Raw genomic sequence first — 287,892 nt, 5'->3', positions numbered from 1 at the left:
CACGTCAGCTGCAGGCTCGTTTGTGGCTGACAAGTCCGATGCGGGACAGGCAGACACGGTTGCAGCGGCTGCAGGGGAAAATTGGTTGGTTGGGGTTGGGTGTTGGGTTTTTCCTCCTTTGCCTTTTGTCAGTGAGGTGGGCTCTGCGGTCTTCTTCAAAGGAGGTTGCTGCCCGCCAAACTGTGAGGCGCCAAGATGCACGGTTTGAGGTGATATCAGCCCACTGGCGGTGGTCAATGTGGCAGGCACCAAGAGATTTCTTTAGGCAGTGTACCTCTTCTTTGGTGCACCTCTGTCACGGTGGCCAGTGGAGAGCTCGCCATATAACACGATCTTGGGAAGGCGATGGTCCTCCATTCTGGAGACGTGACCCACCCAGCGCAGTTGGATCTTCAGCAGCGTGGACTCGATGTGTGTATATATACACCCTATATACCATATATTTCAGCGTATAGTTGAGTAGTTGAGTCTTGGAACCCTCAAAAAGCACTCAGAAATCAGGGTCGACTTATACACCAGATACAAAAATGAGACCTTAAATTCAACTCTTAAAAAGTGTCTCAAAGTAGATTCAGCATATAAGATGACCCAACCACCTCCCCACCACCGGTGTTGCCACTCCTCGACACCTCCCCACTGCTGCCATAACCTACTCAGACATTTTAAAATTATAGTGCCTGAGATCCCAGCTCCTGCCCGGGAACCAGTGTCCCAAAGGCTGACATGTAGCCGTGGTTCATGCACTGAGCACACTTGGGCAGTAAGACGACTTCTTTGAGGCGGACGGCACCGCACCTGATGTTGAGAATGGAGTCGTTGGCACTGACTCCGGCTGCAGCTGACACTGAAGACTTGGGCCCAGCACCTTCCTGGCCAGAAGTAAAGGTTTTTATTTAGTCTTTCTTTAAAAACGTTCTTGTTTAATTTACAGGTTTGTTACTTGGCGATTGAGGTGTTGCGACAAAGTTTGAGTTGTTGCTGTGAGGCCAGTCTCTGGTGTGTTCCTCGCAGAAAATTTGGGGGTTGACTTATACCCTCAAAACATGATAAGACCATGAAAATGAGGCTGAAAATGGGGACCCGACTTATCTGAAGGTCGACTTATACACCAAAATATACGGTACCGTGAGCTCTGATTGCCAAGAGGGGATGTACAGCTGCAGAGGCACCAGCGCAAATCCACAGACACTCGGTGACTCTGAAGGAGCTCTTTTACATCTCTTTCGTTCTTACTATAAGGCAGGGGCGGACAGCCTTTTTATTTTTAATTTATACATACAGCACAGTAACAGGCTACTTCGGCCCACAAGACTGTGCTGCCCAATTAACCTACATCTCCTCATGCAGGCAGAAGGTAGTTTTGTGTAATATTACATATTCTATTGGAATCTTTGACAATAAAGGAATCTTGAATTTCAGAATAATTTGCTCATTTCATTTGAGTCCCAAGTTACAGGATACTGTTCACCAATCTGAAAGAGTTAGATAGAGCTCATAAAGATAGCAGAGTGAAGGGATATGGAAAGAAGGGAGGAATGGGGTACCAGAGTCATATTGAAGAGCAATAATAATGGTAATATTAAAACAAGACAGTGATCCTTTGAATGTAGCCTCATATCGGTCAATTTCTTTATTGAATGTGGCTATAAAATAATAGCAAAATTATTGACAAATAGACTTGCTAAATATTTGCCTCAATTAGTATATATGGGGAGGAGTCACATGATGAAGTAGTGGCCGGTCGGGAAAACAAGCCCTCTCCAGGAATATAGGAAGAAAAGTTAGGAAAAAGCAAAGCATAACAAAAATAAAATATAAAAAATAGAAGATAAAGATACAGAGGAGAGAAAGGAGATGGCTCCCAAGAAGGAGAAAGTAAAAGCCACTGGAAAAAAAGTAGAAAAGTCACCGGAGAAGATAGAAGAAGGCCTTATCTGCACGAAGGAACAGGACGCTGCGGTGGCAAGAAGCACCCGACCTTCAAGGTTAGTGCCTGCCCTATGGAGTTGCGACCCACCAGCCGGTGCACTACAAAAATGGCTCTCGGAGCCAAACAAAAGTGCGCAACTGTGCAATCAAAGGAGAAAGAGGACACCGGCGGGAGGGGGGCTCAGCAGAGGAATGGGCTGTCACAGAGCGAACAGCTGAGGCACGCTGTCCTGGGTAAACTTGTACCTCTCACTTTGTTTGTTTTAGATTGGTCACAGTGTTTGAGCTACCGAAATAAAATAGACACACACGGCGAGAGCACTTCAGTTTATACAAATCTTTATTACAAATTCTAAAGCTGATATCAAACTACAATATGCAAGCCCTTCCCAATTATACTTATCAACGCCTGGACTGGTCCCAACTGCCGAAGCGGGGCAACGACCGCACACTTGTAGTAGGTTGTCGGGGCGCCGGTAGGAGCTTCTCCACCTACCCCGACCGGGACATTGGCTGGACTCTAGAAGTTCTTCTTGCTGAGAGATGTTGCCATCTCTCAGAGTCTCCAACTTCAGCAGCGGGACCATGGCTTATATTACCCAAAAACTGCTTGCCCAAGCACCTATTCCCAGCACAGAAAATAAAAATAAGCGAGCAAGCTGGCATGCCTAGGCTTCTATCGAATAACACAACTTTCAGCTTATCACTTTGAATACAATGGTTTATTTTGTGTCAAGGTTAGGTCTCTGTCTGAAAGACGGTGACCAAAACAAGCAGGAAGATTAAATGTTCTTGGTACACAGATGTCTTTTTGTTAGATAACTGCATCTCTGGGCCCCATGGTGGAACTTAGCTTATGTCTGCTGAGTCTCAAGCAGGTTACTGATTCTCAGCCTTGGTTTAAATCCTCCAATACAGACGCCCGACACAAGGGTGCTCAGCTGAAGGACGAGGAAGCCAGCAGAAGAGGGAGTGATGAAAAAGATGAGGGAGATAGATGGAAGGATGACCGACAAGCAGATCAACGTCAGGAAGCACAACAGATGAGCAGCCCAGGAGGGGAGAACCAGCAACAAGAGGCCCAGCAAGAAGAGGCCCGACAAAGAGATATAAGCAGCTCATCAGGAAAAACAGAAGAGACACAGACACAAAGAAGAGAAGAAGACACAAACATAGATACAGATACAGATGAGGAGGAAGAAGAAGACCAAAATATTCACAGAGAAATAGAAGGTAAAACTGATGGACAAAGAGAAATAAAAGGTAAATGCAGGAAGAAATGGAAATAGAAAGGGCACATAGAGCATTAGCTCCAAAACCACAGGCACATCAAAAACCAAGATCCATCTTAGAAAAATTTTTGAGATACACGACAAGAGAAAATATACTGGAACAGGCAAGGAATAAAGTTAGAGAAGATAATAAACCATTGGAATACAAGGGCCAAAAAATATTTTTTTTACCCAGACATAAGTTTTGAACTCTTAAAGAGGAGGAAGGAGTTTAATACAGCAAAATCGATTTTATGGAAATCAAGCGGGTTTTATTAAGAATAGGTATGCTTCTGACAATATTCTTAGAGTGATTTCGTTGATCAATGCATCTCATCATCAACCCAATCTACCAATGGTAGTTGCATTTGATGCGGAAAAGTATTTGATAGGGTGGAGTGGAATTTTTTATTTAAAGCATTGGAGAAGTTTAAGTTTGGACCTTTATTGGTTGGGTTAAGGCATTATATAATAATTCAGTTGCTAGGGTGGCGACAAATGGTCAAACCTCTTCATTATTTAAATTAACATGTTGCAGTAGTACTTGATGCAGAAAAAGCTTTTGACAGGGTTGAGTGGAGTTTTTTAAAAAAAAGCTTGCGAAATTTGGGTTAGATCAAAAATTTATAAAATTGATAAAAGCACTGTATGTAGATCCAAAGACAAAAGTAGTGATGAATGGGGTTATGTCTGATTTTATTTATTGGACAAGATCAACTAGACAAGATGCCCATTGTCCCCTGCCCTCTTTGCACTAGTAATAGAACTTTTAGCGGAATGAATTTGGTCTGATCCAAATATTAAAGGCATTAAAACTGGTTTAGATGAACACAAATTAAGTCTATTTGCAGATGATGTGATTGTATATTTAACTGATCCAGAAGAATCATTTGGCTTAATTTGTAGATCCAAAGACAAAAGTAGTGATGAATGGGGTTATGTCTGATTTTATTTATTGGACAAGATCAACTAGACAAGATGCCCATTGTCCCCTGCCCTCTTTGCACTAGTAATAGAACTTTTAGCGGAACGAATTTGGTCTGATCCAAATATTAAAGGCATTAAAACTGGTTTAGATGAACACAAATTAAGTCTATTTGCAGATGATGTGATTGTATATTTAACTGATCCAGAAGAATCATTTGGCTTAATTTGTGGGAGGGGATAAGATATCTATCAAATTTTAATTTCCTTTTGGAATATGTACAATGGAATATGTGTGTTGATAAATAAAGGTTGCTAAAAAAAAGAAAAAGGGCACAAGCCCGAAACGTGGGTTCTGTATTTTTACCGTTGCTGTATAAAGGGCACTGTTTGTTCTGCTGAGTTTCTCCAGCCTTGTGTTTTTACTCCATCCAATTAGCCCACCAACCCTGTACATTCTGGAGGGAGGGAGGGAGGAAACCAGAGCACTGAAAGGAAACCCACACAGTCACAAGGACAACATGAAAACTCCCTATAGATAGTGGTGGATTCGACTGTGGGTTGCTTGCGCTGCAATAGCAGTATGTTAATCAGAATCAGAATTTTATTATCATGAACAAGTCATGAAATTTGATGTGTTAGAAACATTCCTATTATAACCATCTTACAACATTACTATAAAAAAAATTAAATAATTGTGCGTGAAAAGTAAGGCAGTGTCTTTTGGTTCATTGATTATTCAGGAATCAGATGGCAGCGGGGAAGAAGCTGTCCTTGTGCCGCTGAGTGCTCATTTTCAGTCTCCAGCACCTTTCCCCCCCCCGATGGTAGCAGAGTGGAGAGGGCATGGCCTGGGTGGTGGGGGTCTTGGAGGATGGAGGCTGCTTTTTTTTTAGAACACTGCCTCTGTCGATGTCCTCGATGGAGTGAAGTCTGGTGCCTGTGATGTCGCAGGTCGAGTAAACAACACTCTAGAATTTATTCTTCACCCAAATGATGAATAATGAGCTGCTAGAGGAACTCAACAGGTAAGGTGGCATTGAAAATCACTTTCAAATTGAAATTGTTTTATTTCATTGTTGAATGGCCATGTAATTATCCTGATCACAGTCAGGTAATAAAGTTATTACTGTTGAACAATTGTGACCCTTTGTGAACATTGCATTTGACACCTCTGCCTGTTGGTCCCACAGGTTTTATGGCAAAATAGGGCTAAAATTTAATGAGGACATCTTGACTTCAAAGTAAGGTGTGGGATGAATAGCTGAAACTCCTCCAACTGTGAATTCACTGTATCTAAGTTTCAATGTATGGTGCGTTCAATGAGCTGTGGGTAAAAAGTCAGGTGCCATTTCTCCACGATCAGCAGAAAGAGAGCTCTCACATGGTAGCAAATCATTAAAAAGGAGGAAAAGCTCAGAGAGAATTTCCCCTTACTCGCCCCTCTCCCCTAATTTTCCAGCAGCTAGGGGCTGTAGAGAAACAGGTCATCCTGTTAATCAATTGTGGTTACATCTTTGGGAGCAGGACAGGTCTTCATTTCGACAAGTGAGCAAGTAAAGTTTACCCTTAAGTCATGCACGGCTACAATGATGTGTGCTTTTCACCAAAGTCTGCTGAGTTCTGAGACCTCGTCATCTGCTACTTCCACTCCATGCAACATGCCGCAGGAACTGGACCACACAGCTGGAACTAATCAGGCTGTCACAACCACTGTTCCATCGATCCTATCTACACTTCCTGCTGCTTCCAGAAAGCAGCCAACATTTTACAGGATTAATCCCAACCAAGTCATATTCACCCATTCCAGCAGAAGATCTACGAGTTTGAAAATACATACCACCAGATACAGGACTGTTACTTTCCTGCTGTTATCTGACTCTTGAATGGAGCTCTCATAAGTAAAAGATGATTCCCTTCAATCTCCACTCGTGGATTTTATACAGTTTTTTAATGACACTTTTCCCTATCATACCAGAATCTTTACTGTTATTTATGGGCCTTTATATCTAGAGTGGGAAATGGCTTTTTCCCTCAAGCCATCAGGCTCCTGAACTCCCAGTACAGATGTACATATTTCCCCGTGGACTTTCAGTGTATACGTCTCAATACCTTAATATTTTAATGTGTTAACTGCTTTACTAACTTACATCTATGTAACTATGCTCCCTGGTCCTGGAGAAACGTTATGTCGTCTTTACTGTGTGAGCACGGTATGAACGACAAATAAAGTTGACTTGACTTGATTTAGTGTCAACACCCCACTATGTAATCTGGCACTGTAAAGGCATTGAGCCAACCGCTATGCCAACCGTGTTTAAACATTTTCCAAAAGTTAACCAGGAAATTACAGGCCGCTGAGCCTGACATCAGTAGTGGGTAAATAATTGTTTTTTTTTTAAATTTTATTTATTAATCATGATTAAACCTACAATAATAGATACAGAAAGAAAGTGGAGATTATATAACATAAATTTCAATTATTTGCCATGGTTCAGAACAACACCACTAATATGTGGAAAGAAGATTAATAATTCAGCCCCATATATTCCAAATACGGGATCCAAGTTTTAACAAAGAAGGAATAATTATTGCGTAAATTATATGTTATCTTTTCCAACAGAATACAAGGAGGAATTTCCAAATGCCATCGCTGAATATTCAAATTAGTCTAATTTTTCCAAGTAAGTGCCAAACATTTTCTAGCCACAGCTAAAGCCAATCTCAAAAAAGCAATTTGAAATTTATTCAATTTTAACTCCAAACTCAATCTCTTAATATAATCTAACAAAAATTCTAAAGGATCTAGTGCAAGCTTCAATTTAAAAATAACTTCTAGAAATTCCTTAAATCTATTCCAAAAGGGTTTCACCAACTCACGTAACCAAGTAGAATGTAAGAAGGAGCCAACTTCCTTATGACATCTAAAACATAAATCCAAAGAAATAAACTTATATTTCCTTAATTTCTCTGGAGTTAAATATAATTGATGAAAAAAATTATAATGAACCAATCGATACCTTACATTTACAATTTTAGTCATACTATCCTCACATAGATATATCCAATCATCCTGAGAAATATATAATCGCTAAATCTTTCTCCCATTTTAATCTAGATTTATAAACATCCGACTTAAGAATTTTATTCTGTAATAAAGCATATATCTCAGATATTAATCCTTTCTTACCACCTTCAGTAAGTAAAATTTCAAACTTAGACCGTCTAGGTAATTGTAAGGTATGTCCAAAATTATCCAACAATAAGGCTTTGACTTGATAATAAGAAAAAAGAGTATTCAAAGATATGTCATATTTTTCCTTCATTCTTTGAAAAGAAATAAAATAACCTGCTTCATAACAATCTTGCACCAATTCAATACCCTTTTGATCTCAGAGTGTTAAAAGTTGATTAAGTGTAAAAGAAAAACACATTTTGATTCAAAGTTTTACCTGAAATTTTACCTTGAGAAGCTATAACTTCGTTTTTTTATATCATAAATCCATTAAATATTTCAACATAGGTAAATTATAATTACTCAATAATTGAGGATTCCATCTATAAATAAACTGATCCATCTTCCTCTCACCAATCTAACTCAATATCAACCCATTTCAAAGGTTTATCTACTTCAAACATCCTATTAATAAATTTCAATTGTACTGCTTCATAATAATTTTGAAAGTTAGGGAGTTCCAAACCTCCTAATTCATATTTCCAAGTTAATTTCTGATATCATTTTATCTTTCCATAAAATGTCCTCACCAAAGTGTTTAAATCTATAAAATAATTTTGAGGAATCTTACAAGGGATAGACTGAAAAAGATATTGAATTGGAAGAAACATGTACATTTTAATACAATTAACTCATCCTATTAGTGTAGTAGGTAAATCTTTCCACTGATTCAAATCATATTTGATTTTAGTCAGTAAGGGCAAATAATTCAATTCATATAAATGACTATAATTACTATCCATCTTAATACCTAAATACTTAATCTGATATGACCATTTAAATTTCACAATATGCCTACACAAAGAATAATCTCTTTCAGATAAAGGCATAATCTCACTCTTTTCCCAATTAATTTTATAACCCGATATTTCACCATACTGCTCCAATCTATCATGTAAATTCCTCAAAGTATTCAGAGGTTAAATATATCAAAACATGATCTGCAAACAAATTTATTTTAAATTAATCAGCTCTCACCTTAATACCTTCATTACTACTATCTTGTCTAATCATCTGAGCCAAAGGTTCAATAACCAATGCAAATAGAGCTGATGACAAAAGGTAGCCTTGCCTAGTCAATCTAGATAACATAAAAGATGAAGAAAACTCTCCATTTATCATGATTCTAGCAGTAGGACCTCTTTATAAGGCCTTAATCCAACCAATAAAAAAAGTTAACTTTCTCCAAAACTTTAAATAAAAAAACTGCACTCTACTCTATCAAAGACCTTCTCTGCATTGAGAGAAATAACCATTGGTAGATCGCTCCCGAGAAACATTAATTAAAGAAATCAATATATTCTGCTGAATATCAATATTTAATAAAACCCGTTTGAACTACATGAATTAAACCTGGTAAATATTTAGCTAACCTGTTAGCTGAAACCTTCACCACAATTTTATAATCAACATTTAATAAAGAAATAGGTCTATAAGACCATGCTTTCAATGGATCCATATCTTTCTTAAGAATAACTAATAATTACTTTAGAAAAAGAATCTGGAAAAGAATGAACCTTTGTTGCCTGTTTCAATACTTCCATCAATAAAGGAATTAATAAATCTTGAAATTCTTAATAAAATTCAAAAGTAAAACCATCATCTCCTGGAGACTTCCCATTTGGCATAGATCGAAGTGCATCTGTTACTTCTTTAACAGTAAAGGAAGCATCCAAATCCTTAATATCCTTATCATTCAAAAAATAAAAATTATTAATTTTGGCCTCATCTTCCAATACTTCAGAACTATAAAATTTTTAAAACACATAATTAATTTCCTGAGGTTTATATATAATTGGTGAATAATATCTAATAGCATTTATTGTTCTAGAAGCTTGTTCTGTTTTTAACTGCCAAGCTAATACTTAACACTTTCGTCCAATTCATAATCTTCTGTCTAGTTCTCTGTATTAATTTCTCAAATTTATATGTTGTAATGAATTATATCATAATTTCATATTAACTAAGCAGGCTCTCTTAGCTTCCGTAGAATTTTGTTGTAAATCCTTTTACAAAATCTCTATCCCCTCCTCTAATCTACTAACTTCAGCTATAAGTTTTTTCTTAATTTTAACAGTATAACTAATAATTTGTCCCCTCAAATAAGCTTTTAAAGCATCCCATAAAACAGCTTTACTATCAACTGGATCTATATTTATTTTCAAAAAAAGCTTTATTTGATCCCTTAAAAATTTACAAAATTCAGCATTTTTCAACAACAAAGAATTAAATCTTCAACGATAAACATTCTCAATTCTCTCCGAACCAGTAAATGATATTAATAGCAAAGAATGATCAGACAAAATCTTACTCTTATATTCAGCCTTCAAAACCCGGCCTTGTAATTGGGCTGATACTCAAAATAAATCTATTCTCGCACAAGAATTATGTTGAAATGATTAAAATGAAAAATCTTTCTCTTTAGTATTTAACCTTCTCTATATATCTACTAAATTCATATCTTGCAATAACACCATCAATTGTTTGGTCATTTTAGTCCTAACTACTGATTTTGGAGATTTATCTAATAATGGATCCAAACAACAATTAAAATCATGTGCCTGATTTAAATTAAGAGTCCAACATAAATTTCTGATCATCTATATTAGGAGCATAAATATTCATTAAAGTCCAACACAGAAAAAAATTTACAATTAACAATTAAGAGCCTACCAGCTGACTCAATAAGTGATTCCAATTTAAAAGATAACTTTTTATTAATCAAAATAGCTACTCCTCTTCGCGCATGCGTGTTTGTTTCTCTTGGTCCAGAGGAGGATGACGACGTCGGGTGCTGGTGCCACCTTCCACAATGCTGCACCAAGTCGGCGCCAGTGTAGAATGAATCCTACCAGAGGACTGGCGCAGTGGAAGAGAATGAGGAGGAATCAAGTCCGGAGACTCCATTTCAAAGGTAGGCTCGAATTCTTCAGTACTTGTTAGCTGTTTATAATCGCTTTCTTTGCTGTTTGAGCTTTTGTTTTCTTAATAGTTGCTTCGAGGGTGTTTCAGCAATATGCTCAATACTTTCCAAAAAAAATTAAAAACTTTAAAAATGGGTTTTGGATATTGCACCTTGGTGAAATCTTTGGACGTTTATTAATACTCTATCAAAGGAAATGTCTTCATCAATTACCCCTCTTGTTTCATCAAAACAACCGAGTCTGGATTGGTTAAACTCCATTCTGACTTGTCCAACTAATCCATCCCTGATAAAACCATCTTCATCTTCAAAGTTTGTGGAGCACAGAGTATCTGCAGGTCTTTCAACCTATTGAATCATTGCCAGTTCTTGTAGAAGACGGGTCCATGACAAAATGTGATGATTCCCAAAGATTTCTGCAAGCATTGCAAGAATAGATCTTCAGCCAACAAACTGGGAAGTGGAATGAAGCAACTGCTGGAAATCCTAGGGTGGAAGCAGTTGGGAGCAGTCCTAGTCTCACAGAGCAGGAGAGAGGAAGGAGGATCTGGTTAAATCTCACTCAGTCCTGCAGAGGTTAAGGAGAACAGGGGATGCTTTATATTCAGGAAATCAACCACCAATGAAATGGCTTTGGTGGTTCTGATGGAAATGTGATGGGTAACGGGAACAGAGTGAGTCACATTGCAACGATTAATTTAAATGTAAATAAAACTTATTCTTTCCTAAAATTTCCTGTGCATAAACTAGTTTAGATCTTAATCTCAGACACTTTATGAGCACACCTGGGTGTAATGTTATCCATTATTTTGGCATGTACAGTTGTGATTTTTCATGAACACCTAAATTAAAAAAAAATTAGACATCAGCACGGTAACAGGACATTTTGGCCCATAAGCCCTTGATGCCTAATTACACCCAATTAACCTTCAACCCCTGGTACATTTCGAATGGTGGGAGGAAACCAGAGCCCATAGGAAATATCCACACAAACACGGGGAGAACCTATAAGCTCCTTGCAGAACGCGGGATTTTAACCCTGGTCCTGATTGATGACACTGTAACAGGTACCACCCCTAATGTTATGGTCCATCACCAATGATACCTCCAATAGTTTCTCCCATGAAATTAAATCTGGTTAATTAAACATTAACGCTGTTCCTTTAAGCAATTGAGCTCTAAACACCTGAGTGTTTATTAGCCACTTGAAAGTGTTCCAGTTGTTAACTCAGTTTAGGTTCAGTTAACAAGAGCAGATGGATGGAAAACAGGAGAACACTGAACATGAGTGTTCATTGCGTTGTTTGGTTTCACAGAGTGTTGCTTCACTGAGGAGACCACTCAGCTCTTACAGCCTCAGCTACTTACCTCAAAGACCTATCCAGTGAGCTTCACTCACCTTCTCCTTCCTGCTGTGATGACACACCCTACAAGAATAAAAAGGCAAAGATGGATGTATCATACATGAAATTCTTTAACTTTGTCTACTGTAAGGAAGACAGAGAGTTGCCACTTTGTCCAGCGCAGAAAAAGAATGAACTCGTGACCCCTGGTTTACAAGACCAGTGCTCTAACCATTGAGCTAATGGGAATCTTCCTTTTAATATATCCAAATCTCTTGGAATATTAGACGTTTCTGAATTTCCATCAACATTCTGGGAGTCTTTTCTATACCCAATGTAAACAGAGGTGGTATATTAAATTTGCATTCTCTGATGACCATCTACTCCAGCTTGCCCCACCCCCCCCCCCCCCCCCCCACAGTAGAGAGATGATCCTCATTTAATAGACAGTGCTGTGAAGCATCCTGTGAGTATACTTCGCACAGTCCACATGGCGAAGTCTGATAGGTATCGACGACCTGCCGAATCTCCTCAGACTCCTGGGGAAGTCGAGGGGCTGGGGTGCATTGTTCACGGTTGACTCGATGTGCTGGCTCCAGGAGATTTCTTCTGAAATACAGACTCCCGAAACTTGAAAGTTCCAACTCTCTCCACACCTGCATTATCAATGCGAACCCTCGGCCTCTCCTCCCCAAAATCAGTGATCAGACCTTGGGTTGAGGTGGTGTTGAGAGCATGTATGTGTTTGTGTCTGAGGGAGTGTGTGTACACGTGCCTGCTGACACCCACTCATGATACCAGCAGCAGGTGACCATAAAACCTGTGTCTGAGAGATTTGTCTCCAAGGTGCCTAGGTCTTCCGTGGCTTTGGATCAAGACGTCTCTCCATGATAAACTGGTATGCAGGAACCACACTCACGTCACACTATGGTTTGGTTCAGGGCCTGGAATATCAGAACCTTGGGGTGGGGGGGGGGGGGGAAATCCCAACAGTGACACTCCTGATCCATTCTCCACTATTATAGCTTGGCAGTTCAGACACTTCCATATCATTACCATGGGGCAGGAGATGGCCAGCTTAAAGGATAAGTGGATGGTGCACCTCTTGCGAGGGAGATTAACCATGGAGTGAGTTTTGATATCAGGAGTAAACTAGTCTGAAATTTCAGCAATGCCTCTGTGACAGAGTATATAGATATGTTTTTGGGAGATAAATTGGGGCAGGGTTTGTTCGAGTAGGTCACATACAAATACTTTAAAACAGCTCTTATTTAAAATACTGGAGCTCTGGTAATGTCAGCCCCAGAGCCTTTGCAAAAGCTTTGGAGAGTGCCCAAGAGACTTCACTAATGCATTTTTGTTTACAAAAAGGCAACAGATGAAAGAACTTGTCAGAGCTGCCTTCTGTCTGGAGGAGTGCTTGCTGTTCACAGAGGGTCATGTGATTTTGCAAGCGGAGAGAGTCAAACAGGTTTTCTCTCAGAGAGAGAGAGAGAGACACACAGATCTCTTCTACAGTGTTACAGTCAGCCACAGCAGCTGGGACTGGAAAAGGACAAGCTGGCAAGCTTGAGGAAAACCTTATTCGGAAGATGGGTTGTGAGTGCTTAGTTCAGCCTGGTCAAAGCCCTTGTGGTTCATGAAAAAGGAGAGGACTAATGTTTCACTTAGAATAAGTGAAACAAGAAAGAACTCTGTGGAGACCTGAAAGAAAGAGGTTATCATCTGGAGAACCCTATGGGGGCAAGTTTCTTCGGCAAGTCACTGAAGTGGCTGGTTACAAGGAATCAGTTGTGGGTGTCCAGCATACCACAAATCTCTCTCTGAAAGCCGACAACAACCTTCCTGAGCGGTAACCATTTAACTTTCAAGCACCAAAGCCTGGTGAACTTTATAAATGTTAAATTCTGTGCACAGTATAAGAATTGCCTGCAACCAGTGAACTTGGAGGAATGAGAAGTGAGAATGGACTGTGAACCAAAGAACTTTTTTGAACTTACACACACATTACATACACATGCACTTAGAATTGGAAAGGGGTTAAGTTAGATTCATTAAGTCAATAGTGATTCTGTTTTCATGTTTAAAGATAATTAAAAGCAACTTTTGTTGAAGTAACCATTTGTCTTGGTGAATATCTATTACTTCTGGGTTTTGGGTCCTCTGGGTTGGTAACACCTCCTGTGATATGAGTCTGCCTCAAAGTGGAGAAGGAAGATTAGAGGTGTAGTGGACAGCGAGGAAAGCTTTCAAACATTGCAGCATTGCCATTTTGCAGCAGGATTTGGATCAGTTGGAAAAATGGACTGCAAAATGGCAGATGGCATTTAGTCCAGACAAATGTGTGGGGTTGTCCTTTGAGAGGACTAACCAAGGTAGGACATGTACGGTGAATGATAGGACACTGAAGATTGCAGAAAAACAGAGGGATCTAGGAAAACAGAGACATAATTCCCTGAAATTAGCATCACTGGTAGATAGGATTGTAAAGAGAGCTTTTGGCATGTTGGACTTCATTAAGTGTCAAGTGCAGGAGTTGGGCTATTAAGTTGAAAGGGTAAAAGAAACTGTTGAGGCCAAATTTGAAATATTCTATGAAGTTTTGGTCATCTGCAACAGGAAAGATATCAATAGGATTAACAAAGTGCAGAGAAAATTTACAAGGATGTTGCCGGAACTTGAGGAGCTGAGTTATTGGGAAAGGTGGAATTGGTTAGGACTTCATTCCATAGAGCGTCGGAGAATGAAGGGAGAATTATGGGCAGCACGGTTAGCATACCGGTTAGTGCCACGCCTTTACAGTGCCAGCGTCTGGGACCGGGGTTAAAATCCTGCGCTGTCTGTAAGGAGTTTGTATGTTCTCTCTGTCTCTGTGGGTTTTCCCCTGGGGCTCTGGTTTCCTCCATCAGGAGGTGTAAGTTAATTGGGTGTAAATTGAGTGGCACGGATTTGTGGGCAGAAATGACCTTTTATCATACTGTATGTCTGCATTTAAAAAAAATTAAATTTGATTGAGGCATGCAAATCATGAGGGGTATAGAGAGAATAAATGCAAGCTGGTTGGGTGAGACAATAACTAGTGGACATAGTTTAAGAGTGAAAGGAGAAATGTTGAAGGGGATCATCAGAGAGGGGTGAGAGTGGAACGAGCTGCCAGCTCAAATGGTTTGATTTCAACATTTAAGAAAGGTTTTGATGGGTACATGGATGGGAGGGGTATGGAGGGATATGGTCCAGGTGCAGGTCAAAGGGACTATGTGGAATATTAGTTTGGCATGGGCCAGATGGGCTGAAGGGCCTGTTTCTGTATTGTAGTGTTCTGTGGATGTATGGAGAGCCGTGCATCAGGAACACCCAGGAGCAGCTCCAGTGGTGGGATATGCCACCTACCCCTCAGTCATCTCTGTGGAGGAGTAATAGCTACTATACTGGCCTCATCAGCTACCTCAGAGCACTGAGAGCTTTAGTGGAAGGACTTCATCCACAATCCCAAGGGATGCCCTCAGAAGGATGATTTTTTAAAAATCATATTTTACTTTCTTTGTGAACTTTCCATTCAAGTTACTGCAACTCTCCTCTACACATCATTGTGGAGAGAGGGGCAAGCACAAAGTTCCTTGGAGTGTAGAAAAAAGACGACCTCTCTTGGGCCCACAGAACCTCCTCATTGGTCAGGAAAGAACAGCAGCGCCTACAGTTTTGAAGGAAGTTGAGGAAGGCAATGCTAATCTATTGAATGATAGAACATTACAACACAGAAAACAGGTCCTTCTGCCCTTATAGACTGTGTGGAACTATATTCCTGTCTGGTTCAACTGATCAGTCCATACCCTCCCATCCACAGATCTGTCCAAAATATTTCTATATACTTTTTAAAATTATACCTGTAGGTACATATGTGGTTATTATGTGCAGTGTATTGTTTGTGTATGTGTTTGTGTGCACCATGGCCAACCTTCTATAGGATCTCAATCAAGAGGATCCTGGCCGGTTGCGTCACAGCGGGTTGCAGTTGCTGCAGAGAAATGGATCACCGGTTAATCCACAGGACCATAACAGCGGCAGAGAGGATCACGGAAGTCTCCTGCTCACCTCCCCCACCCACCCCATCGACGTGATCTACTTGGGATTGTTATCTGAAGAGGACACACAAAATCGTTGAGGACCCCTTCCACCCTGCACACAGCATCTTCCAGCTGCTCTTGTTCGGGAAGAGATAGAGGGGTATCAGAGCCAGCACCACCATGCTGAGGAACAGCTTCTTCCCATAGCAGTGAAAATGATGAACGACTAAAGGAACTGCTCGCACTAACCATCCAAGACTCTCATTTGTACAAAACAATATTTATTTATTTGCATAGATGAAATAGTTGTTCTGCAGATGTATTTTTTGTCTGTATGTGTGTTATCTCTGGTTATGTGTCTGCGTGTTTTGTACCGAGGACCAGAGAAAGATATTTGGTCGGACAATCAGATGACAATAAACTTGAACCCACTTGATGGCTAAAGGCAGGTAGAATCATGCAATATTCCTGGTTACTCAAGGTATTTGGGTACTCCAGAATGAAGACAGCATTCCCATATCTCCCTGACATTGAACACCCTGGGAACCCTCTCATGCCTCCCCTTCCTGTACACTTCAGCAGGGGAACATCCAGCTGGTAGACTCCCAGTTCTGTTTAAAGCCCATCCTGTGTGAAGGGATGCTGGAACAAGAACTGCTGATCATGCGTGTCCACTCCATTGTTTCACACTCCGCCCACACTGCACCCTCTCTGAACTCCCACGAATCAGGCCTCAACATTTTATTATGGTCTTCCCCTTCCTCACAACTTTAGAAGTCATGGGGCAGAGTTCTAAAACCACCTTGAGAGTAGGACAAGACAATGAGGAACGAACGATAAGGGAGCCAAGTTTGGCTGCAGAGGATTTCCAGTGAGAAGTAGTATAACATCTCACAACTGTTTCACCCAGTGGACAAGTGCCCTGTGTTCCTCATTTTCCTCCTCCAGGCATTCCGTTTTATGTCTCTGCGATCTAACCTGTGCGGAAAGGGTTAAACTGTTCTATTAACTTGTACCAGTTACATAGGCTTCAACGTGAGGCTGCAGCAAGTAGAATTTCAGTCAGCACGATACTACAGCAGCGTTGTATTAAGGAAGGAGATGAGTCAGCTTACTGGAGGGAGATTGAAAACTTGGATGAATGGTGCCCCAACAACAACCTTGCACTCAACACTGTTTGTTGAATCAGGAAGGGAAAACCAGAGGTTTACAATCCAGTGATCATTCAGGGATCAGAGGTGGAGAGGGTGAGCAAATTTAAGTTCTTGGGAGTCACTATCTTGGAGGATCTTTCCTGGAGCCAACACACAAATGGCGTCATGAAGAAAACACGTCAGCACCTCTACTTCCTCAGGAGTTTGCGAAGGTTGGGTATGACACCAGAAACCCTGGCAAATTTCTACAGAGGTGTGGTGGAAAGTATGTTGACTGGCTGCATCATGGTCTGGTATGGGGACACTAATACCCCTGAGCGTAACGCCATCCAAAAGGTAATGGATACACAGGTAAAATCCACCCGACTATTGAGAACATCTACAGTGAATGCCGCCATCACGGCGGGGGGGGGGGGGGGGGGTGAGCAGCAATCATCAAATACCCACACCACACAGCACACACTCTGTTCTCACTGCTGCCATTGGGAAAGAGGAGTCAGTGCCACAAGACTCCCACCACCAGGTTCAGGAACAGCTGCCATCCCTCCACCATCAGACTCCTCAACCACAAACACAATCAGGGACTCATTTAAGGACTCTTACTTGTCCACTTTATTGATTTTTTTATTCTTGCTGTATTGCACAGTTAGTTTATTTACATTTGTTATCTGTTTATTGTTCTTTATTGTTTACATGTGTATGTTGCGTATAGTTTTTTTTGGACTACCAATAAGTGGTAAATCTGCCTCGCCTGCAGATTCAGATTTATTGTCAGAGCACATACATGACATCACATATAACCTGAGGATCATGCCTCTATCCTCAAAGACCCCCACCACCCAACCCGAGGTCTCCATTCTCCAAGACAGCCCAAGGTTCCCATTCCACAACTTAGGACTAAACCCAAGTTACAATAAATCCTTTGGTCCCCATTATGGTCATAGGTCGGGGACTACCTGTAGTCAAAGAGCCTCTAAACATTCCTCATACATTAGCCCTTGCATTCCAGGAACTATCCTGGTAAATCTTCTCGGTACTCTCTCCAAAATCAGTGCATCCCTTCTAAGATAAGGGGCCCAAAACTGTACACAATTCTCCAAATGAGGTCTCACCAGTGCCCCACAGAGCTTCATCAACACCTCTCTACTCTTATACACTATTTCCCTTGAATGAATGCCAACATAGCATTCGCTCTCATTACTGCCACTCTAACATGGTGGCTAACCTTTAGGTTATCCTGCGCGAGGACCCCTAAGTCCTTTTGCACTTCAGAATTTTGAATTTTCTCCCCATCCAAATAATAATCTGACTGTTTATTTCCTCTTGCAAAATGAGCAACTGTACATTTCTCAACATTGGATCTCATCTGCGATTTCTCTGCCCACTCTTCTAAGCTGTCCACGTCTCACTGCAACCTTTTGGTTTCTTTAACACTTCCTACTCCACCATCTATCTTGGTGTCATTTGCAAACTTGGCCACAAAGCCATTCAATCCATAATCTAAATCTTCAATATACCTTTGGAACACAACAAGTAACCGGGAAACCAACCAGAACAGGATCCCGTTATTCCCACTCTTTGCTTCCTGTCTATCAGCCAATGCTCCACCCAATCTCTTTCCTGTGATGCCATGGGCTCTCAACTTATTGTGGCACCTTATCGAAGGACTTTTGAAATTCCAAGTGCACAACATCCACGGCCTCTCCCTTGTTCCTCCTACCTGAGCTTTCTTCAAAGAATTCCAATAGATTGGTCAGGCAGGATCTTCCCTTCATGAACCCATGGCTTGGACTTATCATCTCATAACCTCATCTTTGAGGATCAACTCCAATAACTTCCCAACAATCAAGGCAGACCAATAGGCCTGTAATTTCCTTTAATTCTGCCTCCCTCCTTTCTTAAACAGTGGAACTATGACAGAGTAAATTAATTTCTGGAAAATCAATTCCAATGCCTCCACAATCTCCAAAAACACCTCCTTTAGAATCTGTGGGTCACCTCATCTGGTCCAGGAGATTTACCTACCTTTAGTCCATTTAGCTTACTAAGCACTATCTCTCTAGTAATCCTGACTGTACTTAATTCTATTCCCCGAGACCTCTGACTATCAGGTATATTGCTATGATCTTCCTCAGTGAAGACTGAGGCAAAATACTCATTTAGTTCGTCTGCCGTCTCTTTTTTTACCCATTAATAATTTCTCCAGCATCATTTTCAATCGGTCGTATATCTACCTGTGCCTCTCTTTTATTCTTTATATATTTAAAAAACTCCTAGTATCCTTTTATATGTTATTTGCCAACTTCCTTTCATAATTCATCCTTTCTTTCCTAATTACTTTCTTTCCCTCTTTCTGTAAGTTTTTAAAAGAGACCCCAATAATCCACAAATCTAAACCTCTTCAATTCTTCAGCCACATATTCACCTGCCACAACTTCCTGTTCTTACCCTTCCTGGCACCTGGCACAGGCAGCAATCCTGAGATGACCACCCTTGAGGTCCTGCTTTTTAACTTCTTTCCTAAATCCCTGTATTCCCTCTTCAGGACCTCATTCCTACTCCTATCTGTGTCATTGGTCCCCACATGGTCCACATCCAGCTGCTCACCCTCCCCCTCCAGAATCCCATGAACTCAATCAGTGATAATCCTGACCCTGGCATCTGGGAGGCAACATACCATCTCGTTTGCAGAATCTTCTATCCACTCATCTAATCAACGAGTTCTCCTCTTCTCCCTGCCCCTTCCCTTCTGATCCAGGGGGCCAGCGTCTGTGTCAGAGACGTGACTATCTCAATTTGACCCTGGTAGGTTATACCTACCAACAATATCCAAAGCTGATGATGGGAACAGCCTCAGGGGTAATCTTCCCCTTCCCTCTCCTGACAGTCACCTAGCTACCTGCCTCCTTGATTTTAGGGGTGACTACCTCCTTGACACTCCTGTCTACAACTGCCTCTGCCTCCCTCAGTTCCACGGTTCATCCAGTTTCAGTTCCCTATGTCTGTAATATGCACACCAGGGAACTTTGTGCTCAACACTCTCTCCACGATGGAACCACTGACAGGTTTTAAATTTAGACTTATCTGCAGCATGGTAACAGGCCCTTTCAGCCCTTGAGCTGGCGCCGCCCAATTACACCCAATTAATCTTCAACCCTGTACATTTTTGAAGAGTGGGATGAAACTGAAACATACAAACTCCTCCCACACAGTGCCGGATTCGAACCTGGGTCACTGATGTTGTAGCAGCATTGTGTTAACCACTATGCTAACCCTGCTGCCCTTTTGGACAGAGGAGAGGGTGAACAGGTGGTGAGGGTGGGGTTGGGGATCCAATGGGTGGTGTGTGGGTGATGGGCAGGTGGAAAGTGTAAACATGGGGAACTAAACTGGTTAAGGGCAGGGGGCTTTGAAAACAACAGCTCATATTTTACCCAGGTGATCTGTAACCCAGTAGTATGAACATTGAATTTTCCAGCCTCAGAGACCTTGGGCTTCGTTCTCTCTTCACCTAGGTTGTCTGACAACCACCCCCCCCCTCACCTTTTTATGGAACGCCTCCCAGCCCCCAACTTTGTTCCTCTCTCCCACTTGGCACCACTTGTCCACTGTTTCCCTGGCTTGCCTGGTTCTTCCTGCCATCCACTAGCTCCCACCTCACCCCCTCTCTCTCACTTCCATAAACTGGCTCCCTCTCTTCCCCTCTTGACTGCTGCGGGGTCTCGGCTCAAATCGTTGACCATCCCTCTGCCTCCTCAGATGCGGCCTGGCCTGCTGAGTTCCACCCAGCGGTATGGACTTTGTTCCAGATTTCAACATCTATGCCTGTAAAATAAACCAATGCTTTCTTGCAATGCTCAGGGGACTTTTATCAAGGTTATGAGTTGCTCTGCTCAAGGTTTACATCTCCAGTCTTCAGGTCTCCTAGCAAGTTGTCAGTTTGATCCATCCTAAATCTCCTTTCGTCCTCTCCATTCCTCCATTAAATGTGAGATCAGAGTGAGGTTTCACACTGTGCCGTGCACCCTGCTGCTCTCTGAGCCCTGACCACTGCTTGCCCTTCTTATTTGGTTCCACGTTCACTGACGATCTGCTGACATGGCACACTGACTTCATTGGGCACCAGAGTCCAGGGATCTCACGAAACGTCTCCATCCAGCCTGCATCAAGCCTGAGGAGATGATGCCTGGAAACGTGAGCAATCAGCCCCACACTGTGGCGAGAAGTGGTACTGCAACCTCATGCCCTGCCTCCAGAGAAAATGGGAGTGAAAAGCGGGAAAGGCAGAAAATGCCAGGGACTGTCAGTTTGTGAAAGACAAAGTGGATCTGGTGTCTGCTGGAAGCAGAGAGTCACTTCCTGTCCCATCTCTCATGGTTACTCATGGCTTATCCATATGTCATCATCTGTCTAATGGAAAAGATGTCCAACATGGGCAGGGGGGGGGGGGCATGGCATGATGGTATAGGGAGAAGAGGTGGGAAAACACCTCCCCTGGCCGAACTACTCAAAACCCATTTTAAAGTTTAAAAAATATTTTAGAAGCAGTCATGACCAGCAATAAAAATGGCTACTAAACAGTTAACAACTGCTGAAGAATTTGGGCCTACCTTGCAGATGCAGCCTCTGGACTTGATTCCTCCTCACCCTCATCCACAACACCAATCCTCTGGTAGGAATCACTCTACACCAGCGTCGACTTCGCGCAGCGTTGCGGAAGATGGCACCGGTGCCTGACATCGTCTCCCTTCAGATCAAGAAGAACAATCGCGCATGTGCGTTCTGCCTGGTATGGCCCAGGCTGCGGGAGGACCTGACCTCCCTCGGTCCAGTGATCCTGGACTGACGGGACAGGGTGTCCTTATCCGTAGTTGGGTGGAAACGACCTCATTATCGATGGAGGAGGATACACCTGGACTGGAAGAAGAGGGAGAACAATGGATGGAGGAGGAAGAAACTGCCATATATAAGGGTCGGCCTTTGGTAAAGCAGGCCTTAAAGTTTAAGTCTGGTTGTCATCATTCAGATCCAACTTTATCTATTGACTTATCCAAGCAGATGGAGAACTTGGCTATTCAAATGAGTCAAGGGTTTTCATCTATGAAGGAACAGCTTGCTGATATGAAGGGGGAAATATCGTCTATTAAATTGAACATGGCAAAATACCTGAAAGTGGTGGATAAAATCCAGGATAAATTTAAGAAGATTGAAGAAGAATTTATTGATTGTAAACATGCTGTGGATCAATGTAAAGAAAAGATGGGCAGGTGGAGGATTCGTTTACTGGATGGGAAATTCCGAGAAATTATTTATTGAAGATTGAGAAATAATGTTAAAATCGTTGGTCTTCTGGAAGATTTTGAAGGTCTGGACCTGGTTCAGTTTTTTCAGAAGTGGGTTCCCGAGGTTTTGAGAACAGAATATTTTCTGAATGGTCTGGAACTGGACTGAGCTCATAGAACAATAAGAAGGAAGCTACTTCCTGGTCAAGCTCCTCGTTTTGTTTTGATTAGATGTCTATGTTACCAAGACAAAGAGTTCATTTTAAGAGTTATTGTTCAAAATGCGAGAAGTAATCAGGGCCCTTTAGTGGTTAAAAATTATAGTCTCTTTTTAATGCTGATTTGAGTTAAGCTGTTATTAAACATTGTAAAGAATTTAATTCTGCTAAAGCTGTTTTGTGGAAGGAAGGATGTAAATTTGCTTTTTGTTATCCTGCTGTGTTTAAAGTTTTTTATGGAGATTATCAATCTCATTTTTTTACTGATGATGCTGAAGCCCTTACATTTGCCAATTCTTTACCCGCTAATAATCAGGTCAGTCAAGAAAGTTTTCCAAAAGGGAACAATGGGAAGAAAGAGATGGAATCTCAACCGCTGATTGATATTGGAATTGATGATGATCAGGTTAATTGAGATCTGGAAGAAGCATTTCATACATGAAATTATTTCTTTTAATGTTTTTTTTTGTTGTTCTCCTCGGAGGTAGATGGTTCAACTGCCGATCCTTCCGAAGTCGTCGGCTACCTTGTGGTATTAGTCACTCCTGCATAATTGAGGAGGGTAATACTATGATAGTATTCCTTTTTTGTTTTTTTTTAATGGAGGTTTTCTTTTCTCTTTTTTTTCTTTGAGGAGATCTTTGGTTTTGTTTGTGTTTTTGTCATGGGGAGGTGCTGCGCCATTTCTTGAGTAGGGATGAGGTCCTGAAGAGGGAATACAGGGATTTAGGAAAGAAGTTAAAAAGCAGGACCTCAAGGGTGGTCATCTCAGGATTGCTGCCTGTGCCAGGCGCCAGGGAGGGTAGGAACAGGAAGTTGTGGCAAGTGAATACGAGGCTGAAGAATTGGGGCAGGGGGGCAGGGGTTTAGATTTGTGGATCCTTGGGGTCTTTTTAAAAACTTACAGAAAGAGGGAAAGAAAGTAATTAGGAAAGAAAGGATGAATTATGAAAGGAAGTTGGCAAATAACATAAAAAAGGATACTAGGAGTTTTTTTAAATATATAAAGAATAAAAGAGAGGCACAGGTAGATATACGACCGATTGAAAATGATGCTGGATATGTTTATAGATATGTCTTAATGGCTAATTTAAAATTTGCTACTTTTAATGTTAACAGGTTTAATAATCTGATTAAGTAAGAGATAAAGGGTATTGGTATATATTAAAAAATTGAAGATTGATGTTACTTTTTTGACACATTTGACTGTAAAGAAATTAAAAAAGAGATTGGATTGGGCAAGTTATAGCATCTTTTAATTCAAAAGCAAGAGAAGTTACTATTTTGATTAATAAAAAGTTAATCTTTTAAATTGGAATCAGTTATTGAGTCAGCTGGTAGGCTCTTAATTGTTAATTGAAATTTTTTTTCTGTGTTAGACTTTAATGAATATTTATGCTTCTAATATGTTGGAGTCTTTTTTTAATTTAAATCAGGCATATGATAAAATTATGGTAGGAGGGATTTTAATTGTCTGTGTCTATTATTAGATAAATCTCCAAAATTGGTAATTAGAACCAAAATGGCTAAACAGTTAATGGTGTTAATGAAAGATGTGAATTTGGTAGATATATGGAGAATGTTTAATTCTAAAGAGAAAGATTTTTCATTTTATTCAACTCATCATGATTCTTATTCTAGATTAGATCTATTTTTGGTATTGAAGACTGAAAGCAAAAGTAGGATTTTGTCTGATCATTCTTTGCTATTAATTAGAATTGAGAGGGTTTATTGTTGGAGATTTAAATCTTTACTGTTGAAAAATGCTGAATTTTGTAAATTTATAAGGGATCAAATACAGCTTTTTTTGAAAATAAATATAGGTTCAGTGGATAGTAAATTTGTTTTATGTGATGCCTTAAAAGCTTATTTACAGGGACAAATTATTAGTTACACTGTTAAAATTAAGAAACAATATGTAGCTGAAGTTAGTAGATTTGACGAGGAGATGGAAACTTTGGAAAAGGGTTTACAACAAAATTCTATGGAAGCTAAGAAAGTACGTTTTGTTAACATGAATCACAGCATAATTTGTTACAAACTTGTAAATGTGAGAAATTATTACAGATAACTAGACAGAGGTATCATGAATTGGGTTAAAGATATCACAAAGTATTAACTTGGCAGCTAAAAATGGAGCAAACTTCTAGAACAATAAATGCTTTTAGATGTGATTCAGTGATTACATTTGAACCACAGGTGATGTGTTTTGTAAATTTTATGAAAAATTATATACTTCTGAAGTATTGGAAGAGGAAGACAAAATTGGTAATTTTCTCTCAGATACGGATTTACCTTTTTTGAATGATAAGGATATTAAGGATTTGGATACTTCCTTCAGTGCTAAAGAAGTAACAGATGCACTTCAATCTATGCCTAGTGGGAAGTCTCCAGGAGATGATGGTTTCACTTCTGAATTTTATAAAGAATTTCAGGATTTATTAATCCCTTTATTGATGGAAGTATTGAAACAGGTGACAGAGGTTCATTCTTTTCCGGATTCCTTTTCTAAAGCAATTATTACAGTTATTCTTAAGAAGGATAGTGATCCATTGAAATCAGGGTCTTAGACCTATTTCTTTATTAAATATTGATTATAAAATTATGGCAAAGGTTATAGCTACCAAGTTAGCTAAATATTTACCAGATTTAATCCATGTAGATCAAGTGGGTTTTATTAAAAATCGATATTCACCAGATAATATTGTAAAGTTGATTTCTTCGATGAATGTTTCTAGGGAGCAATCTAACCAACCAATGGCTATTTCTCTTGATGCAGAGAAGGTCTTTGATAGAGTAGAGTGGAGTTTTTTTATTTAAAGTTTTGGAGAAATTTAACTATGGCTCTTTTTTTATTGGTTGGATTAAGGCCTGCTAGAGTCATGACAAATGGACAGGTATCTTCATCTTTTATGTTATCCAGGTCGACTAGGCAAGGCTGCCCTCTATCATCAGCTCTACTTGCATTGGTTATTGAACCTTTGGCTCAGATGATCAGACAACATAGTAACATTAAAGGTATTAAGGTGAAATCTGATGAATTTAAAATAAATTTGTTTGCAGATGATGTTTTGATCTATTTAACCAACCTTTGAACTCTTTGGGGAGTCTGCATGATAGATTGGAACAGTATAGTGAAATATCAAATTATAAAATTAATTGGGAAAAGAGTGAGATTATGCCTTTAGCTGAAATGGATTATTCTTTGTGAAGGCATATTGTGAAATTTAAATGGTCAGATCAGATTAAATATTTAGGTGCAGCTATTTCTCAGGATGATTGGATGAATCTATGTGTATGACTAAAATGTTAATGTAAAGTATCAATTAGTTCATTATAATTTTATTCATCAGTTATATTTACCTCCAGAGAAATTAAGGAAATATAAGTTCTTTGGATTCATGTTTTCGATGTCATAAGGAAGTCGGCTATTTGGTTATGTGAGACATTGAAACCTTTTTGGAATAGATTTAAGGAACTTTTAGAAACTATTTTTAAATTGAAGGTTCCACTAGATCCTTTAGTATTTTTGTTGGGTAAAATTAAGAGATGGAGTTTAGAATTAAAATTAAATAAATTTCAAATTGCTTTTTTGAGACAGGCTTTAGCTGAGGCTAGAAAATGTTTGGCAATTACTTGGAAAAATGAGACTAATTTGAGTATTCAGAGATGGCATTTGGAAATGAGATCTTGTATTCAGTTGGAAAAGATAATGTATAATTTACATAATAATTATTCCTTCTTTGTTAAAACTTGGAGCCCATATTTGGAATAAATGGGGGCTGAATTATTAATCTTCTTTCCATGCAATGATGGTGGTGTTCCAAATCATGGCAAATAGTTGATTGAGAGTTTCATGTTATGTGATCTCTTCTTCTTTATTTTCTTTCTTTTGGGGGTAGTTTATTGGTGTGTGGGGAGGGCTGGGTGGGTTAGGGTAGGGGCGGGTGGTTGTAGGGGATATTATTTACAAAAATATCATGTATGTATTTTGTTTTTCTTTCAGTTGTGTTATTTTATTGTATGATTTTCCATGATTAATAAATAAAATTTTCAAAAAAAAATGACCAACACCAATGGATCATTCATTCATAGGGTAGGCACCGGCCATGGGAGCAAGAGCGCTGGCTATGACCTTATTGAATGATGGACCAGATTTGATGGGCCAAGTGGCTGGGACTTATCCCCACTTTGTGCCATCCTGGCCTATGCTTGCTCACACTGGATCTCACTCACTCTTGATCTCATTCTCTGGATCTCACTGCTGTGGACGTTTGCCACTGGGTCTTACTACTCTGGATCACAGCCACTAAATCTCAGCCATTGTATCTCACTGCTCCGAATCCCAACCACTGGGTCACACTCACCCTGGATATCATCCACTGGATCTCAACCACTGGATCACTCACTCGATCTCATCCACTGGATCTCACTGCTCTGAATCTTATCCACTGGGTCTACTACTCTGTATTGCAGCAACTGGATTTCAGCCATTGGATATCACTGCTCTGAATCTCAACCACTGGATCCCACTCACTCTGGATATCCCCCATTGGATCATATACACTGGATCTCATCCACTGGATGTCACTTTTTTTGGGATCTCAGACAATGGATCTCATAGCTCTGAGTCTCATCCATTGCTGCAGGGATCCTCCAGAGGGATCATGGAGAGAAGCCACAGGCCTGATAAATAAAAAAATAAACCATAATGCCCCTCCAATGCATGGGTGCCATGGTTAGTTCAACACTGTTACAGCGCCAATGACCCAGGCTTGACTTTGCCGCCATCTCAAATGAGTTTATACATGCTCCCTTTGTCTGCATGAGGGGTTGCGATTTCATCCCATCCTTCAAAACATACCAGGGATTGTAGGTTAATTGGGTGGAAAATGGCTGAAATGGCTTGTGGTGCATATCTAAATGACCTCTGACCTCTCCCACCACCTCTCTTTATGTTCTCAGCATGTCTTTGAAGGCCGTCGCCAAGGAGGATGCTGGGAAGTATGTCCACAGTGCTATTTTGTTGCGAGTTGGTGTCGGGGAAAAGTAGGTCAGTCTGGTGTGAATAGGAATTAGGAGTCCTTTGGCCAATAGGGCCACTTCCAACTCCCCTTGGAATGTATCTAATGAACTGGCCTTAACTACTTTTTGTGGTAGGGAATTCACCATTTTCTGAGTGAAAATGTTTCTCCTCATTTCAGTCCTAAATGTCTTTCCCCTTCTCCTTCGACCAGGGGTGGCCAACCTTTTAATTTTTAATTTAGGCATGCAGCATGGTAACGGGCCGTTTCAGCCCACTTCTCCATATTGGGGGTGTAGATTCATTGGGCGGCAAGAACTTGTGGGTTAAAAAAGCCTGTTACCATGCTGTATGTCTAAATTAAAAATTAAAAATTGAAAGGTTGGCCTTAGACTGTGACTCCTGGTTCTCGATTTCCCCACATCAGGAACATTCCTCCTGCATCTAGTCCTGTCAGAGGTTTATGGCTCAATGAAATCCCCTCTCATTCTTCTAAATTCCAATTGTGGCATGATTGGTGTAGCGGTTACTGTAATACGGTTACAGTGCTAGCAATCGGGATCAGGGTTCGAATCCGGCGCTGTCTCTCAGGAGTTTGCACATTTTCCCTATGTCTGCATAGGGTTCTTTCGGGGGTTCCGGTTTCCTTCCACCATTCAAAACATACTGGGACGATGGTGGGGGGGGGGGATTGTAGGTTAATTGGGTGACATGGGCTCGTGGGCCAAAATATCCTGTTACTGTTCTGTATGTCTAAATTCGAACCGGTCCCGATCACTGGCGCTCCAGCAGTGTTGCACTAACTGCTATGCTAATCATGTCACCATGTTAACCCTCCAGTCTTTCTTCATGTGTCAGTCTGCCATCCCAAGAGTCAATCCGGTGAACCGTCACAGCACCCCCTCAATGCCATGAAAGCTTTTCCTCAGATTAGGAGACCAAAACCATGCACAAAATGGAGTTCTCTTCGACCCAGATCAGCGTTTCCCAAAATGCGTTCCGTGGAAAGGCGCAGAAGAAGTGATGGCTTGCGTGGGTGAAACCGGTGACCGTGGGTCAGAGTCAGAGCCGCACTGTTGCTGGGGTGATGCGTGTGGTGGTTTCTGGAAGCTGGTGGCGGCGGCAAGATTTGTGGTGTGTGAGAGCAGGGGGCTCCGAAATGCCTCTCCAGCCTGTCACCTGCAGTAAATGAAGAATGGAGGGGTGCATGTCTGGCGGTGTTTGACACAGCGGGGATGGCAAGGGCTATGGTGGGGAGCAAGGAGCAGCGGGAGCAGCCTGGGCCCATGGCAGGTCAAGGGGGGGCTTTACTAAAGCTCAGCCCAGGGGCCGGGTGGAAGTTAATCCACTACTGGTGAGTTTATTTACTTTCTTACTATGCTTAAGTGTACGGCAGGTCTTTTAAACTGTCAATGACAATTGGAGTTCCGTGATTTCAAAGACTCCCCAAAAGGGTTCTGTGAGCTAAAAAGTTTGGGAAGCCCTGCTCTAGATACTTCTTTATGAGGGAAACATCCTCTCCACATCCAACTTCAGTTAAGCTTTAGTAAAACACTCTACTAAATTCAAGCGAAGGTTGACCAACCTGGAACTTTTTATGCCTGTTGTGTCTTTGCCAACCAAGTGTACAGTGCCTGAGATGCTCAATAGGAGCCAATCGAGAAGATACTGGAAGCTGGGAGTCCACGTGTTTCAAATGGTGGTCATCGGGGGAGCAACAAAGGAAGAGACAGGGAAGAAAACCTCTGAGGGGCACTCTCAGGGCGTGGCCAACATTGCCAGAGACTTCGTATGGAACTGTCTAGGGAAAGTACGGGACATTTTGCCCAGTGAGGTGTGGAAATGTCACGGATCTGGTGGGATCAGCTAGTTGGAGAACCTGCAGGGAGTGGTCACATGTTGGCATGAATTGGACCCTAGGCTCTGGTGTCTGGGATAGAAGGGGGTCCCATTTCAATGGTGTTGGTGAGTGAGAGAGGCAGCTACCAGGTGATCGTCCAGGCTCCAGGCCATAGGTGGCAACGGTTTTGACAGCTTTGGGGAAGCGGGATCAGAAGGACTTGGGAGTGCTTGTGCAGCAGGCTGGTGCAGCAGGCAGGTGCAGCAGGCTATCATGAAGGCAAATGGAAGGTTGGCCTTCATTGATAGAGGGACTGATTTTAGGAGCGGGGAGGTTATGCTGCAACTGTACAAAGTTCTGGTGAGGCAGCATCTGGAGAAATGCGTGCAGTCTGGTCTCCTTACTTGAGAAAGGATGTACTGGTTTTGGAGATGGTGCAGAAGAGGTTCACCAGGTTGATGAGGTGAGGGGGTTACAATGAGGAGAAAATAAGTTACCTGGGGCTGCATTCACTGGAATTTAAAGAATGAGAGGGGATCTTATCGAAACATAAAATTAAGAAGGGCATAGGTAAAATGGAGGTATGTTGTTTCCATTGGTGGGGGAGACTAGAACTAGGAGTCATAGCCTCAAAATTCAGGGGAGTAGATTTAGGATGATGAAGAGGAACTGCTTTTCCAAGAGGGAGGTGAATCTGTGGAATTTACTGCCCATTGAAGCAGTGGAGGCGGCCTCAGTAAATATAGTTAAGACAAGGTTGGATGGATTTTTACATAGTAAGGGAATTAAGCGATTTGGGGAAAAGGCAGGTAAGTGGAGATGAGCCCATAATCAGATCAGCATGCTCACATTGAATGGTAGAGCTGGCTTGACGGGTCGGATGGCTGACCCTGCACCTATGTTCCTATGGCGGATGTGTGATAAATACCAGGCATCTGTATATGAGGGCTTCCCCCACCTCTCATACCGCTGGACAACAGAAGGGACTACGGGGAAATGTAGTGGTGACCATGGTGGAGGTAGTGTGGTCTGTCTCTGACTAGTCTTTCTTTCTTTTTTTCCTTCCTTTTTTTTTCTTTCTTTCCCTTCCCTTTCTTTCTTTCTTCCACCATGGTGCTGCAGTGTGATGACTCGTTGCCAGCCTTTGAATGGTATATCAAACCAAGCTTTTCTCTGTATTTCGGTGTACCTGACAGTAGGTAATAAACCTAATCTAAAATGATGACAGCAGCTGCAGTGAGTCGACAATGATATGTCATCTCCCTCATGCAGGACATCAAGCAATAAGTTGTAAGTCGACAGCGAAAGCCAGATCCTTTTGTCCTCCTTGGATTAACTGTGTGCTCCTCCAGACAGAGAGAGATTTAGCACTCACGGGAGAAATCAGAACTTGTAATAAAATGTGTAAGATAAGCACCAATAAATACAAAGAGAAATTGAGGAGAAATCCAAAAAAATGTTCAGAAGAGCTTCTGGCGAGATGCAGGATAAGATTCTTTCCCTGCACTATCCCATTGAATCTCTGCAGGCCAGGGACTGTGTGGTTGGTCTAGTTTTCTGTATTCAAGCTGTGTGTGTATATCGCTTTGACTAGGCAACTGTTTACTTTTTTGTGCAGTGGTTGACATCTGGAACACGATGTTGGAAGATATCGTGGAATCAGACACAATCAGTATATTCCAGAGGAATTTAGGCAAATGGGCAAGGCTTGGAAGAATAAAGTCCGAATATGAGCAAAATGGTCAGGGTGGGAACAATGTAAAACAAAACCTGACAGCATAGTCCCTTCAACTGTCGATGCCACAACAATCTAATGGTTTCCCACCTCTCAGCCTTAACACTCTTTTTCTTACATCCATGTACCTAACTCTTTAATATTTTTATTGGTTTTACACAAATAAACATATATGTACAAAACATTTAAGGAGTACACAATAAAGGAGACAAATAACATAGCTCAGCAAAATATAAAGGCAAATTGAGTGCATCCATAATACAAAAGCACATCTAACAATGTTATTATGATAGCTGCGTCTCTAATCCCCATCCCTATAAGTTGCATGGCTAAAAAAAGAATGTACGTCATTCCTGGAGTAAAATGGCAAAGTACTGAAATTCAGGATTTATGTTATGCCAAGAGGTTGTGGAAATAACTTGGGAATGGTCCCCACAACATGTGAAAACTTATATTTGAGTTATTAATTGAGTAGCAGATCTTTTCTAAATTTTAGCAGGACATAATGTCCTTCAGCCATGGGCGGGCGAGGCCGCATCCTTCCATCTAAACAGTATCGCTCGTCTGGCCAAAAGAGTGGCAACAGAGTACAATGTTTGATTGGAGTTGAAAGAACATTCTTTTCTCAATTTGTACTGAAAAGAGCAACCAAAGGACTCGGCTCTGGATTTAAATCAAGGATTAAGATTAAATTTGAAACACATCCCTCCAGTATTTTTCAAGGCCAGGACACTCTCCTCTCTTACATTTGTCACCGCAAGAGTTTACATCTGAGTAGATACGAAACAATTTAACCCTAGACTTGGGCCCTATGTATGACTTTAAATTGTAACAAACAATGATGGGCACATAAGGATATAGTATTAACCATCTTAAAAATTGAATCCAAAACCTTGTCTGATAGTGAAAGGCTTAAAAAAAAACTCACATTCCACATTGAGTTGAACCTATGACATTGGTGCTCTGTGATTAGTAAGGCGTGGCTTAAGGCGGGATGTGAGTGGGAAGGTAAGGTAGAGAATCACTGCTCTAGACTCAATTGTTACTGAAATATTTTGCTTCAGAAAAATTGTCTTTGGCCCATTTCCTTCAGAGTTCTGAAACTGTGCACATAACGAGTCATTGAGATACGATTAAAACAGTGGTTTTCAAACATTTTCTTTTCACCCACATCCCACCTTAAGCAATCCCTTACTAATCACAGAGGACTAATGGCATAGGGATTACTTAAGGTGAAATTTGAGTTTGTAAAACAAGATTGCCCACCCCTCACTTAAATCCTGTTCCCAGGCATATTTTAAATTTTAGCTAGAGGGGCATGTCTCAAACCATCTTATCATAGATAATGTATATTAAACCTTTGCAAGAAAGTTGTAAACTAGAAAATACGTTAATGTTCACATCAGGTGCTGCAGGGATCAGGTATCTGAGATTGAAGAAAATGCCTGATTTTCAAATATCTGAAAAAATTAGTATTTTGTAAATTGAATTTCTTAGAAAGCCGTTTAAATGATGCAAAACTGTTACCAATAAAAAGATCTTTGAAATGTTCAAAACCCAATCTGTGCCATTCATGAAAAGCAAAATCATGAAAAGAAGGTTGAAAATGATGATTGGATAGAATAGGACTTGAGAGAGAAAAACTATGAAGTCCAAAGTGTTTTCTGAACTAGACCCAGACTCTCACAGTTAGGCTGACAACAGGATTGGCAATTAATTCATTGAAATAAAAAGGAAGTGCGAATCCAAGTGCTGAAATGGAAAAGTTTTTAGTAGAATTCAAATCCATTGCTCCCCATACTGGACGGTCCACTCAGTTATGAAAATGTAACCAAACCAAAGCATAAGGTTACATATATTGACCATCCAATAATAAAATGTGAAATTAGGGAGTGCCAAGCTCCAATCATTTTAGAGTTTTGAAGGTAGACATATATAAGACAATGTAGGCAAATCAAGTGAATCAAAAAACAATTTGGGAATTAAAATCGGTATAGATTGAAAAAAGATTAAAAAATTTAGGAAAGATATTCTTTTTGATAGAATTTATACAACTAACGAGAGACATTTTGTTTCACATGCTTTAATAAAGTAAGGAAATTTTCTTTAAAAAGACAAATGATTTTTTTTTTGTAACTGTTATACCAAGATGAGAAAATTGATTTCTCACAATCTTAAAAGGAAGACTGGTATACACTGATCCAGGTACATTCAAAGGGAGAAGTTCACTTTTATGCGGGTTTAATCTATATTCTGAAAACTGACTAAATTGGGAAAGTAATGACAGCATGGGAGGTAAGTAGGTGTCAGGGCTTGATATGAAAAGAAGGAGAACATCTGCTTGCAGGGAAACTTTAAGTTCAATTATCTTCCTACAATTCCCTGAACTATCCTTGCACTCCTGAAGAGCAAAATCAAAAAGTAATGGACTTAGAGGACACACTTTACAGGTTCCCCAATGGAGATCAAAAGGTTGTAACTGCTGAAAGTTAGTGAGAATTGAAGCCATGCAATAAAACATGGTCCAAAATTGAATTTTTCTAAGATCACAAATAAATACATCCATTCTACCCAATCAAATGCTTTTTCAGCATCTAAGGAAAGAACACATTCAGGAACCATACTGGAAGGTAAGTACAAAATATCTAATAAGTGATGTATATTAAAGTAGGAGTAATGGTTTTTAGTAAATCCAGTCTGACCTTCAGGAATTATAGATGGTAAAATATTCTCCAATCTATGGGCCAAAACTTTAGCCAAAATTTTAACATTAATAATTAATAAAGAAATTGGCCTGTAGGAGGAGCACTCAGTTGGATCTTTTCTTTTATTTTTCATGAGAGATATATACACGCTTCATTAAATGATGCTGGGAGATTACCCTGCTTAAACAAATCAGATAACACAGAAAATGATTTACAAAAAACTCCACAGAAAACTGATCGGGTCCTGGAGATTTTCCAGAATGCAATAAAGGAATAGCAGCAGCTACTTCTTCCTACTATCTATGCTTTTCTAATCTCATTTGGTTATCTGAAGAAAGTGTGGGGATATTTAAGTGATTCAAGAAACTCTTTATTGTACTGCTATAATTTGTGAATTCAGAAGTATAAAGTCAGGAATACAATTTCCTGAATGTATCATTTATCTCAGTATGATTTGTAGTATTGTTACCATCATCCAATTGAATCTTTATAATTTGCCTCTTAGCTTCAAAACCTCTCAATTGATTAGATAAAAGCTTACCAGATTTGTCACCGTAAATATAAAACTGATTCTCACTCTAAAAAATTGGCTTTCAATCAGATACATTGAAAGGAGATCAAATTTAGTTTGAAGTTCAATGCATTTTTAAAATATAATTCAGGAAGTTTTAACTTGAGTGGATTTGCTTAATTTGTTTAGCTAATTCCAAACTTTCTTTATTGGCCCTCCATTTTTATATTCATGGTGTAAAAAATAAGCTTTCAAAGCTTCCCAAAAAAATCAAACTGGAAGATTCTAACAAAGTATTTGTATTAAAGAAAAAAGTTATCTGATTCTCCATAAATTTCACAAAGTCATTATCTGATAGTAAAGTTGAATTGAAATGCTAGTATATTTTTTAAAGCAGGCCAGGAAGGGTTATAAATAAAACAACAGGGACATGATCTGATGTTACTATACACTGACAATCACAAAAACAAGTCAGTGGGATCAGTTAATTATCAATAAGAAAATAATCAATTCATGAATAAATGTGATAAATGTGTGAAAAGAAAAACATACTCTCTCCTATTTGGTTAAAGAAAACACCAGACATCAGAAACACCATAATTTGATTTTAAAAAAAGAGAATGGATTCATGAAGCAGATTTACTAATTTTGGCAGGGTTATGAGATGAATGATCCAAACAGGGTCTAACCAACATTTAAAATCCCCACCAAATATCAGAGATTATGAATTAAAGTCCAGTAGGGAAGAAAAAAAGGTTCAAAAATCCCCACATCATCAACATTAGGGGCATAAACATGAGTAAATGCTACAATTTTATTATACAATTTCCCAGAATGGCCATTTGTAACTGATATGACACTATGATGAAGAAAAGGAATATTTTGATTAATAATAATAATTGAGATCCCCTCCCTCAGGTTTAGCCTGAAAAGAAGAATGAAAATGCTGCTCCCTCCAACTTGTCATAAGGTGAGAATGATCACAACTACAAATAGGTGTTTCTTGTAAAAATACAGTTATGGCATTAAGTTGTTTAATATGTGAAAACACTTTCCTTCACTTAACTAGATGGTTCAAATCTTTTAAGTTCCAACTAAGAAATTAATAAAATTATCCGATTTTATTAATAATGTAAGGTGATAAAAGCTAAATCTTTTTACTGAGATGCTGATATAAGTTATCTGGATCACGAGAGAAAAACAAACAAAGCAATTAACGGACAATGTTCAAAATTTATCTTAAGAATCATTGATAAAGTTTTGAAAATATCTTTCCAGGATTTCTCTAAATTTTGGCACTCACAAAACATATGGATCAGGGAAGCTTCAAAAATTTTACATTTCTCACAATATCTACATGAAAATAAGATAATTTATGTTTGGACATATGAGTTCTGTGTACCACCTTAAAATGCATCCCTTGCATGGAATGAGGAATCACTAATCAAGATGAGAGTAGAGTACCAATCTTCATCTGAAATTGTTATGTTCAAATCTCGGTCCCAAGCGCTCTTGATCCCAGCCATGGGAACTGAATTTAAATCCAATAAATTATTCTAAATATATGATTTTAATTTACCATGAAAATAAAAATGTAGGTTAAAAAACCCGGATCAAGAATATTAGTGTTGGAAATTCACATAAAATCTGAAAGGTTTGACTGAACAAAATGTCTGATTTGTAAATGTCTAAAAAAGTGTCTATTGGAAAGATAAAATTTAGCTGATAATTGTTCGAAGGGGAAAAATTATCTCAAATAAAGAGATCATTAACACTTTGAATACCCATTCTATGTCATTCCTTGAAACCTGTGTCCAACAAAGACATTGATAGCCAGATGAGCAATCTTATTGAAATGGAAAGATAATTCATCCCCTACTCATACATAGTGGGTTTATGATTGAATGTCCTAGAGAAAATTAGATATAATATTAAAGATAGAATGTTCCAATTCATGAAATTGTGAAGCCCATTCCTAGAATTTATTTATAACTGGAAGAATTAACAATTATTGTAGGTGATAAGTCAAGAAAAACAAATTCTTCTAGTTTGGATGATAGTTCTAAGTCATCTCTTTCTATATATTTCTTTCTGTGTTCTTTCTCAAATTCTTTTTCTGGATTTCTTCTCTTTTTTCATTGGGGAGGGGGTTTAAATTTAAAACCTTGTGCTTTTGATTCTTAGTTAATTTTGTGTCTATCTCTAAGAAAAAGTATTGTTTGTTGTGTAACCATAGTAACTACGATGTAATATGTCATAACATCCACGCAGACCAAGATGAATCATGAAGGAGACATGAGCTCAAGATAATTTTCTTTTAATTCATCTTATTCCTTTTGTATATCTCTTTAAAGTTGAATATCGTTATACCTTTAAATATAGCTGAATGCTTTGCTTATTCATTGATATGAAAATCTTAATGCAAAGTTATGCAAAATGTTTATCCATTTTATCAATGAATTAAAGCTACATAAAGCTGCATCTACAAAGTTTGTTTTATTGGATTAATAATATAATAATTTGGAATATCGTCCCCATGTTTTCTTGAAGATGACATGTTTTGAAATTAGGAAATACTAGAACCTGGAAAGTATCATCTATAGGGTGGGAGGGTAGATCAGATTGAGATTTTAAAAGTCAGCATGTAACATGATTATATATCAATATACAGTATATGATCATTGAATGTGAATGCATGTATGACTTGAAATATCCAAAATAATACATACAAAAAAACAATTATTGTATGTCTCGTCTGTTCATCGCCTGTTCTCCAAGGATCCACATTATAGATTTTAAAAAAAAATTAATTCAAAAGGTAACTTTGATTCGAGGGAAGGGTTAAATTAGAATTTGCTTTTGTTTTTAATTTTTTTCCCTCTTTTATTTTACACAAGTTATTTCAACAAATGAGTTTAATGTGGTTGCATGGATCATTTCAAATAACAGTTTTTGGGGTATGATAATAAATTATTGATGTAGGTTTATCTAATTTTTTATTCATCGGCCTTTTTTGCATCTTACTAGTATACAAATGAATTTTTATGTAATTGTCAATTCTGTATTTATTTGTTAAACGTAATAAGAAATATTTTAAAAAGAAAGAATAATGGAAGTTGATTAGCACGAATAATATCCAAACTCCAGGTGTCAGCCTTGAGGCAAAAATTGAAACTAGTAATGAATTAAAAATAAATCGTACAAGCTCAAAACTTGTACAGACTCCTAAAGGCATAGCAACCTTGAGAAAACATTCCCCCCCACCCTTCCACCCCCTTCCCTCAAACCCCAAAACCAGGTAGCTGCTAAAGATGTCAACAGCAAGCTCTTCATTTCCCACCCAAACAGATCTTCCTGCTGGATACGTTATCTCTTGCTCCATTCTTATTAATGTAAATAAATTCCATAATTCCAAATGATACACAAATCTGTTAAGAGTACAGCCATATAAAAAAATTATTTAAAAAATTCTCATGAAGTTTTGAAAAGAATATACCGTATATTTCAACGTACAAACCCAACAAAAAGCTCTCAAAAAATGGAGATTGACTTATTCGCCAGATATACTTCTGAGACCTCAAATTCAGCTCAAAATCCAATCCATGCTGATCCGGTGTATAAGTTCGCCTATGAAAAATAGATTCAGCATAAAATTTGACCCTTGATAAACCAAAAAAAAGCCTGACTGTGACATATTTTCATCGAGATAGCTATTGAGACCAGCAACACGTTAAAACCCTTCAAGATCACTCGCGATATCATTTTCTGAAGCAAAGATGGCGGCAAGAACATTTATACTCTCACTGTTTAAACAGTCATCATGTGGGTCCTAGTCTGTATCTGATTAAATGGTTTCAGCTTCATCTTCAGCGTCCCACAATAAATAATTTTCTGTGCCATCAAATGCACAAGAGATACCACACTTTTTAAACAATTTTATCACAGTCTCTACTTTAACTTCGTCCCATGCCTTGAACACGAAGATACACAGCACATCAAGTGATACAGCATGCATCGCCCCACCTTCTGTAAATGACTTTTTCTGCCCTTGACATCCATCTATTCCATTCCTCACGAATAAGATCTTTGAATGACTTGTTCAAGCAGATATCGAGAGATTGCAATAGAGATGTCAATTCACCCAGGAAAACCACCTTGTAACTATTATATAGTGCTAATCTACTTTTAGTCTTCTCAGTTAAGTGGCTGTGAAACATATCCCAGACTAGCAAACTCCGTTCTTTATGTAAACCACCTGGTCACCTGTTCCACGCATTGTCTAGCTATAGTTCTACACCATTTTCATCCATCCATTCTTTTTCATGAAAATGTACAAAAATACCTGCAGGGTATTTCATTTTTGGTTTAATTTTACGTTTGAAGATTACCATGGATCTTAACTTTGTCCCATTGGCCATGCTCGATAACCCCACGGTAAACTGGTCCTTATTTCTGGTTTGCACGTTTTAAGACCTTTCCATTCCATTCCTCTATGTTTCTGATATTTGCCAATGTAAACTGGTGTTTCTGCTGGTTATGTACAATAAACTGGTGAAAACTTTTAACTTTATGATCAGGATCTGTTGGTAGTTTCTGTGCAAGTTTTGTTTTTTGGCGTAATACCAGATTTTTCCTGTTCATGAAACAATTGCACCAGCTGACTGTAGCCTCAAAATCATCGCTGAGGTCTGGGTGCAACTTGACCCACTGCAGTGCAAATGTTCTTACTTTATTTTGGGTAACTATGTAGCAAGCTTGCTTCTGTTCACGTACCCATTCTGCCACATGATTTTCCAACTCTGGCCAATGAGTGATTCCTTTTCTCAAAGAACATTGCCATTTTTCTTAAAATCTCTTCCTTCTTCCTCCAATCTCTTACCAACTTCTCATGCCCATCAAATTTTCTTGCAGGATCACTGTTGTGGGTTTTCTTAGCCATTTCTATCACTTTCAACTTAAAACTTGCTTCATATTTTCATCGCGAGTTATGTTGTGTCGATAGACCCTCCATGATGGCAATCACCTCCAGTCAATGCCCAGAAGATCAATTTGCATGATCTTTGGATGATCAATGGCCCATCTCAGGAATTGCAATCTTTGGGGTTGACTTATACGCCAGTCAACAGAGCACTTCAGGCAGCCAGAAAATGGGGGTTGTCTTATATGCCGGATATACCCTAAAACCTTTAATATGAGCTGAAAAATGGGGGTCAACTTATACCCTGAAATATAAACCATTATTACTGAGAGATAAATGAGTATATAATTTTATGCATTCTTCTTGTAAAAAATTAATAGCTTAGTGAATTTAATACAAAGAAAAATACTAACATGGATTTATTACCCCATAAAATGTTGCCAAAGCAAAGAAAGCCAACCAGTCCTCGTCCAACAAATACTATGTAACAAGTGTTAGAAACCTTGAAAGTAATAATAGTCAATCAGCCTCAGTCACCAAGTAGAAATTCACACTGGGCACGATGTAGAAGGGTAAATCCGAGCCTCTTCAATCGAGAGCAGCCAGTTTTGTCCACTGGGAAGTGTAATGCAGAGGCACGTGGGATACAACAGGGAAGGCTTGGAACCATGCTTGTACAACTCTGACATTACTCTCTCTATTCAGTATGGTGATTTAAAATGTCGGGACAGCAATCCTCTACAATCCTGGGATATATGAGTTTCCCTCTTCGAGCTTCACAAATCAGAAAACCCTTTATTTGATGACGATGTAGCCAAGGAATGACCGAGTGGAGTCTCTGCCCCGGACCCATCTTAAGAGATGGAAACAGCTCCTTCCCAAAAAAACCAAGCAAAGCAACTCCGAAAAAAAAATTTGGTACGTTGTCCACTTTCGGTAGATTCAGCCAAGCCCAGAATACATAGATTTTATCGTCTGCTCCTGCCTTCTAGGTCAACCAACTTTCACCGTTAGCTTTGAATTGCTGTCACTTAATCTGGAGCACACATCATCTCATTCGTCAACACAAATGGTTCAAACCAAGCTCAAACAATGATAAATGTTCACTTCCTCGGTCAATCTCTGGACTTGGTCAAACTGAGCATCAATCTTATTTAAGATAACCTTAAAATCATCGGCTAACGACTGTCTGTGCTGATCCAGTAGCTCAGAAATAGCCTCTGTAGTCAGATTAAAGGTAAAGGTTTCGTTATCGTCATGTAATATATTGTTCCAAGGCAGTCTCCCCCGCAATTGCTGACCAGGCCTGAGCCTGCTTAGCTTCCGAGATCAATCTCGGGCGTATTCAGGCTATTAGACGGCACTTCTTCTTTCTTCCATGATTTATCACTTCTTGTAATTATTTTAATGCAAGTATAGAAAAAGGGGAGGAAAGGTGTATAGTACGATAATTTGGTTGTAAAATAAAGAGCCAAACAGATAGACAAATTGTAAAGTAGGCAGGAGCATCTAACTGCTGCTGCTACACCACTCTGCAGCCAACCAGAAGTCCTGTGTGCCTATTAAAGTATCTTTTGAATGTCTATCATACCAGCCTCCACCACCAATCCAGCAATGCATTCCAATGTACCCACCACTCTCTGCATAAAAAAAATATTCTGAAATCTCCCCTAAATTTTCCTCCACTCACCTTAAGCAGAGGTCTTCTGTTGATGGCTATTGTCACCCACACTGGTGTATAATTGGTGAGTCACTGCCCCACCAGCCGATCATTCCCAGGATTCTCCATCTTATCTTTCATAAACCAGGGGACTACAATGGCCATTCTCCAAGCCTCTTGTACCTCCCCTGCAACCAGGGAGGAGGGATAGATAATCCCCAATGCTCTAGCGATCTCATCTCTTGCTTCTTGTAGTAACTTGGTGTTTGTCCTGTTCGGAGCTGGGGACATATCTATCTGAATATTTTTTTAGAAGATGCAGCACCTCCACGTTTTTTAACCACAGCATGCTCCAGCATATTAGCCTGTTAATAAAAGGTTAGGTAGGTTGGGCCTGTGCTCTTGAGCTTAGATGAAGGAACAATATTATAAGACCAATGTTTCCCTGGGTGGAGTATCTGGCAGGAAATGTAGGAATTGGCCAGACAGGGTGAGGATGAACAGACTGAGTGTGGTGGGTGTATGGAATGAGCTGCCAGAGGATGTGTGGAGGCAGGTGCAGATACAATATTTAAAAGACATTTGGACCTGTATAGGGGTTCACGGGATACGGGGCAGCCACTGGCAAATGGGATGAGCTTAGTAGACACCTTGGTCAGTCTGCATGAGTTGGGTTGAAGGACCTGCTTTCATGCTACATCTGTGAAATGAAAGTTATTTACACAGAGGAAAGTGAAACTTTTGAAAATTGCACTCAAGAAAAGGGATTACTGCAACTTTTAAAGTTTAGACAAACAGCACGGTAACAGGCACTTACAGCTCAAAAAGCCCATGCTGCCCAATTCATCCCCCACCCCCGCTCCAGTGCATTTTGAAGGGTGGGAGGAAAGCCCACGCAGCCACAGGGAGTATGTCCAAACTCCTTACAGACAGCGCAGGATTCAAACTCCAGTCCCGATTGCTGGCGCTGTGAAGGTGTGGCGCTAACCATTACGCCAGCTGTACCGCCCTGTAATGTTGGAGTTTGGAGGATAGAGGTTTGTGTGCACATGTGTGTCCAATGGTCCGGAGAAACACCGTTGTGTCGGGTTGCATCTGTACAGTCGGATGATAATGAACTTGAACCTGATATGGTGCGGAAGGCCGTGATCTACTGAATAGTGGATCAAAGCCAAGATGGTGAGGCCTATTTCTGCTTCTATTTGCTGTGGTTCTTGTTTTTATGATCAAGCACATGCAAAGAGCCTGCAAATGTACCTGTGATACACGTGCATCTTTTCCTCCACGGACAGTCACCTCTCCAGCTGGGGTCGGTGTCTCTCACCCTCACAGCTGGACCACCTCATGTGCAGCTCACCTCAGCATCATTCATCCAGTGGCCGGTGACCATGAGGGTCAGTGATGGTCTATTTATAAGATGTTGAGTCTCCTTTTGATTCATTCTGAGTACGTGAACTTTGCTGACAACGTCGACATTTATTATCTGACCTGAGCCTCAGTTGCAACGGTATGGAACCAGGCCCTTCAGCCATACATCCATTGCCTTCTGTGTCAAAAAAAAAGTCACGCATCTTGCTCAGACTGGGGAAGATTTTGGAGAACTGTAGGAGATGCTTGGAATCATCTCCATAAAACAGGAAACTTTGCAAGTGTTGAGAAACTCAGCAGGTCCCACAGAGTCCACAGGGAGGTAGACCAACATTTCAGGCCTGAGCCCTTCATCGAGGCCTGAGCAAGAAGCAGGTGGGCAGGCAGGGAGAAGGAGGAATGAAGGAGCATAGGAAAGAGCACGGGCCAACAGCCAAGAGGCCATTGGTCAACATGGATGGAGGGAAGGAGAGAGAAGGTGAGAATTGTTTAGGGGAAGGGGATATCTCTGTGAATGCAGAACTGGAGGAAGGAGGGTGGGGAAAGAGAGGGAGACCAAGCAAGAGGAAAGGAGACATACAGCTGGAGAATTAGAGAGCCCAAATAACCCAGATTCCATTGGACTTTTGCCCCTTGTTGGATACAACTTGTGATCAGATCAGGGCATTATTTTTAGATATTTGGGTGACAACATAAATGTTTCACACATTAAATTATTTCCATAATTTACTAACATTTTGCTATCTTTACTGACCAAGTGCACAAAAACCAAAACACAAAAGTCTGCAGACACCGTGGTTGAAGAAAGAATACAAGGCTGGAGAAATTCAGCAGGTCAAACACTGCACCAAAAATAAAGATATAGAACCAGCATTTTGGGCTTGAGACCTTCATCAAAGTACGATGAAAACGTAGGCAGGCGCCTGAACAGAATGGGGAGACTGGGAGGGGCTGGGGAGGAGCACTGAGAGCCAGCGTTTGAGTCATCAGGAGTGAGTTTGAGGTGTGAGTTTGCTCCTTCCCGCGCCCCCCCCCACCATTTTGTTCGTGCGCTTGCCTACATTTTGCTCATACCTCGATGAAGGGCTCAAGCTTGAACCGCTTATCTTTGCTGCATGAAGTACACGGTTTGACCTATTGAGTTTCTCCAGCATTGTTTTTAGCACAAAGAAAAGCAGAAGGCAGGTAAATGCACTGGGACCGCGAGCACTGAATGTAACCCTCCAGGAGCGGAGGATGAATGTGGGGGATGCACCAATCATTCCAAACATTCCTCTTGTGAAGAAATAATAGTTTCCACAGAGCTTTTGTGAAACAATTAGTTTTATTACTGGTACATAGACTGTTGCGTTCATTGGGAAGAGAGATGCAACCTGTTAGCACACAGTATTTTGTGTGGATTTAATGCCTATCTGGTAGTAGAATGCAATTTTTATCATTATATTACCAGTGTTCCTTTGCATTATTTAAAACATATTACTTTGCCAGGAAGACTTTAAAGGGTCTTGGAAATATTACACCATTATTGACTTTCCTTTAGACACAAGAAAGCTGCTCTAGGATTTTGGAAACCATTCACAAGAGGGCCTGCCTTAATTGTAAAACTAGCCTATCTGCAGATGCTGGGGTCCAGCGTAAGTGCACAAATGCGCCAGAGAAACTCAGCAGGTCACGCAGCATCTATAGGAAGTAAAAGGCAGTTGATGTTTCGGGCTTGGGCCCCTTCTTCAGCAGTAGAGCAAGCAGGTAGATTACTGGGGTGGGGGGGGGGGGTGGGGGGGAAGGTGGAAGGGATGGGGGAAGAACACAGGCTGACAGATGAGAAATAACACATTGACATAGCTGAGAAGGGATAGGCAGGGAGGGCACTCCAACCAGATGACATCAATATCAATTTCCATTAACACCCTCCTCCAGTTTCTCCCTTTCCCTGTTCCTCTGGCTCCTTTCTCCTATCAGAGGGCAACCCTTCTTAGCCCTCTCTCCCCATCACTACTCGGCTTTCTCTTCTACCCTCTCTCCTTGTACCCACCTATATCTCTTACCTGTTGGCCTGTCCTCCTCCTCCTGCCCCTTCCTCCCTCCTCTCCTCCCCCCAGATTTTTATTCCTTGATATCCAGATTCCCAACGAGGGGCTCAAGTACCCTCTACTTCCTGTGGATGCTGTGTGAGCCCGCTGAGTTTCTCCAGCCCCAACTTGTGATTTTGCTCCGTTCACCATCTTCAACCTCCCAAAACATTCTCCAGCAATCATTCTAATTGGGAATGAAAGAAATGACCAACAGAACTGTAACCATTAAACTTTTAACTGTCTCACTGTGCTTACGTGACAATAAATTTGAGTAGGAATATTAATTCAAGGATAAATATTACTTGCAGACATCAGGCGTCGACCTGATTCTCATTCAGAATGTGGGATCTTTTCCACTCCCTCAGAGAGCAGATGGAATTTTTGCATTTCATACATAATTTGTACTCTTTTATGTCATTCTGGGACTTTTTTGAATTTCGGGAGGTACATTTTTTGCATAGAATTGTCAACTGAGATTTCAGGCATGTTGCACCCATGATATCAGCTGGATGGATGGGATTTATGGGTGACATTAGCGGCCCTGCAATTGGTTACTTTCTTGGCGGTTCAGCCAGTGAGAAAAGCGGTGATTGGTTGGTCCTGAGATGGGCAGACGGCAGGGGGAGGAGCCAGGCACAGTGTTGCAAGTCATTGGAAGGAGGTCAGGTGGCTAGAGGGGTGACGTGGCGGGGTGGTGGGGGGGGAACAGGGGAGACTGGTGCAGCAAAGGGATGGGCTTCAGATGGCGGGATCCTTATCCTTTCATTCCTTTTGGTGAAGAATATTTTACAATTGACTTTGAGCGCATGGAGGAACATGGGAGTGTGAGGGGAGGGGTGTTTCTATGGGAGAGGAGTGAGGGGGTCAGTGACTGCAGTGGGAACAGAATGGGGTCAGTCTTTGAGTGGGGGGGAAGGGTGTGTGCAATTGGTATATCGGGGAGAGAGTTGTGGGGTCAGTCAGGGTGTGGGAGAGCGGTGTAAGGTCAGTCTCCGTGGAGGGGTGATGGGTCAGAGTGAATGGGGGGTGGGGAATGGGTCCATGTCTGCGTGTGGGGCAAGTGTGTGCATTGACTGGGTGTTTTTCCAAGGGACTGACTCCTCCTTCAGACACCTTCCTGCACTGACAACATGGGCGTCACAGGACAAGGGTTACATTGACCTACCAGTTTCTCATTTGCCAGTTTGCAGCTCTGTCCACCTTGCAGACCATGGGGGATAGGTCAGAGGGTACGGGCAACAGATCACTGCAGTTTACCTACTTCGTTGTCACTGAACATAGGATGATAATGTTCTTAACAGATCCAGTCTGAGAGGCACACACGTGGGGGCGTCATCAGGAAGCTGAGCAGGGGAATCGTGACCCTACCTGTGGACATGCTGTTCTGCAGAAGATGCTAACTGTGGACTATATCAGCAGGTTGAAGTGCAGCATCTATTGGTCTGTTCCTTTATTCTGTTCCTTCAAGTGAGTTGTGAGTGTAGATCGTAGTTTCCCATTGAGCCTTTGATGTACTTCCCTGATTGTCAGATTACAGCAGATGCTATTGGAGCCAGAAATGACTCGAATTCTGTGCTGTTTGGTTAGAGACCAGCTATTTTTCCAGAGTGTGCACTGGCACTAACCTCAGTGTGCACTGGCATTATCCATAGTGTGCAATGGCACCATCCACAGTGTGCACTGGCACCAACCAGAGAGTGAACTGGCACTAATCCCATTGGGAATTTGCAGTAACCTCAGTGTTCACTGGCACTAACCCCACTGGGCACTGGCATTACCCAGAGTATGTGCTGGCATTAACTTCAGTGTGCACTGGCACTAACCTCAGTGTGCACTGGCACTGATCCCATTGGGCACCAGCACCACCACCAGTGAGCACTGGCACCAACTTCAGTGTACACTGGGACTAAATTTAGTGTGCACCGACACCAACCCCAATGAGCAGCAGCACTGTCCACAGTGTGCACTGGAATCACCCATAGTGTGCACTGGTTCCATCAGCAGAGCAGACGGGCACCATCCACAGTGTGCAATAGCACTAACCAGTGTGCACTGCACAATCCACACTGCACACTGGCGCAATCTGCAGTGTGCTCCAGCATTATCCAAAGTGTGCACTGATACTAACCTCAGCAGGCACTGGGAGTAACCCCAGTGTGCAGCAGCACTCTCCACAATATACAGTGGTACTATCCACGGTGTACACTGGCTGTGTTCACAGTATACACTGGCCCTATCCAGAGGATTCACTGGCAATAGCCTCTCTCTCAAAATGAACAAATCTCTTTAAAATTACTTCAAAAATTGTTATAAAAATGTATTATCAGCAAACAATACTTCACATTTTTTTGTCAACGAATTGGCATTGTGTTACCTAATCTACTGACACGCATGGCAACCTTGTTGCCCACAGATTTGCCTGAAAATCATGGTGTGTTGTGAAGGACCCTTACTGTTGCACTACATTGGAACTGAGATGATTAGGTGGCATGAATACTGAGCAAACAACTTGCAGGTGAGGTGGCAAAAGGACAACACTGGAACTCCATGAAACACAGTCAATGAGATTAAAATGATATTTACATTATTTGTACACTTTTTAAACCTCTGTCTCCAATTTCTCATGTGCTATTTTAACATTTCACGTCCGTGACAGAGAGAACGGATTGATGCTCCAACAATATTGAGACTTTAATTGTAAGATGAGATCACGTGGAAGAGTATTGACGTCCATTTCTCAGAGCCTTGTAATGGATGGAGTGAACATCCCCAAACAGTTCAAGGTGGAGTGGGCTGAGGTCACAGGGGTCAACAGGGGAGTGTCTAGAGGTCAGGGACCGGTGTCTGATTGTGCCAGAGTCAAGGTTCAGCATCTGCGAGTAGAGGGGTCAGGGGTCAAAAGGTGTCTGCGTTGAAAGGTCAGAGCTCACCAATGATCTGTGTGGAGGGGTTAGTTTTTGAGTGGGAAGGGATCAGAGGCCACAAAGTGTCTGTGGAAGGGTCAGGGGTCTGTATCTGTGAGTGGGGGGGGGGGAGGGCCACAATCTATGTGTGGTGGGGTTAGGTTAGGGGTCAGTAGCTGAGTGTGGAGGGGTCAGGGGTCACAAGTTATCTGCGGGGAGGTGGCAGGGCTCAGTATCTGATTGTGGCAGGGGTCAGAGATCAGTATTTGTGTGTGGATATCTGGACGCAGAGCCCTTCTTCAGCTACCTACTATCTGTACCCCATTTAACACCCATTGAGGGGGTGTTGACGTGTTTATATGGGGGGGGGGTGGGGCAGCTGGCCGGATGAGGTGAGTGAGACAGGAACTGCAAGGCAACCGGAGACACACCTTGGTATCCAAGAGAGGGACAGGACAAGGCTTTGGTTGGACATTCAGTGAAAAACCTTTCACTCTGAAGGTTGCAGGAAGACCTTGAAATATTTGACCCCAACCCCAGCCTTACTTGGGAAAGCACGGATGCGCCACCTATCAGACCATGTGATCACCCTTCTCACTCTTCACACCCACAGAGACTTCTGCAGGGTGGACAAACTCAGCTTCAGGTGGCCTGGCCCACCCTATTGTTGGGCTCATTGACTTTCACAAGCTTTTGGAACTGCCAGCAAAGAAAAGTGGAAACTTCTCACAAGCACAAAAATGACGAGACTCTCATTCCCTGAAGATCCAGCACAGATCACTGCTCAGCTCCTCAGAGTTAGAAGGGCCGAGTGTGCAATGTTGAAACCATTCCCGCGTCACCCGACTGGTTTCAATCCGATACATTCTCCGCTTTCCCTTGGAGAACGTGAAAGCTCTTCTTGGAGATGCAGACATGGTTGCTGTCTGTCCCGGAGTGATGTGACAGGTGGCTAATCATCCATCCCTACGGCCAGAAACCTGGGAGTTGCAGATGGATGGAAACTCGATTCTCTGACAGTCCCAATAACTGGGCTCCTCCCCTTTGCAACAGGGCGGTTGCAAATTGAAAGGGGAGTTGGGCTGGTGGTGGGGGTCGGGGTGGGGGGGGTGGGGGAGGATTGGACATGGAGGTTGGCGGATTTGGCTTACGATGATTCCACTTCGAGAATCCACCTCCAGGAGCAGGGGTGGGCAGGAGCTTAGACGTGGGTCTGCATCCGCCTCTGCAGCGGCCTCGTTAAGTCTGAGTTCTGGGACGAGGAGTGGGAGTAGTGGGAGGAGGCTGAGGCCTTGCTGGCCTCGTCGAATTGGTCCTGCTTACTGTTGCTGCTGACGCTGCTGTTGCACTGGTGGTCGAGGAAGGAGTTGCTATCACTCATGGAGCCCCGCTGGTACTCCCTCTCGCACAGCTCAATGGAGCTGCTCCCGTTGCCCAGCACGAAGCGCTGTCCGTACTCGTACATGCGGTTGGCCACGCTGAGCTGCGTGTAGAGGGTGGAGAAGGACATGCCTGTGGGCACCCGCTGCTTCACCGGTGGCCTCTGGTCAGGTGGGCACCCGGCGGCACCAGCCCCATTGGCAGGTCGGAGTTCCGGGAAGGTGTGGACGCTGTAGTACCCATTGGTGGGATCCTGTGGGACAAAGGTTTGAACAGCTGGTTGATTCAGCGTACACCGTGAGGGAAGATCTCATCTACTCAGGTGACATGGTCAGCACAATGCTATTACAGATCCAGAAGGCCGGCTTCAAATCTGGCGGTGTCTGCAAGGAGCTTGCACGTTTTCCCCATGTCTGCGTGGCTTTACTCTGGGTGCAAAGACATTCTGGGTTGGTAGGTTAATTGGGCTGGAAGGAGCTGCCATATCTCCAAATTAAATTAAAATAGAATAAAATCAACTTTAAAAGTTACCTCAGAAACACTTCACTTGGGATCCTGCAGGGATCATCTGGTGCTCCCAATGTGGCCTCCCTTACATCAGGGAGACTGGAGCGGATGTGGAGATCGCTCCATCGAGCACCTGCACTCTGTCCGGTGCAAAAGTGGGACCTCCCAGTGGCTGCCCCTTTCAAATCCTCACCCCCGCTCTTGCCCCAACACGTCTGTCCAAGGCCTCATGCACGGCCCACAACTGGAGAAGCAGCACCTGATGTTCCGTCTAGGCACCCTTCAACTGGGCAACATTGACATTACTGTTAAACCCCCTCCCCCCCCCCCCGATTCTCTCTGTCCCCCTTCCACCAGCTCCCACCCCTTTCCCTCTCCATTCAGGCAGCCCCCTTCTCAGCTGTTTTCTCTTCTACCCTCCCACCTGGATCTACATGCTCCTCTCCTGGCCCCCTCTCCCCCTGCTCCCTTCCCCCAATTTTTTTTAAATTCAGGCCCTTGCCTGCCTTTTACTCACACCTTGATGAAGGGCCCAGGCCCTTTACTTCCTGCAGGACCTGCTGAGTGCATCCAGCACGTTCGTGTACTGCAGTGCACCTTCAAGCATCTTTCATTTACATTGTTCCTATTGACAGCTCAAACTGTCCCAAAGGGACCACAACTATCGAAGCTCCTCTCCAGTGCAGTTGGTGCTGTCATTTAGCAAATCGCAGCGAATATTCTGTGCATTTGCAGACGCCTCAAACTGCAACCTGGGAATATAGAGCACAGCACAGCACAGGAACAGGCCCTTCAGCCCATGTCCCTGAGCTGAGCATGAAGTCCAAACCAGACTAAAACTCTGCTGCCTGCTCCCGACAGGTATCCTTCCTTCTCCTTCATACTCATGTGCCCATCGAGAAGCCTCTAAAAGGCAACTATTTCCTTTAATGTTAGTGACGCAGCACAGTCTGGCCCATGAAATCTGTGCTGCCCAATTTCACCTAAACCACTAGGGAAGACCCACACAGGTCAGAGGGAGAAGGTGCATTCCTTTCAGACATGTGGGATTCAAAGCCAGGTGGCCAGCGCGGTAACAGCCCTGGGCTAACTGCGCCACCCTGCTCCTTGTATTGTATCTGCTCCCGTGCCCCCCCCCCGCCCCCAACCCCAACTATTCCCGACAGCCCATTCCAGGAAGCCACCACTCTCTGTGTAAAATCTTTGCTTCACACCATCTCTCTTAAATTTCCTCCCCCCACCTTAAAAATATGTCCTGCGGTGTGTGACACTCTTACCTGGGAATGGCCAGGTCATTGACATTTTCCCCATCCTTCTATGTTCTCATTTAACCTATTTAAACCTCCTCCAGCTCTCCCTACACCACCTTCTCTCTGTTGGCACCACCTCTACTTATGGCAGGCAATCCCTTGCTCCTCGCCCTATCACAGGCATTCTCTCCTGGCCTCCACCCCTCCCTTAACACTTGCTTGATCTCTAACTTTCCCTCGTTTTGATGAGCAGTCATTGACCTGAAAAGCAAACTCTGTTTCTCCCTCTCCATGGGCGCTGATTGACTTGCTGAGTGTTTCCAGCAACTTCTGTTTTTATTTCAGCTTTCTGGCATCTGCAGCCTTTTTTTCCCCCAATAACCATACACACTTTTTAAATGTTATCTTAAACATACAGCATGGTATGTGGTTCCTTTAGACCCACAAGTCCGTGCTGCCCAATTAACCTACAAACCCTGGTATGATTTGAAGGGTGGGAGGAAACTGAAGCACCTGGAGGAAACCCACGCAGAAATGGGGAGAAAGTAAAAACTCCTTATTAATAGTGCGGATTTGAACCCCGGTCCTGATCGCTGGTGCAGTAACAGCGTTGCGCTAACCGCCACACCAACTGTGCCACCCACAATTACTTGTCCCATTTCTTCCATTACAACAGTGACTGCTCATCTACAACTTAAAATGGCTAAATCACAACTCCCAGGTCATGCTTTATAAGTGCAGCTCCCCCCTCCCCTTACCTTTAAGATAAAGGTTATTGGAATTTTGTTGCATGTCAAGGAGAAAGAAAGTGAGGCAGATAAATGATTTATGGCACAGATCAACCATGCTTATCAATTCAATAGTGGAGCAGGCTGGAAGGACTGAATGGCCTTCTGCTTACTCTTTCACTCAACCCATTAGAGAACCTTTCCTGTGGAGTCCTGCCCCTCCCAACCATGATGTTGGAGTAACTATCAGCTGATGGCTTCAAGGGACTAGGGTCCAATCGTTTGTGGGTGGGGGCAGCGAGATGACCCCAGGTTCAAAACAAAGAAAACAGACTGAAAAAAGAATAAAATTGGATGAGAAGGAACCCAATTTTACACAAATTTAAAAATAAGCAGCCGTGTCCTTGAGGTCATGGTGGGATGGTGGAAACGTGACTCACATTTCCAGTGCATGGAACTCAATTATTTACAGGGATGGGATCAGAGGTAGTTCCACCAGGAGGTGGATAAGACCCAATGGGCTGAATGGTCTCCTTTTCTCATTCAATCCTCAGAGTTCCTCGTCAAAACCCTCCCCACTCCCTAGAACTGAGCATGGTGCCAGTTTGCGGTCACAACAATATAAAATGGAGAACAGAGCACATGGAAATCGGAGCAGAAGAGCTGTGAACCTTGATGTGCTGGTATTCCTTCTCTTCTTCCTTGAGGACTTCTAACTGTTTCAGCACAGGATCCTGTTCAAACTCTCCCCGATTAATCTGTAAACGACACACAATCAGCATCTATGCACCAATCACCTCCATCACCGGCGTCTCCCTCCCCCCTCCACCACCCCCACCCATCAACGTGATCATCCAGGGTCGCTGCCTGCAAAATCGTTATGGACCCCTACCATCCCACACACAGCAGCCATCAGGAAAGAGACACAGGAGTATCAGAGCCAGAACCACCATGCTGAGGAGCAGCTTCTTCCCACGGGCAGAGAGACTGTTGAATAATTGCTAAACTGCTCAATCCCTCTGAGACCTTACTATTTATTTAACAATATTTATTTATTTCTATCACTTGTAAAAATATTTGCTATGTCTATATGTGTGTTTGCATGTTTTTACACCGAGGACCGTAGAAGTCTGTTTTGTCCAATTGTACTTTACAATGGTATGATAATGATAAACTTGAACAACACATGGAGCGTAGAAGGTTGAGTGGGGATTTGATAGAGGTATTTAAGATGATGAGGGGGATAGATAGAGTTGATGTGGATAGGCTTTTTCCCTTGAGGGTAGGAGAGATTGAAACAAGAGGTAATGAGTTAAGGGGCAAAAGTTTAGAAGTTACATGAGGGGAAACTTCTTCACCCAGAGAGTAGTGGCTGTGTGGAATGAGCTTCTGGGAGAAGTAGTGGTGGCAGGGTCCATTTTGTTATTTAAGGAAAGATTGGATAGGTATATGGATGGGAGGGGACTGGAGGGTTCTGGGCAGGGTGCAGGTAGGTGGGACTAGAGGAAAGACCTTAGTTCAGTGTGGACTAGAAGGGCCAAAATGGCATGTTTCCGTGCTGTAATTGTTAGATGGTTATATGGTTATACCGAATTGCTCGTCTCAAGTAAATTTTCCATATTTCAGGGAAGAGGGCATACAAACCAAGAGAGTTGGTGGTTGATACCCTGATATTATTTCCCCACAGACTGAGCAGCCCAGAGGAGCAGCAGGTACAGGCCCAGCATATGGGTTTCGATCGTGACCTCGGGTGCTGCTCTCCCTGAGAGCATGGGTTTTCTCCTGGACGCCCTGTATTCACCCCACATGACAAAGACATGCAGGCAGGTAGGAGTATTGAAATCCTTGGAGGCCGTAACAGGGTAGATGCTGAGATGTTTCCACCCATGGACAATCTCTTGCAGGGGAACATCGTCACAGGGGAATTTCTTCTTGCGGAGGGCAGTGAACCACTGGGGCCTTCTGCTCCGGAGGCGAGGTCCCTGGTGGTATTTAAAGGGGGAGGCGATGCATTTTTGGAAGATCCACGTCTTTGAGGTCAATGTAGAGGTGGCTAGGTTGAGGGTTGGGGCAATTAAGCCATGGCCATAATGAATGGTGGGTCAGTCCCGAGGAGCCTTGTCACTGCACCTCTTTCCTTCAGTGCTGCACAGAAACACCAGCAAAGAACAAGGGTGAGAGGTCACCGCCCCTGGAAAAGAAGATCATGGTGGGGATGTCACCCAGAGGCTGGACGCGCAGGGTCTGGCTGCCAACACCATATATGGGACTAGCTGGGAGATGCCATGTGTGGGGTGGTAGGAGTTTTTAATGATTTTGACTGCTGGGCGAGAGAGTACTCACCATCACATTTTGGATCGCTGCCTGCTCCCCTGGTTGCTGGCCACCATTGTGGACAATCTCCACGCGGATCTCATTCTTGGCAGAAACATCGCCTTTGACATCTAGGAAAATCCAGCATAAATGTCAAAGAGCCTCCTGAACTGTTACACCTTCACCCTCTCCTGAACTGTTTCACCTTCACCCTCTCCTGAACTGTTACACCTTCACCATCTCCTGAACTGTTACACCTTCACCATCTCCTGAACTGTTACACTGACCTGTAGCCCTCTCCTTAACACTTACACCTCCTATATGAAGGTTGTGCTGTTTTGGCAAACAAGCATGAATCAAGCTTCAGGTTATCCACTTAGTGCTTCCCTTTACCATTAAACGTCCGGCAGACAAGTGAGGATTCCCCTTCTTCTACCTCATTTGTCATTCTTTCTACTGTCTACTCACAGAGTGGAGACAGATTTTAAGGCCTTTCTCCTGGCAGGGACCGTGTTACTGGATGCTGCATTCTGCAGCCCCTTTTTCCTGGGCACCTGTTCTCCTAGGCACCGGAATGAATTGGTCCAACATTCTGGGGCAATGTTGTGCGAGTGCTGCATTGTCAGTGGTGTCGTCCTTCGGCTGAAATGTTCGACTTAAGCCCAATCTGTCTGAGTGATGTGATTGATGCTTCTGATGAGGTGCAGGTGGTCTTGGCTTATAAACCAAACTTCCTTGCTCGACTAGAAAACAATACAAATGAACTAACTACATGGGCGACTCTTCCCGTGAGATCATGTTGCGGCTAAATGTACTGAACCATTCTAGAATACAAAGAAGGATTGAGTAGACTGGTTCTTTATTCATTGGAGTGGAGAAGATTGAGGGGGGATTTGAATGATGTGTTTAAAATTATGAGGGGGATGGATAGAATAGATGTGAATAGGCTTTTCCCCTTGAGGATAGGTAAGATTGGATCGAGAAGCCATGAGTTAAGGGTTAGGGGGAAAATGTTTAGAAGTAACATGAGAGGGAACTTCTTTGCTCAGAGAGTGGTGGCTGAGTGGAATGACTTTCTGGAAGAGGTGGTCGCTGCAAGGTCAATTTTGCCATTTAAAGAAAAATGGGATAGGTGCATGGATGTGAGGGGGTAGGAGGGTTATGAACAGGGAGCAGGTAAGTGGGACTAGAGGAGATCACTGAAATTGGTATGGACTAGAGGGGCTAAGATGGCCAGTGTCCATACTGTAATTATTATATGGTTTTGATGATCAAAGTTAGCCAGTTCTTTTCTGACCAAAGCACATTTTGTTGACTGAAAATCAGACCTGGCCTTCCCCTAAATTCTGCCTGTCTGCTTTAATTGCCTAGGGGATGATTTATACTTTATGAATGACCAGCACAAGGCAAAATTCTGACTTCAAACTCTGGATAATGAATGTCATTTTTGTTAAACTTGGTTTTCAGAGGAGATTAAAAACCTCTAGAGATTCTGAGGACCAGGAGCAGGAGCAGAGTGGCGTTCCGTCACTCTCAGTGATCTCCTGGTTCTGTGAGCCTCTCACTTTTCTATTTCCATTTTGAATTGCTGCATTTTGTATTGTCGCATGTGCCAAGGTACAGTGAGAAACATTTGGGGCAGGCACGGTTAATGTAGAGGTTGGCGGAATTATATTACAGTGCCAGAGTTGGAAACTGCCATAACTTGGCAGGAGTTTGTACGCTTGTGAGTTTTCTGCAGGGGTTCTGGTTTCCTTCCCTCATCTAAAATGTATGGAGAGCATGGCAGAGTACCAGCAGAAAACCCAGGCAGGTCATAGGGAGAACGTTCAAACTCCACGATAGACAGCATCAGACGTCAGGATTGAACCTGGGCTGTTCAAGCTCTGAGCTGCACCACACAAACTCAGCAGGTCACGCAGCATCCACAGGAAGCCAAGGGCATCCAGCATTTCAGGCCTGGGCCTTTGGTCAGGAACTTTTAAATTTTAAATATTAATATAAAATTTTATAAATTTAGACACGGTCACTTTGGCCCATGAGTCTGTGCCGCCCCAATTACATCCAAATAACCTGCACCCATGGTAAGTTTCGAATGGTGGGAGGAAACCGGAGCCCTCAGGGAAAACCCTTGCGGGCACGGGGAGAATGTACAAACTCCTTACAGACAGCGCCAGGATTGGACCCCCGGTCCCGATCGCTGGCGCTGTATCAGTGTGGCGCTAATCGCTATGCCAAACGTGCCACCCCTTTGAGGCAGTAGATTTACTATTTGCTTCACTAGGTCCCTCCAGCTGTGCTGCACATCACCTCATGCACTACCTCTTTTACTTCTCGCTGCATTCCCCGAGTTTGATATGCTGTTTTGTGCGCCAAAATATCTGGATGAGAGATGGACCTACAAGGTTTACTATTTCAGGGTCTGCACACTGCTGGAACATCCTTTGTTCAACTGCATACTAATTCACAAGGCAGAAAATTCAAAAAGCAGATTAACAAGCACTCTTCATATTTACTGACATGGCTTTTATCAATGCTCATTGGAACCACTGATATAGTTCACACAGTCCTCTGTGGTCTAGAGTATCCCCACATATTCTCATGCACTGCACCATCACCAATTAGTATACATTTCAAAGGGAGCTGAGACACTGATTGACTGGAACTGCCTGAATTTACTTTGATAGCTGCTCTTAGCTGGAATGCTCTGGGCAATCCAATTTTTCTGCAGGCGGTTTGGAAAAGAGCAGGATATCTGCTGAATCTCTGCTCCATGTTAAAGGAGTGTTTGCAAAACGGTGCGTCTTAAGATGCCCCTGAAGGAAATCAACGTTAATGACCACATGGTCACGGTAGATGTTAGCTCCCAGGGCTTGGAGCTTTCATGGATGAGATGCATTTGGGTCCTGAGCTAATGTTGGAGCAATGAAAGGAACAGCATGGAGGAGGTCTGGGGACAAAGTGGAAAGGGCCAAGGGGGGGGGGGGGGGGACATTATAGTGAGACCTCTCTACATCCAACTGTGCCTTCTACTACCAAGTGGGGCAAAGACTCCCTTCTCCTCAGGATCCCATCCAAGTCACGTACTGTAAACCTGATTATCATGAAGGAACGGTGATGGACTTTCATATGGTCAGCTCTTCACTGTCCCTGGGACCCAATTGTGGTATTCCCTACCAAATGACATTTTGAGAATAAATTCACCGAAAGGACTACATCTGTTTAAGGAGTGGATTACCACAAACTTCTGGTGCTGTAATAGCCTTGTGCTATCCGGTACACCAAAATGGCATGCCACCCAAATTAATGAATAGTTATTCCTCCGTCAATGGGGGACATTTTCACCTCCCAGTGGCAGATTAACCATTAGGCTGAGTAGGTCAAAGTCCAGGGGCCTGGAGGGTAAAGGGGCACATGCCGTCCGAGATATTTCAGTCCTTTTGCACACAGTATATTATTTTCATTACAAATATTACTTTGTTATCTAAATTAGGCTCTAAACATATTAACATTTAGAAATAAACAAGTAATGCTTTTAGGGATTTACATAAAAAACAATATGAAAGCGATCTCCAGTTTGTAAATCCCAGTCAGAGAGGTCTCCTCTTCTCCAGACCCAGTCCCAGAGGACATGATCCAAATGTTAATGCCACTGCCTGTGCTTCTCCAGCCCCTGTTGCCATCATCGCTCCTGCCGCAGTGAGGTGGCCTCTCAGCCAATCACCCAGCGCCCACCACTAAACTGCCTCTGGCTCTGGGCGAGTTGCTTTCATTCAATCCCCACCCCAAACCCTCCACCTTCCCACCAAACTATTAGATGTTTGATGTCTAAAAATTCGCTACCGAGCACGCCGTGAGGCTGATGCTGAGACACATGAAAGGGGGCTGAAGCGGTTTTTTTTGGGGGGGGGCCTTAAAATGAAAACTACCACAGAGAAGAAAGTAAAGGTGTGAAGAAGCGGTTATAGATGTGGGACATGAGGTGGCTGGCGATGAGGCTGGAAGTGTACCCCACCCCCCTCCACCCCACAGTGAAAGCAGCCAATCCTCCTGCCTATAATCTCCAGTTGATGATGGAATAACAAGGAGCCTGGCCCCAACATATCTATCACTTGCTTTCCATAGAAACACCATCTATTAAATAACCTCGATCTGGTCCCATCTATCAATTCGCTCCGTCGGTCCCAATGCCACCTGTTAATCAATGCTGGCGTTGTACGCTGCGCGAGCCTGAAGTCCGCCTCCTGCAGCAGAGCTCGGCTCACGTAGCGTCATTCACGGGAGGTTTACTTTTTTAAAAAAGACTCTCCCTTCTCCAGTCTTATTTTAGTATTGAGACTCTTTTTAGAACTGATTTTATTTATCCTTTTGTAACTAAGAGACGTTTCAAAATATTCAGGGCCAGCAGACAGCTTCTGTCAGTAATGATTTGTTTGATTTTAATGCAGTTTATCCCCTCCTCCTCCACCGACTGGTGTATTCCCAGCACATGCTCGGTGGGTAAATTGAGAATATGTGAGGGCATCACGCCCAAAGGCTAATAAATGGAACAATTTCACTTTATTCCATTCAACGAATGATGGGGGGCCATGGGGCAGGGAGGCAAGGTTGGGCTGGGGGAGGCTTACTAAAGCTCAGCCTATCTGCCACTGTCACCCGCGCATTAAATTCAGTTCTACATTGTCTGAAATGAATGCAAATCCCATATAGAGTTCACCGTGAAACACGTTCAGTTGTCCAGTTAAGTCACACTCACATCTCCAGTCTGGCTATGCAATACAAGTCAATCAGGGATTAGCAGGCCTTTTCTTCTTAGCCAAAAATATATTGTGCAACCAACTGCATCAGAAGCAATCCCAGGCTTCACTACACCACCTTATTTGTGGGATGATTTGATTCTTTTCATCACTCTTCATGTGGAGAAAAGCTTTGGAGAAGATGGAAGGTGATCAAGTCAGTTACAACAGCAAATCTACCCATGATTTATCTCATCTTCGAGATATATTCCACTGAGAAGTGCTGCTGGAAGAAAACTGGCCTATTAATTCATCTTGGAGTCAATTGCAAGAGGCTGTGGACGCTATGATGGCAGTAAAAGTGTTGCAGGAACTCAGCAGATCACCCATCATCTATAGGAGATAAAGGTATATAACCGGCATTTAGGGTTTGAGCCATTCTTCAAGGTAGAGGCAAAATCAGGCCAGCACCTTGAATTGAAAAGGCTTGGGTGGGGGAAGGGGGTGGGCACATGCCAATGGGAAAAGGATAGGAAAAGGAAGTCAGGAGAGGAAAGTGGAGAATTGATCGGGGAGGTGTCTGGCTCTATGAATGTAGAGCTGGCAGAAAGAAGGCAGAGGGAAAGGGAGAGAGAGAGAGAGAGAGAGAGAGAGTGAGAGAGAAATTGAGAGAGTGTAAGAGAGAGAGTGAGAGAGAGCATGAGAGAGTGAGAGAGAGGAGTGAGAGGAACTGAGACACAAGGATTGGGAAAGAGACGATGGGATGGGGTGACGATGTAAACTGGTTGGAGGGGGCCCACTCAGAATATCAGGCGTTGCTCCTCCATTTTTCGTGTGGTTTCAGTCTAGCAGCGCATGAGATAATAGGCAGAAGGTTAATTGTTCACCTGGATGTTTTTGGCGGCGCAGACTCATGGGTTGGGTCGATTGAACTTTTGGTATCAAGAGAATTGTAGAGCTTGAGGTCCTCTCTCCTGTTGGGAGCCCAAAGTGTCCCCCCCCTCCTGCTGGGAGCCTGATGTACCTGCTCCTGTTGGGCTCCCTTCCCTTCCAGACCCCTAGGCTTACACCTACTCAGCCTAATGGTTAATCCACCACTGATCCTTGGGAGACCTGTGCTGAGACCAATTCTTTCTATGATGCCTGGGCTCTGTTACCTCTCCAGAAAATATGTTAACAGTAAACATGAGCCTCCAATATTCTGTGATATAGTGATTAAACTTTCAATTTTTAAATTTAAATTTAGGCATACAGCACAGTAACAGGCCATTTCGCCCCACGAGTCTGTGCCGCCCAATTACACCCAATCAACCTACAACCCCCGGTACATTTTGAAGGGTGGGAGGAAACCAGAGCCTCCCTCTGGGGAAAACCCAGGCAGACACAGGGAGAATGTACAAACACCTTACAGACAGCGTGGGATTTGAACCCCAGTTCCGATCGTTGGCGCCGAAACAACATTGCGCTAACCCTTATGCTAACCATGCCACCTGTGACTGTGCAGGATTTGAGAGTTTAAGATCACTTACTGTAGGAGAATGCAATAATTTAAAGATAATAATTCTGTAAACTGCAGTCAGTCCTTTACAAAAATTGAGCTCCAAAATCCAGCATATGCATCAATGTTTCCAAGTTGTATTAAGAGGTGCATCAAGAGATTTGCTTCTAAAAGCCATGAATCTCCGAATGAATTTTGAATCAAAGATGAAAGAATGCAATTCCAATTTGACACATTTTCTTTTCACCTTGTGGTGCGCTGTTAGACAGAATCAGGCACACACAAGGTAAAGATTGTACAACAGGTACAACAAGTCCACAAAGACTTCCACAGAGCCAGGCTGGCTGTGGCTGTAGCAACTCTGAGTGAGGCCTTGAGAGGCCGGCGCAGGGTTATATCCCGGAGGGTGATTGACACCCGACCGGGTGGGACTTGATCCATTCAGGTCGACTGATTGACAGCTGGCCAGGTGTTGTCCTGTCCCCTTACACTCCTGCAGGTATACAGGTTGCCCCCTCCAGTAGGCTGGTGGTGTACTACCAACACACCTACAGTGATTTTGTCTCTTGTGGGAAATTAGATCAAAGATCTGGCCTTGAAGTGATATTCAGTTTTAGTGCCTGCTTCAAAGTCACTGGAGCTTTTGAACATGGGGATTCTATTTGGTTTTGGCAAGAAATTACTTCAGCTTCATGCCATCAAAGTTGTAGTGAGTGGTGTTGTTTATTCTTAATTAGAACATTGGTTCAGTTGTTGTGAAGCTGAAAGCCGATTTCTTGACAGGCATGAGGAGTTGTTCCTTCTTCCTCCAAGTCATCAAGCCTTGCCAGAGGATTTTGTTCTTTCTGTCCTGCCGCTGAGATTATCCTAGAGTATTTGTTTTTCTCTCTCTCTGAGTTGGAATGAAGTCCTCTTCGGCCTCATCTGTAGCAGCCAGGGTTCAGGTATCAATGCTGATACTTCAGAACACTGGTTCCCCTTTACCGTGAGCTGGAGGGTCTCGGGCCAGTTCCTTCTCAAGAAGAGTATCCAAATAATGAAGACGAAGCTCCTCTTCCATGTTGACGGAGGTGTTCCCTTAGCATGGCTCTTTGAGCTGGCCAATACTGTCAATGTCAGATGATCTGAAGCTCCTGGACTATGACAACAGAGTGAAATTTGGGTCTGTCTCTGTTGGGATGTTCCAATCGGGTCCTATTATTTCACATTCTGAACTTTATATTGTGCTGTGGTAGTTGTCTGTGTCCTTTAATGTGAGACAGCTGTTGTACACCAGCTGCCACACAGATTTAACAGAGAAAATTCTTGGTCCAGAGTCAAGGTCTCCCATGGCAACTGGAAACCAGGCTCTGCCACACAGAAGTAGAAGGGTTGGTGCAAATGCGTCACAGTGTAAGGGACATGGTTTCCATCTTGACCTCAGGAGCTGAACTTTGCTGAGTTTTTCTCTGGGCAAATGTGTGGATTTTCTGTTAGCTGTTCTGGTTCATGTCACATCTCACAAATTCCCAGCTAGGTTTATTGACCACTTAGTTTTAGACCAAAGAAAATTGGAAGGGGAGTTGACAGAAATTGACAGCACAGTTGGTGTCTTTTTATTTTTGCACAACTCTAATGCAAGCGCCAGCAACTGGGGTTCGAATCTGGGACTGTCTGCAAGGATGTTCTCCCCGTGATGTGCATGGGCTTCCTCTGGGTGCTCTGGTTTCCTCCCACATTCCAAAGACATGCAGGTTTAGTCATGGTCATGGGTGTATTTGGGCTGTGCAGGCTCGTGGGCCAGAAGGGCCTATTACCGTGCTGTATCTCTACATTTAAAAAATATACAGAAAGTAAGTTGCAGAAGTACAGGCAAGTAGAAGTGGGGGGGGGGGGGGGGGGGGAGGGGATTAATGAGACTGCTGCAAGCAAAAAAAAGCTGAGGGCCTCAGTGCATCAGACAACATGCACGGAGAGAAATGGCTGTTCCAGCCTGCGATATTGATAAACGAAATGCTGATTGCCTATTTTTCTCCATGGATGCTGCCTGAATTGTTGAGTCTCTCAAGTTTCTCTTTACTTAACAGTATTGCTACCCCCCAGAGCTGGGGTGGAATTCTGTATGGCTTTAAAATGCATATCTGTGAATGTCAGATCACTAGACTGAGAGATAAAACCACAACCTATTGAGTTAAAAGAAAAACACATTTAATTTTTAAACAATTTTAATTGCTAATTATATTTTTAAATCTAGGATGGTAACAGGCCCTTTCGGCCTATAAGCCCGCGCACCCCAAATGCACCCACTTATCTACCAACCCTGTACATTTTGGAATGTGGGAGAAAACTGGAGCACTTGGAGAAAGCCTACATAGGCCACTAGGAGAATGTATAAACTCCATGGATTCGAACCCAGATCACTGGCACCGTAATAGTGTTGTAATAGTTCTGGACGAAAACTGAGGGCAGGGCTTCCACTGTCCAAATGAAAACAAGGGAACCCCCCTTTGATGTCAGAGCCTGGTGTTAAATGTCGGTGATGGAAACCTGAGAGGAAGGCAGAATATCACAGATTTAAGGTCCTGAAGAAGAACGAGTTTAGTGGACTTGATTGAGAGTGAGAAGAAACATGCAGGATGGTCTAACCGTACCAGAGGAGCAGCTAAAAGTAGGAATGTTAGAGGAATGGGCAGCATGGTAAGTGCAGTGGTCAACGCAACATTATTACAGCACTGGCGACCCAGGTGCGAAACCGGCACCGTCTGTGAGGAGTTTGTACATTCTCCCCATGTGGGGGTTTCCTCTAGTTGCTCCGGTTTCCTCCCACCCTCCAAAACATACAGGAGTTGAAGATTAATTGGTGTGTTTGCGGGGCATGGATTCATGGGCGGGAAGGACCAGTTAGTGAGCTGTATGTCTACAGTTGAGAGGTGACTATGGATAAGCTGAGTTCATACGTAACCCAAACATCTCAAATCATGACCAACTTGGAAACACGTCTGCTGAAGGTTTTTGACAGACACTGGGAACTGGGGTGGGCTGGACGGAGGAATAGTCATCTAGGACGAAGACTTAGGATGGGGTGGGGGGTCTGGGGTCTACAGCTGCACACTCTTTGGGAAGACTAGGAGCCATGAAGCCATTACCTGAGCTTTGATTTGCGTTGGCAAAAGGAAAATGGTGTTGTCCCAATGGTTTAACCTCTCTCAGACAATTAGACCTTGTGAAAGAAGGTAGCGAGCTCTTCACCTGACAATTGTCAATGCAGATACCAGATGGGACTTTCATTATCCACCATGAGTGATTTTTTTGAACTGGATTGAAGCGTCCTAGAATATTAAAGTGAGCCGGAGAACAATTAATCACCTAAAAGTCCAACGTTTCTAATTTTCCTTCTTGCCTCCTAGAGGACAGATTTTAGCAGGGCTCAGGTGAAGTGGAACCAGAAATCTGCAGAATGACATGGATAGGTCTGTGTGAGCCCACTGTTCTAATGCTGCACTTCTCCATAAACAGGCACATGCCAGCAGCTCAATTCCAGAGACTGTACCACTCATTCCTTATCCTTTCTGACTGAACTTTGCTGAGTTTTTCTCCAGGTGAATGTGTGGGTTTTCTGTTAGCTGTTCTTGTTCACGTCACATCTCACAAATTCCCAGCTAGGTTTATTGACCACTTAGTTTTAGACCAAAGAAAATCGGAAGGGGAGTTGACAGAAATTGACAGCACGGTTGGTGTCTTTTTATTTTTGCACAACTCTAATGCAAGCGCCAGCAACTAGGGTTCGAATCTGGGACTGTCTGCAAGGATGTTCTCCCCGTGATGTCCATGGGCTTCCTCCGGGTGTTTGGTGGACCCACTCCTCTCACCGTGTCATGGGTAAGGTGTTTAGTTGCATTTACTATTCTGTCACCTTTCAACATCTTCAAATATTTCAGATCACGATTCAGTTCAAGTTCATACAGCTTATCCTTCGCACATTGGCACTCTCTAGGCCAGATCTATCCATGAGGAACACCACACACACATTTCAGCTAGAGCTGTGCTCTTTGTAATCCAGGGAAGAGCACACCTTCTGTTAGCCTTTTATTTTGCTTATTGCTCCCCTGCACTCTTTTGGAAGGGTTTCCAGACCTCCCCTCTTTAAGAAAATGTTTTCACATCAGCGTATTGCCATAACTCTCTGCCCACACCCTGAATGTGCTTTATCTCCAAAGCACATGAGATAACATGAGTTTAACTTGGACACTTACTTCTCTGGGAGCGTGAACAGCAGATGACCATGATGGTTGCCAAGACAACGATGAATGCCACACCAGCGCCAACCGCCACCCCAATGACGACAGCCAATGAAAGAGCCTCTGTGGGTAGCAAACAGAATGAGCATGACCAACTGCTGTTGATACGTTGAGTATCATTGACTCCGATAACAGCGCAGCACAGGCTCTGGAAATTACAGTGAAGCACATGGAACGCCTGACCATTGCCACATGCATTGAGGGACAGGGTAAGAGTTTGTTCTGGATGCATTCCAGCAAGAAGGGCTCAGGCCCAAAATGTTGATTACATGTCTTTCCCTCCGATGGATGCTGTGTAACCAGCAGTGTTTCTCCTGCAATTTTGTGTTTTTACTCAACGTTGGTGCTTGGAGATCTGAATGTTAGTATGCAGATAGAGCAAGGAAGGCAATGGATTAGCAAAGTCTTTTCCAACAGCAGAGGGTTCTGGAGGAGTGCCTACAATGTGGAAGCCTTTGGAGGAAATTCAGAGCAGTTTCTCTTGGTTGATTCCTGAAATGAAGAGATAGATGGTCTTTTCAGGAATCTTTAGAAGATGAGGTGATTTTATTGACACAAAAGATCCAATGAAGATGTCAATACTCCTCCTGGCAGGGAATATTGAAATAGACAGCATAATGTTGGGTTGCTGTCTTGAGGAGAGATTTCTTTCCTTTCTTTTTCCAAATTTTATTTTATTGGCAGATGTAAAAAGTACATACGTAGCTAAATTACTATAGATGAAAATCAATAAATGCTGTTTTATCATTTTTTTCTCCCCCCTCCACCCACTCCCTCCCTCATAGAAAAACCCCCCAAAAAAGCAAGAAAAAAAGAAAGAACCGAAAAATAAAAATAAAATAAAAAATAAAATATATAATGAACTAAAACACTATCGTATAATATATAAATCTAAGTGTGCGTTTATATATTTAAAAAAATACATATAAAACATTGAATAATAATAGAAATAAAATAAAATTATTAATTAGTCACAAAAAGGAATAAAGACTATTAAAGATTGTTATCAAGGTAGATATTTAATAACATTTGACAAATAGAAAATTAAATATGAAATACAAAATCATACAAATAGACTTTCTTCAACAAGGTGTTAGACTCCCGAGAAATCCTATCCTATTCTTTTTGGGGGATTTCTCACGGATTAATCCAGATTTGAAGTTGGATTGGTTTCAAAAGGAAGCTTTAAAGATTGTGCTGGCAGTTGCCAGAAAATGTGTAGCTGTTTCCTGGAAATTGGACATGGATTTGATATTAGATAGATGGCATGATGAAGCACAAAGTTGTATACCTTTGGAAAAAATTACATATAATTTAAAGATTAAGTATTAAAATTTTTTGAGATTTTGTTTTCCATATATGCAGAAGATTGGTGTTATAATTTTATAAATACTTGTATTAAGTGAATTGATAGACTATGGTTTGAGCTTTGTCACTCCCCAGCCTTACCTCACCTTAATAATTTTTAACTTTTATTATTGAGGGGTTTCTTTTCTGAGCATGTGTGGTGTATCTTTAGAATTCTCCATTCTGCAGAGGTATGAAATACTACTGTATATATTCCTGTAAAATTTGCATTTTGTACACCACTTTTTAATGTTAATTTTATGGGGTCAACTATTATATGGATACTACATTTGAAAGGGGCTGGAATTCACACTAGAATTCAAAATACTATATTAGTAGCAGAAGTCCAAATGAATAAGAACAAAACCACAATGTGCTTCAAAACACACGTCCTAGCACGGGAGTGGTCAGGACTGCAGCAAGTATCAGCATCATCGGGAGTTCCATTTGGCAGCCGGCAGGGGAGAGGTGAGAGTTCAGTTAGACATGTGGGGAGCTCTGATGGGCGAGTGGCTGGGGCAGAGACAATGGTCCACGTTAGACACGTTGGGAGCTCAAATGGGCGGGTGGCTGGGACAGAGCTGAGACACTAGGATTGACTTTTACACAAGATATATGGAAAATTCCAGGTTTTTTTGCCTAAAAATAGAGGGCTGACTATTACATGAGATCGAGTTTTGCATGAGTATCTACGACATATCATTTGTGCATTCAAGGTTGAATTAGATGGACTTTCAGACTACAGGTTATGGGGATCAGATCCAGAGAAGGAGTTGAGGCCAACTATTACATTAACCAGTTGCTCATGGAGATGAATATCAAACTGAGTTCAGTGACTGGTCAAGTGGCATATTGTACATTGGACCAAAAGTGGGGTTCATTGTGTCTGGAGGTAGACAGTAAGCAATCTCAGCCATTCTGAAATCCTGATTGACCTGATCTGTTATTGTCTGAGGTAGAGAATTTGAAATATTTACATTTGAAATTCCTCATTAAAACAGTCCATTTTGAGATTAAGCCTTCAATTATGACCATCCCATCCCGATATATCCTCATGGCATCCTTTCCATTGGGAAAGTCGGACAAGTTCCCAATGAACTTGAGTCAGGATTGACCATAGAGAAGCACAGCCATGTGTTAGCATTCCCAAGCTAACCATCTCTGTTTGAGTCTACTCCAACCAACCCTTACACAAAGTAATCTTCCTCCCTTAAAGACCACTGGAGATAGAAGCATAATTAGGATATTCTGCCTATCATCTGCTCTGCCATTTGAATTGTGGCTGACTTATCCTTCCTTTAAACCTTTGACGCCCTGACCTAATTAAGAACCAATCAGCCTCCACTTTACATCTACCCAATGACCTGGCTTCCACAGCCATCTGGGGCGATGAATTCCACACATCCACCATCCTTCGGCTGAAGAAATTCCTCTACATTTCTATTTATTCTGAGGCGGAACCCTCTAGTCTGAGACTCTCCCACGACTGGAAACAATTGTTTCAAATGGATTTGAAGCCAGGAAAAAGGTTGGAATCAAATCTTCTCCCAGTGCTACTGATGGAAGCCAGGTGAATGGAGATCGCTCGCTATCTGTGGAGATCAGATACAAGCTCACAGGAAAACTATAAATACGACTTGCTTATTACATCATCAGTGAGAAATGGCAGTAATCTTACATGGTATGGAGGTCTCAGAGACATTGTTTGTATTCTCCATAAATAGACTTGTTGGTTATGCATTGTGAATGGCAGTAAGGGAATGTCCACTTAAAGAGTAGTCTCATCACAAAAATAGTTCAGTGCACCTTCTGTAGTTGAGGGCAGGGGATGGTGTTTGGTGTGCATTGGTGCTGGCGGGGTTGGGAGGTAAGGCTGTTGAAAGAAATCAGCTCAGAAGGAGAACTGGAAATGGAAGGTTAAGAATTTGATGGGAGAAAGTCATGAGTTATGGTTTATCAGGGAGCAGATTGACTTCCTGGATCTTCCTCCAATGGAGGGGAGGAATCCAAAGCAAAGGTGTGGACCGATGGCAAAATGATAGCAGAGATATTCACTCTAGCAAGATGCCGCAGGTTCTGAATCTGAGACTGCAGGGTTTGAAATGTCATCTGGGGTCAAGTAATGTTGATTGTGGATAAAGCCACAGAGTTAAACAGCATGGAGAAGGCCCTTCAGCTCATCTTTCCCAAGCTGACCAAGTTGGCATTCTGGGCTTGCATCTGGTCCATATCCTTCCTAACCTTTCTTATCCATATACCTGTCCAAATATCTTTTGAACATTATAATCATAATCATACCTGCTAAACCTCTGCCCTCGAGTTCTAGACTCATCTACTCTGGAGAAAAGCCTGTGGGGATTCAGTTTATCCATGCCCAAATGAGACGGATGTGGGCAATGGAGTTGGAAGTTCTTGCCGGTGAAGGCGAGGAGATCATTGAGGTAAAGATTGGGATTGGGATTGAGGGCAAAGGATTTAGTTGGGATGATATAAGGCCAAAGGCCAGAAGCTGCAGTAGCAAGGTTTCAATGACATGTTCATTTGCCCTTGGGTTTATGTGATATTTGCGATGCTACTGTAACAATATTAATATTTGGGGAGATTTTATAAGATTTAGAGTAGGTTAAATACATAACACATTTTAAAACAGATCTTATTTGAAAGACTGAAGAATTCAATGTAAGCACCTTTAACAAGTAGGTGTTAATTGAACTGATGCCATAAAATGCTTGACCATTGTCTTGCTGGAGTCATGCTGTGTATCAGTACCCTTTCTGCAAAGTGTTCACAGAAAATCAATTCTGGTTTGTTTACCTGAGATAACAACTTGAGAAGAAGAAAGAACTCCTGTTGTTTTGCTCAGGAAGGTGGGGGATTTGCAAGATATGAGTCACATGCTCTCTTTGGAGTTTCAGTTGGAAGAAAGAGTGAGAGAGAGAGAGGGAGTTGAGTTAACAGCTCAGTCAGTCAGTCAGTCAGTGTGTGGGACACTGACAAGTAACTGAAAAGTGCAATCCAGGGATTCTTTGGCTTGGCTTTGCGGACGAAGATTTATGGAGGGGGTAAAAGTCCACGTCAGCTGCAGGCTCGTTTGTGGCTGACAAGTCCGATGCGGGACAGGCAGACACGGTTGCAGCGGCTGCAGGGGAAAATTGGTTGGTTGGGGTTGGGTGTTGGTTTTTTCCTCCTTTGCCTTTTGTCAGTGAGGTGGGCTCTGCGGTCTTCTTCAAAGGAGGTTGCTGCCCGCCAAACTGTGAGGTGCCAAGATGCACGGTTTGAGGCGATATCAGCCCACTGGCGGTGGTCAAAGTGGCAGGCACCAAGAGATTTCTTTAGGCAGTCCTTGTACCTTTTCTTTGGTGCACCTCTGTCACGGTGGATATCCAGGGATAAACTGTTTGAAACTGATGAAAGCAAGTTCCAGAGCAGTAGATGGTGGAAGTACTATCTGTCTGATGTTTCTCTTGAAATAGAGGAAGGAATGGATCTCTGTGGTAGCTTGAAGAGAGGTTACCATCTAGAAGACCCTGATGGGGCAAGTTTCATCAACGAGTCCCTGAGGTGACTAGTGGTGGTACCTCAGTTGTGGAAATCCTGGAGCAACAAATATCTCTCTCTGCAAACCCTACAAGAACCTTCCTGAGCAGTAAACATTTACCTTTCAAGCACCAAGCCCAGTGAACTTTATACATGTTAAATTCTGTGCTCAGTATGATGATTGCCTGCAACCAGAGAACTTGGAAGAAGAAGTGAGATTGAACTGTGAACTGTGAATTTACACACAAATTACATACACGTGTGCTTAGAATCAGAAGGGGGTTATTGGGGTTAGTTAAGTATAGAGTTAAGTTAAAGTTTGATTCTATTTTCATGTTTGAAGTTGATTAAAAATAACTTGTTTTGAAAGCCACTTGTTTTGGTGAATGTCTATTGCTGCTGGGTTTTGGGGTTCTTTGGGCTCATAACACTACCTTTTGGCAACACAAGGTGCCCCTGGTAACTTCCTAAACCTCTACAAGGTAATTACTTACTGTACGTTCAAGTGAGAATAAACCTCATCTATCTAATCTTTTCTAAAAACAACAACCCTCCATTCCAAGCAACATCCTGGTGAATTTCTTCTGCACTCTCTCTATTGCTTCTACATTCACAATTACAGTGAGCAGAACTGCACACAATACTCTCAATCTGGTCTGAACTGTACAGCTGTAATGAGACATTTCGATTCTTATCTTCATTGCCTTGGCCTTTGAAGACAAGGATACCAAATGCTTTTATCATTACCCTATCCACTTTAAGGGAGTTATTCAATCTTTTGCAGAGAAAGGATCAGTGGGAGATTGTCATAGGCCCCAAATTGGGAAAACTCCAATGAGTATCCACTCCTAAATGGGGATGGGACATTCAAAGTGTTGGAGGCAAGGACAGCGGACTTCCTGAGATACTCTTGTCAGGTGAGACAGAAGGCCATGGACACAGAAACTCATTGTTTTCTTTTATAACCTACCTTGTTCTTTCAGGCGAATAATTTCTGTATCGGAGCCAAAGTTATTCCAGGCTGTGCAGTTGTAAATTGTCTGAAAGTCGGCACGTACAATGTTACTGATGGTCAGTGTTGAGATCACTCCTTCCTCCATGCTCACCGTTTCCACAGTGTAACGTCCGGAGGTCCCTGATTCCAGAACGTTCTCCTTCCATGACCAGGCCTGGGTGTATCCAATAGAGCAAAAGGACAGATCAAATTATCAACTGTTTTCCAAGAACCTGATTTAGCAAGTGTAAGCGACCCATAACAACACTGTCCAAATACAATTCTTCTCTCAGTACAGATATCTTACTCTGGGTTGCAAGAATATTTTATTTAATCAACATATATAAGATCATTATAAGTAAGATGATGTAATCATAATATTAACAAATATATGCTGAAGATATATAAAAAAAAATTAAAAAACTAAAAACTAAAGCTAAAACTAATAGTTAGTAACTAAAAACCCCTCCTCACCCTATCACCCCACTAAACCTAATCTAATCCCATAACTAAAATACATAATTACATAGTAATCAATTCTGATTGCATCAGATGACACTCAAAGAACCCAAATGACGTAAAATTATTATTCATTCAGGGAAAACTTCATTGGACATGAAAATTCAAATTAAAAATTTTTTTTTAAGTAAATTATAATTTTAACCTCATAGTTCTAGTGTATGGGCTCCAAATTTGCAGGAATAAAAAAAATATTTACCCCTCAAATTGGAAGTGATTTTTTTCTCTGAATCTCAGCGTGCCATCCATTTACTGTTAATGAAACCTCAGATTTCCATGATACAGCGATACCATTTCCTTGCTATTACTAAAGCTAACTTAACAAATTTTAATTGAGCATCTGACCCCAGTAATTTAGGAGGAACACCTCCCAAATTTCCTAACAACAATAATTCAGGATTTAACAGAAAAATCACTCCAGTGATTCGTTGCAAAATTTACTAACAGAAACGCCAAAAGAATGAACCTATGAAAAAGACCATATAGAATTAAAAAAGGTTCCAATTTCTGTTCCACATCTAAAACATTGATTCAATAAATTCGATCTCCATCTATTCAGTTTCTGAGGTGTGAAATACAATTGACGTAAAAAATTATTGTGGAGTAATCTATATCTTACACTGATAGTATTAAATGTAACTTCTTTACATAAATCTTGCAATTCCTGCTGATCTATTATCGTATCTAAATCTTGTGCCCACCTTTCTTTTGAATTAAACAAACCTACCTTAGGTGCTTGTTCTTGTAACAAAATATACGCAATTGAAATGATTTCTTTAGTCATTTCATCAACTATAATTTGCTCCAAATATGAAAGATCTTTCCAAACCATTTCTGATTCTAATTTTTCTCTCAAATAAGCTCTCAATTGAAAATAACCAAATAGCGTATTTCGAGGAATATCGTATTTAATTATTAATTGATCAAAAGACATCAAAATGGTGCCCATGTTTGACTGGCCAGTCACAAGGAGTGCAGATTCTGGTGGGGGGGTCATTGGCCTGGCTTGGGGCACCAGAGTGGGAGAGCTCCCTCCCCACTGAGAAGAAGCCTGGGGCTGAACCCTTCAGGGAAAGAGACCACAGCAGCGAACCAATGGAAGACTCGACAGCCGAAGCCCTCACAGCTCACCGTGGGCTGCTGGAGACAGGCTTGGGGTAACTAGGGGACCAGGTATTGTGACTGGGATACACAAATGTGCTGATAAAACTCAGCAGCATTCTAAAGGAAAGAAACATTTTGAGCTTTGAGCCCTTCATTAAGGAATGAAGAAGAGGCAGGTTGGTGCCTGAATAAAATGGTGAAGAATAAAATCAGGGAGAGAGACGGTGGTGGTGGAGGGGGAGGGGGGGGGCTGCTGATGGAAACTGGAGAAAACTTTCCATCAGGTCAGGTCCTCACCTCTCTTTTTCACCTCCCCCAACCAAATCTCAGCTTTCTCTCCTGCCCTCCTGTGGGCTCAGCTGTTGGCCCGTTCTCTTCCCCCTGCCCCTTCTTCCTGCCTACCTTTTTGTTCAGGTGCCTGCCAGCTTTTTGCTCACACCTTGATGAAGGGCTCAGGCCTGAAACGTCGGGTATATGTCTGTGCCTCCCATGGACGCTGCAGAGACCTGCTGAGTTTCTCCAATAATTTTGTGCGTTCACCACCATCACAGCATCTGTAGACTTTCTTGTTTACTCTGTTGTGAGCAGGATTGCTGGCAGTGAGTTCAACGGGACGTGATGTTCGACACTCTAGTTGAGACCCTGAGCAGCTCCACTTGTACTGTGGGAACAGTGCAAGTCCCTGCATGCAGGAAGTCCATATGGAAACCAATTGGAACAGTGGGTACACTCTCCAAGAACAAAAGAAAAACCATGGAGAAGCAGCTTAATAACATGACCAAAGTTCAGGAGAGCATGAAGAGGGAGCATCAAGCCTCGAATGAACTGGAGCATCCTTCTTCTCCTGGGTAGCTACCCCATGCTTAGTTTGTGGGGTTTGATATGTCCATATACCCCACTCCTCAGAAAGGAACAACGTTTGTGTGAATTGATTTTAGGTGAGTAGGGGTTTGTGCAGGTCCAAAACCACCCTCTCGATGTCTCCTCCTGGATTCAGCGGCCTGGTGAGGTCCAAGATGGCTGAGGGAAGTTCCTGACCAAGCTTCCATGCAAGGGATGCCCTTTCCGCGGTTCACAGCACGTGCTTACTAGATTGCCGTTGACCCTATGAGAAGGTTCGTCCACTCTTTGATGGGTCTTGCTTTTCATCCTGCAGGGTGACCAGCCACCTTCCACACCAGGCAAGACTGGTGGGGGGGCCAGTTTAGTCACTGACCACTTGACCATGCGACAGGTAGTACTGGGTTGCATGGTACCAGTAGCACTCAGACGAGTTTCTGGAGCATGCAGAGAGATACCAGGGAACCCAGTGTGTTTTGCCAGATCACTGGGTACTGCCAGAGGACGTCAGACTATTGAGTTGTGCCAGTGCACTGTATGGCAGATCTCCTAAAGATGCCTGTGCGATAAGTGCAGAGAGAAACAAACTACTGGGTCCAATGTGAGCAGAGGGAGCTACCTTACACAACCCCTTAGACAATTTTTCACCAATCATTTCTATATTTTGAATAACTGAAGGGGTAGGAAAAAAAATCCAGGTGCTGAACTGTAGAGTGTGAGAGAATGAGTTCCCCAGGAAACACCTGCTACTACAGCATTCCTTCAAACACCGGTTTTCACAAGACTTCCCTCTGCGGTGTTTACTGCATTACTCTACTAATAGGGAGCAGGGATCTTTCTCACTCTCAGCCCTCGACTAATCAACAGGAGTCTGAAAGCAAAGCAGGGAGATTGAAAATTGCAGCTATTCAAGAGACTGCTCCATCTACTTTTATTTCAGAAATGATTCATTTTTATTTCTGCTCATTCATTGAGGCTCCTCATTGCAATAAAAAGACCATTAGCCGGGGAAGGAATTAAAAACTGAGCATCTGTACAGCCGTCAAAGGCTTGTGGGTGTTCTTACAAGTCTAATTACACATTGCAGGGGCTGCACCAGATGTTCCTCACCAGACATTCTATTCTGCATATGCAGAAGTTACAGTTCTTTTTATTTCTTTAGCTTTTATTTTTTGCAAGATTTATTTAATGTGCTCTGCAACGCTAATGGAGGCTTGTGGTGAGTTTCTGTCTGGTTCTGGGAACCGCATCAGCTTTCAGTTATAAAGTCTCTCTGTAGGGAGACAGTCCCATGAAAGTGGTGGGGGGGGGTGGGGGGGACGGCAGTGAAGAAGGCATTTGGCACCCTTGCCTTCATTGGTCAGGGCACTGTGTACATGAGAGGTACACGTTGTGACAAGATGTCTGACGGCCAGCTATTTTAATTCTCTTCATCCCGGCAGTCTCCGCCCGGACGGAATCAGCGTCAACTTCTCCGCGGTTCATGTGGTGGTTAGTGCAACGCTATTGCTGCGCCAATGACCTGGGTACAAATCCACCACTGTCTGTAAGGAATTTACACATTCTCCCTCTGTCTGCGTGGGTTTCCTCCGGTGGCTCTGGTTTCTTCCCACCCTTCAAATGCATACGGATTTTGGAGGTCAATTGTTCACACGGGTGTAATTGGACAGCATGGGCTTGCGAAGCTGAAGGGCCTGTTATGTGCTGTATCTTCAGATTAAAATTTCTGGCATTCTTCCCCTTGTTTTCTACCCTGCCTCGCTTTCCCTGATCCCTCTGGCCTCATTCCTCCTTTTCCTTAACCTCCCTCACCCTCTCGACCTAGTCATCACCCACACTTTCCCTTCGTTTCATGTCAGAGTGCATCTTCCTTAGCCCTCTGCACCTCCTTCCTAAACCCTCCCAGCCTTCTTGCTTCCCTCCTTCCTCCAACCCCTCCTCCCTTTTATTCTGGCTGCTGCCACCATTCTTCCCAGTCCCGATGAAGGGATACCGCCTGCAGCATTGACCGCCAATTGGCTTCCAAGTATACTGCCTAACCCGCTGAATTCCTCCAGCATTTCCTGCTTCATATCACCTAAACGGCACCAGCGCTGGTGAGCTTGAAGAGGCTGTGACACTGGAGAGGCTGTGACTGTTCTTCCTGGAGCCTAGGAAGTTGAGTGGCAGATCTTATGAGGTTTATAAAATCTTGTGGGAAATATATGGTGAACTTTTCCCCACGAAATGTAAATTTAAATTTAGACATACAGCATGGTAACAGACCCTTTTGGCCCACAAGCCCATGCTGTCCAATTACACTCAATTGACCTACGATTTGAGCAGTGGGAGGAAACCGGAGATCCTGGAGGAAATTCCATGCATGACACGGGGAGTACGTTGTGGTGATATGAATATGTAACTGCCGATGGATAGCTGGCCTGTCCACCACTGGTAACTCGCTGTCTGGTAACTCCTCCCCTTGTGACCCTGGAATAAAGGTTGACCTCTCTCTCCCTGTCCTTGGTTGAGCACTTGGAATTGGGCCAGTTACAAGTCTAAAGTGTAATAAAGCCTTTTGTTCCTCACTCTATGGTTTTGAGTTATTGGTAGACCCTATCATATGTACAAACTCCGTAAGGACAGCGTGGGATTTGAACCCTGGTCCTGTTTGCTGGTGCTGTAACAGTGCTGCTCTAACCATTACCCCAACTGTGCCAGAGAATCTAAAACCAGGGATGAGAAGGGGCATCTTTTTCACACAGAGGGTGGAGAAACAAGCTGCCAGAGGTAGTGGTAGAGGCCGGGACAATTGTCATGTTCACAAGACATTTCACCAGCTACTGGGGCAAATGGGACAAGCTTGTGTAGACAACGTGGTCAGCATGAAGGAGTAAGTGACATGATTTGGATTGTTCCGAGAGATGGTGTTAACCCTGCTTCATACGTCGTGTTCTCCACTCTAGGCTACATCCTGGTAAATCCCCTTTACACTCTCTCCAAAGCATCAACATCAGTATCTTTGACCCACTACATCAAGAAGGAGGTACTGAAGCATCAAAATCAGGACTGTTGGGATGGGTAATAGCTTTCTCCTGCAGGCTGTAAGATTGATGAACAGATTTCTGTAACCAATTATTCATCCCATATAGTTATAGCCTGTACATATTTATATCAGTGTGTATACCATAAATATTTGAGTATAATGTGAAAAATTTTGTACCAAAATTTGAGCTCAAAATTGGGGGGGGGGGGGGGAGGGTCACATTATACATGAGGTTATAATTTTAAAAAGATTCTGCCAGGTATAACGATAAGAAAGATTATTAGCAGCGCGACTCAGGCAGGCGAGGAGGGAGAGACACCAGCGTGACTCGGACGGGCGAGGGGTGAGAGACGGCAGCGTGACTCGGACGGGAGGGGGTAGAGATGCCAGTGTGACTTGAGGGGCGAGTGGAGGGGGGTTGTATTATACACGGGGGTAAAATTTTTCTCCCTTTTTCCACTCAAAAATGGAGGGGGGGGGCCAGGTCGCATTATACACGAAACACATTATACACAAATATTTACGGTATATGTGATCCTTAGTTGCTGTGTGCTGTGCAGGTATGTGTGCGCAGGATAGTCTGGAGATAAACGTTGTTTTGTCTGGCTGTCTGTGGACTTGTTGGGTGATGATAAACTTGAAAATGAAGTCAGACTGCTACTGAAGGTGGTGTCCCCATGCACACGCTACACTGACATGATGCAGAGGGAGTGGCAACTGGCTGTTTCCTTCACTGTACAAGTCTGAGTCATGGAGTCACTCACTATTCGGTTGGGAGGCGGAGTACTGCGGATAAAGCACTTGATCTGGCCTTTCTTCCCCTGCAGAGCATGCTGCATCTGTGTGCTGGAGATGATGGGGGGTCCTGAAATCCAGAACACAAACAAATCACACAGTCAACGCACTGACGAACTTTATTAAATGAAATCATTCATCCATCCTAGAACCTCTTGTAATACAGCCCACTCCAAACACTCAAGTAACATCAGGACCATCACCACACATAGTTATGTTGAATATAATTGCTGTTTATTAGTGATCTAATTGAAATAAATTTGCATTTTAATGAATATTTTAAAGGGTAATTGCATACATGATGTGTAACGGACAAACTGGCAGCAACTCTTTCTGCAAAGAAGAGGTGTCAGGAGTGATAGCCTTTCAGCTGAAGGGAATGAAACGCTGACAAGGTGACGGTTTGGCACAAAGTCCCAGACCAGTATTCACCAGTCCACTTTCTGCCTTTCTGGTCACTTGCTATTTCATTCCATAAGACCCTAAGTACCTTTGTCCTGACTGCAGAGCAATCTGAGTTGCGTAACTGTTTTCATCCTCTTTCAAGGACATGTGGGGTTGGCCGCAAATTGCACAGACTTTTGGGAAAACATCTCTGCTCCTGAAAATGAATGCTGGACCTGAACCACTTTCGGCAAGAGTGCTACTGAAGAGCTGCAGGTAAAACTAGAGCCATACATCACTTCCACTGAGCTCTAGGTTCTGGCCTGTTCAACACATAGTGGTCAGCTGATTTGAGGTGCTGATCCCAGCGACTTCATTCACACAAGAATGAGAGTGTTCCCATGGATCACTAGATTTGTACCTGTCTCTGTATCAGTATTATCTGACTGATGCATCCACTATATCTGTCTCCCTTGTCTGTGTAAATGCACCTGTGTAACTATATACTTGTATGTATCCGAACGAGGTGAGAGAGCATGTGTGTAAGCACACATTTATCATAAGCGTGTATATGCTTGTGTGAGTATTTTTGTCTGCATTTGTATGTGTGTTCATGCATGCTACTGTATAAGGTAGAGCATGTGGCATGCATAATTTTGCATGGGTCTGTAAATTAATTACTTTTGCACATGCATGTACATGTGTGCATACATTCTACATGTGTTGTGCTTGTAGTGGATGTGTATGAGTGTCTGTGGGTTTTGTGTATTGTGTGTGTGTCTATGTGTGCAAGCATGTGTGTGCACGTTTGTGTGCATGGATGTGTGTGACCGTATTTCTGTGTGTGTAAGGACAGTGAGACACCACACTACAGCAGAACAAAGGAGGAACAGCGGAGTGTTTTACCGTTGACAGTCAGGCTGACCTCCCTTTCCCCGGCACCAACTCGTGGCACTACCGCCCTGCAGACGTACTTCCCAGCATCCTCCTGGGTGACGGCCTTCAGAGTCATGACGTTATTGTTGCTGAGAACCTAAGCGGAACAGGGATGTGAGGTAAGAGGTCATTGGAGAGGCATTACTGGTTACTTATTTCTCAGAGCCAAGACTGGCTACTGTTTGTCACCTCAGCAGTGGATGAGATCCAGAACAGTGAAGGAAACCAGGGGCCTGATCTATACAAGAGGTTGTGCAGGCTGGGGCATTAATCCTTGGACCTCAGGAGGCTGAAGGGTGATCTCATAGAGGTGTGCAAAATCATGAAAGGAATGTATTGGGAGAATGCAGCATCTTTTGTCCAGAGAAGGGGAATCAGTAACCAGACCACACAGGTTTAAGGTGGGTGGGGGAGAGATTTAACAGGAACCTGGGGAGTAACTTTTCTACACAGAGGATAATGGGCTGCCAGAGGAGTGGTCAAGGCAGGTACTATTGAAATGTTGAAGAAAGATATTCAATGGATAACTCATACAGGATGGGCTTAGAGGGATATGGGCCAAACCCAGGCAGGTGGGACGAGTGTGGGTGGGACATTTTGGTTGTGTAGACAAGTTGTGCTGAAGGGCCATGATGATGACTCGATAACATTAAGACACAGGTGTAGGAGCTGGTCACTTGGCCCATCGAACCTGCTCTATGCCTCCCAGTGGACCATTCAGTGTTGGTCTTCTATTGCACTGGAGAGGTGGTGTCAGATGGGTGAGCCATTATCTCTCCCCCACCCACCTTAAACCTGTGTGGTATGGTTACTGATTCCCCTACTCTGGACAAAAGATGCTGCATTCTCCCAGTACACTCATTTCATGATTTTGCACACCTTATCAGCAGTGAGAGGTGGGCCAGGATATGACTCTCCGCGCCTGGCTGACACCAGCCTTCTTCCTCTCTCAGTGCCCAATTCTTCAGTTTTCCTGCTTTATATTCTGAATTCCTAACTCCTATGGCTTGATTTGCCCTTTCCCAATCAACAGCTGCATCAGTGGGTGGAGGTGGCTGCCAATCCCCTGCCTCAGTTGATACAGCTAGGCCAGGCATTTGTTGTTCAGCCAAAGGTATAAGTGGGATGCTTTGTTTACCCATGTCACTGACGCTTGAACTGCTACACTAACCTTGCTTTTGATCACATTTTTTTAAAAAACAAATTCTTTTAAGATCTTCTGACAACTTAAGTTTTGTGATGTAGGCTTCATTGGAAATTTCTATTTAAGCATCGTTGACACATTTCACTCTTTCTGTGAAAAGGTTCCAACTCAACCTCTGATCACTTGTAAACATTTTCCTCCAGCTTCTGCTATGACATTAGAAGGATTATCTTCTCATTACCTCATTACTGATTAAAATTTAAATTTAGACATACAGCATGTTAACAGGCCCTTTTGGCCCTCGAGCCCAATCACCCACGTACACCCGATCAACCTACAACAACAGGTACATTTTGAAGGGTGGGAGGAAACCAGAGCCCCCTGGGGAAAACACACGCAGATGTGGGGAGAACATGCAAACTCCTTACAGAGAGTGCAGATTTGAACCCCGGTCCTGATCGCTGGCACTGTAACAGCGTTGCACTAACTGCCACTGGTACACAGAGGCTGAGGCAGCTCCACATCCATATGTCTAGAGCAGGGGTGTCAAACTCAAATTCACGGAGGGCCAAAATTAAAAACTTGGACTAAGTCGAGGGCCAAACTAAATATTTATTGAAATTTTTCAACAACATCTGCATGCTTTCTCTTCTTTCAACATATATAATGCTAAACTTTAGGATATAACTTTAGGAGGATAATGTTACAGGTCAGGAGTAGGTAGCTCAAGTTCACCCTTTGCTTGACCTGAGGGAAACCTATTTGGTCCCTGTGGAGATGTAGTCAGCATTCACAGGCTGTGTCCATTTTGGCCTGCATCAGGACTCAGCATTCCTGCTCACTCCTCAGGTTTTAGGCCTCTATTCACCCTCGACCCACCATCCCTCTACCTGACCAGGCCTTTACCTAACCTCTACTCACCCCTCACTCCACTCGCTCTGCCTCTACCCACCCCATCCTATGCACGCCCCTCTACTACCTCTCCCTCAACCTGTTCCTCCCTCTACCCATCTCTCACCCTCTAATCACCCCTCCCCTACTCGCCCTGCCCCTCCCCTTTTACCTCTTCCCTATCCACCCCTCCTTCTACTCATCCCTCCCTCCAACTGCCCCTCGCACCACCATAACTTCCCCTGTCCATTAGTCCTCACCTACACCCTCTGCCCACCCCTGCTTACCCACCCACTCAGGCCCAGTGCGCTGCCGATCAGCCTTTGCGGACAGCCACCATCTCTCTCTTCACGTGCAGGGCTGAACCAGCCGTCCCTGGGGTCCACGCGGGTGCAAGCGCTGAAGGCCGTGGCGACCGGGAGAAGTGCGCTCGCGCTGTGGAAGGTCCGTCCGGTGCCAGTCGCGCGGGGCTCGCGCTGCCCGGGGGCCGTGCGCAGCCTGCCATGCCCGTCGTGCCGACAGGAAATCACAGGTGCTCGCCAATCCGCCGCACCGCTCGACAGGTGGGAGAAGTGACTGGTTGTGTGGGGAGCCTTCCAACTGGCTTGCCAGCTGATGACATCGATAGACTTCTCGTGTTACAATTTCTCGTGTTACAATGGGGAAGGATGTGCAATGAAGGGGGAGGATGGTGGGGGGTGACATTACCAAAAAACAGCATCGGCTCTCGCTGCAGGGCGGGCCACCTCTAATACATTTTTGAAATGATCTTGCGGGCCAAATATAATTATCGGGCCAGAGTTTGACATGTGTGGTCTAGAGGCTAAAAGTATTCTTGATTGAATGATGTGCATTGGCTGATATTGGGGAATCTGGGGTGGGGACATGAATGCTGTTTCAGTCCTAATGCTAGATATCTTGAGAAACCAACAATCCAGCTCCAGGGTGCAAGCAAAGTGCCCTCCCAACACCAACACTCTCGTCCCTCTCAATATGCACCTCAGTTCTCTCAGCAACCCGCTAGTCCTCCTGATATCCCACTCCTGACCCTCCAGGAATTTAGCCCAGCCTTCCTGAGAGCCATCCTGATCTCCACACCTCTACTTCCTCCACCCCCTCACGTCTCCATGATGGTATCGACAATATTTATCAAAATGATCCTCTAAAAAACATGTGCTGGAGAAACTCAGCAACCATGGAGGGTCAATGTTTCTGGCTGTCCCTGGATACAGATCCCTCTGGATGGTCAATGTCCACCCTCTCCGATACAGTCAATATTCTACCCTTTTGATATCCAACCCTCCAGTTCTCCCAAGTGCCCACACAAACTACCTGATACCTAACCTTCCCAATCACTCACTTAAATCCACCGGGGTCCTGATGTACTGTATACAACATCCAAATCTACTGCTTCTATCCATCCTAAAATCCAACTCTACAGGTATCCACATCTCATCTACCTTGTATCCACACGCCAACCTCCTGCTATCCACACCCCACCCACCTAGAATCCAAAAGCCACCCTTGGTATTCAGACGCTACCCATCCAGTATCCACACCCCTCCCACCTGATATCCACCCCACCCCACCTGGTATCCATATCACTCCCACCTGGTAACTACACCCCTCCCATCTGGTATCGACACCCACCTACCTGGTATCCACATCCACCTGGTATCCACACCCCTCCCATCTGGTATTCACACCCCACCCACCTGGTATCTACACTCCTCCCACCTGGTATCTACATCCCTCCCTCCTAGTATCCACACCCTCCCACCTGGTGTCTACACCCCTCCCAAATGGTATCCTCACCTTATATAGATATAAGTGGATCTGAGTGAGAATGGGAGAGTGTGGGGTTAAGGGTGGGTGTGTGAATGTCGATGGGTGTAGGAAGGTATAGGTGGGCTGGGTGGGTATGGGTTCAAGGGTGTAGGTGGGTGTGGGAGGGTGTAGGTGGGTGTGGAAGGGTGTAGCTGGGTGTGGGAGGATGTGGGTGGGTTTGGGAGGTTATAGGTGGTTGTGGGTGAGTGTGAATGTGAGTGGGTGTGGGGTTGATTGTGGATGTGAGTGGGTGTCAATGGGTATGGGTAGGTATGGTTGGGTTGGGTGGGTGTAGGTTTGAGGATGTGGGTGGGTGTGGATAGGTTTGGGAGGGTATAGGTGGTTGTGGGTGTGTGTGAGTAGGCATGGGCGTGGGTGGGTGTGTGAGCTGGTGCGGAGGGTGTAAGTGGATGTGGGAGGGTGTGGGTGTGGGGTGTATGGGAGGTTATGGATGAGTGTGGGTAGGTGCAAGTCAATGTGGGAGGATATGCTGGGATGGTGAGGGGAAGAGTGCAATGGTGAGAGAGGATGAGGATGGTGATGGTGTGAGAGAGGGTGTGGGATGGTGAGGGAAGGTGTAGGAGGGTGAGGGAAGGTGTGGGAGGGTAAGGGAGAGTGAGGGAGGGTGAGGGTGGCTGATGAAGTGTGCAGGTGGGTGATGAAGTGTGCAGGTGGGTGAGGAAGGGTGCGTGTGGGTGAGGAAGGTGAGGTGAGGAGGAGGGAGAAGCTGCCACACACTGGAGGGGAGGGGGGTCTCCTACTTACCACCCCAGAACCTCTCTTCATCCACACGATGGTGAGAGATGGGTTTCCTGTCCAGGCACAGTTAAAGATGGCACTTGAGCCCTGGTCCACCGCCAGGGACTGGGGCTCAGAGGTCAGCCGGGGTCCAACTGCTCATAGAAAGACAGACAAGGTGTGAGAGAAGCCTGACCTGATCCAGCCACACTTTTATGTGAGACCTTCAATTGATTCAAGCAGTTTGCATTAATGATTACCAGCATGGATTTGGCACAGTGCAGACATTACACAGTATGTGGGAAGCTTGTCACAGGCTCCCGGTCATTTGAGTGTCTGAATGAGACTGAACTTTGCAGACCTACCTCCTTTCAGATCTAATCCATGCTGTTCTTATCCTACACAAACACAGGTCTATTGCCACAGAAATGGCAGTTTGTACAATCAGTGTGGCACACACCCATCTTTAGCAACAGTAACCCAATCATCTCCAGGCAGAACCAAAGGCAACTGAGCTATGAATTTGAGTAGATCAGAAGGTAGAGGACACAGCAAGGTCCACAGGCATGAGGGTCTTTCTCCAGAAGTTAATGCCAGGGCTTAAAACATCAAGTGAGACAAAACAACTTGAAAGAAAATTAGATACATGGGAGAATATGGCAACATTTGGGAAAAAGGTGGAAGGAACAGCAAAAGGGACTGGTTGACCATCTCCTTCATGGTGTCAGTAGAGCTGGGGTGGGAGATAGACTGGCAGTGTATATTTACAGTCCAATACTGTTAATGGTTGACAGTGTTGCCAGTTTGGACCGATAGAGAGTTGAATGATGTGGATTTATGGGTCTGGGACAACAGAAGAGTCAGGGAGGTTGATGGTGAATGGAATTTGAAGATTGAGAATTGGAGTTGGGAACCTGAGAGACGTAATGGGGATGGAGATGGACTGAGGTCTGGGAGATTGGAGATGACTGGGAATTACAAAGCTGCAGCACTGGAATTTGGAGACCGGGAATGAGTTGGCTGATTGGGAGTGGCTGGACGTTGGGAGGCAAGGGATGGCTGGGGTTTGAGGGATTGAGGCAGAGATTGTTGGTGATGGGAGTCAGGAATTTGGAGCTGGGAGAGGGAGTGAATGTGAAAGGAAGCCTGAGGAGAATGAATGAGGGCCTGCAATGTGGAGCTCGGTAGCAGTTTAGGGACCAAGACTTCAACTGGGTAACCTCTGGGATGAGCAAATGACTATAGGGATAAAAGGATAGGTCAGATGATAAGTTGATGCAGGGGAATGAAGTTTAGATTCCTGAAACATTTGGACTGCTTTGGGGAATGTGGGACCTGTACAAGGTTGGGCAGACTGATCTGGAGCGGGACTGAGGGAGGTTGAGCATGGCCTAAATTAAGTTGAGAGGGGAATGAGGATCAGAGAAGTTGTTCAGCTGAAGTGATGCAGCCACGGAGAGGAGAAAATCTGACCAAGTCAAGTGGGCAAAGCAGAATGGTAAATGCACATTTGGGGAATAAAAAGTGAGATGTCATCTATTTGAATATAAGCAGTCTAACCAGTAGACAAATTCAAACTTTAATTAACATCTGGAACTACAGTATTGTTGCCATCACTGAGACCTGGACAAAATGGGCAAGTCAGTACCCGGGATACAGAATTTTCAGGCAAGAAAGAGAGGCAGGGGTTTATAAAAAAGGTGGTATTGCACTAAACACTTTTGCATTGAAGGAGGATGTCCTAGAAAGGCCCTCCTCACATTCCACAGGAAGGAAAGGAACTGGGTAGATGAGATATAAACCAGAGGACATGGGTTAAGTAAGGGTAAAAGGAAAAATATAGAGGGAATTTCTTCACACAGAGAGTGGTGGGAGTGTGGAACGAGCTGCCAGCTGAGGTGGTAAAAGTGGGGTCAACATTTAGGAAGAATTTGGACAAGCACATGGATGGGAAAGGTATGGAGGGCTATGGACTGGGTGCAGGTTAGTGGGATTAGGCAAAAAGAAATGTTGGGCACAGACTAGAAGGGCTGAAGGGGGCTGTTTCTGTGCTGTAATGGGTCTATGGTTCAGTGCTGGCCACAGCCTTGAGGTGTTGCAGACCCGGGGAAGTAGAGAACTGGTGCAGGGCACCACAAAATGGGGAGAACACCTCCCGTTTGAGAAGGAGAAACAGAGGAGGCAATCTCCTGGGACAGTGAAGACAGGGATGAACTAGAGCAGGGCTCTGCAGCTGAAGAACACTCATGCAATGGGCTGTTGGTGACTTGAGGCAAGGAACCCATGGAGGCTGTTGGAGACTTGTGGTCAAAGGACTCACACCAGGCTGCTGACTACCGGAGAATAGCTTGAGACTGGCTGAAGGGGTACCAGGTATTGAAACTGGGATGCGGCATGGTGCTGAGGTGGGAGGTGGCTCCTGAGTGGCCTCAGGTGCTGAAGCCTTCCAGATCATGTCAGAGGTTTGGATCTGGAACTCAGGTGGCCGATGGTTTAGACTAAAGTTATGTGGCTGCAGAGGCAATGGGGACCACTGGAGGCAAATCCTCAGACACTCAGTGAAACTGAAAGGACTCTCATTTGCTTCCCTTTCTTTGAATGTAAGGGGTTCCGGACAAATTTTGATGACAACAAATATTTTTCTGTTTTATTGAAGACTAAATGCAATTTCATGTAATATTACATCTGTTCTATTACATGACAATAAAAATAATCTTGAACGTGTTGGCGATGGGGCTGGGGTTTGTGAGACCAGGGAGAGACTGGAAAATGGGGGATTATTATTGTATGGAAGTTGGAGATAGGAAGTGAATGTCAGAATCAGATTCAGGATTTATTGTCATGAACAAGTCATGAAATTCGATGTTTTGCAGCAGTATCACAGAGCAAACATTCATATTGAAACCATCTTCCGACAGTACTATAAAAAATAAGATAAAATAATAATAATTATAGAGCACAAAACGTAAGGCCATGACTTTGATTCATTGATTATTCTGGAATCTGATGGCAGCGAGGAAGAAGCTGTCCTTGTGCCATTGAGTGATTGTATTTAGGCTCCTATTTTAAAGACACTGCCTCATGTAGATGTCCTCGATGGAGTGAAGTCTGGTGCCTGTGATGTTGCAGACCGAGTTAACAATCCTCTGGAGTTTATTCTTGTCCTGAGAGTTGGCGCCTCCGTACCAGGCAGAGATGCAACCAGCCAGAATCCTCTCCATGGTACACCAGTAGAAGTTTATGAGAGTCTTCAGTGACCTACCGAATCTCCTCAAACTCTTCAGAAAGTATAGCCGCTGACGAGCCTTCTCTGTGATTGCATCACCGTATTGGCTCCAGGACAGTTCCTTGGAGATGTTGACACCCAGGAATTTGAAGTTCTTGACCCTCTCCACTACTGAGCCCTCGATGAGGACTGGGTCATGTTCCCCTGACTTCCTCCTGAAGTCCACAGTCATCTCCTTGGTTTTGATGATGTTGAGTGCAAGGTTGTTGTTGTTACACCATTCAACGAGCTGATCTATCTCGTTCCTGTACACTTCCTCATTGCCGTCTGTGATTCTGCTGACAACTGTGGTGTCATCGGCAAATTTGTAGATAGCATTGGAATTGAGCCTGGCCACACAGTCTTGGGTGTATAATGAGTAGAGCAGTGGGCTAAGCACCTATCCTTGGGGTGGGCCTGTGTTGATGATCAATGAGGAGACATTATTTCCAATTCGTACTGACTGTGGTCTTCCGATGAAAAAGTCAAGGATCCAGTTGCAGAGTGGGGTACAAAGGCCTAGAGTTTGTATCTTCTTGACCAGCACTGAGGGAATAATGGTGTTGAAGGTCAAGCTCTAGTCAATGAAGAGCAGCCATATGCATGCATTGCTGTTTTCAAGGTGATCCAGAGCTGAGTGGCGAGCCAACGATATTGCATCTGCTATGGACCGATTTGACAATAGGCGAATTGCAGTAGGTCCAGATCTTTATTTAGATACTTGTTAATTCTGGCCATGACCAGTAGAAGTTAGTGCTATTGGTTGGTAATCATTGATGCAACTCACACTACTCTTCTTGGTTACTGAGATTGAGGTTGACATTGATTTTCAGTTCCCTGCTAGGTATGCTGTCAGGACCTGACACCTTGCGAGGGTTCACTGTCTTGAATGATGTTCTGATGTCTCCCTCAGGGACAGATATCACAGGGTCCTCAGACTTATCAGGGATTCTAGTAGGCACTGTTTGGTTCTTCTCAAAGCGGGTATAGGTGTTCAGCTCATCAAGTAATGAAGCATTGCAGCCATCTATAGTGTTTGTCCTCGCTTTGTAGGCTATAATAGCCTGCACTCCCAGCCACAGCTAATGTGCATCTGTCTCTGTCTCTAGCTTCCTCCAGAATTGCCACTTTGCTTCAGAGATGACCTTCCACAGGTTGTACCTGGACTTTTTGTAACCCTCAGCAGGTTGTTTATTCTCTGATTCATCCAGGGCTTCTGGTTGGGGAACACCCAGTATTTGCACATAGGCAAACACACTCATCCATGCAGGTCTTGATGAAGTCAGTGACACCTGTTGCATATTCATTCAAGCCAATGGATGAGTTCTTCAATATGTCCCAGTCCACGATTCAAAGCAGTCTTGCAGATGCTCCTCCGCCTCCCTCGACCATACCTTTGTCATCTTCAATACTGGTGCTGAGGTCTTCAGACTCTGCTTGTACGCCGAGAGCAGAAGTACAGCCAGGTGATCAGACTTGCTGAAGTGCGGTCGTGGTATGGATCGGTAAGCATTTTTCATGGTGCTGTAGCAGTGGCCTAGTGTATGGTTCCCTGGTCTCGCATGTGAGCTGAGGATGGAGAGTTACTCAGGTTTGAGAGAGTGGGAGTGCCTGAACGTTTGGAACTATTTAGCCAGGAGAATGGAGATGACTGACAGAGAGTGACTGGAAATTGGAAGATTGGAAAATGGAGAAATAATACAGGGTATGTTGGAACTGAATTAAGAATGAATAAGATTTAGGATTAAGAGAATTGAAGAGTGACCTGGGAGATGGAATATCTGGGAAATTAGGATTAACATTTTGGAAAATTGGAATGACTGACAGGTGGACAGTTTAGTATTGTTAGGAGTTGGTAGGATGGGAGAGACAAGGAAATGGAAGATTCAAGGAACAGCTAAGTGTTGGGAGATTGGGAATATGTGGGAATATTTGGGAATATTTTGGAGATATTTGGGAATATTTGGGAATATTTGGGAGATTGGGAATATTTGGGAATATTTGGGAGATGGAATATTTGGGAATATTTGGGAGATTGGGAATATTTGGGAGATTGGGAATATTTGGGAATATTTGGGAATATTTGGGTATATTTGGGAATATTTGGGAATATTTGGGTATATTTGGGAATATTTGGGAATATTTGTGAGATATGAGTGTATGGAAATTACGAACCTACTAATGATTGAGAATTGGGAGCTTGTAAATTCTTCGGAGCTTGGAATCTGGGAATGACTGGGAGATAGGAAACTAGAAATGATTAGGGCTTAAGTGACTGATAAAGGATTTCTTGAGAGCAGTTAAAAGGAGGGTCATTTGAAAGGACTCAGATTCAGAATGGGAGTGCCTGAGAGCTGGAAGTTTGAGACTGACTGGCAAGCCATATCTGGGAATTGGGCTGTTGAAAATAAACCAGAGCGGCTTGGAATTTGGAGTTTGAGAGTGGTTGGAAGAGAGATGCGGGAACGTTCCTCAGACGCAGATATGATGTGATTGATGAGAGTTGGGAGAAACTGAGATTCCTGCTGAGACAGTAGTTTGGGGAGTGGGGAAAGATGAGCAACTGAGCTTATACCAAGTATCCTGTGACCAAGCAAATATTTTCACATATTAATATTAAATTATATTTTATGCATATATGTGATTATTATATGCTATGTATTGTGTGTGTCTGTGGTGGACCGTGGTCTGGAGAATAGCTGTTTCAAGTGCTGTACAGTCAGATGATAATGAATCTGAACTTGAGGTTATAGCGACTGAGAACTTTGACCCTGGGGAAATCCCTAGCATGAGAAGAACAGAGAGTTGGGATGTTGTAAAGGTCTGAGGCAGAGGGATGATGAGTTCAGAGCTCCTTACAATAAACGTCTGCAGTTCGGCTGATGTTCGTACTTCCCAATGGGTTGGAGACAGCACACGACACAGGCTCTGTGAAGAAGGAGTAGTCCACGACTGTCTCGTACGTGTCACCCTGAACTCCCCGCAGTGGCTGACCTCCCTTCGCCCACCTGAAGTAACACAAAACAGATTAAACACCCCGCCCATTGCTGGAGAACTCAATATCCCACCCAACCCTCAATTAAAATCCTGAAACACCCCACAATTCTTACTGCAACTGTCTCCTGTATGTCACATCCCTCAGCAGCATCTTCACATATATTCAATATCTTCACTTTTGTCTGGTGATGATTTAACAGTACACTTTACTGATGTATTGACATAAAAAAAAGATTTAGGCACACAACACGATAACAGGCCCTTTGGCCTACGAGCCTGTGCTACCCAATTACTGGTACACCCAATTGATCTACAACCCCGCATGATTTTAAGGTGAGAAGAAACCGGAGCACCTGGAGGAAACCCACACGGACACAGGGGAGAACGTACAAACTCCTTCCAGATAGCGCGGGATTCAAACCCCGGTCCCAATAACTGACAGTGTAACCGCTACGGCAACCATGCCAACAACCGAAATCTCACAGAATACTTGGGCAGTTGACCAAATGCTTAGCGCAAAAGTGCTGGAGAAACTCAGCAGGTCACGCAGCATCCAGGTTTTTATGACTGAATGCTTTGCCTACAAGGGACAAAAAACAGAAAAGCAGAAAGAAGTCAGGATCTGTGGTAGGAAAAACCATTTCACGATTCGGGCCAGGGACCATTCCTGGGGTGGGAGAATGGAGGGTTTACAGAGTTTGGGGGAGGAGTGTGAGGAGTAAGTCAGAATGGGTAAGAGACCAGTTGACAAGGAAAATAGGTGTTGACCGTTAGCAAGGGGTTTTATTGGGTGTGAAAAGAAGGAACGTTTGGAAACCAATGAGGGAGCAGTTCACCTGAAGACGTTGATTCTAGAAGGTAACCAAATTCCCAGTGGAAACTACTGTCCTTCCACTTTACACGATGGCAGTGAAGCCACAGAAAGACAGATCAGAAAAAGAGTGGGATAGAGAACTAAAGTGGATTTCTCCTGCGGATATAGCACAGGTGCTCTGCAAACCCTTTAGAGATAGGCTTTCACAGTTTTTTCATAATTCTGACCCCATTTGCAGCTTGATTTTGTTTGTACTGCCAATGCCTTTTGCTAGCACAGATTGCTTTGTTTCTCTCCCTCCTGATTCTCCTTGCAGGTTTCCACACTTCTGCCAAGCTTGTATAAACCTGCCCAAAGGCAGCCGGAAGCTCCCCAGTGAGGATCTGTCTCAGTGCTATGGTGAAGTAACCTGCTAGATTAGTGCAGGTCTTAGTACATGATGTCCTCCCTCCTGCAACTCCTCCAGTCAACACATCCATTTGCTTCTCCTTCACATTTCTGCCTTGTTTAACAGTGTGAGCAATTCTGGGATTTCAAATTTTAAAGATTTTTCTTTTTAACATCTAGCCCAGTAAACGCTGCCTGAATTCACATGTCTTTTTACCTGCTTTGTGTTCCTGCTTGGAATTGTATTGGTTAGCACGCCAGCGAGCCAGGTTCGAATCCAGTCCTGTCTGGAAGGAGTTAGTATGTTCTCCCTGTGTCTGCATGCACTCCAGTTTCCTCTCAGCTTTCAAACGTACGGGGCTTGTACGTTAATTGGTGTATTTGGGGGGCAGGGTTCATGGGGTGAAAGGTCCTTTTATGGTGCTGCGTGTATATCTAAATCTCCTCATTTTTAATTGAAAAGCATTGAAGGTGACCAGCCCTTCCAGCCTATGAGCTCAGGCCACCCACTCTACTGCAATGGTTAAATGTGAATAGGCCCTCAATGACTGTAAAACTCTTTGGCTGTAGAGAAGTTATGAAAAGTATTAGTTATGAACATTTTCTCTTTCAGAATCAGAATTTATTGTCATGAACAAATCATAAAATTTGGTGGTTTACGACATCATAATAGAGCAAAAAATAACATTCATATTATAACCATCATACAACATTTCTATAAAAATAAAAAAATAATAGCGCACGAAAAGTAAGGCAAACTCTCGTAAACTTCTACAGGTATACTGTGGAGAGTATTCTGGCTGGTTGCATCACTGCCTGGTATGGAGACATCAACTCTCGGGAAAAGAATAGACTCCAGAGGGCTGTTAACTCGGCCTGCGACATCACAGGCACCAGGCGTCACTCCATCAAAGTCATCTACATGAGACAGTGTCTTAAAAAAATAGCTTCTATCTTCAAGGACCCCCACCTCCCGGGCCATGCCCTCTTCATTTTGCAACCATTGGGGAAGAGGTACAGGAATCTGAACTCGAGCACACAGCAACACAAGGACAGCTTCTTCCCTGCTGCCAGCGGATTCCTGAATAATCAATGAACCAAAGACACTGCCTTACTGTTATTTTTATTGATAATAATGTTGTAAGATGGTTATAATACGAATGTTTACACTAAGATGCTGCCTCAAACACTGAATTTCATGACTTGTTCATGACAATAAATTCTGATTCTGAATAGCCCTAGCTCTGCCAACCTTGCCCATTCCAGGCAATATCCTGGCAAATCTCCTCTACACCCTCTGTAAAGCTTCTGCATCTGTCCTGTACTGAGGTGACTAGAATTGACCGCAATACTGTGCATGGTCCAACCAGAGTTTTATAGAGTTGCAACATTACCTCACAGCTCTTGAACTTAATCCTCTGGGTAATGAAGGCCTGCCTACTTAACCACCCTTTCAACTTGAATGGAAATCTTGAGGAAGCTTTGGATCTGGGCTTCAAGATTCCACTTTTCCTTCACATTGCCAAGAATTTGGGATGGCACGGTTGGCATAGCGGTTAGCGCCATGCCCTTGCAGCACCAGTGATCAGGACAGGGGTTCAAATCCAACGCTGTTTGCAAGGATTGTGTACATTCTCCCTGTGTCTGTTTGGGTTTCCCCCCCGGGGAGGCTCTGGTTTACTCCCACCATTCGAAATGTACCAGAGTGTAGGTTAATTGGGTGTAAATTGGATGGCATGAACTCATGGTCTAAAATGGCTCATTACTGTGCTGTATGTCTAAATTTAAATGCCAATAATCACATATTCAACCTTCATGTTCGATGGTCAGTTGTCTGGAACCTTTATCAAGACTAAAATAAAGATAAAAAGTTGAAAAAGCATGAATAAAGGGGGAAATAAGGTGGAGGAGGGCCAAGTGGTGAAAGGGTATAAGACTGAAGGTGAGAAAGTTGGAAAGGTAGGTAGAGGGAGAGACCACTAGAAAGGGGTTGGGGTGGGAACAAAGAGAGAAGGAAGAAAGTCCAGGAGGAGGTAAAGAAGAGATGGAAATAGCAAAATCAGAAGGGGGTGGAGGTTATAACAAATTAGAAGAATCGATGTTCATGTAGTTCGGTTTGAGCTGTCCAGAAGGAATACGATATGATATTCCTCAAGTTTATATTTGGCCTCACCCTGACCATGGATGAGGCCGAGGACAGATGTGACACATGACAAATGGTTGGGGGGGGATTGAAATGGCTTGTAAAAGGAAGTCTAAATTTGGATACAAGAACAGAGCTTAGGTGTTCAGCAAAGCAGTCTCCCAATCTGTGCTTGGTCTTACCGATGTACAGGAGGTCACATTGGGGACATGGGATGCAGAATATCAGGTTGGATGAAGTGCATCTAAAGCTCTGCCTCGGCTTTTAAACTTTTAATTTAAAAATAATTTAGACATACAGCAAAGTAAACAAGCCCTTTTGGCCCACAAGTTCAGTGCCGCTCAATTATACCTGATTGACCTTCACCCCTGGTACGTTTCAAAGGGTGGGAGGAAATTGGAGCCCCCAGAGAAAACCCACACAAACACAGGGAGAACATACAAACTCCTAACAGACAGCACGGGGTTGAACCCTGGTGCTAATCTCTGGCTCTGTAACAGCGTTGCGCTAACAGCTAGGTTAACCATGCCCCCTTGAAGGCCTGTTTGTGGTCCTCGATGGGAGATGATGTAGAGACAAAGTTTGGTTACAGCAGGAAGGGGATGGAAGTGTGGGTGAGGTGTAAAGAATAGACTAGAATGTCTCAGAGAGATTCCAGGTCATCTGCAATATTGTGTTTCTTTAAAAACTGTGGATTCTCCATTAGTGTCATTGATAGATATAACATTATAGACAGAGAGCTTCAATATGAAAAGACATGGGGCCCATTCATAGAATACTATCACGATTGGCAGATTTAAGTCATTTGGATGCTCTGGAGATTCTCTGTCTGGTTTCTGAACGTTGCTATTCGATCCATATCTTCTTGATTAGAGGGAGTGAGTTGATTAGATTTAGTTCTTTTTGTTTTCTATTTTTCTTTTTATTCCTTTTTTTAGATTAATTGATTATTTGGGAAACAGATCAAGCATTGTTGGGCTGGTAAGTCAGAACACTCTTGAGCTTGATTTTCCATGTGATGAATCTTTCTTATTGTGCTGTCTACATCTCTCAGCTGAGGCTAACCTTGTTGCCAATGGAGCCTGACCAATGTTTCAGCACCTCCTTGACTGAGAGGGCAGTAACTCTGCAGGACTGAGTTACACTTCAAGACATTACCTTGAGTAACATCAAGAGGAAACATTGAAAGAATTCTGGTTTTTAAAAAATCTTATTTTCCTTGAATATTTTTGTTGGAAAGAAGTACCCCGAAAAGACTTTCTTTTGTTTCCCTTTTCCCCTATACTAAGGGGAGCAAGACAACACAAATGCTGAGTTTTTGCCTGGCAATCGTTGACATTTGTCTTCCCTCCATTAAGGACATCTACAAGAGGCCATGTCTCAATCATCAAGAACCCTCACCACCTGAGGTCCTTGTTCAATAATGCTTCCAGGGCCCTGCCATTCACAGTGTATATGCCGCCCAGGTTTAATTTGCAAATTTGAATCGCCTTGTACATGCCTGCATCACCTGCACTAATCTGTTATAGCTTTGCCCACTTTCCCATTTGATCAATACCCTATTTTAACCTTTGATAACCTTCCTCACTATCTACTACACCACCAATTCTGATATTGTCTGCAAATTTGCTATCATTCTCTTCCAAATCACCCATATATATCTGATGAACAATTGAGGACCTAACACCAATCCCTGCAACACTATTGGTCACAGGCCTCTATTCTGAAAAACAACCCTCCACCATCATGCTCTGATTCTACAGCTAAGATAAATTTGTATCCAATTCAGCAGGTTAACCTGTATCCTACATGTTCTGACCTAATCAACCAATATACCAAAAGGGACCTTATCAAGTCATGTGAAGATCAGTGTTTCCCAAATATTTTCAGGCTGTCACTCCCGTGGCCTCCAGATTAAATCCTGAGCGCCACCCCCACATAACGGCATGGGGAGGGGGGAGGGTTAGTGGCGGTGCTGAGGGGGAGGTTGGTGGCGGCGCTGGGGGGGGGTTTAGTTGCGTCACTGAGAGGGGGATTAGCAGCAGGGCTGAGGGGGGGTAGTGTTGGCGCTCAGATGGGGGGGGGTTAGTGGCATCGCTGAGGGGGGAAGGGTTAGTGGTGTTGCTGAGAGGGGGGTTAGTGGTCACCCCCAATCCCTCACTGCCCCGTTATCCCTCACTGCTCCCTAATCACTCCCTTATTCCTCTGTCTCCAATTGCCCCCTTATCACTCACCGCCCTCTAATCCCTCACCACCCCCTTTTCCCTCTGCCCCATAATTGCCCCTTTATCCCTCATCAACCTCTTACCCCTCACTGCCTCCTTACCCCTCACTGCCCCCTTATCCCTCACTGCCCCCTTATCCCTCACTGCCCCCTTATCCCTCACCTTCCCCTTACCCCTCACCTTCCCCTTATCCCTCACCACCCCTTATCCCTCACCACCCCCTTATCCTTTACCCCCCCTTACTCACCGTCCTCTTACCTCTCACTGACCCCTTACTCCCACCACCCCTTTATCCCTCACTGACCCCTAATCACCCCCTTATCCTTCAATGTCCCTAATCACTCACCATCCCCTTATCCCTCACCACCCCCTCATCCCTCACCACTTCCTAATCACCCCCTTATTCCTCTGTCCCCTAATTTCCCCTTATCCCTCACTGCCCCCTAATCCCTCACCACTCCCTTATCCCTCTGCCCCCTAATCTCACCCTTATCCCTCACTGCCCCCTTTTCCCTCTGCCCCATAATCACCCCTTTATCTCTCACCACCCCCTTACCCCTCACTGCCTCCTTACCCCTCACTGCCCCCTTATCCCTCACTGCCCCCTTACCCCTCACCACCCCCTTACTCACTGTCCTCTTACCTCTCACTGCCCCCTTACCCCTCGCCACCCCTTTATCCCTCACTGCCCCCTAATCACCCCCTTATCCTTCAATGCCCCTAATCGCCACCTAATCATTCACCATCCCCTTATCCCTCACCACCCCCTCATCTCTCACCACTTCCTAATCACCCCCTTATTCCTCTGTCCCCTAATTGCCCCCTTATCCCTCACTGCCCCCTAATCCCTCACCACTCCCTTATCCCTCTGCCCCCTAATCTCACCCTTATCCCTCACTGCCCCCTTTTCCCTCTGCCCCATAATCACCCCTTTATCTCTCACCACCCCCTTACCCCTCACTGCCTCATTACCCCTCACTGCCTCATTACCCCTCACTGCCCCCTTATCCCTCACTGCCCCCTTACCCCTCACCACCCCCTTATTCACTGTCCTCTTACCTCTCACTGCCCCCTTACCCCTCACCACCCCTTTATCCCTCACTGCCCCCTAATCACCACCTTATCCTTCAATGCCCCTAATCGCCACCTAATCATTCACCATCCCTTTATCCCTCACCACCCCCTTATCTCTCACTGCCCCCTAATCACCCCCAATCCCTCACCGCCCCCTTATCTCTCACCACTTCCTAATCACCCCCTTATTCCTCTGTCCCCTAATCGCCTCCTTATACCTCACTGCCCCCTAATCATCCCCTTATCCCTCTGCCCCCTAATCACCCCCTTATCCCTCTGCCCCCCAATCAACCCCTTATCCCTCTACCCCCCAATCACCCCCTTATCCTTCTGCCCCCTAATCACCCCCTTATCCCTCTGCCCCCTAATCCCCTTATCCCTTGCCACCCCCTAATTGCCCCCTTATCCCTCACTGCCCCCTAATCACCCCTTATCCCTCACCGCCCCAATCTCCCCCTTATCCCTCTCTGCCCCTTATCCATCTGTCCCCAATCACCCTCTTATCCCTCACTGCCTCCTAATCAATGCCTTTTCCTCCACCACACCCTAATCACCCCCTTTTCCCTCACCACCTCCTTGAATTTTTCCACTGCCCACAGGGAACGGCACTGCCCACTTTGGGAATCACTAATGTGGATGACGTCTACTACCCTGCCTTAAAAACTCAATCAACTTCATCAGTTTATGATTTCCTACGCACCAAACCATATTCTTTGTTCCTAATCAATCTTTCCTTTTCCAAATGCAAGATTCTTCTCTCAGAATTCCTTCCAATCACTTTTCCACCACTGAAGTAAGGTTCAGCCATCTGTAATTCTCTAATTTATCTTAAATAAAGGTACGACATGAGCTATCCTCCAGTCTTCAGGAACTTCATCCCGAATAAGCTACGGATCACTGCCTTGCACAACGGAGAGGCCACAGTCTTCCAATATATGAAAGCTATCTCCCAGTCATGGAAGGGGAGATAACATGGACATGTGGGCACGATTGGCGACCGGTGAGCGCAATGCTATTACAGGGCCCGCGACCTGGGGTTTGAATCTGGCACTGCCTGTAAGGATTTTGTATGTTCGCCCCATGTCTATGTGGGTTTCCTTGCAGGTGTTATGGTTTCCTCCCCCTCTCCAAAATGTACAGGGTTTGTTTGTTAATTGGGTGGCACAAAGTTTCAAGTGGTTGGGGTGGTGGAACTGCTGAACTGTATTGCATTCCTGATGACCTGGCTCCAACCCGTCCTGTGACAGAACCTGTGGCCCCTCCCTCTTTTGAACTTGTATAAAGTCTCCATCACCCTGACCCTTCCAGGCCCAGAAAGCCTGGGTCATGACACAGGATGCGGTCCTTGCCCATTGTGAATAAAAGCCTGTAGATCAGTGGCTCAGCCTCAGCCTCGAGTTATTTACTGTGTGTCAGTCGGAATTGGCTTCTAACGTGTTGTAAATTAAAAAAAAATTACGGGAAATGTAGACACACCAACAACATACACCACATATTTCAATGTGATTATCATCGTGAACAATTTTTTAAAAAGTTGCTAGACATTTCTCTGTATCTGTGCATCATTCAGACTCTTACTTCATCAGATCAGAGTTGTTACTGCACAGTGGAGATCATTCATCTGTCAGGTCTTCCCTGGATTCTCAAGGGGCAAGCCCATTAATCCATAATTCTCAACGAGCCTTGAGTCCCTCCTGCCATGGTCAAATATCAATAGAAACTCAGTGACATTAAGACACTGGGTGTAGTGATATTATGCCTTGGGACTAGGAGAACAAGGACCAGTAATTCAAAATGAGGAGAAATCGGGAAATGCACCTCCTTCAGCTGACTGGCTCAAATGATGGAGCAGAAAGGGAAACATCCATTCAACTATCGAGAAAGGTGATGTGCCTGTCCAGACTGGTGATGTGCCTAACCAGATTGGTGACATGCCTGTCTAGACTGGTGATGTGCCTGTCCAGACTGCTAATGTGCCTAACCAGATTGGTGACATGCCTGTCTAGACTGGTGATGTGCCTGACCAGACTGGAGATGTGCCTGACCAGACTGGTGATGTGCCTGTCCAGACTGGTGATGTGCCTAACCAGATTGGTGACATGCCTGTCTAGACTGGTGATGTGCCTGTCCAGACTGCTAATGTGCCTAACCAGATTGGTGACATGCCCGTCTAGACTGGTGATGTGCCTGTCCAGACTGGAGATGTGCCTGACCAGACTGGTGATGTGCCTGTCCAGACTGGTGATGTGCCTGACCAGACTGGTGATGTGCCTGACCAGACTGATGATGTGCCTGTCCAGACTGGTGATGTGCCTGACCAGACTGGTGATGTGCCTGTCCAGACTGGTGATGTGCCTGACCAGACTGGTGATGTGCCTGACCAGACTGGTGATGCGTCTGACCATACCAGTGACATGTCTAACCAGACTCTAGCGATGTGTCCGACCAGATACTGGTGATGTGTCTCCACTTCATGGGTATACAACAATCTGTGAAGCTTTTACACTGTAAACAGAATGATGAATCAAGAGGACAATAATTCATTAGAATACTTTTTTGAATATCAGGGATGAATTATGGATGAATGTGTAAACTTAATAATTTTTTTTGGCATGAATTTTAATAATTGCTTTCATTAAAATAATCAGACATTGGCAATAAAATATTGTCCACTGAATTTGAGGAATATATCGGGACGCTTTCTGGCAGGTGGTAAGAAATTCAAATTATGCTGAAGTATGCAAGCTTCTGTTTACAATATATTTCATGTCTGACTGAAATAGATGAATGCAATTCATTTTCAAGGAGGCAGATCCTGCTCCGAAGAAAATATCCAAGATTATTGCTCAACAGAGCAGCTGGTAATCTGTCACCTCGATACCTACCTCTTCTTCCACAAGTCCTGACCATTGTCTAGGCTGGGCCTATATCAAGTTTTTGTTTCTTGTTATGGTGGTACAGTGAAAGGGTTTATTTTGAGTGCTATCCAACAAGTCTATCCCGACATTAGTACAGCAGAATAAGATTCAATTTATTGTCATGTAATGAAGACAGTGCAATATTAAATGGAATTTGTTTTCATCTGCTGCAAAGCGAACAGATTCACTATCAGCAGAAATTGTGTGAGGTGCCTCTTACAGTCAGAGACAAAGAAGCAAAAGAGAGTCCCCTCCACGTCACCATGTGTCCGTGGATTTGCCTCCAGCGATCCTGCAACCCCCGCAGCCGCAAAGAGCACAGTCCAGACCAACTGCAGTCCGAGCTCCAGATCTGAACCGACGACACAATCAGGAACCCCTTGCACCCTCTCATGTCCCAGTTCCAATTCCTGGTACCCTTTCAATCAGTCTTGAGCCGGTCTCCAGCTGTCCGCAGACCAGTGTGAATCCCTAGCCAGCAGCCCAGTCTGCATGGGTTCTTCTCCTCGAGTCACTAATAGCCCCCCACCTGCATGTTTCATCAATCGCAGAACTGTGGTCTTCTCTGCTTCTCCTTCTCAAATTGTTGGGGGGGAGGGTGTTCTCCCCATTTTCTGGTACCCTGCACCAGTCATCTGCTTTCCCGTAGTCAGTAATGCCTCACGGCTGTTCCCCATCATAGACGGCGCTGTCTTGGGCCACCATCGGCTCTATTTACATGACTTTTAAATCCTGTATGGAGCTGACAACAGTCAGACGGGCGATTGGACCCTGTGGGAGTGCTGTGTCTCCGTTCCCCACTCTCAGCAGGCCTGCACCGTAGCCGCCGTTTTTTAGAGCTGGCACTTGTATGGAACACTCAACAATAACCATATAACCATTTACAGAGCAGAAACAGGCCATGTTGGCCCTTCGAGTCTGCACTGGTTCACTAAAACAACTCCACTAACTCAACCCTCCTGCTCTCCGCCCATCACCCTCCAACCCCCTCACCTCCATTTACACATCCAACCTTCTCTTAAATGACAGAAGGGACCTTGCCACAAATGTTTCATTTGGAAGATCATTCCATTCTGCCACCACTCGTTGAGTGAAAAAGCAACCTCTAATATTTCTCCTAAAGTTTTGCCCCCTTACCCTTAACTCATGCCCTCTTGTTCCAACCTCCCCTGCCCTCAGGGTTAAGAGTTTGTTTATGTCTAATCTATCTATTCCTCTCATAATTTTAAATACCTCTATCAAGTCCCCTTCAGTCATTTACATTCCAATGAATAAACCAGATGCTGTAAGCCAGGCAACATCCTTGTAAACCTTCTTTGCACCCTCTCCACCTTATCTATATCCTTTCTATAATTTGGAGACCAGAACTGAACACAGTTCTCCAAACCTGGCCTCACCAATTCCTTAAACAGCCGCAGCATCACTTCCCAGCTCCTGTACTCTATACGATGATTTATGAAGGACAGCATACCATATGCCTTCTTAACCACCTTGTCTACATGGGAATCCACCTTCAGTGAATTCTGTACCATAACCCCCAGGCCCCTCTGCTCCTCTGTGTGCCTCAATGCCCTCCCCTTAACTGCATATGTCCTATTCTGGTTATTTTTACCGAAATGCAGCACCTCACACTTGTCTACATTGAATTCCATCTGCCATCTTTCGCCCACTCTTCCAAACAAACCAAATCCTTCTGTAATCCAAGAAAATCTACCTCACTATCCATCACTCCCCCTATTTTCGTACCATCCGCATATTTGCTTACCCAGTTAACCACACCCTCCTCTAAATCATTAATATAAATGATAAACAACAAGGGACCCAGCACCGATCCCTGAGGCACCCCTGCTTGGCACAGGCTTCCAACCTGACATACAATTGTCCACCATGACTCTCTGCTGTCTATCTCCCAGCCACCTCTGAACCCATGTCACAATCTCTCTACTAATTCCTAGTGACTGAACCTTCCTTATTAACCTTCCATGCAGAACCTTATCAAAAGCCTTACTAAAATCCAAATAGATCACATCACCTGCTCTTCCTTCATCCACCTTTTTTGTCACATCCTCAAAAAACTCAACAAGGTTCGTCAAACATGACTTTCCTTTTACAAACCTATCTGGGTGCCCCTAATCAATCCCTGCCTATCCAGATATGCATATATACTATCTTGAAGAATACCCTCCATAACCTTCCCCACCACTGAAGTCAAACTTACTGGCCGATAATTACTTGGCCTCCACCTAATGCCTCTTTTGAACAACGGAACTACATTTGCAACCCTCCAATCCTGTGGTACCACTCCCTCCTCCAGAGATCTTTGAAAAATCACTGTCAGTGCCCCTGCTATTTGTTCCCTGACCTCCCTTAAAGTCCTGGGAAAAATCCCATCAGGACCAGGAGACTTATCCATCTTAATTGACCCTAGAAGATCTAAAACCCTTGCTTTACTAATCCCTATCTTCTCCATAACTAAGCCCTTTGCCTCTCTTATCTTGTATAGCCCAATGTCCCTTTCCTTCGTGAATACAGACGAGAAAAAATTGTTCAATATTTCTCCCATTTCATATGGTTCCTTACATAGTCCACCAGTCCCATCATCCAGTGGACCTACTCTATCCTTAACCCTCCTTTTACTGTTCACATATCTGTAAAAACCCTTAGGATTCACCTTCGCCTTATTAGCACTGGACTCCTCATACCTTCTTTTTGCCTTTCTAATTTCCCTCTTAAGGTTCTTCCTGCAATCTAAGTAATGATTATACATCTCCTCAATCCAGCGGTTTTGCAGAGTGAGGAAAATAGTTTTAAAGATGCAGTGAAAACTTAATATCAACTCATTTTTAATATAAAAAAAGGAAATTTATTTACAGCTGATATATTCCATCTGAAAGCCAGCTGCCTTCAGCCTGTTCTGAAAATTCTGGAGGATTAACTTTACCATTCATCTGCATATTAATTTGGTGTGACCCTGAAGAAAGCAGCATAAGAGGCTGAGAGGATACCTGATAGAGGGGTATTTCATCACGCAAGGTATTGATCAGGTGAACAGTAGGAATTTTTCCACTAGGTTTCCCTTGTAGAGATAAAAGTTAGAGGATAGAGTTAAGGGTGAAAGGGGGAAAGTTTAAAGGCAACATTAGGAGAGCTTCTTCATGCAGAGAGTGGTGGGAGTGTGGAATGAGCTGTGGTAGAACACTGTATTACAGTCATTGTACAGGTTGTCCCGCCCCGATACTATAACTTCTCCCCATCCAGGATCCCTAATGCAGGTGGTACCACCCAATCCCCTCCCTCAGTACTGCCTTGGAATTGGGCCAACAGCTTGTAAGAGACAAGTTTGTAGCGATTAAATTGCAGTGCTATTAATCAGACCCGACAGGCCAGAAGTCGAGATTAACAGGCTTTAATTACTATGAATGAACAGTCATCTCTTACATGCAGTTGGCCTGAACCCAAGGCAGTACTGAGGGAGAGGATTGGGTGGTACCGTCGGCATTAGGGATCCTGGAAGGGGAGGAGTTACAGTATCAGAGCGGACCAACCAGTAAAATGACAGAAATACAGTGTTCCACCACATTCACCCTTCTTTTGAAACAAAGTCTGGTGGGGTGAGAGTCAGAGGTCATTCAGTCTATTTACAGGTTCAGCTTGTCCTGTAGTTTCCTCCATCAAACTGCCTTCCACAGTGCTGGCTGAGGTGTTGCTGAAGGCTCCTGGGCAGTATGATGGGCTGTGATTCAGTTGGCTGAATGGAATCAGCTGGGGCTGGTTCAGGGGGTGGGTGTGGGTCAGGGTTAAGGTGGTGCAACTGGGTGCTGATGGTGGGGTTGGATCTTTGGCCACATCTCCTCAAGTCGCGGGGAAGGGGAGGGGTACTGGTGAATTGACCGTGGTCAGTTCAGCAAGCGCCTCAGTTGTGGGGGCCCCTACATAAGCCAAGTCCTGGGCAGAGACAGTGCCTCAGAGGATGGTCATAGATTACAGTGAGAGCATCAACTGGTTCACCCTCTTGGACGCCTGTCCCCTCCCCTGCATAGTTGACATGGTGAACGGGATTGCCCAATACTGAATTTTCTCCTCCATTGACCTCAAGTCGGCCTATCACCAGTTCACGATCCACCCAGAGGACAGCCATTCATGGCATGTGAGGAGGTCGGCTGCCTCTACCATTTCCTCAGGGTCCCCTTTGTAGTCACGATTGGAGTTTCGGTCTTCCAGAAGAAAATGGACTCAATGATGGACAACCACCAATTGAAAGCCACATTCTCCTTCCTAGCCATGACCTGCAGGACCACAACGCTAACCTGCAGAAATTCCTCCAGACAGCTAAAGCCATAAATCTCACATATAACTAGAAGGAATGTGTGTTTTGCACTTCACATCTGGCTATACTAGGGTGTGTGATGGAAAATGAAGTCATTGGACCTGACCCTGAGTGTATGCAGCCCCTGCTGGAGCATTCACTCCCCCATAACCTCTAGGCCTTGAAAAGGTGCCTGGATTTATATTTATACTATGCGCAATGGGTTCCTAATAATGCAGACTACTACATTTCCCCCGTCGGCAGAAGCCCAAGTGGCTTTCACTCGCATCAAAGGCGACATTGCCAAGGTGGCGATGTAAATCTCATCTCATTCCAGGTGGAGAGCGATATGTCTGACTTCACCCTGGCTGCCACGCTTAACCAGGTGGGCAGACTTGTGCCATTTTTCTCCCGTTCACTCCAGGGCCCCAAACTCCGGCACTCAGCCAGTGAGAAGGAGGCCCAGGCAATACTGGAGGCATTATCTAGCCGGCAAACCTTTCACCCTGCTGACTGACCAACATGCAGTCGCATTCATGTTTAACCACAAACAGCAGGAAAAAATTAAGAATGACAAGATCCTGAGGTGAAGAATTGAACAGCTCACCTACAACTACGAGATCATGTACCAGCCCGGGAAGCTCAATGAGTCACCCAATGCCCTGTCCCGGGGTACCTGCGCCAAAGCACAAGTAGATCGCCTCCAAGCTCTACACAACAGCCTCTGCCACCCTGGGGTCACCAGGCTCTATCAGTTTATGAGAGCCTGTAACCTCCTATACTTGTTTGAGGACATCAGGGAGCTGACCCGCAGCTGCCTGGTCTGACGGGTTATTTTATATTATATATAAATATGATTTTAAAAGATATAGATTGTGGGGGGTTTAGTGTGTAGGTCACTTCACAAACAGATCTCATTTGAAATGCAAGAGCCAGCAATCTGCTGGTTGTAGTTTGCTGTTCTAAGAGGGGTCATGTGGTTTTGCAAGCAGAGAGAGAAAAAACATGTGGTTCTTTGGAGAGAGAGAGAGAGAGAGAGAGAGAGAGAGAGAGAGAGAGAAAAATTCAGCTAAGCATCAGCTGAGACTAGAACATGACAAGCTGGAAAGCCTGTTGAAACCCCATTTTTAAGATGGGTTGTGAGTTCTGAGTTCAGCCTGTCGAAAACCCTTGTAGTCCTTACAAGAGGAAATGGCTGGCTAGAGTGATTTCCCTGAAACAAGGGAAACAAGAGGAACTCTGTGGTGACCTGGAAGAAGAGGTTATCATTTGGAAAACCCATGATGGGGCAAGTTTCTTTGATAAGATACTGAAGTGGCTGATTGGAGGGAATCAGTTTGTGTGTGTCCAATAAGCAACAATCTCTCTCTGAAACCAAAAAGAACCTTCCTGAGTGGTAACCATTTACCTTTAAGCATCAGAGCTTGGTGAAAATTCATAAATGTTAAATTCTGTGCACAGTAAAAGAATTGCCTGATACCGGTGATCTTGGAGGATTGAGAAGTGAGATTGGACGATGAACCAAAGAACTTTCCTGAACATATACACATTGCATACACATGCGCTTAGAATTAGAAGGCGGTTAAATTATGTTAAATTGTTAATAGTATAAGCTAAAGTTTGATCCTGTTTTTCTGTTTAAAGAAAATTAAAAGCAACTTTTGTTTAAGTAACCGTTTGTCTTGGTGAATTTCTATTGCTGCTGGGTTTTGGGGTCCTCTGGACTTGTAACACTGGTTTGTGCGGAGTGCAAGCCACACTTCTACCAGCTGGAGAAAGCTCACCTAATCAAGGCTACCAACCCCTTAAATACCTGCTGGCCAAAGGCATAGCCAAGGGCAGGACCACCAGCTATAACGCCTGAGGGAATGGCCAGGTGGAAAGGGAGAATGGCACCATTTGGAGGGCAGTCCTCCTGGCCCTCAAGTCAAAAGGGCTACCCATCTCCCAATAGCAGAGGTGCTCCACACCACCAGGCCCCTCCTCTGTACAGAGACAAATGCGACCCTGCATGAAAAATTATGCTCCTTCCCCAGGAGGTCGGTGTCGGGAACACTACTGGTCTGGCTGATGACCCCAGGGTCTGTGCTACTTCGGAGACATACCAGAACCCACAAAGCAGACTCTCCAGTTGAGAAGGTCCATCTTCTCCATGCCCCAGTATGGAATACTAGGATAGGTGGAGAGACACTATCTCCGTCCGGGACCTGGCACATGTAGGTCAATTGGGTGTAAATGGGTGACACTGGCTTGTGTGCTGGAAGGGCCTGTTACTGTGCTGTTACTGTCCTGTATGTCTAAATTTAAAATTTAAACTTAATTTAGATTTTATCAGGATGGTGCCTGGATTGGAGAATATGTCTTATGAGTTAGTGCTTTTCTCTTTGCACTAGAAGGACGAGAATATTCTCGGCGACACTAGGTATTATTCTATTTAGTAGAATCCTAGCGAAAATTTTGCCTGCAATGGAGAGCAATGTGATTCCCCTGTAGTTTGAGCAGTCTGATTTCTCGCCTTTGTTTTTGTACAGGGTGATGATGGTGGCATCACGAAGATCCTGAGGCAGTTTTCCTTGGTCCCAACAAAGCTTGAAAAACTCATGCAGTTTGGCATGCAGAGTTTTGCCGCCAGCCTTCCAGACCTCTGGGGGGATTCCATCCATACCTGCTGCTTTGCCACTTTTCAGTTGTTCGATTGGCTTATATGTCTCATCCAGGGTGAGAACCTCATCCAGCTCTAGCCTTAGGGGCTGTTGAGGGAGCTGGAGCAGGGTGGAATCTTGGACTGAGCGGTTGGCACTGAAAAGAGATTGGAAGTGTTCTGACCATCGGTTGAGGATGGAGATCTTGTCGCTGAGGAGGACTTTGCCGTCTGAGCTGCGCAGCGGGCTTTGGACTTGGGGTGAGGGGCCGTACACAGCCTTTAGAGCCTCGTAGAAACCCCTGAAGTCGCCAATGTCCGCGCTGAGCTGTGTTCGTTTGGCGAGGCTAGTCCACCACTCATTTTGGATCTCCCGGAGTTTGCGCTGAAGATGGCTGCATGCACGACGGAAGGCTTGTTTCTTCTCTGGACAGGACGGCTTTGTAAGGTGAGCCTGGTGGGCAGCTCGCTTCTTTGCCAGCAGCTCCTGGATTTCCTGGCTGTTTTCGTCAAACCAGTCCTTGTTTTTCCTGGAGGAGAAGCCCAGTACTTCTTCAGTGGATTGCAGTATGGTAGTCTTCAACTGATCCCAGAGGGTTTCAGGGGACGGGTCCGTGAGGCGGGTTGCATCGTCGAGTTTTGCTTTGAGGTTTGCCTGGAAGTTTCCTCTCGCTTCGTCTGACTGCAGGTTTCCAACATTGAACCTCTTTCTGGGGGCTTTATTGTTCCTGGGCTTTGGTTTGAAGTGAAGGTTGAGCTTGCAGCGAACCAGCCGGTGGTCAGTGTGGCATTCCGCGCTAGGCATGACCCTGGTGTGGAGCACATCTCGTTTGTCACTTTCTCGCACCAGGATGTAGTCCAGGAGGTGCCAGTGTTTGGATCGGGGATGCATCCAGGTGGTCTTAAGGCTGTCCCTCTGCTGAAAAAGGGTGTTTGTAATGACAAGCCGCTGTTCTGCACAGAGCTCCAACAGGAGGCGCCCATTGTCGTTGCACTTGCCGACGCCATGCTTGCCCAGGATTCCTGGCCAGGTTTCTGAGTCTTTGCCGACACGAGCGTTGAAGTCGCCCAGGATGACAACCTTGTCGGCTGTAGGGGTGAGTTGGATGAGGTTGCGCAGTGTCGCCGAGAATATTCTCCCAGAATCACAGTGCGGCTTTCGCGCAAACAGAGGAACTACTGACATGGTCTTTGCCCTCAGACAGATCCAAGAAAAGTGCAGAGAACAAAACAAAGGACTCTACATCACCTTTGTTGACCTCACCAAAGTCTTCGACACCATGAGCAGGAAAGGGCTTTGGCAAATACTAGAGCGCATCGGATGTCCCCCAAAGTTCCTCAACATGATTATCCAACTGCACGAAAACCAACAAGGTCGGGTCAGATACAGCAATGAGCTCTCTGAACCCTTCTCCATTAACAATGGCGTGAAGCAAGGCTGTGTTCTCGCACCAACCCTCTTTTCAATCTTCTTCAGCATGATGCTGAACCAAGCCATGAAAGACCCCAACAATGAAGACGCTGTTTACATCCGGTACCGCACGGATGGCAGTCTCTTCAATCTGAGGCGCCTGCAAGCTCACACCAAGACACAAGAGAAACTTGTCCGTGAACTACTCTTTGCAGACGATGCCGCTTTAGTTGCCCACTCAGAGCCAGCTCTTCAGCGCTTGACGTCCTGCTTTGCGGAAACTGCCAAAATGTTTGGCCTGGAAGTCAGCCTGAAGAAAACTGAGGTCCTCCATCAGCCAGCTCCCCACCATGACTACCAGCCCCCCCACATCTCCATCGGGCACACAAAACTCAAAACGGTCAACCAGTTTACCTATCTCGGCTGCACCATTTCATCAGATGCAAGGATCGACAATGAGATAGACAACAGACTCGCCAAGGCAAATAGCGCCTTTGGAAGACTACACAAAAGAGTCTGGAAAAACAACCAACTGAAAAACCTCACAAAGATAAGCGTATACAGAGCCGTTGTCATACCCACACTCCTGTTCGGCTCCGAATCATGGGTCCTCTACCGGCACCACCTACGGCTCCTAGAACGCTTCCACCAGCGTTGTCTCCGCTCCATCCTCAACATCCATTGGAGCGCTTTCATCCCTAACGTCGAAGTACTCGAGATGGCAGAGGTCGACAGCATCGAGTCCACGCTGCTGAAGATCCAGCTGCGCTGGATGGGTCACGTCTCCAGAATGGAGGACCATCGCCTTCCCAAGATCGTGTTATATGGCGAGCTCTCCACTGGCCACCGTGACAGAGGTGCAACAAAGAAAAGGTACAAGGACTGCCTAAAGAAATCTCTTGGTGCCTGCCACATTGACCACCGCCAGTGGGCTGATAACGCCTCAAACCGTGCATCTTGGCGCCTCACAGTTTGGCGGGCAGCAACCTCCTTTGAAGAAGACCGCAGAGCCCACCTCACTGACAAAAGGCAAAGGAGGAAAAACCCAACACCCAACCCCAACCAACCAATTTTCCCCTGCAACCGCTGCAACCGTGTCTGCCTGTCCCGCATCGGACTTGTCAGCCACAAACGAGCCTGCAGCTGACGTGGACTTTTTACCCCCTCCATAAATCTTCGTCCGCGAAGCCAAGCCAAAGAAAAAAAAAAGAAGGACGAGAGATGATTATAGAGGTCTACAAGATAAGTAGCATAGACATCCAACACCTTTTACCTGGGGCATGAGTAGCGGTCACCAGAGTATATCTGTACAAGCTGAGGGGAGGAAAGATTTGGAGACAGCAGGGGTAAGTTTTTTTTAACATAGAGCGCTTGGAATGTGTTGGTACATTAGAGATGTTTAAAAGACTCTTAGACAGGCATATGAATGGAAAAAAAATTGAGGGTTATGGGTGTGAGGTAGGGAAGGTTCAGTTTGTTGAGTAGGTTTCTAGTGGTCAGCACAATATTGTGGGCCAAAGGGCCATACTATACTATAATGTTCTACATTCTATGAAATTGATGATGGAACATGATTGTGATGCCTGGATAACAGAGATCTAAGCTTCTCTCTGTATCTCAGTACACATGAACTCTGAACTATGTCCAATCTTACAAATTAATACTTAAGAGGCTCTAAATCCATGGGACATTGAGTGGAGATGCATAATGCTTTAATTTCAGCTCGTGGATCACTTTCAAAACCAACCTGGGCTTTTTTAAATGCGTGAAAAACATATTTAATCTGACCTCATCACGTAAATGTGGTTGACAGATGAATTTCTACTGCTGATGCTCGATATTTTATTTGAACTTGAGCATGCAAGGAATTCAATGATGTATAATATGATTTAGTTCTTCATTAAAAGCAATTTGCATAAATGCCTTAACTTGAGCGATCCTTCGCCAGTCTGGGAGAAGGGGAAGGAGAGCCTGTGAAGGGATTCAAGCTGGCTGGAAGCCACAATGGGTTGCAAGGTAAGTGGTCACTTGGCTTGAATAATTCACACTATTAAATGTTCTGGTTCCCAGACTTCTAAATAAAATCCATCACCTGAAGAACAAATTGCTGGACTTGGTCATCGCTACTTCAATGTAAGGTATGTTCAGGATCCAATCCTTCAGTTTCCTTTGTCCACTCATTATGAATGTGAAAGGCCTTGAGACAATGCATTGAGCATTTGTACTGTCTCTGGACAGGGGTTCACAATGGAGCAGGAAGAGAGCATTCCTGACTCTCTAGATAAAGCCTAGAAAAGGATCCAGACCCTCTAATGAAGTGATTGTACCTACTTTACAATCCCGTCATAATCTGTCATTGGGCGCACTGAGGAAAACTGGGCTATAAGGAAATAACATGAAACCTCCACCTCCATTTCACAAGATCATAGCTAATCTGGTTGTGGACTTACCTGCCTTTGCCCCCACTATCCTTAATACCCCTACTGTGCAAGAAAAATCTATCTATCTGTGTGTAGATTTAAAGAGGCATCCTCTACTGCTTCCCCGGGTAGAGAGTTCCACAGATCTCACCTCCAGTGGAAAGAACTTTCCTGCCTCTTTCTATCTTTTTTCTACGTTTCTATAAAATCCCCTCCTATTTTAAATTCCAGGAGTACAGTCCCAGATCTCTTGTCGTAGGCTAATCCCCTCATCTCTGGGATCAACCTGGTGAATCTCCTTTGCACCACTCTCAAGGCCAGTACATCCTTCCTCAAGTAAGGAGAGCAGAATGCACACAGGGGCAGCCTCACCAGTATCCTGTACTGTTGCAGAAGAACCTTCCTGTTCTTAATTTCAATCCCTCTGGCAATGAAGGGCAACATTCCTTTTGCCTTCTCGATTACCTGTTGCACTTTCCGAGATTCAGGCACGAGCACTCCCAAGTCTCTCTGCACAACAGTTTGCTGCAGTCTTTACCATTTAAATAATAGCAGGGAAGCTTTTTGCCCAGAGTAGGGGAATCGGTAACCAGAGGACATTGGTTTAAGATGAGGGGAGAGGGATTAACAGCAACTTGAGGGGTATCCTTCTTACAACAAAGAGTGATGGGGGTCAGAGGAGGAGGTTGCAGCAGATGGTATTGCAACGTTTAAGAAAGAAAAATGGGCAGACTGATGGATAGGAGGTTTCAGAGAGACGTGGGTAGAATGCAGACAGGTGGAACGTGTGGGGGAACATTTTGGTTGGCCTGGACAAGTTGGGCTGAAGGGCCTGTTTCTACTCTGTATGACTCCAGTGGCTCAACAGATGATCTTAATATCTAAGAGCCTCAAACCTGGTAAACAGTGAGCTCTGGTTGGCCACTAGCTGAGCTTGGATCACTGCTGTGATCTCCTTCCCTTACAATTATCCATGTTTTTTTCGAATGGCTATCAGGCTCTTGAACCTCCCTGCATTAATAATACTGGCCCAAGACCACCAAGCCTCTGACTCTATACGATTGAATATTTATTATTGTCGGTTATTTTTCTTCTTAATTTTATTATTCTTGCTCTTCTGTATTGTTGTATTGTGTGCTTTATGCACCTGGGAAGATGTCAATAAGAGGCACAGACAAGAAGGGCTGAAGGCCCTGTGTCTGTGCTGTAGTATTCCTTGGTTCTAAGTAAGACTTTCATTGCAACTTTCCTTATGTATATGACAATACACTCATTTATTATTCAAGCTATGATCAGCAGGAATCTCTTACTGCCAGACTACAAGCAAGGGAAAACAGTACTTGGATTCCCATCAGCAGATGCCAGTGCTGCTTGATATTTGAAATGTAATTGCTGGCACACTGGTCACTAGGAAAGTTAAGATTTATTGCCCATTCTTAGTTGCTCTTGAGAAGTTAGCGATAAGCTTCCTTCTCAAGCTGTTGTCGTCTGTGTGGTGAGAGCACCAAAGGTTTGAAGATGTTAACCCAGCAACAGTGAAAGAGTAGGGATTTATTTCCAGGGAAGGTTGTGACCCGAGGCAATGTGATGGAGTCCGCTGCACCCTCAGGCTTGTCCTTTGAGGTGGTGGAGTTGGGAGGCTTGTTGAAGAAGCCTTGGTGGGTTGCTGTGGACGGTGCGCAGTGGGCCAGACGTGAACGCTCGCAGATTACTGATCAGATATATTGTTGACTGCTCACCAGGCCAGTTGTGTGCTGAATTTAATGACCACCATCAACTCAACCTGTCATCCACCTTATATTCTTTATCCTCTTCTAAAGATTCTGACTGGGATGTTTCCACCAACAAACTGTACCATGTCTCTTGCGATCTTACACACATCCGTTCTTCCAGTGAGGGGCATTCTCCAGTGAACCAAAAGCACAAGTCCTGAAAGGCAGGCCATGTCTATGATGACCTTAGCATCAAACTGCTCTCCAGGGTAAGATTAGCTACATAGGTGCCCAAGTTCTCTGCAGCAAGCTAAGCGACTAAGAGATCTTGTATTGTTGCAATAACAGCAAAATCCTATCTCCACTAACCGTAACTGTTGATAACGTCACTGGGAAGCCACATTCTGGTCAGGGTGATTGTTAGTTAGAAAAGATGATCAATTATTAAAATGTCAGCATCTGCTGGATCTGCCTGCAATGGTGCAATTAATTACCTCACTTTTCACTGAAAGATTGAAAGCAGGTCCCTTGTACAGATGTGACATGCACGACGACTCCTTCCATGAATCCTCTGTGTCCCCATCCTTGCTTCACACATCCTCACACCATGAGCGTTTGGGGGCCAAAGTCTGAAGTCTCTGAAGGCCAGGTGCACTGAATCTACATGCATCCTGTGGACTGGATCCCAGAGAAAGCCTGCAGCAGATGCTCACTGTCAGTTAGTTCAGGGGCATTGGAGCAAATGCAGATCAGTGCATCACATAAACATGCTGGAAAAACTCAGCAGGTCATGCTGCATCCGCAGGAAGGGAAGGAAGGGAAGGACAGCCAACATTTCAGGCCTGGGCCCTTCATCAGGGATCTGCTGAGTTTCTCCAGCTCGTTTGCATATTGGACTCTACCTCAGCATCTGCAGACTTTTTTGTTTAACAAGAGTAGATCAGTCAACCTTTGGTCATGTGATGTTCCTCCATTTAACAGCTTGTGATGGCTTGTATTTATTTAAACATATATATTTATTAACCTATATAGGTTATAACAGGATATAGACAGGATGCAGAGTTGGACACAAAAGTGGCAGATGAAGTTCCATCTGGATCATTTTGGGATGGTCAAAATTGAGGCAGAGTACATGGTTAATAGCAGAATTATTAATAGGGCGGAAGAACAGAGGGACCATAAGTTCCCAATCTATAGATCTCTCAAGAATGCTGCGCAGGTATAATGGAGAGGCAGCGTCCACCACTGAGTGGCGCTGCTGCGCTCCTGTTTGGAGGACACACTACCTGCCAGTCAAGGTCAAAGATTCACCCCGAGCCATCAAGGTGACCCTTATGATTGGCCCACCTAAATCACCAGGTGCTGCAGTCCAGGCAGCCCGCCCAGGCTCAGCCCTTACCTTCACCCAAATAGTCCAGAAGGATCACCTCAGTTCATTCCTGCTGAGCCCCTGCACTTGGCTTTGAGCCATTGGCCACAGCAACCAATGGCACCCACACTGACCCTTGTGATTGGGCTGCCTCTTTGGACTCCTCGTGGCATGTAAGTATCACCTTCCACACTGGGTTGGGGTGAGTCTCGAGGCTAGGTAGCTAGAGCCGTGTCTGTACCGGTCAAGGGGTGGGGGCATGTAATATCACCTTGATCTGATTGTTGAATGTATATGCTCTTGTAACTTCCCCAGTTTCTGCTGGTTTTCCCCTTGTCATCAAAAAGTATATATTTACCTCTCCTGTATATTGTGTATGTGTAGAAGTTTGCTTGACATATCGACCCTGTTCTCTCAATTCCATCCCTGAAATAAACGTGTGCTTTGCACTTGCACTTTGCTCTGGTTCTTAACATGTGGGACCCACACGAACCCACAAGATCAGGACTTCAACCATCAGCCTGGAGAGGAAGTACTGGTAGAGTAATTAATCATGGTGTGGGTGACCTTGGGTTTCCTGCCCACTGGAAAGGTTGGTGGAACAATGAGCAGATGCTCTGGCCAGTGCTGGTTTCCTGAACTCAGCTTAGGCAAGTCCACCCCTACTTGAGGCTGCGTGCTTAATCCCCTGCCCTGTTTCCTCCATACCCACCAACTCTGGCTCCAACAAGATATATAAATTTCCCGGTGACACTACCAGCCTTGGAAGAATAGCTGGTAATGATGAATATAGGATGGAGATGGAGAATCTGGTTGTGTGGTGCTGGAACAACAACCTTCTTTTCCATGTCAGCAAGACATGGTAGCTTCAAGTTCCTGGATATCTCCTGGGGCCAGCACATCGAGGCAATCATGAAGAAAATACACCAATACCATCACACTCTAAGGCAGTTGAAGAGATTCGTCATGTAGTCAAATACTCTACTGAATGTCTACAGAGGTACTGTGGGATGTATACAGTCTGATTGCATCGTAAGTTTACAGATGTCGGGATTGTAGTGCAATACATGCAAGACCTGGAGAAATTCAGCAGGCCATGCAGCATCTATGTTGGGGGGGGTGTTGTTTTTATAGATTAGTACAGGGGGTTTTAGAGTAATGTGAATTTTTTTCTTCTCTTTGACTGTATATGGAGAGATGAAGACACCATAGTGGTCTGCGTGCAGAGACATGGACTGGCCCACAAAATGGCCGATGAACGCAGTGACCTCGCAGACCTGCTGTCGTCCCAGGTGAACTCTGCACGGCAGGATGGTGGGGAACTCTGGCAGGAACGCTGGCCAATCCCAGGCCGGAGCTCCGATGGCGCGGGGGGCCCTGATGTCAGTGCTTGGGCCCCATATAAGCGTGATGGCCAGAGCCATAAACCGGTCTAATTTTCCAAGGCTTTGGTGTGTGTGTGTCTTCCTTCTTCATGCTCGCGTAGCGCTTACGCTACAACACTATTATTTTTCACTGGTTGTTCTAATCTTGACAACTATGTCTCCTTATTCTCTCCATTTCATATAACATTAAAATTCAATAGAAAGAAGGAAGCAAAGAAATATAACCAACATGCATCACAACCTGACTTAGCTCTCTCATGTAGAAGGCTGAGGAATGGAGAAAATCTCATGATCCATTAGGGGCACTGACCTCCCATCCATCAAAGACCTCCTCGGGAAGGCTGCCAACATCATTAAAAGAAGCCTCCACACTTTCTTCTCGCTGCAGCCTTCAGGCAGGAAATACAGAAGCCTGAAGTCTGCCACCTCGAGGTTAGTTTCTTTCCATCATGCTCTTGAACCTCTGATGCCCCCTCAATAGCTTCAAAGACCAGAAGTTGTAGAGAAACTGACAGGCTTTTATTCACCACAGAATGGATGTCCGCCCATGCTGGTCAACTGCCCTGAACTGAGGAGGGGGCTGTGGGCGCAGTCGTTTTTATTCAGGGGTCAGTGAGAGGAGCCTCAGGCACAGTCAGCAATGGGGCGTGTCCTAGCACATCCACAACCTCCCCACCTACCCCTACCAGAACATGACTTTAAGACCACCAAAGATCCCTCTGCCCTGCTGGCTCAGCACATATTTATTTAAAATGGTGAATATTTATTATTTTTCCCTTTTTTTTTGTGTGTGGCTGAGTTTTCTGCACCAGGGAGGCAGCAGCAAAACTTTCGTGAAGCCTAACCTTGCACCTTGCACTTTATGTCTGACAGTAAACTTCATTCATTCATACTCAGCAGTGAAGAGTTACTCAAAGCCGGTAGGAAATCTGAAGGTACCTGTACAGGCTGACGGCAGGATTTGCTTTGGCAGAGCATCGAAACTTCACTGTACTCCCTTCCAGAACAGGCTGTGGCTCCATGGTCAAGTTCACCAGAGGTGGGTCTGCAGGCAGAAAACAAGTCGTCAATGCATTTCCACCTCATCCTGCAATTATCTCTCTCTCTCTCTCTCTCAAAAAGTCTCTGCCATCCTGCAGAGTTAACGCAGGTGAATATGGTGTGGATTATAGAACAATATAAGGCAATGCATATTTGGGTGAAGTTAAAGTTTGAGAGTCGGGACAAAATGGACTTACTAAACAACAAACTGAATTGAAATGTTGGCCTTAATGTTAGAAAATATATATAACATATAACAATTACAGCACGGAAACAGGCCATTAGGCCCTTCTAGTCCGCACCGAACCAAACACCCCTTTCTAGTCCCACCTCCCTGCACAATGCCCATAACCCTCCATCTTCTTCTCATCCATATACTTGTCCAACCTTTTCTTAAATAATACAATTGACTCCGCCGCCACTATTTCTCCCGGAAGATGATTCCACACAGCTACCACTCTCTGAGTAAAGAAGTTCCCCCTCATGTTACCTCTAAACCTCTGCCCCTTAATTCTTAACTCATGTCCTCTTGTTTTAATCTTTCCTCCTCTTAACGGAAATAGTCTATCCACATCCATTCTGTCTATCCCTTTCATAATCTTAAATACTTCTATCAAATCCCCTCTCAACCTTCTACGCTCCAAAGAATAAAGACCCAATCTGCCCAATCTCTCCCCATACTCCAGATGCTTAAACCCAGGTAACATTCTGGTAAACCTTCTCTGCACTCTCTCCACTCTGTTTATATCCTTCCTATAATTAGGCGACCAGAACTGCACACAGAACTCCTAATTAGGCCGCACCAACGTCTTATACAATCTCAATATCACCTCCCAACTCCTATATTCCATGCAATGATTGATAAAGGCCAGCATACTAAAAGCCTTCTTCACCACCCTATTCACGTGAGTTTCTACCTTCAAGGAACGATGTACCGTTACTCCTAAATCTTTCTGCTCTTCTGTATTCCTCAATGCTCTCCCATTTACCACATATGTCCTATTCTGATTCTTCTTACCAAAATGAAGCACCTCACACTTATCAGCATTAAATTCCATCTGCCATTTTTCAGCCCACTTTTCTAAGCAGCCCAAATCCCTCTGAAATCCTTGAAAACCTTCTTCATTATCCACTATTCCACCTATCTTAGTATCGTCTGCATATTTACTAATCCAATTCACCACCCCATCATCTAGATCATTAATGTATATAACGAACAACAATGGGCCCAATACAGATCCTTGAGGCACACCACTGGTCACCGGCCTCCAACCTGACAGACAATTATCCACTACCACTCTCTGGCCTCTCCCCTTCAGCCAATGTTCAATCCATTTGACTATCTTAAAATTTATACCTAAAGACTGCACCTTCCTAACTAACCTTCCATGTGGTACCTTATCGAAGGCCTTACTGAAGTCCATATAGACAACATCCACTGTGCTACCCTCATCCACATTCCTAGTCACCTCTTCAAAAAATTCAATCAGATTGGTCAAACATGACCTTCCTCCCACAAATCCATGTTGAGTGCTCCTGATCAGACCCTGTCTATCCCAAACTATCTCAGTAGACAAGGACAGTGATGGGAGGGGAACATGAAAAGAAGCAATTTTGGAGAGTTATGCAGAGCCACAAGGGGAATGGAAGAGAAGGCAGACATGTATTGTCAGGCATGAGTCGAAGATTATTAAAATTTAACTTTAGACGTAGAGCACTGATCGACCATCAATAACTAGAAAGACTGTTGTTGAGAAACCAATCGGCTTTTATTCACTTAAGAACAACGGCACCTCCATACTGTTCGACTGTCCTGCACTGAGGAGGGGGCTGTGGAACAGTCACCTTTATACAGAGCCAGCATACCTGCCAGCTCAACTGCTCTCCACAGACTGAGCTCCCCAGGCTCCAAGAGTCTCTGGCGGATGTAGTTTGAATTGATCTCAGTGACGTAGGCGCCCCGGATCAGGTCCTCCATGCGTTCTGTGGTGGAGACAGCCTTACATTCATAGGCCCTGCCAAGGGCTCACAGGGCCAAAAGATATTCAGTGTTGGACTCAACAGATCGTTGTTTGCAGGCCACTAGAGTAGACAACATTGATACTATCCTTTGAGTAGGTCCATGGCTTCCTAGTACAATGCAGTGTCCCTGATCAAAGAGTACACCAGGGTGCTGACCCAGGAGTGCAGCACTTGCAGCTTATCATCCTTTGATCGCACAACGGTGAAGAAAGTCTGCAGGAATGCCTCAAAACAGCGCAGTCAGAGCTCAACGATGGTGGATGCCTCAGGCGATTGAGGGTCGATCTTCGGCTTTTCTGGCTACAGGATCTGCGCCATTGTGAAAAAAAATACTTTAAGTGAATAACATTGATGCCCCATCAATTACTCGAAAGACGGTTATTGAGAAACAAATGGGCTTTTCTTCACTGAAGAACGAAAGAATGTAGCGTGTGTGCTACCGGGGAGTGTGGGAAGAATGACACAAACCCAAGTCAAATTTGAAGTCTGATTTATTGCATTGGCAGCTCTGCTTTATATTTTCTCCCTGCCTGCTGATGACAGAAGTGACGTTGGATCGGTTGGCATTCTCGCCATGGCTTATTGTTTCCCGCCGTGCGGGTTGTCACCGTGTGGGGTCAGCCATCCCGTGTCTTGCTACCTGACCCCCAACCCCCAAGAACCGGTGATTTGAACGTATTCCATCGCTTTCGGTGGTCTATCTCTGTGTCGTGGGGGCTGAATGGCTAATGCCCAGAGGTGCTAGCTTGAGCCGGTTAATGGTGAAAGTCTCTTCCTTAATGCCAATATCCAGCACACACATCGTCCCGTTGTGTCTGACTACTTTATACGGCCTCTATTGCAGTGTGTCCGGTGTTACCCCCTCCAAACTAAGAAGAACTCACAGATCTCTATATTTTTGGGGATATAGGATTTGGCCTGGCCGTGTGTCAGAGGCTGTGGAGGTGCTGGAGTACCCAGTCTTTCTCTCAGCTTTGCCAATGAGGCAGCGGTCAAGAACTCTCCTGGTATCACCAACGGTGTGCCGTACACCATCTTGGCTGCTGTGGTATTGAATCTTTCGGCGCGGTGCAAATCCCTAGGAGGACCCAGGGTAGCTCCTCTGCCCAGTTCGGACCCCGAGCCAAACCATCAAAAGGCACCTTTCAGTGCCTGTGGAACTGCTCCACCAACCTGTTGGCCTGAGGGTGGTATGCTATGGTATGATGGAGCTGGGTTCCCAGCGCTGCCCAGAGCCCCGAAGTGAACTGTGTTCCTCTATCGAAGTCATATGCTCCGGGACTCTGAATCTCGACACGCAGGTGTTAATCAGTGCCCTGGCGCAGGTCTCAGTGGTTGTGTCAGCCAGTGGGACCGCTTCCGGCTATGTAATGGAGCAGTCAATCATAGTGAAGTGATATCTTTCCCCATGGGAAACTGGTTGAACCTATGTGGCGCTGGCTCGAAATTCTTGGTGGGGGGGGCATCTTGACATGTGTCTACATTTTGGATGTTTGGCAGAGCGTGCAGATCTTGGCCCACTGACTGACCTATTTCCGGTGGCCATCCCAAACAAATCTACTGGCCACTATTTTGACAGAAGTTCTGATAGCTGGGTGCGCCAGGTCCTGCCATCTCCACGCTGCTGGCATGAGGGGGTAGCGTTTTCTGGTGGAGGCATCGCAGAGGAGTGTCTGGTTACCAGGGCTATTGGGGACATCCTCCAGCCTGAGCCTGGAAACTGCCGTCCTGTATGCCGGGATCTCAGGGTCTTCCTTCTGTGCCCTGACTAGGGCTGAATAGTCTATTCCCTGGGACAAGGCCCGGACGGACTCAATCGCGGGGCGTGACAATGCGTTAATCACCACATTGGTTTTACATGTGATGTGTTGTATGTCCATGGTGAACTCAGACACATTTGAGAATTGTCGCTGCTGCCTGGCCAACCACGGGTCTGACACTTAATGGAAGGCAAAGGTTAAAGGTTTATGTTCTGTGAAGACCCTGAATTGTCTACCTTCCAAAAGAATACCTGGTGCCTGACTGCCAGGTACGGCACCAATAGCTCCTGGTCAAAGGCACTGCATTTGAGATCAGGTGGCCAGAGGTCTCTGCTAAAGAAGGCCAGGGGCTGCCATTGCCCTTCGATGAATTGCTCCAGGCCTCCCCCTACTGCTGGGCTGGAGGCGTCTACTGTGAGAGTGGTTGGCGGCTCTGGCCTGGGGTGTACCAGAAGGGTGGCATTGGCAGGGGATCCTTAGCTTTCTGGAATGTCTCAGATGCCTCGTTGTCCCAGGTAATGTCTTTATTTACCCTTCCCTGCCATGAGCATGAAAAGGGGGTGCATTATGGGAGCTGTTGGTGATATTAATCGGTCATAAAAGTTAATCATACAGGCAAATTCTTGCAATCCCTTCACTGTGCGGGTCTTGGCGAAACGTCAAACAGCCTCTAAGCTCTGTGCCTGTTGATTCAATGCTCCAGGAAGTTGATCGTTTCCAGCCCGAACTGGCACTTAGCAGGGTTTATAGTCAGCCCGAATTCCTGCAGCCGGGCGCACAGACGCCTTAGATGGGCCATGTGCTCTGCGTTGTTGTGGCTGGCAATGAGGATATCGTCCAAATAGATGAACGTGAATGTGAGATCCCGGCCCACCATCATCCTCTGGAAGGTCTGGGCCGTGTTCTTACGTCTGAAGGGCATTCTCAGGAACTCGCAAAGTCCAAAAGAGGTAATGATGGCGGCTTTAGGGATTCCATCGGGATGGACCGGGATCTGGTGAGGTCGACTTTTGAAAACACCCATACCCCTTGTAAGTTAGCAGTAAAGTCGTGTATGTGGGGCACAGGGAACCTGTCGGGTGAGGTGGCAATAGTCTCCTCATGGTTTCTACCCCCCTGCTGCCTTCGGTACCATGTACAGGGAGGAGGCTCAGAGGCTGTCAGAACGCTGTGCTATCCCAAGCTCTTCCATTTATTAAACATCACCTTGGCAAGGATGAGGTACTCAGGGAGAAGGCAGTGCACCCTGGTGTGGAGCGGGGGCCCTCGGTGAGGATATGGTACCTAGGATCTGTGTGAATGCATTGTTGGACACGGTAACGGAGTCAAGGTGGAGCGAAGGTAACTTGGTTTCCCTCAGGGGCATGGTTTGGAAAGTTCTGGCATGCACCAAACACCACCCTTTAAGGTTCGCCAGCAGGTAGTGGGCTCGCAGGACAACTGCTTCCAGGAACAATGTCCACATGAACCGGTTACTGCTGAAGCGGAGGGGGATGGTGCGGGTGCCGAATGTTCATATGGTGGTGCTGTTCGCTGCCCTCATGCCGGGCCCGGTTTGCTGATCCAAGTGTCATAGGCCAAGAGGGGGAGGACACTTATTTCACCACCAGCATTGATGAGCAAGCACCTTCCGGATATAAAGTCCCATATGTTGGCCAACCATCGCAGCTATGAATGATGGGTGGCCATGGCATTTTCATGAAATGCGCAGGGTGGGTGGCATCGAGAGCCCCCGCACCCTATCGTTGGTGATAGTAACAGTACTGTTGCCTCTCTGCTTGCTGTGGCCTTGTTGCCAGCTGGAGTCGGGGACTAGTGATCTACTCCCCCGAGGTGTTATTTTCTTTCTCCGCTTTCCAGAGCACGTCCGCATGGGCTGCGACTTTTTTGGAATCACTGAAGTCCTCATCAGTAAGCAAGAGTCGGATATCTTCGGGAAGCTGCTCCAAGAAAATCTGCTTGAAGAGCAGGCAAGGCGTGTATCCCTCAGCAAGGGTGAGCATTTTGGTCATGAGGGCATATGGAGCCCTGTCCCCCAATCCATCCATATGCAACATTCAGGCAGCATGGTGAGAGCCTGAAGGTGTGGGTTAATAGCTCCTTTTGGGCATCGTATTTGCCTTGCTCTGGAGGCTGCCACAGGAAGTCAATGACCCTTGTTGCCGTGTCCTGGTCGAGCGAGCTCACCACGTAGTAGTAACATGACAGTTTTCAAAACGTCGTTGGCGATGATCTGTCAAAGGTGGAATTGGGCCTTGGCCTGTTCGAACCACACGTGTGGCTGGAATACCCAGAATGTTGGCAGCTTCAACGAAACCGCATGAAGAGCTGCTTAGTCCGTCATCTTCGACAGTTGGACCTGCTGGGGTCACCAATGTAGTGTGTTCACTACTGGGAAGTGTGAGAAGAATGACACACACCCAGGAAGTCAAAGTTGAAGTCAAAGTCAAAGACTGATTTATTGCACTGGAAGCTCTGCTTATATTCTCTCCCTGCTACTGATGACAGGAGTGATGTCACAGCAGCACCGGCCTTGGATTGGTCAGCGGGTTGTCACCTGGGACATAGGTCATTGGCTCCTGTGGGGTCTGACTGGTCGCCCTGTTCGCTGGCAATCTTGTGTACTGGATTGCATCCTGATTAGCAGGCCACTACTGGCACATCCATTCTGTCGACTGTCCTGCACTGAGGAGCTACAGTGGAACAGACACCTTTATACAGGAGCCTGTGGGGAGGGGTCACATATACAATCGGCCAATAGGTGTGGCTGACCAGACGCAAGGACGGTAACATTTTGGCCCAATTACCATACAGCTCCTGGTTTTTTTCAAATGGCAGGAGGAAACCGGAGCCCCCGGGGAAAACCCACACAGAAACAGGGAGATCGTACAAACTCCTTACAGACAGCATGGGATTTGAACCCCGGTTCCAATCACCGGTGCTATAATGGCATTGTGCTAACCGCTATGCCAACCATGGCATCCCTGAAATGGTAAAAGAGGGATGAGATTGATGACTGTGGGGATGGAAGAGATGTTGGAGAAGGAAAGAGATGAGGCTATGAAAGGGTTTCAAAATGTGGGTAAGGATTCTAAAGATGAGTCATAAGATCAAGAAATGGGAACAGGAGTCGGTCATCTGGGCCGACGAGCTTACTCTACTGTTCAATAAGATCGTGGCTGATCTGGCCATGGGCTCAACTCCACCTGCCTGCTCTTTCCCCTTAATTCCAACTAAGCACAAAGCCACAGTGATCTTCATAATTTTTGGAACAAAGACACTTTTTTCCTTTATTTGCCTCTGTGCTTCACAGTTTAATTGAATTGTGAATTGTTTGATTACAAATTTTAAAGTACTCATTCCAGAGTTTATTCAAGGTTATTTGTATATATTTTGGTTTGACCATGTAGAAATTACAGCATTTTTTAAACATTCCTTCATTTCAGGGCACCATAATGTTTGGGACATTTGGCTTCACAGATGTTTGTGATTACTCTTCATTGGTGCAGGTACAAGGCTTGCTTCTAAGCTTTTGATCACCTTTGGAGACTGTAGTTGCTATTTCTCAACATGAGGATCAGTGTTGTACCAATGAAAATCAAAGAAGCAATTATGAGGCTGAAAAACAAGAATAAAACAGTAAGAGACATCACCCAAACCTTAGGATTAACAAAATGAGCAGTTTGGAAACATTATTGAGAAGAAAGAGTGTATTAGAGAGCTCTGTAATCTCAAAGAAATTGGTATTCCAATCTACTGATGACAGAATAATGAAGAAAAATTCCCAAATGTATGTCCAACAGATCAGAAACACTCTTCAGGAGACAGGTGTGGATGTGTCGATGACGACTGTCCACAGAAGAACTCATGAACAGAAATACAGAGGCCTCACTGCAAGATACAAACCAAGGCAGTGGGATGCTTTAGTTCTTGGGCAATTCCTTTTCGCCTCGACACTTTGCTCTTGCCATCACTCTGATGCAGGTTAATCTTGGTCTTGTCTGTTCCCAAGACCCTTTTCCAGAATTCTGCAGGCTCTTTTAAATACTTCTTGGCAAACTGTAATCTGGTCGTCCTATTTCTGTGGCTTTTTCATGGTGAACTGTAGCATTTTTAATTCCTTTGCAATCAGCAAGCTTACTAATCAAGCCCACCACAGTTGTGTTGTCAGCGAACTTGGTGATGTGGTTTGAGCTGTGTTTTGCTGCAGTCATGAGTAAGCAGAATGAGTAGCAGTGAACTAACCACATAGTCCCGAGACACCCCGTGCTCAGTGCGATGGTCTTGGAAGTGCTGTTTCGATTCGGACCGCTTGAGGTCTCCCGACAGGACATCAAGAATCCAATTGCAGGGCAAGGTGTTTAGACCCAGCAAGCTCCACTTCCTTATCAGGTACTGAGGTATGATTGTGTTGAATGGCAAACTGAAGTCAATAAACAGCATTTGAATATACGTGTCCTCATTTTCCAGCCAGGTGAGGGCTAGATGGTGGTAGCGATGGTATTGCCCATAGTGTGGTTGGATCTATATGGAAAATGAAAACATTAAGTGAGACACTGTCTCAAAAAGGCAGCCAACCATAGTGATAGAGTGGTAGAGATCCTCCCAACCACTAGAGGGAGTTGGAGACTAGTTTGTTGCAGCTAAGGATAATTCAAGATAGATCCCACCACATGGTCATGAATATAGCCAATAAAGTACAGTTATTTTGTAAGAACCTATGTTTCTTTATTAACAATAACAGAAACGTGACTGGTACCAGGAGTTAGAATCAATCATTATAGCAGCATAGAAATGGAAAGTGAGAAGCATCCTGATGCTGTAAATTGGACTGGAAATGTCAACCATGAGTAGAGATTATTCAAATAAAGATTCATGCTATACCTGCAAGCCAATGGAGTCGAGAGCAAACCTGATGCATGGAAGATTGAACATGGTGGGACCTCAAGCACTAGAGGTTTTTGATACATTTGCTTTTGCTGCTGAAGAGGACCAGAGCAAGTTCAACAAGGTTATCGAAAGAATCATGAAACATTCGAGGGGTATATGTTTAGCTCGCACATGCAGCTGCAGGGAGAGTGCTTTGATACTTTTTTAATGGACTTGAAATTAAAAGAAAGAACATGCAATTTCAGACCACTGCAAGATTCAATGATCTGTGATCAAACTGTGCTTGGGATTATTGATAAGAAAGTGAGAGAGAGATATAAATATGTATAAAAGTATTTCCGGCTTCTTAAGACGTGATAATCTTCATCCCTAAAGTCGATTAATATAAATACTGAAGGATCCCAGTGTGTGAGTGAATCCTTTGTGGAATCCAGATTAATATAATCTTTTCTTTATATAATTCTTTTATATAACTATATATTGTATCTATTTTTATTATTACAACTTTTATAGTGGGGGGGTAAGAGGGAAGGGAATGGTTAATACCATGTAATCTCTCCAATTTTAAATTTAATTAAGTATTGACTATGTACAATATGTAATTACATGGATGGAAAATTTTAAATAAAATATTCAAAAACAAAAGAAAGTGAAAGAGAGATTGCTGAAAGAGACAGCAACAGTTTAATGGGCGCTTGGAAATTATGCCATGCCAATGAATTAGCTCTGCAGCATGCAAGAAAGTTCAGTGAGAGTGCAAAAGCCAGGGAAAACGAAGACTAGCCGTAGCCACAGTGTGTGTCCACACATATAAACAAAAAAGATGAGATATAGGAAAGATGGAGAGACATTCGAGTGCAAATGATGTGGCTCTCAATGTGCACTAAAACAATAGCCCGCCTATGGAAAAGTCTGTAATAAGTGCAAAGGGCAGAATCACTAGGCAAAGAAACATTTTTCCAAAGGGAAACAAAACAGAAGTGACAGCGTGAATATTGTACACTCTATAGAAGAAACTGCCCTCGTTGACCTGGTACTGCAGGAAGATTATAAACCAACAGACACTGAGTGTTGTTAAATATAAATGAAGCAAATATTCCTTTCAATCTGGACATAGGGGCAAAAGTCAATATGATCTGTGAGTGCAACATCAGGGCAATGAAGATAAAGCCATACATCCATGCAAATCCTGTATAGCTCACTGGATAGAAAATCAACATGAAAGATACATGTATACTCAAAGTGAAAGTTAAAGATGAAGAGCACCTCCTCAGGTTCACAATAGTCCCAGATGGACATGAATCACTACTTGATGACAAATCATGTGAAAACATAAGCCTAGTCAAAAGGTTGTACACACCAGGGAAACCTATTGTGTTAGCTGATGCATTATCCAGGGTAACGACACAGAGTGAAGTACACAATGAGAGTTCCAGAGACAAATATGACTCTCCAAATGAATCTGATCACTGAAACATTTCCTGTATCTGACATGAAATCCAAGCAGATTGCAGCTGAAAAAGGACACAGTTCTACAGAAGGCCATTCATCAAGAATCTGAATGAAGGATGGCCTAGAGGTAAATGGCAACCATACTACAACATGAGAGCTGAGCTGATTGTTGTCAATGGGCTTCTACTCAGACAGAGCAGAATTATCATTCCTCAATCAGTGTGACAAGAGATGCTGAAAAGGTTGCATGAGGGGCACCTTGGAAAGGAAAAATGCAAGAAGAGGGCCAGAACTGCTGTTTATTGGCCCGGGATAAATGCTGACATTAATAGGATGGTTTCCGGCTGTGAGACCTATATAAAGCATCAAACAAAGCAGGCAAAGGAGCCCATGATGATAAACGACTTACCAGTGGAACCATGGCAGAAAGTTGGGACTGATCTGTTCCACATGGATGGAAAGAATTAATTGCTGGTTATTGACTATTTATCAAGCTATCCAGAGATTGTGCTGCTTCCTAGCATGTCTGCTGCTTTTGTGATCCAATATATGAAATCGATCTTTGCAAAACATGGAATTCCACAAATTGTCTACAGTGACAATGGATGATGCTACAGCTGTTGTGAATTCCAGAACTTTGCAGAAGAGTATGATTTCCGATATATGACTTCAAGTCCTCTGTTTCCACAGTCAAATGGTAAAGCAGAGAAAGAGTTCACATAGCTGATCAAGAAAGCACTAGACAGTGGCTCAGATCCGTATTGAGCTCTATTGAGCTCAATGTGGCATGTCACCTGCTGAGCTTCTGATGGGACTTAGACTATGCACAACACTTCCCTACTCTGCAGACCCAAACTAGAACTGAGATGTTGAAGATGTCGAATGGAAACAAAAGCATCTGCACTGGAGACTATGACAATAAAGCAAACTATGACAGTCAGCGAGAAGCTTAGGGCCACTGGCACAACAGGATACAGTGAGACTCAGATATTCCAACACCTGGGACAAAAAGGCCACTGTTCTTGAGGAAGTAAATCCCAGATTCGACACTGTCAGAACTGAGGAGGGTCAAATACTGAGCAGGAATTGAAAGAGCCTGCTGAAAATGCAAGAAACACTTCAGAAAGAGACAAATTCAGAAGATCCAGCCTGCACAGCAACAGAGGAAGCACCGCCAGTGCTAGATAGTAGTGGACAAGCAGAGCCGACACAAGGTCCTGTGTTAAGAAGTCTCACATGCATTATCAGGTAACCTGACAGGCTGAATCTCTAAAAGAAAAAGAACTACACACTTAAAAAATTTGTGCTGCTGATGTTGTGTTTATGTATATCTGGAACTTTAAATAGAAATTAATACTTTATTACTGTGTCATGTTGTTAGATGAAACATCTCAAGGAAAGGGGATGTAGTGATAGAGTGCCAGAGATCCTCCCAACCACTAGAGGGAGTCAGAGACAAGTCTGTTGCAGCTAAGGATGATTCAAGATGGATGCCTTCACACAGTCATGAAGATAGCTAATAAAGTATAGTTGTTTTAAAAGAACCCAAGTTTCTTTATTACAATGAAAGAAACATCACACCAACATCATAAGTGACTCCTGCCATCCTGGTCACAATTTTATCTCATGGCTGTAAAGAAGTCTCAAGACTCAAGTCTCCAACAACCATTAGACTCCTGAACCTCCCCTTGTTACACAAATCATGGACTTCTCCAACACCACATAAGGGCTGTTTGCACTACTGCAAGTCGTGTTTTTTGCGTGAGGATTACTGTAAATATTTATATCCATCTTATGTATTAATGGACTTATTTAAGTTAATTCAATTAGTTTATTATTATAGTCTTTCCTTACAAGAATCTACAGTATTTGACTGTGGCAAGTAAGAATCTCAGTACATATGTACTGTACATTCTCATGTGTATGACAAAATTAATCTAAATCAGAATTTATTGCCACGAACAAGTCACAAAATATTGTGGCAGCATCACAGTGCAAACATTCAGTTAAACCACCTTAAATAAAAATAATGCATGAAAAGTCAAAATAAGGCAGGACCTTTGGTTCATTGATCATTCAGGAATCTGATGGGAGCAGGGAAGAAGCTGTCCTTGTGTTGCTGTGTGCTCGTCTTCAGGCTCCTGTACATTGTCACAATGGTAGCCGAGTGAAGAGGCCGTGGCCTGGGTGGTGGGGTCTTTGAGGACAAATGGCCCTTGAGAACATACTCGATGGAGTGAAGTCTGTTGCTTGTGATGTCGCAGGCTGAGTTAACAGCCCTCTGGAATTTATTCTTGTCCTGAGGGTTTGCACCTCCATATCAGGCAGTGATGCCATCAGCCAGAATGCTCTCCACGATACACCTGTAGAAGTTTTCAAGAGTCTTCAGTGGCATCCCGAATCTCCTCTAGCAAACTATAGCTGCTGCTGGGCCTTCTTTGTGATTGCATCAAAGTGGAGGCTCCAGGACAGATCCTCAGAGATGTTGACACCCAGGAATTTGAAGTTCTTGACCCTCTCCACTACTGAGCCCTTGACGAGGACTGGGTCATGTTCTCCTGGCTTCCTCCTGAAGTCCACAATCTTCTCCTTGGTTTTGCTAACACTGAGCGTGAGGTTTCAAGCACACCATCATAATTGCCCACAGCCCTGGTGTATCCAGATACTCAAGCAGCACTGCCCATCACCTATGGCTTCTCTGGAAGGTCAAGAGAAGCAGGGAATTCCCCTCCAATCACCCATCCTTCTTCATTGCCAGCTCTAACTCCTGAACCCCTCTAACCAGGTTATCGTGGAACTACTTTCAGCAAAAGCACCTGTAACAATTTATGAAGGCAGCTAGTCATCGTTGCACAGGTAAATTTAATTGGAATCATTTACTCTCTCATTGGCAAGGACAAAAAAAAAATTAGAGAGCCAGAATAAACGGATCAACACGTTGACAAAACATAATTAATAAGGTGCCAGAAGGATCAATACTGGGGCCATGACAATTTATAACCTATGTAAGTAAACTGGATGAAGGGACCGGGGACATTGTTTGCAACAATGCAGTTCAGGTAGGAAAGCAAATTGTGAGGAGGTGGGCAAGAGGAGTCTATGAAGGTACATTGGTTGGATCAGCGAGTGGGCAGACTAAAGGCAAGAAGGGGAAATATGAGGTGGGAGAGGAAAAAGAAAGCAGATTTTGGTTTAAATCAGTTGTTTTCGCACCATTTCTTCCCACTCAGATACCGCCTTAAGTAATCCCTTACTAATTACCACGCGCTGATGGAATGGAGATTACTTATGGTGGTAGGTGACTGGAAAGAAAAAAGTTTTGAAAGCCACTGGTTTAAATGGAGGGACCACAGAAAATTATGGGATGGGAAGACTTTGTATGTGAAACACAAAAAAAAAATTGGTGAATGAAAATCAATGAACAACAGATGCTGGCAATCTGAAATAATAATGGAAAAATGCTAGAATTGCTCAATAGGCCAGGCAGCATCTGTGGAAAGAGAAATGGAGGTAAGGCTTACGTTAAGATAGAACATAGGACATAGAACATAACAGCACTGTATGAGCCCTTCTACTTACAATGGGGTGCTGACCTATATAAACCTACTTCACATCTATTTAACCCTTTCCTCCCTCACAGCCCACAATGCTACATTTTTCTTACATCCATGATTTTTTAATGTTCCTTTTGTACCAGCCCCCACCACTATCCCCAGCAATGCATTCCAGGCACTGACCACTCTCTGTGTAAAAACAAAACATTCCTCCTCTCACCTTAAACAGTTGTTTCACTGGTATTGAGCATTGCTGCCCTGGGAATAAGCTGCTGGCTGCCCACCCTGTCTATACCTTTCATCCTCCATTGCTCCAAAGAGAAAAGCTCCTTCTCACTCAGATTTCTTCCTAAGACATGTTCTCCATTTTAGGCAGTGTCCTGGTCAAATCTCCTCTGCACTCTCTCCAAAGCTCCGCATCCTTCCAATAATGAAATGATGAGATGACCAGAACTGAACCCTATACTCTCAAGTGCGATTTAACCAGAGTTTTACAGAACTGAAATATTACCTCATAGTTCTTGAAATCAATCCTCCAACTGATAAAGGCCAGCACACAATATACCTTCTTAATTACCCGGTGTATATGACTCATTACCTATGGGAAATGTTGGATAAATGTCGATTGATTTCTCTGGAAGGTCAAAGGCTGATGGGAGATCTGATGGAAGTTAATAAAATTATGAGGGACACAGACAGGGGAGACAGTCAGAATCTTTTTCTCCCTGGGGTAAACATATCAAATACTTAAAAGGTAAAAATTTCAAATACTGGAGGATATGCATTTATTTAATTAAATTTTTAACTTAAGCGTACAGTACTGTTACAGGCCAATTCGGCCCTACGAGTCCATGCTGCCCAAATGCCACCCCATTAACCTACACCCCAGTACGTTTTTGAAGGGTGGTAGAAAACTGGACCCCCTGGAGAAACCCATGTAGACTTGGGGAGAATGTACAAACTTCTTACAGACAGCGCGGTATTCAAACCCAAGTCCAGTCCCAATTGCTGGCGCTGTAAAGGCGTGGCACTAACCGCTACGCCAATTTAAGTGAGAGAGAAAGTTTAAAGGAGATGTGTAGGGCAAGTGTTTTACACAGAATGGTGGGCGCCAGGAACAGGCTGCTGGGGACACTGGTGGAGTCAGATACAATGGTGGTGTTTAATTGGATTGACACACAATTATGCAGGAGATGAAGTGATATGAATCATGTACAGGTGGAAGAGGTTTAATTTGTTTAGATTTGACGTAGATATCGTGGGCCTAAGAACCTTTTCCTGTTGTGTACTGTTCTGTACTATACATTCTAACTTACCAATCACTGACATAAGGATCACCAGTTGGAAGATGCCTGACTTATCTCTGCTGGCCTCCTTAAATAAAGGGAAAACATTAATCAACCTGGCACATCAGCTGTGGCTACAACAATGCAAAATTCTCTGCCCCGGCCTCAGCATTCTCCGCCCTTGTTTCCCATAGCAACATAGATCTTATGTGGTGGTGGGGATTTTTTAACATGACATCTACCACCTCCTCCTTCTGAATATGGACCTACCTCAGATGTCTGCATTGTTGGAAAGTAACATTTCTCTTGTTACTGAATATTTATTCCTTTTGAATTTATTCTCTCCTTTTCAATTGTAGTTTCTACTGTAGTTGTCTTTTAGATGTCTCAAGAAAGCAGCCTCCACCACCCAGGCCATGCCCTCTTCTCATTGCTACCATCAGGAAGAAGGTACCGGAGCTTGAAGATGAGCACCCAGTGGCGCAAAGACAGCTTCTTCCCCTCCGACATCAGATTCCTGAATGGATAATGAACCACAGACATGACCTCACTTTACCTCTTCTTTTGCACTAACTTATTTATTAAAAAAAATGCAATTTATAGCAATTTTTACACCTGTAACGCTGCCTCAGAACAACCAATTTTGTGATACATGATGATGACAATATATTCTGATTTGAGTTGTTTTTGTGTCTGTTTTTATTTACAAAGTACCTGTTCAGCTGCAGAAAGGAAGGATTTCAGACCATATGTACATGATACGATGTACATGACCATTAACTCATTATCCACGGACCTCTTCCTGCACTCATCATCTTCCTCCTCCTGATTACAGACAAGATGTATTTATTAAGGATCTCGCTTTGCTTCATGATGAAGTCACTCCCCACCCCGTCCCCCCCCTTCCCTAGCAGGTAGGTCTCAGACCCTCCACTTCTTTCTGGGATATGGATCCAATCTGTCACCTCCACCAACAGTCTCTCCCTCATGGCAGAACTTACTTCCACCCTTATTTCTTTCAATTCTTTCCTTTAAAAAAAAGGTCTTGAAAATGGACATCGACCATCCGTTTCTCCCACTGGATGCTGCCTGTCCAGTTGAGCCCTTCCAGCCTCTCACCAGGCCCTTTCAAACTGCCATGTAAAATGGGGTTAAGTGGGCAATTTGCCCAGTTAGCGTCCCAGTTACACGGCAGTTTGAAAGGGTCCAACTAGGTCAACCCTGTCGGAACCCAACTGAGTCCCTGATCTACCTCAGAGGTAGTCAGAGAACCCAGTTAAACTTACCTAGGTCTCATCCACAGCTGATCTGTACGGGAAAATGGCCGACCCGCTTATTCCGGTGACGTCAGCGCTTGCGTGCGTGTGTCACCACCACATCCTTCCCGTTCACCATTTGGACTTTGATTCTTAACTTCCGGCAGTACTTCTGGCGAGTGCCCGACTCATCATACACCGCGCCATATCGGGGGATGGGATTCTCCCTTAAATCATCAGGTTGGCGATTTAATGGGTCGATCCACCTGTGAATTGGAAGGTGCTTCCAGCACCTTTTCCCCAGTAATGGCAACCGGGTCGTAAGAGGACTGCCCAGGATCTGCAGTTTGAAAGGGGCTACTGTTGGCTCTTCGATCCACAGGGCAGCATAACAATTAGGCATCTTGTTATTTGGATTTAGTACAAGCAGTAACTTTGTGGTCAGGATTAACAGGTTCAGATAAAACACAAGGTCGGGGTGTTAGTTCCTGAAACAAATTGATAGAAAAGAGGAATCTGTTTCTTTTGTTAATGCTGCCTTTCTATATGAGTTAAACACCTATAGAGAGCACTCAACAATTGAACTATAATCTGTTGCTACTGTCTAACTTTATCCATCATTACTCACTGTGTGTGGGATTAAACATTGCCTTTGAGGCAAAATTGAATGTGCATTCAGGGAACATAGTGTAAGAATTGCTCCAATTCCTCTGATTGGTTGCCACTGGGGTAGGCCGCAGAGAGCTACAATCTTTATTCATGTGCTTGACGCTGGGAATGCGATCATTCCCTGGTTAAGGCACTGAGACAGCACTGGAAAGTTACCATTTGATTAAGTAAAATGAATTTCCACAGCAAGAGCTTGTGTTAAATTCACATCGAACTGCTGACATCCAGCGGCAAGGGCGCAGAAGGTTCAGGACACGGGAAGTTAGAGAGAGCCCGGCTGTCTTGCCAAAGGGTTAACTGGGAGGAAGGGCTGCCTGATATTGGCAGCTGGGGCTGGAGTTTACCAGGGGGCTGAGAAAGAGATGCGCACAGCCCAGTGGGAATCGAGGAGCCCAGCAGGAGAGACACAAGGTCTGCAGCTGCTGGAATCTTGAGACCATGCAGCAACCCTAGAGAGAAATGGTCAATCAATGTTTTAGGTCGGGATGCCTGATCAAGACTGTGATGGGAAGGGTAGGGGTGTTTTTGCAGAGAATGCCACATCCCTCCTCTGACTCTTGGAAAATTCAGCTGGTCAAGTGGCATCGGGGGGGGGGGGGGGTGGGGGGTGGGTAGAAATGGTCAGTCAACATTTCAAGTTGGAACCCTTTATGACTCCGGGAAATTCTTGTCCCATGACAGCTCAAAATGGAGAAGGGGTGTTCAGGATGATATTGAGAATCTCGAGCACAAAAACCACGGTTAGGAAATGCAGCAAATCATAATCAACTCTCAGTGAAGGGTTTGGACTGGAAACGTGTTCGCTGTTTGATCCTGTGGTGCGCTGTTAGACAGAATCAGACACACACAAGGTAAAGACTGTACAACAGGCTTTAATCCACAAAGACTTTCACAGAGCCAGGCTGGCTATGGCTGCAGCAACTCAGTGTGAGGCCTCGGGAGGCCAGCGCAAGCTTATATTCCGGAGAGTGATTGACACCCGACCGGGTGAGACTTGATCCATTCAGGCTGACTGATTGGCAGCTGGCCAGGTGTTGTCCTGTCTCCTTACACTCCTGCAGGTACAGAGGTTGCCCCTGCAGTAGGCCGGTGGTGTACCACCATAGATCCCCACCAGGTTCCTCCAGCAGATCGACTTTCCCCAATATACTAACACGCCTATCCCATCAAGCACTACTTGTCCCATCCCCCTGTCCCCCATGGAAGAGTCTGCAGTTTCCACATTGGCCTCAGCAGAATCAGAGTAGATGAGTTAGCCTCCACTTAGGTCAGTCTCAGACTGATCCCTGTGGATCTTGTCGAGCCACTGACCTCCTGGCAGGAAACATTCCATCGACTACTATCCTCTGCTTTCCGCAGGCAAGCCATTCCTGAATTCACGCAGGTAAGATTCCATGGATCCCATGCCTCGCGATATTCTGAATGGCTCTACCGTGGAAGCTATGGGACAAACACAGGCAAGTGGGACTAGTGAGGGGGAGGACATTTTGGTTGGCAAGTTGGGCTAAAGGGCCAGTTTCCATGCTGTATGATTCTTTCCTTCAATTGTTTTTATAATGATTGAAGAAGAAACGAAACTGAAATACACTATCACATATGTATACATATCAATATAAAACTTCAAACAGTATAAACTCGGTCCCCCCTCCAAATACATTGGGTGAAAATAAAAAAATCAAAGTATTCTCTATAAAACCCCATCTAACCCACTCTAAGAAACAAAAGAAAAAAACTAACAAAAAGCATCTGAGCAGCTGGTCCTGAGCGTTACATATATTTTGAAATTCTTGGTTTTGCTGCCTGGTTCTGTCACTAAAGTTAAGTATATATCAAATTGATTAGAATGTTGCAGATTAGTGGTAAACCCGAGGAAAGTGATTTACTTAGAAACCAGGATAGTTAAAGTAAGAGAAGATGGAGCTGATTAGCAACCGATCGAATGATATCACGCAGCAAGATCTTCTATCGATGAACAAGGAGGAAGAGAGTTAGTCCCGAGAAATGAAACGGGGGAATTACTGACAGGAACCTGAGCTATGGTGCAGATTAGAAATGATTATGTTGGATCAATCTTCAAGGCAGAAGATGCCAAATAGATCCCAATAATAATATATAATTAAGGGACTACAGGGATGGAGGAAGGTAAATCATCTCCATGACAGCTAAGAAATACCAAGCAAACCTTTTTGGACAGCAGCATCTTAAGCGTTTAAACAAAGAGGCCACAGAGTAGCTGTGAACGTAAAAATATACTTAACAAAATATGTTGCATTTTAACAATTCAGCAAAGTAAAAAGGCCTATGAGTCCCAATTAACTCCAATTAACCTACCAACCCCGTACAGTGTGGAATGTGGGAGGAAACCAGAACGCCAAGAGAAAATCCATACATGTCATGGGGAGAACGTACAAATTCCTTATTCAAACCTGGCTTTGCTGTTGGCAATTTAACAGCATTGCGCTAAATGTTATGCTGACCACGCCTCCCTCTTATAATTTAACAGCATTTGCTGGGACTGGAAATCTGCATGTGTAACGATGAAACAAATTAAATGGTGAAGAAGGTTACTTGGTTTGCAATGGGATCAAGATGACCGTATATTAGAGACAGCATTGGATTCAAAGCAGGTCCGCTTGCACATTGCGCTAACTGATATGCTAACTCTACCACCCCAAATATATTCTATATTAGAGAACTTGATTTGCCCTGTTCATACCTCAACCCTGCCATGGGTTTCTGTTAATCTTTACTTTCACTATGTGTTACTCCCCACATCTACTTAGACAGCACCAGAAATCAGGATCTTTTATGTTTCAACAAGATCGTCCTCGATCTCTGAATTTGAAAGAACATAGATGTAACTTTATCTGTGAGGAGACAGGGGAACACCCGAGAACCCAGACTTCTCAAAACTCTTGGCTTTTGTGTGTGCGTGTAAGTGCCACAGATCCACAGCAGTAACAAGCGATCATGTGGAAGTGGCGTAAATGTAAGAAAAAAAGATTAATTGGTATTTTGTACTTTATATGAAAAAACGTTTTGTTAATAAACTATCAAAATGTATGTGCTTAGTCTTAAATTTGAAATTTAAAAGTACTCTTGGAGAATTTAGAAAATCCTAAAAATCGGTACCGACCCTGTCCCCCCGCCAGCAGTCTGTATTACTGTAATTGTCTCTCTCTCTCTCTCTATATATATGTAGCAGGATACCTGGTGTTGCCAGGAAATAGCCTGAGTTCTGAATGTACATGGATGCGCAGCACTGTAACTAATTCAGGTGTTCCTGGTGCGTTCAAAATCTTTTGATTTTTGAACTTCATATGACCTTAATGGTTAAATTCAATGTGGTCATGATCATGACATTCAACATCAAATGTTACCACAATTATAGTACACAGTAATGCAAGTCAGTACAAGCTAGTCAAAAAACTCTTCAACTTCAGATGACCTTAAAGGTTAAATTCAATGTGGTCATAATATTCAGCACCAAATGTTACCCCTATTAAACCTCCTTGGACATTTCTAGAGTGCTCCAAATTGATTTTAATGGAGAACAGACAAACGGGAAAACAAACAGACATACAGACACAAATGTATGTTAGATATATATCTATATACAGGGTGTATATATTGTATGTGCGTGTTAGTGGGTATGTGTGTGAGGGTATATGTGTGTGTGTAGGTGTGGATATGTGTGTGCATGTGGGTGGGTGGTTGTGTGTGTGTATGTGTGCATGTCTGGGTGTGTGTGTAGGTGGGTGTGTGTGCATGTGTGTGCCTATATGTGTATGTGTGTGTGTGCATTAGATTTTCAATTCTGCACCCCACTCCCATACCCACACATCTGCCTATGGCTTCATGTAATATCCCACCAACACCACCTGTAAATCGGAGGAATAACACTTGATTTTCTGCCTGGGCCCTCTAGCCAGATGGCATTAACATCAATTTCTTTGGTTTTTTTATAACCTTCTCTCCATTCTCCCTCCCTTTTCCTTCCCCCTGTCTTCTTTCCCTCAGCTCCCCACCTCCTAGTCTCTCTATTCACTAACCCATCTCTCTTTCTACTGCTTGCTGGTGTGCCCTCCCTCCCTTATCCACTTATTACCTCCTGCTTTGGAACCCTCCCCCTTTCCCCCCCCCCCACTGGGTGCCTGCTGACATTTTTTTCCATACCTTGATGAAGGGCTGAAGCCTGAAACGTTGGTAATGCATCTTTATCTTTGCTATATATCTTTGGACCTTGTTTGACCTGCTGAGTTGCTCCAGCATTTTGTTTTTACTTCATCTACGGTGTCTGCAGACTTTCGTACTCTCCTCACTGTGCCAGCCTGTCATTCTCAATGGCATCGCCTATCCCTGCCCAGAGTCTAACTGCCAAATGCCAAGTTGGACGCCCAGTGCAGCTTCTAATGGGCCTCAGTTGCCAGTGTAATTGGGGTACCCTGTGGCGACCTAACCCAGCCTCCTTACACTGGTGTGACAGTCAAGATACCTGTGGCAGATCTTGGAGCAGCTTTTCTGTGACAACCAGAGGAAAGTGGAGATGTAAATGACCAAATAAGCATTTACGGGAATGATTTGCTTTGACGAGGCAATTACATAAAGCAATCAGGCCAGATATTCCTCACAGGCTTGGTCTATTAAAAGCAGATTGGAGAAGCTCCATCACTTTATGAGGATCTACACTTACAATTTTCCAAAAGGTGCAAACATTAAAATACTCAATTCTCAGGAAGAAATTGCCTTTCACACAGTATTCTAATTTTTTTCCCAAACAGCCAGATGGTTCTCCATCTTTTAGCCCCGGTGGTCCTATTTGACATCTGTTTGCCATTAATATTAAGCAGTTACTCAGAAGATAGATTCCTCTGATCACATCACGATGCTCTGCTCCACAGTTAATAATGTACCAGGGGCCCGATGGGCTCACGGCCTCTATGTAGCTCCACTCTGCTTAATTACCGCACCAGAGCATCAAGGCAGAGCAGAGGACTGGAAGCACGGATCTAGGGAAGATCATTTAGAGCAGGATTCTCAATGGTTTTTTGGGCTTCCCCCCCTCCCCCCCACCTCCAGGACTGTGCTCAAAGTTTATGGGCCCCCTGCCCTGTGAAACAGTCAAGACTAGTTAGTTTCTTCGTACTTTTCTCATACTATTTACATAAAAAACATAATAAATATTTAATCATTTCAGTCTGTGGCCCCCCCTCCTTTAAAGATGCTCAGGGGGCTGTATGGCCTCTGTTGAGAAACTGATTTAGAGCACCAGATTGCATTTGGGGCAGCATAGTGGTGTAGCTAAGAGAGTAGAGTGGGTTTCCTGACCCATGGTGCTGTATGTGTGGAGTTTGCATATTCCCTCTCTGCCACAGCTCCTTCCCACATCCTAACGGTGTATGGGCTAGTATTAATTTGCTGCTGTAGATTGCCCCTGGTGTAGGTGAGCTAGGGTCAGTGAGGGGTGGGGGGTGCAGGGGGGTTACAACTGCTCTGCTTTCTATTGACAACATTTACCAGGATTGTTGCTTAAATAGGGATCATATTGAGGACCCTTTCCATCCAGCACACAGTATCTTTGGCCCAGTACCATCAGGAAGGATGTTCAGGAGAATCAAAATCAGGAATCCCACGTGGGAGAATAGCTTCTTCCCGCAGGCTGTGAGACATCCTGTAACCACGTAAATTATTCCAAAATGTTGAGTTAAATTTAATTCAATTTAGAGCTACAGCACAGTAACAGGCCCTTCTGGCCCAGGAGCCCATGCTACCCAAATTAACCTCCTGACCCTGTGCATCTTTGGAAAGTGGGAGGAAACCCATGCAGTATGTGTATAATATGTCTATCTTTAATTACCTCTGAACGTACATATGTGATTATTATGAGGTGTGTGCGTGAGTGTGTGTGTGAATGTGTTAGTGTATGTGTGTATGTGAGTCCACATGTGTGTGTGTGTGTGAGACTATCTGTATGTGAGTGTATGTATGTGCGTGTGTGTGTGCGTGGATGTGTGTTGTATGAGTGCACGTGTGTGTGTTTGTGAATGTGTGTGTTGTGTGTGTGAGTGTATAGGTGTGTGAGATTGTCTGTATGTGTGTGTGTATATGTGTGTGTGTGACTGTCTGTATGTGTATGTATGAGTGAAAGTGTGTGTGTTTTGTTTGTGTGAGTATATGTGTCTGTATGTGAGTGTGTGTTGTGTGAGTGTGTATGTGAGTGTTTGTGTTTGAGTGTGCGTATGTGTGTGTTTGGTGTGTGAGTTAATATGTGTGTGCGTGATTGTGTGTGTGAGAGTGTGTGTGTTTTGTGTTTGTGTGAGTATATGTGTGTGTCCATATGTGGGTGTGAGTGTATATGAGTGTGTTTGAGTATGAGTGTGTGTGTGAGTGTGTGTTGTATTAGTGTGTGTTTGAGTGTGTGTTGTGTCAGTGTATGTGACTGTATGTGTGTATATATGTGTGTGAGAGTGTGCATGAGAGTGTGTTTTGTGTTTGTGTGAGTATATGTGTGTCCCCGTATGTGTGTGTGTATATGAGTGTGTGAGTGTATATGTGTGTGTGACTGTCTGTATGTGTTTGAGTGTGTGAGGGTGTATGTGTACATGTGTGAGTGTGCGTGAGTGTGTGTTATATGAGTGCATGTGTGTGTGTTGTGACTTTGTGTGAGTGTATATGTGTGTGTATGTATTTTATGAGTGTGCGTGTGAGTGTGTGGATGTGTGTGAGTTGTATGAATGTATGTGTGTGAGTGTATATGTGACTGTGTGTATGTGTGTTGTATGAATGTGTGTGAGTGTGTGCATGTGTGTGAGTATGTGTATGTGTGACTGTGTATGTGTGTGTGTTGTATGAGTGGGTGTGGTCTGAGTGTATATGTGTGTGTGACTGTGTGTGAGTGTGTGGATGTGTGTGTGTGTGAGTATGTGCATGTGTGTGTGTGAGTGAGTGTGTATTAGTGTGTGAGTGTGTGTACAATGGTCTGGAGAAATGCTGCTTTGTCTTTTGTGCATGTACAGTCAGATGATAATGAACTCAAGCTTGGCCCAATTCCCACGGGGAGTGAGAATGCTGAACGACCAAAGGCCCTGCTCACACTGACCATCCAAACTCTCATATTCACGCCACAATATTTATTTATTTGTTTGTATATATGAATACTTCTTCTGCATGTGTACTTTTGGTCTCTATGTGTGTTATGTCTGGTTCTGTGTCTGTGAGCTTTGCAGTGAGGACCAGAGAATGCTGTTTCGTTGGGTTGTAATTGTGCAATTAGATGATAATATGCTTGACTAAGTCCACGCTGTCTGTAAGGAGTTTGTACGTTCTCCCCGTATGTAGACAGCCACTCCCATCGGCTGCTCTATACCCGCTGCAATTGCATTGCAGCCACCATACACATCACAGAGCTACTGTGCATGCGCGAGAGTTGAGAACAGAGCTTGGCTGATACCAGACGCCATTACATGAAACACCCATTGTACACAGTGTTATTTGAGTTTAATAGTAAAGCATTGACTAAGGTTACCACTAGTTATTCAAAGCAGTAACAAAGATGGTGTCAGATATGGGATCGTGTGCATTCCAAGCCTGAAGCCCTTTGGCCTTTAAGTGAAAAGAGAGTAACCAACGCCACATTTGCAACATGTTTGTAGCTGCGCTATGATTTGAAGGCAATGTGGCCGAGAATTGCTGCGTATTCAAATGATAATACGACATCTTCAGTGCATAGAGATGTCTGCCCGAGTCAGAGCATACATTTTACTAAATTTGGCGGACCCCGAAGCCATTGAAAGGGAAAGGTCATTCATATACACAAACAAGGAGCGTGAGAGTGTATTGTTATTAGCACGGCTGAGTCGAGAGAGGACCCTCAGTGTTTAAAAAGAAAATATCGAGAAATATGCAATCCACAAAACAACAATGATTGAAAGGCACAAATTTAATACCAGAAACTAGAGGCCTGGTTGATTCACTCGCATGTCAGCGACCTAAAAATCAGGGTAGAGACTTGTGACTTCAGTGCACTCTGTGAAGAGTTGATTAAAGATGAGATGATCTGCGGCATCTGCGACAGAGGCATGAGAAAGGCAGTGCTGCGCAACAGTGAACTAATGCTCACAAAGGCCATCTCCTCGTGTAAGGCCTACGAAGCATGGAGGATAACAGCAGAAAGCTAGCCCCTCCGCAGCAGCAAGGTGCGAGTGTAGAACTGGAAACAGGCAGTGGCCGGAAGCCAGAAGAAGATGAAGTAGGGCTTGGTTACTTTCACCCAGGATGGAGTGCGGTAACTAAGGCGGTGACCAGCTCGCAAGACGAGAGATATGCCCGACGTTTGGCCAACAGCGCAGAGCCTGTTGGAAATGGAGCCATTTTATCATGTGCTGCAGAGCCAGGCAGCAACTCACCCCGAGACCCAGATACAGAAGGATGATTAACCAGTTGGAACCTGAGCAAGGACAAATCAACTTGGATGATGAGTATTACGTTAATGGATTGACTCTGCAGATGGCAGGAGACCCAACAAGAATCAGAAGGAACAAGGAAGCATTTGTAATAATGAAGATCAATGGTAAAGCAGTAGACATGAAAGTTGCAACGTCATATCACAAAGAACATTCAACCTACTGAGTAAGTCAGAACAGGTCATACCGTGCTCCAAGTCCACAAGTCTAGTGGCATACGGGGGCAGCAAAATTAGAACCGACAGCACAGTGCGACTGTGGTGCTATGTTCAAGGACAGCTCCACATACTAACTTTCTTCATAGACCAAGAAAATGTCCTGCCTCTGCTGGGCCTGAGCACAAGCATGGATATGGGACTTGTTTCATTCAGCAGAGAGGCTCACCAGATAAGTCCAGCTGAAGATGATCTGACGCACAGAATTTTTTACTGAGGAACTGGGGAAACTGCCAGTGACATACTCCATGCAGCTCAACCCAGAAGTGAGGCCCGTGGTTCATCCGGCATGTCGTATACCGGTAGCAATGAAGTACAGGGTTAAGGCCGGGCTGGTTAGGATGCAGGACCTGGGCATGATTATCCTAGTCTTCGAGCCCACCAAATGGGTGTCCTCCATGGTGGCTACTAAGAAAAAAGACGGATAGAAGATCTGGATCTGTATTGACCTGAGAGACCTCAATACAACTTTAAAATGACCACATGATCCAATGCGTACCATGGATACAACCGTTTTTTTCGGTTTTGGATGCAAAGAATTCCTTCTGGCAAATCAAACTTGACTACAAGTCATCACTGCTGACCACATTCAGCACAAGTTTCACCCGATACAGATTCCTGTGAATGCCATTCAGAATCAATTCAGCCAGCGAGGTCTTTCAAAGGTCAATGGAACAAATCTTTGTGGGATACCCCTGTGCCATCATTGTTGATGATATGCTCGTAGATGGCAAAGATTTGGAAGACATGAAGCAAATTTATAAAAGATACTTAACAAAGCCTGGAAGGTTCATCTTAAACTCAACCCCTGAAAGTGCAGGTTTCGGCTGAACAGGTTGGTTACGTTGGACGTGTTTTTGCAGGAGAAGGCCTGAAAGCGAACCCTTCAAAGACCAGAGCAGTCAATAAAATGCTGGTACCGACAGACGTGACAGCACTATAATGTTTCCTGGGCATGGTCAACTACCTTGGCAAGTTCATCCCAAATTCCAGTGATCTTACCGCCCCACTGAGGCAGCTGACACACAAAGACATAGCGTGGTCCCGGCACGAGCAACAACCAAATGCATTCCACGCATTAAAAAGGCATATGTCATGCCCACCTGTTTTATTATACTACGAAAAATGAAGATCAGTCATGCTAACCTGAAATGCATCTCAGTACGGTCTGGGTGCAGCATGCCTGCAGGATGGGAAACCAGTGGCCTATGCATCCACTTCACTCACCACCATGGAGACCAGATGCGCCACAATAGGGAAGAAGTTTTTGGCAGTAGTTTTCACCTGCTCAAAATTCAATGATATTTCTGGTAGACCAGTGACCATAGAGACCGACCACTTCCCTCTGGTTACAATTCTGAAGAAGCCAATCCACGCAGCCCCTGCATGATTAGAGAAAGATGCTGAGGCTTCAGAAATACAACCTGACTTTTGTTTACGTGCAGAAAAGACCTGCACTTAGCCGACGCGCTATCCCGTGCTCCCAGAAAATGCACAATCCAGTAAGCTGAGAAAGAAGACATATTTGATATAATAACAGTAAAGCACATCTCCTCCTCCCAGTTGGAGGAACTGAGACAGCACACAGCTGAAGACATGACTTTGAGGACCCTGAGTACTTTTATCAAGGGCGGCCGGCCCGATAAGCTGCACAGCTTCCCACCTGAAGTGCAACCCTACTTCCCATTCCGGGACAAATTACTCATTGATGATGGAATCATAATGAAAGGCCTGAGAGCAGTAGTTCCGACTTCACTGCAAAACATCAATGACAACATCCTGCACAGAGGGCACCCAGGGGCAGAAGTAACCAAATGCAGGGCTAGAGACATCGTCCTTTACTTAGGGATGACCCAGAACATAGACCAGGAGTTACAAGCTTGCTCGGTGTGCAATAGCACCAGGTCACACCAACAGGAAGAGTCACTGCAGCGTTGCACCCGGTGCCAGACCTCCCCTGGTCAACTGTGGCAATAGACATCTTTGAATGGCATGGTCAGAGGTATTTGGCACTTATTGATTCATACTCTGGATGGTTTGAGATGGACCTTTTACCTGACGCCACCTCCTCGGCAGTCATTGCTAAATTGAAGAGGCACTTTTCAGTGCATGGCCCCCCCTCCACCCCCACCATCAGACAATGGCACACAGTTTACCAGTGAGAAATTCAGATGCTTTGCAACAACATGGGATCCCAACCACATCACTAGCAGCCCAGAGTATCCACAGACAAATGTGTTGGCTGAAAGAGCCGTGAGGAGCGCAAAGGAACTCATGGAGAAATGTTACAGGGAAAATACAAATTTGTACCTAAACCTGCTGAACCTAAGGAACATCCCTGCAACGCCACATTGGGTTCTCTGGCACAACAAGTCACGTCCAGGCAGATGCGGACAAGCCTGTGGTGGCAAGGAGGCTCCTGGATCCCCAGCTAAAGAACCCACAAGAAATTAAGTCCCAGCTACTAAACAGGAGACTAACACAGAAAAAGTGCTACGACAGCTGACTGCTCGAGCCATTAGCAGAAGGGCAAGTCATAAGGATGGAGACCCCCACAGGGCTACAACCGCATGGGCATAGTCGGAAGGAGCTGCCAGGAGCCCAGGTCATAGCTGGTAATATCAGAAAGAAGGGTGTATCGGAGAAACTGTTGACGCATTGTACCTGTAAGGGAGTCTCCCCCATCCTGAACCATTCCCGATGAGACTGTACGAGGATCTGGAATGTGAACCTGGGGTAGGCGGAGCTCCCTCAGGAACAACCCATGAAACAAATGACCGCACCCCTGAGACCATGGATGGCCCATCCTCTCAGGCTGAAGCACCCCAAGCATCCACTTCCACCAATGGTTACTATGTAATACACTCGGGGCGTATTTGTTAGCAGGGAATAAACTGGACTGGCTGTTCATTGCTGAACTCTAACTATAGTGATGTACGGCACCAACATGGATCGTGGTGTGTGGGGGTTGCTCAAGAAAGGGGATGTAGACGGTCGCTCCCATCAGCTGCTCAGCACCCGTTGTAATTACGTTGCCACAGTGCTACTGTGCATGCGTGAGTCCCCGTGAGGTAGAGCAGTACCTCAGCTAAGCTGATACCAGATGCCTTTATGCGGAGCTGCCGTTGAACATAATGTTATTTGAGTTTAACAGTAAAGCGCTGACTAAGGTCACCACTTGTGTTGTCTGGTTATTTGGTGCAATAACATCAAGTCTGCATGGATTTTCCATGGGGGCTCCAGTTTCCTCCCACTGTTTGGAAATGTACTGGAGGTGTTGGTTAATATGGTGCAGATTGGGTGGTATGGATGTATGGGCTGAATTGGCCTGTTGTCATGCTGTATGTCTAAATTTAATACTTTTGATGTGGCTTATTTTCCCCATTTAAATCTTCTTCCAAGTTGGAAAGCTGTCAGCTGCCAGGAGAAACTTTACTGCAAACTTTGCAGTCGACTCAACCTTTGTGGAAACTCCAGCACCAAGAGACCCGGCCACATGCACAACCTGACTCCAGCAGGCCTCAATACCAGTAGATACCTATCCTCTGCTTATAGTCCAGGTACAATTTACTAAACCGAACTACAGAATCAATGACCTTCTGGACCAATGATGCACATTGTCACTTCCAAGGCCACATGACCTCCTGTAAATGGTTGCGTAGCAACCACTGCTGGCCTGAGACAACCAGCCCTGACGTTGATGTGACCAACGGAGCACCGAAGGCATTACCCAATCAGACCCAATCTACCTGAGGGAGATGTTAGGTTCAACTGCCAGCTCCAGGCCCCAACCAGAGGCAGCTACTGGCCCAGAAAACAGGACAAACATGCTTGGCTACAGGTAAGACTGAATCAGAAAGGTTTCAAGTTGCCTCTTTCTAGTATTCTCATGGCAAATGTCCACATCATGCAGAATAAGGTGGATGAATTTAGAGGGAGTATTGCGTTCAGTTCTGGTCATCTCATTACACAAAGGATGTCGATGTATTGGAGCAGATGCAAAAGAGATTTATTGGGGTGTTGCCTGGAATGGAGAACACCAATCCAAGTGGAAAAAACAACTGGGGGCTCCCCTTCCTAGCATGAACGCCAGCTACTACACTTGATGCAGGTGGAGAGCAATAAACATTGAGAAAGACTCCATACATCCCCCATGTAAACTGTTTTCCCTTCTACCATCTGCCATAGCACTCGGGCCCTTACAGCAGAGTGGGAAACAGCTTTTATCCCCAAGTTATCAGGCTCCTGAACTCCAAGTACAGATGGGAAAAGTGAGCTGTGGACTTTCAGTGTATACATCTGAAATGTGTTAACTGGTTTACTAAGTTACATCTATGTAAATATGCTCCATGGTCTTGGAGAATCACTATCTCGTCATACTGTGCGAGCATGGTATGAACGATAAATAAAGTTGTCTTGACTTGACTTGACATGTCTTATGAAGCAAGGTTGACAGAGCTAGGACTTTTTGGTGCTATGAGGGTCAAGATATGACTTAATAGAAATACATTACTGTATATAATATTATTGAGGAGCTTGTATAGGGTGGACGAACCACAGACTAAATGCATTTCTGGACCAACGACGCCCATCGCCTCCCGTGACCTGTGGCAACAAAAGCAAGTACTGTACCAGAGGACATCTGTTTAAGGTGAGTGGAGGAAAATTTTCAAGGAGATGTCAGAGGTATGTTTTTTACAGACAGTAGTGGGTGCCTGGATTGCATTGCCAGGGGTGGTGGTGGAGACTGGTGCAATAGGGACATTCAAAAGATCGATACCTGAATGTAGGAAAAATAGAGAGTTATGAATGTGTGGTTGGGAAAAATTATATTTTTCTGGAGTAGGTTTAGATAGGTTGGCACAACATCGTGGGATGAAGGGCCTGTACTGTGTTGTAATTCTCTGTTCTAAGACTATACAGCAGTGGTTCTCAACCTTTTTCTTTCCACTCACATACTCCTTTAAGTATTCCCTATGCCATCAGTGGTCTATGCTCAGTAAAGGGTTGCTTAAGGTGGGATGTGAGAGGGAAGGGAAGGTTGGGAATCACTACTCTAGACCCAATTGTTACCAAAATATTTAGCTTGAGAAAAATTGTCATTGGCCCATTTCCTTTGGAGTTATGAAACCGTGCACATAACGAGTCAATTAGGGACGATTAAAACAGAGATTTTCAAATTTTTTCTTTCCACCCACATACCATTGTAAGCAATCCCTGATTAATCACAGAGCACCGATGGCATAGAGATTACTTTAAGTGGTATGTGAGTGGAAAGAAAAAGGTCGAGAACCACTGCATACAGTCTTACAAGTCTGGAAGACTGCAACATGCTGTTGTTCCTCAAGGTTACATTGAGCCACTTGTAACAGTGCAAGAGTCATGGAGAGATATGTCAGAGTGCAAGAGGGATGGAGAATTAAGGACACACATGAGAGTGCTGATGTTGAAGCTGAACACAATCTGCAAGAGGAGTTTAGTGGCTCAAGCATGACCTGCTGAATTCATCCAGCAAATTGTGTCTCATTGGTGGAGGATTACAGAGGCACACTAAATAACAGCTGAGTTTCCCTCCTGCGGTCTGAACACAGGTGATATGCAAGTGGCCACCCAATCTCTGGATTCTCCAATGCAGGAGACCAGATGATAAACTCTGACTGCAGTCCAATAGATTGGAAGAAATGCCAGGGAATCGCTGGTCAACCTGGAATGCCTGAGTGGGTCTGTGGTGCTGGGAAAGGGTGAAAGGACAACCCTTCATGTGGTTGGATGGGAAGTTGCCCTGAGGAGGGGAGTGATAGATAGGGATACATGGGCAGAACTGGGTGGAGATGGTGTCTTAGAGGTGCTGAATGAGGAGGGGAACATGTGTCTGGTGGTGGCATCTTTCGGAAGGCAATTGAAATTGCAAAGGATGACCTGCTGAGTGAGAAGGCTGATGGGATGGAAGCCACAGAAATTCTATCCTCATCAAAACCAAGTTGCAATATCATAATTCTCCCAGGGAGAGGCAGAGAGGTGCAGTGGGAGACTAATTGCCTCAAGAGACATGGGTTCGATGCCGATCTCGGGGGCCATGTGTGTGGAGTTTTCTCCGGGTGCTCTGGATTCCGCCCACTAGTTTGTGACCACTGTAAATAGTCCAAGTGTGTAAGAGAGTGGTGGAATCGGGGTGGGGTTAATGGGAATACAGGGAGAATTACAAAATAGGATTACTTTTTGATGTGGTTGGGATGGTCTGTGTGGGCCAAAGGCCCAGTTTCCCCACTGAGTAACTGATTCTATGAGAGGATTTGGAAAGGCAGGTTTGAAGACCATAAAGCAGACACCTGACAAACAATCTTGAAACACTCCCAACATGCACATTTGACATTTGCTCCTGACATACACTTCTGAAAAACTCCTGACACACATTCCCAGCACACATCCTGACACACGCTCACCATCTACTCCCAGTACCCACTCCTGACAAATGGTCCTGACACAAACTTCCGACACACATTCCCAACACACACTTTTAACACACACTCCTGACACATACCCTGACACACACTTACAACACACACTTCCGACACAACCCAATATGCATTCCTGTCACATACTCTCACGACACATTCAAATGATACATCACATGACGGACTTTCCCACAGCATGCTGGTATCTCCCGACATAAGTCCGTGTTCCGTTCTGGATGACCGGTTGTATCTTAGAACGAACGTATATCGGGGAATTGCCCTACCTGAGATATTGAAGGGTAAAATGATCGACTTCCTTCTGTTCTCTATCTCCGAATCATTCTCATTCTCTCTGTTTCTGCAGACCCTGAGCATCCTGCGGACTCTACTGGCCTCTAAAATCTGTCTGATCGTCAGAATATTGAGCAACAGAATTAGAAAAAAAACAGGACACAAAGTTAAAATGAGGTGAAATATCTGAACATGGCAGCCACCAAGGCCAGCTCTCATGCGAGGTTGGCCTTCAGCCAACATGGGGGCCACAATAGATAGGCCCAATATTCCCTGAAATCATGCAAAGTTTTGTATTTTTTCTTCATTTTTAAAAAAATTCCTATGTATGGGCTTCCACTTTCAGTTCATTTTCCAGTTGTGTGGGACTGTCACTTTAACAAAACCCTGAAGGCTTTGCAGTTTGTCTGTGAGCTGAAAGACAGGCTGAGGACAGTGTGCTTCTATGTTGGATACACCTGAAGGGAGAGGAAGTGGCCCTGGAAAACCCAGATGCAGATACCACGTGACCAACAGATTCAAGACACAATGCACACTTTGCTTAGGGGCCATTTTAAGAAGACAGCATTTGGAGAAGCATCCTTTGAAGGGATACTGTGCTGTATGTGGCCTCATATGATGACAGATAATCGGTCTGATTTCTCCATGTTATAGGGGAATGAGAATACCACCGTGACCATTAATTGAAGGTCACTGTGAACGGCTGACCCATGGAAAGGGTTTGTGGAAACTTGGTGAAAATCGCTCACTTCCTGTCCCCTTCACCACGGAAAAAGGGGGGTTTTGGTTGTTACTCATCTGAAAGGACATTTCTCTGGAAGCAACTCAACAAGTATTTTGTGAGTTATTAAAGAGTCTGTCACCCTGGTCTTTCCTACCTACTTCATGAATTTCCTTGCATCCTTCTAAAGCCTGTGTGTGGCATCAATTTAAAACCTTCTTGTTGACGTTGGATTTTCTGAGACTGAACTTTGAACTCCCTTTCCAGAATTAGTGGCAAAGGCACTCCACACACACACACGTATATTTGCGCATAGTTGGGGGTTAAGTGTAGATAAGTTTAAATAAGTGTCGCTAATAGTGTTATATTACTGTTAATTAACAATTAAAATATTATTTTAAATATAAAACTGGGCTAATTTCTATTGCTGCTGTCTGGTATATAAGTCGCAAGTCGGGGTGTACCTGTACTCTCAACACACACACACACACACACACACACACACACACACACACACACACACACACACACACACACACTCTCTCTCTCTCTCTCTCTCTCTCTCTCTCTCTCTCTCTCTCCCTCACACACCCCACCCACAACACTCTCTCAGTACATACTGAATGCAGGGTGCGTGGATTCGAACCTCATTACCTGCACCCTCTCAGTGCAGACTATCTGTACGCACATGTTGAACACTCACTCTACAAGCACCCTGCACACACATTGAATTCAATACCTGCACATACTTACTGCACATAATAACTGCACACTGATTCCACACTCTCTCGGCACACTGCCTGCACACACTCATTGCCAATGAGCTATGCACACTTGCTGCATATGCACACCTTGTGCACACACAACCTTCGCACATACCCTGCACACATGCCCTGTGAGGGCGAGTGTGCTGCCATATTTTGCAAGAGATGAGCAGGACTTCAAAAGTGACTGGGATAGAGAGCAGAGAGTGGGTGAAGATTCAGAAAGTGACTGGGATAGAGAGCAGAGAGTGGGTGAAGATTCAGAAAGAGACTGGGATAGAGAGCAGAGAGTGGGTGAAGATTCAGAAAGTGACTGGGATAGAGAGCAGAGAGTGGGTGAAGATTCAGAAAGCAACTGGGATAGAGAGCAGAGAGTGGGTGAAGATTCAGAAAGAGACTGGGACAGAGAACAGAGAGTGGGTGAAGATTCAGAAAGTGACTGGGATAGAGAGCAGAGAGTGGGTGAAGATTCAGAAAGAGACTGGGACAGAGAACAGAGAGTGGGTGAAGATTCAGAAAGTGACTGGGATAGAGAGCAGAGAGTGGGTGAAGATTCAGAAAGCGACTGGGACAGAGTGTGGAGAGTGGGTGAAGATTCAGAAAGTAAAATAAATATTATTTATGATGTAAAGTAAAAAATCAGTGGTGTTGAGATGATAGATCATTCAATAACCTATGCTCAAGAGAGTAATTGAGGAATTATAAATGATGCTGCAGCCCACCTGGTCAAGAAAGGATAATAAAAGCAATCAGTGTTTAACAACAAACTGCGCTGTGGAAGGCAGTCACTGGAAAACAGAATAATGAGAAGGCATTGTGTGTTTCTATTAGGAGACTGAGCTCACCGGTGGAATAGATTTTGAGCATTTCAAGACGCCTGAGCAGAAGATTTGATTCTGTGTTTGTGCTTTTGACAGGGTATATCTGACCTCACTCATGAGTAACAAACACAGAGCTTGTTACAAGTGTTGAAAGGAATGCTCAGGGCTTTCGGAAGCACTGGAGTGGATAGTTTTTGAAACTTACTGAGTGCCAGAGCTTGGGGAAGTTCACCTGTCAAATTCAGGAACCTCGAGCAAGTGAGAAAGCTAATGGGAGATTTCATTGATGACACGTGCATAAGCTTTTTTTTTACACAGTGGGTGGTTAACATTCAGAATGCATTGTCTAATGGGGCAGTGGAGGCAGATTCAATCCTGGGTTTTGAAAGGGATTGGGATCTGGTCTTTAATGAGAAAGATTATGTCTCTGAGGAAAGGGTGAACAGATGGGAATCACTCTTGCCCAGAGCAGGCGTGAAAATGAAAGGCCAGATAAAGTAACTCCTTTAATCCCGCAATAATTTTGTTTCCAATCCAGGAGGCAAGAAGGTTCTGAAGTTAGATATTCTTGAGCATGAGCTCATGAAAGGTCATTGGTCTTAGTGGACAACTTAACACGTCGCAGATGAGATCAGACAGCAAGCTCGGAGTTTGCCCGATCCACCAGATGTCAACACACCCAAGAAGATAGCAATTCTGACAGGAGCACGTCTGTCTTGGATTTGTCAACTAACTGGGGGAGAATCCAACTCCATCTGAGTAAGGTGTTTGAGCCATGCTGCTAGATCCCCAGGAAAGCTGTGAATGGTGTTGGTTGGACTCTTAGAAGTCAAGGAGATGGTCATGGTGGAGTTCTTGTTACACTGTGAAAAAGAGCTGGGTGATATTACTGGTTGTTAATTTTTTAAAAATCTAAATATATAGCACTGTAACAGTACCTTTCGGCCCATTAGTCTGTGCTGCCAAAATCAACCTACCAAAGGTTTGAGAGAGCCGTGGTTTTCAAGGAATATTGGAAACTTGGTTCGAAGAAAAAGGGAGGCATACATTAGATATAAGAAGCATGGAGTTAAGGGGATGTTTGAAAGATACATTGAATGTAAGAGGAATCTTAAGAGAGGAATTAGGAAAGCTAAAAGAAGGTATGAGGAAACTATGACAAGCAGGGTGAAAACTAATCCAAAAGAGTTCTACAAATATGTTAATGGTAAAAGGAAAGCTAGAGACAAAATTGGTCCCTTAGAGAATCAGAGCGGAAAACTGTGTGTGGAGCTTAGAGAAATGGGGGAGATATTGAACAGTTTCTTTTCTTCGGTATTCACTAAGGAGAAGGATATTTGGAGATGTGAGATAAAAAAAGCAAATTGGGTAAATATGGGGAATATAGAGATTACAAAAGGTGTAGTTTTAAGGCTTTTGAAGAATATAAAGGTGGATAAGTCTCCGGGACCAGACGGGATCTTCCCCAGGACATTAAGAGAAGTGAAGGAGGAAATAGCAGAGGCTCTGGCGGTAATTTTCCAAATGTCATTAGATATGGGGATAGTGCCGGAGGATTGGCACATTGCGCATGTGGTTCCGTTATTTAAAAAGGGTTCAAGGAGGAAGGCTGGCAACTATCGGCCTGCAAGTTTGACATCTGTGGTAGGTAAATTAATGGAGAAAATTCTTAGAGATAGTACTTATAAACATCTGGATAGACAGGGTCTGATCAGGAGCACTCAACATGGATTTGTGGGAGGAAGGTCATGTTTGACCAATCTGATTGAATTTTTTGAAGAGGTGACTAGGAATGTGGATGAGGGTAGCGCAGTGGATGTTGTCTATATGGACTTCAGTAAGGCCTTCGATAAGGTACCACATGGAAGGTTAGTTAGGAAGGTGCAGTCTTTAGGTATAAATTTTAAGATAGTCAAATGGGTTGAACATTGGCTGAAAGGGAGAGGCCAGAGAGTGGTAGTGGATAATTGTCTGTCAGGTTGGAGGCCGGTGACCAGTGGTGTGCCTCAAGGATCTGTATTGGGCTCATTGTTGTTCGTTATATACATTAATGATCTAGATGATGGGGTGGTAAATTGGATTAGTAAATATGCAGACGATACTAAGATAGGTGGAATAGTGGATAATGAAGAAGGTTTTCAAGGATTGCAGAGGGATTTGGGCTGCTTAGAAAAGTGGGCTGAAAAATGGCAGATGGAATTTAATGCTCATAAGTGTGAGGTGCTTCATTTTGGTAAGAAGAATCAGAACAGGACATACGTGGTAAATGGGAGAGCATTGATGAATACAGAAGAGGAGAAAGATTTAGGAGTAACGGTACATCGTTCCCTGAAGGTAGAAACTCACGTGAATAGGGTGGTGAAGAAGGCTTTTAGTATGCTGGCCTTTATCAATCATTGCATGGAATATAGGAGTTGGGAGGTGATGTTGAGATTGTATAAGACGTTGGTGCGGCCTAATTTGGAGTTCTGTGTGCAGTTCTAGTCGCCTAATTATAGGAAGGATATAAACAGAGTGGAGAGAGTGCAGAGAAGGTTTACCAGAATGTTACCTGGGTTTAAGCATCTAGAGTATAGGGAGAGATTGGACAGATTAGGTCTTTATTCTTTGGAGCGTAGAAGGTTGAGAGGGGATTTGATAGAAGTATTTAAGATTATGAAAGGGATAGACAGAGTGGATGTGGATAGACTATTTCCGTTAAGAGGAGGAAAGATTAAAACAAGAGGACATGAGTTAAGAATTAAGGGGCAGAGGTTTAGAGGTAACATGAGGAGGAACTTCTTTACTCAGAGAGTGGTAGCCGTGTGGAATGAGCTTCCGGGAGAAATAGTGGCGGCGGAGTCAATTGTATTATTTAAGAAAAGGTTGGACAGGTATATGGATGAGAAGAAGATGGAGGGTTATGGGCATTGTGCAGGGAGGTGGGACTAGAGAGGGGTGTTTGGTTCGGTGCGGACTAGAAGGGCCTAATGGCCTGTTTCCGTGCTGTAAATTGTAATGTTATATGTTAACACTGTATATTTTTGAAGAGTGGGAGGAAACCAGAAGGGCCAGAGAAAACCTCCTTACAGACATCGGTGGATTCGAACCCAGGTCGCTGGTGCAGTAATAGCATCACGCTAACTACTCCGCTAATCATGCTAACCTTGCAGTATTGACAGAGCAGAGAAGACCCTCCAGTAGCACACACTGGGAGAACTCCAATGGTCCCAGAGATGTGTTTTGTATAAACCGAGATAATGAAATCCTGAGATCTTTGGACTGAATAAATCTCTCCAAAGCACATTGTACATGTGAATAGACATTGTAAAACACCCCCATTGAGGACCAAAGAGATGGTAGATGACACAGACATGGAAGGTAAAGATTTGGTGCTGTTGGGTGGGACATCGACATGGGTAACATACATTATGAGTATAAGGTACCACTAATTCTGAGTTCAGGCAGAAATGTGATGAATTATAAAAGCATGGAGTCATAGAGCCATAGAGCATGGAAACAGGCCCTTCATCCCGACAAGGCCATGCTAACCATCATTGTGAGACAGATGTGTGAGTACCAGGGCCAGCATAGCAGATACCGCAACGTTTCTACAGTTAGTGACCTGGGTTTGAGTCCACCGTGCAAGGAGTTTGTATGTTCTCCCTATGTCTGTGTGGGTTTTCTCCGGATGCTCCAGTTTCCCTCCATCCATCAAAAGGGGGATTACAGGTTAATTGGTATATCTGGGCAGCATGGGCTAGAATGGCCTGATACCATGCCGTATGTCTAAATTTAAATTAAAAAAAGGTTCTAATCTCTGAGTCATTGGAGCAGGTTATTGAGGAAGATCCCAGATCTCTAAGGCCATAAAGCATACGAATAGAAAGAGGCTATTCAACCCATCAAGACTGAGTAGAATGGATCCATTTTTCCACTCGGCCTCCTCCCCATAACCTTTGACACCCTGGCTATTCAAGAACCTACCAATCTCTGACGTAAAATACACCCAATGACCAGGCCCTCACAACCACCTGCAGCACTAAGATCCATAGATTTACCATTACCTGGCTGAAGGAACTCCAACACATCTCTGTGCTCAGCAGACATTCTTCAATCCTGAAGTTGTGCCTTCTTGTCCTAGATTCTCTCAGCATGGGAAGAATCATTTCTACATCTTCTCTGTCCATGCCTTTCAACGTTCAAAATGTTTCAATGGAATCCCCCCCCCTCGTTCTCCTAAATTCCAACAAATAGAGTCCCAGAGCTGTCAAATGCTTCTGATAATGATAACCCTTCCATTCCTGGAATCATCCTGGTGAACCCTCTCCAGTGCCTGCACAGCCTTTATTCATTGAGGAGCCTAAAACCGTTCACAATACTCCAAATGAGGTCTCTCCAGTGCCTTATGAAACCCAAACATCACATTCCTGCTCTTATATTCTATTCCTCTCGTAATGAATGCCAGCATTACCTTTGCCTTCTTCACTCATCCTACAAGTTTACCTTCAAGCTATCCTGCACGAAGACTCCCAGGTGTCTTTACATCTGGGTATTTTCAGTTTTCTCCCATTTGAAAAAAAAATAGTTTTCTCATTTATTTTTTCAACCAAAGTACATGACTGTACACTTTCCAACAATATATTTCATTTTCCACTTCGCAGCCCATTATCCCAATCTGTCTAAGTCCTTCTGCAGCCTTCGAGTTTCCTCGAAGCTGCCTACTCCTCCAGTACCTGGCAGGGCACTGAAAATCTGTGCCAACCAATTAACTGGAGCGTTCATGGATATTTTCAATCACTCATTACTGTAGTCGAAGGTTCCCATTTACTTCAAAATGGCATCTAGCATACTGGAGCCCAAGAAGAGTAGAGTGATATGACTCAATGATTATTGTCCAGTAGCTCTCACATCTACTCTGATTAAATACTTTGAGAGTTTTGTCATGGCCAGAATGATCTCATACCAAAGTAAAGATCTTGATCCACTGCAATTATCTGTCACAAGCGCTCCACAGCAGATGCAAAATCACTGGCTCTCCATTCAGCTCTGGATCACATAGATAACAGCACATCAGGCTACTTTTCATCAACTACAGCTCAGCTTTCAACACCATCATCCCCTCAGTACTGGTCAGCGAGCTTCAAACCTGAATCTCTGCATCTCCCTTTGGAACTGGATCCTTGACGTCCTCATAGTCGGTACGAATCAGAAACCACACCTCTCCTCACTGACGATCAACACAGGTGCACCTCAAGGATGTGTGCTTAGTCCACTGTTCTACATGCTACACACTCATGACTGTGGTACATGAAGGGATTTAATTGATTATTGTGGATCTGCCGGGCCAGAGGGTTTGTTTCTGTACTGTATCTCGTGATGATTTCTATGGTGCTTGGATGGAACCACTCAACCTGTTATCAGGCCATGCCTCCAGGTGAGAAATGGACTGGGCTGCAAAGAAAAGATTAAACAGATTCCTTCCTCACATCTGGGAGTGAATAGCATCTTCTGCAATGCGAGAGCACATATCTGGTAACCTGGAATGAGCAAGGGCATCAGAGACGATGGGCAGAAATGTGAGGTTTAATGATCCCCATTCCTTTAATGAACCAGGGAGAGACCTGGGCCAAAGTCAGCCCTGGACCTGTCCCAAATCTTGGGCAAACTCTATCCAGAGACTTGGGACTAATTTCGAAGTATGGGATAGATGTGCTAGCTCATTGATGGTCATCTTCATAGAGTTATTGAGTTGCACAGTATAGAAAAAGCCTTTTGGCTCAACTTATCAATGCCAATCACATTGACCTTCTGGAAAAGTTTAGAGGGATATGACCCAGATGTATTTTTTGGCATTTGGCCCATATCTCTCTGAACAAGTGGTTCTCAACCTTTTTATTTCCACTCACCTACCACCTTAAGTAATCCCTTACTAATCACAGAGCATCTATGGCATAGGTGATCTGTGGTTAGTAAGAGATTACTCAAGGTGGTAGGTGAGTGGAAAGAAAAAAGGTTGAGCACTATTGCTCTTTCCTAAACGTGAACCTATCTAAAGGTTTTTTTAACATTTGTGCTTGTACCCACCTGTATAGGTTTCTCTGAATGATCATTCCATGTGTGCACAACTCTCTGAGTGAAAAGGTTTCCCCTATGGACCATTTTAAATGTTCCCCTCTTCATCTTAAACATGTCCTCTCATTTTGGACTTCCTTACCCTGGAAAGAAGACTATAATCATTCACCTTCTCCACATCCTCATCATTTTTATAACTCTCCATAAGGTCACCACTCAGCCTTCTCTGCTCCAGGGAAAAAAAAATACCAGCCTACCCAGTCTCCCTTTATAACTCAAGGTATCCAGTCCCAGTAACATCATTTTGTGAACTTTTTCTAGCTAAATGTCATCTTTCTTATCACTGTGCAAAATAGAACTGCACATAATACTCAAAGTGGGGTCTCATTAGCACCGTATACAGCTGTCACATGATGTCCTCTGCACAATGTCCTGACTTATGAAGCCAAGCATATCAAATGTCTTCTTCACCTCCCCTGAGTTGTAATTTTCAGGGAACAATGTACTTGTACCCTAAGGTTTCTTTGCTCTAGGGCACTGCTGTTTACTGTGTAAGGTTTGTCCTGATTTAGTTTCCCAAAATGCAACATCTTGCACTTGGCAGGTAAAATGCTATTTCCCATTCCTTGTCCCACGTTCCCCATTGATCCAGGTTCTATTGTAGGTCCCATCTTATTCACTGTCCATAATACCACCGATTTTAGTATGGAGACCAGATTTCTATGGGCTGAGTCCTGGTAACTAGTGGTAATGGTTCTTCAAGGGTTTTATTACAAGATGCATCACATAAGCTGGGCAGTTATTGGGGATAATCGTTTATTCCTTGTCTTTTATTGTTAAAGAGTGTAATGTGTGTGTCCAATATAACATTAATTGTTACATTTATTGGTGGTGGAGACAGGTCAGTGTGGCAATGGGGCATGGACCCAGATTGGTTGGCCACTAGGAGATCCTTGTTTTTTTGCAGCGGATAGAGCCAAGGTGCTCAACAAAGCGATCTCCTTTGCCTGCATCCAGTCTCGCTGATGCAGAGGAGGCCACATCGAGAGCACCAGATGCAGTAGATGATCCCTGCAGATTCAGAAGTGAGTGTCGCTTCACTTGGAAGGACTGTTTGGGGCTCTGAATTGAGGTGAGGGAGGAGGTGTTGATGCACTTCTTGCAATCACAGGGGGCCATGAGTGAGAAGTGATTAGTGGATGAGAGAGTCATAGAGGGAGCAATCCCTACGGAAAGTGGAGAGAGGAGGGGAAGATATATCTGGTGGTGGGATCATGGAAGTAGTGGAAATTGCAGAAAAAGATATATTTGATGCGGAGACTAGTGGTGGCAAGTGAGCACAAGTGGAACCCTGCCTTTGTTGTATCGGGGTGGGGGGGTGAGTGAATAGAGATGAGGGTGAGGACTGAGTTAATGGCAGTAGAGGGGAAGTCACATTTTCTGAAAAAGGAGGGCAACTCAGTTGCCCTGGAATGGAAGGCCTCATCCTGGAAGCTGATGTGGTGGACTTCTTAACAATCATTGCTTTCTGAGGGCTCTACTACTTCAAGGATTGATTATGTCACTAACAGCTCCCTGCTGTTACGTGGAGAGTTCCAGAATGTGTCACAGGATGAAATGCAGCTTCACAAAGAATCTTTGCTGTCAGCTTGAACGGATGATGATTTACAAAGTCTTCCAGATGCTGAGATGGAGGAGCTGGTCATGTTTTTAAAAAGACCACAGGGTTATGGGGTGAAACTTCATCACAACATCTTGCAGAGAGACGCTGATAGGGAGCAATCCGAAAAATGGCATGAGAATTTGAAAAGCTCAGAGTTGCCAGAAGGTTCCCAGCGACCAGTGAGCGGAGACCATGGCCAGCAACAAATCCCAATTGTTGTAAATTACCCCAAATCTCCAATTCCCACCTAATATCAGATGGACATTCTGTGCTGGTATTTTGGGAACGAGTTGGCACAATTTGGGGGGAAATCTCAAAAATACTTCACCCCTAAATGCTGCTTTTCCCCAAAATATTAGACCTGATGCAGGTTGTGAGGCCTGCTTTTCCATTTGATTATTCAGGCATTCTGAGTACGTTCAAAGAAAAGTTGGAGTAAAGACAAAATCGACTCTGACAATTGCTTGTGTACACTCGAAGATGGCAAAATAAAATGGAATTAAGTTTAAAATAAAATAAAACGATAGCATGCTGTGAATTCAAGGATTTTTAGTGTAATTAAAAGTTACAATTGGACCAGTGGCTGATTTGCAATCATTCAAACTCTTCTAAAAAAAAACTTTGTTTTGAACAGTTCTGGTTAAGGACTACTCTTGTCTCATAAAATGGCAATCAAAATGCATGGCACCAATATGGAACAGTAACTAAAACTGATTTGGCACTGAGCTTTGTAAAGCCAGGGTAATTAGCATGGCAGACTGGTTTGCTAGTGTCAAAATACAGTTAGAGCAAGCAGAGGGAGTTGTGAAAGAACAGTTCAAGTATCTGGTGGGGGGGGGGGGGGGTGAGAGAAAGGTAATAGGGCTTCAAGTTGGCTGCCTGCTCCATCTCACTTGAACATCAGCCAAGAGGATCAGTGTGTACAATCTGTGTTCTGGGGGTAATTAGAGAAAAGGATGGTTTGACTGGTGAAAACCTGGGTGAGAGGACAGAAAGCTTAAAGCAAACTTCTTCAACCTTTTTCTTTCCACTCACATCCCACTTTAAGTAATCCCTATGGCATCGGTGCTCTGTAATTAGTAAAGGGTTGCTTAAGGTGGCCTGTGAGTGGGAAGGGAAGGTTGAGAATCACTGTTCTAGACCCAATTGTTATTGAAATATTTTGCTTGAGAAAAATTGCCATTGACCCATTTCCTTTGAGGTTATGAAACTGTGCACTGATCAAGTGAATTAGGGATAATTAAAACCTTTTTCTTTCCATCCACATTCCATCTTAAACAATCCCTTACTGATCACAGAATACCAATGGCATAGGGAATACTTTGCGAGTGGAAAGAAAATGGTTGAAAACCATTGGCTCAAAGTGACAACAGAACCTCAGTGCTCTGAGTAATTTGCATATACAATGTCCTCAAGTAGCAACACTCAAAGAGCTGGATAAATTCAGTAGGTCAGGCAGGTTCCATGGAAGGCAAAAGGTAGTCCATGTTTTGGGCCAAGACCCTAGATCCTGGTGAATGTTTTTCTGCAGTCTGCCAATTGCCCTCCACAAATATGGCTGACCTACCGAGTGTTCTAGTTTGTTGCACTCTCTCTGTTGACCTCAAGGAGCCATTGGGATTTCTCATTGTGTTGGTGCAACACCACCATGTAAATCAACAATCACTTATGTGGGAACTTTTATACGGTGAAAAGAAACATTTCCTTCACAATTATCTGGACAGTTACCATTGTACATACAGCATGGTAACAGGCTGTTTCGGTGCATGAGTCCGTGCCACTCAATTAATCAAAACATTTTGAATGGTGGGAGGAAACCGGAGCCCCCAGCGAAAACTCATGCAGACACAGAGAGAATGTACAAACTTCTTACAAACAGTGCGGGATTTGAACCCCGGCCCCGATCACCAGTGCTGTAAAAGGCATTGCGCTAACCGCTACGCCAACTGTGGTGCCCCAATGCTATTACAGCGCCAGTGACCAGGGCACTGCTGCCTACAAGGAGTTTCGACATTCTCCCCATGTCTGCATGGGTTTCCTCTGGGCGCTCTGGTTTTCTCCCACCCTTGAAAAAGACACAGGGTTTGCAGGTTAATTGGTGCCTTTGGATGGCACAGGCCGAAAGGGCCTGTTACCGTGCTGTGTGTCTAAAATGAAAACAAAAATGAGGAGCAATGCGTTCGTTCACATTTAACAGGAGTGTTTTTAAGGTTTGGAAAGGTTAGGAATGCTTACAGGATTGTGGTTGATGTTCTGAGCTCAGGACTGGGAGTAAAATTCGTGCAGAGTGCAATGCATCAAGCTGGCACGAGAAGGTGAAGGAAGTTCCTTTTACATCAACCAGGGTGTTAATGCCAGAGGGAGGATTGAAGAAGGGATGGTGTTCAGCCCTGTGTTATTACAGCTGGTCTGTCTTAGCCTAGTCCTGAAATGGAATAATTGATGGCATACTGGATGGTCTATTGGATTATTGAACAAGGATGGAAGGGATAATCTGACTCATCTCATAGGATTAAACAAGGAATCTGCAGATGCTGGAGAATTGGAGAAGGCAACAAAAGAGCTGGTGCAATTCAGCAGGCCAGGCTGCATACATGGAAAGCGATAGGCCATTGACTTTTTGAGCTTTGGCCCTGCAGCAGGAATGCTAGAATTTGGGCAATCGACTGAAAGCTCCTCCGTCCTTATTGCAGAATCAAAGGTGCTCTATCAATGGTTGGGTATCAGGTCCCCAGAATGGTATTCTGTTAATAACTGCAGGCAAGTACCTCCTCAAGTCTATGAAAGAAGAGGATGGTGTTGGACAAGTAGGGCTGATTGTGGAGGGAACTTTTTATTTCATCTCTATTCAGCATGTGAGAGATTTGAAGTGGGTTTCATTCAACATGGTAAATGGCTTTTGATGCCATTGTATACATCATTCTGTCGTGAGATTGAGATGTGATATTCCACGTCCAAAACTCCTGGAATATCTATGGAAATTAGTTGAGCAAACACTAAATTATTAATGCTCCCAAATACACGATAATGAAAATTAAGGAGGAGGGTGCTCAAACGGGAGATGCCTCATGGTGAGGGGGCATCCGCCTGAACCCTTGCTCAGGTTGGAGTCCTCCATCTTATCCTGGTGCTGGCTGCCGCTCCTTACCTTGTGAGCTGTTCACTCTGGTCCATCTCTAATGTTGAAAACAGACAAAATCTTGCCTGGAGTTGCGAGGGACAATCTAACCTGGGCCCATGGAAGGCTTGGGCTCAGAAAGAAAGGGGTGACTAGTGTCCTGGTATCGGAAATGATAGTGGAAATATTGTGCACTTTCATATGGGGTGTGAGGTAGCTTGAAATTTGACCCTGACCTTTTAAATTTATTTTTTACTTTTACAACATAGCAGCAGCTAATTCTTGACAGAGAAACCCACGCCACCAATTCCACCAACTCTGTACATTTTTGGAGCAGCCAGGAAAAACCATGTAGGTCAATGGGAGAATGTACAAACTCCCTCCAGAGAGCGGCAGATTCGAACCCGGGTCACTTGCACTGTAATAGCACTGTGCTTAACACTACTTCAGGCCATAGAAGTTATATCAATCTTCGGTTATGGCGGGAGGAAGCCTCTGCTGTTCATGAACTCAGGTTAATGACTCATCGTGTGGATGGAAAGCTGGAGAAGGTAGCCAAGCCTCAAACAGGTCAAAGGCATCAAGGTTTGAGGAGACAATGTTAGCCACACCCCAGATATCCAGGTTTGCCTGCAGCTTAGTAGAGTCCTCAAATGGACCTCTACAGGTACCAACCAAGGTAAAAGCAAACAGCAGTTCCAAACCTAAAACAGATGCTGTGGAAAGAGAAGCTTTGCCTAGTTCTGATGAAAGTAAATCACAATATTTTGTAGACATCGTGATCGAAGTTAAAAAAAAAAGAAGCACAGTGCTGGAGAAGCTTAGCAGGTCAAACAGTGTCCTTTAGGTAGCAAAGGTAAAGATACATAACCAACATTTCGGGCTTGAGCCCTTCATCAGAGTATGAAAAAATGCTGGCAACTGAGAATTCCACGCGTTCACTACTCTCTGAGAGAAGCAATTCTTCCTCATCTCCATCCTGAATCTACTCTCCCAAATCTGGAGGTGATGTCTCCTGGTTCTAGTGTCATCTAGTAGTAGAAACAACTTTCCTTCTCTATCTTTTCGATACTTTGCATAGCTTTATCTGTTTTTATGAGGGTTAGGGTCTCCTGAATTTCAATGTGCACCGTTGGTGTAGGGCAGCAAAATCTCTGGTGAGACCACACTTATAGATTTGTGTTCAGTTCTGGTCACCTCATTAATGGAAAAATGTGGAAGCTATGGAAAGGGTGCAGAGGAAATTTACCAGGATGTTGCCTAGATTGGGAAAAAAGTCTTATGAGGCGAGGTCAGCAGAGCTGTGAATTTTCTCTTTGGAGCGTAGAAGGATGAGAGGAAACTTAATAGAGGTCTACAAGATTCTGAGAGGCATAGATTAGGGGACCAGATGGGGACCACTCTCTTAAGTTATCTATGTCTCTGCAGTGCCTCCACAATGTCTGCACAATTTGCTTTCTCAATCATTTCGGTGTAATCAGCAAATATATTTGCTACAGTCTCTTCCAAATTGTTAATGTAAATTGTGAAAAGTTGAGGTCCCACTCCTGACCCATGTGGCACTACCGAACGCCAACCAAAGAAACACCCATTTATCCCAACCCTCCTCCTTCTATTGGTTAACCAATCCTCCATCCATGCTGAGACATTTCTACCAACCATGCATCTTTACCTTGTGAATAAATCTTTCATTCAGCACCCATCTGGTGGACGGCCAGCACCTGTTTCCAGGGCAGGAATGGCAAACTCCAGAGTATATTTGTACAAAGTGAAAGGAGGGAAGTTTAGGGGAGACATTAGGGGTAGGTTTCTTTACACAAAGAGTTGTGGGTGCCTGGAATGCCTTGTCGGGGATGGTGGTGGAGGCTGGAATGTTAGGGGCATTTAAGAGGTTCATGAAAGGAAGAAAAATAGAGGGTTACAGGGTGGGAAGGGTTAAGTTATTTTTATAAAGAATATACAGGTTGGGACAAAATCGAGGGCTGAAGGGCCTGTTCTGTGCTGCAGTGTTCTATGTTAATGTGATGGTTAGCACAACGATATTAGAGTGCCAGTGACCCGGGTTCAAATCCGGAGGTGTCTGTAAGGAGTTTGTATGTTCCTCCAGTGAACCACGTGGGTTTTCCCCAGGTGCTCCAGTTTCCTTCCATATTCCAAAGTCGCACAGGGTTAGTAGGTTAATTGGTCACAAGTGTGTATTTGGGTGGCATGAGCTTGTGGGCTAGAAGAACCTGTTACTGTGCTGTATCTCTAAATTTAAAACAAATTAAAATATAATGTTATATAGTCCCGGGCAACTCAATCTCTCCTCATAATCTAACCCACTCAGCTCTGGAATCAACCCAGTGAACCTCCTCAAATGTATAGCACTAACACGATAATCTGATTCCCTACTTCACACTGATCATTGGAGCATGGACGCTCAAAGTTACATTCCCCTTAAGAAAATTACTTATAGTCTTAGGAATAAATATAGTTTGTTCGTTGAAATTTGGCAACCTTATTTAGAATAATTAAATGCCAGATTGTATAATTTATTTTGATATTTGTCAGTTAGTATACTCATTAGAAATGTAATACTTTTAAAATGATGTGGCTCTGAGATGTCAAATCTTTTTCCTGCTATTTTTTCTTTTCTATTTTCTTTCTTTTTTTTATCTCCCTCTATTCACTGCTGTCTTCCCTTTTCATCTGTCCTCTTTTCTTTTGAATCTGGGGAGGGGGCATTGGGAGAAGAGGGGCTCTCCTTTCCTTTATATGTTTTTCAGACCTTATGAATGTTTTTCTATGACTTTATATTCAATGTATTAATCATTATATTGAGTCCTATATTCTGTATTTTCTTAAAACTTAAATAAAATATTTTTTAAAAAACCCAGTCAACCTCCTCTGCAATGCCTCCAAAGCCAGAATATCCTTCTTCATTAAGGGGAGCAGAACCACATGCAGTCTCACCAGTACCCTGGACAGTTACAACAGTCTGCCTGCTCGTATGTTCAATCCCTCTAGCAAAGAAGGCAGGCCAACATCCCACTTGCCTTCTTGATTATCTGTTGAACCTCCAAACTAAACTTTTGTGATTCACGCAGGAGCATTCCCAAGTTCGCCTGCACAACAGCATGCTGTGATCTTTTGCCACTTAAATATGAATCTGATCCCTTTTTCCCTTCCAAACTGAATGACCTTGCATTTACTAAAATTGCACTCCATCTTGCCCACTCTCTTAAGCTATCTATGTCTCTGCAGTACCTCCACAATGTCTGCACAATTTGCCTTCTCAATCATTTCGCTGTAATCAGCAAACATATTTGCTACAGTCTCTTCCAAATTGTTAATGTAAATTGTGAAAAGTTGAGGTCCCACTCCTGACCCATGTGGCACGACCGAACGCCAACCAAAGAAACACCCATTTATCCCAACCCTCCTCCTTCTATTGGTTAACCAATTCTCCATCCATGCTGAGACAATTCTACCAACCATGCATCTTTACCTTGTGAATAAATCTTTCATTCAGGACCCATCTGGTCCCCTAATCTATTGCACTCATTGTATCCTAAAGAACTCCAGTAAATTTGTCAAATATGACCTGCCCTTCCTGAATCCGTGTTGCATCTGGCTGACGGAACAATTTCTCTCCAGACAACTTGGTATTGCTTCATTAATGATAGCTTCAAGCATTTTCTGCACTATGTCAGATGTTAACATCGTGCTGCATTTAACCAACTGTGGGAGAAATCTCATTCTTTATGCTTACTGTTGCGAACCAATAACCCCAGTAAGTTTCAGACTTTGCATCTGGTGCAGTGCCCAAGATCACAAACAGTACACAGAAATGTACAGAGAAAGGGAGATAAAAGATAAAGGCAAATTGAATGGGAGAATGGGAGTCGAAGAGGTGACTTACGTTGGATATCGATGGTGACGGCGGCCTCCCTCCCCTCTGGGATTGCTGCGTTCTTTGCTCGACAAATGATGCGCTGGCCATTTTCAATTTCGCTTGGTGGAATGTGTAGGTTGCTGACAATGCTCTCTCGTTTCCCATCCTTCAGGAGCCTCTGTGGGAACAAGTGACTTCAGGGTTAGTTGTGGCTCTGTCGGAATGCCCATCGTCAGAAAGAAGAAGAAAAGATCTGGAAATGGAACAGGTGGTGGAAGTTGTTCATTTTCAAAGAAACCTTGAGTAAAAGCAAAACTAATAGGTAATCTAATTACAAAGAACGAAATTCAGCTTCTTGACTTTCCAGATTTTCAGTGTACATTATATTCAGTGAAGATCTGAAACATATTGTGGTTATGCCCTGCTTGGAAAAGTAAATTAACGGGACCTGTATGTTAACAATAAAGCACAAGATGCTTTATTGAAGCACTAATTCCCAGCTGAACTTTGGTTTTGGGGTACTAAAATGCATCATACAAACTGGATCATAAAAACTACCCAATGATGTATATATCAAGGTTCAAGTTTCCTTTTACTGAAATGTAATATTGTGGAGGCGCACATCTCTGTAAGCAAACCGACCCCGTTTGTACCGCCATGCTGGCGGGGCAGCTGCAGAAGATGGAACCGTCAGGGCTTACTCACTGCCTCATGGCTTAAACCACTGCTCATGCCCTGATGTCACTGCTGCGTGGGGCGGAACTCCCGTTGGCCTTAAAGGGGCACGCGTAAAATTCAAATAAACAGTTCTACTTGAAACCCCACTGAGTCTAGTGGTGTTTTCTGTGTGTAGCAGCCGCTACATTGGTGACCCCAACGTGCCCAGACAATATCTGGTCTCCAAGCATGGACTCTTCGGCAATCAGTGCCGTCTTGGTAAAGCTCCCTCCCTTCTGGACCCACCAACCCCGCACATGGTTCGGGCAGTCAGAGGCTCAGTTTTGACTCTGGCAGATCACCTCGTACTCCACCATCTTCTACCACATGGTGAGTGTCCTTGGTGAAGCAACGGCAGCCAGAGTGGATGACCTGATCCACGATCCTTCTGAGGAGGGCAAGTACATCACCCTCAAAACTCTCCTCCTCAGCACCTTCAGGCTCTCCTGTTGGCCATCCAGGCTGATGCACCTCGATGGCATGGAGGAAAGAGCCCCATCGCGTTGATGGATGAGATGTTTGCATTGGCAGAGGGTCACAAGCCCTGCCTAATGTTTGAGCAAGCCTTCCTCGAACAAATGCCAGAGGACATCCAGCTTCTGGTAGCGGATGAGGACTTCTCACATCCCAGGACAATGTGCTGTGGTGGACAAAGAAAGAGAACAAAGAAAGAAAGTGCCCGCCCTGCACCCAGCCAACCACAACCTGCACCCAGACAGAAGCTCGAGGAGCACCAGGCGACCTGGTGTTTCTATCACCAGCTCGCAAATCCTGCCAACCCTGCTCGTGCCAGGGAAACGACCGGGCCAGCTACCGCTGATGGCTGTGACGGCTGGCCACACAAACAGCCTCCTGCACGTGGTGGACAAAACCAATGGTCGGCATTTCCTGATGGACACCGGAGCGGAGTTGAGCATGCCACCCCCAACTGCCCTGAAGACCCACATGGGAGCTCAAGGCCCGACCCTGCGGGCAGCGAGCGGCACCGATATTAAGACCTTCGGCACACGGACTTTACAGGTACATCTCGGGCAAGAGAAATACCGTTGCAAGTTCCTACTAGCTACCGTGTGAACTGTATTGTTAGGGGCCGACTTCCTTCAGGCGCACAGCCTGCTGGTCGACTTGAAGGGCAAGAGGCTTGTGCATGCCCATACCTTCTAGACCCTTTGTCTCAAGCCATCCAAGGTGCACAGGCCTGGGATAGCAACCATCTGTACGCCCAAGGACGAGTACTCCCGTATCCCCGACGAGTTCCCCGCCATCTCATGGCCACAGTTCACTGCCTCCATATCACAACACGGCGCCCGCCACCACATCACCACACAGGGCCCTCCGCTCCACGCCAAGGCCAGACAACTGCCGCCCGAGAAGCTGCAGCTGGTGAAAGAGGAGTTCTCCTGCCTCCAAGAGCTCGGCATCTACTGGAAACTCCACTGAGCCTAGTGGTGTTTTCTCTGTGTAGCAGCTGCTACAATATTACATAAAAATATAATATAAATGATTAGGCTGTAAGGCAAACAAAGAGTTGCCATGAGCATTGCCTGGTGCCCATAACAATAGGAGAAAGAGAAGCAAAAGGAAGTCCTTTCAGAGACACTGAGGGTCCATGGATTCTGCAGCTGCACCAAGTCCAATTCAAACCAATGGCAGCCAGAGCTCCAGGTCCAAATCTCTGATACGATCAGGAAGCCTTCATCGCTCAAGGCCCTTCAGGAGCCCTTCTTGCCCTCATTACCCTCCCAGATCTGGGTATATTATGCATAATATACACTCGACTCATTGACACAGTATCAATTACTTATAGAGAAACTGACAGGCTTTTATTGGATTGAGGAGGGGGCTGTGGCACAGTTACGGGTCAGTGGGAGAAGCCTCATGCTGTCAGCAACAGGGCGTGTCCTAACACATCCAAACATCTAAACAGTGGTTTACCACATTCACCCCTCATTTTAGAAAGAGTGGGAGGAAACAAATTAAATGTTCTTACAAATGGAGTCTTTTGGGTGGTCTGGTCTGCCACTATCACCTTTGTCGTATTGGTGGTGGTGCAGGTGTTGAATCCTGGATGGTCTGGAACATCTGTATGTTGCTGTTGGTGTCAGCTTGGTGGATTTGTGGCGACCATCCATTGAGGATGGGGTAACATGCCATGGCCCTGGGGCATTGAGGATAGTGGTAGGTGAAGGGGGTGCAGAGTGGTCGGCAATGGTCTCAAGAGGGTGCCAGGTCCAAAAAGGAGACCGTGTCCTCATGCCCATCAGGGTACACCATGTAGGCGTATCAGGGGATGGCATGGAGGAGATGAAGCCTATCAACCAGTGGGCCAGACATGGCTTCTTGTGTGCTTCTGGAGTAGGACTGGCCCTGGGGACATCAGCCAAGACAGCAGCATGGTTCCTGAAGCAGACTTCCTGGGGAAGGAAAGCATCCTTTCATGTGGAGTAACATTGGTGGTGGTGCATAGGAGTGATCTGATTGAGTGGAGCACATCGTGGAGGACATCTTGCCAGCAGGAGACTGGAAGATATCCAGACCTCAGGGCTAGGAGGACAGACTTCCAGATGGTAACATTCTCCCTTTCCACCTGCCTGTTCCCTCAGGGGTTGCAGCTGGTGGTCCTGCTCATGGCGATGCCTCGGGCCAGCAGGTACTGGTGCAGCTCAACACTCATAAAAGAGGAGCCCAGTTGCTATGGATATAGCAGGAGTACCCAAACAGGATAAGAGATTGCGCAGGGTCTTGATGACTGTGGCAGTGGTCATGAACGAGCAGGGGATGGAAAACAGGAAATGTGAGTACTTGTTAATGATGTTGAGGAAGTATACATTGAGGTCAGAGGAGGAGGAGGGGCCCACGGGGCAGCCGCATTGTTGGCTGGGTAGGCATCCATGTTTTGGAGGGCCACCTCTGCTAGTTCGACTGCCTTGTGTAGGTTGAGCTTGCCCTGCTCCAACAGTCTCTGCTGGATCTTACGCCCGCGACATAGGCGTCGCTGATCAAGTCTTCTGTGTTCACCATGGCCGTCACGGCCTGGCAATCACAGGCCCATCCGAGAGCTCGCAGGGCCCGAAGGTACTAGGCACTCAATTCCCTGGGTCGCTGTTTTCTCGTAGCCAGGAGGTGCCAAATTTAGACCTCGTTTACTTTCCTCACTGGCTTTTCAGTAATTTGCATCGCCTCGGGTATAACTCGCCGTCTCTGATCATTGAATATACCCGGGGTCCAAACGATAGCAGAGGAGGTCTGCAGGAACACTTCAAAGCAACGCAGCCAGAGTTCAAAAGCTGTTGGATGCGTCCGGCGATTGTGGATCAAGGCCCAGCTTTTCTGGCTTCCGAATCTTCTCCATTATCAAAAACCGTTGTCAATAAAATTGATGCACCATCAATTAGTTCAAAGGCTAGAAGTTATAGAGAAATTTAGAGGCTTTTATTGACAACGTACTGGAGGCCCATCCGTGCTGGTGGACTGTCCTGGACTGAGGAGGAAACTCTGGCACAGTCGTCTTTATTCAGGGGTCAGTGGGAGGAGCCTCAGGCCCTAACACATCCAATCATATATACCACACCCACAACCTGATATTTACATCAACCCCAGGTCCAAATTCTTGAGTTCACTATTTGGTTCATTATTCCTGTGAAATGCTGAGGCAGTGCTGTACTATTTTAGATATGCAAGAACATCCAGCAATGCTGGGGTCTAGTGCAGTACACAAATGGACTGGAGAAACTCAGCAGGTCACACAATTAAGGAGGACAGCCAGCACCTTTTTTTCTGGGGTGTGGGGGGGGGAAGAGTAGTAGACACAAGAGGCAATCTGTACCAGCAGAGAGGAGGAACATTTAGAGGAGATGCCAGGGGTAAGTTTTCCTGCACAGAGTTGTGAATGCTAGATATGTTGCTAGGGTGGTGATGGAGGCTGGCACAATAGGGACATTTAAAAGACATTTACAAAGTATCTGTTCAGCTGCAGCAAGTAATAATGTCAGTGTATATGTACACTGTAGATGACAATAAAAATCATTATCATTTTATCAGGCGGCACAGTTGGCGTGGTGGTTAGGGCAACGCCCTCCCAGCGGCAGCGATTGGGACCTGTGTTCGAATTCCACGCTCTCTATAAGGAGATGGCAGGTTCTCCCCGTGTCTGCATGGGTTTTACCCAGGGGCTCCAGTTTCCTCTCACCGTTCAAAACATTCCGGGGGTGTAGGTTAATCGGGTGTAAATTTGGCGCCACAAACTCATGGGCCAAAATGGCCAGTTACTGTGCTGTATGTCTAAATTTTTTTTAACTGCCTTCTGTGCACTAACAACATTTGATTAGGGTCTTACAGGCAATGTATAAGAAGCCCAAGAATAAACTGCAGGCACTTTCTTTGGACTCCTGTGTATCAGTCTGCAAACTCTGCAGTGGGGTCTTTGAAGGTTACAGACCAAATGCTCCATCTTCAGTCTGCAGGACTGAACAATATTAATTTCTTGACCCAGCATCAATGGAGCAGATTATCCATTTCTTTGCTGCTTATGGGAGCATGCTATGTGTTGCTCGGTTGATGTTATTCCTTTATTACAGGAGGCAACACTTCAAGAAAAGTACTTTGTTGGCTTTGATGTGCTTTGGGATATCCGAGAGTTATGAAAGTCACTGTACAATGCTGGTCTTTTATTTGTCCTGATGTGTGCCCTGAGAAACCCTGTGATAATTCTGTCGCACACAAAATGGACAGAACGGTGGAGTGATGATGATTGTTCTGGCCATTCAGTGGAGCTTGAATCCCTGGGGGAAATTCCACCCAGATCGCCAGGTTACCTGTCTGCAAGCTTCCGTCTGCCTGACATCAACTTTCTCATCCCACAAGCCAGACAGTCATCCCACAAATCAGACAGAGAGAAAAAAAAACATCCAAGGGGTGTTTCTTCCCCAATCAATTCTCAGACTGCCCTCCGATCCATGTCTACCTCAGGCCTCTTGGCTGTTGGCCTATATTCCTTCCCCTTCCCCTTCTTATCTCCTCAACCCCACCTTTTTAATCAGGCCTGCATTTTGCTTATACCTTGATGAAGGTTTCAGGCTGGAAACATTGGCTCCGATGGACACTGTGGGACCAACTGTGTTTTTCCAGCACTTTTATGTATTTACTACAATCACATTGTCTTCATACCACAGCCACAGCATCTGCTGTTATGGAGTCTAGAGGACCCCAAAACCCTGCAGCAATAGGCATACACCACAACACAGGGTTACTTAAAACAAAAGTAATTTTTAATTATAATTGAACAAGAAAACAGAATTAGACTTTAACTTATTACTTAACCTACTTAACTAACCTACCTAACTACTCAATCTCACCCCTCTAACACTAAGTGCAGGTGTGTGTAATGTAAATTTAAGATTAGAAAAGTTCTTTGGATCACAGTCCAATCTCACTGGTTGCAGGCAATTCTTGTACTGTGCACAGAAGTTAGCATTAACAAAGTTCACCAGTCTTTGGTGCTTAACAGGCAAAAGGTTGCCACTCAGGAGGGTTCTTGCTGGTTTCAGAAATTCCTTTTCCAGGACATCCACAACTGATTCCTTCTCAATCAGTCTTGCTGACAAAACTTGCCCCCTTCAGGGTTCTCCAGATGATCCTCTTTATTTCAGGTCACCTTTCACACCGCCAGCCTTCACCTTCAACCAGGCAGCCTTCCAAAGTTTGCCAGCTTTGTCCTTCTGGAAATGATTTCTGTATCCTCTCTCTCTCTCTGTGTTTCACACCCTCCCTTTCTGAGAGCAAAACCATTCTCCTCTGCCTGCAAAGATCACATGCTCTCCCAGGCAAGCTGCTGTGGATACTTTGTTGCCTTCTGCAAAAAGCATTCTGCAAAAGTCCTGCAAATATTCTGTGTTTTGAAATGTGTATGTGAAAGCTGCTGTAACAATTCCTCCCAAACCACCTCTAAATACTCGGTCACACTCTAGACTTTCCTGTTTCACAGCATCCAAGGGGACACTTTTCATTCAAAGTTCTAATACTGAGCTGAACATAAGATTTATTATCCATCAGCTTCTTTCAGCACTCACTCCTCCAAGCACCTTTTCTACTGATTGACCTGTGGATGCTGTCTGACCTGTTGATTGCCTCCAGCAATTCTTTTTCAGCTCTGAATTTTCTACTGAATTCAGCAGCTGACAATTTGCTTCCCATCAAATCCTTTTCTATTCTATCCCATCTAATATTGCTGACATTTTCAACTCTTCATCTCAGCCAATCACCCCCCCCCAGCCAAGTTATTAATTTTCTTGAAACAACACCTCTGTGCTCCCTCTCAGTACGGTGGTTGGTTGATATATCTTTATCCACTCAATATATCCTTTGTCCCTTTGAAGACCACCTCTTAGCTCAACTTCTGTTGACAGATAAAATCATGAGGGGGACGGACAAAGTGAATGGACGCTGTCCTTTCCCAGGGTAAATGATCTAGAATGAGAGCCACTGGTTTCAGTGAAATGGGAGAGAAAAAGGCACCATTTTCACTTGTAGAGTGGTCCATATCAGGACTACGAGGAACAACACCTGATATTCCAACTCGATGGTCTCGACCCAGATGGCATCAAAATGGGCCTCCAATTTCCATTGATCTCTGCTCATAGTATCTCTCTTTCCCTATCTGTCTGTCTCCCTTCCCTTCCTTCCCCCGACAGAGAGCTACCCTTACATAAGAAATAGGAGGAGGAGTCGGCCATTCGGCCCGTTGAGCCTGCTCCGCCATTCAATAAGATCATGGCTGATCTGATCATTGACTCAACTCCACCTACCTGCCTTTTCCTATCTAACCATATAACAATTACAGCATGGAAACAGGCCATTTTGGTCCTTCTAGTCTGCACCAAACTAAGTACTCTCCTCTAGTCCCACCTACCTACACCCTGCCCAAAACCCACCATTCCCCTCCCATCCATATACCTATCCAATTTTTCCTTAAATAGCAAAATGGACCCTGCCGCCACTACTTCTCCCAGAAGCTCATTCCACACAGCCACTACTCTCTGAGTGAAGAAGTTCCCCCTCATGTAACTTCTAAACTTTTGCCCCTTAACTCATGACCTCTTGTTTCAATCTCTCCTACTCTCAATGGAAAAAAGCTTATCCCCATATCCTTTAAGTTCTTTTTTATGTAAAAATCTATCTAACTGAACCTCAAATAAGTTTAATGAAGTAGCCCCAACCGCTTCCCTGGGAAGAGAATTCCACAGATTCACGACCCTCTGGGAAAAAAACAGTTTTTCCTCATCTCCATCTTAAATCTGCTCCCCTGAATCTTGAGGCTCTGTCCCATAGTTCTGGCCTCACCTATCAGTGAAAACAATTTTCCTGCCTCTCTCCTATCTATCCCTTTCCTAATTTTATATGTTTCTATAAGATCTCCTTTCATTCTTCTGAATTTCCAGGCGATTTAGTCTCTCCTCGTAGGTTAACCCCCTCATCTCCGGGATCAACCTGGTGAACCTCATCTGGACTGCCTCCAAGGCTATTCTAACCTTCTTCAAGTATGGAGACCAGAACTGTACACAGTACTCCAGGTGCAGTCTCACCAGTACCTTGTACAGTTGCAGCGTGGTCTCCCTGTTCTTGAATTCAATTCTTCCGTCGATGAAGGCCAATGCTCCATTTGCTCTTGTCATCTCAGCTTCTATCCAACTTCTTTTATCCACTTATTACCTCTTGCCAGTCAGCCTGTTCTCTCTCTCTCTTTCTCTCTCTCTCTCTCCCTTTCCCCATCTCCTCCCACCTTTTGATTCAGGTGTCTACCTGATTTTCACGAAGAAGAGCTCAGGCCCAAAACGTTGACTGCCTTTTATTTCCTTGAGACGCTGTGTGACCTGCTGAGTTTCTCTGCATGAGACCCCAGCATCTGCAGGTTTTCTTGTTTACTTCCAATACCCTTTTATCTTAAATGGAACGAAAACACATTTCCTATTGTTAAAGGTTCCTTCAAGAAAATTCATGCTGGAGATTTCCTTCTGCTCATGCTTTCTATATATAACTTGACTGGAAGTGTGGATGGAAATTTTAATTTTAAATTTCTCTGTGAAATAAGCAGCAAGTTGTTGGATCACACTCTACTTCAGCCTATAATCAAGGTGACACATGAGAAGGCAAGACTGGGGTGGCAATGTTCTGGAGCTGCCACCTTTTGGGAGAGGTTAAACAGGTGAGGACTTTATTCACTGGAACGTTGACGAACGAGGGGAGATTTGATAGAGGAAGACAAAATTATGATGGGTAGAGCAGGCTTTTTCCACTGAGGTTTGGCAAAAATTAAAAAAAAGAGAGGAAATGGGTTAAGGAGAAGTTTAAAGGGAACATGAGGGGGAACTCAATGCAGAGAGTGGTGGGAGTGTGGAACAAGCTGCCCGCTGAAGTGGTAAATGCAGGCTCAGTTTTGACATTTAAGAAACATTTGGACAGGTTCATGGGTGGGAGGGGTATGGAGGGATATGGTCCAGATGCAGTCAGTGGGACAAGGCATAAAAATAGTTTGGCACTAACTAGAAGGGCCAAAGGACCTGTTTCTATGCTGCAGTGTTCTATGGGACAGTAAATGTGGTCCCCCTCTTCCTATTTTATGGGCATTAAAAATTATTTAAAACAAGGAGACCAGTTTGCTGAAAATTTTGGCTCCAAAGGTTGACTGTCTGCTGCCTTCAGTGGATGCCCGCTGACTTGGAAACCTCCTGGTACTGCGACCAACTTTCACTTCTCAACCATCACTATTTCAGACTGTTGTTCATGGAATGTTGGTGTGAGAAACAGCTTGGTCCAAGAGACCATTGTTCCCAAGCACTTGATCGTTTGTCAAGCATTTTTCCCCTTCACGATTTCATGATGGAATCATATAACTGCAAATAAAAAATTTATAAAACTGCCAAGCTAAAAATTTGAAATAAGAACAGAAAATGCTGGAAATATTCAGGAAGTCAGTGAAGGGAGACCTATTGTGTATTTCCAGAATGTTCTGATCTTATTTCAAATTGCCAGCATCAGTAGCGTTTGACTTTTCAATTATTGGTAATTCACAGGGACTTTTTAGCCTCCCTTGAAAACATTTTGCTGTTCTCTCCAAAGGGATTTTCATTCATCTTTAACCACCGTCAATAGCTTCTGTTTCCCGTCTTAAAGCCACAGAGTCTTCGGCCCACACGTCCAAGCAAACCACAATGTACTAGAACACTAGAATACTAGAATATGGAATGAAGATTGAAAAACTGGTTGTTGTGCCAGAACCCCAGACTTGTTCTTAACGTCATCAAGATGATGGAGTTAATTTTGGAATTTAGGAAGGGAAGCCAAGGGATCACACACTTGTCTTCAATTGACTTGTCAGTGAGTAAGGAGTTCATTCCATCTGTCTACTGCACTCACGTATATGACAATAAACTTCATTTGTACTAATTTGCTAGCCTTTTGTACATTGGCGATGCAAATGCTCATAAATCTTGAGAGAACACGTGTCCCAAACACCCAGTTGTTTTTGAAGAGACGTTTATCGATAAATGTCTCTGGATGTGAACGATTCCAGCGGAAATGCCCATCCACACTTTTTGGATCCTGTAATGACGTGGATATGTTCGGGACATTCAGTGCATTTCAAATCACATTCTGTCGTGCACCAATATCTGATTCCTCTTGACATCTCACTGACTCACCTTGACTCAATACTTCAACAAACGATGATTTTCTTCCTTTTCAGGCATCACACTTTAATTCTTCCCTTTCAGTTTCCTGTGATCCCACCTTTCCACTCCCAACCCAACTCCTTGCTATGTTTTTATTATTTCCTGATCATCTGCTATCTGATCTCAAACGATCAGCCCTCATCCCCATCTCAATGCATGATGTTGAGTTCTTCCTTCACTGCTTTTACTTCTGTGTCTATGTCTCTGGTCAAACTGTGGACCCATTCTCCTAGGCCCAGAGTTCTTTATCCTCCTGGACTCTTCCTTTCAACCCTTCCTTCCTCCTCAGTGATTAATATTGATTTGATATTAAACACAATTTTACACTGCCATTGCTCCAACCTGCCCCCAACTCACAATGCAAACATGTCCCTTTAGAACAGAGATGAGGAGGAATTTCTTTGCCCAGAGGATGGTATATCTATGGGATTTATTGCCATGGATGGCTGTGGAGGCCAAGTCATTGGGTGCATTTAAGACATGGTATTCCCAATTCTCCACAGACTCACTCCACTCCAACCTCAAGCCAACCCTTCCCCTGCACTCTACCTCGTATCCAGTAGAGGGCCACAGTGAGCAACTGTTTGTATTGGTGTCAGGCTGCTCTGCTCACCTTGATGTAGGTGGCCCCACCCAGGGGCTCTCCATCTCGTATCCAGGTGATGACAGCGGCTGGCTTGGCGTTGTCTGCACGGCATGTCAGGTTCAGGGAGTCTCCCACCTTCAAGCTGACGACTGGTCCACTGCTGATCACGGGATTGTCTGGAGGGACTGCAGTAATGGAACATAAGTCGGAGCATGAAACCAGTGACCAGTGATTACGGCTTCCTCATGAGAATGAGCCTCCAGTTTTCATCTTTTCAACTGGAACTCTCACTGTAATAGCAGACCTCATCTCAGTCATATCCCTAAACTGAGAACTAAATTCTGTTTCAGTCCCCATTACATTCACTGCCATTCTATGCAAATCCCCTTTACGCACTTCCACTGTCTCCAAGCACCCCATTACACACTGCCAGTTTATGAAATATCCCTCTACACACAGGCACTCTATGCAAATATTCCATAACACACTGGTACTCCATGCAAGTATCACATTACACACAGCCACTCGAAGCAAATATCCCTTTACACACTGCTACTCCATGCAAATATCCCATTACACACTGCCACTCTATGCAAATATCCCATTGCACTCTGCCACTCTTTGCAAATATCCCATTACACACAGCCACTCTATGCAAATATCTCATTGCACACATCCACTCCATGTAACCCCCATAACACTCATTGCCACTCTATGCAAACACCCCATTACAAACTTCCACTGTCTGCAAGCAACCCATTGCACACTTCCCCACTACACTCGCTGACACTTGATGCACCCCCCACTACACTCACTTTCACACTCTTTGACTTCTCACTTTAGGCAAGACACAGCAATATCCTCACTGTCAGGTGTTTCTCATTCCTTTGTTACAATTTATTACTCTTTGCAACCTCTCCATGATGCCTGGGGCTGTTTGATTCTGTTTCCATGAACCTCTGAATCTCAGTGCAAGTACTTCAATGACTTTGCATCAAGACTTGCCAATTGCCCTGTTGCACAATATCACTCAACACCAATCCACTGATCATTGTTATTAATCCTTCCCTGACCAACATTCAGTGCCAGTCATTCCATTGCAGCCTTTGTCACTCAAGTCCAATCCCTCACATGCATTGTGCCAATGGATCAATACCACTTCATCCATCCTTTCCTTCACATATTGCGCATTGGTCCATTACATGGTCTGCAAAGTGTCAGTCCCTTCATTGCCCTCTGTCCCATAAGCCATGAATTAGTTCATCACTCTGATGGTATCTCAGTTCCAGGTCCCTGAATCCACTCATTTATCCTACAGATCCTTTCTAGGCAGTGTGTCGCTCAGTCTACTCCCTCCAAAGCATGTTGCATCTCAAAGTGGTGTCCATCCATCGCACTGTATGTCAGTGCCAATCCCATTGTATTGTGTTGAGTGACTTGGCATCAACCATCCTCATGTTACAGTGGTAATTCTTCTGCTACACATTTCCTTCATTCAGTGCCAATCCTCCTTTCTGTTGTGCCATGGTGCTAATCTCTCAGTTACTCTTTGTCTTGGAGTCAAACACTCCACTCTATATCGCTAAGTACAAATCCCTCGCTTCCACCATGAGTCCTTCAGCTCTGCCTATGACTGCTAAAAAAAATTATGGAGTTCAGGCTATCATGAAAGGTTCATGGGTGGCCGGTTAGCGTAAAGTTACAGCGCCAGCGATCAGGACTGGGGTTCGAATCCCACGCTGTCTTCTGTAAGGAGTTTGCATGTTCTCCCCAAGTCTGTGTAGATTTTCTCTGGGGGCTCCAGTTTCCTCCCACCCTCCAAAAATGTACCGGGGTGTAGGTCAATCGGGTGTCAATGGGTAGCACCGGCTCCTGGGCCGAGATGGCCTGTTACTGTGCTGTCAGTCTAAAATTAAAAAAAAAAATTTAAAAATATTAAAAAATTTAAGAAAACCACTCCCACCTCCATTGACACTGTCCAGACCTCCTTCTGTCTCAAGGCAGCTGTTAAAAAATTAAATGACCCATCCAATCCTGGCACACTCTCTTCTGCCCCACCCCCTGTCCCACACCCCCACTCCCCTCACCTCTTCCACTGGGCAGAAGTTACATGTGCTTGAGAAGATAAACTTCAAGGTTGAAAGGTCATTTTGATTCCCAATGTTATGAGACTATTGAATGGATCTCACAGGAAAAGAATCTCAGGGTTGCATGTACTCTGACAATAAATTTAAACTTTGATCATTACACACTCTGTCACTCCCATGGCAAACTATGTATATTATATGTCATTGCTTATGGGCTAGCCCGTCCCTGAACCTGTGACTCCTCCCTCTCGGATACTCTGATAAAAGCTGTTACGCCCAAACCCCTCCTTCAGCACCTGCCTTGGAACCAGGCCAGCAACATGTGCTGACATCTAAAAGTGATTAAAGCCGATTAAGCACAGATCCTTGTCTAATGTGGTTGATTAGTAGTGAAATCACAATGCAAATTCCTTTATTGCACCTCAGATCATAACATTTCAAATTTCTGTTACCATGTGTCACCCAATATCTGTCTCTCTATAATATCCCACATCATTCAGTGCTTTTTCCCTCTGAAAATGTCAGGAAACAGGTTCCCTTGCTTTTCTTTAAATATTCTGTTTCACACAATTACAAAATCTCCATTCCTAATGTGGACAGGTTCTTAATTAGTAAAGGTTTCATAGGTTACAGGGAGAAGGCAGGAAAATCAGCCATGATTCGAAAGGCAGAACAGACTTGTTGGGCCGAATGAACTGCTTCTTCTCCTACGTCTTCGTTTCAATTCACACTATTCTTCTTGAACACTTAGTTTCAATTATTGATCATTTATTCACACTATCAATTGTGCTACAGGTACACAATCTTTTATCTGGACATTTAAAATCTGGAAATCTCCAAAATCTGGCAAGTGGGGAGAGAGACAGCAGTGCAAGTCGGGGAGGCGAGGGGGAGAGTCCGGCAGCGTGAGTCAGGCGGGCGGGAAACCAGCAGCGCGAGTCGGGCGGGCGAGGGGGGGGAGACCGGCAGTGTGAGTCGGGCGGGCGAGGGGGAGACCGGTAGCATGAGTCGGGCGGGTGAGGGTGGGAGACCGGCAGCACAAGTCGGGCAGGCAAGGGGGAGAGTCCGGCAGTGCGAGTCAGGCGGGCGGGAAACCAGCAGTGCGAGTCGGGCGGTCGAGGGGGGGGGGAGACCGGCAGCGTGAGTCAGGCGGGCGGGAAACCAGCAGCGCGAGTCGGGTGGGCGACGGGGGGGGGAGACCGGCAGTGTGAGTCGGGCGGGCGAGGGGGGTGGAGAGATGGCAGCGCTACTGGAAGGGGTTGGGGTGGGTATGATAGCACAATTCGGGTGAGTTTAAATCTGGCTTTCCGAAATCCGGAAAAATCCAAAATTCGGAACACACTGTCCCACAAGGGTTCCGGATAAAGGATTGTGTACCTGTATTACCTTTGCTGCATTAACGCCAATCTTGGGCAGTTTTGATATCACCATGCTTATCTGCACTACCCCCTGTCGTGATACCTATTCCCTCTTTACTTTTTCTCTTAGACCCTTCGTCCTTTTCCCTCTGAATAAAATGTCAGCCCCTCTTTCACTGTGGTCTAATCATGCCAGTGCTATTGTCAATTGAACAACAAAGGAGGCAGCTAAGTGCTGAACCTTCCAAGATGAATTCAAAACAGTGTAAAGCAATTTGATCTTCCTAAGTTTATATCAGAAAATTCTTATGAAGAATTAACACTATGTGGAAAGATCGTACAGGTTAGAGGTTACTTTAAAAAAAATGATGCTCTTCTCCCTAATATGGGCCAAATTCAATTCAAAGAGTACGTCCAATTATCCTAAATCGGATTCTCCAAAATTTAAAAAAAATCCAAAATATTTTTGGAGCCCAACTGACCGGGGACTTTGGGCTCCTGGCACCGGCAGCAACGGACATCGGGGCTCCCAGCATCAGCGGGGACCTCAAGTTCCTGGGCAGGTGCAGGACCCTCGGGCTCCCAGCATGAGTGGAGCCTCAGTGGGGAGGTGTCGGTGATCAGCGGTGGCCAGCATTTTTTTTTGGTGAGAATGAAACAGTTTGCTTCTTCAGCTGATACTGTAAGAACAAAATCCTTGCGATTTGGAGAAAATTTAAAAATGAGCTCACTGCTCCTTTTACCTGATGGAAATCTTTGTGTCCTCAATGTTCCCTTGCATTGTCACACCCCTGTGTAAGATAAAGAATCAGGAGCGGTGGTAATTATTCGTATAAAAGCAAAATCTCACACTCTGCGGGTGAGGGATGTTGATGGTCAAGTGGGAGCTCAGATGGAGATCCCAAACCTCCCCTGGAGGTGAAAGGCTTCAGACCAGAGGCAGGACAGGTCCTTAGTTCTGATCCAGAGAAAGGACATTAAGATTCACAACTAGGAGTTCATGTTGAAGGCTGTACATTGGAACTAATTCTAATGTTGTGTAATTGAAACATTAACTCTGTTTCCCCTACAGCAGCTATATGCTATGTTGAGTATTTCCAGCAATTTCTTTTTTCATTTTAGAGGGGCGGCCTGGTTGGTGAAGGGGTTAGTGCAACATTGTGACAGCGCCAGTGATTGGGACTAGGGTTCAAATCCCGTGCTGTCTGTAAGGAGTTTGTAGGTTCTCCCCATGTTTGCCTGGGTTTTCCCCAGGGGCTCTGGTTTTCTCCCACCTTTCGAAATGTACTGGGGGTTGTAGGTTAGCTGGGCATAAATTGGGCAGCAAGGACTCCTGGCCCATGCTGTATGTCTATATTTAAATTTGAAAAAATCCCAGGGGCAATTATTTTTTGCTCTTTGATCAGAGACATGAGATTCTGTTTCTCAGGTGATTGATCCTGCTCTTCCATTGAGAGGAGAACAAGTCTCAGCATGACACTCTACATCACACTGGACTGCCAGTTGTTCCATGTAATAACCCATGGCCTGATATGCTCTCCTTAATCTTTGATCTTAGGACTACAACAACATCCAACAAAAGGCAGCGTTAATACTGAGTGATCTGGGCATGTTGCCATGATGAAAACAACTCATGTCCATTCTTAGATAAATGAGATTAAAAGGCATATTCACTGACACAGTGGGGAGGTTTATTTTGAAAGGATATAATATCGATAAGATCCTGAAGTGATGCAATTCGGTTGAACACTGCAGTTTGTGGGATTTGCTGGTGTAAATGTGCAACATTCACTCTGTTTTTGAGACTTAGAAACACATTTTCAACCTTCCTGGTTGTTAAATTATGACTGTCACACCAAAGACCAGTGCACGTTGAAGGTCAGCCGTGGAAGTACGAGTGACTTTCTTTTAAGCCTCCAACAATAGTTATGGCAGTTGAAACTGTGACTAATATAAATGACAGTGCATCTTTCTGACAATTCACTGATCCATTTATTAATTTGTAGAAAAAAAAACTAGTTAGTTGTGAATTTCCTACTCACTGCTGCATGTATAGTATGGAACTCCGGTAAATAGTTCCATCTCCAGACTGCTGAGTTAAAGCCCATTAATACTATCCTTTGTCACAAGTTTATGAAAAAAAATACGTCCTCTATTGCCCATTCAGGTTCCTGCTGATTGGAGCTTTTCAAATTTAACTGCCTTAGTCACCAGACTCCAATCGCCAGGTGCAGTCTTCAGATAAAATCCCTGCTGGTCCGCTGCAATAGCCCCCTCCATGATCACAAGAACACTAAGTGTGGGTGCAAGTGATCAATAACGAGAAAAAGGTAGCATTACAGACGTATAATATCAAGAATCCTTCAGGTGTTGAAATATTGTGCATAATGAGCTGGCCAGTGTACTTCTCTCCCAGATCTTGTTATTTTTACAGGAGGAGGTGTTGCAGGTGGAGATGTGTTATCCCCGTCAGAGGTAGTAGTAGTGTTTCTGTTTACTGGCACAAATGGTTCGTTCCTGGTCATCAATGTAGTTAAGAACTCATCCTCTAAGTGAGCAACTTTGAGACAGTCGATGCTAACAGATTTCCTCTTGCCTTGTATATCAAGAATGAAATATTTGGGAGACCTAAATATCACCTTATATGGTCCAGTGTATGGTGTCCGCGTTGATGTACTGCATCACATCTGACAAATACATATGAACATGAACTGAGCTTAGCCGATACATGTGTTACCACACTGTGTACACGTCTGGGCAGAAGTGATATTTGTCATGTACTGCCATAGTTGATGAACATAATTGGTTTTATCTAGATTCGAAGTAGGTCGATCAGGTACAACCATCTGTCCAGGCAATGTTAGTGTAGTCCCATATATTAGTTCAGCCGGTGTGCATCCTAACTCTTCTATTACCGGTGTACGGATGCCCAGTAGTACTATTGGTAAGTACTCATCCCACTGGTTTGGGTTCTGCTGGGCTTTTGGTGTTGCCTTGAGTTGACAATGAAAGCGCTCAACGATGCCATGAGCTGCAGGACGATAGGCTGTTGTGCAGATGTGTATACTACCAAGTAGAATAGTCAGTTTGTGAAAGAGTTGGGATTCCAACTATCGTGAACGTAGATGGTGTGCCGTAACGTGTTACCCAGTGGCAGACAAAACTCTGACTCCTGTTTCGTCCATCATATCTTGAATAGGTATAGCATCAGTGCACCTGATAAAACGGTCTATACAGGTGAGAAGATAACTGTTTTCATTTGACGGAGGGAGAGGACCTACCAGATCGACATGTGTAGATGTTGAAATCTGGTGTTTGGGATAGTGTATGTGTCAAGGGGAGCTCTGGTATGATGGTGAACGTTGGCTTTCTGACCAGTGACGCAGCTCCTACCCCACTGCTTAACATCCTTATTCATGTTAGGCCATAAAAAGTGAGATGCTATCAGCTTCTGTGTAGAATTTATTCCAGGATGTGACATACCATGGAGAGCACTGAAAACAGACTGTGGATGTTTCTCGGGAACATAGAGTCATTCATGTCCAGTAGATACATCACCAGATATGTCCATTACTTTCTGGCAAGGTTACGTCATCATCCTCCTGGTCAAAGGCGAGTTGCTGAAAATCAGCGATAGAGGAGGTAAGCAATGCATCTACATGCAAGTGTGATGCATCTGCTCCTGTGCTTTCCTTCCCTTTGATATGTTGAATATCGGAAGTGAACTGCGACATGTGATCCGAGTGAAGTGCTTCACGCGGAGAGTACCTGTCTGGCTCAGAACAAAGAGTGTACATCAAAGGCTTGTGATCGGTGTAGATGGCAAATGTGCGGCCCTCGAGTAGATGGCGAAAATGTTGGATGGCAAGGTAAAAGGCCAGCAGTTGTTTCACTCCGCTGGTTAAAAATCAGATAAGATCCTTGCTGAAATCTGCTACAAATTAATAAATCATCTTGGAGATTTTAAAATGAAGTCTGTTCAAGTGAGGTGTCCTCTCTCCCTCCCTCCCAGGAAGAGGAGCAATTTCCTGGACCAGGATGGTGTGAGAGAAGCTCTCTGCTCAATGTCAATGTTAGTTGCTACCTGTCCAGTTTGGTAACCACATTAGCTCCTCCAAGGGTACATGAGCTTCTTGAGTGAAGAACAAAAGTTTGGATCACAGGGTTTAACAACATGGATACAAGACTGGTTGATGAGATTCATCCTTCAACGATTCTCCTTTTCGTAAGGATTTTGTTTTCCCCAGAATTGGCAGAGGGAGCAAGCTGTAATATCGGAGCAAGGATGCTTTAATTTGTGAGCAAAATGCTTTTTAACTATTTCTTCAGCCTGTATTTATTTTACATTCCCCCATGTGTCCGCTCTATCATCCTGTGACAGCTACTCCATCTACCTTGATGAAGGGCTCAAGCTTGAAACATCGGTTCTGTATCTTTACTACATAAAGGACACTGTTTGACCTGCTGAGTTTCTCCAGCATTTTGTTTTTACATCAACCATGGTATCTGCAGACTTTTGTGTTTTACCCTCAATTCTTCTTGATACTTTCTCATCCAATGCTCCAAATTCAAATCCAAGTTTATTATCATCTGGCTGTACGTGTATAACCAGATGAAACAGTGTTTCTCCAGACCACACACACACACAATATACGGCACATAAGAATCACATATATACATAAAAATATAATTGAAAAGAAATATTTATTAATATTTTGAAATAATTTGTACGGTTACAGGATACTGTTCATCAATCTCACCGCCTGCAGGAGGAAGCTGTTTCCCAGCCTGGCAGTCCTGATTTTGATACACCGATGCCTCCTCCTGATGGTAGACAGTACCTTTCTGTGTACTGGATGGAAATTGTCCTAAATATTAATTTGGGCCCTAGTTAAGCAACGCTCCCAGTGAATGTCTTCAGTAGAGGAAAGGATGTCCCTGGTGATTTTCTCGGCTGTTTTGACGATCCTCTGTATCGACTTTTGGTCCGATGCTTCGCAGCTGTCGTCCCACCCAGTGATGTAGCCAGACAAGATACTCTCAGTTGTGCTCCTGTAACATGTGGTCACGATGGGGGCAATAGCCTTGCCCATCCTCAACCTCCTGAGGAAGGGTAAGCTCTGCTGCTCCTTCCTGACTAATGAGGAGGTGTGGTGGGTCCAGGATAAGGTCGTCCTCTACGTGCCCATCCTCAACCTCCTGAGGGAGGGTAAGCTCTGCTGCTCCTTCTTGACTAATGAGGAGGTGTGGTGGGTCCAGGATAAGGTCGTCCTCTACGTGCCCATCCTCAACCTCCTGAGGAAGGGTAAGCTCTGCTGCTCCATCCTGACTAATGAGGAGGTGTGGTGGGCTCAGGATAAGGTCATCCTTTACATGCACATCAAGGAACTTTTGTTCTTCATTCTAGAAGCTCATGTACCCTTGGAGGAGCTAATGTGGTTACCAACCAACCAACAAGTCATTCCTCCAGAAACTGAAGAATAATTTTGAAGAGGCTACTGGAAGCAGTTCAGGTGAAAAATCACAACAAAAGAATGGTCTTAAAAAAGTCAAAGGGTCTTAAAGCATAAAGAACCAAACAATGAGGAAATAAAGAATGTATTTCCCTTCCACTGACATGGTCTGAGAGGCTGGACCGGTGAGTGGCTGGTGGTGGCACTGTGTCACAGGGACAATTTGGGCAGACACGTGATTAGCCCTCCAAAAATCCACACAATGAGGCTCAGCAGTCTTCAGAGGATCAACAGCTGAATTGCTCCGTGACCCTGAGATCAGGAAATGTATTTCATGTAAAATGAAGTCTGAGAAAATGGCAATCATAGCAAGCTTTACACAAATGTCAACAGATGTGTTAAATTAATAGCCCTGTAGTAAATAATGAAACTCTCCGGATGTGAAATATTTGCCATGTTTTGTTATAATCTTTGAGCACTGCAATTACAGGGTTGGTTGGTTGCTGTTATTACCAGCACTCACTTGTCTCTGATCCCAAATGTCCCTCAACGGCCCACGGACAACGCTTGTGATTTTCTCCAATAGGTCCCAGTCCCGGCTGTATATTCTTGCTTACCCTTTTTGACTTGTTTCTGACCTCAAATTCTCTCTCCTGCCAGTCCGCACCTGGGCGTTCGCTTGGCCTTTTCCAGGCAACTTCCTTCCTCCGCTGATTGCCTCACACCAGCTGACCAGATCCTCTCATGGAGCAACACCTTGTCTCTCCAATTGAAGAGCTTAATCACTCAGATGGATGAAGTAAACTTGCAATCATGTTGAAAGTCAACCAGCTGAAACAATAACAACCCACAAAAGTGCTGAAGGAACTCAGAAGATGAGGCAGCATCCAGGGAAAGCAATAGACATCCAATGATTTGGGCCTGAACTTTTCACCAGGAATCAGTCATCAACACTGTTTCTCTTGTTGTGGGTGACATTCCAACTCCAGGAGTGAGTGGTGTGGGATGCATTCCAACTCCAGGAGTGAGTGGGACATATTCAGTTAAGATAGAACCTGCCTGATGGATCATCATGGACTGTCACTCGCACCAAAACCTTGCCCAGAATCTTTGTGTTCACACAGGAAATGAGATTAACTCTGTATGACTTTACTGACTGTAAAGCTTGAATGTATTAACTGTAAATACATAAATTGTCACATGTGTAAAAAATGTTTAGAATATTTTTATGCGATTTAGTTCAATGAAAGATGATAAGTCCTCCTTCTGAACAGCTTTGCACCACCAGCTGCCTAGAATGTGCAGATTCTAGAATGTGACTCCAATATGTGCGTTATTAGTGGTAAGAGCAAGTCCAGGGAATCTGAAATAGGGCAGTATGGTTGGTGTAGTGGTTAACGCAGCACCAGCAATTGGGACCGGGGTTCGACTCCCGCGCTTTCTGTAAGGAGATTGTACGCTCTTCCTGTGCCTGCTTGGTTTTCACTGGGCACTCCGGTTTCCTCCCTCCATTCGGTACATAGGTTAATTGGCTGTAAATTGGCCAGCACGGACTCATGGGCAGAAATGGCCTGTGACCGTGCTATATGTCTAAATTCAATACCCAAGCCAACACCTCAATCAATGCCTCCAAAGAGGGGAGTTATCTGACGCAATTCTCTCTCCTCACATTTCGGCAGAAAGCAATTACTATTTTTGTCTGCAGAATGTTCCAGACTGAAATCTGTGAGTGGGTACGTTTCTTGAGATATGTGATATGATACTATTTTGGAAAGAAGAGTAATGTTCCTGTGAATTATTTTTCACAACTACTCTATGTAACTGAAATGTTGCAACCAACACCTTAAAATTAATGAGATCATTCTGTAGCTCAGCACCACATGAAGTTGAAACCAGGATCCTGGTCCAGGAAGATGATTATCCAGGGCTCCTACTGCCTATGGCCCTACAGGGATCCCAGCTGGAATGTGGCAACATGCCATCATGAACTTCAGTAAACATTGGGACCAGATGTGAAGTTCTGCAGTTGAATAGACTCCTGACTTACACTGCTGGAAAACACTGTCTTGACATAATGATTTAACAATGACCCTGTGATGTATTACAGTGCCATTGGGGTGCATGCAAGTTGGGATGTGTGAGCGTTGGGGTGTTTGTGTAGGTGTGCGTGTTGGGGTGTGCGTGCATGCATGTTGGGATGTGCGTGTGTGTTGGGATGTGCGTGTGTTGGGATTTAGGTGTGTGCAGTGTGTGTGCATTTGTGCATGTTGGGATGTGTGTGTGTGTGTGTTGGGATGTGAATGTATGTTGGGGTATGTGTATGTGTTAGGGTATCTGTGTGTGTTGGGGTGTGTGTCTGTTAGGATGTGTACATGTTGGGATGCGTGTGTTGTGATGTGTGTGGGTTGGGATTTGGGTGTGAGCGGTGTGTGTGCATGTTGGGGTGTGTGCATGTTGGGGTGTGTGCATGAGTTGCAAAATTCAGTCCCCGTGTCCTGCCGACACTTCAAAAGAACTTGTTATCGATCAGTAAGTGCAGCCACATGACATCATCAGGGTTGATGAAGACCGAGATGGACTTCTCTGGCTTCTCGATCACCAGTTGCTGAAGCTTCTTGGCCAGGCAGTCATCCTGGTGCATGTTGGGATGTGCGTGTGTTGGGATTTGGGTGTGTGTGGTATATGTGCATGTTGGGATGTGTATGTGTTGTGGTATGTGTATGTGTTGGGGTATGTGTGTGTGTTGGGGTATGTGTACATGTTGGGGTATGTGTACGTGTTGGGGTATGTGTGTATGTGTTGGGATGTGTGTGTGTCAATGTGTGTATGTTTGTGTGTTGGGATGTGTTTGTGTATGTGTGCGGGTTGGGGTGGGTGTGCAGGTTGGGGTGGGTGTGTGGGATGGGGTGGGTGTGTGGGTTGGGGAGTGCGTGAGTGTGGGTTTGGATTTGGGTGCGTGTGGGTTGGGGAGTGTCTGCGGGTTGGGGAGTGTGTGCGGGTTGGGATCTGGGTGTACGTGGGTTGGAATTTGTGAGTGCGCGGGTTGGGAATGTGTGCGGGTTGGGATTTGGGTGTGTGTGCGGGTTGGGGAGTGTGTACGGGTTGGGGAGTGTGTGCGGGTTGGGATTTGGGGAGTGTGTGCGGGTTGGGATTTGGGGAGTGTGTGCGGGTTGGGATTTGGGTGTGTGTGCGGGTTGGGGAGTGTGTACGGGTTGGGGAGTGTGTGCGGGTTGGGATTTGGGGAGTGTGTGCGGGTTGGGATTTGGGGAGTGTGTGCGGGTTGGGATTTGGGTGTGTGTGCGGGTTGGGGAGTGTGTGCGGGTTGGGGAGTGTGTGCGGGTTGGGGTGTGTGTGCGGGTTGGGGAGTGTGTGCGGTTGGGGTGTGTGTGTGTTGGTTGGGGAGTGTGTGCGGGTTGGGATTTGGGTGTGCGTGCGGGTTGGGGAGTGTCTGCGGGTTGGGATTTGGGTGTGCGTGCGGGTTGGGGAGTGTGTGCGGGTTGGGATTTGGGTGTGCATGCGGGTTGGGGAGTGTGTGCGGTTTGGGATTTGGGTGTGCGTGCGGGTGGGGGAGTGTGTGCGGATGGGGGAGTGTGTGCGGGTTGGGATTTGGGTGTGCGTGCGGGTTGGGGAGTGTCTGCGGGTTGGGGAGTGGGGGTGGGGGTGGTGGTGGGTGGGGGTGGTTTGTTGTGGGTGTGGGTGGGTGAGTGGGTGAGTGTGAGTGGGTGTTGGGGTGGGTGGGTGTGTGCGGGTGGGTGTGCGTGGGTCTGGGTGTGGGTCTGTGCGTGGGGCTGTGGGTGTGGGGTTTTGTGTTTGGGTGTGTGGGTGGGTGTGTGTGTGTTGGGGTGGGTGTGTGTGTGTGTGTGTGTGTGTGTGTGTGTGTGTGTGTGTGTGTGTGTGTGTACATCCCTCTATTCCTGTCCTGTGACTAGTCCTCCCAGTATTGAAATCCTGCTGTCTGCTGAAGTTAAAATATGATGAGAGCAGAATTTGATTTGGAACTTCCAACTTCACTGCTAAACATAGAGAGTGTGCCCGACTCCAGTCTCTCATCATGGAACAACCAATCTTTCCAGTGGACGGAGTCATTTTTGTGTGTGTAGAATGGATTGCACAGAGGTCTCCAATCACCAACCTGTCATCTGCTGCTAGTTCCATCTGCCCATCACTTACACAAAACTCTTATTTACTCAGCTGAATTAATCTACTTTGAAAGAGAACGCTCTCCTCACCAGCTACAGCTGATGCTTTCTTTGATAGGTACCTCACAGAAATCAAAGGCTGGCTGATTTGTTTGTTCCCTTCGTAATGGCAACCGCTGCTCTGGAGAAGCAAGTCAGTGGGAACACTGTGTGCCTGAATGGACGTGGGAGGGATGATAGAAATCTGCACTGCAAACATCCTTCGCTATAGACTCCAGTTATACACAACTGATATTCAAAACAATGAGTGCGGCAGATTTTCAGCTGAGATTTACCATAAGATTTAGGCAGAACAGGGCACCCCAGGAGAAGAAGCACAACTCCTGAATAGCAGAGCAACATTTGGTGAAAAGCAAGACCCTCCTCCCAGTACTGTGGCCATGGGCAGACCACAAGGTACCACCTCCACGTCATGGTGTTGGGGTTGAGCATGGGGTCCAATCCCTTGAGTGATTGGATGCAGAGAATGAAGAGCGCTGCAAATAGCCATTAGTCGTGGACTTTCCCAGAGCTGACAGACTGTGGGGAATGTGTGGGATACAGACCAAATGAGGTCTATCCCAACACAGTTGTTCTCAACCTCTTTTTCACCCACAGACCACCTAACCTCTTGCTTTATTTTCAATAGACCAACTAGAAAAAACCCACAGACCACCGATGATAGGGAGGATGTGACAAGGTTGAGTCTCTTCACAGACCACCAAAAGGCTTTTTTGTAGATTTTGTAGGAATTTTCTTTTCCTTGCTATCAAATTTACAACATTCTGTGCTTACTTTAAGGGTGATAGTTGTCTTTGCTGCAGGCGCCCTACGACAAACCCATGGACCACCAGTCCACAGAGACCAAGTTGAGAAATGCTGGCCCAACAGGACAATGGATCGATCTTGAGAAAGTGAGTGAGGCACACCTACGCTCTCTCTTTGCTTCATTGGTTGGAGGTGGATTGGCGACAAGGTCATTGTTTACCACCCATCCCTAAATTATTCTGGTCTGTGCTTATTGATTAGCACAGACCAGAATATGGGTTAAACAATGAAGGAATGGCGGTATCTTAAGAAAGCAGCCTCCATCCTCAAAGACCCCCCCCCCCCCACTACCCGGGCCATGCCCTCTTCACTCTGCTACCATTGGGAAAAGGCACTGGAGCCTGAAGACAGACACTCAGCGGCACAAGGACAGCTTCTCCTCTGAACGAACAATGAACCACAGATACCACCTCACTTTGTCTTTTTCTTCGCCATGTACTATCTTTATTTATTTTGTAAAGTGGTTTATATAAATGTTTGCCATGGTGCTGTCGCAAAGCAATGAATTTTGTGTCGCGGTTCATGATTCTGATTGTGTTACATCTGGATCATGGTGGCATGTGACTTGGAGGGACCCTTTACCCTGAATCCTAGACTAAGTCCAATTTATTCTTTCCTTGTTCTCCTTTATTTCCCTCTCCCAAGTTTAACACACCTGCAATTTAGCATGCCCAACCTGGACATCTTTGGTACATGGAAGGGTGGGGGGGGGGGGGGTGGGGGGGAGAACTGGAGCACCTGGAGGGGCCCAAGCAGCTATAGTCTGCAAACTCCACACAAACACCACCAGAGCCAGGTAGCAACTCTACATCAGGATTTTCTTTTCATAAATTTACATTGACTGTTATCATGCTCTAAGGCTCCTTATACCATTTCCTTAATAATAGATTGCACCAAAGTCCCTACCTATGTTAGCTTTCTATAACCTTTTCCATTTTACATCTCTACAGAACCTGTTCTGAACTATTTATTCCTTTCTCACTCGCCTGCTCTTAATTTTTAAAGTTAAATTTAAATTTAGACAGACAGCACAGTAACAGGTTATTTCGGCCCACTAGCCCATGCCGCTCAGTTTACTTCCAATTAACTACACCCTCACCCCCTCCACTCGAATGGTGTGGGAGGAAACCTGAACACATATTGAAAACCCACACAGTCACGAGGAGAACATATAACCATTACAGTACTGAATCAGGCCATCTCGGCCCTTCTGGTCCACACTGATTTACGTGAAACCCCACTAGTTCCACCTATCTGCTCCCTGCCCATAACCCTCCAACCCCCTCACATCCATGTATTCATCCAACCTCCTCTTAAATGACAAAATTGACCCTGCTGCAACCACCTCTTCCAGAAGGTCATTCCACCCAGCCACCATTTTTTGAGTGAAGAAACTTCCTCTTATGTTACTTCTAAAGTTTTGCCCCCTAAACCTTAACTTATGACCCTTTGTTCCAATCTCTCCTACTCTCAAGGGGAGAGACTATTCACATCTACTCTATCTATCCCCCTCATAATTTTATATACCTCTATCAAATCCCCTCTCAACCTTCTACGCTCCAATGAATAAAAACCTAGTCTATTCAATCTTTCTCCTTAGTCTAGATACTGCAATCCAGGCAACATTTTAGTAAATCTTCTCTGTACCTTATTGATATCCTTCCTATAATTTGGGGACCAGAACTGCACAGAATATTCCAAACTTCGTCTCACCAATGCCTTGATCAGTCTCAACATCACCTCCCAGCTCCTATATTCTATGCTATGATTTATAATGGCCAGCATACAGCATGTGATTTGAACCCCGGTCCCGATCGCTAGCGCTGTAAAGGCGTTGCGCTAACCGCTATGCCAACCATGCTCTTATCCTGTATTCCCTTTCTTTACCATCACTTCATTTTTTTTGAACATTGTAATTTCCCCCACTTCCACCCGTTCCTTGGTAGAGGGGGAAAGAGGACACTGGGGGAACATTTCTCCCCCCCAAAGGAAAGGAACACTGGGTTCCATATGAATGTTAATAGAAGGCTAGGAGTTGGAGGGATGATTCTTAGGGAAGAGTTAGCTCGAGGGAAGCAGTGATAGGCTTCACTGTAAGGAAAGGCTCTGATTTAAGGGAGTAGGCTATCATCGGAGGGAGATGGGCTTTGCTGAACTGGGACCTTTTGTTATAAGCTGTTCATTAAAAACAAGATCTGCTGTTAGGTACGGCAAACATAGCATCAGGCAAAGCATTCAATTTTCTTCCAGTTCTGAGCAACTCTGTGCTGAATTCTCACATAATTAATTGAGTTAATTGAGAGTAAGTGTTTCCTTTCTCTGACTGGCTCATTCACAGTCAAAGCTACCTGATGTATGGGAGTCACTGTACAGCACGTACACCTCATTTTCAAACCTGAATTACATTGTACCAGGTAAATGAGAAAAGATTTAATTCAATTTTATTAAAATTACAGAGATGCAAAGTATCAGACTTTCACTGCTCAGAAGGTTGTCTAATGCTGATTAAGTGAATGACCTATGATTGATGTTCACTTCTGATTAACACCTCGCTCCTGCATGTCACCCTGACTTCATTTCAAGTTCCTTGCTCTGCATATCACAGCTGATAGGTTTTGTGGGAACTAATCACAAGGGTTGTCATGACAGATGGAATTCTAATGCAGCTGTGAGAGATCCCACATTGTGTGTGGATTGATGAAGCCCTGGCCAGTGCATTTGACCGAAACAGATTTCACTGTGCTCCACACCATCGTCGCGGTGCTCAACGGAGTTGAAAATAGCCCACACCCTGAGTGGACAGCCCACTTCACGTGGCTTCTCATTTTTATTTCCACAAATTTGACCTGAAATAGGGAATTTCAATGGAGGATCCGGAAATCCAAAACACTAATGCAAATACTATTCAAATATCTAGTGAAGATGATCCGATCACTCAATTAATTTGGTATCACTCTTCATGGTTTCGTTTGAGTATTGACCAAGTGTTATAGGGGAACAATCCTCCCCTTTTACAGATTGTTTGCTGAATCCTCCATTTTCCCATTCCCCCCATCTTTCCCATTCCCTCCATCTTTCCCTATCCCACCCCATCTTTCCCTTTCCCTGCAATTCAACCCAATCAAAAACATAAAAATCAATTATTAAAAATAGTAATACGAATATACAAGGAAGGAAAGAAAACGAGAAAAAAAGAAAGGGGAAGGGGGAGCCGGCAGGATTTCCAGGTTGTCTCCTCGTTCAGTGTTTCAGGGGTTATGAGATCTGATTTTTTCCGTTGAGGAAGGCTCTGGGAAGGCTAATCCCACCTGCATTTTGAAGTGGCATGGATTATTGAATGGCGATTTACATGTTTCAAAATTTATGGAAGGCTTTGTCAGTGAAGGGTTGGTGCAGGCAGCAAGTCCGGGAACTGAAGAGCTGGGAACTAGGACCAGAGGGCTCAGCCTCCAAATAAGAAGAAATTTCTTCAACCAGAGGATCTTTGGAATTCGCTGCCACGGATGACACTGGAGGCCAAGTCATTGGGTATATTTAGGTTTTTAATTCATGAGGCCATTGAAGGCTCTGGGGAGAAGGCAGGAGAATTGGGTTGAGAGGGAAAATACATCAGCCGTGATCTGAATTTTGGAGCAAACTCAGAATGGCCTAAATCTGCCCCTACGTCTCATGGTCCAAAGTGAAAAGAACTGACAAAGTAAGTGTGCGCCTCTGTTTATTTCAACACTGTGCCAATGCAAATTCTCCAGAATTAATGTGGATACCATCCCCTCTGGATCACCCAGATAGTTAGTGGGCTGCCTGGTGTGCACATCCGATTAAAAAGAAAATGGCGGTGCTTGCCAGAGCTGCTGTAATGGCAGTTCTGCTGCTGTTGCCAACATGGGACAGCGGAGAGCGGAGCCACAGTGCTACTTCACAAACTCCTACTTCCCGGACTGAATGCCGACAGCTCTGAATAGGTTTCAGACAGCTGGTTGAAGGAGCCAACGGTAAGTTAAAAAAAAAATCCTGCAGCCACAGGGTCTGCAACCACGATGGCAGTGCTTGAGCTGGCAGCATACCGTGAGGGTTTGTAGACTGCGGGGGAGCAGTGGGCAGGCACAGGGCACCAGAAAAAGGGAGAACACCCTCACCGCATACCTGTTGAGGAGAAGCAGAGGGGATGACCCTATAGGATGCTGACCACGGCAACAGAGCATCGAGGAGGTCAGTGGATGAACAAATCATGCAGGCTGCGGGCTTCTTATTTAGCCAAAGGACCAGGTCGTGTGCTTTACTGTTCTATATTCCATATTCTCTGATGCAAAGTTTCTTCAGGGGATATATGAGGTATTTCATACATGCCTTGATTTACTCAATCCCATTTTCCCTGCATCCAGCTTCTAGAATCCTTCTTTTTAATAAAGGCCCACATACCATTGTAAGAGTGACCTGAATGCTGGCTTTCAGTGATTTGTGCTCAAGAGCATCTAGAACATCAGCATTTTCCAAATGACCACAGTAACGGAGCAGCGAGGGGTTCAGCGGCTGTTGGCTGCTGGAGGCCAGCTCGTGGGAACCAGGTATCGGGACTGGGATTCAAGGGGGTGCCAATGGCGAGCAGGGCCTCGGGCTCTGGAAGCTTCCCGATTGCATTGGAGGTTCGCAACCGGGAGCTCGAGTTCACCGCTGGAAAGGTGCAGCCGCGGAGGATGCGGGAGCGCAGGAGGTGAATCCACTGACACTCGGTGTCTCTGAGCGACTCTCTTTTGCTCCTCTTTCCCTTATCGCTGGGGGCATCAGGCAATACTCATGGGCACCTCTTTGTGTGCATTTATGGCAAGCTAAAGTAAACAAATTGAGTATTAGTACATGACAATAAAGGTATCTTGTTCTTGATTTAAAATGCACTGGTAATCTGTTTCCTACTGTGTGTTCCAAAGTGAATGACCTCTTATCTTTCCATTCGCTGTGACCTTGCCCAATCACATAACTTGTTGTTAACCCTGAAGAAACAGCTCGGGCCCCAGTATCAATCCCTGTTCCCCATCAGGAACAGCCTGGCAACCTAAAGAAGATTCATTTATTCCATCTCCAAGGAGACAGCAACAAAATCATTGATGACTTGAATTTCAGCGAGTTCCCTCCCCAATATCTCTCTCTTTCCCTCTGTCTCATTTCCTCTAGCTCCCCTTCCAACTCCTATCTGAGAGATCTCTCCCCATCACTTGTTGGCTTTCTCTCTTCTACCCTCCATCTAATACCTCTTACCTATCAGCCTGTGCTCCTCCCCCTTCCTCCCAACTCTCCACTCCTTCTCCCCCTCCCCTCATCTTTTCATTCAGGCATCTGACATTTTCTCTTATTCTCGATGAAGGGGCCAGGCCCGAAAAGTCAACTTGCCTTTTCCTTCCTGTGGATGCTGCGTGACCTGCTGAATTTCTCAGGCACATTTGTGCATTGTACTAGACCCCAGCGCCTGCAAATTGTCTTGTTTTAATTTTATTATTTCCACTCTGCTTCAGGCCCATTAGAAAGTTCTCAGTCATTGCCAGTATTTTACTTCCAAATGATGTGCTCTTCGTTTTTGGCCAACCCCTTGGCTTGGATTCCATCAAAAGTTTCCTGAAAGTCAAATCCACTGGCATCCCCCTAATCTAATTTACAAGTCACATCCTTTAGGATCTCCAGTAGAGAGTCAAGTGAGACTTTCCTTTCATCAGTCCATGTTTAATTCTGTCTTGCCTTTCTGTTATTATTATTCATCTTTTCTCAAAGATTCATATTTTCCACAATGAATCTACACTGACAGTTTACTAATTTCCTGTTTGAGAAAACTCTCTTAGATGCGTTTAATAAATTCTGCTCCATTGAAGCCCTTTGTACTGAGAATCTCAGTCTATATGAGGGAAGCTGAAATTTCCAACCAAAATGACCCTGTCATTCCTACTATCGTCTGTGACCTCCCTATATATTTTCTCCATGAATTCCCATTATTAAGACTGAAAATACAACTCCCTCAAAGTAATCAATCCTTTCCTCCCAAGCAGCCTCACTAGATGATCTCACAAAAAATATCCACTCTTAGTACTGCCGTGAAGTCTTCTCTCTTCAAAAGCACAATAATCCCATCTCCTTTTACCTCCACTTCTATTTTGCCTACAGTGTCTGCACCCTGGATCAGTGAGCTGTCAGTCTTGCCCCTTTCTCACCCACATTTATATGATGATCATAATATCTCATGTACCTGAGTACATCCTCACTGCTTTCCAGACTTCTTGCCCTAAAATAAATGTAGTTAAGACTGCCAGTCTTTCTATGCTTCTTGTCTGCCCTATCTACTGGACTTGCTCACTGTAACATCCTCAGCTTGCTTAGCTACAGTAGTGATGTTTTGGTTCCCACTCCCCAGCCACAATCCCGAGTAACACCAGGAAACCTCCTTGCCTCTTCAGTTCGGGTGCAATCCCACACTCTTGTTCAGGTCCCTACTTCTCAGGAAGAGAGCCACATGATCCGAGAACCCAAAGCCCTCCCTCCTGCTCCAGTCTCATAGGCACTTCTTTAACTGCGCTTTCTTACCTCGCCAGTTCATGGCACAGAGGTCAGCCCTGAGATGGCAACTCAAGAAGTCCTTCCTTTTAATTTGGCACTTTAGCTCCTTAAATTCTCTTTGCAGGATCTCTCTTCCTGACTATGTTGTTGAAACCAATATGGATCACAAACTCTTTCCCTTCTCAAACTGTCCTGAGTTGGCTTCAGGCCATCCATAACCCTGGTACCAACACGGCATCTGAACTCTCACTTATGGCCATGGAACCACCTGTATGTCCATGCTCCTGACCGAAGAGCCCTCCATCTGCTGGATCTCCCTGCATTAGTACACAGCCACGTTGTGCCAAAAACATCTATAGATGTGGCAGATTTTCCTTTTGGAAGTCAAGAATTGGAGCCCCCACCATCTCGACAGAGGCACTTTGAAAGTTTCTTTATTGACTGCAATCCAGAGACTGGTGAACAGAAAAGGACAAGTGTGGCTGTGGAGCTCTCCACAAAAACCAGCTACCCACTTTCCCGTTCATACTTTTCATAATGAGAAGCCATTGTGGGAAAAGTGCTCAGCGGATGTACACAAGGAGGAAGCTGGCAATAAATTAATTTCAGCAAACAAACTGAATGCATTGATCTGTGGTTTTATTGAGGTATGAAAGTCACTTTATTAATACTATGAACGTTATTGTAGAAAAATCACAGATCTGAGTTGGGAGCGAGGAAGATTTGCACAGGGCTTTTTATCAGGTAGATGATATTATAATATACCAACTAAATAATTACTCTGCAGCTGTCTTCATGGCAGAGAAAGATGTTAAAGTACCAGAGAAATTGGGAATAAGTAAAAAAAAATCAAGAGACAAATCAGATTAACAGCAATTTCAAAATTAGAATCGAGAAAATGCTGACACCAAAGATAATTGCCAGTACGGATGGTTTCATCCAAGGGTGTGATTTGGCAGTAAGGGATGAGGGAGTCCCTCAGGGAGTGGTCCTGATGGAAAGCAGAGAGGGGAGGGGTCCCCTTGGTACCCACTCCTGTGACTGCACTTGCACCAGCACCTCCTCTCTCACCGCTATTCGAGCCCCTCTGAATGAAGCGAGACTACACTTGTGATTCCGCAGCGGTCACTTCTTGCACCTGGTGCTCCCAATGCGGCCTCTTCCTTATTGCGGACTGGGAGATCTTCACTCTGTCCGCTGCAATACAAGGGACCAACCAGTGGCTGACCACTTTAATTCCACTCACCATTCCCACACTGACATGGGTGTCCGTGGCCTCATGACATTGCAGATAGAGGGAGCCATGGGCTTGTCTGATCGCAGAAGCTAAGCAGGCACAGGTTTGGTCAGTATTTGGAGGGGAGGCTGCCTAGGAACACCAGGTGCTGTAGTTTTCTGTGAGGGGTGCTGGAAAAAGTGGTGACTCTCTGTCTGCCTTACGGTAGACAAACGTTAAAGAAATCCCTGCATGTTACATTCTGAATGTAGTATTATGTGACAATCATGGAACCTTTACCTTTTTTATGGTACCTAATATTCCATCTTGGCAGTCTCCATGTAGACCACTGGTTTTGAAACGTTTTCTGTCCCGTCACATATCACCTTAAGCAATCCCTTTCTAATCACAGATCACCTGTGGCTTAGGGAATACTTGAGGTGATATGCAAAAAGACAGAAAAGGTTTGAAGAGCACTGGTCTAGACAGTATCAATATCGACCTGCAATTTCCAGTAAACTTCTCCCCTGTTCTCTCTCTTTCCCTATCCATCTGTCTCCTTTCCTCCAGCTTCTCTCCCCTTCCCTTCTTCTCCAGTCGGCGAGCTGACCTTCTGAGCTCTCTGTCCCCTCCCCTCTCATTTCTCTGCTTCTTTCTCGTCTGCCCTCCACCCTGATCTTATTGAATGGCAGAGCAGGCTCGATTGGACAAATGGCCAACTCCAGCTCCTATTTCTTGCGTTCTGCATCCATCTGTGACCTCTTATCAGTGAACCTGTTCTCCTCTCTACCCCCCTCTCCACCTATTTGTCAAGATTCCTGACAAAGAGGACAGGCCTGAAATGTTGGTTATATCCCTTTATTTCCTGAGGATGCTGCATGACCTGCTGAGTTTCTCCAGGACGTTTATGTTCTGTTCTGAATTTGACTGAGTTTTTTTTTTGACAAACAGGTAAGGCCAGGATAAAGGATGTTGTCTGGACTTTAACAGGTTATTTGACCAGGACCCACATTTTTGGCTAGTCTGGAAGGATTTTTATTGGGATCCAGTGTAAGCTATTCAAATGGTTAAGAAATTGGCTTGGTGGAATCAGAATCAGAATTTATTGTCATGAGAAAGTCATGAAATTTGGTGTTTTGCAGGACAAACATTCATATATTAACCATCTTACAATATTACCATATAAAATAGTACATGAAAAGTAAGACAGTGTGTTTGGTTCATTGATTATTCAAGAATCTGATGGCAGCGGAGAAGAAGCTGTCCTCGTGCCACTGAGGGCTCATCTTTCGGCTCTTGTACCTTTTCCCCAATGGTAGCAGAGTGAAGAGGGCAGGGCCTGGGTGGTGGGGGTCTTTGAGGACAGAGGGTGCTTTTTTAAGACACTGCCTCATAGTTGTCCTCGATGGAGTAAAGTCTGGTGCCTGTGATGTCGTAGGCTGAGTTAACAAGCCTCTGGAGTTTTTTTTCTTGTCCTGAGAGTTGGCACCTCTGTACCAGGCATCACCAGAATGCTCTCCACAGTACACCTGTACAAGTTTATGAGAGTCTTTGGTGACATACTGAACCACCTCACAAAGTATAGCTGCTGACGTGCCTTCTTTGTGATTGCATCAACATGGAGGCTCCAAGTCCGATCCTCAGAGTGTTAACACCCAGGAAATTGAAGTTCCTGTCCCTCTCCACTACCGAGCCCTTGATGAGGACTGGGTCATGTTCTCCTGACTTCTTTCTGAAGTCCACAATCATCTCCTTGGTTTTGCTGTTGTTTAAGAAGACAGGAGATGGTGGTAGAGGGTTGTTATTCAGATTGGAAACCTGTGAGCAGTGTGTGCCACAGGGATCAGCACTGGACCCACTGCAGTTGGCCAAAATATGTTGATTATTTGGATGGCAATGTAAGTAAGCATGGTTGGTAAGCTATATCAGTGGTATAGTGGACGGTGAAGAAGGTTGTATGTTATTACCTCAGGAACGAGATCAACTGGAGGAGTGGGTTTAGGAATATCAACATTTTTGGACAAGTGTGAGGAGATGCATTTGGTAAGTTTAAACCAGGACAGGAATTACTCAGCAAATGGTAAGATCTGGAGAATGGAGTAGAGTACTGAGATTGGGGGACAGAAACATGGTTCCCTGAAAGTGGCGACACAGGTAGACAGGGTGCTGAAGCCAGAAACCTTGGTGACATCTTTAAGAGTCAAGATGCAATTTATTGTCATGTAACAGTGTCATAGTACATGAAATTGCCATCTGCAGAATTTGCTTGATGCGCCTCTTACAGTCAGAGAAAGAGAAGCAAAAGAAATTGCCCCCAGAGTCACTGAGTGTCCGCGGATTCACCTCCAATGCTCCTGCAGCCACACAGAGTCCAGTCGAAACCATTGGCAGCCCGAGCTCTAGATCCAAATCTCTGACACAATTAGGAACCTTTTAGCATACCAGTTCCAATACTTGGTATCCCTTCAGCCAACAGTCCACAGCTTGGTGTGAATCCCTTGACTGCAGTCTCCAGCAGCCCTCAGGCTGAGTGGGTTCCTCTCCATGAGTCACCAAGAGCCCGTCACATGCATTGGTCTTTCAGTCACAGAACCCTTCACTGGTCCGGCGCTGTGGTCACCATCCTATAGATCGCTCCTCCTTTTCAGAGAGGGTGTGGTCTCCCAGTTTCCTGGAGCCCTGTGCCAGCCCTCCACTTCCATGGAGTCTGCAACCCCTCATGACTGCTGCCGATCACAGGCACCACCATCTTGGGAACAGACCTTGCGGTCGCAGGATTTTAAATAAAATCACCATCGACTCCTCTAACTGGTCATTTAAAGCCTGTACAGAGCTGACTGTAGTCAGACTGGGTGGTTGGACCCTTTGTTACTGTCTCTGCCTCCTGCTTTCTATGGGTCAGCACTACCATTTTAGTTCCTTACTTCCCGAAGATGCTGCGAGATGGCTGAGTTCCTCCGGCATCTGTGTTTTTACTGCAATCACTGTGTTTGGGGATTTTTTAAAAACAATACCCCAAATCTGGCCTCACCAATGCCTTTTAAAATTTCACCATAATATCCCAACTCCTGTACTCAATACTTTAAATTTATTAAGACTATCAATCTGTCTCACCATGTCTCTCTTTGCGACCTCGTCTCTTTTTCAATATTTTTTATTGGATTTACCCTGTCTATCCTTGAGACAAGTTTTGAGTTAAATGCTTTGAGACAGGACTCAATTATAACGTGGAGCCAGTTCCAAAGCTCTGAAAAATAACACATCAACTCAGCACAGTGTAACCAGAAGGCAGTGAGGCAGGCGGAGAGTAATAGAAATCTTTGAGTCAGAAACGGAGCGTCAATGTATACAAGAGGAAGTAAGAAAGGGTGGGTGTTTACAAAGTGGCACAGAGGGAGTCCTTGGATGTATAAATGTCGAGGTGCACTTCAAAGACAGCGGTATAAAGAGTCTCAATAAACAACAGATGAAAGATTGTTGCAAAAGAGAATTTAATTTTGATGATACAGCATGGTGTGGCGGAAAGTGTGCTGACCAGCTGTATCAGTCTGGTATGGGGACACCAATACCCCTGAGCGAAAAGCCCTCCAAAAGGTACTGGATGCAGCTCAGGACATCACAGGCAAAATCCTTCCCACCATCAAGAACATCTACAGGGAACGCTGACGTCGGAAAGCAGCGACAATCATCAAGGATCTACACCACCCAGCACACGCTCGGTTCTCCTACTCCCATCAGCAGTCATTTTGGCCAATGAATCCAATGCCACCCAGTCAACCTGCCAACCCAATTGGTTTTTGGATGAAACCACACACAGGGAAAACATACAAATTCCTTAAAGACTGGGCCAGATTCAAACCTGGGTCACTGATGCTGTCAGTGTTGCCCTAACCACTAGGTTAACCATGCCATCTACAATGCTATCATTTTGAATCTACAGCAGCACCACAGATTAAACTGGGCAAATCCTCATGGGCAGAGATGCACCAAAAGCAATGTGTAATTGCAATGGCTGTGGTTAGTGATACAAGGTTACTGGTCCTGCATTTAGTCTGATGCAGAGAGGTCAATGCATACAGATGCATTGGAAGATCTTTCCTGGACTGAACATACTAAAGGCATCAGGAAGAAAGCATGTCAGCATTTATGCTTCTTCAGGAGTTTGCAGAGGTTTGGTATGATACCAGAAACCCTGGAAAATTTCTACAGAGTTGTGGTGGAAAGCATGCTGACCAGCTGCATCATTCTGGTATGGGGACACCAATATCCCTGAGCATAAAGCCCTGCAAAAGGTACGGTACTGGATGCAGCCCAGGACATCACAGGCAAAACCCTTCCCACCATCAAGAACATCTACAGGGAACGCTGCCGTCGGAGAGCAGCAGCAATCATCAAAGATCCACACCACCCAGCACACGCTCTGTTCTCGCTACTACCATCAGGAAAGAGGTGTAGTTGCCAGAAGACTCTCACCAGCAGGTTCAGGAACAACCGCTGCCCCTTCACCATTAGTCTCCTCAATGACAAGCTCCATTCTTGTGCACTTTGATTTTTAAAAATTCTCTCTCTGTATTGCACAGTTTGCTTACATTTGTTATCGGTTTACAGCTCTTTGTTTACAACTGTACATTGTGAACAGTTGCTTTGCACTGCAAATTAGTGGTAATTCTGCCACGCTCGCAGGAAAAGGAAACTTTGTGACGTCGTGTTGTACTCTGACAACAAGTCTGAAATCAAGACGATAGTGGGCAAGGAGCAAAAGCACCATGTTTTTACCGCCAGGAAGACAATTGTAAATAGGAGTCAGCTATCAGGCCTGCTGCACCATTCGACAAGATCATGGGTGATCAGACTCAGCGCTAATTACTGTTTGATTCCTGTAACCCTGAATTCCCCATGCATTCAAAAATTCCATCTCACTAGGTCTTAAATGCCCTCAAGGAGGCTTCATTGGACAGAGATGAATTATTTTTGGTAACTATTGCAGATCAGGGTGAGAACGAGTGTGAATGAGGTCCACGTGGAGGCGATCCTTGGGATCACTGCTCCCTGGAGTTGACACCAGAGATGATAAACAGCTTCAGTGAAGAGGTCAGAGAGCCAAAGGTCCATGCAATTGAGTGAATTTATAAATCTTCGAACTTACCATTGTCGTTAACTGGGTGTATCATTTCATATTTGCGACAGTTCATTTGTGTGTTGATTTTACTTTTAAACAGTGCACTGCACGGTTACCATCTTTGAAAGCAGGCAGGCCCCTGTGTCAATGGTCCACATGCAAGAGAAACAAATAAAAGCACGGAAGTGTATCCGGGTGTATAGCTGAGCTTTTGTGGTTATCCAGTTGTTAACTGATTAGCAAGATTGACTGAGCTCTCTAGATGAGGTGACTTAATAGAGGTCTACAAGATTATGGGAGACTTAGATAGGGTGTTCCAAAAAGTAGACACATTTGCAGAGTGAAGGGGAGCAGCACCAGAGAAGCCAGGTTCAGAGACCATGTGACCAGCTTCAGTGAAAAGATTGTACACATTTTGTTCAAGGGGCCATTTTAAGAAGGCAGCACAGGAGAAACATCTCTTCACCCTCCTTTGTGGGAGCGAGAAATCCACTTGGCCTCATTGTGTGGCTATCAACAGACTGTCAGCTCCTCCTGTTAATAGAGGGAAATTGATGAACTATCAATCATTTCAAATAAGAAGTTTCCAAAATGATAGGCTTTTAATTGCTTAAAACTGTATGTACACTCGTGTTGCTTGGCCCTAGTCCAGAGCTCCTACTGGGGGAGGGGTCTGGACATAACTGCTTTTATTAGGGGGTTCCAAAGGGAGGAATCACTGGTACAGTCAGCATGGAGGAAAGCCAGCCAATCACACAGAGATGGTAACCAATAGTAATTGTGGTATCACCACATTAACCCCTTCGGCCGACCCGAAAAAGGGTTTTAAAGTTACGGAGGAAATACTGCACTTTTCTCGAATGATCTGCAAAAAGGGGGTTCTAATTACTGAAGAAGGTCTTTGTCTAAAAAGGAAATTTCTCTGAAGTACCAGAGCAAGGGTTTTCATGAGTGAATCAACCTTCTGTCACCTCTGGTCTCTTTCACCCACTTCATGAACTGCTCCTTCCACCCAAGTGCATGTCTCACCATTTAAAGCCTGCATGCCTCACCAGTCTAAGGCCTGTGTGACTCCACCATCCCAAAGCCTATATGTCGCATTAATCTCAAGCCTATGTGTCATTCCCGAATTTCTGAACTTGAACTTGAAATCACCTTTCAAGAATTGAGCTTTTAGCTGTAGTGGCCTGGGGTATTCCACACACACACCAATATATTCGCACATAGAGGTTAAGTTAGATCAGTGGCTCTGAACCTTTTTCTTTCCACTCACTTTCCATTTTAAGTATTCCCTATGCCATCGGTGCTCTGTAATTAGTAAGGGATTGCTTAAGGTGGTATGTGGGTGAAAAGAAAAAGGTTGAAAACCACTGTTTTACTCGTCCATAATTGACACGTTATTTGCACTGTTTCATAACTCCAAAGGAGATGGGTAAATGACCATTTTTGTTAAGCAAAATATTTCAGTAAAAATTGGGTCTGGAGCAGTGATTCTCAACTTTCCTGTCCCACTCACATCCCACCTTAAGCAATCCCTTACTAATCACAGAGAACTGATGGCATAGGGATTACTTAAAATGGGATGTGAGTGGAAAGAAAACAGTTAAGAACCACCGAGTTAGATAATTGTATGCAAATTTAGTTAAGGTCAGATAATTTAGTTAGAGTAGGTGTGATATAATTGTTGATTAATAATTAAAAATATTTTAGATACAACACTGGGCTAATTTCTATTGCTGCTGTCGGGGATGTTACACTGCTCCTTCACCTTCATCACAAAATGTGATGCCCTAGTGACCAGCAATTCATTTGACGATATTGATTTATTTGTCTAGACCCAGGGCTCCCGTAATTTCCTCTCCCTAGCAGTACAATATAAACCAAAGCCAGGCCTATTTGAAATAGCTTGCTAAAAGGTGTCTGAAACCTCCTGGGAGCCAGAGATCATCACAGTCCAAAAAAAAAATTCAGTGGTGAGGGAAGAGGGGTCTGTTTGTAGGGAAAAAGATTGTTAGTGGATGTGGGTGCATAATTAGACTTAGTGGTCCAGGTTATCCCACCACCAATTCAGCTGGTGAATACAGAATGATTGGGACCGTGGTTTGAATTCTGCACTGTCTGTAAAGATTTTATATGCTCTCTGTGTCTGCGTGGGTTTCCTCCCACCATTCAAAATGTACTGGGGTTATAGGTCAATGGGGTGTTATTGGGAGACATGGGCTTGTTGGCCAAAAGGGCCTGTTACCAGGCTGTATGTCTAAATTAAATTTAAAAATGCACCTAATCGCCATATCTGCAACAAAGGGCCAGGGAAGTCCTGCCTGCTCATGATGGTCACCCTTCAAATGATTAAGGGGAACATTGGGGGATGGGGAGGGGTAACTTCTTCATACAGAGAGCAGCATAAGTGTGAAACGAGCTGCTAGCTGAAGTGGCTCCAGGAACATGGATTCAGTCCAAGAGTTCCTGCAATTATTTTACCACCATTTACAGATGCACCAGAGAAAGCATCCTGTTGGTCACTCTGCTGCTTGGGATAGGAACAGCTCCCGCCAACACTGTGGGGAAAATACAGGGAGCTGGGATAGCAGCTCAGGACACCAACCTCCCCTCCGACAACTTCTGCTGTCTTGGGAAAGCTACCAATATACTGAATGACACATCCCATCCTGGTCATACTCCTCCACTGGCAGAAGATTCTTGAGCTTGGAAACACAAGGGCCTGCAGTGAAGGAGTTTCTTTCCTGCTGTTATCAAAGCTCTCATTGGTAAAAGATATTTCACTGTTTTAATTGCACTTTTCTCACTTCCCTGCCTTTGTCTTGCAACATCTTGCACTACATACTCTCACTTAGAGTGATGGAACTCTTCTGTTTTATTTTATTGCACTACATGTATGAGCTGACATGCTTAGATAGCATGCAAAATAAAGCTTTTCACCAAATCTTAGAAGATGTGACAATAAGCAATTCAATTCACCCTTTTCACAGGTTACAATAGCAAATACCAAAGGATATCTGTTTAAGGAGAGTGGAGGAAAGTTAAGTGAAGATGTCAGGGATACGCCAAGAAGGTGCCTGGAAGGCATTGTCGGGGGTGGAGGCTGGTGCAGTAGGGACATTCAGAAGTCCTTTAGAAAAGACCATGCCTGTAAGAAAAGCAGGTGGTTATGGATGGGAGGTAGGGAAAAATTAGATTGTCGTGGAGTCAGCACAACATCGTGGGCTGAAGGGCCTGTACAGCGCTGTAGTGTTCTAGGTTCTACACTTGCTTCAAATAGAGCCTTTAATTAATCAGATTTAAATAATCAGAACTCACCAGAATCAAGGACAGCTTCTTGCTTACTGTTATCAGGGTCAAACAGACCTCATAAAACTACCTCAAAGTGGACCTGCACTGATTTACCAGCACTTTTCTTGTAAAACGATATTTGGCACTTGTTTTGCTTTGCTCCACCTCCTGTATTTAAGGATGGGTTGACCTGCCTGGGTAGTTCACAAACCAATATGTTTCATTGTATCTCGGTACGCGCAATGCTAAAACGATTCATGACCCCTGTAATTCTAATCGCCATTTACAATGGAGTTGGTGATATGAGCAGGACCAATCCTTTAACTTGATCTTCAGTCAACAGGGACAGAGATTAAAAGGCAAGCTGTTTTTGTGCCATTAGGAGAAACCCAACTGAGGAACCTTTACTATTTAATTCCATATCATACCCTTTCCTGATGATCATCTTAGAATTATAGAAAATAGCAGTAGTAGGCCTTAAGAGGATGAAACAGCATGTAATACCTCATCACTAAATGCAGAAAAGATCAAGTATGAGAGTAAACAGAGAATATAAACAGAGGTAAAGCAGGCCACAAGAGTTTCCTTAAATGTATAAAAGGGTGAGATCCAAACCCTAACCCCCTATAAGATTAAGACTTGGGAAATAGTTATAGGAATAACAAAATGGTAGAATAATTGAACAGATATTTCCTAGCCACATTCCATGCCTGCCATGATGCTGAACCTGTCTTCATCTGTCTCTTCCTCCGTGTCTGCTTGTTTGATAAGGAATCCCAACCTCCCCACACCAATGATCGTTATATCCATCTCCAACAATCCTCCTCCACTTGGGCTCTCCATCTCAGCCAGTTTCCTGCTCTTGACCTTCTGCTCTCCCATTGCTGACAGGACACAAACTTCCTGGATTTCTTCACCCTGCTCACCCACACCAACCTCACCCCTCACCCAAGTGTGTACCTCTTCACTGACTCTGCACCAAGCCCAACTTCACCAACAAATCCTTGGACAGAGGAGTTGTGCTCTGGGGTAGTGACCTCTACATCTCTTAGCCCTCCCCAGGTCCTTCACCCCCCCCCCTTAATACACTTGGTATCACCCCTTGCTACTTTAGTCTCAATAAATGATGCCTTATAAATCAAGACAAAGGTGGGAGAAAGATTTAAAAATAAATATTCAAGAGGAGACTTGGTTAGAACTTTGTCAGGATAGTATAACTAATACAATTAATGTCCAGTACTGAATGGTACAATAATTTTTTAATATATACATCAACCAAATTTTACTCGACAGAAATTAAATGATTAAATTCTAATTTTTCAGATAAATGTTTTAGATGCAATAAAGAAAAATGTACTTTTCTTTTATAAACATTCTACGTGGGAATATTTAAAGTTAAGACCCTTTTGGACAGGACTAGGTTTATTGTTTTAAGAAAGAGTTGCAAAATTGTTTCCTCAAGATCCAAATATTATTTATCTATTTATTTATTTATTTAAAAACTTGGGAAATATTTTTAAGACAATTGAAATTAAATAAATAACCATATAACCGTTTACAGAGCAGAAACAGGCCATGTCGGTCCTTTGAGTCCGCACTAGTTCACTTGAACAACTCCACTAGCTCAACCCTCCAACTCCCTCACCTCCATGAACACATCCAACCTACTCTTAAATAACAGAAGGGATCCTGCAGCAACTATCTCTTTTGGAAGATCATTCCATTCTGCCACCACTGAGTGAAAAAGCATTCTCTACTATTTCTCCTAAAGTTTTGCCCCCTTACACTTAACTCATGCCCTCTTGTTCCAACCTCCCCTGCCCTCAGGGGAAAGAGTCTGTTTATGTCTAGTCTATCTATTCCTTTCATAATTTTAAATACCTCTATCAAATCCCCTCTCAGCCATTTACTTTCCAATGAATAAAGTCCCAGTCTCCTTAATCTCTCCCTGTAATCAGATGCTGTAAGCCAGGCAACAACCTTGTAAATCTTCTCTGCAACCTATCCACCTTATCTTTATCCTTTCTATAATTTGGAGAGCAGAATTGAGCACAGTACTCCAAACCTGGCCTTACCAATGCCTTAAACAGCTGCAGCATCACCTCCCACCTCCTATATTATGATTTATGAAGGCCAGCATACCATATGCCTTCTTAACCACCCTGTCTACATGGGAATCCACCTTCAATGAACTCTGTACCATAACCTCCAGGTCCCTCTGTTCCTCTGTGTACCTCAATGCCCTCCCTTTAACTGCATATGTCATATTCTTGTTATTTTTAACAAAAATGCAGCACCTCACACTTGTCTACATTGAATTCCATCTGCCATCTTTTGCCCACTCTTCCAAACAAACCAAATCCTTCAGTAATCCAAGAAAACCTTCCTCACTATCCAGCACTCCCCCTACTTTCGTATCATCTGCATATTTGCTTACCCAGTTAACCACACCCTCCTCTAAATCATTCTTCTTTTCTTTGGCTTGGCTTCGCGGATGAAGATTTATGGAGGGGTATGTCCACGTCTGCTGCAGGCTCGTTGGTGACTGACAAGTCCGATGCGGTACAGGCAGGCATGGTTGCAGCGGTTGCAAGGGAAAATTGGTTGGTTGGTGTAAGGTTTTTCCTCCTTTGTCTTTTGTCAGTGAGGTGGGCTCTGTGGTTTTCTTCAAAGGGGGTTGCTGCCCGCCGAACTGTGAGGTGCCAAGATGCACGGTTGGAGGCGATATTAGCCCACTGGCAGTGGTCAATGTGGCAGGCACCAAGAGATTTCTTTAAACAGTCCTTGTACCTCTTCTTTGGTGCACCTCTGTCTCGGTGGCCAGTGGAGAGCTCGCCATATAACACGATCTTGGGAAGGCGATGGTCCTCCATTCTGGAAATGTGACCCACCCAGCGCAGTTGGGTCTTCAGCAGTGTGGATTCGATGCTTGTGGACTCTGCCAGCTCGAGCACTTTGATGTTGGTGATGAAGTCACTCCAATGAATGTTGAGGATGGAGCGGAGACAGCGCTGATGGAAGCGTTCTAGGAGCCGTAGGTGATGCTTGTAGAGGACCCATGATTCAGAGCCGAACAGGAGCGTGGGTATGACAACGGCTCTGTACATGCTAATCTTTGTGTGTTTCTTCAGATGGTTGTTTTTCCAGACTCTTTTGTGTAGTCTTCCAAAGGCGCTCTTTGCCTTGGCAAGCCTGTTGTCTATCTCGTTATCTCATTAATATATATGATAAACAACAAGGGACCCAACACCAATCCCTGAGGCACCCAGTTTATCACAGGCTTCCAACCTGACAGACAGTTGTCCACCATGACTCTCTGCTGTCTATCTCCCAGCCACCTCTGAACCCATGTCACAATCTCGCTACTAATTCCTAGTGACTGAACCTTCATTATTAACCTTCCATGTGGAACCTTATCAAAATCCTTATTAAAATCCAAACAGATCACATCAACCACCCTACCTTCATCCACTTTTTTTGTCACCTCTGCAAAAAACTCAACAAGGTTCATCAAACATGACTTTCCTTTTACAAACTAATGCTGGGTGCCCCTGATCAATCCCTGCCTATCCAGATATGCATATATACTATCTTGAAGAATACCCTCCATAACCTTCCCCACCACTGAAGTCAAACTTACTTGACAATAATTATTTGGCCTACACCTAATGCCTTTTTAAAACAATGGAACTACATTGGCAACCCTCCAATCCTGCAGTACCACACCCTCCTCCAGTGATCTTTGAAAAATCACTAACTATTTGCTCCCTGACCTCCCTTAAATTCCTGGGATAAAGGACCAGGAGACATCCAACTTTATTGACCCTAGATGCTCCAAAACCCTCATTTTACTAATCCCTATTCTCTCCATAACTAAGCCATTTGCCTCACTTATCTCATATAGTCCAATGTCCCTTTCCCTCGTGAATACAGATGAGAAAATATTGTTCAACATCTCTCCCATCTCATATGGTTTCTCACATAGTCCACTAGTCCCATCATCCAGTGGACCTACTCTATCCTTAACCCTCCTTTTACTGTTCACGTATATGTGAAAACCCATAGGATTCACCTTCACTGTATTAGCTATGGACTCCTCATACCTTCTTTTTACCTTTCTAATTTCCCTCTTAAGGTTCTTCCTGCAATCTAAGTAATGATCATACTCAATCCACCCCTTTTTTTTTTTTTAAAATATTTAGCATAGGCCTCCCTCTGGTCCCAAACCAACTTCTTAATTTTTCCAGAAAACCATGGCTCCCTTGAACCTTTGGTCTTCCCTTTCAGCCAGACTGGACCATAAAGATCCTGTACTCTCAAAATCTCACCCCTAAATGCCCTCTAAATTTCCTCCACAATTTCATCCTTTGGCTTTCTGGCAAAAAGATCAGCCCACACAACTCTCTGCAAATCCCTTCTCATTTCTCCAAATCTGGCCTTCTCCTCTCCCCCCTCCCACTCGAAGACCTTCAACTTCAGACCTAACCTATCCCTTTCCATCATTAAGCTAAAGCCAATGGACCCATGATCACTGGATCCGAAGTGCTCTCCAACACTCGCCTCCGTCACCTGCCCCATTTCATTCCCATACAACAGAACTAACACTGCTCCCCCTCTAGTGGGCTTCTCAACATATTGCTGCAAAAAACAATCCTGAGCACATTGCATAAATACTAAGCCACCCTGCCCTCTTACTGACTGCATTTCCCAGTCTATGTTTGGAAAATTGAAATCCCCAACCAACCCTACCCTATTTCTTACTGCACATCTCAGCTATTTCCTTGCACATTTGCTCTTCTAGTTCCCTTTCCCCAATTGGAGGCCTATAATATACCCCTATAATAGTAACCTCACCCTTCTTATTTTTCAGTTCTAACCACACTGCCTCCCTCGATGAGCCCCCCAGTCTATCTTGCCTCAGCACCGCTGTAATATCCTCCCTGACAAGTAATGCCACCACACCTCCTCTTATTCCACCAACTGTGTCATATCTAAAGCAGTGAAATCCTGGAATATTTAACTGCCAGTCACAACCCTCCTTCAACCACATCTCACTAATGCCCACAACTTCATAATGCCACGTGTCAATCCACATCTTTAGCTCATCCAACTTCCTTACTACGCTCCTCGCATTAAAATAAATACATCTCAGGGATCTCCTACATCCTACCTTCTGCCTATCCTCCTCTCTACCATTCTCACAATTGTCATTACAACATTTTTTATTACTTCCTGCTGTTCCTCTCTCAAATTATTTAAATATGCCTCTTTCCTTAGCCTACAAACCCTCTCCCTGTTGTCCTACCCAACTTGAAATCCTGTCCCCAACCATACTAGTTTAACATTCCCCTGACAGCCCTATCAAAAAGAATTAGTTAAAATAGCCCTAGTGGTAGCTAGAAAATGTGGGCAGTAACTTGGAAATCAGATGTGTATTTGGGAATGGGTAGATGGCCAGTCTGAAATAGGGAGTTTGATACCACTTGAAAAAAATTACACATAATTTACATAACAAACTTGAAGTTTTTCAAAAGATTTGGGAATCATATTTACAAATTATAGGAATTAAGTTGTAATCGCCCAAGCTGAAATTCTGACTTCTAAAAATTAAGCTATGTTGGACTTAACTTGATAATTTTAGTAAGTTTTTAAAAAAATATATTAATATCATCTTTTTACTTTTCTATTGGGCTGTCAGGGGGAAGGTGGAATTATTTTTAAAAAACCACTATGTATGAATATTTCACAATATTTGAATAAGATATTTATGTATACTTTTTTAATGCACATGTGAAATTAAATAAAATTTTCAAAAAAGATCCCAATCTGACACATTGACTGACCATTTTTTACCCTGGATGCTGCCTGACATGTTGAGTTCCTCCAGCTTCTTGCTGTTTGTTCAAGATTTCAGCATATGCAGTGTTTGCATTTTTCTGTTCCACCAACTGGATTATTGGCTACGAGGATTTAGGGCTAATAATGATGGAATCTTCTTTCTCACAAAGTGATCTCCTTCCTTCACTAATTTTCCATCTCACCTATTCTTCCCCCAGATCCTGCCACTCACCAACTCTGTTGGAAAATTAACTCATCAAGGCATCCAGATGTGGGAGGAAGACTGGAGAATCCAGGGAAACCAACACGGCCTATGCAAACTCTACACGGACCAGGCCAAACTAGTTGGCACTACCGTCTGTGCTGCCTGAATGGTGATTATGTTCCCAGATCAGGGTGGTGTGCGACTTGAAGGGGAATCTGCAAGTGGTGTTCCCCTGCTATTGTTGCCCTTGGTCTTCGTGTTGATGGTTCTGGGTTTAGTTGAGGGGTAATTTTTTGAATTCCTGTTGTTCAGGAATAACTGCAAGGCTGGCCAAGAAAGGCAGCTCTGGCATGGAGTCCAGCTCACACCTATCAAGACCAGAATCATAGCTTGAAGGTCTGCGTACATTTCTTCCAGCAGATGACATTCTGTCCTGGTCTCTGCTTGTGGTTCACAATGGGGTTGAGTCTTTGGGGTTTGGGTCATATATAGCATTGACAGTGCAGTGAAATCCATGGCTGACAGCAAGTTACAGTTCCGGTTGTGCACGTTCAGGAAGAGACCGATACACCAGGCTTGGGTGGTATGTGAAGTGTATTGTGTGGACGTGTACAGCACAAACACTGAATGGCAGTGGTGGAGGTTCAAAGTTCAGATTTATTGTCAGCGAGCAGACATGACATTGCACACAATAGATTATTTTGCCTGCAGGCCTGGAATATATTGCCAAAAAAACTACAAGATACGAACACAAAAGAGAGAAATGTAAAACAAGGAAGTGCAAACAAACTGTGCAAAACAGAAAATAAATATTCAACAAAAAGTAATGTACAAAGTAAGGGTTCTTCAATTTGTTGTTGAGGAGTCTGATAGTGGAGGGGGAGCAACTACTCCTGAACTTGGTGGTACGAGTCTTGTGGCAACTCTTTTCCGATGCCAGCAATGAGAACAGAGCATGTCCTGGGTAGTGTGGATTGATGTTGCTCCAGGGTCAGCTCCAGAACCTACATGGGGGGGGGGGAAATGAGTGATTTTGAGGGGGGCTCATTCAGCAGGGGGTGGGGACCTATCATTAAAACCATCCACCCCTCTGATGTGGGGTACGAGGACACTTTATTGCGTCAAGCATCACTAGGCAGAAAGCGGTTACCATTCATCAACCTAGTCGTTACTGATGCAGGAGGGAGTAGGGCAGGACTGACAGCCAGGGATGGCCTTGACTGTATGAGAAGGGCACAGCACCTTGCTTGGGGGCAATGCCAAAGGATGCCTCCCCTTGGCACCTACCCTGTGATGCTCTGACATCAGCCTTCCTGTAGATTTTCTCAATGATGGTGAGTGTTTTACCTGTGTGGTACTGGGCTGTGCCCACTAACTTTTGCAGGGCTCACCATTCAGAGATATTGGTGCCCCCATGCTAGGCCATGATGCAGCCAGTCAGCACACTTTACACTACGCACTTGTAGAAATTTGCCACCATTTTCGATGGCATACCAAACCTCCAAACTGCTGAGAAAAGAGGTACTGACATGCTTTCTTCAGGATGACATTTGTGTGTGGGGGTCCAGGAAAAGTCTCCAAAATAATGACTCCCAGGAATTTAAATTTGCTCACCCTCTCCACCTCCAATCCACCCCCCCCCAACCTCCCCAGTTATTGTACTCTGCTGGCTTTCCTCTACTGAATTCCACAATCAGCTCCTCAATTTTGGTGGCATTGAGTGCAAAGTCATTGTTAGTGCACCATTCTGCCAAGTTTTCAGTCTCCCTCCTGCATGCCGACTCATCGCCCCTTTTATACGGCTCATTACTGTGGGATCATCAGCGAATTTATCGATGGTGGTGTTGTCATACGGAGCCACATGGCAAAAGGTGCAAAGTGAGTAGAGCAGGAGGCTACGAATGTAGGCCTGTTGTGCTCTGGCACTGATGGAGATTGCAGAGATGTTTTTAAACCCATCCTCACTGATCATGCTTGATCAGCATGCGTGATGGGATGACACTCAGTTCAGTTGCTGTGTCGGAGACATAGCAGGCATAGGAAGAATATTCCACTGCACTCCTGAATTGTGTTGGAAAGGGAGTCACTCAAAACAAGACATCACAATCTAACCTGCTCTTGTAGCTGCACAACTTGCAACCAGGCCATTCACCCCAATTTGTCCATGCCAACCAAGTTGCCTACAAAGGCTCCCTGCCTTTGGCCCATGTTCCTCCAAGTCTTTTCCAATCCCTGAAACTTTTTACATGCATTTCCAGCACATCCTCTGGCAGCTTGTTCCATGAACCTCTGGGTGCTCCAGTTCCCCCCCCCCACCCCACCGTCACATTCCAAAGACATGCAGCTTGGGAGGTTAGATGGCCAGAGGGCAGGTAGGTGGTAGAATTGTTGGAAATGTGGGTAGAATAGACCAGAGGCAAAATGAATGGGAGAATTGGAATTATTCTGTGAGCCAGCACAGACTTAGTGGGCCCCAAGGCCTCCTTCTGTACCATGAGAAAATTCATGATTGTATGAGCTTCCTGAAAGGATTATCCAATCACTCCTAGCTCGTTGCCATTTCCCTTCAAAACTATTTTTTTTTCCCCTTTTCAGCCATTTATCTAATTAACTTTTGAAAGCTATTGTTGAATTTGGCAATCCAGTCAGCATGCGCACAGAACTATGATTATTAAGCAAGTTGTCAGACTAAATGGAATGCCTTCTTAAAAAAATGAAATCAAATGACTTTGATTGAATTGCATGGATTTCTAAGCTTATCTAACCTCTCTGGCTTCAAGAAAAAAATGAAAAGCTTCCAGAGAGAAAGGTGAAATGTGGTCATCGTGTACATTTGTATCATGAGCATGTTATATTAATAAACAGAGTTCTAAATTTATGGATGATTCTAGATTGGGGTGTGGATTATTGTTAATGCTGAGATGAATCTAAAAAATACTTTGAAGTCATTGATAGCAGAATGGGTATTGTAAGGTAAAAACATCATGAGATGGGACTGGAGAAGGAGTCACCCAGTACTAAGGAGTAACAGAATGCAGATGTGACCTTGTACGCTCAAGCTAAGCTTTGCACTAACAAGAATGATGTGCAGCAGACTAACAGAGAAGGGTAGCAACAGCTTATTAATTGGACAATGTAATGGTATGATAATTTACTAAGTACGTATCCTGAGGTATAAAAAAAACACCACTTGCTGATAACGGCAGAATGCGCCTTCTCCAACTAACACTGTTAGTTGCAAGTGTTACAATCCGGTAATAAAGAACAAAGAACCTTGATTTCGACTCAGTCTGGTGTCTGACTCACTCATTCATGAACAAAGCAGACCTAACAGTATACACCACCGTAATGGGGACCAAAGGATCGGTCATACCTCGGAATGGACGCGTTGGAATTATGCCAATGCGTGGAGAACTGAAGTCTTAAAGCAAACTTTTTAATTCAATTTGGTTTTCATTGTACACTTGATGATAACATCTTAAAGCTTCCTGATGGCCGCACCAAGCCCCGGGATCTTGGAACGCTGACAAGTACTCACATTATGGCTCTTACATGCCCTGCATCCCTGTCATAGTTTGTGAAATGCAGCAAAATTTTATATATTTTCTTTATATTTATTCTGAAAATTCAGTCACATGTGCAGATGATTGCAAGTTGCATGAGTTGCATGTCGGGACCACCTGTATAATGAGGTGGAAGAAAGTTTCTTTAAGAAGGGAGGCCGAGTGATGGAGAATGAGAGGTGACTTAACAGAGGTGCAAAAGGTGAGGCTTAGATAAGGGAGACAGCCAGCACTTTTCTTCCCCCCCACCTCCCCCCACCAGAGGTCCAATGGCCAATACCAGAGAAGGAAGGAAAGTTTAAGGAAATGTCAGTAACTTTTCTTTAAAATTACACTGAGTGCTGGGTGCCTGGAATGCATAGCCAAAGGTGGTGGTGTAGCCTGGTACAATAAGGAATTCAAAAGACACTAGATTGGGACATGGATGCAAGAAATATGAAGTGTTATGGGCTGTGAGGGAGGGAAGGCAGAGATTGATGTAGAGTAGGTTTACATAGGTCAGCACAACATGGGCTGAAGAGCCTCGAGAGTGCTGATCTTTTCTAAACACTCCCAATCAATTTTTACATTTCATTGGAAATTATTTGGGGGAAAATGAGTATGTGCATGAGCTGCAGGGACAAGGAGTTCTCAGAGTACAAATATGCAAAATCACTCAAAACAGCACCACAGATTAATGAGGCTGTAAAAAGATTCAATATAAAGGAGGAACAGAGAAAGATTCTTCTTGTGGAGAGAACAAAACTGATGGCCATTGAATGGTATAGTCAGCAAGAAATAAACAGGCAATTCAAAAGTGGTGATATATGACGCTCAGAGTTGAGGCAAATGCTCTTAGAAGGAAATGGAGGGGTCTCCTGATAAATTTTGAGAAGCAAAGACATCAGGGAATTAATGGAATATTGAGACATCCCATTAGAACATCGGCTATTGGATAAATGGCAATCACTTTCATAAATGTTGGGTGTGACTCATTGGTAACACACTGTAGCAAACATGACAGCATGTGGCATAAAGAATATTCCTACCTTGTCCATTTTCCTGCCTGTGGGGTGGCCACAGTTTCCCAACTAATTCCCTCCACACTCCCTTTACTTTTCACTCATGGAGCAAGTTTATTTATTTATTTTTTTACATTTCAGTCAGTGCACGATCTCTCTAATCCCCAAGACTATTCCTCCTTATGAAGACCTTGCCATCCTTTCTCATCCGGGAAACCCAGAAAAGTCTGGTGTGGCCATGAAGAATTTGTATCGTGGCCGATTCTGGCTTCCAAAAATGGTTCTCGTCCAGACATTATCCAGAATTAGCAGGGCCACACATTATTTTAACTATCATCACACTGTTCTTAGTCTTATCACGACAAAGGGTCTTTTAATAATTTTCTTCTTATATAGAACGGTCTGCTTATTATGGATTGACTTGTTCACTGATGGTTACAAATGGAACTGAACACTGTGTAATCATCTGGAAAGATCCTTACTTCTGTGACGAAGGGAAAGAACCGACAAAATAGTCAACAATATCACAAATAACTGCACCTTCCTGAATCTGTAGATGGAAGGCAGGCTTTGGTGGAAAGGATCCAATACACGTGTTAAATTTATCAATAAGTTTATAAGTGGCCCATTGAATTTTGGAGCCACTTTGCCTTCAGTTTAGATGGAGCTTCAATTAGAGCCAAGAACATTGAGATTATAACTGAGGACAAATAAGAGACTGTGGATGATGCAACCTAGAGCAAAGGAGGTGAAGGAACTCGATGCATTTGATACATCATTGCACTAGGCACTATGAGTGAAGGACTTTGTGTCTTTGAACAAGTGGGTATTATTACTTACTCTAGTGACACAGAGAATCTGTGTTTAGTCTATGCTTGCTGGAAGAAACTCAGGGCTTTGACCACATGAGTGGAAGAGAGTGATTGGGTTCTAATGCTAAAAGGTTTCTCACCACCCAAATCTGTTTCTAACTTTGCGTTCAACATAGTCTCCCTGCTCCAAAGATAACATGCCAAGCCTATCCATTCTCCATTCATAGCTGAAGTGCTCCATCTCAGGTAAAATCCTGGTGAATTTCATCCTCCCTAATGCCATCAGGTCCTTTTTTTGTCACCCGGCGACTGATATTGCACACAGTGCTCCATTGAGGCCTGACCCGATGACCAGTTACAGCACAAAAACAGGCCAGTTTGACCTTGCTAGTCCATGCCGAACATCATCTCCCACCTGCATTTGGCCCATAACCCTCCACCTTTCATATACCTATCCAAACTTTCCTGGAATATTAACATCCATCTCACTTCTACTACTGCCAGAAGTTCATTCCCTACTCCTCCCCCCACCCCCCCCGCTGTGAAGACATTTCCCCTTGTATTTCCCTTAAACTTTTCCCCTTTTACTCTCAATCCATGCCCTCTTGTTTGAATCTCCTCCATTCAGTGGAAAAAACCTATCCATATTGACTATCTGCCTCCCTTATAATTTTGAATACCTCTATCAAATCATCCCTCAACCTTCTACACTCCAGGGAAATAAAGTCCCAGCCTGCTCAACTTTTCCCTGCAAGTCAAACCCGGCAACATTCTCATAAACCTCCTCTGCACTCTCTCTATTCTGCGACCAAAACTGCACAATATTCCAAAATTTGGCCTCACCAATGCCTTATACAATTTCAAAACAACCCAACTCCTGTGTTCCAAACTTTGATTATGAAAGACAAAATACTAAATGCCTTCTTCGCCACCCCATCCACATGTGATTCAATTTTCAGGGAATGTACCATGACTCCTAAATCCCACTCTTCCACTGCACTCCTCAATTGTCCATCATTTAACGTGCATTTCCTATTTTGATTAGTCCTACCAAAATGTAGCACCTCACATTTATCTGTATTAAACTCCATCTTTCAGCCCACTCTTCTAACTGTCCTATATCACCCTGCAAGCTTTGATAATCTTCCTCACTGTCCACAAAACTGCCAACCTTTGTATTATCTGCAAATTTACTTATCCAATTTGCCACCTATCTAGATCATTAATATATACGACAAACAACAGTGGACCCAGTACCGATCCCTGAGGCACTCCACTCGACACCAGCCTCTAATTTGACAAACAATTTTCCACCACTACTCTCTGGCATGTCCCATCCAACCATCGTTTGATCCATTACTTCATCATTAATACCCAAAGCTTCCACCTTCCTTACTAACCTCTTATGGGGAACCTTATCAAAAGCTTTAAAGCCCAAATAAACAACATTCACTGCCTTTCCCTCATCTACCTTTTTAGTAACCTTCTCAAAACAATTTACAAGATTTGTTAGACATGACCTACCACAGAATTAATCCTGGTCTTTCTAAATAGTTGTATATACCATCTCGAAGAACACTTTCCATTAATTAACCCACCAATGATGTCAGACTTACAGGCCTATAATTACCAGGTTTACTTTTGGATCCTTTTTTGAACAGCAGAACAACATGAACCACCCTCCAGTCCTCTGACACTTTCCCCGTGGCCAGTGACATTTTAGATATTTCAGTCAACTCCCCTGCTATTTGTTCACTAACCTCCCTCAGAGTCCTAGGGAATATTTTGTCAGGACCTGGAGATGTATCCACCTTGATCTTTTTCAATATAGCCAACACTACCTCCTCATTAATTCTTGTATTATCCATAAGCTCCTTACCCTATTTTTTCACTTCATCTGGCTCAATATTCTTTTCCTTAGTGAACACTAAAGAAACAAAATCATTTAAAATTTCTCCCATCTCTTTTGGCTTCTCAGAGACTACCCCCCCACCCCCCTCATCTTCAAGGGGTCAATTTTATCCCTTACTATTCTTTTAGTTTTAATGTACCTGTAGAAACCCTTTGGATTTATTTTTTTCTTTTTCTGTCAAAGCAGATTCATATCTCCTTTTAACGGTTCTAATTTCTTAATTTAAAAAAATACACTCCTTGTATTCTTCAAGCAGTTCATCCCTTCCCTGCTGTTTATATCTGTTGTACACATCCCTCTTCCTCCAAACCATGTTCCCAATATCTTTTGAAAACCAAGGCTCCCTACATTTTCTAACCTTTCCTTTAAATCCTCATAGGGACAGACCGACTCTGCACTCACAGAACCTCTTTGAATATTCTCCATTTATCAGCTACATTCTTCCCTGAAAATAATGATTCCCAATCCACGCCCTCCAAATCTTTTCTCATCCCCTTGAAATTTGCTTTCTTTCAATCAAGAATCTCAACCTTTGGCCACCTCTATTCTTTTCCATCACTAGCTTAAAACGAATAGTATTGTGATCACTAGACCCAAAGTGTTCCCCAACACAAACCTCTCTCACCTGACCTATCTTGTTCCCTAATAGGAGATCCAATACTGCCCTTTTTTGAGCTAGTTCTTCTATTTATTGAAGAAGAAAACTTTCCTGAACACACTTAAAATCTACACCATCCAGCCCTCTTGCTGTATGGGCATCCCAGTTAACGTTCAGAAAGTTGAAATCTTCTACAACTACCACCTTGTGTTATTACACATATATGCAATCTTCTTACAAATTTGCTCCTCTAATTCCCTCAGCCCATTTGATGGTGTAATGGAGGATTAAAACCATGTACCCAGATGCTTTTTGCTTATGTGGAACTGACGACACTGGGTCCACACGCAGGTCACCTTACTTTCAGAACTAGCAGATGTAATTAAACTCAGCCATGGGGACTTATCTGAAGATACACTTTGAAATGGAATTCCACTGTGAGGCCCAGGGAAAGCAGTTGTCAAATGCAACACTCTGAAATTGACGAATTGGTCACAACCTGTCTTGCTCGAGAAGTTTTAATAAGTCTTTGTATCTACGAGATAAACCAGGAAATTATAACATCCTGGTTCCATAATAATTAATCTTCTAAATTGTAGAATGTAATGTTCAGTTTTGATTTTGACTGACAAATATTAGAAGGAGTAGGCGCATGATTAATTGTTTTTGGGGTATATAAGCCTGTGGTCCTGCTGCTGAAGTTTAGATTCTCCGAGGGGTGGGAACACCCCTTGTCAAGAAGGAAGAACAGCCAGAGTCCGAGCGACGTCCCGGTCGGGGGAGGTGGAGAAGCTGCTACCAGCGCCCTGACAACCTACTACAAGTGTGCAGTCGTTGCCTCGCTTCGGCAGTTGGGACCAGTCCAAGCGTTGATAAGTATAGTTGGGAAGGGCTTGCATATTGTAGTGTGAAATCAGCTTTTGAATTAGTAATAAACATTTGTATAAACTGAACTGCTCTCGGTGTGTGTGTCTATTTTCTTTCGGTAGCTCAAACACTGTGACCAATCTAAAATGAACAAAATGAGAGGTATAAGTTTACCCAAGACAGATGGTCTATAATACACTCCCATTAACATTTTCATACTTCTGCCATTCCTCAATTCTACCCAAATAGCCTCGCTAGACGATCCCACCAAACCATCCTGCCATAGCACTACTGTAATGTTCTCTCGAATAAGAAATGCAACCAACTCCTCCACCTTTTATCCCCCCTGTTCTATCAAGCCTAAAACAGAATCCTGGAATATTTAACTGACAAACATGCCCTTCCTGAAACCAAGTTTCACTGATAACCACAATATTATATTTCCATGTGGCCATCCATGCCTTAAGCTCATCCTACTTATTTACAATGCTCCTTGCATTAAAATATATTGACTTAAGACTGTCCTCCACATATTCCCTTTTGTTATCAACTACCTTTACATTTCTCCCTTCCTCATTTATATTTTTGTTCTGTTCCCTCCAATCTAGGAGTTCCTCCTCCCTTCTCTCCATTCTCTCATTCTGATTACCACCCCCTGCCCAACAGCTCTAGCAAAACTGCCCACCAGGATATTGGTCCCCCTCCAGTTCAAGTGCAGCCCATCCCTTTTGTACAGGTCTGACTTGCCCCAGAAGAGATCCCAATGATCCAGGAATGTAAACCCCTGGTCCAGCTCCTGAGCCACATATTCATCATCCAGAACTTCCTATTTCTACCCTCACTAGGGTGTGGCACAGACAGAAATCCTGTGATTGCCATCTTTGAGGTCCTGCTTTTCAACTTCTTCCCTAACTCTATGTAATCCCTTTTCAGGACCTCATCCCCACTTCTAACTATGTAATTGGTCCCCATGTGGACCATGACCTCTGGCTGCTCACCCTCCAGAATGCTGTGGACTTAATTAGAGACATCCCTGACCCTGGCACCTGGGAGGCAACATACTAACTAGGATTCCCAATCTTGTCCAGCAAACCTCCTATCTGCTCCTCTAACCAGAAAGACCCCAACTATAATAGTCCTACTCTTTTCCCCCTTCCCTTTTGAGCCAAGGGTCAAGCTCCTGCACCAGAGACCTGACCTTCATGACATCCCCTGTAGATCATAACCCAACAGTATCCAAAGCAGTATACTTGTTGTTGAGGGGAACAGCCAGAGGGTTTCTCTGCACTGCCTGTCTCTCCCCCCACCTCCGCATAGTCACCCATTTCCCTGACTCCTGGCTGTTGGGGGTGACTGCCTCCCCATAACTCTTATGTATCACCACTTATGATCCACAGTACATCCAGTTGCAACTCCAGTTCTCTAACCCAGTCTTCCATGAGTTGCAACTGGATGCACCTTTTGGAGGTGTCACCATCAGGAATATCTGTGCTGTCCCTAACCTCCCACATCTGGCTCTTAACTGCCCCAACTACCTCCATCACCTGCTATCCAATTTAACTTAGAGTAATTTAGATAAACTTAAAAAGAGACTTAACAAACCTTACCTCATTGGGAGCTCTTCCTCAGCCCCTGCTCACTGAAGCCAAAACCTTGAAGTCCCACTTCTTCACTAGGCCACACACTCACTGGGCTGCTCCCTTAGTGAACCTTGCTTTTTATTGGTTCCTGCTAATTTACTTAATTACCCAATTAATCCCTCCCACAATTATCAATGATCAGCAGTCACCAGACTCACCCGGCTGAAGGCTCCTCACCAAGTGAACAGCAAGGTAAACTGTCCTTCCCTTTTTAAATTCTCCCGCCTGAACAACATCACAGGTCTGTGCACTATGGCCCCCACCCGACTTTCAAAATTGCCAGGGAAATTAAATAAATAAATAAGTTGAGAGCACAAATAAATAGGCCCATAAAATTGAATAAATAAATAAATACCATTAATTTATAAACATTAACAAACACCAATGACTACTCATGGATAACCAGTGACTATCTTGACTGTAGGCTCCTCACCAATGTTGCCTCTGTCTGCCATGGTCAATCTAAACCCTCGGTTGTATGTGCCATTCCCATTCCCACAATTAACCTGCCCATCTTTGGTCTTCTCCACTGCCAGAGTGAAACTAGAGGCAGGGCACTTCATATTTATGCCTGTGCCGTTGACAGCCCAATGGCATGAACATCCAAGGTTCCTATTTCAAGTAATGAGTCCCCTTGCTTCTTCCAAATCACTTTCATTGTTCCCCCTTTTCTTCCAGCACAATTTTTGTTTCTTTCCACACCCATCCTCACTCAACTGCACCCTTCCCACCACCCCCATTCCCATCCCCAGCTCTGGTAATTTTCACCCCCCACTTCCTTCTTTGGTCTCATCCTCTCCTTCTCCCCCTGCTTTCTTTGGATCTATCTGGACCCATGTATATGCTCCTACCTTCAGGGACATTGAATAGTTGTAATGTGTGTCAAAAGAACCAAAGACTTGTTGATCCAAACCAAGGCCTTTATTAACTAAAAGACTGGAGCATATCACAAGTAGGTCGACCAGTCCAAAATGATCTGATCTGGCTAGGAGCAATCCTTTAAGACCTGCCAGTAGGTGTGGCTACACTCTCAGCCAATCACAGTCATCCTACACTACCATCTGGACATATACACATTGGTGATAGAATCTGTACAATCACAATAGTCGCACCAAGTTTCTTCTGCTCGTCCCACCATTCATTGCATATGTACCACAGAACATTACAACACAGAAACAGGCCCCTTTGGCCCTTCTAGTCTGTTCTGGACCATTTTTCCACTAGTTTCACTGACCTTCACTCAGTCCATAGCCCTCCATACCCCTCTCATCTCGGTACCTTTCCAAACTCTTCTTAAATCTTAAAATTGAGCCTGCATTCACCACTTCAGCTGGCAGCTCATTCATCACTCCCACTACTCTCTGTGTGAAGAGGTACCCCCTCCCCTATGCTCTCCCTAAACAGGTGGCATGGTAGCATAGCAGTTAGCGCAATACCTTTACGGTGCCAGCGATCAGAACCACATTTTGAAACTCGCGTTGTCCTTAAGGAGTTTGTACCTTTTCCCCCTCTCTACGTGGGTTTTCCATGGAGGCTCCAGATTCCTTACACCATTTGAAATGTATTGGGATCGTAGGTTAACTGGGTATAAATTGAGCAGTACGGATTTGTGGGCCGAACTGGCCTGTTACCGTGAAGTATGTCTAAATTTAAAATATATACTTTTCCTCTTTCATCCTCAACCCACATCATCTGGTTTGTATCTCACCTCTCCTCAGTGGAAAAAGCCTATCTATATTTACTCTGTCTATCCCCCTCATAATTTTAAATGCCTCTATCAAATCTCCCTAATTTTTTATACGCTCCAGGAAATAAAGTCCTAGCCTGTTTAACCTTTGCCTGTACTCAGTTCTTGAAGTCTAGGCAACATCGTAGTAAATCTTCTCTGCACTCTTTCTTTCTTATTGATATTTTTCCTGTAGTTAGGTGACCAAATCTGCACACAATACTCTAAATGTGGCCTCTCCAATGTCTTATACAACTTTACCAATAACATCTGAACTCCTGTACTCATTACTTTGATTTATAAAGCCCAATATGCCAAAAGATCTCTTTACAGTCCTATCCACCTATGACACCACTTTCAGGGAATTATGTACTTGTATTCCGCATTCCTCAGTGCCCGACCATTTACCATGTATATGCCCTTTCTTTGTTTGTCCTTCCATAATGCAAAACTTCACACTTGGCTGCATTAAATTCCATCTGCCATTTTTCATCCCATTTTGCCAGCCGGACTACAGCTTTGAAAACCTTCTTTGCTGTCCACAACACCTTCAATCTAAGTGTCATCTGCAAACTTGCTGATCCAATTTACCACGTTATCATCCAGATCATTGATATAGATGACAAACAACAATGGTCCCAGCACTGATCCCTGAGGCACACCACTAATCACAGGCCTCCAGTCTGAGAAGCAATCATCCACTACCACTCTCTGACTTCTCCTATCATTTTTTGTCAAATCCAGTTCACAACTTCAACCAAAAATGCATCACTTCACATTTTTCAGTACTGCCCATCCAATCCAATGATCTTCATTATTTTCCAAACAATGATTACCCTCTTTCCCATCAACAACATGTCCAGGCTTTGTGTCATATGCAATTAATTGCACCTCCTATATTCACATCTGAATTGCTAATGTACATAACAAATAGCAAGGGCTTTTGAGGGGAGATTTGATAGAGGTATATAAAGTTATGCTGGGCATAGATAGAGTAAATGCAAGCAGGCTATTTCCACTGAAGGTTAGTAGAGAGTAAAACTAGAGGGCATGGGAAAGGGGAAATGTTTAAAGGGAATCTAAGGGGGAATTTCTTCACACAGAGATTGGTGGGGGTGTGGAACGAGCTGCCAGCTGAAGTGTTAAATGTGGGCTCAATTTTGACACAAGAAAAATTTGGATGGGAGGGGTATGGAGGGGTATAGTCTGGGAGCTGGTCAGTGTGACTAGGCAGAATAAAAGTTTAGCACAGGCTGGAAGGGTCTGTTTCTGTGTAGTTCTGTCATGTGTCGCTTAACATCCACAATATGTTCTGTGGAATAGGATGTTATGGGATTTGGATGCTATGCCAGAAAATGTTGGTAATCGGATAACCTTTGATACTCAGAAAAGGAATACCCCAAGCAGCCGAACTGTCATTTGGGAATTCCTGGTTTATCTTTCCTGGGACCCGGGTACAATTACTGTGGCAAAGATGCTGGAAGCCCCTTTTAAATTGCAGGGGATCGACTCATTACATTGCCAACCTGGAAATTTAAGAGGGATCTCACTCTTGCAAATGATGTGTCATGTACTCACCAGAAGTTCTGCTGGATGTTTGGATGCTGGCTGCCTGGTGACGCATGCACGCAAGTGCTGATGTCACTGGAATAAGCAGGTTGGCCACTTTCCTGTTCAAATCGCCCATGGACGTGACCAAGGTAAGTTTAACTGGGTTTGTCACTGGACTGTGAATGCTCTCTAACCAAGCTAATGATATGAGATACAGGAGGATCCATGAGGTGCCACACACTTTATTTTCAACAGACATTGCCAGGAATCTTTGCACTGCTTCACTTATAAATAACAGCGTAGCATCACATTTTGTTTTCTCATTCATACAAGTAGTGGTTGTGGTCAGCAGGCTTTCTGATTCCAGCTCAAGTTTTAACTTGTACTGAAGTTAAACTGTGCTCTCCTGCCTTCTTACAGGTTACTGCCTTCATAAATGGGAGGCTTTTGGTATTCTATAATAACCTAGAGTTCATAGTAGATTGGTGAACAGTATCCTTTAACTGAGTAAATTATTCCAAAATATTATATCTTTATATATATATATATATATATATATCTTTCTTCTTCTTTGGCTTGGCTTCGCGGATGAAGATTTATGGAGGGGGTAAATGTCCATGTCAGCTGCAGGCTCGTTTGTGGCTGACAAGTCCAATGCGGGACAGGCAGACGCGGTTCAGCGGTTGCAGGGGAAAATTGGTTGGTTGGGGTTGGGTGTTGGGTTTTTCCTCCTTTGCCTTTTGTCAGTGCCTTTTGTGTGTGTGTGAGAGAGAGATCAGGAGAAATGCTGTTTTGTCTAGTTGTATATTTACAGTCAGATGATAATAAACTTGATTTGTGATGTTCAAAGGGATTATTTATTGCTCCAAAATGAATACTTCCACCACTTCTAGAAATACAACAGGGATGAACTTCCCTGCTGTGGTACATCTGCAACTGGATGAAATGGATCACTTCCCCCCCCAGGGTTTCTTGTGAGACCAAAATCATGGGATGATTCTGCCACTCCTTGTGCCTCTCGAAGCAGGGGGTCCAATGGAACAGCTGAAGCAACAAGATCAAGTGCCTTTAAGGTAGAGGAAAGACTTTGGAATTGTGGGAGAAAGATTCATACCAAAAATGTACCATTTGTAAGAGTGACTCAAAGTTCAGTTGGGAACTTCTGTAAGGACTTGGATAAACAATCAGGACAAAGGAAGGAATTCTAGAGACGGGGATATAGAGGCTAATAAAATTGGCCCTTGTGGAGAAAAGGAAATGTCCACTTTTGAAAAGATTTATTGATTTATTTGTTTTGAGATGTGGGTGTCATTGGAACTTCCTGAGTTTATTGTCCACTCCTAACTTGCCTGGAACTGAAGAGGAAGATACAAATGGGTGGGTCGGAGCTTGAGTTTGAATGTCCAAACTGGGCAGATTTCTCCCCCTGCAGACACCAGTGAACCAAATGGGGGTTTAAAATGGTGAAAATACAAACATCTGAGCAAAAAAAAAAGCTCCCTGCCCTCAAGAGAATGAGCTGTTGGAAAGAAGGTCAGAGAGTTGTGAAATTTCAGATTATGTCTAATGAAGTTCACATTCAAGTTTATTATCAGCTGACTGTACATATACAACAGATGAAACCACATTTCTCTGTATCATGCAGATGAAGAGACAGAGGGACACGCAGACATGCAGAACATAATAACCACATATATACATAAAATATCATACAAAATATTTCAGAATAATTACTCGTTACTTTGATAAGAGACCCATGTTCTCATGTTAATTTAATTTAAATACCTCATGGCCAGGGTGAGGATTCCAACTGTGATAAACCATAACTACAGAAACTCAATCAGTAAAGCAACAATGAAACCTCCATGCTACATGTCTGGGGTCAGAGTGAGAACAGTATTAGGTGGGGAAGCAGCAGCTGTTGCGTGTTGGAGACAAAGCAGTTGAAGGTTAAGCGAAGAAGGCGAGAAAGACGACCTGCGACCAGGAATTTGCAGGTAGGAAGGGTGTGAGCAAACTGACCACAGCGTTGGGAACCAATAAAGTTGGAGAGGTGGATAGGAATGTAGCAACAATAGGGTTGTAGGTATGGGAGTTCATTTTGGTCATCTTACAGAGAGAGACATGATAAATGATATCATTGAATAAAGAAAGGACAGTGAAATGAAACAAATACTCCATTTCTGTCTTTGCAAGCATTACATTATACAATTAAATGCTATCTCAATCCAGAACTTCCAAGAAATATCAGCAAACCATTGGTCTTGAGTCAATGAGGAGCTCAAAGTAATAAGCATTGTAGTTTTGGATAAGTAAATGGAATTGAAACCGCAAATCTCCAGAACCTTATGAGCTGCAACATGAGATTGTAGAAGAGGACAAAATTGAGAGAGTGGCTGCAATTATGACATCTTATCTATTGATTGTAGAATGGAGTGCGTAGCAGTGTGTTGCCACATGGAAGGACTTGGGAATGCTTGTGCATGAATCACAAAAAGTTGGTTTGCAGGTACAGCAGGCTATCAAGAAGGCCAATGAAATGTTGGCCTTCATTGCCAGAGGGATTGAATTTAGGAGCAGAGAGGTTCTGCTGCAACTGTACAAGGTCCTGGAGGGGCCGCATCTAGAGAACTGCGTGCAGTTCTGGTCTCCTTACCGGAGGAAGAATGGACTGGTTTTGGAGGCGGTGCAGAGGAGGTTCACCAGGTTGAAGGGGTTGGCCTATGAGGAGAGATTGAGTCATCTGGGACAGTACTCACTGGAATTTAGAAGAATGAGAGGGGATCTTATAGAAACATATAAAATTATTAAAGTCATAGATGAGATTGAGGTAGATAAATTGTTTCCATTGGTGGGGAAGACCAGAACTAGGGGATATAGCCTCACGATTCAGGTGTAGTAAATTTAGGATGGAGGTGAGGAGGAACTGCTTTTCCCAGATAGTGGTGAATCCATGGAATTTGCTACCCATTGAAGCAGTGGAGGTGACCTCAGTAAATACTGTATATTTAAGATAAGATTGGATAGATTTCTACATAGCTTGAGTGAGCTTGCTGGTGTGAACCTAGCTTATCAAATTGAGTAGATCCCTTCCAATATAGAAGCCCCTTCAAATGGCTTCTTTCTGTGTTTTAGTCATTGGTAGATGCTTTGTATATCTCCCAGGGTACAATGTCCAAATCAAATGGCAAAGAAGGTATTGGTGGACTTCAAGATTCAAAATTCTTTTATTGTCATGTAGTAATATTACATAAAATTTCCTTTAGCTTACCATCGCCATTAGTATTGCCAGGTGCCCTTTACAGTTAGAGAAAGAGAAACAAGATCCCTTCAGATTCACTGTGTTCATGGATTCACCTCCAGTGCTCTGCACTAACACCTGTTCCATGAATTGGCAGCCCAAGCTCCAAATGCAAACTCCCGATATGATCAGGAAGCCCTTCAGTGTCCGAGGTCCTTCCAGAACCCTTCTTTACCTTCAGCATCCTAGTTCCAATACCTGGTTCCCATCAGCCAGTCTCCAGCTGCCTGAAGCCTGTGTGGGTCCTTCAATTGCAAGTCACCAGCATCCCTCTCAACAAGTGGTGGGGGAGGGGGGCAGGGGAAAGAGGATATTTTTCCTAATTTCTGGTGCCCTGTGCCAATCTGCTGCTCCCACAGAGTTTTTAACCCCTCCAGGCTTCTGCCAGTACAGGCATCACCATCTTGGGTTGCAGGATTTTTAAATAAAAACACTCTCCGCTCCTTTAACAGGCTGTTTAAAGGCTTTATGGAGAAGTCTGCATGAGCACTGGGCAGTTGGACCCTGTGGAGGAGGATTATGTCTCCTCTCCCTGCTTGCCCCGGGTCCACACCAGCGGCAGTGTTGCCATTCCAGCAGTACCATCATTTTTTAAAACTCCTGCTCTGTTTTGAATGTTCTCAAAATATGTTCAACATCAAGTTCTGAGAATTGGATGGGTAACATTTTCTTGGGAGCACATGGAACCAGCTTGCCCTCTGGTGTCCTGTGCAAGTGGACCACATCAGCTAAGTAAGTGGTGAGCCCGATGTCAGCTGAGGACTTGAATTCTCCTGCACGAGATTGGGGCATCAGCTGCAAGTGGGATTGTGTGGTCCATTGGATTCCAATGTGGTAATCTGAGCCTCTCCATCATTGATTGTGACTGCATGGAGTGAGGGTTTGCTCATCTAATGGGGAAACCTCAGCAAAAATGCCATGCTCACAGTTGAGGTTTATTGCCACATTGTACCAAAAGGCAGGGACAGAGGTTGCTTTGCAAGTAGGTCAGTAGCCATCTCATACAGAGTGCAAGAAGTAGGAAAGAATCCATAAGTACAAAGGAGGAGATCAGTTGTTACTGAGCAAAGGTTACATAATTTTACTCTTCCCAGTGACTCACTCATTAACAATTTGCCAGCTTCTGCGCTAAGATGTACCCAGATCTATATAACAAACAGAGTGAATGCCTGATCAAACAGTGCTGGCTCTTCAAAGCTGAATACTCCAAGGAGAGATACACTGCCTTCAAGTGCTTGCATTTAATTTAACGTACTGAGGGAAACACATTGTAAAATGACTATAAAATGTTTAATTTTAATTGTCCCCTTAAGCAGTGCTTCGAAGCATTTTGCAATTAATGCTCAAACAAAAAAAGAAGAGAAATTTGGAGGGACTTTTACCCAGATGCAAATTTAACCCATTTCAGGTATCTATCATGGCTTGGAAAGTGTAAGACAGGAGGTAAATAAATGATAGGGTTTGCCTGAATAATTAACAATGGTGTTCTGGCAGGGGCAAAGATTGGTCAGCTTATTGTCACGTTGTGTGGTGTGCTTCCAATTGAGATAAAATTGATGCCTTGGGAGGTAGTTTTTGGCATAAGACGGCAACTCATGGCCTTGGAAAATACATTTTTTTATAGCAAGAGATTTTCCTTTGAAAAGTTATCTTCTCTTGCTTATAACCACCCAGAGTTTTTTTTTGCATTGCATTAAGTGCAAACATATTGGATTAGCGAGACTTCAAATTAAATGACATGGAAATTGGTTTCTAGCAAGAATAGAGTATGATTGCGTGGATCCCCAATACAAGTGCTCATCACTCACTCAGCCAACTTATTCACACAGAGATGAATGATTGATTGACTCGTGTCTCATTAAACTTGATTCAAGGGTTCTTCAACATCACTCCAGTCACCAATTCTATTGGTAGGGATGGGAAATTAGAAGCAGAAAAAGGAATGGACACCCTTTTTATTAATAAATAATCAGGAAACTTTCAAACTGCAAGATTGGAATGGGTCCTCTGAGCTTCCCACAGATTGTGTGAGCAGTACAGTGGTTCAGACCCCAGCCTCAGTCTATATATATATTATATATATATATATAGATATATATATAAAAGTTACCCCTTAGGTTCCAGTTAAATCTCTTCCCCCTTATTTTAAACCTATGTCTTATGGTTTCGGATTCCCTTACTCTGGGCAAAAAACTCTGAGCTCCCTGATCTTTTGCTCTCATAATTTTGTACCCCTATGTGAGATCATTCCTCATTCTCCTGTGCACCAAATAATAAGCCCCTAACCTGCTCAACCTCTTCCTATAGCTTGGGACCCCGAGTTCTGACAACATCCTCGTTAACCTTCTGTGCACCACCATCTTTCTGCAGCACAATGTGCAATACTGAACAGAAGACTCCAAATGAGTCCTTACCTGACATTCAAACCAAGACTGATAGATCAGAGGAACCAAAGGGATGAGGATATGGACAGGAATATTGAAGTGAAAGATTGGAGATCATAGCATAGCAGGATCAAGGGGCTAAATGTCCAACTGCTGGCCTTTTTTCCCCTCCTTTTGTTATAGTGATGTTCTCCCATTTTTAAGTTCATTTTATTTGAGTGGGACTGTCTCTTTAAGAGAACAGATCTAACAACCTGCCTGCAGGATTTGAAGTGACTTAAACTAGCAGTAAGTTTTTAGCATCATGGTCATTTTATTGGATACATTTGCAGATTCAACACAGAAGCACTGGAGAAGCCAGGTGCAGAGACCATGTGACCACCTTATTGAAAAGGCAGTACATCGTTTGTTCAGGAGGCTATTTTAAGGAAGCAGTAGAAGAGTAAACAGCTCTTCGACCTCCTTTGTGGAAAGGAGAAACTCACTTGACCTCATTGTGTGGTTATAGTCAGAATTGTCAGATTTCCTCCTTTTTCTTTAAAGAGGGATGAGAGACCACATTGACTGACCCACAAAAAAAGTTTTAAAATTACAGAAGAAATACTTCGACTGAGCCAGGAAAAGGGTTTTAAAGTGTTAGAAGAAATACTGCCCCCTACCATGACTTACCCACAAAAAGAAGACTAATTGCAGAGGAAGGCACTTGTCCAAAAAGGATATTTCTCTGAAGCACCTCAATAAGGATTTTGTGACTAATCAAAGTTCTGTCACCCCTGGTCTCTTTCATCCACTTCAGGAACTGCTAACTTCATCTTAAAGCCTGCATATCTCACCCATCTTAAACCCTGCGGGTCTCAGCCATCTTAATGCATCCACTTAAGGCCTGCGTGTCTCACCATTCTAAGGCCTTTGTGTGTCTCAACCATCTTCAAGCCTGAGTGTCGCAACAATTTCAAACACACTTGTCATCACTGAATTTCTGAAACTAAACGGAATTGCCTTCTGAGGATTGAGCCTTGAGATGGAGTGGCTTGGGCTATCCATGCACACACACCAATATATCCGTGCATAGTTAGAGTTTAAATTAGATAATTGTATATAAATTTAATTAAGTTTAGATAAGTTAGTTAAATTAGAGTAGGTGTTATATAATTGTTGATTAATAATTAAAAATATTGTTTGAAATATAACACTGGGGTAATTTTTATCGCTGCTGTCATGTATGTAACAATTATTCATTTGGAGCTTTCTGAAATGAGAACCCATCTCACATTGTGAAGCTTCCTTTCCCTGACAGTGTTCAGAAGGAATCAAGGCTTTGCTATCCCATTGATCTAGCCTCCTTTTGATCTCTGAACTCTCACTGTTATGTCTCTTACTTGGGAGGCTTCTTAAATAACGAAGAGATGCAAGATTTTATTAACAGAAAAGAATTTACTTACTTATGCATTCCACCATCGAAGGAAAACTGTGCACTCCCTCTCATATACAAATACATACACCACACTGTGGTGCACTACAGTTACTATAGTGAAAAGGGTGTATTCTTACCCAGTTACAAAATAATTCACATTATCCCGACTATATAACATCCCTCCTTCTCAAAATTAAAAAAAAGTGTTTTTATCGCTTTCTTTCTGGTGCAAATTGAGTAACTGAACTTGTACACTAGTTTATTTACACACTATTTTTAAATAGTTCTTATCGCTATCGCACTGGCGGCAGTATGTCCCTTCGCCATCTTGTGGATTTGTCTGCGACCGTTGGGCTCTGTGTTGCTGGTTCACGTGTAGGTGATGTAGCTCATTGTGTTTCACTTGACAACTGCTGAGTTGATGTTTCGGGATTAGTGGTTGTGGTCTCTTCCCTTGATATTGGTGTTTCGGGCTTTGCTGGTATTTAAGTTTTCTGTTTCATCACATCTTGTGTTGGCCAGATGTGAATTCTGTTCCTTCTCAGCTGATTGTCAGAATCTGTCTCGACAATGTATAATCTTGGTGTCTCAACTTCTCTGCTGACCTTTGCTGGGGTCCATGTTTTCAACATCGGCTCTTGAATATGTACATGCTGCCCTTTGAGGAGTTCTGGCAATGTTTGTCCTTCTTCTTGCATGTCAGCCAGTTTTCTGGTTGCCTCCTGGTCTTCTGGAGGGTGTAGTTTGCTTGGCAGAGTTGTTTTATATCTCCTGCCATTTAGAAGTTCTGCCAGGGACTTCATGTCAGCCCTTAAAGTTGTTGCTCGTAGTGATAGAAGAGCGAGGGATGGGTCTTCTTCTGTTTTGCGACACTTAACTAGTGTGTGTTTCACAGTTTGCACTTTTCTTTCAATTAACCCATTTGTTTCCACTAATGATTTTTTAAATCTTCTTCCTCTTCATATTTTAGTGCCTTACAATCAATTGCATGGCTTTATTCTTGTTCTCTTGTGCTGCCACCATGTTATGTCTCTTGAGTTACATGAGGGGCTTCTGAGAGATGCGAGATTTCATACTCACCATCAAGGGAAACCTGTTCACTCACTCTCATATGCATATACATACACCACACATTGGTGCACTACAGTGATAAGGGTGTATTCTTACGCAGTTGGAAAATAGCCCACATTATCTCGACTATATAACACTCCCCTCCACTCTTTTTATCTTGGTCTACTCTCTTCTCACCTACATCTATAAAACTGACTGCCATCATTTTGTCAGTTTTCAACTCCCCAGTGCTTCATCTTGATGCGATCAACAACAGAGGTGGGCAACCTTTTTTTTAAAAAAACTCACATTCCACCTTAATTATTCCCTATGCCATAACTGATCTGTGATGTGTAAGGGATTGCTACCTCACCTCAGAAAGGACTGCCATCCCTCCGCTCCTTCCTTGAACAGAAGCCAACAGGCCCATTGCATCGACCTGGTTATTCTCCTGATGGAACATTGAACAACACCTTGTTCCACTCCAATGACAAGATGTTCTGCTCGGGCGGCTTTGAGATGTCATTTGCCTTTCTGATCTGTGGCTTCTCCTCCTCAACAGTGGACAAGGCTCTTAACCACATCTTATCCATTTCACATACCTCTGTTTGCACCTCCTGCCTTCCTAGTCAGAGCAAGAATAGTTTCTCCAGTTTTTACTTTTTAACAATGTTTGAACCAAAGCTACATAAAGCTCAGGCCTCTGGTCCAAACCAAACCTCAGCGAATACGTTATGGATAGTTGTCTTCCATTACTGCTGACAGGGAATAGACAGACTGTGCTGTACTTAATGAATGAGAGTGCTGGAAAAACTCAGCTGGTCTCATGGCATACATAAGAGGCAAAGTTATCTAACCAATGTCTCAGGCCTGAGCCCTTTATCAGGGTATGAGCAAAAAGCAGGTACCTGAATAGAAAGGTGGGAGCAAGAGGAAAGAAGGGACAAGGGAGCAGCGCAGGCCAAGAGCCATGGGTGAACATTGATAGGAGGAGGGCAGGACAGAAAACCTGAGGATTGATCGAGGGAGGAGATGCAAAACTAGAGGATAGGGAAAGGGATAAGGAGGCCAGGAGAGAACTCAGGTTTCTGGATCAGTGTGGGGGGGGGGGGGGTGCAGTTTTATCACCGACCCCTCTCGTGCCAGCTTGGAGGGAGATGCAGTTCTTACTGGAGCACGTTGCCACCACTTTAGCTGAGACGTGGTGGAGACACAAGGCTTCGCTGCACTCAGTACACCCATTTCTTGATATCATGTATCATGTGGAGTGAAGGAAATTGGCCTTTGTGGTGGTAGCGATGCCAGGAGAAGGAATAATCAGCTTTTGTGTGAAGATAGGCTTAATTGGTTTATTCCTCATTCAGATGCTGGGATCTGTCCTCTTCGAGTTTGACCTTCTTCGCTTGTGGTCTAATTCTCCAATCCTGGTCATCAGCAGGGGTGACAGGGTGAATTTGAACAGAAATAGGTGTTTTATTTAAACATCCCTGCAACCATGGCAGGGTATATCCAAGATGGTGGCGCCTGTGCTGGGTTGCAGGTTTTGGGGGGGGGGGGGGGGGAAGCAGTGGACCGGTATTGCAGTGCACTAGAAACAGGGAGATCCCCCTCCCCCCCCCCCCCCATTTTGAGAAGGAGCCCAGGGCAGCAGACCAGCAAGGGGCTCAGCAGCTGAAAGGCTGCCTACAAATTGGCAATTTGCAGTCAAAGGACTCACACCAGGCTGCAGGCTGCTGGAGACTGGCTGATGGGAACCAGGGTGCAGAGCCGGGATTCGAGTGGGTGCTGAGGGCAAGGAGGGCACCAAAAGGGGCCATGGGTGCTGAAGGCTTCCTGATGGGAGCTGGAGCTCAGGCTTCCAATGGTTCAAACTGGAGCCAGTGAAGCTGTGGGAGTGCTGGAGGCAAATCTGGTGTCTCTGAAGGGACTCTCTTTTGCTTCTCTTTCTCTTATAATTGGGAGCACCGGGCAATGTTCTCGGTGACCCTTTGTGTGCCTTTACAGCAGGCACTGAAGTATATCATGTTTATTACATTTTTATGTGTTATAACGTGACAATAAAAGGGAACGTCTGAAATACTTGCCCTGCCAAGCTGCCTGGTTACCATACGTCTTGCTGAATGTTGTTAGCTCAGGTTTTTGCCTCATTTTCAGATACACTTTTTTAATCCAGCAAATGACATTCTGACTGAACCAGGCTTTCTGTTCCTCTCTTCTGACACTTCCCGTAACTTTAAGAGGAATATAAAGTTTTTATTTGTTACGAAAATCTGCAGCATTATGTTTGACTGAATGATCTGCAGCAGTGAGATTTCATTTTACTGCTTGTCAACATAAGTGTGTGAAAAATGGCATTGACTGATTCATTTTTCTGTTTCTCATCCAAATGAAATGGGATTGATTCGTCTGCGGTATCTCACCAAGAGTGAAATGATCCCCAGTCTCAGCCTTGACCTGGCTGACTTGGTCTCCAATAACAGAGTGAAAATCTCCAGGAAAAGTTTTTTCATTCCTTCTCAGTGGCTCACAACTTTCTTGTTCATATGTTTTAATAAAACTCATTGCCAGATCACCGTGAAGGGCAGTGTGGTTAGCATAGAGGTTAGTGCAATGCTATTGCAGCGCCAGCGGCTCAGGTTCAAAACCACCGCTGTCCATAAGGAGTTCGTATGTTCTCCCTGTGCTCCCGTGGGTTTCTTCCAGGTGCTCCAGTTTCTTACCATCCTACAAAAGTGTACTCCATTTGTAGGTTAATTGCTATATTTGGGTGGCACGGGCTCATGGGCAAGAAGGGCCTGTTACCATGCTGTATGTCTAAATTTTAAGAAAATAATTACATTTAATATTTTTAAAAAATTTGATACCTTCTTGCAGAGAATTGTATTGATAGTTCAGCAAGGTTGTGCCTTGTACCCAATCTGATACCTGAGTGACCTCACACTGTGGTGAGGAGCAGATTACCTTCTTCACAGGCACACATAAACTGAAGACAACAATCCTTGTTGTCCCTGACACACGAGGTAGGAAATTATTTTATTTGATTTATTATTATTTTTATTTTGTTTACAGCATGGTAGAAGCCAATAACCATCCCTTAAACCCGTGCCACCCAATTATACCCAAATTAACCCACTACCCCGTACGCCTTTGGAAGGTGCGAGGAAACCAGAGCACATGGGGCAAACCCATGCAGATACAGGGACAATGTAAAAACTCTCTACTGAGAGTGCCGGATTCGAATCCACCTCGCTCACCGTGCCACATGATTCAGGCTTTTGCCCCAAAATGATGACCACCCCTCTGCCTCTGCAGATGCTGCTTCACCCATTGACTCCCTCCAGCAGTTGGTTCTTTTGCTCTTAACTGGAGCATCTGCAGAATCTTTTGCCTCCATTGGAAATTGCCACAGAGTTTCACAAGTTGAGCCCTCTACTCTTTCCCAATTATTAATTTTTTCCGGATCTGGTTTCTTCTGACAAGGTCGGTATTTATTGCTCAAATGCATTTGTTTTTGGAGATCTGGTGGTGAGCGATGTTCTGGAACCACTGTAGATTTTCTAATGTTGATACTCCCAGTATTGTTGACCCACTTCTGAACTGGATAAGCCTTCCAAGAACTACCATAATCTTCCTTCAATCAGTGTACTGCACCGATCACTGGAGGGCATTCCCTTTGAAGTCCATTGGCAGCAGTTTTACCAGGGCTGCTCTGCCTAAGGCCCAAAAGCTGTTCCTGTGGATCACGTTTGAACCAAGGATGAGATGAAGCCTGAAGTCAGGAGGCTCTAGAGTCCAATCCAAAATGAGAATTGGCAAAGGGTTTGTGGTTGAGTAAGTTCTGCTTTATAGGACTGAGATCTCAGTTCAAGCTGAAAATTTTAAATTTAGACATGTAGCACGGTAACAGGCCATTTTGACCCATGAGCCCGTGCAGCCCAGTTACACCAAATTAACCTAACCCCCCTAACCCCCCCCCCCCCCCACTGTGTACGTTTCCCCCTGGAGGGAGTAATTTGGAGCCCCTGGGGAAAACTGCAGATATGAGGAGATCATACAATCTCCTTACTGACAGCACAGGATTCGTACCCCCCACCCCCCCGGCCCCGATTGCTGGTGCTGTGATGGCGTTGTGCTAACCCCTGAATGTCCATCAACTTCAATAAGATCACAAGCATCTCAGTACCTCATCCACTTTTCTGCAGAATCTCCATTGCTCCAGTCTCCCTTTGTGGCCAAGTGTGAGTCTGAGACTTTTGGGACAGAGAAGTCATTGCCATAAATGAAAGACATCCCTTTATCCTTTGACTACAAAGCCAGTTCTAAAAGGGGAATCACTGCATTTTCAAGCCTATCGATTGCTTTTTTAAAAATGCAGTGAGAATGCATTTGATAATCCAGAGAGGCTGGAAGGTCTCAATCTGTTCAAATTATGTGGTGCATCACACAAGACCAGCATCAGAAACATCTGTCTGGAAACAAAGTTCACACCATATCATTTGAACAGATTGAGACCTTCCAGCCTCTCTCATCTAGTCTGCCATTGAGTTGGATCATGGCTACTCTGAACATTCTCCATTTACCCATCTTGCCTCTCTATTCCAGTTAAACCCACCAGCAGAATTGATTCCAGCCTCAACCGTTCATTTTAGGTGATTTCCATATCCCCACTACCCTATTCACCAGTGATGTCTGATGTCCAGGAGAATAATCCCAGGACCAACTCTATAATAAGGTTCCTTTATACTGAATTTCTCCAGCATAGAAAATAATGCCCCTGCCTCTCTTTTCAAATCATTTTAAACATTCAATGATCTTAGTGTCCAGATTGATGTTTCTGATGCTAACCTTGTGTGAAAGGACCTGTACCTTTGTTGAACGGGGCATAATCTGGATGGTGGGGAGATGGACTCCTGCCCACAGTTTTATGACTCCAGGCACTGAGTCAGTCTGCCAGCGTCAAAACAGGCTCATCAACCAGTCTCTGTTTCCAAAATGTTGACTGTCCATTTCCCTCCACGTAGGCTGCCTGACCCATCAAGACAGTGCAGAAGTTTGCTTTTACTCATTTACACTAAGCCGACACTAATCCCATTTTATTCTGCCCTTATGCTCATCAACGTCCCCCCCACCCCCCCCCCCCCCCACCTACATACTGGAAGCAATATACAGTGGCCAATTAACCTGTGTGTCTTTGGGAAAAGTGAAGAAACCGGAGCACCCAGAGGAGACTTTGAATTGAAAAAAAGTGATTGTAGTGATACAGCAGTGTCCTTCCCAACCCCCTCCCCCCATGAAACCCATGCTGTTCAAATACATCCAATTAACCTGCCAAGGCAGTACATTTTTACAGAGGATGGAGGGAACTAGAGCAAACCCATGCAGCTCTTGGGGAGATTGTACAGACTCCTTTTGGACAACACTGGGTTTGAACCTATATCACTGGCACTGTAATGTTGAACTCACACCATCACAGGAAGAACATGCAAATTCCATTCTGAGAGCACCCGAGATCGGAGCTGAAGCAGGTCACTAGAACTGTAAGGGAGCAACTTGACAAGCTGAATTTCTTAGTACCTCTGGGGTTTCAATTTGTTCAGAACCATTATTTAGGATACTTGAGTTCTCAAATGGAAATCAATTCACTGATCAAATCCCTGTCATGCAAGCTAAGTATTTTTCTTTGAGGAGAGGCTAAATCACTCTAATTACTTGCAACCAATATGAAATTTATTCTGTACGGATTCAAACTTGCATTGAATTGCAAAATAGGGCTGAATATGTTTCTCACATTTATGAAAAAAAAACTATTGGTCTCAAACCATAGCATGAAGTCAATTTCACTGAAGCTGGATCAAGGGCACATTGAACATTTGGAAGCATTGTCTTGGATGGCATTTTTGAATGAGATTGGAAACCACCCCGAGAGTGAACAAGAAGCTCATTCAGTGATAACATGGTCCCACACATCTCTCCGACATCCCACTCCACCATCCCATAATACACAACACTTTCTGCAGGGTTGGATTTCATCAAAACATTTTTTTTTCCCAAAAATATACGTTATTCACAATAATTTATTTACATCAGTGGTTCCCAAACTTTTTTCGGGCAGCCGGCCTCTTGGCCTCCAGGCTATGTCCTGAGCACGCCCCATACAATGGCGCTGAGAGAGGGGTTAGTGGCGGCACTGGGTTGGGGGGGGGAGCTAGTAGTGATGCTGAGAGGGGTGGGTGGTGGCAGAGCTGGGGGTGGGGGGTTAGTGGTGGCACTGAAAGGAGGTTAATGGCAGCACTGAGAGGGGGGTTAGTGGTGGTGCTGAGAGGGGTGGGTGGTGGCAGAACTGAGAGGGGTGCTAGTGGCAGCGCTGGGGGGGGGTTGGTGGTGGCGCTGAGAGGGGGTTTTAATGGCGGTGCTGAGAAGTGGGGGGTTGGTGGCGGTGCTGAGAGGGGGTTAGTGGTGCCAGTACAACATGGTGGTAACAGCGACCAGCTCTTGCGAGAACGCCTTGTCACTATTTATTTTGCTCAGGTCTGGCCAGAAAATTACTGCACTGACTTCTTCACCAAACTTTGCAGCAGACTGAATAATAACAAGATCGAATGTTCGGAGCACCCCCTTTTCCCTCGCCGCACCCTTGGATCTTTCCACCACCCACGGAGGGGGTGGGGGGTGGGGGCAGCAGTGCCCACTTTGGGAATCACCAAATTACATAAAAGAAAGTTGTTCAGTCTTTTCACACCCATAATGTCAGTCATATCTATACATTCTCATCAATGTACATTGTTCCATTTGGAGGGTGGGAGGAAGCTGGTGCACCCGGGTAAACCCATACAGGTCATGGGAAGAAAGTACAAACCCCTTGCAGATTCGATTCCGGGTCATTGGTGCTCTTAGAGGCATTGCACTAACCGACCGTGCTGCCTCTTCTCCCCTCTCACTTGTATTGACTTATGGCCTCTCCCCTGCACTCCTTCCCACACCTTTTTAAGGTATCTGCCTGATTTTCAGTATTCTTGAGGAGGGGCTCAGGCCCAAAACACCGACTGCCTTTTACTTGCTCTGGATGCTGCCTGACCTGTTGGGTTTCTCCAGCACTAGACCCCAACGTCTGCAGATTTTCTTGTTTATGCATATTGCTTCATGCCCATGTAGGAGCTACTGGAACAACCAAGAAAGATGAATTTGGACTGGGAATCTTCAGTGTAAATATGGCTACTGAAACATTTTTGAACTATTTTGTATGGGGTGTAATTTTAATGAAAAATAGGAATGTGGAGGTGGTGGTGCAAATGCAGAAAGAGAGCACTTGATTCACTTTATTTGTCCAGACAGTTCAAGATGGAGCAGGACTAGGCTGGTTCTATCCAAAAGGATAATGGTGGAAAGCCTGCGGAGGAGATCAATGACATTTAAGGCTGAAAATATGTTAAGAATTGAGCTGAGATTGATCGATCACCATTGTCAAAAAGGGTGTTTTTAGTCAGCCACCCGGATCATTAATCAGAAGTTGTGCTCCAGGCGCTGCAGGTGAAGTGAAAAGGAAAAAAAAACATGCAACAAAATCAATCAGAAGTGTGAAGCTTGCAGGTTAGATGTTCAAGTAAAAGACTCATTACTTGCTGTGATCCAAATAATCATTATTCTACAAACCATTGGAATGCAAAGCTTCAAGTTGTTGGGAGAGCACCAGGGAAGGAAATGGGTAGTGTCGCTCTGTGGTCATTCGCCTTAGGAAAGCGTACCCCACTTTGAATATTGCTGGGTGGGGGGGGGGGGCAGACACAGTGGAGGGTGGTCTTTCAATGAGCAGCAACAGCCACTGGACACCACAACAGGCTCTGAGGCTCAGCTGGGGAAGAGGGTAAGCTGAAATGAGAGGTGACTTCACAGTTAAAGGGACAGACAGGAAGTTCTGTGATGACAAGTGACACACTAAGGAGGGTCAAGTACTTCTCTGAGTGTTTGCAGAGCATTTATGGGAGCTGTGGGGGGTGGGGTTGAGTGAGAGGTTATTGCGCACCAATGATGCAGATAAAGGATGAGGTCCTGAGGAGTGAATTTAGGGAGTTAGGAAAAAGACAAAATATCAGGGCCTCAAGGATAGAAAGGAGTGAAACATGGAAGTCTGTAGATGCTGTGATTGCAGTCAGAACACAGTAAATGCTAGAGGAACTCAGCCAGTCTCACAGTATCCATAGGAGGTAAATATATTTTATTGACATTTCAAGGTATGAGTGCCATCCTGCCTATCCTGGTTACTATACTTGCTCCAAGTTCAGTATTAATCCCCAACTTCTCAGCTTTCTTACCTCACCTTCCACCAAAGTATTCCTGAAAACATTTATATATTTTTGCCTCCTTATGGATGCTGCAAGACTGGCAGAGTTCCTCCAGCATTTCTGTGACTTGAGAGTAGTAATGTTAGATTACTCTGGGAGCCACATGCTAGAGAATTTCAGAATTGAAAGATAGAACAGATGAATGCATTTCTGCGGAGATGGTGCAGCAGGGAGTGATTCAGATTCTTGATCACTGCAATCTTTTCTAGGGCCGGGATGTCCTGTACAAGAGGGATGGGTTGCACCTGAAATTGAGAGGGATGTCCTGTACAAGAGGGATGGGTTGCACCTGAAATGGAGAGGGATATCCTGTACAAGAGGGATGGGTTGCACCTAAAATGGAGAGGGATGTCCTGTACAAGAGGGATTTGCACCTGAAATGGAGAAGGATGTCCTGAACAAGAGGGATGGGTTGCACCTAAAATGGAGAGGGATGTCCTGTACAAGAGGGATGGGTTGCACCTGAAATGGAGAGCAAATCTCCTTGCAGGGAGATTTGCTAGTGCTGCTATGAAGGTTTAATGTACATTGGTGGAAGGTGAGGTCCAGAGCAGAGATGAGAGAGCTGAGAAGTTGGGGGTTAATATTGTACTCAAAGAAAGCAAGTATCATCAGCAGGATTACAGCAAAGGTTCCCATAGTTTAAACTGCTTTCATTTTGATGTAAGAAGGTTCAGAGGTAAGGCAGAAGAACCCACAGTGTGGATTGGCTCAGGAGATGGGATACTGCAGCTATAACAGAAACTTGGGTGAAAAATGGCCGCTCAGTGTTTCAGAGAGTACAGGCGTGGTAAAGGGACAGGTAAATAGGAGGGTGTTAGCATTTTTTGTGGGGGAAGACAAAACCACTGCACAGAGAGGATATTCTTGGGAGATCATGCATTGAGGCAATATGAGTAGAACTTAAGAACAAAGAGACAATGATTACTTTGTTTGGGTTGTTTTTATGAGTTTGCAATAGAATATTGGAGGAGCTGACGTGTTGGAAAATAGCAGAAAGCTCTCAGAATAATAGGGTAGTATTAGTGGGAAATTTTAACCTCCCTAATATTGACTAAAGCAACCACAATCAAAGGGCTTGGATAGGATGAAATTTGTTAATTGTGTTCAAGAGAACTTCCTTAATCAATACACTGAGGGCCCTGCTCGAGAGGACGCAACACTGGAACTCCTCTTAGGGAGTGAGTGGGAATGAGCGACTGAACTTTGGGTCCAGTGATCATAAATCCAATAGTTTAAAAATAGTTATGGAGAAATATAGGACTGCTCTACAAGTTATTGTCCAAATCTGGGGCACGGTCAATGTTGGAGAAATTAGCCAAGGACAGATAGAAGTTAGGACAGTATTGCTAGTGTAGCAATGAGCATAAAGATGTTATAGTACAAGAGATATGGGTTTCAATCTGGCATTGTCTGTAAGGGGTTTGTATGTTCTCCGCATGACTGTGTGGTTTTCCTATAGGTTATCTGGTTTCTCTCCAATGTTCCAAAGACACATGATGTTAGTACATGTATTGGTTGTATGGATATAATTGGGTGGCAGGGGGCTTGTGGGCTGAAAGGGCCTGTTACCCTGCTGTATTTGTAAAATAAGTTGATAGGAATACGGTGGGGAAAAAGTAGGAGGCTTTTAAAGGTGCGATAGCAAGAGTTCAGGCACTGCATGCTTCTGAAGGAGAATCACAGTGATGTTGAAGGTCAAGACTGTTAGGTTTAAGGAACCTTGGCTGATGAGGGATATGGAGATGCTGGTCAATTAAAATAAAGAGTATCAAACAGATCCTTGGATGAGGTGTAGAAGCATGCTTAATTTTGGAATCATAAGAGCAGAGGACAAGATGGTCTGGCAATTGGAAAAGGAAAGTCCCAAGAGCATAGAATATAAATAGAACATAGAACAAGTACAGCACAGAAACAGGCCCCTCTAGTCTTTGCTGAACCACTTTTTCTTGTCTTGTCCAACTGACCTGTATTCTGTCCATAGCTCTCCATACCTCTCCCATTCATATACCTGTCCAATTTTCCCTTAAATATTATAAAACAGAGTTTATAGATAATTTAAGAATAATATGGAGAATTGGTCCAATGAAAGATCAAGAGGGCCATCTTTGTGTGGATTCACAGGAGATGAATGGGTTTTTGAATCAGTATTTCTCATCAGTCTTTTCTGAGGAGAAAGTCATGGAATCAAAGGAATTAAAGAAAGTAAGTTGCAATGTTTTGAACAGTATACGAAGTAACAGGGAGGAGGTGTTGGCAGTCTTGGGAGCATGCTAAGGTGAACAAATCCCCAGGGCCTGATCAAGTTTATTCTTGGACCTTGTGAGAAGCTAAAGAAGAAATTGCAGAGATCTTTTCAGAAATATTTAGGCTGAGGTTCCGGTTGGCTGGACAGGGCTTAATGTTGTTCCATTATTTTAAAATGGTCAGCAAGGACAAGCCAGGGAACTACAGGCCAATGAACTTGATACCAGTGGTCAGAAAACTACTGGAGGGTATTCTGAAGGATGGGATCTACCAGCATTTGGTAAGGCAGGGTCTGAATAGAGGTCGTCAGCACAGATCCATGCATGGGAGATCGTGTCTCGTGAATCTGATAAACAGTTTTGAAGATGTGGTTATGAGGATAATGATGTTGAACTCTAGAAAAGTCTGACAAAATCAGGAAGGCTAGATAATTGGGGATATGAGGAGAGCTGGGCCATTGGATTCAAAATTGACCTAGTGAAAGGAATCAGAGGGTAGTGGTAGAGGAATTCAATTTAAATTTAGACCAGTGGTTCTCAACCTTTTTCTTTCCACTCACATACCACTTTAAGTATTCCCTATGCCATAGGTGCTCTGTGATTAGTAATGGGATTGCTTAAGGTGTTATGTGGGTAGAAAGAAAGTGTTTGAAAACCATTGTTTTAATCCTACCTAATTGACTCGTTATGTGCATGGTTTCAGAACTCCAAAGGAAATCGGCCTGTTGGGCACTATCGGTAGCCCAATAATTGCACAGACAGAAGGCTGAGGGGAATGATAGGCTTTATTGAGCAAGAGACTGCTGGCCGGGTCTAGGCTAGGAAAATGAGCTGAAAGGAGAGGGGACTAGATCTTTATGGACAGGGGTCACATGGGAAGGAACAAGGGAGGAGCTAAGGTAGGGAGATCCCGGTGGGCAGGCCAGCCAGTACCAACAGTCATATCATCATAGGGCTAATGACCATTTTGCTCATGTAAACTTTTTCAGTAACAATTTGGCCTAGAGCAGTGATTCTCAACCTTCCCTTCCCATTCACATCCCACCTTAAGCAATCCCTCACTAATCACAGAGCACCGACGGCAGTGGGATTTACTTAAAGTGGGATGTGAGTGGAAAGGAAATGGTTGAGAACCACTGATTTAGACATACAGCACAGTAGCAGGCTGTTTTGGCCCATGAGTCATGCCACACAATTTACATCCTACACCTCCAGTACGTTTTGAATGGTGGGAGGAAACTGGAGCCCTCGGGGAAAACCAATGCAGATACGGGCAGAATGTACAAACTCCTTACAGACAGCGTGAGATTCGAATCCCAATCACTGGTGCTGTAAAGGTGTTGCAGTAACTGCTACGCTAACTATGCCACCCAAATGATGTTCTGACTGGAAGGAATTGTGCCTCAGTTGGTGGTGAATCCATGGTTGTTTGTGATCCATATTAATCATTTGGATGTCAGTGTAGTTAACGTGAGTAGTACATTTGCAGATGACCCCAAAATTGGCGGTGTAGCAGACAGTGAAGAATGATGTCCAAGTTTACAAAATGATCTAGATCTTTTGTGAAGGTGAATCAGGGATAGACAAATAGAATTTAACTCAGTCCAGTGTGAGGTGTTGCACTTCGGTAAGTCAAACCAGGGTGGGACTTGCACACTAAATGGCAGGCCCCTGGAGAGTGTTGTGGAACAATAGGACCTACAGCTTGAAAGTGGCAACACTGATAGAGAGGATGGTGAAGAAGGCATTTGACATGATGGCCTTCATTGGCCAAGATATTGAGGGCCAAAAGTTGGGGCCTCATGATTCAACTGTAGAAGGCATTGATGAGACTGTGGTGATATGTAATTACACCACTAGGTCACCAGGGGTCATCCCGGTGACCTTGTATATAAAGCAGTCCAGAGCTACAGTCTAGCCTTCCAGGTTTGTCTTGCAGAGAGACAAGACCTCTTAGTGTACATATTAGTTGATTAAATTATACTCTCACTGCTGTTGTGGTTATTGTCAGTACAGAGACCACACTTGGAGTTCTGGTTGTGCAGCTACGGGAAGGATATCTGCAAGTTAGAAGGGGTGCAGAGGAGGTTCACGGGATGTTTCTGGGACAAGAGGGCTTGAGTTGTAGGGAGAGGTTAGATAGCTGGGAATTTAAACCTAGAGTGAAGGAGTCTGAGGGGTGATTATATAGAAGCTCATAAAATCGTGAGGGACATGGATAGAGTGAATGCTCACAGTCTTTTTCCCAGGGTAGATTCCAGGACCAGAGGGTATAGGTTTAGAGTAGGAAGGGAAAGATTTATCAAGGACTTGAGAGGTAATATTTTCAGAGGAATGTCTGTATCTGGAATGAGCTATAGAAGTGGGAATAATTAAAATGTGCAAAAGACTTTTGAAAGATGTGGATAGGAAAGGGTGAGAAGGAAATTAACCAACTGCAGGCAAATGCAATGAACCCAGAATGCCAACTTGGTCAGCATAGATGTGTTGAGCTGAAGGGCCAGTTTTATGCTGTATGACACTCCTAGAAAACTGAGTGAATTGCAGGGAGATTCAATTGGGAGGAGATGACGGTCATTAGCTGAATGTGACTGAAGGTTTGGGCTAAGGAATGGAAAATTTCAGATTGCAAGTTCAATGGGAAATGTAAGGTGAGCGGGACAAACAGACAGCCAATATCTTAAATCTTTTATGACTTAGTGATACACAATTTTATTGTGTATTACTGAGTCATAAAAGATTTAAGGATACATAAAAGGGCAGCATGCTTAGTGTAGCGGTTAGCATAACACTGTTGCAGCACCAGCGATTGGGACCGGGGATCGAATCCCTCATTGCCTTTCAGGAGTTTGTATGTTCTCCCTGTGTCTGCGTGGGTTTTCCCAGGGGCTCTGGTTTCCTCCCACTGTTCGAAGAACACTGGAGGGGTGTAATTGGCCGGCACATGTTCGTGTGCCAAAAGGGCCTGTTACTGTGCTGTATGTCTAAATTTAAAAAAAATTAAACTTTCAATTAAAAATGAGGATATAATGAGAGGTAAGCAGCCAATTGAGGCACTGTGGACAGAATATTTTAGGACATTGCTGGTTGTTATTACAGTCTACCTGGTACAGACGTGAAAGGTTAGGATGGTATATATGTAGAGATTAGGCAAGTTATATGGAAAAGGCAAAGTAGCTTTAAAGGATGAGCAGGGAAGCTCAGAAGAAAAGATAGTGAATTCCTGGTGTGTGTTTAGCATATTCTTCTGTAACATAATGTCCCAAATTTATCAGGGGTCAAAGCTATAAACGATTTAGTGATGAATAATGAGCTCGATTTAACAGTGTAATGGTGCATGCACCTTTATATATTCAGGATCATAAAATAATTGAGCACTGCAATATCTGAATGGGAAAAGTACAAAACAGCCATTAGGATTGTAGATTTATGTAATTACATGAAGACAAAGCAGAAGGCCAGGAATTGGATTGGGAAAGTTATGTATGCATAGAGATAGAGATACATAATTCCCTGAAAGTGGTGTCACAAGTGGATAGGGTTTTAAAGAGAGCTTTTGGCATATTGGGCTTCATAAATCAAAGTATTGAGTATAGGAGTTGGGATGTTATGGTAAAGTTGTATAAGACATTAATGAGGCCAAATTTGAAGTATTGAGTGGAGTTTTGGTGACCTATAGAGAGAGAGAGTGTGTGTGTGTGTGTGAGAGAGAGAGAGAGAGAGATGAAAAGGATTGATCAGGTGAGGGTCATTTAGGAGTGAAGAGGGAGAAGAACCATTATAAAGAGAACCAAAAGTTGGATGTGGGTAAAGCAAGTGGCTGTGAGGTGGGAGACAAGTCTGTGTCTGGGGCCATATAAGAAAAATCAGAGATCAAGACTGGGTGGAGATATGATTGGGAGATATGGCAACAGGCAGGCATTCATCTTAAGAATGCATGGCTCAGGTACCAAGTAAAAAATTAGAGTAAGTGTTGGCAAGACATGCCCATTGTTATAATGTCACTGCAGAAGTCTGTCCATTTTTCTAGGAGTTTGCCCACTACACTAAGCACTGATTGCACTGGTTGACTGGACTGATGAGGTAAGGAAAATATTGCACTATGTCACAGAACGCCTTGGACAACCAACCCAGGTTAACTCACCTCATCTTAAACTGATAAAATCTCAGAAGGTGAAATAAGATATTTGCTGTGATGCAGAACTCATTTATCTATCAACGGTGTGAAGGCTCGTTGCCAGAAGAGCCATAGCTAACCAAAGAGATGAAGAAGGCCAACCAAGAAAGCAAGCAAAAACCTCAAACGCTACTGCAGATTGCAAACATTCTCTGCCCAGATCCTGCACCTGGCCAAATCTGGCTGGAACATCACTGCTCTTCACTTCCCTCATCAAGCACAGTACATCACCAAGTCCTTTGCCTCATCTCGCTGAGTTTCCATAGATAGAACCTAAGGAGCTGTTGTAGAGATCTCCCATTCAGGCAAGTGACCAAGGCAGAGAAACACAAATGCTGCAGATGCTACGATCTTGAGTAAACTATGAGAAGCTGGAGGGACTCAACGAGTCAGGCAGCATTCACTGGTCAGGCAACGGTTTGGGTTGGGATTTTTATAAATGTCTGAGCATTTTTGCCCATGGATGTTGCCTGACCCACTTCAAAATAACTTAGAAAGGTACATCACTGACAGAAAATGTCACAACACAGGAATATGAAGGGATAACACTAAGAATGGTGGCATTGTGGCCAGCGGAAGAAGGTTTTCAAAGCTTGTGGAGGGATCTGGATCAGCTGGAAAAATGGGCTGTAAAATGGCAGGTGACATAAACGATAAATAGTATGGCACTGAGGAATGCGGTAGAATAGAAGGATCTGGGAATACTGATATACAATTCCCTGAAAGTGGATATGGTTGTGAAAATATCTTTTGGCATATTGGGCTTCATAAATCAAAGTATTATGATTAGGATTTGGGATATTATGGTAAAGTTGTATAAGACATTGGTGAAGCCAAATTTAGAGTATTGTGTGCAGTTTTGGTCACAAACTATGGGAAAGATATCAATAAGATAGAAAGAATGCAGAGAAGATTTACTTGAATGTTGCCTGGACTTCAGGAACTGAGTTTCAGGGAAAGGATGAACAGGTTTCTGGAGTGTAGAAGAATGAGGGGAGATTTGATAGAGGTATTTAAAATTATGAGGGGGATAGACAGAGTAAATATAGGTAGGTTTTTTCCCCACAGAGAGTGGTGGGAGTGTGGAACGAGCTGCCAGATGAGGTGATGAATGTGGGCTCAATTTTGACATTTAAGAAGAATTTGCACAGGGACATGGATGGGAGAGGTATGGAGGGCTATGGACTAGGTGCAGACCAGTGGGATGAGCATGAAAAATTATTCAGCACAGACTAGAAGGGCTAAAGGGGCCTGTTTCTGTGCTGTAATGTTCTATGGTTCTATGGATAGTTTTTGTATTTACAAAGAAAGGGAGTAATGTGCTATATTTGTGACAATACAACGTTAGATGGGAACTCTCAAGGTAACTGGAGGTGAATCAGAGATAGAGACTCTTAAGGAAAATAAATACGATGAGTGTGAAAATCTCCAGGACCAAATTGCTTCAATCCCAAGGTTTTATGGGAGCACTTTGCAGAATTCCTGTCAGTCAATATTCTCCTGATTCAGAAAGTAGTTCCTTTATACAGAAGAATGTCTATCTCACACTGTTATTTCCAAAAGACAAGAGGGAGAAAATACTGGTGAATTACTAGGATCCATATTTTGTTACTGAATGAGCGAGCATTCTTGAACATTTGCAGCAGTCAGGAATGACCAACATCACTTGGTAAAATGCATGTCAGGCCTGATTTAATATTTTGGAACAGGTGACTCTTGTGGGCTGGAAACTGACTGGATGTTTGATGTAAACTGACTTTAGAAGGTTTCTGATGAAATCCCTAACAGGATATTGTGAGCAAGTTAAAGCTTAGGGAACTGAAACAAATTATTGACCTCGTCAAGTGGGGAGGGAGATGGAGAGGAGGAATGACATTTTGGTCCTCACATTGAGAGGATGCTCTGCAAGGAACTGTGCTGATCCCAAAACTTATTTAATAATTTCTAAATGGCTGAGGCTGGCGGGATGGAAAGCCATCAGTCTAAAATCATCGAAGCACCACACTCATGTAGCAATACAAGTTATGCCTGAAAGTGTAGAGCAATATTAATAGATGAGAAAGGGCCCAACTGTGGGGTGAATATCAAAGAATGTAAATACCACGCTGTATAATTTGGACCATATGACATGGAGAAGTATATGGTGATCTCAAAGCAATGGTATCCCATGGATAATGATGATTAAGAGATTATAGACAGATACTGAATTCTTAAATAATGTCTGCCCTGAAGAATTGGTGTACAATGGGTGGAACTGATGCCCAAATGACGAGGTCAGGTCCACTCCCTGGTGACTGGGAAACTCTGGGTAAATCTTAGGAAGGGTGTCCAGCTGTGAAGAGCATGCACAGTAGATTTCTTGGATCAATGGGTGTTTTTAAGTGTTGACGGGGAATTTACAGAGTTCCATTTCCACGAATTAATCAAATTACCCCTTTACCTCAGTCTCTAAGATATTTTGGGGAACTGATTGGTGGCTCATCATCAAGTTTTGCTTGATAATGCTCTTGATGCACCTTGGGATTTCTATTGCATTAATTCACCATACAATGCAGGTTCTGGCCCAGTGGTTCTCAACCTTTTTCTTTCCACTCACATACCACTTTAAGTAATCCCTAGGCCATTGGTGCTCTGTGATTAGTAAGGTCGGATGTGAGTGGGAAGGGAAGGCTGAGAATCACTGCCCTCGACCCAAATGTTTCTGAAATATTTTGCTTGAGAAAAATGGTCAAAGGCTCATTTCCTTTGGAGTTCTGAAACTGTGCACATAACGAGTCAATTAGGGATGATTAAAACAGTGGTTTTCAAACTTTTTCTTTCCACTCACAGACCACCTTAAGCAATCCCTTACTAATTACAGAACACTGATGGCATAGGGATTACTTAAAGTGGGATGTGAGTGGAAAGAAAAAGATTGAGAGCCACTGGTCTAGTTGATGGCATGAGATAGCAGCCACTGATAAAACAGCACAGCAAGAATTATCAACCAATTGGTCTGTTTTGTAATGTCTCTTCCTCTAAAACTCTATTGCGAATGGATCTTCAGATGATATTTGTCCCTCCAAATATTGGCAAAGAAAGATCAATTCTACCCTCCCTCTTCTTTATTTTTTCCAGTTAATACAGTTGTAGCCAATCCTGAATCAACCTTAGTTAAAACCTATGGCTGTACAAAAACTCAGCACCACCTATTCGATGTGAGGTGGTAAATGAACAGACCCTCAGCCAGTGCTCCACGCAGACGCCAGCCTGCTCACTGAATTACCCTGCTTTAATATGTATAATTTCTCATGCACAATCACATAATTAACGCTGGCTTCATGAAAGACATTAACATTCACACCCCGTTCCAGAATAGCCGAAGCCGTTAACTTGGCTTGTGACCATCCAGCTCAGGTCATCAGTTGGCACTTAACCCAATCACTGAACAGCAGAAAATTTCAGGAAAATTTCTGCTCTGGTGGCTGTGTAAAAATGTTGGGACGGAATTTTTTATGCAAATTCCATCTTGTTATTTTTCCACTTGCACCCCTACACATTTTTATGGAATGGCTGCAGTGTAAAATGACCACAACCACTCCATAAGAAACAGGGCTAACGAATATGACGTTTCCCCCTCTGACAATCTCCACAACACAGGAAGGCTGTGTAAAAGTGCCTGTGTAAACAACCACATTGGGACACACCCGAGGAAAGTATGCTAATACTTTTCAGTATAATTTCAGTTTCTGTGGAAAAAATGCCAAGTGACTCAGAATGGCCATGCATTACCTACCTTCCTGGCAGAGTACTGCCTGCCAGAGGAACTTGCCAACACGGTGTAATGAATCATGAAACAGTTTTATTTTGGATCAGTATTTGCTCAGGAAACTGGCATCATGCAAAAGGAAGGAAGGGTAACAACACAGAAGTATCACCAAACATATGGAGATTAAGGAGGAGGTTGTTGCCTTACAGTGAATAAAGGTAGATAAATCTTGCAGGCCAGATATGATGTTCCCTTGGACCTTGCGGGAGACAAATGTAGAAATTGCAGAGGCCCTGGTTGATATATTCAAAATGTCCTTGGCCACGGGTGAGGTGCCAGAGGATTGGAGGAGAGCTCATGTTGTCCTGTTGTTTAAAAACGGATCCAAAAATAAACCAGACAATTACAGTCCGGCGAACCTGACATCAGTAGTGGGTAAATAATTGGAAGGAGTTCTGAGAGATAGGATATCTAGGTATTTGGACAGCCATGGGCTGATTAAGGACAGTCATCATGGGTTTATGCGTGGTAGTTCATGTTTAACGAATCTTGAAGAGTTTTTCAAGGAGGTTACCTAGAAGGTAGATGAAGGAAAGGCTTTAGTAAGGCCTTTGACAAGGGCCCATGTGGCAGTTTAGTTCAGAAGGGGAGAGGTTGTAAACTGGATTTGAAATTGGCTGTTTTGGAGAAAACAGAGGGCGGTAGTGGATGAGTACTTCTCACACTCGTGGCCTGTGACTAGTGGTGTGACTCCAGGATCTGTCTTGGGACCACTGTTGTTTGTCATCTACATCAATGATCTGGATGATAATGTGGTAAATTGGATCAGCAATTTTGCTGATGACACTGTGGAGAATGTCTGCCAAGCTGCCTGTCTCCCCTCTGGTGAGCCTTACTGTACTAACATTGGCTGTGCATTATCTCTACTGTTAAGGACACTCCCCTTGGGTATAAATGTATATGCATCTATTGACTTTTAGTATTGTACCATGAATTTCTGCTAATAAAAGCCATAATTATTGTTTGACCACATTGTCTTTGTCTCCTTCATCAACTGGCACTTTAGACACAAAGATAGGAGGGATTGTGAGGAGAAAGAAAGATTTTTAAAGCTTGCAGAGGGATTTTGACCAACTGGGAGAATGGGCCAAAAAATGGAAGATGGTATTTAATGAGACAAATGTGAGATGTTGTAGTTTGGAAGGGCAAACCAAGGTAGGACATACACAGTAAATGGTCGGGACTGAGGAGTGCAGAGGAGCAAAGAGATCTGGGAATACAGATACATTGTTCCCTGAAGGTGGTGTCGCAGGTGGACAGGGTTGTAAAGAAAGCTTTTGTCATCTTAGACTTTATAAATCAAAGTATTGAGCATAGAGTTGGGATGCTATAGTAAAGTTGCTTAAGACATTGGTGAGGCCAAATTTAGAATATTGTGCCCAGTTTGGGGCACTTAACTACAGGAAAGATATCAATAAGATTGAAAGAGTGGAGAGAAGATTTACTAGGATGTTGCTAGGTCTTCAAGAACTGAGTCACAGGGAAAGATTAAGCAGGTTAGGACTTTATTTCTTGAGCGAAGAAGAATGAGGGGAGATATGATAGAGGCTTACAAGATTATGAGTAGTAGAGACAGAATGGATGCGAGTAGGCTTTTTCCACTTTGATTGGGGGAAATAAATATAGAGGTCATAATTTTAAGCTGAAAAGGGAAAGGTTTAAGAAGGACATTAAGGGAAAGTTTTTCACTCAGAGAGTAATGGGAGTGTGGAATGAGCTGCCATGAGATGTGGTGAATGCGGGCTCGAACTTAAGTTTTAAGAATTAATTAGATAGATACGATAATGGGAGAGGTCTGGAGGGTTATGGAATGGGAGCAGGTCAATGGGTGTAGCGGAATAATGGTCAGCACAGATGAAAAGGGCCAAATGGCCTGTTTTCTGTGCTGTAATGTTCTATGGTTCTATGACCCTGTGTAGTGGGGTAACTGAGTGTCACTGCTGCAGTTGCTCCAGTATGGGTACATGTGGAAGAATTGATTGCAGTAACCCATTGCAAGGATTGACAGGATTTTTGACATATTGCATTCGGCACATCTGTGATCTTGAGGAATGACTGTTTTCTCCTGTTTTACTTAGTGTATCTGGAGTTGCAAATGATAACATGTACTGGCTGCAGCAACTTAGGCATTGCTTTTATTACACACAAGAAGTCACTAGGCGTGGGCCTAGATTGAGGAAACAGAATGTTAGATTTCTTTTTGTCTTTGCTGGTACTCAGAATGCTGCTGGAATGTTATGTGATGCATTAGGTGTGTAAAATATGTCTGCTGAGTTCTGAAACTCAGAGCAGAGAGTCAGTGGTACCAAGAAAGTAAAGCTGATTGGACCAAGTATCAGAGTTGAGTGATTATGGTATAGGCTAATTATTTGAAAGTACATTAGACAAAATGGTGCAGGATAATGGAGTGACCTCATTAGATCCTCCTGCCAGCTTTGGACAGGGCACTTCCAGCTGCCACGGCTACTGAGTGCATTGAACTAGAGCTATGGAGCATTCTATGTCAGACTACTCTTCATAAACTACAGCTCCGCCTTCAATATCACAGTCGCCAACAAATTTATCCCAATCTTCAGGATCTCAGCCTCAGCACCCCACCTTTACAACGCCTTGACTTCCTGTTTAAGAGACTGCAATCAGTGAAGATGGGGAACATCTCCTTGATGATCACACTCAACACCTCTTGCTATGCTCTTCCTATACTCCCTTGACACCCAGCACTGTGCAGATAAAACACGTTCCAATTCCGTCTTCAATTGGTAGTGGGCCGAGTATCAAAGAATGAGGAAATAGAATGCAGAAAGGAAGTTGGAAGTCTAGTGGCATGGTGCCAAGAGAACTACCTCTCTTGCAATGTCAACAAGACAAAGGAGATGATCACTGACTTCCGGAGACGGGCAGGCATGACACCCTTGACTTCGTCGAGGGTTCTGAAGAGGAAAGAGTGGACACCTTCAGGTTTATAGGAGCAAATATTCCCAGTGACGTGGCCTGAACCCAACCATGTTTTCATGATGTTAGACAAAACACACCAATTCATCTGCTTTATGGGAAGATTAAGAAATGTTGGCAGATCCCTCGCCCACATCCACAGGTGCACCATCAAAAGCATGCTGGATGCATCTCAGCATGGTATGGTAGCTGCTCTGCTCAAGGGTCAGAAGAACCTACAGCAAGTAGTGAATGCAGCTCAGTACATCATGCAAACTTCCCTCCCCTCCAGAGACCCCATCTGCATCCTCCTCCTGCCGATGAAAGGCAGCCAACATCCTGGGGGATCCTTCACACCCCAGACACTCTCTCTTCTTACTCCTCTATTCAGGCAGAAGGATCAAGGGTGTGAAATTGTGCACCAAGAGGCTTTAAGGCAGTTTCTTCCCTGCAATAATCAGCTCAGTAAATCCCATGATCGAATCTCATGATGCCTCTACTTGATGCTATTTGATCTTTTGTTTCATTGCAACTCTACAATCGTGCTCTTGGACCTTAGGAGAAGACTGAAGCGGGCAAGGCTACCAGCCTTCATTATGTCCACTGGCTACAGGAACTCTGTCGAGAGCATCCTGGCCGGCTGGTCTCGTGGTACAACAGTGTGGCACGGTTGCTGCAGAGAAATAGATCAGAGGTCAATCCACAGGACCATAAGAGTGCTAGAGAGATGCCTCTCACCCGTTGATGTGATCTACCAGGATCGTTGCCTGCAGAGGGCAAGCAAAATCATTGAGGACACCTTCCACCCTGCACGCAGCATCTTTCAACTGCTCCCGTCGGGAAAGAGACACAGGAGTATCAGAGACCACATGACCTGGATGAGGAGCAGCTTCTTCCCACAGGCAGTGACAATGCTGAACAACCAAAGGAACTGCTCACACTAACCAGTGGCGGATTGACCATTAGACTGAGTAAGCTTTAGCCTAGGGATTGGAAGGTAATGGGGTCTGTCACAACTACTGGTACCCCAATCTAACCACTTGTCAATATGGACTCGCGTTGGTTCTGGGTCCACCTGTCAATCAAGGCTCACTGAATTACCATGTTCACCTGTCAATTAGCAGCAGGGTCTCAGGCTCATCTATCAATTGGGGTTCCATCGGTCCCAATGCCACCTGCCAATCAATGGTGGCGTTGTACGCTGCGCAAGCCTGAGGTCTGATTCCTGCAGCAGAGCTTGGCTCATGCAGCATCACTCACGGGAGGTTCACTTTTTTTAAAAAAAGACTCTCCCTTCTCCTGTCTTATTTAATATTGAGACTTTTTTTTTAAGAACTGATTTTATTTATCCTTTTATAACTAAGAAACGTTTCATATTATTCAAGGCCAGCAGACGGCTTCTGTCAGGTAAAGTTTTGTTCGATTTTAACAAAGTTTTTCCTCCCCTCCTCCAGCCAAACACCGACTGGTGTATTCCCAGCACATGCCCAGCGGGTAAATTGGATTAGTAATTGTGCAGATGATACTGATTGGTGGTGTTGTGGACAGTGAAGGAGGTTTTCAAAGCTTGCAGTAGGACATAGGCCAGTTAGAAGAGTGGGCTGAAAGATGGCAGATGGAGTTTAATACTGAGAGGTGCGAGGTGCTACGTTTTGGTGGGAATAATCAGCAAGGGTCATGTGTTAAATGGTGGACAATTGGGGAATGTCGTAGAACAAAGGGATTTAGGAATTCTGGTACATAATTCCCTGAAAGTGGAGTCACGTGTAGATAGGGTGGTGAAGAAAGAGTTTGGTATGTTGGCCTTCAGAAATCACATTATTGAGTACAGGAGTTGGGATGTCATGTTGAAGTTGTATAGGGCATTGGTGAGGCCAAATTTGGAATATTTTGTGTGCAGTTTTGGTCACTGAATTATAGGAAGGATATAAACAGTATAGAGAGAAATTTACAAGACTGGGGTTCAGGGTTTGAGTTACAGGGAAAGGTTAAAAGGCTAGAACTTTATTACCTGGAGTGTAGAAGATTGAGGGGTGATTTGATAGAAGTATTTCAAATTACGAGGGGGACAAATAGAGTAAATGTGGATAGACTTTTTCCATTGAGAGTGGCGGGAGATTCAAACAAGAGGACATGGATTAAGATTGAAGGGGGAAAAATACAGGGGAAACATGAGGGGGAATTTCTTCATTCAGAGGGTGGTGGGAGTGTGGAATGAGCTTCCAGCTGAAGTGGTAGATGTGGTCTTGATTTTAATATTTAAGGAAAAGTTGCATAGGTATATGGACAAGAGAGGTATGGAAGGTTATGGGCTGAGTGCGGGTCAATGGGACCAGGTGGGAGAAGGTGTTTGGCATGTACTAGAAGGGCTGAATTGGCCTGTTTTTGTGCTGGAATTGTTGTATGATTATTGAATATGTGAGGGCATCATGCCCAAAGGGGAATAAATGGAACAATTTCACTTTATTCTATTCAATGAAGGGTGGGGGCCGTGAAGCAGGGGGGTAAGGTCGTTGGGGCGGGGTTACTAAAATCAGCCTCAGGACCGAGTGGTAGCTAATCTGCCATTGAAACTAACCATTTAAGCTCTCATATTCATGAAACAACATTTACTTATTGTACATATGAATACTTGTCCTGCAGGTGTGTTATGTTTGGTTGTGTGTCTGTGCGCTTTGCACTGAGGACCGGAGAACACTGTTTCTCGGGTTGTACTTGTGCAATCAGATGCCAATAAACTTGACTTGACTAATACAGCTGTATGAATGTTACAGTTGACCTGTTACACTGTTTGTGGAAGAACCCTTCCCACTGTACTGGGCATAAAGTGACAAATTAGCAAAAAGTCAAGAGGACATGGGAATCGTTACCAGGTGGCCCTATGATATTGCAGTCTGTTTGATTGTGTAATGATACTGAGATCACCAAGCGACTCAGCTTTGCATTTTCAACACCACCTATGTTGACATCACTGATTTAGGACCCAGAATTGCTAACAAGGGCTAATGATCTGTGACCGCACGTCTGCTCAATGATAAACTGAAGAAACTCCGAGGATCATCCCCAGTGCCTCTTTCTTGCACTGATGAAGAATGAGAGAAAGTATGCTTAATGTTTATGATGAGAAGACAATTGTTTTCCTTGACCTTACTGAATTATTTCAGCAACTGCTGTGATCAGAACGTCACATTTCAAAGTGTTGCATTTTAATGAACGGACAAAGACACCCTTTCCCAGACTAGTCTGAGACAAGTTATACGTCTTGTTGCTTACTCCATAAACCACATCATCTTTCTTTGGTAACTGATTCAACAACCTCTGCGTGGTTGCAAGATCGAGCACAGTTCTTTTCAATGCACACGAATGACTCGTCCATATGGCCCAATGTAATCAGTTCAAGTCACTGGGTCCCATCTATATGTGCTTCTTATTCAACCACTGTTAAGGAGATCTTGCGTGAGACCAAAGTTGTAACAAGTGGTCAGTGTGCTCCAAGATCCATCCCATAAATTGTTCCCTCACATTCATCATATTATGGACGGCACTGAGGTGCAACGCTTTTATGGTATCAGCGACCGGGGTTCGACACTGGTGCTGACTGTAAGGAGTTTGCACGTTTTCCCTGCATCTGTGTGGGTTTCCTCTGGTTGCTCTGGTTTCCTCCCACCCTTCAAAAAATGTACTGGGTTGTAGGTCAATTTGGTTTAATTAGGCAGCATGGGTTTGAGGGCTAAAAGGGATTGTTTCCGTGCTGTATGTCTAAATTTAAAAATGAATGCTGTTGATCTTCTATCTTCACCTATTTATAAAGTAATTTATGTGAACCCATGTGGCACATCCTTCATACTTAAGCAGAAAGAGATGCAGAGCTACTGGAACACTTACTGTGGTGATATGACCACCAGCCGACTGTAGGGGGCGATCTCTGAACGTGCAGGAAGACCACCTAAGGGGCTGACTCCACCTGGCCGACTGTCAATCAACCAATCTGAATATAAACCTGAGCCGGCCCCTCCTGGGCCAGTCACTCCCAGGAGGTCACATTGACTTCTGAAATGGTTGGGAGTCAATGGAAGAGAGTTGAACAAAACATGATGTGCCTCTTGAGGTGAACCTCTTGTGGTTTCAAAATTGGACAATATAAGTTCTCATCATTTAATTCTTCCACTAAAATGTTGGGGATAGAAGGAATCAATGGACTGAAATTGTCCAGCGTGAGGCTTAATTTAAACAATAACTGGCTTAGAAGGTTTAAAAGTTAGAAGATAATTTTGGCAAAAGTAGGTGACAGTGGGTCTCCTTTCATCCAGCGGCCTGCCCCTTCCCTTCCTTCTCCTATCAGAGAGCTCTGTCCAAATTTCCTACTTCCCATTACTTCCCATGTGAGGACTCTCACAGTCATACAGTTTGCTGACTCAAGGTGGCATAGGCACATCAGTGAGGTATCTGAGGGGTGTCAGTGCCTATAAACCAAACCTGCAGGTCACCTTCAGGAAGTGAGAGAGAAATACAGTGACCACAGGAGCCACTGATCATCATTCGGAACATTTTCTGGAAGAAGGAATCTCCAGAACTTAAAGAAAACTGGGACTATTTGGTTAACATGTACATACTGAAAAAAGATTATGGGAATTAGGCCAATCCCGCAAAAGTTATTTAAAGGTTACAACTGTAAGAGGCTGAGCAGTAACTTGAACGTTTAGTGTTGAGATGTAAAATAGAGAATAGTGAGGTGATGGGGTCAGCAAGGATATAGAAAATGGACACATAAATTCTTCAGTATACACAGATGGCTGAAGTATGGATCACTTTTCTAAACAGGATATTATAATGTTGTAAGAGCAGCAGGTGAACATTGTAACTATTGTAAAGCGGTACTATAAATTGCTGGAAGATTTTTATGTTGTTTGAGCTTGACGTGAGCAGACTGTCTGATGTGCATTGTGACTGGACCAGAATAAATGAACCTCAACGTGGCTGAGCACGTTTTCTTTAGCAAGCCATCTCGATCTGAGCTGTAATTGGGCCCCATGTGGAAGTCAGAGCTCGAATGTGGGTAAACTCACAAAATCCCTTCAACCTTACCCAAAGAGCAGATGAGCAAATCAGGCGCTGAGGCCAAGTGTGGAATTCCAATGGGTGTCCAAGTCAGCTAACACAATGAAGCCCAGTGCCAAACCCAGCACACTGCTAACAACTGATTAGCGACAGGACAGTGGTGTAATTAAATATTCATTTTTAATGATTGTACTAACCAAAGACCTGGACAAACAACACAAACAGTCCCTGGATAACACAAAGGTTCCGTTCCTGACAACTGTCCAAAAGCTGATTTTTCTGTTGTTCAGTAAGTGTTCTGTGCACTCCCTATAATTCTTTATTTAATTGAATAATCACCCTAATACTGCTCACATTAATCTAATAGAATATCTACTGTATCCAGCCATTAATTAATATTTTGATACATTTTATTATTTTTAATATGTAGGCCCGAACTGAGTTGATGAGCTGCCCTGGGTATTACTGGGCGTTAGAACAACTCCAAAGAAAAGCCTCCAAGTTTCATCTGTGGAGCTCGTGTATGGCACACTGTATGGTTCCAGGAGAATTTGTCCCCTACCATTACAACTCCAGCAATGATCCTAAGGAATTGTTGACCAGGCTAAGGGAGACCATTGGAAAATTGACTCCTATACCACCAACTTCACATGGAGAACACTCTTCCTTTGTGCCTGAGGACCTAAAAAACTGCCCATAGGGGAAGACTTGGTCAACCTTTACAGATGCCTTATGAAGGACCTTATAAGATAGACAAACTAGGTTGACCTGTATTGGCCATTGGAGGGAAGCCACAGTCTTTCACTAATTAACAGGCTTAAACCAACTGATGTGGACTAGTCTTCCCCATTGCAGCAGCCAACAGTCCGTCACAGAGGTCGACCACTTAAAAGACAGAAAAACCTTTTTGCCGGTTGTGGGGGGTGGGGGGGGGTGGCGGGGTGGTGTAGCAGTGTTATGGCAGCACTACAACTCCCAGAACACATCGAACCGGCCATGTGACATCAGTGCGTGATGACATCAACGCATGTCGGGTGCATGATTCGGGCTTTTAAAAAGGTTGCGCGCATTCTGAACAGTAAATCCATTTGATTCACTGAAGAAATGCCTTGTGTGGTTATTTCATCGTGTTCCACTACGATTCCAGTGGTCACAAATACTAATCTGACAAACGCTTTAATAAAGAATGGTGAATTTTGGTAAAGTTGTGTTTCTGTAGTCAAGTCATTCTAAACCGAGTGAGCCTCTGTGTGGGGAGTTGAGCACCAAAAGAGAGGGAGATGGTAGGCTCCAAAGTCCACACCTCCATTTCCACATGTGGCATTGAGGCAGCACTGACAACATGCATCGTTCCTGCTGACAGCAGTGCGGCGGGCTGCACTGCCCCTCGAGGAATTAATTTCGAGCATTCCAGCATAGCCTCAGCTGGGCAACAGCTCTTTGCAATCTGAAATTCACTTTTACATATCAGACCAGGCTACAAAAGATCTGTATTTTTCTACCTCTTGAACAAAGGAAATTTAAAGCTATCCGATCCTGCCACATAATTCTTGCATTGGAAAAACAGACTCTGGCAACTAGCAATCAGAGCCTGCCCTGCAGTACACACAGAATCCATGGAGAGCACAAGGCAGTCGATGTTTCGAGTCTTGCCTCCTGAAGAAGGGTTCAGGACTGAAAGGCACACATGAAAAAGAGCTCAGGCCCGAAATATCGGCTGCTTTCGCTTCCAAAGGTGCTGCCTGGAACTGTTGATTTTCACCAACACTTTTGGACCCCACCATCTGCAGATTTCTTATTTACCTGCAATCAGAACATTCTTTCTTTAATAAACCAGCATTGACAGTAACTTGAGCAAACCACCATCTTTATCGCTAACTTTGATAATCCCCACACTCCAAGGCAAACTGACCTCATCCCATCCATTCATATTCCACTGCTCCAGTTGCACCCCACTGCCACCCATCCTGTGTCACCAATTTTGGGACTTCCTTTATGTCATTTCTCTCTGGCTTCTCTTTTTACTAACTGGAGCTAATTGTAACGTTCCCTTTATTAATTAGCACTGCAATCCTTTACAAAATATTCTTGTCTATGCATCCCTCTAACAAGAATTAACTGAAAAGCTTCCTTTACCAACTGTGATGAACCCTTCACTCCGGCCCACTTGTTGGGTGTTCTGTTTACAAATTGTAGTGCATTACCAAGCATTGATCATAGTGATTTCCCTTTATTTACCAGCAATGTCTAAAATAGTTGCATTGGTGCTCATTTTACTGAGGTGCCTGCATTTCCAAACAAGCACTTGAAGGGGGTGGGGGAACAGAAGGAGTATGGAGAAAGAGAGAGGGGATTCATTAGGGAATCCTATTGAGCTGTGGGCTGCCCTGGCAGAATGCAAGATCATAAGATATAGGAGCAGAAGTAGGCCAATTGGCCCATCGGGTCTGCTCTGCCATTTAAACATGTGCTTGTCAGTCAGCCCCACTCCCTGGCCTTCTCCACATAACCTTTGATGCTCTGACCAATCAAATACCTTTTAAGTTCTGTCTTAAATGCACCCAACAATTGCTTCATGTGGAAGGGCTGTTTGGGACCCTGGATGGTGGTGAGGGAGGGGGTGTAGGGGCAAGTGCTGCACTTAACCCACTCCTCCCTGTATGACACACTCTCTACCTTACTGTTTTCTTGCCTTTCCTCCCTACTGCCTCTGTCCATCATGTTTCACCACTACCATAGAAGCATAGAACACTACAGTACAGAAACAGAACCTTTCGGCCCTTCTAGTTTGTGCCAAACCATTTTTCATGCCTAGCCCCACTGATCTGCATTCAGTCCATAGCCCTGTAGTTAGGTGACCAAAACTGCACACAATACTCCAAATTTGGCCTCACCAATATCTTATACAACTTTACTATAACATCCAACTCCTGTACTCAGTACTTCAATTTATGAAGCCAATATGCCAAAAGATCTCTTTACTATCATATTCACCTGTGACACCACTTTCAGGGAATTGTGTATCAGTATTCCCAGATCCCTCTGTTCTACTGCACTCCTCAGTGCCCGACCATTTACTGAGTATGTCCTTTCTTGGTTTGTCCTTCCAAAATGCAACTCCTCACACTTGTCTGCATTAAACTCTACCTGCCATTTTTTAGCCCATTTTTCCAGCTGGTCCAGATCCCTCTGCAAGCTTTGAAAACCTTTCTTGCTGTCCACAATGCTGCCACTCTTAGTGCCATCTGCAAACTTGCTGATACAATTTACCATATTATCATCCAGATCATTGACACAGATGACAAACAACAATGGCTCCAGCACTGATACCTAAGATACACCACTAGTCATAGGCCTCCAGCCTGAGAAGCAACCATCCACTAGTCTCTGGCTTCTCCCATTCAGCCATTGTTGAATCCACTTCACTACATCGCCGTGAATACCTTAATGACTAATCTCCCATGTGGGACCTTGTCAGAGGGCTTTCGAAAGTCAATGTTGACAACATCCACATCCTTCATCAACTTCCCTGGTAACCTCCTCGAAAGATTCTACAAGATTGGTTAAACATGACCTTCCATGCACAAAACCATGTTGACTATCCCTAATCAAATTCTAGCTATTCAAATAATTGTACATCCAATCTCTGAGAACAGCTTCCAATAATTTACTAATACGGATGTTAGGCTCACCGGTCTATAATTTCCAGGGTTACTCGTGGGAAGGAACTGGTCAAGGGGAGGCATGATTGAGGCAAGATCTGTGGAGATCAGTGGATCAAGAGCAGGTAGAAATGATCATCCTTCTAGGACCTTCCTGTTTGTGAACCTAAGGTAAGAGACAGAAACAGGTGTGGGAGTGGGGCACGATCAAATTGGAGGCTGCGGAGGAGAAATCTCCTGATGCTATGAGATCTGTTGACAGTGCCTGGCGTTCGCTTGTAGGGTCATAGTCCAGGGGGAAGTATGAGGAGGTATCTGAGAGCTGGTGCCTGGCCTCTGCAAGCTGAATGTCGGTCCTCAAGGCTACAACCAAACTGCTTACATCTACAGGTCTGATGACTACCTTGATGTCAAGTGAGTAGAGCGCTGGGCATTCAGACAAGGGTGGAGTGGGTGAGGGGAGTGAAGAAGTCATGCCAGTTGATTTTGGAAATGAAAAGGTCAAATGAGGGTAAAAGGCCCAAAGAGGGTGTCCAGGAGAAAGAGGAGCATGAGAAAGGGAACAAAATAGGCATGGGAGCAGGTGGTGTATGAAGAAGAGTGACATCAGGATGGGTCTGAAACTCAGTGAGATGCGGTTGCAGAGGGAAGCCTCTGCTGAGGATGGACTCCTCAGCATCAGTGAGAGGGTTGTCAGAGAGATGGCGAAGCAGGGGTTGGTATTGGGGCAAGATGAGGAGTTAGAAGAGGCTTACGGGAGGGTGAAATGGTGGAGGAAGGTGGACCTCAGAGAAAATATAGGGGTGGGGTGGGGAAGAGGGAAGTGGAATGTTGGGGCTGGGGGTGGGACATGAGCTCAGAGGAAGGTGGACAACAACAGTGGAAGGACAAGACCCAGTGGAGCACTGAATGGCTGGGGCCAGGCAGGAGGGTGATGGCGTATTGGCAGAGCTTCAGGTGTATGGCATAGGGGAGAGTGAGATATTCTCTTCACTAACTTGTAGTTACTGAGGGGCTCCCTTCACCAACTGTTATGCTCAGTTTACTAGCCCAATCCTATGTGAGATGTTACATTTACTAAACAGTGTTCCCTGCAATATTTCCTTTACTATCCAACAATATATGTGATGGTTTCTTTGTGATCTACTGCAGTTTTTTTTAAACCAACTACACTGTTCCTTCAACTAACTGAATTAAGATGCTCTCTGTACTAACCATCATCAATCCTATTATGTTCTTATTACTAACTGTGAGCCCTTTCCTAACTAACCCCATGGCAATGGTGCCTTGGTCAACTAACGGCAGTCATGATGTTCCTCTCAATAGCCGGTGGTCCCTACAAGACCTCCTTCATTCTCCAACCAGTCTGAAGCTCCCCTTGACTAATCTGCACTCAGAGCATCTCCTCTAAGTTCATGTACAAAACCTCTCGTGAGCTGCAGGTCTGCCTGGGTTGGAACCATTAGGTTTGTGTCTGGTTTAGTGTCAAGATTCATGGTAGGTAGAGGGATGATGATTGGAAAAAAATGACCAAATAAAACATGAGGAAAGAATCTTATTACCCACGTGCCTGAAATGGGCTTCCAGGGTTAGGACGGAGGCAGATTAATCTCAGCTAGGTAAATACATGAAAAATAACATTTTGCAGGTGGAGATCGGGCAGTAATACCAGCTGGATTACACTTGCAGAGAACTAGTATGATCTGGATGGGCTGACTGGACTCTTCTATGCTGATCTGAATTGGGTGTCATAGGTTACAGAGAGAAGGCAGGATTAATGGCATTGAGAGGAAAAAATACATCAGCCATGATTCGAATGGTGGAGCAGACTCGATGGGCTGAATGGCCTAATTCTGCTCCTAAGACTCATGGTCCTCAGCATCAGTCAGAGAGTTGTCAGAGAGATGACGAAGCAGTGGTTGGTGTTGGGGCAAGATGAGGAGTTAGAAGAGGCTTACGGGAGGGTGAAATGGCGCATCATTCAGTCCAGGTACCAGCTCAGCTTGTTGAGGGAAAGGTGCCAGTGGGAAGAGATGAGCAAAGTGCTTATTAATTTAATATTTTTCAATTATGGAATCACAATTTGAGGAAAAAACTTTTAGTGAATGTCTCTTCAAAGTGTTCAACCTGGTCTCAATGCAATGATACAATAAATGAAGTGGAATCACAGGGAACGTTTGGCTCCGTTTAAAACGTGTGAAGTCATTCCAGTGTAACGATGGACACCTTGCTGTTCTCCTGAAATTACAACACTTCATTCACTCCAGGTACATACACCTCACAGGTAAGGGCCGCTGCCTACCATTATCCCCTCTGCCCTTCAGGGGGGTCCACACCTTTGTGACTCCAGGGCCAGAGGCAATAATGTGTGATTAGTAAAGGGTGACACTAAAGGAGCCATCTATGTCCTGCAAGCAAATGAGAAAGGGTGTGGAAACGTTATCACTCACTAAGCACAGTCAGTCGCGCTGGCTGGGACCTCAGCGCCGCATGTGTGGCCTGGCACTCGTACACCGCGTCGTCCATGAGCTGCGCTTTCTCGATACGGAGGCTGTATTCGCCCGCTGCGTGGTCTCCCACAATGGAGTAACGAGGGAAGCCTGCAAGAGGACAGTCAGCATGTCACCAAAGCTCTCCTTTTCCATCCCAGTGGTGGAGCAACCTGATTCTCTAAACCCCTGAGTACACAAATCATTCATGCTAGTGATGTGGTGCAGCTTGTATTGAAACACAGTGTGCAGAGAAGTGTTCCATACACAGGATTAAACCATAAGATGCCATGCGCAGGGAGTCTCAATCTCTGCTCAAAATAGGTCGGCCAAAATAATCATTGTATTATCGATCACATAGACATTTAGTATGGTTAGGCATGCTTACACTGCCAGCCGACTGTGGTATGTATTCCCATGTTGGTGATTCTCTCCAGCCTATGCACAATTGTGTGTTCTTTTCTGAAGCCATTAATGTAACGTGTGAAGGCTGTGACCTGCTGTTGAGGACTTGCATTAGTTGAAGGTACCCTCTAACAACACTGTCTCCAATCCCACTCAATCTTCCAATCCCTGTCCGATATTCTGTTCAACATTTTGTCCTCCAGGTGTTATCCTGAGTCTCTACAGTCTAAAGACTGATCTCGCAGACCCCAGATCCTGGCTGTCAAAGATATCTATGTGAGGACTTGTCTTAAGAAGGCTGTCAACATTATATATATCAAAAAACATCTTGACATGCCCTCTTCCTGCTGTTACCTTCAGGCTGAAGATACTGAAACCTGAGGTCCAGCTCCTCATGGTTGAAGAACAGCTTTTGGGCTCTTGAACCTACCCATCCCACCCTGCACAGAACACTATTTCAAGAGCACCTGGAGCTGCATGCAGCAAATATTCAGGACCCTTGGCCAAATGTGAATATTTAATTTAGTTTAGAAATACAGCATAGGTTGACTTAGCGGTTAGCGCAACATTGTTACAGTGCCAGCGATCAGGACCGGGGTTTGAATCTCACGGGGTTTGTATGTTCTCCCAGTGTGTGTGGGTTTTCCCCAGGAGCTCCAGTTTCCATTTGGAATGTACTTGGTGTGTAGGCTAATTGGATGCAAATTGGGTGGCCTGGACCTATGGGCCAAAATGGCCTGTTTCCATGCTGAATGGCTAAATTAAAAAAAAATGTTTAATTTAAACAGGCCATTCTAGCATGTGACCAATTAACCTACTAACCCCACATATCTTTGGAACGGGAGAGGAAACCCGAGTATCCAGAATAAACCTGTGCAGTCACAGGGAGAACATACAAACTCCTTCCAGACAGTGCTGGATTCGAACCCCGGTCGCTGGTGCTGTACATAGAAGTTTACAGCACAGTACCGGCCCTTCAGCTCATGATGTTGTGTTGACCTCTGTAAACTTACTCCATAAGAATTTAATTTTTCACAACCTCACACCCATAACCCTCTATTTTTCTTGCATCTAGGTCCCCATTTAAGAGTCTTATAAATGTCCCTATTGTACCAGCCTCCACCACCACTCCTGGCGATGCATTCCAGGCACCAACCACTCTGTGTAGTTGCCAATTATTTTTACTTTCCTTTTATATTTATATTTATCATGTGGCGGTTCGCCTAAGCACAGTTTGAACTGGCCCAGAAAGCCACGAGTGAACCGCCAACATCAGCAATTGGGAGGCATCTATCTATGTGGGCCAGAAGGTGACATCATTTCTGCCCCGCAGCATGTGGGGGATCCTAGGAGGACTGTTAAAAAATGCACGTGTGTGTGAACAAATAAACAGTTTTCCAACTGGACGCCACTTGAATCAGACTTCTTCTTTCTCTCACTGCGACATAGCGCGACTGCAATGATCTGGCTTCCTCTCTTCCCATGTGTAATTATGTTTAAATTTGATGTTAATAGGCCTTATGTATCAGGGAAGATGCAGCAAATGACACCTTTGTTGCATCTGTACATTAAACTTGTGTGTATGACAATAAATTTCATTCATTTATTCCATGAAGGAAATCTGTTCTTCCACTTTCTTGTTTATTACAAATACACTGGAAATATAAAATGATCCATATTACTCAATCAAAACTTATCTGATGGTATAGTGAAGAGTATATTTGTGGGAAATTGGTCTTAGCAGATGATTGTGAGCACTGCTATGCAAAGAATTCAGACACAAACTTCACAGACTGTACAACAGGCTTTAATCAGGTTAAACTTGTACACACCAGGTCTCTGTACCTTCCTGGCTCCACATGCCTGACTGACTTTAAAAGGGAGTGGCTCGGGTCTTTATACAGACCGGTGATTGACAGCCGGCATGGTGGGGCCAGCCTCCCGGGTTGTCTCTCTGCAGGTACAGTGGTTGCCCCCTGCAATAGGGTGGTAGGAGTATGGCCAGTGTCGTGGTTGTATGACCACAGTGGTCAACGGCAAGATCATTGGTGAAGGGTTATCTGAAGTGGGAGATGCAAGATCTAGGAATTGGAAATTCTATATTTTCCTCGTTGTTCCCCTGTGCTTCAGTTCACAACCCACTGGGAGTTCAAACAATGCAAGATCCCAAGTATTAAGCAGTCTGGGCCTGTACTCCCTAAAGTTTGGAACCAGCAGGAAGAAATCTCATTGACATTGTGTGACATTGTTACTGGGTAGGGTGCAGGAGTAATGTTTCTCCTTGGTTAGGATACCTAGAAGCAAGAACGGCAGATTCAAAATAAGGATTTGGTCAGGTCAGAGATGAAATTACAGTTCTTCAGTGGTGACTATTTAGGATGTTCCATTAAAGAGTATTGTGGAGGGTGTGTCAATGTTAATATTCAACACAGAGCTCAAAAGGATTTTAGATATTAAGGGAATCAAGGGAAATGCATTCAGCATAGCACCGAAGTTAAAGAGAAATAAACAAATATGCCAGAGGAACAGCAGGCCTCAGGCCAAAACTCTTCATCGGACTCCCCTGATTAAGAAAGCAAGGGTGGGGGGGGGTGGGGGTGGAAATAAGGGGAGGAACACAGGCTAGCAGGTGGATACAGATGGGATGGGAAGAAGAGAAAGGAGATCAGAGGTGATCAGGGGAGAGGACAGAGGACTGAGAAAGATGCTCTCTGATAGGAGAAGGCAGGGAAGGAGTGGGGAGAAGGAGGAAGGGTTTCAGAGGGATGAAGGAAAGTGAGAGAATGGGGAGAGGAGGTTGCCGGAAATTGAAGATTGATGTTGATGCCATCTGGTTGGAGAGCACCCAGACAGAACGTGAGATGTTGTTCCTCCATTTTGCAGCGCCCAAGGCTGTGGACAGACATGTCAATATGGCAGTGGTGTGTGGAATTGAAATGGTTGGCCACTGGGAGATTTTTGCTATTGCAGTAGACAGAGCGAAGGACCTCATCGAAGTGATCTCCCAGTCTGCATCCAGTCTCCCAGATGTCGAGGAGGCCCACAATGAGAGCATTGCTTCACTTGGAAGGACTAAGGTTAAAGATCAACCATAATCTAACTGAATGACAGGATAGGCACAAAGGATCAAACTGCCTGCTCTTGCTTCCTTTCCTTACATTCAGATGTGTAAATCTTCCATTTATTGTCTCAGAAATGGTTCCACAGCAGCTCAACCATTGGAGAGAATTTGAATTGAGTGTGATGTACTGGGACTCTGCATAGTCTGCTATGGCAGTTAGCTCAGTGCCCTGACGGACGGACAACGCTTGCCGTCACCTTTGCTCTTGGCTCCTTACCTGGCAGCTGCTTCTCGACCCCCAAGCCGAGCCCGTCCTTTGTCCACAGTACGATCCCACGATAGCCAGTCACTGCACAGGATAGAGTGACTGGGTGACCAGCCACCACCACCCGGTCCTCAGGCTGGAGGGCGAAGGAAGAGCCATAGCCTGATGGAAGAACAGAAAAAAAAGTTTACTTAAACTGAGTGCTCCTCATAAAATAAATACAAACTGTAGATGCTAGAATTCTAAAATAAAACTGAAAATTCTAAAAATAATACGTTTAGAGAGGAAAACAGATCAATTTTCAAGTCAATGACCATTCATTGAAATACATTGCCGTCATTCCTTCTCCTTCCCTGGAGTGAATGCCAAGATTTTCACTCACCCTGGATGACCTTAGGTCATGTGATGGAATCCTTGGGGTTTCACCTCTTGATCTCCTACCTTCCTTCCTTCTCCACCATTGGTCCTCAAACACGTCAATCCCCACCTTTACACCCAATGGAGTGCAAAATGGAAACAGGCTCTTTGGCCCAACTCTTCCAATAGGAAGGGAATCTTTGTGACCCATTTAGGTCATTCTTGACTCACAGTTGAACACCTTTTCCCTCAGTTTATAATATTGTAAAACTCAAGTTTTCAAAAATTAAAAAAAAATGTATATATTTTTTCCATGATTCTTTTTTCCCAGTGATTAGATCAATGGTGAGAAAAGAATCTTCTTTTCATCAGTCTTTAGGACAATTCATGGAGCAATAATCCTGAACTTTTAACATCTCCAGATAAAAAAAAATGTTTGGCTAAGTTTCCTTTGAGAGTGTTGTCATTTTTAAGAAGGAGTAATGCAGAGGGAAGAGGGGTTCAGCACGACATAGAGGATACCTACAGAATCACTTCTGTGACGAGATCTCGAAGAGTTGATACTGGTATTTAACCAAGAAATGTGTGAAGTGGTAAGTGGTTCATTTGGGTTGGTCAAATTTGAAGGCAAAATATAATGTTAAATGTGAGAATTGTGAGCAGTGTGAATGGATTGAGAGATCTTGGGGTCTGTATAATAACTGACCATGCATTGACACCGTTTGTTGCTCTGTCATGACAAGGACATGTACCTATGTTCAGCCACGTAGCATATTGGAGTCAGAGACATGGAAACAGACCCTTCAGCCCAACTCATCCATACTAGCGATTGCCTACCTGAGTCAGTCCTACTTGCCTGCATTTTTCCCATATCCCTCTAAACCAGTGGACTTCAAACTTTTTCTTTCCACTCACAGACCACTTTAAGTAATCCCTATGCCCTACATGCTCTGTGATTAGTAAGGGATTACTTAAGGTGGCCTTTGAGTGGAAAGAAAAAGTTTAAAAAGCTCTGTTTTAATCGTACCTAATTTATTTTCATCACATGCATGTCCTCAAGTGGAATGTGGATAAGTGGACTCAGTGTAAATTAATAATCAATACAGATGAGTCTTTACCTCAGCCATAAGGTGTGAATTCACCATTCCAGTTCATTCAAGCTATGTTGGACTGGCTGCAAAAGGTATAGACCACTGTCATTCCAATGAGGATCATTTATCAATTGCCACAACCACTGGAAAAGAGAATCTGCAAATTTGAATTGTGTTTAGGGGTTTACACAGGCTCGGAGCATAAAAGAAGCACGGTTTCAGAACTCCAATGACAATTTCTCAAGCAAAATATTTCAGTAACAATTGGGTCTCAAGCTTCCCTTCCTACTCACATACCACATTAAAGTAATCCTTTACACATGTGTGTCTGTGCCAGTCATAAACGTCATCCATTTACTTCCCCCAATTTGAAAAAGCAATTATTCATATTATCCCAAAGTGTGATAAGTAAGATGTCCCTATTGTTTATTTCTATGACATGAGTCAAAATTTCATTTTAGTCTCCACTCTCCCCTATGGCATTCTCCTCCAATGAGCCTCCATTGAGCTCAGTCAGACTGAGTCTAATGTACATTCAGATCCCAGCAGGTTGTGCAATCTGTTGTAATTCTGCAATCCAGCGAGGAATTGATGATTCCTTCCATAAACATCCACGCGCCCCCATCTCTTGCCTGTTCCTCAGTACTTTTTTTTTAAACAATTCTTACTGATTTGATGAAATAAGTGTGTGCTTAACACCATTTAATTTCATAAAGCGCACAAACAGAAAATCGAAGATAATCAGGTCATGCCTGTCATAAGGGAAATGCCTGTCATGGAAAAATGGATCTCAACTCTTTAATAGCACTGAACCCAGGAATGTCATGGGACTGGGCCTGAAACGTTTACCTGACCCACAGGTAAAAGTTACCAAATTTGTTCTCAACCTATTCAGTATGTGCTCCTTAGAAAGTTCTCTGATTTATTTCCAGGACCATTAAAGGAAAAGCATTTTTTTGTTCAGAACATTAAACAGAATCTTGATCTTGCTTTTCTTACGCATGTTAGAAGGGATGCCTTGTGCTCTCCCTTGCTTCATCTCTTCAATTACTGATGCTGATGTAAAATCTGCCACGTATCTCACACAATCTTGCACCTTGCACAAGAATGACCTTATTTCTGTGAACAAACGAGACACTGCAGATGGTAGAATTGGAAGCTAAACAGACTCTTTTGGAGGAACTCAGCGGGCCGAGCAGCCTCAGTGAGAGAAAACAGACGTGTTGCCGTTTATCAACCCGCAAAGTTCACCAGCGGAGAGAGTTTTGCTTAGTTCTACTAAGGTTGTCAGAGTTTGTGGATTCTCGATTAGTTCCACCTTTTTTTTTTGCAATCCATTTGCCCCTCATTTTCATGAAGACAGACCACAACTTTCCGCGTAAACCCATCACATGCTTCTTTTATGCTCCGAGCCTGTGTAAACCCCCAAACACAATTCAAATTTGCAGATTCTCTTTTCCAGTGGTTGTGGCAATTGATAAATGATCCTCATTGGAATGACAGTGGTCTATACCTTATGCAGCCAGTCCAACATAGGTTGAATGAACTGGGATGGTGAATTCACACCTTATGGCTGAGGTAAAGACTCATCTGTATTGATTATTAATTTACACTGAGTCCACTTATCCACATTCCACTTGAGGACGTGCATGTGATGGATCTAAGTTGATGAAAATCTTGGCTCCTCAGTAAATCTTCTAAAATGTCACCAGATCTAACCAGCCAGGTAGGTGGTCTTGTCCACACAGACACTGCCTGCTTACTCTGGTTTACCTTTACTGCAGCTCTGTTCTGTTTACGTTGCCCAACATTTCGTCCACTTGGCTGCACAAGACATCCAGGACAAACTGGAGCTTCCAGCAGATTGGCTTTGCACTTGGCTTGACTGCGGTGTGTGATCTGTGGTCCCTGTGCAGGTCCCCCTGGAACATTTCTGCCCCCTTTACTAGTCATGTGTCTGTGTGACCTTGAGCATCCTCACTGAGCACCACATTCCAGTTCAACTTTAAAACTCTGGGCCTACCTTGGTTAGTTAGTGTAATCATGTGCAGCTACCGGTGGCTTTGTCCACAGAGTATTGTGACAAACTAAACTTTTCATCTGGTGAACAGTTTTCACTATTTGGTCTGAATATAACTTTTAAGTTCATTGTACATTTGTCTGTTATTACTTGGACAGGAAAAATTTAGAGCAGTGGTTTTCAAACTTTTTCTTCCCACTCACATACCTATGCCATGTGGTCTGTGATTAGTAAGGGATTACTTAAGGTGGTACGTGAGTGGAAAGAAAAAGTTTGAAAACCACTGTTTTAATCGTACCGAATTGACTCGTTATGTGCATGGTTTCATAACTCCAAAGGAAATGGGCCAATGACAATTTTTCTCAAGCAAAATATTTCAGTAACAATTGGGTCTAGAGCAGTGATTCTTAACCTTTTTTCCCCTCTCACACACCAATTTAAATAATCCCTTACTAATCACAGAGCACCCATTGTAGAGCTCGTCGAAAGAATCAAAAACTTGTTGATCCAAACCAAGGCTTTTATTAGCAAAAGACAGGAGCTCTTCACAGGTGGCCGACCAGTCCGGAATGATATGACCTGGCTAGGGACACGACCCTTTAAGGCCCAGACAGTAGGCGTGGCTAAGCTCCCGGCCAATCGTTGTAAGCACAGTCTAGATACTGTAACTATATACACTATATATATATTAGTGATAGATCTGTACTATCACACCCATGGCATAGTAAAGTGGTTTGTGAGTGGAAAGAAAAAAATTTGAAAACCACCGGTTTAGAGGGATATGGGAAAAATGCAGGCAAGTAGGACTGGCTCAGGTAGGCAATGTCTAGCATGGATGAGTTGGGCTGAAGGGTCTGTTTCCATGTCTCTGACTCCAATATGCTATGTGGCTGAACATAAGTACACGTCCTTGTCATGATAAAGCAACAAACGGTGTCAATGCATGGTCAGCTAACTATATACTTGTGGACACAGGATAATGTAGTCAAAGAGCAGGAGAGCAGTGGAAACCACAGACTGGAGCAGTTAGGGAGATGTGGAACAGGATGGGTTTAGAGGATTGTGGGGCAAAATGCAGGCAGGTGAGATGAGTGTGGTGGGATCAGCGTGGGCAAGTCGGATCTAAGGGCCTGTTTCCATACTGTATGACTCCATCACTCTATGCTTGTATTGAAATTATTCTGTTATGGCCTTGGCTACATTCATACAAAGTGATGTTCAGGAGTTTATTGCCATGCACATTGTCCAATGTACATATACACTGAAATCCTCACTTGCTGCATCTGAACTGGAACTTGCTAAAAGAACAGCATGCTTAACACAGCAGTTAGCACAACATTGTTATAGCACCAGCGATTGGAACTGGGGTTCGAATCCCGTGCTGTCTGTAAGGAGTTTGAACGTCCTCCCTGTGTCTGTGCGGGTTTTCCCTGCGGGCTCTGGTGTCCTCCCACTGTTCGAAATGTACCAGGGGCTGTAGGTTAATGGGGTGTAAATTGGGCGGCATGGACTCATGGGCCAAAATGACCTGTTACCATGCTATATGTCTAAATTTATAGAAAAATAACCAAAACCAACTGAACAGCAACTACAATCAGATATTTAATTAAATTAAAAAGAGACATGAGATACAAAAATAATAGATAGATAGTATATATTCACAGTTATTCTTGTGAGATAAAAGTGACATTGCAACAATGCAGACAATCATGGCCTCACTCGGGAGAGGCCCAGTTCTCATTTGCCTTGTCTTTAATACCATGCAGATTCCCCCTGCTGGTTCTTATAGTGAACACGTCCCCTTTCTGAAGAGTCAAAGTCGAGCCACTCATCAACCTCTCTGCAGGTGCACCATCAAAAGCATTCCAGCTGGATGCATCCCAGTGTGGTACGGGAACTGCTCTGTTCAAGATCGGAAGAAGGCGGTGAATGCAGCTCCGAACATTACAAAAACTTCCCACCCTTCCACTGCCTAGGAGCCAGCCTACTGATGGAGCCATTGCACTTGGGCAGACTTTCCCTCAGAATGCTTGATGATAGGGATTCGATCCTCTATCTGTGATAAAACACAGCAACTGATGTCGCTCAGTTTGTCCTGAGGTCACTGTGGACATCCCCACTTTTTGGGAGTTTGAGCCATGGCTCAATAATCTCCTCTGGGTGTTAGTTAAGGACTGTCATGTTGGTCAGGACAGCCAGGATGTCTCCCTGCCATCGTGATAATCCATGGGACCTTTGGCACCCATCTGAGGATCTGGGGTAGTCAAAAGGCAATGTCTCTGCAATCATTGCTGCAATTTGTCCTTGGCTTTCTGCCAATCAAATTGAGATTATCTTTGCTTCAATCTTGTCTCCACCCTATATTGATCATTGGGACAAATGGCACAATTCCCAATGGAGGAAGACAAGTATTCTGAGATTCCCATTCCTGATTGTTGCCAGCACTTCTGTGCAATGGGGACGGCGGTGGTTTGTTGACAACAAAAATTCCTCGGGCCTCGTATCAATGGTTGGGAACGAGGGGCCTTGGAGGGGCACTCAGATGCCTGGAGTTTGGGTTCACCGCTGGACCGGACAGGAGGCCGTGCGGCCACAGAGATTTCAGGAGGCGGCAGTATCAGAGGAGGTGATGGGATCCACCGTCAGTCAGTGTCTCTGAAGGGACTCTCTCCTTTGCTTCTCTTCCTCATCTTGAAACTGGCCTAGTGGCACCACTTTGTGTCTCTCGACAGGGCAAACAAAGGAAAACAAATGTTTATTTTGTGGACATGGCAATAAATGAAATCTTGAATGGTGCCCTGCATGGGCCAGAGTTTCAGAGATTCCACCACCATCTTAGGCCTGGAAAGGAATGCCTTATGATTCTACAACTGGTTGAACAACTTGCTGCAAACACCACAAGGTGATGAGAAACAAAGCAGTGGGGCTTGGCACCCTGCATAGAGCATGGTTTCATCAATAAAGTCAAGAAAATCAATTCCTAATTTTAAATTTAAATTTAATTTAATTTAGATATGCAGCACGGTGACGACAGGCCCAATCACACCAATTAACCTACAACCCTCGTACGTTTTGGAGGGTAGGAGGAAACCGGAGCACTCGGAGGAAACCCACGCAGACACAGCGATAGTGTACAAGCTCCTGACAGCCGTGTCGCTGGCACTGTATTAGTGTTGCAGACAGCGTCCGATTCAAACCTATAGAACATGCCGGTTAGTGCAGCAGGTAGTACAGCGCCATTACAGCACAAGCGACCCGGGCTCAGATCCGGCGCTGTCTGTAAGACGTTTGCCAGTGTTTGCGTGGGTTTCCTCCAGGTGATCTGGTTTCCTCCCACATTCCATAGGCGAATGGGGTCAGGAGGTTAATTGCTCACATGGGTGCATTTGGGCGACACAGGTTTGTGGGCGGGAAGGACTTGTTACTGTGCTTTACCACTAAATATTTTTTAAATTATATTTTTATTGGACTTACTTGTCTCCTGAATTTATTTCACTTTCACATACAGCTGTTGGAAACAACTGCTTAGTGTGTTTCAGAAACACACAGGCTGGCTGTACAGCCATGGATGTGGCACTGATCTGGGCTCCTAAGTACAGCTGTACACTGCAGCCTTGAGCATCAATACTGCCTGACATCAGCTGCCAGACCACTGTAGGTGTGGAGCAGGCGTCACGTTGGTTTGCATTTTAAAGTGCAACTTCAAACCTCCCACTTTCACCAAACTTTACGTCATCTGCCAATATTTTCTTTCAAGTAGCTTGTCAAATTTTAATTTGAAAAAAAACAAAGCTCCCTGAGGGCTCACTGTGTTAAAGGTGTGGGGGAAACAGAAGCTGCACTTAGGAGCTCAGCTCAGTACCACATCCATGGCTGTACAGCCAGCCTGTGTGATTCTGATTGGATGACTCCAATGACTGGTTTGTGAATGTTTGTGCATTATCGAGTGTATGTGAGAGACCATGTGTGAATGTGCACCCAGGAGAATTTGAGAATTTTGATGAATGCATGTTAACGTACCTCAAAAAATGGATCTGTAGGAGTAAGATAAAGGGGAAAAAACATTGTTGTTTGGGTGTAAATGAAATCTATCTAGTGTGAGAATTTGCATACATATGCATGTGTGTGCGTGTGTGTGTGTGTGTGTGTGTGTGTGTGTGTGTGTGTGTGTGTGTGGGTGGGTGTATATATGTGTATGTATGTGGGTGTATGTGGGTGTGTGTGTTGGGGCTGTGTTTATGGGTGTGGGTGTATGTGTGTGTCTGTGTGTGTATCTGAGTATGTGTGTGTGTGTGTGTGCACAGGGTGTGTGGGTGTGTGTAGGTTTGTGTGTGTGTAGGTTTGTGTGTGTGTGTGGGGGGGGAGTGTGGGTGTGTGTGTGTGGGGTGTGTGTGGATATGTGTGTGTGGGGTGTGTGTGAGTGAGTGTGTATGTGGGGATGGGTGTGTGTGGCAGCTGTGTGTGAGTGTGTGTGTGTGTGTGGCAGGTGTGTGTGAGTGAAAGAGAGTGAATGTGTGTTTGTGTGTGTGTGTGAGAGAGAGAGAGTGAATGTGGGTGTGTATGTGTGTGGGGGTGTGTGGGTGTGTGTGTGGTGGGTGTGTTTGTGTGAGAGAGAGTGAGTGTGGGGGGTGTGTTTGTGTGTGTGTGTGAGTGAGTGTGGGGGTGTGAGTGTGTGTGTGTGTGTGTGTGTGTGTGTGTGTGTTTGTGTGTGTGTGTGAGTGTGTGGCAGGTGTGTGTGAGTGAGTGTGGGTGCACTGGTTGACATCATTGTACAGTCTGGGTGACCACTGTCAAATAGACAGAATCCGGACAGAATTCGAAATACTTTTATAAAAGTGCAAACCCTCCAGTCTGCAGCCTCGCCCTCTTCTCACCATGCTTCCTCTTCCCAACTTTGTAATGTTTTGTCCTTGTTCGAACTTTGGAGCATTGTTAATGCTTCAACAAAAGCCAACGTTCTTAACATATTCCAGCCGAATATTAAGCTATAATTAAAGATGCTTATCTTCTTTTCCAAAGCATTATAGAGGGAATCAGAGAACAATTTATTATATTAATAATTATGGTTGAAGCTGCAGTCTGCAATTACCACAATTATTCACTCTGATTCCTTCTTCTTGTCCCCACGTCTTTATCAGCCATGCCCAGCTCCCTCTCTGGAGCTGACTGCTGACTGGAATGGTTCTGCAGGTTCTTTGATACCTTGCCCAGGTGACCTAGTTTTGGTGTCTGCCTTGATCAGAGGGTGTGGATTCCAGGCATTTCCCGGGAGAAATCGCAGAGCAGGCATTGACAGCAGGAATACGGTTCTATATCCCATCATCACCACCACCAACCTAACCTTGACTCACCTGGAATGAGCTTACTCAACACAGACCAGCAGAAGATAAATGGGGGTGGGGGGGGGGGTCTCCCTTTGATCCATTCTTCAGGTTAATTGATACATGTACCAAGATGTAATGATAGTTGTTTTGTGAGCAAACCAGTAATCATCTCATAATAGTACAACAATTAAGACAACATTACCGGAATGCAGAGCTACAATGAGAGTTAGTACGGAGCAAGCACAACATAAATGTATTATTTTGGGGTTTGTTCAGGAGTCCGATATTGCAGCACAGTACATACCTTTCAGCTCGTGATAAACCTACTCAAAAAGTAAGCCTTCCCTACCTCATAACCCTCTATTTTTCTTTCATCCGCGTGCCTGTCTAAGAGTCTTTTAAGTGTCTTTATTGTACCAGCCATCTGGCAATGCATTCCAGGCACCTACTACTCTCTGTGTAATAAAAACTTACCCTAACCTTTCCTCCCTTTGTGCAGACGTCCTCTGGAGTTTGCTACTTTTGGCCTGGGAAACAGGTGCTGGCCATCCACCTTATCTATGCCTCTCATAATCTTGCAGATCTCTTTTAAGCCACCTCTCATCCTTCTCCAATCCATAGAAAAAGCCCCTAGCTCTGCTAACCTTGCCTCATAAGACACGTTCTCCAATCCATGCAAATCCTGGTAAACCTCCTCTGCGCCTTTCCTGTAATGAGGTGACCAGAAATGAACAAAATATTCCAAGTAAAACCACAATGCTGGAGAAATGCATTAAGTCAAAGAGTGTACATTATATAACAAAGACTGAGATGCATAACCAACATTTCGGCTAGAGACCTTCACCTTCAGACGCATGTTGCCATTTTTATCCTAAAGCAGCACTAAAGGGACTGTGAATATATTCAGGACAAATATGCATATAAATAAACAAATGCTATTTAGAGTCTCGGAGGGTTAGTGTGAGCAGTCCCTTTGGTCGTCCAGTATTCTCACTGCCCGAGGGAATAAACTGTTCCTCAGTCTGTTGGTGCTGGTTCTGATACTCCTGTATATTTCCCCCCGATGGGACCAGCTGAAAGATGCTGTGTGTGGGGTGGTAGGGGTCCTGAATGATTTTGCAAGCCCTCTTCAGGCAACAGTCCTGGTACATCACATTGATGGATGGGAAGGATGCAGGGTTTTTAATATAAAACACCTCAGCTACTTTTACAGGCCATTTAAAGCCTGTATGGAGCCATCGGTAGTTGAACTGGGCAAAAGAACCTGCAAAGGAGTGCTGTGTCTCTGCTCTTATTTTTGGCTTTACTTGAAAGGGGTGGGACTATTGGTTTGTACAGAGCCTCAGTGAGACTTCTGGAGACTTGGCAGCTCCAGATAGTATTGGTCCCACAGGACAGATTCCCCAGAATGCTGCTGAGATTAAAAGAAAGAGTTAGGAGGAGACACTATCAAAGCCTGCAGATTGTTTAGTGGATGGGATTTTATAAGAGACAGACCATTGAGATGTGGAATTGTACCACCTTGAAATGAATCCCAATAGCCCACAATAGGTCCATATCCATTCACGGGGGTGAACCCTCACGAGGCATCAGGCCCTGATGGCGTACCAGACAGGGGACTGAAAATCTGCACCAACCGACTAGCTGGAGTGTTCATGGACATTTTTCAACCTCTCAGTGCTGTAGTCAGAGATTCCCACCTGCTTCAAAAGGGCATCAATTATCCCGGTGCCCAAGAAGAGTAGAGGGAGTTGCCTCAATGACTATTGCCCAGTAGCTCTAACATCTGTGATGAAATACTTTGAGAGTTTGGTCATGACCAGAATTAACACGTACCTAAGCAAAGGTCTGGACTCGCTGCAATTTGCCTATCTTCACAATTGCTCCACAGCAGATACAATCTTGCTGGCTTTCCACTCAGCTCTGGATCACCTCAAAAACAGCAGCTCATACATACGGCTGCTCTTCATCGACTACAGCTCAGCCTTCAATACCATTATTACCACAGTGCTGGTCAAGAAGCTACAAGGTCTTGTCCTCTGTAACCAAGCTCTGCATCTGGATCCTCAACTTTCTCATCAGAAGACCCCAGTCAGTACAAATTGGAAACAACATCTCTTCCTCACTGATTACCAACATAGATAAACCTAAGGATGCGTGCTTAGCCCACTGCCCTACTCATTATCCACCCAAGACTGTGTGGCCAGGCATAATTCCAAAGCTTTCTACAAGTTTGCCGATGACACCACAGTTGTCAGCAGAATCCCAATGGCAATGAGGAAATGTAAAGGAGGGAGGTAGATCAGCTCGTTGAATGGTGTAACAATAACAACGTTGCACTTAATGTCAGCAAAACCAAGGAGATGATTGTGGACTTCAGCAGAAGTCAGGGGAACATGAGCCAGTCCTGATGGTAGTGGAGAGGGTCAAGAACTTCAAATTCCTGGGTGTCAACAGCTCCAAGGATCTGTCCTGGAACCTCCACGTTGATTCAATCACAAAGAAGGCTCGCCAGCGGCAATACTTTGTGAGGTTTCTGAGGAGGTTCAGTATGTCACTGAAAGCTCTCATAAACTTCTACAGGTGTACCGTGGAAAGGATTCTGGCTGGTTGCATCACTCAGGACAAGGATAAACTCCATAAGGTTGTTAACTCGGCCTGCGACATCACAGGCACTAGACTTCACTCCATTGAGGATATCTACATGAGGTTGTGTCTTAAAAAGAGCAGCCTCTATCCTCAGGGACCCCCACCACCCAGGCCTTGCCCTCTTCACTCTGCTGCCATTAGGGAAAAGATACAGGAGCCTACAGACGAGCACTCAGCGGCACAAGGACAGCTTCTTTTCTGCTGCCATCAGATTCCTGAATAATCAATGAACCAAAGACAGTGCCTTACTTTTTGTGCACAATAATTTCTATTTTTTTTTATTTATAGTAATGTTGCAGGCTGTTTATAATATGAATGTTTGCACTAGGAGGCTGCCGCAAAATATCAAATTTCATCACTTGTTCATGATAATAAATCCTGATTCTGATAGCTTTCCCTGCCTTGCCTATTTAAGTGCCTGCCTAAGGCATACCTACAACTAATTATCCAATCAAGAGTTAACAGGATAACAATGCAAAATATTTTGTGTGCATTTAAATTTTAATATAATATTAATTTAGAGACACAGCATGGTAACATAGGCCTAAAATTGCCTTCGGGGCCATAAGCCTAAACACACCGATGTGACCAATTAACCTACAAATCCCAGAGGTCTTTGTAATGTGGAGGAAACCAGAGCTCCCAGAGGAAATCTAGGCAGACACAGAGAGAAGGTACAAACTCCTTACAGACAGTGCCAGATTCAAACCTGGGCCATAGCGTTGCACTAACCACTATGCCAACCATGTGTTAAAATCCTTGTCCAGAAGTTTGGCTCTCCTCCTTCTAGTAATAATTCTTTCAATCAAAACGATGTACAATTGTTATCATTTGGTTTAGTATTTTGAAGCTCCAGCAATTCCTCGATCCTGTACATGATCTGTTTGGTGGGTTTTTTTTCTTGGAGCAGGTGCATCAAAGGCAAGGCAGCCCCTCTGGACAATCGGCAGTTGTCTTAAGAAGATGTTGGTGGGGATTGCACCTTCAATGGTGATGAAAGTGCATCCACAGGCTGGTTAGATGAGGAATCCTAGAATTTCGATCTGGTGAGTAAAAACTTGGCAGAAATGTTTTCTTTCCTAGGATTGTTGTGGGAGGTGATGGCATCATGTATTGGAACTGACTGACCTCTCGCAAGAGGACCTGGTAAAAACTCGGGCACAGGGAAATTAAGTGCAGAAGTGGGTACTGTTACATGAGTGCGAAGTCCCTGGGTTAACTTGGAAAAGCGTTGCTTAGCTTTGACGACGGAGGGTTGAATCTCCAAGGGATTGCACCTTTCTAGACCTTACAATCTTGGCCTTACCCCAGGGCAGCAGGAGGCTCAAAAGACCATCTGTTAGCAGAGAAGCCACAAGGCCTGTGGAGCTGACAGAATCGTGGATGAAATCCTAAAACAAGGAGCAGCAATGTTTCTTGTACTAACCTATGACCTTGTATCACAATCCTGGGAAGGAGAGAGTATGGCAGGAATTATAGAGGGGCTGTGATTGTGAGCAAAGTATAATTGCCCCTGCAAAGGGTACTTACTGAGCAGAAGGAAATGAAAAGTGGAAAAAAGGAGGAGAGAAACTTTGACATTGGATGGAGGGAGGTGCACACTGGCTGTAAAGAGAGTGACATTGGGAGGCGGAGCAGCATCTATACTGAGAAGGTTGAGGAGGGCAAGGCTACTGCCCTCCAACTTGATAACATTTTACAGAAGCAGAATTAAGGGTGTTCTCTCTGGTTGTATCATTTACCCCTTTTACACAACGAAACCATTTAACTGGCGTGTGAACGACCCATGTTGAAAGACAGGTCAGGTCGTTCACACTGAACCAAGAAGAGCTGGGTCAGTGCAACCTTTAACAGAGGAACCCAATATTCTGGTGCAAAAGGAGGCAGGACCTGCAGCATTACAGGGTCGGCATCCTGGGAAGATGGGTAAGCTTTTTACATAGGAGCCGACACGAAACGCATTGGCTCTGATACTACCTACCTTGCTGAGCAATTGAAAATGACCCCCATCCCGTGTTCGTTGCATTCACACGGGTAAGTGGTTAAAAGGCAGTTGAATCCCATCTTTCAAGGGTAATATAAAAGGGTCATTTGTTTAGGATGGTAGCTGAAAAGCATCAGACCAGAGGTCAATAGAGTGGATCATCAAAATGGCCAAGTAGATCATTGGGGTCTCACTTTCCTCTGTTGACAACATTCGCTGAGAGTGTTGCTTAAATTATGATACACAGCACGATAACCGGCCTTTCCAGCCCATGACCCCATGCCTCCCAAATACACCTATTAAACTGCAATCCCTGCACATTTTTGAAGGGTGGGTAGAAACTGGAGCACCCGGAGGAAACCCATACAGTAATGGGAAGAATGTACAAGCTCCTTACAGCCAGTGCCAGATTCCAACCCGGATTGCTAACTGCTGCTCTAACTGTGCCACCCCTCAAAGGGGCTCAAAGGATTATTGAGAATCCTTTCCATCCACCACACAGTATCTTTGACTGATTACCATCATGAAGGAGGTATAGAAGCATTAAAGTCAGGACTGTGAGACTGGGAAATAGCTTGTTCCCGCAGGCTGTGGGATTGTGGAATGGCATCTTGTAACTGAGTAAATTATTCCAAAATATGTAATATAATCATATTACATTATTTCTTTATGAGTTTAAGCAATTATTACGTGCTATGTATTGTGTACGTGTGTGTATTGCGGTCTGGAGAAATGTTGAATAACCAGATGATATCAACTTGAATTTGAAAAGAAAGCAGGAACGTTGGGAGAATTGGCGGAGGGACTTGGTCTCCAGGCCTATCTATCCATCAGTGTATCCATTCATCTAGTTGGAATCTCTGCCAAAGGAGTGGACCCTGGAGGGAGGGAGAAAGCACTGGGAAGAGGGCGATGAATGTTGGATGAAGGGACATGGACTTTGAATGAAGGGAGTTGTCCTCTGACTGATGAGAAAATAACACTGGGTGGAGGGTGTTGGGCATGGTCCTCTGGAGGTCACTGGAATTAACAAAAACCTGGATGAAATAAAAGGCACAATGACTGCAGATACTGGAATCTTGAGTAAACAAAGAGAAGATGGAGCCTTAATAGGCCAGGCAGCATTCATTGAGAGAAATAATCCCACCAACTTCTCCTTGATAGGACTAATTCTCTCCATTGATACCATCTGACCTGTTCAGGTCTCTCAAGCTTCTCTTTGCTTACTTTGAATATCAGGTGTCCAGGAATGGAAGAAGCAGTACTGGCCAGAGCCCTGCTGACGATTGAGGACAGAAACTGCACGAAGGTAGGGAGCCACAGAGGTGGGACTACATTGCCAGAACTATTCTATTGGCCAGAAACTAGAGGAGGATAATAGAGTCATGTTATGGAGAGGTTCCCAGGAACTTTTAGAGTGGCAGAGTATCAACAGGATAGATCGAGAGAATCTGTTTCTATTAGTGGATGGATCAAAGACTTTTGAAAAAAATGGGAAAATTAAAGGCCTAGTGAATTTTGGCAGGTTGATTTAGTTCACAAGATACATGATGTCAGTTGGATCTGCTCTGCCATTTAATCATGAGCTGATCCTTATCCATCAGCCCCTCTTCTCGGCTTTCTCCCCGTAACCCTTGATGTCCTGACTAATCAAATACCTGTCAATTTCTGTCTTAAATACACCATGGGAAATAATTTTGTCACATCTACTCTGCCCGGACCTTTCACCATTCAAAATGTCTCCATGAGGTCCTCTTTCCTCCTTCTGTACTCCATCGAGTACCGTCCAAGAGCCAACAAATGTTCCTCATGTGCTAACCCTTTCATTCTTGAGATCATTCAAGTAAATCTTCTCTGAACCCTCACCAATGCTAGCACGTCTTTTCTTAAATAAGACTCCCAAAACTGTACGCAGTACTCACCAGTACCCAAAAGAGCCTCATCATCACATCTCTGCACTTGTCTGCTAGTCTCTAGAAATGAACGCCAACGTTGCATTCACTTCCTCCACTGCCGACTCAACCTGGAGGTTAACCTTTAGGGTATTCTGCATGAGGATTCCCAAGTTCCTTTGCATCTCGGAATTTTGAATTTTCTCCCCATCTAAATAATAGTCTGCCCATTTATTTCTTATATTAAAGTGCGTGACCGTACACATTCCAACATTCTCCTAATCCTCTCTCCAGCCTTTCCATATCCTCAGCCCCTATTGTGGTGTCATTTGCAAATTTATTCACAAAGCTGTCTATTCCATTATCCAAATCATTTACACACAACATAAAAAGTAACGGCCCCAACACTGACCCCTGCGGCACACCACTGGAAACAGGCAACCAACCAAAATAGGATTCCCTTGTTCCCATTCTCTGTTTCCTGCCTATTAACCAATGGTCTCCTTATCTTCCCTGCAATTTCACGAGCTCTTACCTTGTTGAGCAGTTCAAAAGGGAGCGAGATAAACATCTGAACAGAAAGAATTTGTGGCTCAATATGGCAATATCGGGGATGCAGGACTGGCTTCATTAGTCACGCTTAAAGGTAATACTGCATCAATGGGTTAAATAATCTCCTTCCGCATTCTGTGTGACTGTGAGTTCAATACCAGGGAGAGAATGATATACACTGGGGAGAGGGAGATGGATATTGGGCAGAGGAAGATGGACATCAGGGAGATGGAGGTGGACACAAGGGGGATGGATATGACACTGGGGAAGGGGAAATGGACACTGAGAAGAGGAAGATGGACTGTGGAGAGGGAGAGAGAATGGCTAGGGAGGGTGAGATGGACTGGGGAGAGGGAAATGGACACTGGGGAGAGAGAATGGGACTAGAGAGAGACATGTGAACTGGGGAGAGGGAGCAGGAAAGGGCAGAGGGACATGGACAGGGAAGAGAGAGATGATGAGGGAGAGAGAACAGGTCTAGAGAGGGGGAGATGGTCTTGGAAGGGGGAGCAGGACAAGGGATCATTACAGGACCATAAGAGTGGCAGAGAGGATGACTGGAGTCTTCCTACCTCCCATTGACATGATCTACTGGGATCATTGTCTGAAGAGGGTGTGCAAAATCATTGAGGAGCCTTTCCAACCCTCACACAGCATCTTCTAGCTGCTCTTGTCAAAGGAGATACGGGAGTATCAGAGCCAGCACCACCAGGCTGAGGAACAGCTTCTTCCCATGGGCAGTGAGAATGCTGAATGACCAAAGGAACTGCTCCCACTAACCCTCTGAGATGCTCATTTGTACAAAACAATATTTATTTATTTAGTTTTTTGATAAAATACTTGTCCTGCATATGTATTATTTGTCTGTATGAGCTATGTTTGGTTGTGTGTCTGCGTGTTTTGCACTGAGAACCCGAGAACACTGTTTTACCATTGTTACTTCACTTTGCAGGCAGCTGAAGGGCTCATACCAGATGTGGCCTGCTGGTTAGTGGTGCATGGGAACCAGGTGTCAGAACCAGGATTCCCAAGCATGCTGATGGCGAGCAAAGCTCCCGAAGGGCATTGACAGCTTCCTGACCATATTAGGGGTTGAGAACCAGGGGTCGAGGAGAGAGATTCGGACCCCTGAATCTTGGGTTCACTGCTGGACCAGACAGGAGGCTATGCGGTTGCTGGGGTTATCTAGGAAGAGGAGAGAGAAGCATCTTAGGAGGTGGTGAGCTCTACCGACACTCGCTATCTCTGGAAGGTCTTTCCTTGATAGTGGTGCTGGAGTAGTGGTGTCTTTTTGGATGCCTTTATGGGCAAACTAAGGAATACAAATTTTAAATTTTTAGGTTTTTATTTACAACACCGTAGAAGCCGATTCCGGCCAATTAAACCCATGCCACTCAATTACACCCAATTAACCTAAGACTCCCGTAAGTGAAGGTGAGAGGGAAACTAAGGAAAACCCACACAGACATGGGGAGAGTGTACAAACTCCTTACAGACAGCGTGGGATTTGAGCTGTAATAGCGTTAGTTTGTGCATTGAAAAAAGACTGAATCTTGAATCTCAAGATTGCTTTGGTGGGCATTGAATTAATTGATGTTGTAAGCATGGGAGTTCCCCTGAATTCAAATTACTTAGTGTAAAATATAAAGCTGGATAAACTCAGCAGGTCAAACAGTGTAATTTATGTAGCAAAAATAAAGATACATCACACAGTAAAACACAAAGATCTGCAAACATTGTGGTTGAAGTCCAAACACAATGCGAGAGGAACTCAGCAGGTCAAACAATGCCCTTTATATAGGAAAGGTAAAAATACAGAACTGATGTTTCAGGCTTAAGCCCCTCATTAAGGTCTGGAAAAATATCGGCAGGCGTCTGAACAAAAGAGTAGGGGGCGGAGGTGTGATCGCAAAGACAGGAGGTTGATAGGCGGAGAAGGGAAGGAGGGGACAGCAGCGATCAAGGGGAGGAGGGATGGCTGGGTTAAGAGGGGGGGAAGGGAGGGGGGAAGAACTGAAAAGGGGAAGGGAAGGGGGAAGTGGAAGAAGAGAACAGGTTAGCAGAAACATGACATGGTTTTACCTCAGAAACTGTGTTGACTCTGATCCAAAGTTTCCAACCTGACATTGACACTGTTTCTCTTTCCACAGATGCTGCCTGACCTGTTGAGTATTTTCAACGTACTTTATTTTGGTTTCAGATTTCTAGCACCAGCAGTTTTTGTTTGATTTTCATCAGGGGCCTTCTATTACACTCACCCTGTATTCATCAACTGTCAGCACCTCTTCTCTATTCAAAACTGAAACCCCTGATTAGTGATGAGATTGCAGGGATTTGCAATTACATACTGACAGTCATTATTCTTCTGGCTACATTCATAGAGGAGCCACTGCTGCTGACCAAGTGGATATCGCAATCCAATAGACCGGTGATGATGAGATTCCGATTGCAATGTTATCAGTGCAGCCAATGTACAGAGCAGAGCAACTGTTGACACCTGCCCAAACATCGAAATCAGTAAAGTAACCGATCCAGACATGAATCAATGTCTCTAGCGAACATAAAGTAAAACTTACAATCTCACGGCCCAATATAATCATATATAACCATATAACCATTTACGGAGCAGAAACAGGCCATGTCAGCCTTTCGAGTCCGCACCGGTTCACTAGAACAACTCCACTAGCTCAAACCTCACGCTCACCGCCAATAGCCCTCCAACCCCCTCACCTCCATGTACACATCCAACCCTCTCTTAAATGACAGAAGGGACCCTGACACAACGATCTTATTCGGAAGTTCATTCCATTCTGCCACCTCTCGCTGAATGAAAAAGCCACCTCTAATATTTCTCCTAAAGTGTTGCCCCCTTACCCTTAACTCATGGCCTCTTGTTCCAACCTCTCCTACCCTCAGCGGAAAGAGTCTGTTTATGTCTAATTTAGCTATTCCTTTCATAATTTTAAATACCTCTATCAAGTCCCCTCTCAGTCGTCTACGTTCCAATGAATAAAGTCCCAGTCTCCTTAATCTCTTCCTGTAATCCAGATGCTGTAAGCCAGGCCACATCCTTATAAACCTTCTCTGCACCCTCTCCACCCTATCTATATCCTTTTTATAATTTGGAGAGCAGAACTGTGCACAGTACTCCAAATCTGGCCTCACCAATGCCTTAAACAGCTGCAGCATCACCTCCCACCTCCTATACTATGATTTATGAAGGCCAGCGCACCATATGCCTTCTTAACCACCCTGTCTACATGGGAATCCACCTTCAGTGAACTCTGTACAATAACCTCCAAGTCCTTTTGTTCCTCTGCATGCCTCAATGTCCTCCCC

At 44.2% G+C, this 287,892-nt stretch overlaps 1 protein-coding gene across 1 annotated transcript; it reads right to left on the bottom strand.

Moving 5' to 3' along the window:
• Positions 1 to 46,625: 46,625 nt before the first annotated feature.
• On the bottom strand, positions 46,626 to 265,163 carry kirrel3a (kirre like nephrin family adhesion molecule 3a). Its single transcript, XM_069896281.1, has 14 exons — positions 265,151 to 265,163; positions 264,915 to 265,064; positions 174,342 to 174,499; positions 163,314 to 163,464; positions 113,855 to 113,960; positions 87,973 to 88,121; positions 81,876 to 82,003; positions 77,219 to 77,345; positions 75,898 to 75,998; positions 69,622 to 69,820; positions 63,723 to 63,830; positions 53,287 to 53,387; positions 51,615 to 51,701; positions 46,626 to 48,711 (listed from the first exon to the last, which is right to left on the bottom strand). The coding sequence occupies exons 1-14, from the start codon at positions 265,161 to 265,163 to the stop codon at positions 48,280 to 48,282; spliced, it is 2,010 nt and encodes a 669-aa protein (XP_069752382.1). The 3' UTR covers positions 46,626 to 48,279.
• Between the last annotated feature and the right edge of the window lie 22,729 nt (positions 265,164 to 287,892).

The sequence above is a fragment of the Narcine bancroftii genome, chromosome 8 (assembly GCF_036971445.1).
Source record: "Narcine bancroftii isolate sNarBan1 chromosome 8, sNarBan1.hap1, whole genome shotgun sequence".
NCBI classification, from domain to species: Eukaryota; Metazoa; Chordata; class Chondrichthyes; order Torpediniformes; family Narcinidae; genus Narcine; species Narcine bancroftii.
This window is presented reverse-complemented; position numbering and strand designations above follow the sequence as displayed.

Excerpts from the sequence above, each read along its gene's own strand:
- kirrel3a (XM_069896281.1), bottom strand. Across the intron at positions 82,004-87,972 it reads CCGAACTGCAGACGTTTATT|TTGGACCCCGGCTGACCTCT; the intron begins GTAAGGAGCTCT and ends TTCTATGAGCAG. Across the intron at positions 48,712-51,614 it reads AGGAATACCAGCACATCAAG|GATCCCACCAATGGGTACTA; the intron begins GTTCACAGCTCT and ends TTTGTCCCACAG.